At 37.5% G+C, this 246,036-nt stretch overlaps 30 protein-coding genes across 59 annotated transcripts; 14 read left to right on the forward strand and 16 right to left on the reverse strand.

Annotated features, from left to right (window-relative positions):
• The first annotated feature begins 14,068 nt into the window (after positions 1-14,068).
• Positions 14,069-15,086, forward strand: LOC115769426 (endocuticle structural glycoprotein ABD-5-like). Its single transcript, XM_030714233.1, has 2 exons — positions 14,069-14,608; positions 14,676-15,086. The coding sequence occupies exons 1-2, from the start codon at positions 14,597-14,599 to the stop codon at positions 15,084-15,086; spliced, it is 423 nt and encodes a 140-aa protein (XP_030570093.1). The 5' UTR covers positions 14,069-14,596.
• A 623-nt stretch (positions 15,087-15,709) lies between these two features.
• LOC115769777 (ankyrin repeat and BTB/POZ domain-containing protein 2-like) lies at positions 15,710-30,932 on the reverse strand. Its single transcript, XM_030714742.1, has 6 exons — positions 30,814-30,932; positions 18,156-20,040; positions 17,128-18,088; positions 16,685-17,048; positions 16,287-16,614; positions 15,710-16,225 (listed from the first exon to the last, which is right to left on the reverse strand). Exons 1-6 carry the CDS (start codon positions 30,930-30,932, stop codon positions 15,986-15,988), a joined length of 3,897 nt encoding a protein of 1,298 aa, XP_030570602.1. The 3' UTR covers positions 15,710-15,985.
• A 12,404-nt stretch (positions 30,933-43,336) lies between these two features.
• LOC115769553 (copper transport protein ATOX1) lies at positions 43,337-44,603 on the reverse strand. Its single transcript, XM_030714397.1, has 3 exons — positions 44,394-44,603; positions 44,210-44,285; positions 43,337-44,033 (listed from the first exon to the last, which is right to left on the reverse strand). Exons 1-3 carry the CDS (start codon positions 44,397-44,399, stop codon positions 43,900-43,902), a joined length of 216 nt encoding a protein of 71 aa, XP_030570257.1. The 5' UTR covers positions 44,400-44,603; the 3' UTR covers positions 43,337-43,899.
• An 81-nt stretch (positions 44,604-44,684) lies between these two features.
• Positions 44,685-46,006, reverse strand: LOC115769552 (aldose 1-epimerase). The gene has a single exon (XM_030714396.1). It carries the CDS (start codon positions 45,921-45,923, stop codon positions 44,820-44,822), a length of 1,104 nt encoding a protein of 367 aa, XP_030570256.1. The 5' UTR covers positions 45,924-46,006; the 3' UTR covers positions 44,685-44,819.
• A 308-nt stretch (positions 46,007-46,314) lies between these two features.
• On the forward strand, positions 46,315-47,966 carry LOC115769551 (angiopoietin-related protein 7-like). The gene is made up of 4 exons (XM_030714395.1): positions 46,315-46,363; positions 46,472-46,551; positions 46,613-47,745; positions 47,796-47,966. Exons 1-4 carry the CDS (start codon positions 46,330-46,332, stop codon positions 47,911-47,913), a joined length of 1,365 nt encoding a protein of 454 aa, XP_030570255.1. The 5' UTR covers positions 46,315-46,329; the 3' UTR covers positions 47,914-47,966.
• A 366-nt stretch (positions 47,967-48,332) lies between these two features.
• Positions 48,333-50,028, reverse strand: LOC115769838 (probable fumarate hydratase, mitochondrial). Its single transcript, XM_030714812.1, has 3 exons — positions 49,783-50,028; positions 48,706-49,714; positions 48,333-48,642 (listed from the first exon to the last, which is right to left on the reverse strand). Exons 1-3 carry the CDS (start codon positions 49,942-49,944, stop codon positions 48,383-48,385), a joined length of 1,431 nt encoding a protein of 476 aa, XP_030570672.1. The 5' UTR covers positions 49,945-50,028; the 3' UTR covers positions 48,333-48,382.
• A 390-nt stretch (positions 50,029-50,418) lies between these two features.
• On the reverse strand, positions 50,419-52,270 carry LOC115769679 (fumarate hydratase, mitochondrial-like). 3 transcript variants are annotated; one of them, XM_030714596.1, is made up of 3 exons: positions 52,178-52,270; positions 51,801-51,987; positions 50,476-51,744 (listed from the first exon to the last, which is right to left on the reverse strand). In XM_030714596.1, the coding sequence occupies exons 2-3, from the start codon at positions 51,984-51,986 to the stop codon at positions 50,476-50,478; spliced, it is 1,455 nt and encodes a 484-aa protein (XP_030570456.1). In that variant the 5' UTR covers position 51,987; positions 52,178-52,270. The 3 variants fall into 3 exon arrangements, with proteins under 3 accessions (XP_030570457.1, XP_030570456.1, XP_030570455.1); XM_030714595.1 differs by having other exon boundaries at positions 51,801-51,994; XM_030714597.1 differs by lacking the exon at positions 52,178-52,270 and having other exon boundaries at positions 50,419-51,744; positions 51,801-51,986.
• A 121-nt stretch (positions 52,271-52,391) lies between these two features.
• LOC115769680 (aldose 1-epimerase) lies at positions 52,392-53,736 on the reverse strand. The gene is made up of 2 exons (XM_030714598.1): positions 53,674-53,736; positions 52,392-53,602 (listed from the first exon to the last, which is right to left on the reverse strand). The coding sequence occupies exon 2, from the start codon at positions 53,567-53,569 to the stop codon at positions 52,436-52,438; it is 1,134 nt and encodes a 377-aa protein (XP_030570458.1). The 5' UTR covers positions 53,570-53,602; positions 53,674-53,736; the 3' UTR covers positions 52,392-52,435.
• A 334-nt stretch (positions 53,737-54,070) lies between these two features.
• Positions 54,071-54,901, reverse strand: LOC115769387 (ORM1-like protein). The gene is made up of 3 exons (XM_030714182.1): positions 54,671-54,901; positions 54,444-54,595; positions 54,071-54,383 (listed from the first exon to the last, which is right to left on the reverse strand). The coding sequence occupies exons 1-3, from the start codon at positions 54,845-54,847 to the stop codon at positions 54,248-54,250; spliced, it is 465 nt and encodes a 154-aa protein (XP_030570042.1). The 5' UTR covers positions 54,848-54,901; the 3' UTR covers positions 54,071-54,247.
• A 175-nt stretch (positions 54,902-55,076) lies between these two features.
• Positions 55,077-58,571, forward strand: LOC115769385 (mediator of RNA polymerase II transcription subunit 1-like). The gene is made up of 3 exons (XM_030714179.1): positions 55,077-55,230; positions 55,300-56,655; positions 56,725-58,571. The coding sequence occupies exons 1-3, from the start codon at positions 55,206-55,208 to the stop codon at positions 58,554-58,556; spliced, it is 3,213 nt and encodes a 1,070-aa protein (XP_030570039.1). The 5' UTR covers positions 55,077-55,205; the 3' UTR covers positions 58,557-58,571.
• A 1,336-nt stretch (positions 58,572-59,907) lies between these two features.
• LOC115769386 (mediator of RNA polymerase II transcription subunit 1-like) lies at positions 59,908-61,302 on the forward strand. Its single transcript, XM_030714181.1, has one exon. The coding sequence runs from the start codon at positions 59,929-59,931 to the stop codon at positions 61,159-61,161; it is 1,233 nt and encodes a 410-aa protein (XP_030570041.1). The 5' UTR covers positions 59,908-59,928; the 3' UTR covers positions 61,162-61,302.
• Positions 61,303-62,838: 1,536 nt separating this feature from the next.
• Positions 62,839-64,862, forward strand: LOC115769792 (adenylosuccinate lyase). Its single transcript, XM_030714760.1, has one exon. It carries the CDS (start codon positions 62,910-62,912, stop codon positions 64,353-64,355), a length of 1,446 nt encoding a protein of 481 aa, XP_030570620.1. The 5' UTR covers positions 62,839-62,909; the 3' UTR covers positions 64,356-64,862.
• Positions 64,863-64,959: 97 nt separating this feature from the next.
• On the reverse strand, positions 64,960-66,883 carry LOC115769562 (mediator of RNA polymerase II transcription subunit 1-like). The gene has a single exon (XM_030714414.1). The coding sequence runs from the start codon at positions 66,388-66,390 to the stop codon at positions 65,143-65,145; it is 1,248 nt and encodes a 415-aa protein (XP_030570274.1). The 5' UTR covers positions 66,391-66,883; the 3' UTR covers positions 64,960-65,142.
• Positions 66,884-66,937: 54 nt separating this feature from the next.
• Positions 66,938-70,509, reverse strand: LOC115769561 (mediator of RNA polymerase II transcription subunit 1-like). Its single transcript, XM_030714413.1, has 3 exons — positions 70,386-70,509; positions 68,965-70,320; positions 66,938-68,887 (listed from the first exon to the last, which is right to left on the reverse strand). Exons 1-3 carry the CDS (start codon positions 70,417-70,419, stop codon positions 67,068-67,070), a joined length of 3,210 nt encoding a protein of 1,069 aa, XP_030570273.1. The 5' UTR covers positions 70,420-70,509; the 3' UTR covers positions 66,938-67,067.
• A 10,765-nt stretch (positions 70,510-81,274) lies between these two features.
• Positions 81,275-82,185, forward strand: LOC115769795 (charged multivesicular body protein 1b). Its single transcript, XM_030714763.1, has 3 exons — positions 81,275-81,293; positions 81,375-81,415; positions 81,483-82,185. Exons 2-3 carry the CDS (start codon positions 81,394-81,396, stop codon positions 82,070-82,072), a joined length of 612 nt encoding a protein of 203 aa, XP_030570623.1. The 5' UTR covers positions 81,275-81,293; positions 81,375-81,393; the 3' UTR covers positions 82,073-82,185.
• A 19-nt stretch (positions 82,186-82,204) lies between these two features.
• Positions 82,205-82,759, reverse strand: LOC115769796 (TCF3 fusion partner homolog). Its single transcript, XM_030714764.1, has 2 exons — positions 82,595-82,759; positions 82,205-82,535 (listed from the first exon to the last, which is right to left on the reverse strand). Exons 1-2 carry the CDS (start codon positions 82,693-82,695, stop codon positions 82,238-82,240), a joined length of 399 nt encoding a protein of 132 aa, XP_030570624.1. The 5' UTR covers positions 82,696-82,759; the 3' UTR covers positions 82,205-82,237.
• Positions 82,760-83,387: 628 nt separating this feature from the next.
• On the forward strand, positions 83,388-84,346 carry LOC115769514 (SAGA-associated factor 11 homolog). Its single transcript, XM_030714352.1, has one exon. The coding sequence runs from the start codon at positions 83,619-83,621 to the stop codon at positions 84,258-84,260; it is 642 nt and encodes a 213-aa protein (XP_030570212.1). The 5' UTR covers positions 83,388-83,618; the 3' UTR covers positions 84,261-84,346.
• Positions 84,271-86,248, reverse strand: LOC115769512 (gram-negative bacteria-binding protein 2-like). The gene is made up of 4 exons (XM_030714347.1): positions 86,049-86,248; positions 85,288-85,971; positions 84,898-85,229; positions 84,271-84,541 (listed from the first exon to the last, which is right to left on the reverse strand). The coding sequence occupies exons 1-4, from the start codon at positions 86,164-86,166 to the stop codon at positions 84,338-84,340; spliced, it is 1,338 nt and encodes a 445-aa protein (XP_030570207.1). The 5' UTR covers positions 86,167-86,248; the 3' UTR covers positions 84,271-84,337.
• An 849-nt stretch (positions 86,249-87,097) lies between these two features.
• On the forward strand, positions 87,098-89,112 carry LOC115769513 (gram-negative bacteria-binding protein 2-like). Of its 3 annotated transcripts, none has more exons than XM_030714348.1 (4): positions 87,098-87,258; positions 87,346-88,008; positions 88,492-88,829; positions 88,880-89,112. In XM_030714348.1, the coding sequence occupies exons 1-4, from the start codon at positions 87,138-87,140 to the stop codon at positions 89,081-89,083; spliced, it is 1,326 nt and encodes a 441-aa protein (XP_030570208.1). In that variant the 5' UTR covers positions 87,098-87,137; the 3' UTR covers positions 89,084-89,112. The 3 variants fall into 3 exon arrangements, with proteins under 3 accessions (XP_030570208.1, XP_030570210.1, XP_030570209.1); XM_030714350.1 differs by lacking the exon at positions 88,880-89,112 and adding an exon at positions 88,086-88,144 and having other exon boundaries at positions 88,492-88,554; XM_030714349.1 differs by lacking the exons at positions 88,492-88,829; positions 88,880-89,112 and adding an exon at positions 88,086-88,479.
• A 637-nt stretch (positions 89,113-89,749) lies between these two features.
• Positions 89,750-91,945, reverse strand: LOC115769511 (gram-negative bacteria-binding protein 1). Of its 2 annotated transcripts, XM_030714345.1 has the most exons (4): positions 91,794-91,945; positions 90,890-91,735; positions 90,511-90,827; positions 89,750-89,963 (listed from the first exon to the last, which is right to left on the reverse strand). In XM_030714345.1, the coding sequence occupies exons 1-4, from the start codon at positions 91,933-91,935 to the stop codon at positions 89,766-89,768; spliced, it is 1,503 nt and encodes a 500-aa protein (XP_030570205.1). In that variant the 5' UTR covers positions 91,936-91,945; the 3' UTR covers positions 89,750-89,765. The 2 variants fall into 2 exon arrangements, with proteins under 2 accessions (XP_030570205.1, XP_030570206.1); XM_030714346.1 differs by lacking the exon at positions 89,750-89,963 and having other exon boundaries at positions 90,715-90,822.
• A 1,080-nt stretch (positions 91,946-93,025) lies between these two features.
• Positions 93,026-95,519, forward strand: LOC115769830 (gram-negative bacteria-binding protein 2). The gene is made up of 4 exons (XM_030714804.1): positions 93,026-93,227; positions 93,280-94,026; positions 94,087-94,143; positions 94,805-95,519. The coding sequence occupies exons 1-4, from the start codon at positions 93,095-93,097 to the stop codon at positions 95,260-95,262; spliced, it is 1,395 nt and encodes a 464-aa protein (XP_030570664.1). The 5' UTR covers positions 93,026-93,094; the 3' UTR covers positions 95,263-95,519.
• Positions 95,520-95,781: 262 nt separating this feature from the next.
• Positions 95,782-104,710, forward strand: LOC115769498 (myb-like protein P). Of its 3 annotated transcripts, none has more exons than XM_030714317.1 (7): positions 95,782-95,832; positions 96,042-96,151; positions 96,234-96,352; positions 99,048-99,124; positions 101,270-103,645; positions 103,701-103,862; positions 103,920-104,710. In XM_030714317.1, the coding sequence occupies exons 2-7, from the start codon at positions 96,105-96,107 to the stop codon at positions 104,121-104,123; spliced, it is 2,985 nt and encodes a 994-aa protein (XP_030570177.1). In that variant the 5' UTR covers positions 95,782-95,832; positions 96,042-96,104; the 3' UTR covers positions 104,124-104,710. The 3 variants fall into 3 exon arrangements, with proteins under 3 accessions (XP_030570177.1, XP_030570178.1, XP_030570179.1); XM_030714318.1 differs by having other exon boundaries at positions 103,704-103,862; XM_030714319.1 differs by lacking the exons at positions 95,782-95,832; positions 99,048-99,124 and having other exon boundaries at positions 96,059-96,151.
• Positions 96,727-98,993, forward strand: LOC115769500 (nuclear RNA export factor 1). The gene is made up of 2 exons (XM_030714320.1): positions 96,727-97,886; positions 97,950-98,993. Exons 1-2 carry the CDS (start codon positions 97,101-97,103, stop codon positions 98,919-98,921), a joined length of 1,758 nt encoding a protein of 585 aa, XP_030570180.1. The 5' UTR covers positions 96,727-97,100; the 3' UTR covers positions 98,922-98,993.
• Positions 104,711-106,367: 1,657 nt separating the features above from the next.
• On the reverse strand, positions 106,368-108,607 carry LOC115769668 (nucleobindin-2). The gene is made up of 3 exons (XM_030714581.1): positions 108,256-108,607; positions 107,538-108,185; positions 106,368-107,462 (listed from the first exon to the last, which is right to left on the reverse strand). The coding sequence occupies exons 1-3, from the start codon at positions 108,496-108,498 to the stop codon at positions 106,608-106,610; spliced, it is 1,746 nt and encodes a 581-aa protein (XP_030570441.1). The 5' UTR covers positions 108,499-108,607; the 3' UTR covers positions 106,368-106,607.
• Positions 108,608-109,942: 1,335 nt separating this feature from the next.
• On the forward strand, positions 109,943-111,194 carry LOC115769804 (uncharacterized protein C15orf41 homolog). Its single transcript, XM_030714772.1, has 3 exons — positions 109,943-110,209; positions 110,267-110,755; positions 110,815-111,194. The coding sequence occupies exons 1-3, from the start codon at positions 109,947-109,949 to the stop codon at positions 110,993-110,995; spliced, it is 933 nt and encodes a 310-aa protein (XP_030570632.1). The 5' UTR covers positions 109,943-109,946; the 3' UTR covers positions 110,996-111,194.
• Positions 111,195-111,229: 35 nt separating this feature from the next.
• Positions 111,230-112,292, reverse strand: LOC115769805 (zinc finger protein 706-like). Its single transcript, XM_030714773.1, has 3 exons — positions 112,119-112,292; positions 111,552-111,720; positions 111,230-111,480 (listed from the first exon to the last, which is right to left on the reverse strand). Exons 2-3 carry the CDS (start codon positions 111,693-111,695, stop codon positions 111,391-111,393), a joined length of 234 nt encoding a protein of 77 aa, XP_030570633.1. The 5' UTR covers positions 111,696-111,720; positions 112,119-112,292; the 3' UTR covers positions 111,230-111,390.
• A 1,638-nt stretch (positions 112,293-113,930) lies between these two features.
• On the reverse strand, positions 113,931-121,141 carry LOC115769735. Of its 2 annotated transcripts, XM_030714670.1 has the most exons (5): positions 120,998-121,141; positions 117,089-117,500; positions 115,833-115,989; positions 115,344-115,486; positions 113,931-114,771 (listed from the first exon to the last, which is right to left on the reverse strand). In XM_030714670.1, exons 2-5 carry the CDS (start codon positions 117,470-117,472, stop codon positions 113,962-113,964), a joined length of 1,494 nt encoding a protein of 497 aa, XP_030570530.1. In that variant the 5' UTR covers positions 117,473-117,500; positions 120,998-121,141; the 3' UTR covers positions 113,931-113,961. The 2 variants fall into 2 exon arrangements, with proteins under 2 accessions (XP_030570530.1, XP_030570531.1); XM_030714671.1 differs by lacking the exons at positions 115,344-115,486; positions 117,089-117,500; positions 120,998-121,141 and having other exon boundaries at positions 115,833-115,945.
• Positions 121,142-133,395: 12,254 nt separating this feature from the next.
• On the reverse strand, positions 133,396-188,024 carry LOC115769329 (glutamate-gated chloride channel). Of its 22 annotated transcripts, none has more exons than XM_030714069.1 (15): positions 187,240-188,022; positions 169,501-170,352; positions 169,288-169,302; positions 165,363-165,451; positions 164,340-164,414; positions 164,005-164,069; positions 163,725-163,945; positions 160,987-161,069; positions 156,651-156,788; positions 156,038-156,190; positions 147,827-148,041; positions 142,289-142,339; positions 138,603-139,232; positions 133,950-134,060; positions 133,396-133,891 (listed from the first exon to the last, which is right to left on the reverse strand). In XM_030714069.1, the coding sequence occupies exons 2-15, from the start codon at positions 170,340-170,342 to the stop codon at positions 133,745-133,747; spliced, it is 2,835 nt and encodes a 944-aa protein (XP_030569929.1). In that variant the 5' UTR covers positions 170,343-170,352; positions 187,240-188,022; the 3' UTR covers positions 133,396-133,744. The 22 variants fall into 22 exon arrangements, with proteins under 22 accessions (XP_030569929.1, XP_030569928.1, XP_030569927.1 ...); XM_030714068.1 differs by lacking the exon at positions 156,038-156,190 and adding an exon at positions 155,112-155,264 and having other exon boundaries at positions 187,044-188,022; XM_030714067.1 differs by having other exon boundaries at positions 187,044-188,022.
• An 8,914-nt stretch (positions 188,025-196,938) lies between these two features.
• On the forward strand, positions 196,939-208,352 carry LOC115769762 (cationic amino acid transporter 2). Its single transcript, XM_030714717.1, has 4 exons — positions 196,939-197,305; positions 201,555-201,815; positions 206,894-207,679; positions 207,742-208,352. Exons 1-4 carry the CDS (start codon positions 196,939-196,941, stop codon positions 208,143-208,145), a joined length of 1,818 nt encoding a protein of 605 aa, XP_030570577.1. The 3' UTR covers positions 208,146-208,352.
• Positions 208,353-220,781: 12,429 nt separating this feature from the next.
• Positions 220,782-235,931, forward strand: LOC115769849 (serine/threonine-protein kinase BRSK1). The gene is made up of 15 exons (XM_030714826.1): positions 220,782-221,065; positions 221,133-221,227; positions 224,640-224,866; positions 224,930-225,080; positions 227,733-227,948; positions 231,959-232,158; positions 232,213-232,437; positions 232,498-232,973; positions 233,066-233,224; positions 233,286-233,452; positions 234,419-234,523; positions 234,582-234,657; positions 234,714-234,886; positions 234,991-235,121; positions 235,178-235,931. The coding sequence occupies exons 1-15, from the start codon at positions 220,978-220,980 to the stop codon at positions 235,260-235,262; spliced, it is 2,574 nt and encodes an 857-aa protein (XP_030570686.1). The 5' UTR covers positions 220,782-220,977; the 3' UTR covers positions 235,263-235,931.
• The last annotated feature ends 10,105 nt before the right edge of the window (positions 235,932-246,036 follow it).

A 246,036-nucleotide genomic window follows, 5' to 3' on the forward strand; every position in this document is an offset into this window, starting at 1 on the left:
TAACTCGCTTTTGACGGGCACGATTAGAGTTCCATTATTTAACGATGCATCGATATTATGGATATAATCACCATTTTTTCTAATTTCATCAATAAGTAATCTCCGAGTTTTGTCATTTTTCGCAGGCATATGAATTTTTGTACTTGCGGCTCATTTTTATGAACAAGCTGCAAGTGACGAGCGAATTTTGTTTGCAACTATTGCAAAATAAGCAAAAATGTTTCTTACAATTTTTTTTGGGTTTCGCAGTTTGAATAATCAAATCCCTGACATCACTTAGTGGAGTTTCAGTTGTGTAAGTAAAAACTTGTTTATTGGTTGAATTATTTAAAATGCTGGACTGGTTAGTTATATCCGGAGTATAACTGGAATCGAATCCATGAGTGGAATCTGGACAGTTAGTATTAAGCGATTGAAATGTATCATTTATCGTTGAATGATTTTGATTTTTTGCCGATGAATCTAGCCTATCATAGCCAAATTCGTTAAGTAGTTCCAAAGATCTTCTATTAGTCGATGAATTTTTAGTTGTATTGATAAATTCTTCGGATGCATCTATTTGAATATATTTAATAATAAATATATAACGAGGAATCCATATTAATTATTACTGGACATAATTCAATATTTTAAGTAAATATTTCGTATCTAATATAGTAGCACCAGGAGCTGTGCCTATATACATATTTAAGAACATTTATTTACTTAACTTTCAGACCTGTAAGGATGTGATAGTATGACATAGTGTATACCTCCACTTCACTTGCAGTTAATTAATCATTCGGATGTGTCTCTATTACATCTTATATTTTAATGTATACAATTATTTTTATATTACGTTAAGCAGAATGAACGTTATTAAAAAATGTATATCTGTACTGATCATGATAAGCATTTTATTTATATATAGATAAATATTTATATTTTCATTACCTTTACTAGAAACATATTAATATGAGACGAGAACAAGACAGCTGATAGGAACACAAACTAGCTGGAACGAACACGAATCAGTTAACAAACTATAAATTGGGTGATGTCAAGTATATAAAGTTAGCATTAGTAAATAAATATTAAAATTAGCAAAAACGGTTTAGATATGTCGGGAGGCATATAGCTTAAAAGAGAATATACTAATCCAAGTAACGCAATGACGGATTGTTTCTTTGATATAGTAATTTTATGATAAGTTAATCAGATCTTACCAATATGAAAAATTTTTAATTCATAACATATAAGGTATTGAATCTTTTAATGTATATCTTCAGATTCTGGCTTTGAAACTGTGCTAATCAAAATTATACACATTTAACGCTTAAAATTGTGAAGGATTGCATTTATTTGCTGTGTCACTATTTGACTTATCTTTAAAAGTCAAATTTAACATTAGAATTTTAAACGGACATTAATATTGCAAGTACTGGATTTATCTTCATTCGTTGCTGATTCACTTTCATTTAATTTAGTGCCTGCTTCTAGTGTCTATAAATATTTTAGGTATAAGGGAAAGTTTCCTTTCATTTTTGTTTCATAATTTTGTGTTTAATTGCAATGAGTCCATAATATTTTTGCTTACTCTTTTATTAAAGTTGTAAGGTTCGTTGCGACTGAAGGTGTTTTTAAAAAAAACTTCGAAGAACTGAGCAACTTTTCTGATACAAGATATTAAATCCAAATGTTTGGGATAAATGGCGTCTTTAAGTTCCTATATCTCATTGGAATCCGATTTTTTATTTCATGTAATAGTCTGCTTATCAATTTCATTTTTGCTCTGATCATATCGTACTGAAGGTCGCCGTGCTTCATAGAGTCTACGTTTGCAAATAAAATAACGTCACTTGCACTTTTATGCATTGGGCAGGTTTTAGATCGACCTTGTTTAAGCAAGTCACGAGTTCGTTTTTTATGTTCGCTGCCGTTGCAATTATTTATGACTCCGCATTGTGGTTTTGGGGAAAAATCCAGAACATCCCTTGCAACATTTGACAAAATATTAGTCTTTAGAGTTAACTGGCTTTTGACAGGGCATGATTAGAGTTTCGTTATTTAATTATGCATCGATATTATCGATTTTATCGCTATTTTTCCAAATCTCAATAATAAGTTATCTGCTAATTATATCATTTTTCAAGGGTCATAAAAATGTTTTTACTTGCAGCTAATTATTATGTACGAACTGCAAGTGATGAGCTAATTTTGTTTGTAATTTATTACAGAAAAAGCAAAAATAAAAGTTACAATTTTTTGGGTTTTCGCAGTTGGAATAATCAAATCCCTTACATCACTTAGTGGAGTTACAGTTGTGTACGTTGAACCTTTTTTGTGTTGGAACACTTTATATAGTGCTGGACTTACTTATATCCGCAGTATAGTTGGAATCAACTACTTGGGTGGAACGTAGATAATTAGTACCAAGCGATTGATATGTATAGAATGCTTTTGCTTTTTTGATGGTGAGACTGGCCAACAAGAGGCCAGGCAAGGGATAAGTATTTTATTTATACATTTATTTCTTTTACATATTAATACAAGACGGACACAAGACAGCTGAATCAAACACATAATAGCTGGAGCAAACACAAAACAGGTAAGAATCCATAAGGTGAGTATTCTCAAGTATATAAAGTTAGCTTTAGTTAAAATATACAAATATATATAAATAATATAAATAATATATAATAAGGATGTACGTCAGAAGGCATATGGCGTACAAGAGAATATTCTAATTTAAGAAATGTAATGACAAATTGTGTATATTATATAGTATTTTTATGATAATTTCCTCAGATGTTGCCAATATGATTAACTCATAATACAATTTAAGACTGAACACTCAATAATAAATATATCACAATATATAACTCTGCCAGAAATTTTATGCAAATGATTTTTTATTTAGTCCTATTGGGCTTAATTTACTTATTTGCATACATACCGAAAGCTTCAAATTGGCCCGGGTTGCACTTATTTGTTGTGTCACTTTCTAAATTAAAGTCTGCTACTGGCGCGCCTTTAAAAGACAATGTTAATTAATTAATTTTAATATGACGTTAGTGTTTTACTTACTGGATTTATCTTCGTTAGTTGTTGATTCACTTTCACTGAACTTAGTGGCTGCTTCTAGTAATTCTATAAATATTTTATGTATTATTAATTTAAAAGTAACAAAATTGTTATATATGTACACACCATTATTAAGTTTCTGACATTGCTTCTCCAATATTTCTCGATCTTCTAAAGAAATATAAGAACATATACATACAAATACATATAATTATTGAAGGGAGAAATGTCAAGCCCAACTTACCATTCGAATCAATAATTTCCGCTTCAAAACTGCCTTTGCTGAATTTTGCAATGCAAATTTTACACCCTTCGTCTATTTTAATTTTTTTTTTTGGCAATACATAATATTGCTCGCACTTAATTAAGAAATACATCCTCTCGCACGCTTTCCAGAAATTTAATGGCGCCAAGTTTTCGAGCTACGCGACGAGTCAACACACGACAAGTCAAGTCATTTCTGTAAATATACTTTTAAGGCAGCTCTGCACTATCAAATTGAATACTCGAAACGCGTTCATTTTGCTCGTTTAATGGTAATCGATATTTATGCAATTAAAATAAGAGTAAAATAAGATGTGAGAAATATATTTGATTGATGATGGATGGTGATCACGAAAGCGGTCATAAAGAATAACTGCTAGCGGAAATAACTGTTTTAATTGGGAAAAAAATTAAGCCCATTTTTTGTTAATAGATTCTTATTTTCATGCTACTATCGATATCTTACTTACATGTGAAGCAAGGTTTGTATTACGTCATAATACAAATAGAAAATACATTTTACTCTTCATGCATTATTATTAAACATTTCATGTTGCTTAATTAAACTAAGTTAATAATAATGCTTATAAATATTAAATAATTATTTCACTAAATTACCTATAGATGCCCGATTAATTGTAAGCATTTTTAACTAAAGACTCTAACTTAAAAATACGTTTTACATATATGGGCCTTGTACGTGATTTGAGTTAATAAAAAAACCAAGCTTATAAATAAAAAATTTGTTTTATTTTTTTATACTAAAATCACGTACAAATATATTTATAACAAAATTTTATTAGGTAAGAGTCGATAGTTAAATTTTCTTACGATAACTTGACTTTGGTCAAGATATCTTGAAAAAAAAAAATTATTTTTTCTTACAACTTAATTATCGACCAATCGTTCCTCTAGCAATTATACGTTAAAATGGTCCGATGTTGACATGATTTTGCGTATATATGAGGAGTATAGTATAACTAATAAGTGCCGAGTTTGGTCAAGATATTTTAAAATACGAAAAAATTTGTCATACAACAACTTAGTTTTCGACCGATCGTCCCCATGGCTGCTATATGTTAAAATGTTCCTATGTTAACATGATTTTGAGGAGGAGTTAGTCAAACTAATAGGTGCCGAGTTTTGTCAAGATATCTTGAACAACAAAAATGTTTTCCATACAACAACGTAATTTTCGACCGATATTTCCTATGGTGTGTAACAGGCAGAAGGAAGCATCTCCGAGCCTATAAAGTATATATATTCTTGATCAGCATCAATAGCCGAGTCGATCTAGCCATGCCCGTCTGTCTGTTCGTCCGTCCGTATGTATGAACGCAAGGATCTCAGAACCTGTAAGAGCTAGAGATTTGAAATTTTTTGCTGTTGGACCTCCTAGGTCCCGCGCAGATCGAGTTTGTTTCCGATATTCAATAACATGCCGCGTTTCCATGTAATCGATAAAAATCGATATCGAAGTCTGATTTTTTGAGAAAATTGGGCAAATAATAAGAGCTATAGTCCCCAAATTGACTCGTAGCTTGCAGAATAGAATGTATATATCAAGTATCTTTTCGTTTTATATATATCACCCCCTCCCCTTTACTGTGTCGAAAGAAGATGGTTTAGGGTATTCCCTAGTCGGGAGCTTCCGACTAGAGCCTCTTACTTGTTTTAACATATGTTCTGCGTGCATAAGAAAGAGGAACTTTTGCAAAGTTTCATAAAAATAGTTTCAAAACGGAAAGACTAGTTCTCATAGAAACAGACAGACGAACAGGCGGACATGGCAATATCGACTGGGCTGTTGATACTGATCAAGAATATATATACTTTATGGGGTCGGAGATGTCTTCTTCTATGCGTTACATATTTCACGACAAAATTATAATACCCTCTTCAAGGGTATAACAAGGCCTACACATAAAATATTTGTTTTATTTTTCAATAAACTCAGAATACATAAAATGCCCAAATATATTTAAAATATATTTTATTGAGTCTTTAGGTAAATTTTCTTACAATTAATCGAGCATATATCGGTAATTTAGACAAACATGTATTTTATAAATATAAGCATTATTATTAACTTTGTTTAATTAAGCAACATTATAACATATAATTGCTAGAGGAACGATTGGTCGATAATTAAGTTGTAAGAAAAAATAATTTTTTTTTTCAAGATATCTTGACCAAAGTCAAGTTATCGTAAGAAAATTTAACTATCGACTCTTACCTAATAAAATTTTGTTATAAATATATTTGTACGTGATTTTAGTATAAAAAAATAAAACAAATTTTTTATTTATAAGCTTGGTTTTTTTATTAACTCAAATCACGTACAAGGCCCATATATGTAAAACGTATTTTTAAGTTAGAGTCTTTAGTTAAAAATGCTTACAATTAATCGGGCATCTATAGGTAATTTTTATTATTAACTTAGTTTAATTAAGCAACATGAAATGTTTAATAATAATGCATGAAGAGTAAAATGTATTTTCTATTTGTATTATGACGTAATACAAACCTTGCTTCACATGTAAGTAAGATATCGATAGTAGCATGAAAATAAGAATCTATTAACAAAAAAAGGGCTTAATTTTTTTCCCAATTAAAACAGTTATTTCCGCTAGCAGTTATTCTTTATGACCGCTTTCGTGATCACCATCCATCATCAATCAAATATATTTCTCACATCTTATTTTACTCTTATTTTAATTGCATAAATATCGATTACCATTAAACGAGCAAAATGAACGCGTTTCGAGTATTCAATTTGATAGTGCAGAGCTGCCTTAAAAGTATATTTACAGAAATGACTTGACTTGTCGTGTGTTGACTCGTCGCGTAGCTCGAAAACTTGGCGCCATTAAATTTCTGGAAAGCGTGCGAGAGGATGTATTTCTTAATTAAGTGCGAGCAATATTATGTATTGCCAAAAAAAAAAATTAAAATAGACGAAGGGTGTAAAATTTGCATTGCAAAATTCAGCAAAGGCAGTTTTGAAGCGGAAATTATTGATTCGAATGGTAAGTTGGGCTTGACATTTCTCCCTTCAATAATTATATGTATTTGTATGTATATGTTCTTATATTTCTTTAGAAGATCGAGAAATATTGGAGAAGCAATGTCAGAAACTTAATAATGGTGTGTACATATATAACAATTTTGTTACTTTTAAATTAATAATACATAAAATATTTATAGAATTACTAGAAGCAGCCACTAAGTTCAGTGAAAGTGAATCAACAACTAACGAAGATAAATCCAGTAAGTAAAACACTAACGTCATATTAAAATTAATTAATTAACATTGTCTTTTAAAGGCGCGCCAGTAGCAGACTTTAATTTAGAAAGTGACACAACAAATAAGTGCAACCCGGGCCAATTTGAAGCTTTCGGTATGTATGCAAATAAGTAAATTAAGCCCAATAGGACTAAATAAAAAATCATTTGCATAAAATTTCTGGCAGAGTTATATATTGTGATATATTTATTATTGAGTGTTCAGTCTTAAATTGTATTATGAGTTAATCATATTGGCAACATCTGAGGAAATTATCATAAAAATACTATATAATATACACAATTTGTCATTACATTTCTTAAATTAGAATATTCTCTTGTACGCCATATGCCTTCTGACGTACATCCTTATTATATATTATTTATATATATTTGTATATTTTAACTAAAGCTAACTTTATATACTTGAGAATACTCACCTTATGGATTCTTACCTGTTTTGTGTTTGCTCCAGCTATTATGTGTTTGATTCAGCTGTCTTGTGTCCGTCTTATATTAATATGTAAAAGAAATAAATGTATAAATAAAATACTTATCCCTTGCCTGGCCTCTTGTTGGCCAGTCTCACCATCAAAAAAGCAAAAGCATTCTATACATATCAATCGCTTGGTACTAATTATCTACGTTCCACCCAAGTAGTTGATTCCAACTATACTGCGGATATAAGTAAGTCCAGCACTATATAAAGTGTTCCAACACAAAAAAGGTTCAACGTACACAACTGTAACTCCACTAAGTGATGTAAGGGATTTGATTATTCCAACTGCGAAAACCCAAAAAATTGTAACTTTTATTTTTGCTTTTTCTGTAATAAATTACAAACAAAATTAGCTCGTCACTTGCAGTTCGTACATAATAATTAGCTGCAAGTAAAAACATTTTTATGACCCTTGAAAAATGATATAATTAGCAGATAACTTATTATTGAGATTTGGAAAAATAGCGATAAAATCGATAATATCGATGCATAATTAAATAACGAAACTCTAATCATGCCCTGTCAAAAGCCAGTTAACTCTAAAGACTAATATTTTGTCAAATGTTGCAAGGGATGTTCTGGATTTTTCCCCAAAACCACAATGCGGAGTCATAAATAATTGCAACGGCAGCGAACATAAAAAACGAACTCGTGACTTGCTTAAACAAGGTCGATCTAAAACCTGCCCAATGCATAAAAGTGCAAGTGACGTTATTTTATTTGCAAACGTAGACTCTATGAAGCACGGCGACCTTCAGTACGATATGATCAGAGCAAAAATGAAATTGATAAGCAGACTATTACATGAAATAAAAAATCGGATTCCAATGAGATATAGGAACTTAAAGACGCCATTTATCCCAAACATTTGGATTTAATATCTTGTATCAGAAAAGTTGCTCAGTTCTTCGAAGTTTTTTTTAAAAACACCTTCAGTCGCAACGAACCTTACAACTTTAATAAAAGAGTAAGCAAAAATATTATGGACTCATTGCAATTAAACACAAAATTATGAAACAAAAATGAAAGGAAACTTTCCCTTATACCTAAAATATTTATAGACACTAGAAGCAGGCACTAAATTAAATGAAAGTGAATCAGCAACGAATGAAGATAAATCCAGTACTTGCAATATTAATGTCCGTTTAAAATTCTAATGTTAAATTTGACTTTTAAAGATAAGTCAAATAGTGACACAGCAAATAAATGCAATCCTTCACAATTTTAAGCGTTAAATGTGTATAATTTTGATTAGCACAGTTTCAAAGCCAGAATCTGAAGATATACATTAAAAGATTCAATACCTTATATGTTATGAATTAAAAATTTTTCATATTGGTAAGATCTGATTAACTTATCATAAAATTACTATATCAAAGAAACAATCCGTCATTGCGTTACTTGGATTAGTATATTCTCTTTTAAGCTATATGCCTCCCGACATATCTAAACCGTTTTTTGCTAATTTTAATATTTATTTACTAATGCTAACTTTATATACTTGACATCACCCAATTTATAGTTTGTTAACTGATTCGTGTTCGTTCCAGCTAGTTTGTGTTCCTATCAGCTGTCTTGTTCTCGTCTCATATTAATATGTTTCTAGTAAAGGTAATGAAAAATATAAATATTTATCTATATATAAATAAAATGCTTATCATGATCAGTACAGATATACATTTTTTAATAACGTTCATTCTGCTTAACGTAATATAAAAATAATTGTATACATTAAAATATAAGATGTAATAGAGACACATCCGAATGATTAATTAACTGCAAGTGAAGTGGAGGTATACACTATGTCATACTATCACATCCTTACAGGTCTGAAAGTTAAGTAAAATAAATGTTCTTAAATATGTATATAGGCACAGCTCCTGGTGCTACTATATTAGATACGAAATATTTACTTAAAATATTGAATTATGTCCAGTAATAATTAATATGGATTCCTCGTTATATATTTATTATTAAATATATTCAAATAGATGCATCCGAAGAATTTATCAATACAACTAAAAATTCATCGACTAATAGAAGATCTTTGGAACTACTTAACGAATTTGGCTATGATAGGCTAGATTCATCGGCAAAAAATCAAAATCATTCAACGATAAATGATACATTTCAATCGCTTAATACTAACTGTCCAGATTCCACTCATGGATTCGATTCCAGTTATACTCCGGATATAACTAACCAGTCCAGCATTTTAAATAATTCAACCAATAAACAAGTTTTTACTTACACAACTGAAACTCCACTAAGTGATGTCAGGGATTTGATTATTCAAACTGCGAAAACCCAAAAAAATTGTAAGAAACATTTTTGCTTATTTTGCAATAAGTTGCAAACAAAATTCGCTCGTCACTTGCAGCTTGTTCATAAAAATGAGCCGCAAGTACAAAAATTCATATGCCTGCCGAAAAATGACAAAACTCGGAGATTACTTATTGATGAAATTAGAAAAAATGGTGATTATATCCATAATATCGATGCATCGTTAAATAATGGAACTCTAATCGTGCCCCGTCAAAAGCGAGTTAATTCTAAAAATGAAGTTGTTGATTTCATATGTTGCAAGGGATGTTCTGGATTTTTTCCCAAAAGCACAATACGAAGTCATATTAATAATTGCAAAGGCAGCGATCATAAGAAAGGAACTCGTGACTTGCTTAAACAAGGTCGCTCCAAAACCGGCTTTATGCATAAAAGTGCAAACGACGTTGTGCGCACAAAAATAATGCCTGTTTTAAATGATGATCCAATTTCTCGGAATCTGATATATGATGAATTGATTGTTTTATTCGCAAACGCAGAATCTATGAAGCACGGCGAACTTCAGTACGATATGATCAGAGCAAACATGAGATTGCTAAGCAGACTATTATGTGAAATAAAAAAATCTGAACCCAATGAGATACAGGAACTTAAAGACGCCATTAATCCCAAACATTTGGATTTAATGATATCTTGTATCAGAAAAGTGGCTCAGTGGGACTCTTCTTTGTTGTTTTTTAAAACACCTTCAGTCGCAACGAACCTTACAACTTTAATTAAAAAGTGCGCAAAAATATTATGGACTCATTGCATAAAAACACAAAATCATGAAAAAAAAAAAATAATTAAAGATTTTCTTGTTCTATGGGAAACCGAAATCCCTCTTTTTATAAACAAAAAAGCTATAGAAGATCAGTCAAAGAAAAAGAGAGCTCTACCAACTATCTTACCATGTAAAGAAGACATCAAAAAACTTTTTGATTATGTGATAAAAAAGTCTGAAAATTCTCTTAGTGTGCTGAAAATTAAGTTTGATTTTTTGTCATGGACATCGTTAATACAAAGCACACTAATTGGCCTTCAAATTTTTAACCGCCGTAGAGCTGGTGAAATTGAAAGACTAACAATTGAGAACTATCTAACAGGCCACGCCATCGATGAAAATGTGGATAAAGAAAACTTCGACCGTCTCACGAAAGAAACTAGAGAAATTGCTCAAAAATACACAAGGTTGACTATCCGTGGAAAACTAAATCGAACTGTGCCAGTGCTGCTCACACCGTTTGACAAGTATTGTATTGAAACTATTCTTAAATATCGTAAAAGAGCTGGTGTTAAGAAAAATAATGATTACATATTTAGCGTGCCTAACGCCAAGCCTTTAGCAAAGCAGTATGTACGGGCTTGCCCCATTCTAAAAAGATTTGCCCTGGAGTGTGGGGCTCGCTGCCCAGGGGCCTTAAGGGGAACGATGCTTCGAAAGCATTTAGCTACCTATACATCGATGCTTAACGTCGAAGATGTCCAAATTGATAGGCTTGCCAATTTTATGGGTCATCATAAAGATATACACAAAGAAATCTACAGAATCCCTGTAACAGTAGCGGAGATTGCCGAAGTATCCCAGATGCTTATGGCAGCTCTTGGAAATAATGTTGAGGATGAAAACACAGTAGCCCTTGATCAGTTAAAAGAAAGTGAGTAAATATATTCATCAAGGTTGTGAGTGATACTAAGTGTAGTTATTGTGTAGAATATAATATTTTAACTTATCTAATAATTACTTATCCAATAAGCCCTATTGTCAATGTTTTTACATTATACTTAAAATGTATTTTGCAGATGATCCTTTAGAGGATTCGGAATCAGATTATTCTGAACAGCGATCAGAAAGCGAATTTAATATTTCCGATGATGAAATTGTAGAAAAATCCAATGCAAAAGGAAAGCGTCCAAGTAGTGAGTATTGAATTGCAACCTACATATTTTTGTCACGTGCTTACATGCATTGCGATTAGTCTGTCCTATTTATCCTCATTCGCAAAGTGAAAAAATATATCGTGCTTATTTTGCGGGCCCATTGAAGTTAGAAACTTTGGGCTTGAAATATATACACGTATATATCCACGATAGGTAAAGTGCTACAATTATATAATGACGACCACTGGGGGCGTTGTAAATCCTAAAAATCGTTTTAAATTGCACAATCGCAAATCTTACAGAATCTTAGAGCTTGACTAACTTTTTCATGAATACTATTGATGGACTACTCTGAAGATCGATAAAAATTAGTTTGCCTACGATTGACTGGGTGCGTGGCGAATGTTTAAAATTGATATCACCTAATAAATTGTTCTGGTAGGCTGTATTAATCTGTTATTGGTCTATGATTGAGTATTGCGACGGTTGCAACCGACTGCAAAGTTTTTAATATTTTTCTATATTACTAAAACGTTATTCTTTTTCACACTAAATTGTATTAAACTCTATTATTTAACAGGATCATCATTTGGAAAAACGATAAGAAACCGGTGGTCGAATGAAGAGCGTGAAGAAATATACCAGGCTTTTGGCGACCTGTTGTCGCTTAAAGGATTGCCGTCACTTAATCAATGCAACACAGTTATAAATAATTCTACATATCTAAAATGTAGGACACCGGCGCAAGTAAAAACATGGATAGATAATCAGCGCAAGGCTAAATCAAGGAACTCCGCAAATAGATTAAATAATAAATATGTTGACCATATTTAAAATAAGTGGATTATACTTTTTCGTATATTAATATTAATTTATGTTAAAAAATTTTGGAATTAAAAAAAAATTCATTTTAAATGCATGTATTTAATAACGTCATTTATGTTAATTCACATTATTAATTTTACTTTAACCTAAAGTGATCCAAAACTACATTCAAAATAAATTTGACTCTTAATTTCAATTAAGCCAGTCTGCCACTAAATTTAAAATGTATAAATTTAATAAAATATTGCTGAGTCTTACGTGGTTTAGCGTTATATTTATTTAGTTTAGTGAGTTTTATCGAAATTCACTGTTCCCTAGTCCTCATAACCTCTATATATGAGTCTCTATATTTATATAAAATCAGTATGTTTTTGGGGACAGCTATTTGACTGTTATTTACTAAATTGAAGTGTGAACTGGACCAAATCTCATCGTTCCTGTGTCCTTATAATACACGTTGCTTATGCAAAAAGGTCTGCATATGGCAACCCTGCGTTTTTGTTCCTAAAACTGACCTTATATATAAAGTTCATTATACGGAAAATTTTTATGTTATATACTGAGAGTATTTCGGGAACTGAGTCCTCGTAAAACACGTTACATGGTGTGTACCCAAAATAATGGTTGTATATAAAATTTCTCATAAGTCACGAGGCTATGCTTCTAAGACCGTTAAAATTTCCCAGAGGTTAATTTAGAAGTTCCATCATGATTCCCCAAAGAGAAAACCCCCACTTTTTGGGGTCCCTGAAATCGATGCTCCACATATATATATATATATATGTATATAATATATGTATATATTGTTTTTTCATTAAAGCTTTTGATATATAGATACAGAAATATGTGTCTATGAAAATATTATTTATATTCTTTTTATAACATACAATTATGAATTTTGGTCTTAGATCTGCCGTATTGACGTTTCAAATTTAGTTTTCAAGCATGCACAGTAATCGATTTATATATTGAGTTTGAATGTTAAAAACAAATGTAGGGAATACTTGCCTTAGATTTATAACCATATGTTTGAAATATTTCTAAAAATAAACCAATTGTGTATCTGGAACAATACAGTTTCTATAAATATGAATTAATTGTTTTTTGTCTGTGACTAACTCCCAAATTTAATAAATAAACTTAAGTATAACAAATTGAACGTAATTATACTTCAGTTTCAAATAAAAAAGATAAAAAACCTGTAAATTACATATTTCCAAAAAATATAGCCGATCGATACTGCCATAAAGCTAATATATATGCATACATATTAATAAATTAAAACACACTTATATCTAAGTAATATTTCCAGTTACCTTATACATTATATATTGAAGGCTATGCACATTGAAATCGCTGCATATATAGTATGTCTTTATAAATATATGGAAATATAAAAATGTGTATATTTAGTAACATACCACCCCCAATCTGAGGCGCTGATATTTTTGTAGCATTTCGAATGAAATGAAATTAAATGTATAATTTATTGTTGCATAAACAAAAGGCACGAAACCGAATCGAAAATCGAACCAAACGCAGCCGAAGCGCATGTGGCACCTTTAAGTATTTCGATTTGTACTCGGCCCCAGACCCCGCTCTCACCTCGAATATCGCCCTGGTTTGGCCTGGTCTATGTGGAACGCATTGTATTTTGCAGGGGCTGGAAAAATTAGTGCTCCCGCACGAGCTGAGCCAAAAATAACAATCGGGCGGTGAGGGCTCAAATGTTAGAAAATGTGTGGGGGGATGGTTGGTGGAGGAGGTGAAGCGGTGCAAAGAAGCACAGATTTGTTTATAGTTTTCGTATAAACAATTGGCAATTGAGAAATCGCTTGTTCGAGAAAAATCGAAACAGTTTTTGCTGAAAAATGACGAAGATGGTTGCGAAATTCGTGAGCATTCAATAATTCCAATTCTATACAAAAAGTTCAAAAACTAAAAAGAAACCAAATTGAAAAGCTGAAAATAAAAACGTTGGGGAAACAATGCATGCAGAAATATCGGCGAACCGCATCAAACCATAATCATATAATCATGCTAAATAATGAATGCAAGCTGAAGCGCAACTGGGTTGGCGTTAAGAGCAAAGTAAACAAGTGCATAAGGAATGCGAGAACAAACTGAATATGAATAGCCAGGAATACTCATAAATACCCGAGTACTTATGGGCTCTGTGTATGTATGTATCTGGCCGGATGATCTGAAATTGATCGCCAGAAATTGTAAGGCGTATACATGCAGTTAATTGATATGAAATTAATTCTTAGAACGAGTTTCAGCTTACAAAAATTTTGCGACTTAATGTATGTCACAAGCGAAAACCGGTAAGGATGATGACCACAAATAATTATTTGGGTTTTTTTTTTGTGATTTTGGTTGGCTTGCCCTTTAAAAGGCGACTAATCGGCTGCAGAGGCTCAAACCGTAGAGAGCAGCGGCACAAACAGCAACAGCATGTTGAAGATTGTAAGTAGACGCAAATGTTCCATTCTCCTGGTTGCGTCCACTAATGCGTCCACTTCCTTTGGTGCAGTTACTTAGCATTTTTGGCCTGTGTCTGGTTGGCGCTTTGGCCGCGCCCGCCGATGTCGATCATACGAGCACAACGGTGCCGCCAGTGGCTATTGTGGATTCGGGTCAGGAGAAGCATGAGGATGGCTCGTATCATTTCTTTTACCAGGGCGAAGATGGCACGAGGCGCGAGGAGACGGCCGTGGTGCAGAATGCAGGCACTGGGGATGCGTTCCTCGAGGTGAGCGGCACCTATTCATATTTCGATGCCGACGGCAAGGAGGTGGTGGTGAACTACAAGGCCGATAATTACGGTTTTGTGCCCGAGGGAGGCAACATATTGCCACAGATAACGCTGGCCGCCAAGCTGGCCAGTGAGCAGAGGTACCCTCTTCCCGATACGGACTATAAAAAGCCGCCGCAAAACGAATAAAAAGTAATCAAATGTTGCAAAGAAAATATTAGTTTCTATGCCTACAAATCATTAAAAATGGTTAGAAAGATTATATTGGTGTTATGCAAATGGAGGAAGCAGGCTTTTTCCATTCTCTTGACCAGCATCAACAGCCGAGTTGATCTAGCCATATCCGTCTGTCCGTCCGCTTAATTTGCAAGGAAAGATCGAGTTTATTTCTAAAGAACGAAAACTCGCTCTGCTTCTGCTTCAATATAAAACCTATATCAAAATTCAGTTCTCTGAGCATATTTCGAAGAATATAGGAGCGAAATTCTCCAAACTTAATTTGTTAGTTTTCCGCTATTCGAAAACTTATACTTCTTTGATACTTTCACCCCTTTCCCTCAAAATGGAGCTATGTTGTACGTACATTTTTGGAGTCATATTGTTGGGCTTTGGAATTCGCATAAATTTGGATATGTATGCCCTCAAAAATTTCATAAAGATCGGACAGTAAAAGCCGAAGAAGCACTGCCGCGACGTAAGCTGCGCATCAAGCGCATCATGTTGTATGCATCAAAATAAGCAAGAATGTTGGTAACGGCAGCCTGTGGCTGGGCTCAGGGTATATACATATATTGTTTCAGGTTTTATTTTTCATTTAATGCAGAAACAATTTCAACTAACTACAGGTTTGCTACAGGACGCTCTAAGCTGTACCACGTTAACTAGCATTTAAATTAACAGTGCGCTGAACAAGTTGAGAGTACAAAATACAACTACAAGTATTTAGGGATAGGTCTAGGCATAAGGGGCGTTATAATACATACGAGTACGAGAGCTCAGAGAGATTCGTTAAAAACAATGCAATAAATATGACATAAGCAGAACATATGCTGTATGTGTTAGTCTGGGTAAGGAGCGAGATGTAGCCGCTACTTCTTGACAGGCGTGGCCGGCGGAGAGCGATAGACGTTGACCAACCCACCAGCATTCGGCTTGCGGCTCTTGAGTCGCTGCTGCAGCGTCTGGAGCAGGCCGGCCAGGACATCATGATTTGGTATCTTCTTGGCAAACAGCAGACGCTTCACTGAATCATCGTAGGTCAGCAGTGCGACCATATTCTGCAGCAGAAAGCACTGGCAATACTCCAAGAGATTGTTGGCATTGTAAACCTGTGAGAAAGAACCCGAGTTGGTCACCAGCTCCATGTGAATGATAATAATAAGCACCCACCTTAGCATGTATATACATGGCGACCACATTGTCCACATCGACCATCTCGGAGCAGCGCGCCTCTGTGTAGCGCAGCAGCGCCTCCAGCTGAAAGAAGCTGGCGGCAGCCATCAGTTCGAGCACATCACCATGGGATACATCCAGAGCACTGCAGCCGCCGCTATATAGAAACTGCATGACCAGCTGGAAGATGTGATAGCGTATATCATTGATCTGGACAGTGGGCGTGCTGGTGGCATCGCTTAGCTTGGCACTGAGCATGCTCTGGAATCGTGGCGAGGCCGTGACCAGCACTATCTTGTGGCCATAGAATATTTTACCCTCGACGCTGCAAGAAAAATATGTGAAAAGTGGACGTTAAAACTAATCCAGATAACTTGATAGGGCTGCTGCCATACCGAAAGGTGACATCGCTTAGTTCCGGATTGTTGACAAACTTTGGATCGATGCGTGTGCCCTGGACTGGCTGCAGTGGCGGCTGCTCTTTCAGTGGATGCAGCGCCTCCCAGCCAAAGCATGTGGCAAAGATGTCCGCCAGCAGCAGCGTGGTGCCTTCGTTCTTATTGCGAAAGATGTTGAAGAGCAGGGGCAGGCACTCGCTAACAAACTGGGCGCTATAATCATCGGGGCAAACCTGGAGAAAGTCCTGCAACAGCTGATCAATGACCGCGTCCAGTCGCAACTCGTGAGCCGCCGACAGCGCATGCATCCAGCAGTGCAAGGTCCAGGGCACACCCAGCTTGCGCAACTCTATGGTTATATCTGAAATGGAATAAAGAATATATTCTTAGCATTTGTGGAGGCTGTTTTCGTTTGGGTTTTCTTTTGGTTTACTGCTCACCCAAGTGATTGTTCTCGGCGCTGTGGTACATGGCCTCCTGGAGTCGCTTGATCTGCGTCTTGTTCAGCAGCGGCAGCAGATCTTCCCCAGCGACTGTGGCCGCGGCAGCGCCAGAGCCACGCACACCCACCACATCGCCCTCGGCGAGCATCTCCTCCAGCGAGAGCACATCCCGCGTGCCCGGCGACAGCGGATGCGTGAGCAGCTTGCGCAGGCACGAACGATGCCCATGCGCTGCCGCCACGGAGATGGCACAGAAGCAACCCTTCTGCGCGGCACCCGCAAAGCACAGTGTGTCCTTCTGCTGTGTAGACAGGAAAGCATTGGCGCCATGCGCCAGTAGGAGTGCCACCATCTCCAGATTGCCTGTGCCCGCGGCCAGCTGCAACGGCGTCAATGTGCACTTCTCCTCGCTGCTGCGAGCACCGCCCTCCACCTTGCCGCCGCGTTCCAGCAGAATGCGCAGCGCCACATAGTTAGCACGGCTGGCGGCAAAACTGAGTGCCGTCCAGTGTTGTGTGTCCGGCTGTATGGCCGGATAGCCAGTGCTTCCCGCCGCCGGCACCTCCACATTCGGATCACAGCCGGCATCGAGCAGGGCATGCAAGGCGACCTCATCATTTCGTATGCTGGCAATCATCAGGGCTGTCAACCCGGCGCTATTCTGTGTATCATAGCGTGTGGTAGGCGGCAGCAGCTGCGCAGCTTGGGCTAGAAGCTCGGCGCGACCCGTCAGCAGCAGCTTGAAGGCGACACCAATGGTGGCACGCCTGCCCAGTTCCGAAGTGTCCTCGCCAATACTGCTCACGGCCGGGGAACTGGAGCTGGAGCTGCCAGTGCCAGTGGCGCTGCCACCCTGGCTGCTGCCGCTGCTAAAGTGCGTCTTCTTTGTGGGCAGCTCCTCATCATGAGCCACAGGACGTATGGGACAATCCACTCCGGGCAGCAATAGACGCGCAGCCTGCAACAGGATGTAGATTGGGTGTGTTAGGACATAAAACACTAATTGAAGGTGTGCCTCAGCTTACCTGCAAAATATCATCCTTGTCAATCATCAGGCCATTGCGGTGCTCAGCGTGCGCCGATGCCACTCGCAGCCATTCGGCCAGCGGTGGGAGCACCACGTAGGCGCGTTCATAGCACAGCTCCTGGACGTTATGGGTGCCACTGTTGGGTGGCGCCTGGCCGGCCGTTGAGCTCTGGGCAGCCAGCTCAGTGTGCTCCAGCTGGGAGCAGCGCATAAAATAGAACAATGCACTTAGCGCCGCATTGGAGAGGGCGGTGGCATGCTGGAATTCCTGCTGTGTGCGCAGCGCCTTCTCCTTTAGCTCGCGTATGCTACCCACACAGGTGGCCAGCGAAAAGGCGCTTGCCCAGCGCGGCATGGCCAAAGCGCCGGAGGCAATGCGTCCGGCATTCAAATGTGCAAACGGCTGCAACAAGCCCCAGAAATCGCCAGAACTGGCAATGCTCTGATCTAGAGCCTGGGCAGTGGTGCCACCGGCACCGCCGCCGCACTGCAACATAATCTCCTCGAGCAGATTTTCAATGCCAGCGCACAGGTAGACGGCAGCGTACTCGTGTATGAACTTGCCCAGCCGAGCATCGGTCATCCATCTGAAGAAGCTGCCCACCGACAGCTGTAGACCGGCGCGTGAGGATTTGCTTTGCTTTAGGGCGCTCTCGCCGGGCACTGCGAACATGGCGGCGGCACGCAGGCACGCCTTGGTGCAGGAGTCGGCAAGTGTGGAGCAGAGCACCACCTTGAAGGCGCCGGTCACCTCCTGCTTGGAGCACAAACCCAACCCAGCCGAGAAACGTTGTATCTCCCGTGCGATGCGCACCAGAGCACGCTGCAGCAGATAACCTAGCCGGGAGATGACCTCTACGGACGCATGCTCCGCCTGCTGCTTGCAGCGTCCATTCCGCAGCACACGCATAATGCACTGTTGGCTCCACGGTGGATGCTGCAGCTCCACGAGCCGATTGTGCGAGTCCACCCACACAAACTCATCCGCGCTGGTGCTGGTGATCACCGTCTCCAGCGACGAATAGCGTCCCAGTCGCCTGGCCGGCTCTGAGCTCTCCGAGCCGGCGCTCAGGCTGCTGTAGGTGCTGCTGCTTGTCTGGGAGCGCATTGTTAGCTGTTGTATGGCCAGCTTTATGTCCTCCAGGCCGCTGCCGCTCCAGGGTGCTTTGCCGGCTGGCATTATTCCACGATGGCGTCTCGAGCGTGTGCTGCGATTGGTAACACCAGCGGCCAGCCGATCCTCGGGCAGCGGTCCCAATGTCAAGCCGCCCGCTGGCGAGGAACTGTGCCCGCCCGTATCCGACATGCTAGCATGGCCTGAGCTACGATTCTCATCCGAGGAACTGTGGCACTCCTGCACCCGCTGCAACGCCCGAAACTGTTCGTGCTGATGCGTTCGCGGCGCCTGCGTCGTCGTCGTGGATGTCGGTATTCCCAGCGTGGGCCGACTGGGAGAGCTTTGCAGGCTGCCGCTCAGCTGCGGTGGCTGAGACTTTACTGGCGTACTTTGCACCGTCAGCCTAGCGGGTCCGGCAACCGCACGCTGCGGCATTGCCGTCTTGGAGATGGGCGAAGTCAGCTGCTGATGCTGCTGCAGTGGCAAGGGGCTGGTTACCACTGGTAGCGCATTCGCTGTTATCTTATTTACATTCACAGGCGCCTTGTTCGGCTGCTGCGCCAGCTCCTTAAAGACTCGCGGTGCTGGCGTTGCCATAGCCACCGCATGGCCACCACCGCCGGCTCCCACTTGTGGTGCTGCAAGGGCTGGTTGCGCCTGTTGCTGTATCTGCAGCTGCGGCTGCGGCGGCACCGGCACTGGCGGCAATCCCGTCACCTGTGCGGGCGCCTGCTGTCCAAAGTTTGGCGGCAAGTTGCCCGTGGGTCTGTTGAAAGATAAAAGACATTGACTCGTAAAGTATTTAGTCAAACTGGACTTAATGTATGTGAAAGGAGTAAATTAGTACAGTGAAAACAACTCTAACGGACACAATTATGGGCTTTTCGTTTCTGTAAAACCAGCACGAAGCAGGCTTAGCTAATCTCCCTCTGTTAGGTGGACACTTCTTGAGCGGACAACAACTTCCCGACTACTTTTGTCTGCCCAAGTGAATTTTCCTTGTATACACTATCTGGTAACAATCGGTTTGTACTCTCTTGCCCGTATTGCCTTAACCACCCCATTCCTATATGGCAGGGAAGATGATTCGAAAACAAGTCGATCGGATAATTTAAACGAAAATGGTGAATAAACGTAGGCCAATTTTTCCCAAAAATGTGGATATTGCGTACCAAAAATCTAAAACGTCTTCCAATATTTTTCACAAATATCTGATTTTAAAACTGGCGGGAATAAAATAGTGTATTTATTTTTTAAGATATTATAAGCAAAATTATTTGGAGGGAGCATTATGAAAATTTCCGCAAATACGAATGGAATTTTTGGAAAAGCGCATTTTAATTCATTTAGACCGCGTAAGCTCATATAACAATAGCTGAAAATGGGCGTAAAGACTTGCCTTGATTATAGGTTTAGCTACTTGAACATTACGATAGAGACTATGCATGAGATAATACTTTAGGAAATATAGATATTTTGATCGATGATTGAGGGAGTAAACGATGTTACATTACTATTATATTTCCTTAAGATATTTCTAACAAAATTGTTCTTAAAGAGTATGAAACTTAAAAGAAGCTTACGCGAAACAGAACAGAAAAGTTGAACTTTATTCAAATGTATCTTTGCTTGACCCATTTGTGAGCAGCAGCCCATCAGTTATGCAACTAATTAGAATACATCTGAATTTGTAGAATTTGTCAACCCAAAAGTAAACAAAGCAACGCCTAACGGTCAAGGCAGCTGCTGTCATATACTATGTGATATAGGTAGTATATCTGTCATATTACCGCTTATCTTTCACACTGTCTTGACAATCTACTTGGTCATCTTTGTATCTGTGTGAGGTTTGTATTTGTGTGTATTTGAACGCAGAGCGCGATCTTGGGCTTGTGCTGGGGCTTGAGCTTGAGCTTGGGAGGTGGCACCTAATTAAAAGCAGAGTTACGATCTGGAGGCCGTTGCTGAGTTTGCGTCTTTTTCAGCGAAAACTTTGTCAAACGCTTTTTGCACTATAAAGAGCCAAATCGGGGGACTGCGACTCACTGAAGCTGTTTGCTTGAATAAATACTTGTCCGTATTATATGATGTTCTTCTTATTAACCTGCTTCGATCTATTAAATAATTATAAATTGGATGCAAATCTGCATTTTTCATATAAAATGTGTGGATAAAACGAATAATTCAAGCGCACAAATGCGAGACTGACGAGTAACTCAAAGGTTCTCAAGCACGTTAGAGTATGCGCAATTCTGTGTGCTAGCCAAGATACACAGTAAAGTTTCCTTTTGTTTATGAAATTGGGTTGCTATTCGTTCTCACATTTCTGCACTGTCGTTGGCTCAGAAGAACATCAACTAACTGGAAAAAAAAAAATTAAGAGCCAGTTACGACCATTCATTTGCATGGCGCAAAGATCCAAGTTAAATCGTTTGCTTTTATTATGATTTTTGATTTCATGCTGTAACATAAAACTTCGTTTCTATGTTTGATTGACCCAGAATTTAGCAGCGTTTTTTTTTTTTTTTTGAAAACTGCCCATTGTTCTTTTGGATAGCAATGGACAATGTCTTGCGCTAAATACGATTTATGGCTTTTGGCAGTGTCTTACAATGCTTTGACATGAGCTCATTTAGCGAACTGTTTTCTACACAGAGACGATCAGTGACCTCTCGGAATTATTCACGAAATCCGAATATAATATACAAACATGTAATTAGCTGTATATATCTTTGGGTGCTGACAGACAGATTAGTGATGATCTTAAAAAATTCCACCCACAACTGTGGAAAATATGTGGGAAAAGTCTCTAAAAACTCTTTTTTTCTACCCTTCGATTAAATTAAAAATGTATTTTCAAAGTTTTTTGTTAATTTTAATTCAAGAAGTGTTTCACACTTTTCGATAAATTCACCGTACTTGGTGAAATATGAGAATCGTCTGTAGCTCAATAACCTACAGAAATAAATAAAAAAAATCTTGTTCCAGCGACTTTATAAGACCTACCTCAAGGGAAGAAGAATGCATGCATTAAGCATGAAAATGGGTGTCAAAGGTTGCAAGGGCATAAGTTAAATTTCCTAAACTAATTAACATATCATAGACTACTCAAAGGACTTATATTCAATTTCTTTTTTTTTTATACTTAGATTTTCACTCTTACTCTCATATATATATATTTAATCAACTCCCTTTTCATGCAAATGTTTAACAAAAAAGACTAAATCCAAATGTTTTCACTTGCTAGTCGGGGCTGGGCAAACCCTCACAGCCATGGCTTTCACAGCTCAAGAATATGGGAGCCCAGACAACAATTGATGCAAAAAAACAACAACAACAATAAAAAAAATGGGCAAAAAATAATGGCAAATCATTTGAAGTGCTTTTCACTACCGTCTCGCAGCGCGTCGCCACTCCTGAACGTAGCTCCAATCGCATGAATCTGACTGACTAGCGGTCTCCGCATCGTGGCCAGGGCCAGAGACGCTGTCATCATCATCATCATCGTCGTCGTCGTCATTATCATGATCAGCTGCAGTTAGTTCGCTGTTGGCAGCATCGGATTTCATTTGGCCAACAACGGCCAGAGTTGGCTTTGCCACTGTTTCCACCAGCGCACTGGCGCGCCGGTAATTGCCTTCAATTTTGATATTAATTACGCCATTCTGCACGCTCTCAATGTAGGGCGGCAGTTCATCATCAACGTTTGCCTCTGCCTCCGCCTCCGCCGCCACCGCCGCCGCCGACTGGGGCAGTTCCAACTCCTCCACCGCCTCTAACGCTATTCTCGGCTCCGTCTCTGGCCTGACTTTGTCATTGGCCTGCAGTTTGTGGGACATCTCCTGCAGCAGCTGTGAGTGGAGACTGGCTGCATCTGCGGGCAGTTTCGAAGCCAATGCTGCGGGTGGCTGCTGCTGCTGCTGCGGCGGCTGCTGAGCTCGATTCATGGAGTCACCAAAATAGATGACCACTTTGTGATTTGGTTTAACCTCGCGATCACCCAGATTTCCATTCCCATCACGATCCTCTGCCCGCCGGCTCTGTGTGGCCGCCCAGTCGGGCAGCTCCTCGATGGGCGTGGGCGATGGTGTCTGCGCTGGGCGTGGCACATCGCGCGGCTGCGACTGACACATTTCGCTATTGCGCAGCGATTGCGGCTGAAAGTTCTTCAGCGAAATGCCGCGTCGCCGCAGTATGAAATTCTCATTGAGCATGCGACCCAGCAGGGAGCTGGGAGGCGTTCCCTTCCCAGCCAGCTTCGACTTGGACTTGGCGAGCAGCTGTTGCTGCGGAGGCAGCACTGCTGACTTCTTGGTGCTTAGCTTATAGTCGCGTAGCTCGCGGCACAAACGGCAGGCGCAATCTTTGGTGCAGTACATATCGAAGTTGGGTTGGATTTGATTTAAATTAGGTTTAAATTTACAAGTTTTCTGAAAATTTTAAATTTTATTTGCTGCGCGGCATTTGGTTACGACTTTTGCTTTGGTTTCATTTCACTTTGCGCAGAAATTGCGATTCTGGCATACACAATTTAATACACCAAATAATAACAACAATTATGCAAATTATAAATTTTCATTGCTCTAGCGCCGTGCGCAGCGTTGCGTGGCCGACGACGTACGTATCCAAAGCTGTATTCGAATCCGAATCTGTGTCCCGACTCCGAATTTTCCAGCACTCGACTTTTGTGTTCTCGATAAACACGTTACCGTGCGCGTTCACACTTCAAGCTAGACTGAAGCTTACCAACTGCCAGCTGGTGGTTCAAAGCCAGCGCGGCGGCTGTTGTTGCTGCTGCTGCTGCTGTTGCTGCTGCCGCTGTCAACGCCAGCATCGCTGCCGAGTCATTGTCTAAGCGCGGCAACGTCTGTTTTTCCTGATTTTCACAGAGTGTAGCGTAGGCCTTTGGGGCCCATGCCACCTTGCAGGTCTTTGGCTTGGGTAATTTCAGCTGCCGTGAGTTGTTGTTTCTCAGCTGTGTGACCAAAACAATGGCACAACTGTAACATCCAACAGCCAGTGGCAGCAGCAGCAGCAGCAGGCAGCAGGCAGCAGGCAGCAGCAGCAGCGGCAGCGGCAGGCAGAAGTAACAGCAGGCGGAGATTTACTCCAGGGCAGAGCCCATCAGGTCTGCGTAGTCGTATTGAAAGCGATATTGTGGCTTCCGAGTCACTGCGACTGCGATGGTCATTTACATACAACTCAAATATTAATGAAGTACTCGGTGTACTAATAAAGTCACAGCAAGTGCGATTAAAATATATTATTATCTGAATCTTCATTTAGCTGGCTAGAACTTCGGGAATAGGTTTATTTAAAATAAAATTAATTATTTAAAGACAATATATAGAAAAGAAAAACAAATATAAAGATTAAAACAAAATTGTTCTTCATTTTTGTTTTTAATAAACTAAGCCCCGGACCTCGAGCTACTCTCCAATATGATTTTCGAATCACACTGCATAAGAAAATTATAATATTTAATTTAAAAAAAATAAAAAAATAAAATAAATAATAAATCAGGAAAACAAAAAAGGTATCTAATACAATACTATTATTAATATTTAAATCAAAAATCTCAGAGAATTAAGGAGAATATAGACACATTTCATACCCAAAAATATATACACTCATAAACCATTTAATATAAATAATATTTTATATATTCAAATCAAATATCTAAGAGAAAAAGAGAGCGTCAACTATATCTAATAAATAGGATTTTTTTAAATATTAAATATAGTTAATATACATATAAAGTATCTTAAAGAATTTGAGTTAGAAATCAATAAAAGTTAAAGAAAAGAGAGAAATATTTTTAAATTTTCTTCTATATAAAATAAATTTATTTTGTAACGTATAACAAATTGAATCAATAGATTATCTTAATCAACAGAGCACATAACCAATAGATCCTCTTACTTTGTTTTTTTTTAAATAACGCATAAAACAATTAAAGCCAAACACTTCCTGGGTCATTTTTGTGTACATTTCCCATTTAATAATAATTATAAAAGGCTCTTTATAATCTTTGCCAAGTTACCAACAATTGCTCATCTCTATTCGTAGGCTTTTTGAATTTAATTATGTACAACCGTTGAGATGGAGCGGAGGGGGAGGGGGAGGGGGGAGAGGGGGGGTTAGAGAGCTGTGGCCTGGGACGCACTCGAAGGTTATACAATCTTGACACTTATCAGATCGTTTTGCTAGCTTCCTTCCGCGCCGAGGCCCAAGATCACGTTTTGTGTTCTGAGCATGTGCAGACACGCGTTGGTTCTTCAAGATACATCTGCCAGATACATTTCATGTGTAGCGTAGATAAATTCGTTAGGCGTAACCTGCTTCTAATGATTTATACCAGCTCATCTTGTTGATATAACGGTCTTTTGAGGTTTTTATTGGACAGAGCTACCCACACGAACTTCTTTTGTGAGCTGTTCTTGAAGAATTACTGCGATCGCATCCTAGGGCCTGCTGTCAAACCACAAAACGAGCCCCATCGCAATTAGAAAGTCATGACCGATCGGTGGTCATTTGGTCAAATGCCAGTCAGCGCATTCAAACCGAAAGAAAACACGCCCATGTAATGCGGAAAAGCGTTGGGAGACTCCACTGTACTTACACCCGCACTCTTGGATTATACAATAATAACTTTCTTCATTTTTTCTGGCGTGCCTCCGTTTCTAGTCCAACCTGCTGGCGTTGTTAATTATTAAAAACAAAAACAAAAAAATATATATAAGCATTATGTTGCTCGAAGCAATTTGCGCATTAAAAAGTTTAATTTACGGAATTGTAATGACAGACTATAAATAAGTATGCTTACACCCATTAAGCACGCCAGACCCGAAAAAGCAAAAGTATGGCAGAGAGTTTAATGTAATATTTGCGTGTTTATTAAACAAAAAGAAACAAAAATAGCTCAAGTAAGAATGCTCTAGTCGGGAGTAGTCGACTAGAAGCTACCCTGAACGCAGCAGCTGTTGCAAAAAATGCATTCCTGACTAACATTGGTGCTTAGAGTCCGATCCTTGTAAAATTCCCAGGCAAGTAAACGTGTAAAATATATTTTAATCGATGTCTAATATACGAAAATCCACATACCTAGTTTGGTGTGTTTAGCTCGTATATGTTATATAGTTTTTTTTTTATTGATACAATTAAATTGGTAAGGGATGTGGAAAAGAAGGCAAACTTGTATTGCGTATGGTATAGTATCTATATCTTGATAAGAGTGTATATTTGAATTTTCAACTCGATGCATTCACAGAGAAAGACCAACAGGCGGACATGTCTATATAGACTCAGCTCGTCTCCTGATGAGGAAAAAATATACTCTTCTGCTGCTTGTTACATACATTTGGACGAACGAGTATACCCTTTTACCAATTTTCAATGGATTAAGGGTATCAAATGTTGAAAAACTGGCCAAAGGCGGCAACTGCAGCTCAAAGCAAAACCCCAAAAACCTATTAAGTGTGCCCGGCCCTTTGGGCTGCAGTTATATACGAACTATAAGAAACTATTCAAAATATGTGTGTCATTTTATAGTTAAGGCCAACTAATGAGATTGCAGTCCGTTGCGCCAAAGGAACTTTCGTTTTTCAAGCCGTCATTTAAACAGGAAATTGTGTTTCGCTGAGGTTTTAGATTGTAGATCATTAGAACTCGCACTCTGTTGGCCATTAATAACTTGGTTGCGGGATCATTAAGATATAAGACAATTTTAAATGCTAATTATTGTTAAACTTCTGTCAAGGTTAGTTCGGGGATTAAGCTGAACTTCTGTCTAGTTTTTGCCAATAACAAATTTAAAAGAACTTCAATTTTAAATCTAAATTTACAATCTGCGAATACATTGTCGCTTTCAACACTTCGTTGACACACATCGCTTTTCGTCTAGTCATGTATAGGAACAGAAAAACAGAAAACATTTCCAGATACTTTCTGGGACGTATAAGTGTCTAGTAAAATGCCTGCGGACTTACACTTTTTCAAAACAAACGCACTTGGATCTTAAGATAGACAAGATTGTTGTCCAAGTCGTAAAACTTACAGTAACTTGTTTCAAGAGTAGAAAATAAAGGCTATTCGTATGAATTCTGAATTAAGTAGCTTTTCTTAGATAATCGCTACCATTGATTGTCGGATTAGGCGTATTCGCTGCATTGTGGCAAATATTTTGACAGCAAATACTTTAATTAATCATTATCAGTAATGCCGACCATTGGTAATTCCGCACATGATTAGTCGAATGTACATTTTTTGTGTACAATTCCAAACAGGAAATGTAAAAGGGGTCAAAGACCACAGACTTTGCTGTGCGTTGTGGATGTTTTGTTTATGCAGCTAATTGCAGTGGTTATATAAAGACTTTGTTTGGCTCTACCAAAGCAAGCAGGTTGAGTAGTATAAGGCACTTGTTTTCATGCCCTTTTAGAGGGTATTATCATTTTGTCATGAGTTGTGTAACCACATATGCTACTCCATAACGTATTTATATGCTTGTTTATTAACAAAAGCCGAGGTACAGTTGTCTGTTTAAGATTTTCGGCAAGAAATTTGATTAGGTCTATCATATAGATGCCATAAGAACACTCGGTCGAAGATTAAGTTTTTTGTACTTCTCGCATGCGAATTTTTTGTCTTTCAAAATATCTTAAACAACAAACTTGGCATTAACGAACTTTACCTGTTTCTTACATATGAACTAAGTCCGTGAAGCATCGGCGCACTTAATCTTATTGCTCTATGGAAAGAATGGTTCGAAAACAGAAAACCTTAGTTTATTTCCAGCTAACTCAGCACTTACAAGCTCGACTCATAATCTCCTCACCTATCTGCAAATTCTGTCAGGGTATTTAATATTTGGCTTGCAGATGCCAGCCGTTGTTACTTGTTTTATTTTATCATTATCTGCGCCTCTTATGAAACACACCATTTTATACATTTGTAGCTATAACCCGGCCCTATCATTACAGCTGCTGACGCTTGTGGCACCTGATTTGAAGATTTATAGATAAATATGCGCTGATTGTGCGGATAGGGCGTTAACTGGATTTCCGCAATTTGGCCGCCTTACATTAGCCACATTAACCAGCAGCAGATGCGGTCATTGGATGCGACTGGGTACGCTTCCGTGGGGCCCCAACCTTAAGTCCCATTTGGCCTCAACGACTTAATTAGTTGAGCGAGTGACGTTGCGACGTCTGTCATTCAGATATCAACAGCATGTGGCTAACTGGGCAACAGCTGACGGCAACTTGCGTCTCCCACACTTTCGCGTCTAGTACTTATTTCATGTTAAAATACCCTGTACACATCAAATAAAAAAAAAGGCATGAAGAAGAAACTGAACCAAGCAGCTAGCTTAAGCAATCTGCATAAAAGCTGAAAGCTTAACAGATATATGGGTAGCTTACATGTAGGGTATCTTACACTCTGGCAATTGCGATGAAAGCATGCCGACTTCTTTTTTTCTTTCTATCAAACGATTTAGTTTGTTGTAGTAGATACTCGCATTTTGACAAACACTAAAAGTATCTCACAGATACGTATGGGTATGTGCCTTAGCTTTTATATATGTGTATATGTATGTATATATATGTATGTATATATATATATATATATTTATGTATTTGTGTGCGTGAAAGAAAGTGTTGGCACTGGGCACGGGCTTAGGCACAGACAAGGTAACAAAGGTAACAACATTTTCACTTGCCTCATGTCGACGTCGCATTTTTAATGCTGCGCTGAAGATGCCTTAATAAAAAATGTAACAACTATGGGGGTTTAATGCCCTCCGCTCCAGGCCTAGGCCCAGACCCAGGCCCAGACCCCAGACGCCAGACGCCAGACGCCAGATACCGTGAGGCTTGCCCATGCCTGTTCCATTGTCATTGGCGTAGATGTTGATGTTAACTTGGCTGCTATGGATACAGATACAATTTGTTGATGTTGTTGTTGTCGATGTTGTTGTTAGCTGGCGAATTGTGTGGCGAATTTTGTGTAAATTTTTCCTATTTCAGTTCGTTTGCTGTGCATTATTATTGTTGTTTGCAGCTAATTATTCACATTTGGACATTTTCACTTTCATTTGTGTGAATTTCTACTGTCATTTGTTTGTTTGTTACACGTATTTCAAAACTTTTAATTGTTTGTCCATGCAAAAAGTTTCCAAAATGCCAGTCATATTTCGGCTTCCTGTGTAGATACATCTAATACACACGAGCACACACACACACGCACACACACAGGTGCCTTCAAAGAGATTTGAAATCTGCAATTGTTGCGGCTTTGTTTGATTGAGAAATCGCGTATGAAAATTGAAATATCTTCAGCTTCAGTTGCACTGTAATTGAATTAATTTTGTTCGAATGGCTCTCAACTTCAAAGCGAAATATTCATCCTCAGCTTTCATAACTTTGAAGTCAGCTAGTTTTATTTAGTTTCATTTATCAATTTTTGGCACACATCCGGCGACCAAATGATCTGCTGCTCCATTCGTCTGACACTGCCAACTGCCGCATTAATTTTCCCCAAATTAACCTTGACCGGCTTCACAATGCCACTTCAACAAAAAATAAAAGAAGATATCTAGACGCGTTGTGCCCGTTTCTTCTGCTTTTAGTTCAGCAACAACAATCCTAAGATTTCCTAAAAAAAACCGTCTGCCGTTTGCCATTTGCCATTCTTGCAACGTGTGCTGTGGTATGTGGTACTACTTCCGAAAAGAAGTTGACCGCCCTAGAACAAAACAACACAAAAGTTTATTGTCCATTCAACTTCGGAGGCTTCACGCTTTTGTGCACAATTGTGCATGCAAGTGTCCAAGACCGAAAATAGTAGCCATTGTTTGGGTGAGACACTCGGTCGGGTCGGAAACAATAGAAAGAGACAAAACCAGCAAAGAACCAAAACGAAAGAGCTATCTATTCCTGCAATTTCTATCGAAATTTACATACTCTTGCACAGAGTCTAGCAATTGAGCAAAGCAATTTGTAATAAATATATTTTAATCATAAATAACATAGACAATAATTTTATTTTAAATGATGTACTGACCTATTTTATTTCGTTCATTTAAATATTATCTTAAATTAAATAAAAACATTTCCTTTCATTTATATATGAGCAGTATTCAAATCTTTTTCGCTTTTTGTTTCTATGGTGAACAAAAAAAAATTAAAAGCTTTGAAATTAATAATGAAAAATAAGTCTATGAATATAATATGTAAGAACATGAATATATATATAAGAACTAAATACAAATAAAGTTGAAGACGATCTGTGTTCGCATCATTAGCAGTAATTCATCGCATGTATCAAATAAAAAATATTGCATACTTTTAGGCAGTTTTCATATTTTTAAAAATCTAACAAAGCGCCATCTAGCGTTCGTTCTTGTGTGCTTGTCAGATACTCAGAAACTTTCATAAAATGCCAAGAAACGATGTTATTATTTAAAAAAAAATCGCCTGGCACATAAAACATATAAAATTTTAAGCTAGATATAACCATCATACTAAATATGTCTTACCTGCGTGGCTTTGGGCGCAAAATCTCATGATTGGCATCTGTTATGCATAGCGGACTTAGTGCGCCTGCCAAATGTGCCACACCCACGCGCTCCGTATCCCAATTGTGGCGAGTGGGCATTTTCTGGAACAGCTTCTTGTATTAAGTATTTAAAGGAAAGCCAGTTGCTGCATTTTGTTTGCCCTGCAATTAAGTGAAAAAATCAAAGAACATATTAAATATTGATTTCATTTGATCGACAGGCGCGGACATTCAGTGGGAAATCGAGACTGGAGTCCGGTCGGTTCTACAAATTAAGCAGGCACACCGAGTGCAATTAGCCGCTGCCAACGTCGTCTCCACTTCCTCTGCTCATAATAATTAAGCCAGCGTTGTCAGAGAAAGCCACAAAACAAAGTAGTCACCAGACGGTGGCAAAGACCCGAGTCTGTGATTGAGACACAGGAGCTAGCGGGGCAAACTGTAGCAGACAGGAGGCGGACGGAGGGAAGCGGGATTGGTAACATTGCGTGTTTTGCGTCATTGCCTTGAAAGTTGAACGTCTGTTGATCGTCTTGCTGCTCTATAAATGGTTACTTGTCTGGTGATCTGGCTGCAGGTGTCAGCCAAGAACTTTGGAGCCACATTGGCATGCAATCAATGCCGTTCGATTTCATTTCGTTGGAAATTGTTGCCGGGCATAATGCCAGATATTTCTGCTATAAATGTTTTGTATACCCAGCAAATCATACCAAAGCACACGAGGAATATTTCATTTCTGCACAAACAAAAAATACAAAGCAAGCTCTCAACTTTGATTAAGTTGAAAGAATTTCCAAAATGTAAATGAAAAAAAAAGTTTGTTTTTTATATTGATCAGGGCAGCAAAAAATCAACTATTATTCGTGGTTCGGTTCACGGTGCAGACTAGCGCTGCCTTGCGTTCACTTCGGTTCTTGAACCTAGTTTTCCTCGATGCAAGTTTCTGGGTATCATGTTTTCAAAATTGCAAATCGTTAATATTTTCATAACCAAATGGGAATATATTTTTATGCTTAGCTATATGCAATGGTTGGGGCTATTTATTTCTGTTCCTCAAATGTTTATAAATGGGATCGCCTAAAGGTTCGCTCAATGGAAAAAATAAAATAGAATTCAGGATCCCAACCAGATGAGCTTAAAAATCGGCTTGCTCCCTACATATTTACAGTCATTTTTTATTCTTATGCTCTCTATAACCCATATATACTCAAAATTGTTCACTTATAATTGACTTTTATCTACAGGGAATCAGTGAGCCGAGCAGTCTCCATTGTAGCTGCCATACTTGTTGTGTGATGTAGCTAGTTTCTGTTATCGTTCCCGGTAAAAATGCTCAAGTTCAGGAAAAAAGCAGGGCTGCGTCTGCCTTCTGTTCTGTTTTCTATTGAACCGGCTGAGACGATCTTATCGGAAGTGCCCAAAGGGGACGTATGATAGGTTGTATGGTTGTGTAAGAGTGCGATGAGAATGCATTGTCTAGTCTTTATGGCAATCCAAACAGACTCTAAGCAGATGCCAATGTATCAGCCTTTCAGATATTGGTTAGCCATACGTTATTACTATCCACACTGCTCCATGATTAATGACTCGTGTTAGTCGCCTCCAATTGACCTTGTTGCCATACACAAAATTTCATAATTTGTGCCGAACTTCATTTTAGATTGTGCGGGCTTCCGCCGCTCGTGTGTCTGAAGAGCACTACTGGAGTTTACATTAACCTCGCTGTTCTTTCTTCTTATTTGCCCAGCCTTTGACTCTGCGGCCCTTTAACAATATCAAAAATGTTGATTTTTGGGGTCAACTCTTCAGTCTTGGAGAGATTTCTTTTATAGTTTCTTATTGTTTGTTTATGTCTTCTTTTCTCACAGCACATCAATTAACTGTGCTGCTGGACAGTTGATAATCGAATGAACGTCGATCGATAGCCCCATATAAATAGCAGGCTAAACTGCCGCTCCACGGATGGTGTTTGGCAGATTTATGGCGCCCGGCGCGAGAGCTCTGTGAACTCCATTTCTGGAGTCAGTGATATCAGTTTACCAAGTTTATGGTCTGCTAGCCGTTGCTATTGAAAGAATTTCCTTAAGTTTATATTTCGAGCTGCATTTTCAGTTGATAAACGAATGTGGTAAGACTACCAAGTATTTTGATTATTATATATTAAAAGATTATATTTCTTTATGTTATTCAAATTCATGCGAGCATATACTATGGATAGAGTTTTATTCTACACACAAGACAATCTTTCCGAAAATTATATGTAAATATGTATTATTAAAGGAAATATTTTTGTATTTTTGAAAATATATGCTTGTAAAAAAACCTAAAATGATTATTCTATAATCCTAAAATGTTTATTCTATTACCATTGCTTTTACATATCTCCCGCAGCAACTGTCGTGTCAACATTGGAGTTTCAGCAACTTTTCAGCAGACTAAGAAGAATGTTCCTTATGGAGGCGACTTTAAAACAGATGTTGGGATTGCTTTAGAGCTAACGCAAGAGGCATTTGCTTACTGGACGCGGTGCAAAGCTCATCAGCGGAAATACTAGCTACTGGACCAGCCAATCATTTCCCGTATGCCCAAAGTTGCACGCCGAGTTGTATTGACTTCTTTATTTATATCGGGCGTCACCCAGATGGCTTAAGTATAAGGCCTGAGTTTCAATTATCGTCCAATCATATCCCATTAGTAGTTGGTTACGACTGTATTCCAAAGAGCAAAACTTTTAAAGGTCGTCTGCTGCCTCCTGGTTCAGCATTGCTGCATTTCGACGAGATCTAGAGGAACATTCAGACCCATACTTGAAAATACTTACACCTGAAGACATGGAAGATGCATATGTACTATTCCTGAACAAGGTTTACTCGGCAGCCCTAATTTCTGCGCCAACACGCCAACCAGAAAACGCAAGACCACCGGTGAGACTTCCGCCAGCAATCTATGCATTACTGCTGATTAAGAGAAGTATTAGAAGGCAGTACTATCCTACCAGAGATCCACCTGTGTACGGGGTCTACCGCAGGGCTTCGAACCAGATCAAAAAGCTGCTGGAGTTGCATAGACAAAGGGAAACCGACCGTTTCTTGGAAAATATTTCTCCAAATGAGTCTTCAAGTCACACCCTGTGGACACTGACGGGAAGGTATAAACAGAAAGTGACCCTAAATTTCCGATCAGAAAACCTGACGGATCAAGGGCCAGATCTCCAAAGGAGGGTACTGATGCTTTCGCCGAAGACTTGGAGGAACGCTTCAAGCCTTTTAATACAAGCTCGGCAAGCATGAACAGAAGGATTCAACTCACACTGGAGAGCCCAGGTCAGTTAAGCCTTCCAGTTGCTCCTATCACTGACAACGAAGTGTCAGATCACTTAGCAAGACCTAAGACTAGAAAAGCTCGTGGAAAAAGGCGAGGATATACATGATCCATAAGCCTGGAAAGAGCCTCTGTCGATGGATATAATTAAAGAAAAAATACCTCCCTTTCAGATCGGGTTCCGAAAATTTCATGGCACACCAGAACAGCTAAATAGGGTGGTGAATTTCATCCTCGAGGGTTTCGTAGCCAAAGAGTACATAGTGGCAGCATACTTAGACATAAAACAAGCCTTCCACAGAGTTTGGCATGATGGGGGAGGGATACATGTCCGGGAGTATTCTTGCGCGGTCAACTGGTGGCACACCACAACAGCCACAATACTTAGGGGTGCACTTAGACAGGCGCTTGAATTTTAACAAACACATCACAAGTGTTTCAGTAACCCTGAAGAACAGACTGGGAAAACTAAGATGGCTTCTGAACAGTAGAAATGCGCTATCTTTGAAAAATAAAGTTACCAGCTATAAAATCTGGTATTCAGGTATTGCTGCAAAGTCCCGTCAAACGAAAATCAGGGTGTTTCAAGCAAAAACGCTCCGATATCTGTCTGGTGTCCCCTGGTATATGAGAACTTCCGATTTGGAAAACGACCTAGGACTGCCCAAATATAAATACACAAGCGGTAAATTACATAGCGCGACTGCAAAACCATCCTAATCGTCTGGCTAGGCGTCTTCTAAAAAGGCGTAAAATTGGAGGAGTCCGAACGCGGAGGAGATTGCGAAAATCTCACCCAATCGATCTTCCAGATATTCATATAAATTTTTGTTACTCATAATTACAGAAAATTTAATATTAAAAAAAAAAAAAAAATATTCTATAGTTTAAATATAAAATGTATTTTTCATGAATTTAAAGACCTTGATTTACATAAACTGGTCGTGAGGTGATTTAATCTAACTTGCTCCACTTAGTTATTTATCTACGCAAGCGCATCAGTTATTTTAAAATATTTTTTTTTTGCGAAACGTGCGAAATATTTGGCCAAATCTGATTGCAATGGTTACCGCTAAATGGAATCCGAGCTGACCGGCTTGTTTTTTATGTGCTTTATTGGCAGCTTTTTGCGGCTACCGCATTCCGAAGTGAAAGGCCAGAAAGTCAGAGAGTAGGAAGGTAGGGAGAGATACCGTGAAAGATATTTAAGCACACACGCACATGTGAGCAAGAAATTTCATAATTAATATGCCGCACATGGAACTAACTGTTTGCAGCTGGCATGCCACATTAATATGCAACAATGTGGAGAATTGACCAGGCGTTGGTGTTAAGCTTCGTTCTCTCTCTGTTCTAGCCGCATGGACGTGACACTAATGGATGCGGCCTTCTACGCCCTTAACAATAATTTAAATAATGAAACACTGTCCCTTTGATAAGCTCAGCTAAACTCGACGGACAGACGGACAAACGGACAGACCGACAGGCAGAGACAGTCTTTTAGTTGGCTTTATTCATTAATCATACTGAAGATTCATGCTGAAAATTTCAAATAATTTTCAAGCCTCTGGCGTGATTTGTGTGTTGGCTTTCTTGGTTTTCGGTTCGATTTCTAGTTATTACAAAGATTAATTGCGTTGCTTATGCAAATCGATTGTCATTAGCCATTTATGGCCTGATGCGGTGGCAGTCGCGCAGCTACATGGTTTAAGATACAGATAGAGATTGGCGATTTGGTTTCCATTCGAGCGATGAGGCAATGAGCGAATCAGTTCTCTATCGAAACAATTTCATCGACATATTTATAACCATTCTAAACTATATGCCAAAAAGTATCTTATTTCTTAACCATTGTCTTTGCTCTACACACTCTCCGCCCCTCTGTCCAGCTTTGACTGTCTGTCTGTATGTCTGTCTGTTTGTCTGTTTGTCTGCTTGCTTGGCTCATTTGTGGCCGGGGGCGCAAGCGCGTGTTAAAATGGCTCAAAACAAACAAATGTTCAGCGATAACCGATCCGAAATTACTTTTCGAATGGACACGGCGCAGTGAGGCAGCAAAAAATTGAAACGTTTTGTAAGTGATACTCTCAAGGAATTTCATCGGCTGCGCTTTGCTGTCAAGTATAGTGCAAACACTTGAAATGGGAACGAGTTTTCAACTCCAACCATCGCACATATTAGACATTTTTTTGTTTGTTGTAGCTTAACTCTTGTAACTTTGCCTTGATTGTAGCTACTCGGGCAGCCAAGAATCGGACACTGGCCACATGCGAACACACCAATCGATTTGATTATGAGAAAAGAATTTCATATATCATGAATACTGTCTTTGAAGCGAATCAGCTAAATTCCAAATCAGTTTTATTTGTGGCACTAAAAGAATTTGTTTTAAAGCATTTTCATTTAAAACAACAAATCTTTTTATACTCTTTTCTTACGAAATGTGTATCGCATTAAAGACAGACATCTGTGCACATATATTAACAGCCGTGCACATATAACTATGTTCCGTCTGTCTGTCTGTGTGTCCGTGTGTGGATAGGACAGTGCATAGATCCGTCCGTATCGATCCTTTACTTTGTAAGGGTACAACGGAACAATTGATAGAAAAATTGATAAGAATCTGATTTTTTTCAGATAGGAACAACAATATTTAATTTAATAGTTATTTCTTAAGCTCTACAAACGGTAGTCACGTCCTTTTTATGAAATTCTCACTGTGCTATAGGGTATCTATCGCTCGGTACTGCTAAGAGATAACTGTATGTGCAGTCTATAAAGATTATTCAAAATTTTATCAAATCAAAAGACAATTCAAAAAATCCGTTGATTTATACAGCGCTGAAAATTTTAAGCGAAAAAAAAACTGTGCTCCGCCTTATTTATCATTCGTTAAAGAAGCCCAATCTATAACGTGCCTAATTATTATACCCTCTGCTTTCAACCTGAACTTGATTATATTCCAGCGTATAAATTATTTTTGGTATACATATATGGGTGTCTCTTGTGAGAACAAGGCAAACGCTTGATTAATGTCAAAACGAACACTCCAGCTGACTTTGGTTGCTGTTGCATGCTCGTATTTTTCATTTCCGTTAATAAATTCAAAATTAAATTTTCTCTTAATTACAGACAGTCGACGTCGGCCAGAGTCGGAGTCGAAGTCGGGCAGAACCCGATCAAGAGAAAGTGTTTCTGTTTTGGGGCTTAGCTGTGCTCCGTTAGCGGCGGGCTGGCGGCTGCCCGACCTGTTGCAGTGTCTCCATAAAATTGGGTCACTCTGAGCCCAGCTTCCAGCTCCAGCTCCAGCTGTTTGGTTTGCTGGCTGTTGTCTGCTCTTTTGCTCATTGACATTTAAATTATGTTCGAGCATTTTGTGTACATTTCTTTTTTGGGGCAACCGAAAAATGCCACCGGAACAGCATTTTTGCTCGGCTCGACTGTCGCGTGATGTCAGCCCAGGGGGCAAGCAGCTTAAAAAGCAAAACAACAACAAAAATCTGACAGTGAAAAATATGCTTTACTTACAGCTTATGCAATCGGAGCGGCTCCTGCACTTAGTGGGACAATTGGCTTAGAGACAAAATGACCGCTGCCCGCTACCCGCAACCCCAGGTCACCGACAGCTCCAAGTGGGACAGTATCATGTTGTACCCACCGCAGCATAACGGTGTCGATTATGCGCCCATCAAACACCCAAAGCAGCAAATAGTAACAACAAAAACAACAATAAATGGCTCCGCTGGTAATTAAAACCAAGCTCGATCTATGATCTCTGATTGGAACTGACAAAGGTGTCTCTTTTGTGTCCACCTCTCAAACTCCGTATACCACTTTTGTGTCCCTTTCTCTTTGAGTGCGGCCCTATAAAATTATCTCGTAATGTTTGATTCGATCCGTTGAGTCACTCAGCTAACGCTCAGGTGTGTCGGCACGAGCGACTTGTGTCTCGTCTGGTGCTCCAGTTCAGCCCACAGAGGGCACAACCCACAGTCACAAGTCAAAATCTCAATTGGGCAGCTGGGCCAGGTGAGTTTCTGATCTTAATACAAAAGAATTCTTGTACTTCATACGGCATTTTTCGTTGGGTCTTTTTCAATCTTTTTCCGTCTGTCCGTCTGTCTGTCCGTCCGTCCGTATGTATGAACGCAAGGATCTCAGAACCTATAAGAGCTAGAGAGCTTGAAATTTTAGATGTAGATGCTCCTAGTTTCCGCGCAGATCGAGTTTGTTTCCGATAATCGATAACTTACTCCGTTTCCAAGCAATCGATAAAAATCGATATCGATATCCTGTTTTTTGGGCAATTTTGGTAAATAATAAGAGCTAGAGTCACCAAACTTGACATATAGCTTCTAAAATAGAATATATATGTGCATTTGATGTTGGAAGAAGAGGGTTCAGGGTATCCCCTAGTCGGGAGCTCCCGCCTTGAACCTCTTACTTGTTTTTATATATATTCAAAAACCGTTAACACGAATTACATTTATGTATTTTTTAAATGGCATATTTAGGCATCGTTTGGTAAACCCAAATGGTGTCTTTCCTGTTTCTTACATACTTTACATGACTATACCTAAAAATTAGGTTCCCTGCCATTGGTCGAGATCTTAAACAAAAGCGCTAAGGTGTCAAAAGTCCACGCTAAAGTCAATAAAAAATAGTTTACCATCGACTGTATGTATATGTATGTATATGCATACACACTTTTGTTTGTGTGGTTCGAACTATTTGAGTGCTTGTTTGTTTTCCACTTAAAACCAGAACAGCAAAACAGCAAAAGTATCTATTTAATATGCGACATATTTTGTGCTTACTGCCAAGAAGGCGGCTTGACCGTATTGTCAAAGAGAGCTAACATATATTTTTTTATTCTTGGCATAATTTTTGGCAAAAAACTTCGTTCTTTTTATTTGGAATGTGGTTGCGACACAGAAAGGCAGCTAATTCGAATCTTTAAGCTGCTGTAAGCGTGAACATTTGCATAAACCTATTCAATTTTGACCTATACCTTACTTCATATTCATATCTTATCAAATTAGACTAAGAATTAAAAATAGGTTTTAGGTGTGGAAGCCTATTGGCTACTTCACTTAAGTTCTTTAGCCTTTACAAAAGTCGAGTTTATTTTAGCTTACTTCTGTTTTCTTATAATGTCACTGAATACAAATAGGCTACAGATTTGCATACAAGATATATTTTTGATAATAGAAACCAAGGCTGTAGAACCAAGAAAAAAATACGCGTTCCTACTCTTTCCTGGGGCTTTCATGTTTTCGCAAAATTATTCTTTCCTACTTTTTTCTGGGTCTTTAATGTCTGCGCTGAAATTTTGCTTCACACTTTTTGAAATCTTCTATAGACAAATTAAATGTATTATAAATTAAAAATGTTCTACCTATATATTTGTTTAAATAGCGTTTTCCATAATCAGAGATTAAAAATCTCAAAAACTAAACAACTCTATCCATATTATTTTCAGTTATTTCTTGACAAAATAGGGTTTGATACAGCTTTAGGCTCGTTGTTCTTCATCGAGCTAATTAAATTAAAATCTTCCTTGATAGAAATTAAATGTTAGTTAGTTTGGCGACCCTCAGGTCTTTATTGTCTTTGAGAAAGAGCTTTTAAATATAAATAATAAATGTATGCTGAAAACACTTCATATTTAATTTTGCCTATCAGCGCTTTTGCTCACCTCAAACAGTTTAATCCAATTTTAATACAATCCAATTGATTCTATGTGTCGGTTGCTGTTTATCCAAATATAATGTTTAAAGAAAAATATCCAAGCTGTTCCGTAAGTTTATGGCACACAAATAAACGATGCTTCAAAAACGATTCTTGCGTGCAATTAATTTAACAAATTGCTTTACTTTCACCCAAAACTGCGGGTACTCGACTAACAATTATTCATGTAACATTTGCATATTTACGAGTACTTTGATCTGCTAGACATTTAGCATTTAGCACACTCGCACACATTTGTTTTAGGAGGGCACTCGACACCAAAATTTACTTATGTTGCATGCATCTTTTGTTGTTGTTGTTGTTGTTGTTGTTGTGGATGTTGCTGCTGCCGCTGCTGCTGCTGCAGTTTTGGCAGGTTTCGTTAACAGGAAAATTGACTTTATATACAAATATGTATGCATGCATATGGGTAGAAACTACACGATATATAAGTATGGGTAGTAGCGAAAACAACTTTTCGCGAATATTACACACACGCACACACAGACACGTACACGTACACGTACACGTTGATGTACACACATACACCCATAAAACGCCCGCGGCGTTTGGCGTTTTTGCGTCTGGCGTAAATCGCGGTCTAGAGAGCAGAATCGTTCTGCACGACGAAAAGTCAAAAACACAACTGAAACTTCTTTGGGAAAAAGTATTTTTACAGCGCATGGCACGCGCAATAGACCAACAATGGGTCTTGCTTGGGTCTCAACAGGTCTTGAGCTCAACATTTTGAGTGAGTTTTTTTTTTGTTTTTTTTTTTTGCCTGCCTCTGAAACCAGTTGATCTTGTTTCTGAGTCGGTTTTACTGCTGCTGCTGTTACATGACTCGGCGCTCGCTGCTCGCAGCTCCTTTGGCAAGTTCGTGTCCTAAGTCTTTTGTTTTGCCTGCATTGCAATTGCTTTACTCGTAAATGCATGGCATTATTATCTATGAGTTATTTACGCTTAGCATTTTTGCTCTTGTTATGACCAGACGTGGCTGTATTGCTCTGCTGTTGTTGCTGCTGCTGCTGCTGCTGCTGGCGTGTTGTCGTGGGCTTGGCACACGTTCAACCTCAACCCCCGGACAATGTTTGGGGGCCCCAGGAATGTCCATGGCGGCGGCGACAGGTTTGCTCTCAGCGCACTCTAACTCCACTGCAGCTTGGCACATTTGGCGTAAATATATTGGCTACTGTTTCCAGCTGCAATTGCCAAATGTATTTTATTTTTGTGTTTCTTTTGAACTCAAATTTTGCGGCGTAGGAGTCGATGGTTCAATGAACCGAGCCTGCAGAACTGTTACTAAAAAAGAGATAGGAGCTATAGGAGCTATGGAACGACCTTGTCGTGTGTGCCAAGTTTCAAAGATTTGTGCTGCCATCGTCTTAACTTTTTTCGGAATTTATTGCCCGGCCGTTGTTCAGCTTGGTTTAGTTTAGTGTGCCATTGTTCTGACCAGCGCGTCGGTTCTTTTCAAATCTTATGACAATAAAGAGCGGCATTTTTCTCCTGACTTGTTGTTGTTGTTTTTTATATATACTTATATAGATTTTTTTTTGCTTGAAGCTGCCGCAACGTGAAAACCAGTCGCGGTCCGTATGCTCTGTGCTCTGCTCCTGCCAATGCCTCAAACGCCGAACCGAACCCGAACGTCAGGGCAGTCACTTGATCAACTGGCAGCCAACTGGTTAAGAGTTGCTGAAAAGCATGCGCCAAAGAATTTAGCCAGCAATTTTTGGAATGTTCAATGTACCAAGTGTGCAAACACGACAAAAAAAAAACTGAACAAGAAACCGAAAACAAAAGCTCAGTTCTTAAGCTTCTAAATGCAATGGCCGAAGTAAACATGCTCTGCCCAAAGATTGCATATTGTTTCTTATCAAGTCTATGTTGTCTGCTTGAGAAAAGTTACTTATGAGGCCAAAAGTTAAAAGTTTGCTTTTAAATCCGTAATTAATGAATGCAAACTTGATAACAAGCGTAATATGCCTTCCAGTTGTAAGTGTATGCAAAGAAGTGACGGCTGCAAGCGTTTCACTTGGAAGTAACAAAAAGGAAGAGCAGGAAACACCTTGAACGTGGGCTTTGCAAGAAGGGCTTTTGTCAGTAATTAGCAAATAGCTTACTGTTCATAGTGACAATTTCTTTTTGAGAATATATAAGAAACCAGCGGCTACTTTGCAGCCTTGGCTGAATCAGGCTTTTCGCTTTAAAAATGAGCTTTAATTTGAAAAACAAACTGTGGCACGCGCAATCTTTGACCCACATTTTTCAGTAAAACAGGCTGGATTCACTGAAAACGCGCAACACGTCTTGAATAAACTTGCAAAATGATCTAACAAAATGATTTGAATGCTAACCGAAACATCCAGGATAAACCGAATTGTATAAAGATGATTGCCCAAAGAAATCTACATTTTATTAGACGCAGGGTCAAACTAAGTATCAGCCAGCGCATTGTTTTCTGGCATTTTAATGCTACCCATTACGTTTGTGGCAGTGTTAAGGCCAATAAACGCACAAGCTGTTATTTTACTGAGGCAATTTAAACGGCATTAGCGCTAATAATTTGCTTTTACCTACCTGCCACCTGGAGGGCGAGAGACCACAGGGCCGTAATCTGAAAATCTCTTGCATCACTTGAAAATAATAATTATTGGGCAAGGACGTGACGTTTATTGTGACAGCGGAGCGCAGTGACTGCTTTGGGTAATCCTACTCGGTGTCCCTCTCCCTTTGTCTTTGCCTTCGCCTGACATCGCCTGGGTTCCTCCGGTGCTTAGGTCTCGGTTCTGTTCCTGAGTCGCTGCATGAGGCATAAATCAACACGAGCCGCAAAATGCAACCGCAACCAAGCAAAAGGTAAAACTCAGGTAGCAATACCAAAAACGACGACGACGACAACATCAAATTCCGAAGCCTCCAAACAAAACCAACGTTCCGTTTGTCGACCCAAACTTTAAACTCAATTAGTGCAGTGTGTATGTGTGTGTGTGTGTGTTGCATTCTTTGCATGCCAATGTGGCATTTGATTGATAATTTTGTTACGCCTCGAACATGTTTCAAAATACATTTTTGATAACTTCGGGTTGCCGTTCCCAAGATTTATGACATGTTCTGTTTGAATCTCTATTGTTATTGTTATTGTTGGGCGTTAGCATGATATTTGTCGCTGGAAAATGTTTCTAGCATGACTAAGTGCCCGCATTTGATTGGATACTCTTTATTTAAGCCCTATCTCTTGATTTTTTAGGAGAAAATAACGGTTAGCTTGCAGCAGAAGCCAGCAAACCCGTTAGATAGGTACTCATATATTATCCGTTTATGAATAAAAATAAGTTGAAAAATCCTTATTATTATCATTACTCTGTGTTGCGTCACTTTATTCCCGCTGGAAAATATTGCTAAAGTTAAGTTTTTCCACAACAAATAATTTATTGTTTGATTTATAATCTTAAAATTTGCAATATGTTAAAATTTGTATTATAATTATGTACGTAAATATGGTATATCATAAGAATTTAATTGGCATATTTGTCTGTTTTTATTGATTAGCTGAACTACATTGGAAATATTTAAAATATTTCTAAATATTTGATTAGTGCAAATATGTCAATAATTGCATTCTCTACTTAATTTTTATAAATTGAATTTTTTAAATTCTGCATCTATGGGGCGTATAACTCTTTGTTTTTATTTGAATATAAATACTTTCTGCTTGAGCTGCTACAATTTATTGTTCCACTACTTAAAATTTGGAGTTTAAGCAAAATTCATATGCAAACTTTGTAGATAAGTTGCTTATATTAACTCTTGAATAAGTTAAATGTATATATTTCTTCTGACTAAATATTCCATCTCATTGAACGTATGCATCACGCTGTGTTTCGAATGATTCGTTGTGGATGTTTCACAACAAAAGCCAACGGCAATCACTATATCCATGCGGCAATTCATTTCATTAGACTTCAAGTTTCAGTTTGCCGTATTTCTGAAACTTGCTGAGAAACTCGTCTCATTTCTTCACACCAACATATGAAACTGTTTTGCCAGTCTTGCGCAGCTGTTCCAACAGTTCGTCGGACGATAAGTTTGAGGTGACGCTTACTGTTTTTTCATCCAGATTGACGTTTACTTTTTCCACCTTATCTGTAAAATGCCAAAAACAGGAGAAGAACAAAACCGACTTAAGTTGGCAACCGCAAACAAACAAATTCCGTCTGCCTGATAAGGTTCTTCGGCGGTATTACAGTATTAATAGGTACTCAAATATGTATGTATAACAGCAGCATTAATCTCTAAATATTTTATATTAATATACGCACCACCCAATTTGCCCAAGACTCGCTCCACTGCACTGGCACAGCCGCCACACGTCATTTCCACTTTAAACTCATGCACCTAAACGGAATAGATGGAAGATTTTCCAATTAGATTGCGGCTACTTGCAGTAATTGGGATACACACACACACACACACACACACAAGTATGTATGTGCTTGTACGTACTGTCATTCTGCTGCTGCTGCTGCTTGGACGACTCGAGTCAGCCGTAGTGTGCTTATAAATTTGCGGTAAATTAAACAGCTTGAAGGCGGTATGAATTTTTGTTGCTATTTTGTAAGCGTGGCACACACAACTCTTACAAGACTTTGCAAATTAATAAACTACTTTTACTTTTGTGTTTGCGCTGTCTTTAGTCAATCGATGGAATTCGATAGTTGCCATGCCTATCGATGTATCGTTGCTTCATAATATCTGTCGGCCCTGTATGGATAATAATCGAAAAGATTTCGATATGTTGGGTGGTACAAGTCTGAATAGATGGGTGTATATTTATTATGAAACAAATGCCTTATTGATACTACTGATTTTTGCATGAAATAATTTTTAGCCAATATTATAAATTACTGCAAGTGAAATGGATATCGCATCTTACACACGTTTCGGGCATGCGCCAAATCTGTATACTACTTGATGATCATACAATTGACCCGGATTAATGATGGTCGTTGGAAAATCGGAATTATTCACAGCGTCTGGATACTTTTGGGTTTGCATAGAGAATCCGCCATGCTGAACGTAATGTGCACCATTCTTGCCAATATTGGGTATTTCGTCCCGCTCTTCATCCGGCAAATTATTTGCTGTACAGAACTGCAATCCGGGTTGATTGGTATGAACCTCCATAAAACGACCCGAACATGGATGGACTGCACGGGCCACTAACTTTACTTGATTTGGGTCTACATCGACGCAATAGTTGTTATCAAAGCCGCAGATCGGGCATCGATAAACCTGGTTTAGGCGCTTGCCCAAATTGGTTAAGGTGGAAAAATCATAAGGTGTATTACGCACTGGCATAAGCTTGCCGGTGGGTATTTGCTCCTTATCCGAATCCACAATAGAGTTGGCTCTTATCATTACCATGTGCTGGTAAAGAGTGTCCTTGCCAGTACCATGGCCGGCAAGATTGAAGTAATTTTGGTTAGATATATTGATGCAGGTGGTTGCCTTAGCACGCGCCTCGATTCTCATGCCAAAACAACCAGTTTCATTAAGCGAGAAATTAATGTTAACTGTCACCTCGCCCGGATAACCCTCATGGCCATCTGGTGAAACATGTTGCATAGTCACTCCATCCTTATGTATGCCGACCACGTCCCAGATGACGCTGTCGAAGCCCACAAAGCCACCATTCAGATGGTAGCGATCCTTAAAATTTCGGCTCACATTAACATCCTTTCCGCAAAGCTTAAAGTGACCGCGGGATATACGATTAGCAACACGTCCAACAGTTGCACCAAAATAGGATTTCTGATTGCGATAATATCCGGCGACATCATCATAGCCCAGACAAACGTCTTCCAGCTTGCCATTAAAGTCTGCAACCTTTACACTTTGTATAATGGCGCCCAGAGTCAATATTGACACAGACATGCCCTTTTCTGAACATAATGTAAAGCGTCGCACATGCTCAGTTTTCTGCGTCATGGGATTAACGGCAATGCCAAAAACATCTTCTATGACGCGTACCATCTTTGCGGCAAGAAATATTAAAAGTCTGAAAACTTTTTCTGAACTAAAATTTCGAATGTCATGAATCAAACCGAATTTTTAAAATGTAATATGTGCTAACGTAAGCTTTGTGTACCAGATTTTTCTAAGCCAACTGTATATGCAACCAAAAATTACAGATTAATTAAACATCAAAAATGCCTTAAGATTATAATTCTCGGGGTGAGCAAATAATACTGACCGAAAAAACTTTTTGAACTCGCGCCCTTCAGAAAGATGAGCACATATCGATATATAAGCTATGCATCTTTTCAACGAGCGATAACGATCTGCATTAAAAAGCAGCTGATAGTTAAATATCGAAATCTATAGCAGCTATTCAAATCATAAGGCGCAATTATTGACAATTTTAAACTTATCCCGCCTTATGACCCTAAGCCATTCTGTTGCGACTTTAAATTGTATGTTTTAACCTTTCTACCCCCGTAAAATACAATATATGTTAATATTTAAGAATTGAGCAGAGCAACCTTATGTGCATCAGTCAACATTTTATGTGATTTTTACAGGTTTTAGCAGAATGAATACCCAAAATATACTTACCATCCAATTGGAGCAGTCTCAAGAGGACGCATCAGAGCATACTGTGGTGAGTGCACTCCAAAATCAGCCGCTTGACAATTTAATAATGTATGATCCTTGTGGCATAGTCATCAAATGAATGGGAACTATTGAGGGATAACGCCTTTAGTAGCATTTCTGAACTTAAAAAAATAAAACTTTCGGTTTATAAGGAAAAACTAAATTTATATCACGAGAAATGCAAGATCAAAGATGACGTAATCCTGGCCCTTCAAACATGTTTAGAAACATATAAGAACACTAATCAGAACGACAATGATCTGATAGTTTTCTTAAAATCAAAACTGTCGGAAAGACATAAAAATTTGGAAACATTAAAGAAATCGCACCAAAATCAGATCGCTAACTATGAAGCTGCGATTAGCGAGAAAAACGACAAGATCGATATACAGGATGCTATTATAAAGCAGAAAGATAAACAAATAGTGGAGTTAGAAGCAAAACTTAAAGAGGAAAGTGATCTCTCCAATGAATATAGAAAACAGATTGCCTCATTAGAAGCAACAGAAGAAGAAAGTGACGCAAAAATGTTTGCTCAAGAAACTATAATCAGGGAAAAGGATTACCAAATCGGACTGTTCGGAACTGAGGTTGCGCCCAATTCAGAAAGAGTCAGTTCAATTCAAGATCTGGCGCGCAGTTGGACCGACATCAAATTGAGCAACGATAAATGCAGAATGCAAAACGAACGCATTCTCCACTATACGATTAATGAACTGCAAGAGACACTACGTGGTGAGGGTACATCTGAGATCAAAATAATTTCCCTGCCACGTATTGGTCCATTTAAGGTGGCCATTGAAAATGGAGCAAATGGCTCCGGCTGGATGGTCATACAGCGTCGTGTTTATAAAATGATGGACTTTAATCAAGGCTGGTTTTCCTATGTCGATGGTTTTGGTAACTTGGATGAAGATTTTTGGTTAGGCCTGGACAAGATACACGCAATGACAAAAGGTCAACTGTACGAGCTTTACATTCATCTAGTATTTTCGAATAATGAGACACGATACGCCTATTATGATAATTTTGCCATATCTGGTAAAAGTGATGATTATAAGCTGAGATCGCTTGGGAATTATTTTGGAAATGCGGGTGATGGATTACGCACACATGAGCAACATATATTCAAGACAATCAGATACGTTACAACAAACTCCGTGGAATACAATCGCTGGTGGCAGCACGAATACCCGAACTGGTAAGAAGCAATTTACTTATTAACCTTGTCTTAAATATTTTTAATTTTAGTAATCTGAACGGGGCATTCAATGAGAAAAGTGAATTTGGTGTTTGGTGGTGTAGAGGCAACGGCACTTATAAATTTCTTGAGTCCGTACAAATGTTGGTGAGGCGAAAGCAAACGTAAACATATAAAAGTCAATAAAAAATAAAATTTTCACAGTTTTGTTATATCCAAATTTTATTATATATATATATATATATATATGTATCTAAATTTATGCAACATTGTTTCAGTAGATTGAAATAAATTGAAAAATTAATGTTTTGCTTAAAATACCCTATAACCTTAATTGAAACTATACGAGTGGTCCCTGCTGGTCGATCGCCATTTACAATTGTATATGAGCATAATCTGTGCCAAGATGCTTTCCTTTATCTCAAGTAATAGCTGGACACTCTACCTCAGTAGAGAGGTGCATTTTGTGGTGCCCTGTTACCATAGTTCTAGTATAAAAGGCTAACAAGGAGTCAATATGCAACTCGGTTTAGTTAAGTTCCTAGAGTACCAGAGATGAAGTGTAGAGATCATAAATGTAATTGATTTATTTTGTTAAATTGTTCGCATGGGAAAAAGAAAACACTTGAAACACTATTTAGCTGGGTCCAATCATCTTTTCCGGACGTACCCAGTCGTCAAAATCTTTCTCTGCAATGCCAGCCTTAAGGGCCTCCTCCTTCAAGGTGGTGCCATTGTTATGGGCAGTCTTTGCTATCTCAGCAGCCTTATCATAGCCAATGTGTGGATTCAGTGCTGTCACAAGCATCAAAGATTCGTTCATTATCTTGGCTATCTTCTCTGTGTTCGGCTTAATACCAACCACACAGTTCTTAGTAAAAGTATTGCAACCATCAGCTATAATAATACTTTAGAATTTAGTAATTGACATTAAAAGAGCTCTTGGTTTTGGACACTTACATAGCAGCTTTATCGAACGTAGCACATTGGAGACGATTAGCGGCTTGAAAACATTCAGCTCAAAGTGTCCATTGGAGCCACCCACAGAGACTGCAACATGATTGCCCATTACCTGAGCACAGATCATTGTCATAGCCTCGCACTGAGTGGGATTCACTTTGCCCGGCATTATTGAGCTACCCGGCTCGTTAGCCGGCAGGGTAAGCTCGCCCAGGCCACAGCGTGGACCCGAGCCCAAAAATCGAATGTCATTGGCTATCTTCATTAGGCTGACAGCGATGGTGTTTAATGCGCCATGCACCTCGACCATGGCATCCCTAGAGCCCAAGGCCTCAAAAAAGTTCGGAGCACTAACAAATGGTAAAGATGTCAGCTGTGCAATGCGCATGGCGGCCTTCTCTGCAAATCCCTTGCGGGTATTTAGGCCGGTGCCTACGGCAGTGCCACCCAGAGCAAGCTGATAGACATGGGGCAGGACCGCATCAATCCTTTCCAGACCATTTGTTAACTGCTGTGTATACCCGCTAAACTCTTGTCCCAATGTTAGCGGCACAGCGTCTTGTGTATGTGTACGTCCAATTTTGATAATGTCCTTCCACTCAATGGATTTGGCCCTGAGAGCGTCGCGCAACTGGGTGATCGCCGGCTTAAGGCTTCTGGTCAGCTCAGTGGCCACAGAGATATGTATCGCCGTTGGAAACGTGTCATTGGAGCTCTGAGATTTATTCACATGGTCATTGGGATGTACGGGATTCTTTGAACCCAGCTCGCCACCCAAAATCTCAATGGCGCGATTGCTAATCACCTCGTTGACATTCATATTTGTCATTGTGCCTGAGCCAGTTTGCCATATGGGCAACGGAAAATGGCCTTCATCGAATAGTTTTCCAGAGATCACCTCATCGCAAACACCTGAAATCGCTGTGCTCACCTTGCTGTCCAGCCCAAACTCCTGGTTAACCTCGGCGGCGGCCTTCTTTAATATGCCCATGGCCTGTATTATAGGCTTCTGTAAGGGTCAAGTGTTACCAAATTTAATTAAACCAAATTTGAATTAATGCCGCTCTTTATAATTACCGGCATGCGTTCATCCATACCGCCAATGGGAAAATTGTTTACGCAACGCATAGTCTGGGCGCCAAAGTAACGATCAGCGGGCACATCTATATTGCCAATCGTGTCATTCTCGGATCGCATAGGCGGCTTGGCCGAAGGCTGCAGGCTCAATTTTTTCTCCATTTGCACACCTTTCCAATTATAATACCAATTACAAAATGTATATATGTATAAAAATACAGTATATGAAACAGACGACTTCAAATATGCCTATAAAATTATAGAGCAAAGCCTCCCTATGCTCTAACGGTTGCTTTGTTAAGCAGCATACTAAAATAAATTTCAAAATAATTGTTTAGTTGAAACCCCAAAAAAAATGATGGTGATACAATCTACGTTTCGCATCAACTAACAGCCTTTGTCTGATTCGTGTATCAGATTTTACACATCCTTGAACCCAAGCTTTGGATCAAGCATTTGTTACTCATATAATTTCATTAATTAAATGGATCAATTCCATTTTATTCATATAGTGGCCCGTTCTAGTTAAAATATTAAAAGCCGATGATATATTCATAATGAAATTGAGGGCTAGGCTTAAGATCTACCACAGTTGGTTGGGTCTAAATCATTTTTGAATAATGTAAATAATGTAAATAAATTAAGAATGTACTTTATTGGCTCATACGAATATTTACCTACGTGTGGTAATTTTTAATTGGGTCCCAACATATTATTAACCTGCACCCACGAATCAAAGTCGGTACTGGAGATGCCTTTTTTAAAGGCCTCCTGCTTCAGAGTGGTTCCATTGGTGTATGCAGCGTTGGCTATTTCCGATGCCCTGTCGTAGCCAATGTAAGGATTAAGTGCTGTTGCCAGCATGAGGGATTCGTTCAACGCTTTATTTATTTTGCCAGTATTTGCCTTGGTACCTTGTAAGCAGTTGGTGGTGAATGCCCTGAGGCCATCGCTAAGCAATGCAATGGAACGCAGCACATTTGAAGCGATAAGTGGCATGAAGGCATTCAACTCAAAGTGTCCATTGGAGCCACCGATGGTCACAGCCACCTGGTTGCCCATTACCTGGGCACATATCATTGTGATTGCCTCGCATTGTGTGGGATTAATTTTGCCCGGCATTATCGAGCTTCCTGGTTCGTTCTCCGGTAAAATTAGCTCTCCCAAGCCACAGCGTGGTCCGGAGCCCAAAAATCTTATGTCATTAGCAATCTTCATGGTGCTGACAGCTATAGAATTGAGCTCGCCATGCACTTCGACCAAGGCATCCCGTGAGCTGAGTGCCTCAAAAAAATTGGGTGCAGGCACGAATGGCAAGCCAGTGATATCCGCAATACGCTTGGCACATTGAGGCCCAAAGTCATCGTTGCCCATTAGACCTGTACCCACGGTAGCGCCACCAAGAGACAGCTGGTACAGTCGCTTCATTGATGAGTACAGTCTTGTGTTGCAGTTGGCCATCATTTGCTTGTAGCCGCTAAATTCTTGGCCTAGTGTCAATGGCCCTGCATCCATGAGATTTGCGCGGCCGGTCTTGACGATAGCCTTCCATTCATCTTCCTTCTCTTCCAAGGCCTGAATAATCAGCCGTAGTGATGGATATAGCCTCTCCTTTAGCTGCATGGCTACGGCAATATTAATGGCAGAAGAGAAGCAGTCATTGGAGCTCTGAGACATATTGACATGCAGGATCGGATCTACTGGATCCTTGCTGCCCACCTGACCACCCATTATTTCAATGGCGCGATTACTGATCACCTCGTTGACATTCATGTTGGTTGACTTGCCCGAGCCTGCCTGCCAGATGACCAATGGGAAGTGATGCTCATCATATAACTTGCCGGATATAACTTCATCAGTAGCTTTTAAAATGGCCTCACAGATTTTGACTTCCAATCCGAAATCCCTGTTAACCTCAGCGCCGGCTTTCTTCAATATGCCCATGGCTACAATAATGGGACGCTGTTGGGAAGTGCTGGCATCAGCTCTGATTCCATCAATGAGCAGCAGCTACTTACCGGCATGAGCTCTTCCATGCCACCTATTGGAAAATTCATAGCTGCACGCATTGTCTGTGGTCCAAACATGCGGTCCAGGGGCACGTTTACCGCACCCATCGTATCGTATTCGACGCGTGTATCCGGTCCTGTTAGACGGGCTAGCTTGTACATGAGACTGAACATTTCCTTCTGGTCGAACGACATCCTGAAATCTAACAAATATGAGAGTCTAGCACTGCGAGTACGTTGTGAAGAAAGACGGAAGCAATTGTGAACACAGGCTACTAGGATCAGTAATCCTGTGCTTGAAATAAAACGAGGATTTGGGCTCGAATTACTGATCACAAAATTGATATATTACCCAAGCCAAAGGCCAGTCCTGTTTAAAAAATTACCTGTCTTTACGAGGATTGGGATTAGGTATCAAATAAGTGAAATGTTCTTAATCAATAATATAATATGCTAAATAATGAAAATAGAACTAGATATCGAAAAACGATGAAATCTTACTGCTATTGTAGTTTTGTTTTGTAGTTTCCAAAATTTACACTTTCATAAGGAATACATTTACCCTATCAGATCGGATGCTTATGATAAAATAAACAATTATATAATACGAACTACCTATAAAACTGTCAGCTTTTATTGGATGATCATTTGTTATTACAACAGCATTTCCAGGACTCTTCTACATTAAACTTGTAAATGACCTCATGCAAGTATTTCTCGCCTGGCTGGAGGAAGATAGACGAAAACTCTGGATGATGCTGGTTCAGGGCGTCGGGAAATTTTTCGGTTTCTACGCAAAATGATCCATGCTTGCGATAATGAGTACATTCCTTTCCAATCATTGGGGCATCACCGTTCTCCTCGTCCGGCAAATTGTTGGCCGTGTAAAATTGCAGACCCGGCTGATTAGAATAAATTTCCATGGCTCGGCCGCTAGGTGGATGCACTAGCTTGCCTACCAAGTTAATGCCAGTATCGTTGCCCTCGTTAACCACAAAACAGTTGTCGTAGCCCTTGATCAGACGATTGTCGAACTGCTTGAGACGATCGCCCAGTAGCACTGGCAGGCGCATATCAAAGACCGTATCGTCGACATCCAAGAATTTACCGGTCGGAATTTGATCATCATCCGTGTCGATAATCCTTGTCGATGCTATCTCTACAGTGTGCTCGGCCAGTCCTTTGGCCCCAGTGGCGTGACCAGCCAAATTGAAGTATGCATGATTGGACAAGTTGACAGGAGTCATTTTGTCCGTAAAAGCCTCGTAACGAACACCCAGACGGTTCTGATTATCCAGCCAGTACGTGATCGTTGTCGTTAAATTACCTGGATAACCTTCGTGACCATCGGGTGACACATGCCTGAAGGTGATACCCAAATCGGACTTGCGCACCACCTCCCAAATGACGCTATCGAAACCAACGAATCCGCCATGCAGCTGATATGTATTCTTAAAGTTTTTGGTCAGCTCATACTTGGTCTCACCTACGGTGTACTCGCCATTGGCCACACGATTCGCTACGCGGCCCAATGTGCCGCCAATGTATGCCGCTTTGGTATTGACATAACTGGCAATGTCATCAAAGCCAAGGCACACATCCTCGATCTTTTGATAGGCATCAGGCATACGTACACTCTGAATAATGGCGCCCAATTGTATAACCGAAACAGACATCTGATTTGTATTGGTCATTGTAAAACGTCGCACCATTTCGGGTATCTTGGTGAAGGGATTCTTGGCCAGACCAAAGATTTCCTCCTCAATTTTGACAGACATATTGCGGCTGTTGATGTTGGTTACCTAGTTTAGCTGACAAAATTTTATAGGTTCTCACTCAAACAACAATATTATAACAATTAATGCTAGGCAGCCTGACACACCTCTTCTTATTGTACTTGAAAAACGTTAAGGTCGCGCGCTGTTATCGCAAAGTCAAAAAGGGCAATAGATGCAGCTCTCCCGGCGCTCAACAAACTGATGCATTTCTAAAATGCCAGCGGGTTTTATTATTGAACAGCGACGTTTGCTGATAGCACATGTAGATGTATGTGTCTATACGAGTTGTATTAGGTAACTCAGTTGAGAGAGAGATTCATGAGCACACACCTATATATCATAAGACATAACGACATACTTATATGTATGTGTACATTTTACATATCGCATCCATCCTACAATTGTAGGAAGCTTAGGTTCGTATTCCGTTTCTAATTTGACGGTACTACAACTTTTGTTTGAAATTGTCAGTTTATATGGCAAGCATAAAATCGTATTATCTTAAATAGGCACTATAGCGCCATATATAGTAGTATATTTACACAATTCCAATAACAAAAAGTTAAAAGCCACAAACTGCTCAGTCTATTATCTATTAATAGTATGTACACAGGCTCATATAGCGATAAGCCCACCTGTCCGGCCGTAAATATTTACATGCATTTATCTAAGCGAATTTTAGTACTTATTTATATTAAACAAACGAACTCCATGGAACTGCGGTAGCTTTGGCAGCGTGACTACAACCAAGGATATAAAATTTGCAATGAAATGTTCCGTGCTGTTGCGCGTATACAAACAAGTTAACAGAAAGCTGCAAGTAACAATATTCTATGAGAAATTCTCACTAAATAGTATACAAATGCAGACTTACAGTACAATTGGCACTGCGGTTAGAAATTTGCGTGTTGGAGTCAGTTGAACGCCGTCATCTATTTGCTCCCAGTGGGTCCATTGCCGACTAGCGTCATTTTCGATGCTCAGCCAAGGTGCACCTTTTATAATATGCAGAAAATATAAGTGTGCCTAGCAGTGGATAATTAGTATTATTTGTAATAGCAGGTTGTGTATATTTTTCGGGGCACTTATATGTATACTCACTACGTTATGCAGCAAATTGGTTGCCGTCCAGGCGACTGAAATCGTAACAAAGGGCACTGATAAGAGCAGCAAATGCACAAACAGCAGTCCCAAAAAATATGCAAGCCAGAAGCCACGGGCGCTTAGCCAAGAGCTGTTCGGATTCGTTTCGCCATGTCCACCAGCTATGGATGTCATTTTTACATGAAGTAGTATTGTTGGCGCTGTGAAAGTCTTAATTGTTGTAGACAATAGAGATGAGCGGAATATATAAAGTGCGATCAGGTAATAATATCACTGTGACTATCGAAACGCAACATTGCCCATCGATAATACATACAGAACATACACTTATGATCTAGTTCAGTTCAGAAAAACAATTTACCATTAATGGCCAATTTTGCGAAGTCGCGTTTGTTTTTCTCACAGATACAAGAAGCATACGTGCAAAAGCTGTTTTTAAAGTATAATTGTAATTTATTATGCAATGGTTATTGTGATTTGTTGCAGTATGTCATCTTAAGATTCTGAAGGAACTAGCTTACCAAGCATTACAATGAGCGGAAGCCATTTGAAAACAGGTAAGTTTTTTCTTGTCTTCTCGGTGTAACAAATTTACATATGTTAAAATTGAATTGCCATACCAACAGCCGGATATGGCAGCCACACAGCCGTGGTAATGCCCATACCTAGCATTGAAGAGAAAAACAAGCAAATGCAGCAGGAGACGATGATGGAGAAGCTACGAGCCAAATACCGGAACAAGCCGAAAAGCTACGAGGACATCAAAAAGTCGGTGCGCATGTACTTCATAGAGAAGCATTATCCAATGGATCCCCTCTGCAAAGCAGCGCTGCAGTCGGCACTGGACAAACTGCAGCACTATATCAAAGTAACATCCCGGCACGGACTCGTAGAGCGTTTAGAGAGTCTGTCCCGCCAGCTGGGCCTAAAATTCATGGAGGATCAGCAAATGTTATTCATTTCCACGGACATGTTCTACGTAGAGATACTGTTGGATGCCAGTGGTAAACTCAGTGATGTCAAGGTACACCACGAGTGCAAAATTGAGCAGCAATCAAATTCCAGCGCCAGTTCCCGAGAGCTGCTCAACTGCCTCAAGGCGGGCGACTTTGCCGACTTCACGGTGCAGCTTGAGGGCCTATCCTCCATTTACCAGCTAAACGCGGAGCCTAAAGTCAAAAAGAAGGCCTTCGTGGCTTTGCAGGCCATGGAAACGGACATTTTCAATCTCTATCAGCAGCAGCTACAGCAGCAGATCAGTGGCAGCAGCGATAGCTACTACATTATGAATAAATCCTCGGTGGGCTTAGTCCTGCAGCGACGCGGTGGACATCCAATGAAGCTGACCTACTTCTGTCCGCCTCTGCACCTCATTGAGACGAAGACAAAAGGGGAAAAGGTGGCCGCTGTAACTGGAAGTGGAACTGCGAGCAGGGACTTTAGCATTGAGCAGGTGATGAAGAGTCCTAACGGACTAAGCGTGACTCTTAATCTCGAGGCCTCCTCCGCGAACAAGCTGCAAATCCTGCCGATTCTAAGCTTCACTAGCGAGTCGGGGCTGCCACTAGAGCAACCCGGCTATGCGCCGCTTACGCAGAACAACTCAATGCTGATGCCGGCTACCTATGTCCTGCGCCTTAGCAAACCCATGCCCGTTTGCGTTGAGTCTCTGCGTGCTTTGTCTCTGCCGGGCCTGTCGGGCCTTTCAAGCGAGGGAACGATGACTGTCATGAATCTGATCGTGCAAACGGCCTCCAGGCAGGTGATAAAGGGCACCCAGAAAGGCTTGTATGTTAATTTGCCAAAGGAGACACACTGCTACTTCTTCACGGACAACCGCCGACTGAAGGGCACTCTGATATCGTCGCTGCCATTCACGGAGCCTGCGCAGGTGCCTAAGATAATCGCGTTCCTTAAGAAACAGGCGCTCTTCTACACGCTTCTCTCCAGTTGCGTCAGGGAGCAGCAGAAGCAATACAACGGTAAGTATAAAACATATCGAAACTCGAGAGTTAAAAGAAATATACAAAAACAATCTGAATTCGTTTCAGACATGGATAGCACTGTTATTTTGGAGGTCACTGCTGTTTCGCTCAATCAGATCACTGTGGAACTGCAGCATCCGTACGAGGAGTCGCTGGCCACTGTCGACTTTTTGCTTGAGGACGGCCAGGCGACCTGCACTATTTACTGCCTCAGCAACGACTACGAAGCACTCTCTCAGAAGCTGACCCGAACAGTGCGCCAGGTTCTCTCCATACCGATGGTTATATACAAGTTGCTTAAGTGCTGGGATGAGGAGCATCAACAAAAGTTGCATGGCGCTATCGCCCCAGGAGCAGGCAGCGGGACAGCAGGTGGTTTCAGTAGCGCTGGTGGAGGCGGTGTTGGAGGTGGAGCGATGCACGGAGCAAGCAACTTCGGACAGTTTGCCATGGAAACGGGTGCAGGCGAATGCAGCAGTGGAGCTAGCGGCGGCTTCAATAGTGTTAGCAATCTCAAAATAGACTCCAAGGTACGATCCCTAGCAGATGCATTCGCTGCATCAACATCGGCGGCTGCGGCCATTGCTGGACTTATGAATTTGAAGCGGGAAACGGATCCTCAAGCTGCCGAAGGCAGTAATCCCATCCTCACCCCCAGCTCTGTCACAGCATCCAAGGCTAGCGACAATGAGATCGCCGACAAGTACAAGAACATATGGAAGGACAAGACGCCCAACCTGAAGCATTGCGTCAGCATCACGCCCATTGCCGGCGATGGCAAGTCCCCTCTACAGCAGCAGGTGGATGTGCAGCGCACGGGAGGCATTGAGATCATACCACTGAATGCACCGGCCAGCGTGGGAGCCACGCCCAGCACAGAGTCCCCAGCCACCACAATCACCATAACGCCCATCACTGGAGTTAGCAAAGAGGGGAGCAAGGAGGCGAAAAAGCAAGTAATGAGTGGACCCGGAAGTGCCACTAAGCGGCCCCATGAGAGCAGCTCCTCTTTGTCTGCCTCCTCGAACTCGAGCAACAGTAGCAACAGCAGCTCCTCCAGCGACACGCAGAAGGAAAAGAAGCGCAAGAAGAAGCGAGATGACTCGCCCATGGGCCCTCCCGAGAAGGTATACTCACGCCAGAACTCGCCTGCGGGTGGTGGCATGGCGGATGCCACGGCAGGGAGCGGAGTTGTGCGCAAGTTCTCTTCGCCTTCAACTTCATCTTCCGGAACTGGAGCTGTTTTGGCCCTTATGTCCGGCCAGCCATCGGCGCGCCCCAGTCCGAAGCACTCGCCTGTCTACAGCAGTCCCAAGCACAACAGCAACAGTAACACCGCCTCGAACAGCCCGAAGTCGCCTTTCGGAACTCTCTCGCCCAAACATGGATCCTCCGGGAAGCCGAGCATGTCCACTCTGAAAAGTGCGACGGCGGCCACCAGCCTCAGCCTCAGTCCCAAGGCTGAAAAGTCAAATACAGCAGGTGCCGGGGGTGGTTCCCTTTCTCTGGCAAGTGCTGGCTCCGCCTTAAGCTCGAGTGCTAATCCTTCAATGATGCGGCCTGTGCCACCGCTGGCCAGCAGCAGCAGCCAGTTGCCCGCGGCCATAAAAAAGGACAAGCAAATCGCTAGCAGCTCACCATCTGGTCCCCCACCGGGGGTCGCAGCTGCGGTAGCCGCACTCAAGAGCTCCCAGCAGCAGCAGCAACTGAAGTCAACCGTGGCTAGTCTATCTCATCTGGCTGCGGGTGGGAATCTGAGCAGCTATGTGGCTCCAGCCGTGGCCGCCTTGGAGCTGAATGCACTGCGCAAGGGAATGGCGGGAGCGGGAGTGGGACCGGGATTGGGCGCAGCTGCGGGAGCGGTAGGTGCGGTAAGTCCGTTTTCAATTTATGAGTAGCTCTCGTTGTTTACCCACCTCCGCTTCCCACTGCACCTCTAACCCACAGTTGATTCTTTGTTTCTATTTTTGCATACAACTAAAACATGAACTTTAAAACTTATATTTGAATGCGACATATATAATGAATTATTGTAATAACTTATATACATTAATACTAGCGGGTAACTAGCTTTGCGCTGTCGAAGATGTTACTTTAAATTTAGAATCTCTTAAGATCGATTGGATAATAACAAGACGTTGCAATCAATAGTTTTTTTTTCCTTAGGGTGGAAATTCCAAATGCGCTGAAACACGTGTGCATTTTTCTTCTATGGTGGACTTTAATAAAAATGTTAAAAGCTGATCGGACCAAGCCTTCAAGCCATAGAGGGGTTGTTTTTCGAAAACCGCAAAGCACCTCTTCAATCAATTTTCACATTAGTTCTGTAAAATCCGTTGGTAAATATAGATCGGACAAAAAGCATAATATTTGTATTCAACAATTCTCGCTCATTTTCTGAGCTCGCCGAAAAGTGCTTCATCAATTAGTTGTTGTGTAGATGTTTCATAGCAATTCTGCTGCTGATCGATTTTAAAAAATATTAATCCACGCCTATTTTCAGTTGAAGTAGTTTCCAAAGAAAATTCAAGTATTATTCATCGATACATTAATTTTTATGAACAGGTATGAAAAGCTTAAAACCGTAAAATCATTGCCCACACAAGCTTCCACCCTAATTTTCCTCAGGGGAATGCTTTTTTTGAGATTGATCTCTATCATAATTTGAACAATTTTTCACAGTTGCAGGTGGAATTTTGCTTAGCTCCGTCAACAGTAAAACATGTTAGCTTCCTAATTAGTTAGTCAAGACAAAAGTCAAATATATAATTATTATCGCTGATGTAGTATTAGTTGATTTACCGTATGCTCTGTTTGTAAATATGTTTATTTGTATAGTCTATTTTCTAACTGCATCCGTTTTATTTGATCCTGTCATTTTTGTAATGCGTTCTATTTTGTTTGGTATCAAATAAATATAATACGTAGATCCTCTGCACCTTGCACGATTTTGTTACTATTTCAAGCATTCGGATGATTCTTTTTCACGTGGAATGTGCTTTAACTCTTGATTTATTTGACACCTTCTCTTTCTTTGCTTTTCTTATAAAGGGTTTATGGAACCATTAATTAACTTTATACTAACGAGTTTCTCTTCTCTCCCGCTCTCTCTTGAACACTCGCTGCTCCGTTCGCATGACCCGGGATATGATTAACAATCGCCACTGTGCCACTTTTTGACACGTTCTGCCTTTGATTGCTTTAATTTGCTTTCTTGGTTCGTTTTTCATTTGTTTGTCTCCGCATACACTCACACACACGTACACTTACATGCACACCACCACGCGCTTCCTTTGTCAGGCTAGTTTGATGACGTCGACGGCAGCTTCGACGACAATCATCCAAACCACAACAACAACAGCAGCAACAACTCTAGCGGATTCATCGGGCACAGCAGTATCAGCAACATTAGCAGTGGAAACGGGAATGGGAACATCAATTGCAACAATAACACAGCAGCAGCCGCAGGGACCAGCGCCACATAGTAGCGACAACTGCAGCTCCAGCTCCACTAGCAGCAGCTCCATTGCGGGAGCCGCCTCTGACCTCTCCACTGGGTACATGGTGAAGCCGAGCAGCCAAGAGGGCCTCAAACTGACCATCAATAAAACGGGCAGCGGAAAGAGAGAGAGCAAGGGGGTACCAACCGGCTCCTCGTCGTCGTCGTCCTCGACTAGCAGCAAGAAGCAGCACACGGGATTGAAGCCAGGCGTTAACAGCGGACCGGCTTCAAAGAAGGCGCTTTCATCAGCTTCAGGCACAGGGTCAAGCAGTTCCAGCAAACACCTTTTCCAAAAGGCCAATTCTTCCGGCAATCTAAGTAGCAAACTAGGCGGCTCCTCCACTTCAGGCGGTGGCTTGCCGTTGACCAAGAGCAATAGCACCAACTCCTTCCAGGAACAAAGTGTACCCAAGCGCCGACCCAGCATGTGCAGCCCGGGTAACACTAGCGGAGGCGGAGTGCAGCGCAAATCATCGCTAACGGCATCTGGATCGGCGTCGGGCTCTGGCTCAGGACCAGGATTGGGGGCAGGAAGAATGTCACCAGCAGCGTTGACCGGGTCGATGTCACAGCCGCCACCGCGCTTCGATCACCACACGGACATGATGACCATTCTACAATACGCTTCGCCCACTATGGCAGCCAGTATGGAGGGCTTTATCAAGAGACTGCATAACAGGTTTCAGATACCTAAATTGTCTCAGCGACCAAGTGGAAACAGCGTCGCAACTGGACACACTGCAGAGCAGGCGTCAACAACAGCAGCATCCTCCTCCTCAGTCGCATCCACGTCCTCCTCGCAGGAGCAGCAGCAGCTTAACGCAGACTTGAGTGTTCTGGCATCCAGCCTAACAGCTACGCCCAGTAGCAGCAGTGGAGCGCAGAAGCCATCGACAGCTCCTTCCCCTGCTACAAGCGATATGCTACTCAACTTGAGCAGCAGTGGGACAGTTGGTGATGGCATCGACGAGGAGCTGCTCGCCAGCCTGGCAGGCGAATGACATCTTGAGCTGCATCTGCAACTCGCTGCAATCTCAACTTAGTTCAATTAATGTGTTAAAGGCCTTTGGCTGGACTCTGACTGTGAGCTGTTCTTTCTTTTTAACTTGTCAAATAGGATAAGAAAAATATATTAACAATAAATATTTAATACACATACATATATGTGCATGAATATCTGAAAATTTGATTTTTGAAAAATTACATCTGCAAATATGGAAAACTGATCAATATATTGTTTAGCTTCCGAATTAGGCTTATGCGTAGTGAAAATCCATATGGACAAATATTTCACATATTTTGCTAAATGCATCTTGATAAAAAGAAGGCCCAAAGTTGTGTAGATAAATATTAATTTGCATCTCATCGGATCCAGTCATTGAACTTTTGAAAATTAAGGAAGGGTAAATTGGTATTAAAGAAAAAGTGTGTTAAATATATCCAACTCCACCCGTCTGTCTGTTAAGAAAGTTTGGGGCTGAGTAGAAAACAACAACAAAAACAACAGTATCCGAATTCCGCCTCATTTTCTCTCTCTCTCTCTCTCTCTTAACGATGTTGCACTCTCTGAGTAGGATTAATAAATATATGAAACAAAAACAACCCACCATTCTCTCTACTGTACACGCATTTTTATCGCAAAGATCTCACTGCAACGCTCGTATGTTATGCGATTAAAATATATACTACTCGTTTTCTGCTCACATACGAGCTCATTTGTGAGCATTTTGGTCTGCTGGAATGTGAGATTATTTATATTTGTGCGTTTCATATATCATATACATATGTATGTGTACGTTTCTATATACATATATGTGCATTCATGTCGTGTGCCAATTGCAGGCCAAGAACCCTTAATAAAAACGAGAAAGAAGGGCTATCTTCGGTACGCCGAAGATCTAATACCCTTGCATACCCAACCTTTTCATAATGCTCATAGTGCTTTTCCCGTAGGATTTTGCTTATACATATATAAGGAGTATAGTAGAACTAATAAATACCGAGTTTGGTCAAGATATGTTGATAAACCAAATGTTGTTTGATTCAAAAACTTAATTTTCAACCGATCGTTCATATGGCAGCTATATGATATAATGGTCCGATCCAGATTTTTTTGTCATATGTGCTGCGTGGAACAGAAATAGGGACTTCTGCAAAAATTCATTAAGATAGCTTTAAAACTGACAGACTATTTCGCATAGAAACAGACAGACGGACATGGCTATATCGACTCGGCTATTGATGCTTATCAAGAATATATATACTTTATGGGGTCGGAGATGTCTCCTTGTATGCGTTAAACATTTCACGACCAAATTATAATAACATCTGCAAGGGTATAAAAACATTCATTTGCCCTTCTATTTGGACAAGGACGTGCGATCCCTCATGCATTCGTCTTTCATTCCAATCTTTCTCTTTCCAGCTCTTAGCCAAAGCCGCTCTTTGATTACTACTACAATTTAGAGCAGTAACAGAAAATCAGAAATAGAAATACAGTCAAGTCCGCAAATTGATTCACAATATACTGTGGTCGATAAATTTCAGAGGTATTGATATAGAGTTACTAAACTATCGAATCAGATTGATGAACAAAGCGATTATTTAATGTTTAATGTGTGTTCTTAGCTTTGGTAACACTTAAATGCAAGTGCGCAACATGTGGTATTTTTTTCATGTTCAGTTGAAAAACCTTATTTGTGGTTTGTGGTTCAACCGCTGAGTGAGCCGGAGAATATCAAGAAATAAAATGTTAAGCAACTACGAGGGATACAAGTCGCCGTTGAGCACACGCTATGCCAGCAAGGAGATGCAGTTTCTGTTCAGTGATCAGAACAAGTTCTCGACCTGGCGGCAGCTGTGGGTTTGGCTAGCAAGGGCAGAGCATACGCTTGGGTTAGACATTACCGAGGAACAAATAGCACAAATGGAGCTGCACATTAAGGACATTGATTTCGAGGCAGCGGCTGCCGAGGAGCGTCTCACGAGGCACGATGTTATGGCGCACGTGCACGTCTTTGCCAAGCAGTGCCCGGCGGCAGCACCAGTCATTCACCTGGGTGCTACTTCATGCTATGTGGGCGACAACACGGATCTCATTGTGCTGCGCGATGCATTGCAGCTACTATTGCCACGCGTGGCAACAGTTGTGGGGTGCCTTCAGCAGTTTGCCGAGACTTATAGAGCCCTCCCGACACTGGGCTTCACGCATCTGCAGCCGGCGCAACTGACTACAGTTGGTAAACGCGCCTGTCTGTGGATTCAGGACCTACTAATGGACGAACGTGCTTTGGGTCGCTGTCTCGAGGATCTGCGCTTTCGCGGCGTAAAGGGAACCACCGGTACGCAGGCTTCTTTCATGGAGCTCTTTAATGGAGATAGCCAAAAGGTGAAACAGCTGGACTCGCTGGTCACTAAGCTGGCAGGCTTTAGCAAGCCCTATGCCGTCACCGGGCAGACATATACACGCAAAGTGGACGTCGAGGTGATGGGTGCCCTGGCCAGCCTGGGAAGCAGCATACACAAAATGTGCTCTGATTTGCGCATACTCGCCTCGCGCAAGGAGATCGAAGAGCCTTTCGAGAGCACACAGATTGGCTCGTCTGCGATGCCATATAAACGCAACCCGATGCGTTCGGAACGCTGCTGTGCCCTGGCTCGCCATCTGATTACATTGTTCAGCAATGCGGCGAATACGCACGCCACGCAGTGGCTGGAGCGCACTCTGGATGACTCAGCTAACAGGCGGTTAACGTTGTCGGAAGGCTTCTTGTCTGCTGATGCGGCTCTGCTTACGCTTCTTAATATTACCCAAGGACTGGTGGTATATCCGAAGGTCATTGAGAGACACATTGCTCAGGAGCTACCATTCATGTCCACGGAGAATATTATCATGGCAATGGTAAAAGCCGGTGGCGATCGCCAGGTGTGCCACGAAAAGATACGTATTCTCTCCCAAGAGGCCGGTGCTCAGGTCAAGCAGCTTGGCAAAGACAACGATCTGGTGGAGCGCGTACGCAACGACTCATACTTTGCGCCTATTCTGGATCAACTGGACCACATTCTGGATGCACGCACTTTTACTGGCCGTGCCAGCGAGCAGGTGGGTGAGTTCATTGCCGAGGAGGTGACGCCCGTGCTAGCCCGCTACAGCGACGCCCTCAAGAGTGTCCAGAATGTACAGCTAAATATCTAAAAATAATTGTTCGAACATTTTTGTAATCTTATAAGCTCAAAGCTATTAAATACATTTACGCATTTTGTTACGACGTACATATTCCAATACTACTGTACAAAGTTATCTATTTTGTCATGGAATGTGGAACATATAGAAGACATCTCCAAGCCAATAAAGTATGTATATTTATATCCCTGATCCGTATCAACAGTCCAGTCAATAGAACGGAGAGCTTCAGTCTTCTCACATATATGCAAATCCGTACGATGTGTGTATAAAGGGTATTTGTTTTTCTTGTTTATTATTTTCATGTGTTTTTGAATGCAACCGCCCCACACTTCTGAAGCACTTCATTGCGGTTATCGCTGCAATTCTCTGACCCCTGGACCCCCAATGCGATTCTTATTTATTTCGCGTGTCTGACGTACTAATGTAATTGAGAGCTAAAAACCACAAGCCTCCAACAGTTAACATCGCCTAGATTCGTAAGCCGCATCAGATAAGACCTACATTTGTTGTCAACATTTTCCAAGTGCAAAACACAAGAAAATATATTTTTTTGTCTATTAAAATTTCGTATTATTATTGTTTGCTTTTATCATAGTTATATTTGATTTTATAGATGTAATATATTTAAATTAATACAGAATTTCTTTCAGTTAAGGCAGCAGCTTTATAAACCCATTTAATATTTACACCTTACACTATTAACGAACAGCTTCTCGTCATTGTTTAGCCGAAGGCCTTTAACACATCAATTGAACTAAGTTGGGATTGCTGAGAGTGGCGGGTGCAGTTCGAAATGTCATTCGCCTGCCAAGCTGGCGAGCAGCTCCTCGTCGATGCCATCAGCACCTGCACCAACTGCCTCACTGCTGCTTAAGTTGAGTAGCATATCGCTTGTAGCTGGGGAATGAGGTGTCGATGGATTCTGCGCTCCACTGCTGCTACTGGGCGTAGCTGTTAGGCTGGATGCCAGAGCACTCAAGTCTGCATTAAGCTGTTGTTGCTCCTGCGATGAGGTTATAGATATCGATGCGGATGAGGAGGAAGATGCTGTTGCTGACGGCTGCTCTGATGGGCTAGCAGTGTGTCCAGCTACGCCGCTGTTGCCACTAGGTCGCTGAGACAATTTGGGTATCTGAAACTTGTTTTGCATTCCCTTGATGAAGCCCTCCATACTGGCTGCCATAGTGGGCGAAGCGTATTGTAGAATGGTCATCATGTCCGTGTGATGATCGAAGCGCGGTGGCGGCTGTGACATCGACCCGGTCAACGCTGCTGGTGACATTCTTCCTGCCCCCAATCCTGGTCCTGAGCCAGACGCCGATCCAGATGCCGTTAGCGATGACTTGCGCTGCACTCCGCCTCCACTAGTGTTACCCGGGCTGCACATGCTGGGTCGGCGCTTGGGTACACTTTGTTCCTGGAAGGAGTTGGTGCTATTGCTCTTGGTCAACGGCAAGCCACCGCCTGAAGTGGAGGAGCCGCCTAGTTTGCTACTTAGATTGCCGGAAGAATTGGCCTTTTGGAAAAGGTGTTTGCTGGAACTGCTTGACCCTGTGCCTGAAGCTGATGAAAGCGCCTTCTTTGAAGCCGGTCCGCTGTTAACGCCTGGCTTCAATCCCGTGTGCTGCTTCTTGCTGCTAGTCGAGGACGACGACGACGAGGAGCCGGTTGGTACCCCCTTGCTCTCTCTCTTTCCGCTGCCCGTTTTATTGATGGTCAGTTTGAGGCCCTCTTGGCTGCTCGGCTTCACCATGTACCCAGTGGAGAGGTCAGAGGCGGCTCCCGCAATGGAGCTGCTGCTAGTGGAGCTGGAGCTGCAGTTGTCGCTACTATGTGGCGCTGGTCCCTGCGGCTGCTGCTGTGTTATTGTTGCACTTGATGTTCCCATTCCCGTTTCCACTGCTAATGTTGCTGATACTGCTGTGCCCGATGAATCCGCTAGAGTTGTTGCTGCTGTTGTTGTTGTGGTTTGGATGATTGTCGTCGAAGCTGCCGTCGACGTCATCAAACTAGCCTGACAAAGGAAGCGCGTGGTGGTGTGCATGTAAGTGTACGTGTGTGTGAGTGTATGCGGAGACAAACAAATGAAAAACGAACCAAGAAAGCAAATTAAAGCAATCAAAGGCAGAACGTGTCAAAAAGTGGCACAGTGGCGATTGTTAATCATATCCCGGGTCATGCGAACGGAGCAGCGAGTGTTCAAGAGAGAGCGGGAGAGAAGAGAAACTCGTTAGTATAAAGTTTATTAATGGTTCCATAAGCCCTTTATAAGAAATGCAAAGAGAAGGTGTCAAATAAACCAAGAGTTGTTTTAAAGCACATTCCACGTGAAAAAGAATCATCTGAATGCTTGAAATAGTAACAAAATCGTGCAATGTTCAGAGGATCTACTTATTATACTTATTTGATATCAAACTAGGGATCACAAACAAAATAGAACCCATCACAGGAATAACAAGATCAAATAAAACGGATGCAGTTAGAAAATAGACTATACAAGTAAATATATTTACAAACAGAACATACGGTAAATCAAATCAGAAACTACAGCAGTCATAAGTTATAATAATAATTATATAAATTAATTATTACAATTCATTTAACATTTCGCATTCAAATCAACGTTTTAGTAAAAATTTTTGTTATATGCAAAAGTAGAAACAAGGAATCAACTTTGGATTAGAGGTGCAGTTGGAGGCGGAGGTGGGCACACAACGAGAGCTACTCATAAATTGAAAACGGACTTACCGCACCTACCGCTCCCGCAGCTGCGCCCAATCCCGGTCCCACTCCCGCTCCCGCCATTCCCTTGCGCAGTGCATTCAGCTCCAAGGCGGCCACGGCTGGAGCCACATAGCTGCTCAGATTCCCACCCGCAGCCAGATGAGATAGACTAGCCACGGTTGACTTCAGTTGCTGCTGCTGCTGGGAGCTCTTGAGTGCGGCTACCGCAGCTGCGACCCCCGGTGGGGGACCAGATGGTGAGCTGCTAGCGATTTGCTTGTCCTTTTTTATGGCCGCGGGCAACTGGCTGCTGCTGCTGGCCAGCGGTGGCACAGGCCGCATCATTGAAGGATTAGCACTCGAGCTTAAGGCGGAGCCAGCACTTGCCAGAGAAAGGGAACCACCCCCGGCACCTGCTGTATTTGACTTTTCAGCCTTGGGACTGAGGCTGAGGCTGGTGGCCGCCGTCGCACTTTTCAGAGTGGACATGCTCGGCTTCCCGGAGGATCCATGTTTGGGCGAGAGAGTTCCGAAAGGCGACTTCGGGCTGTTCGAGGCGGTGTTACTGTTGCTGTTGTGCTTGGGACTGCTGTAGACAGGCGAGTGCTTCGGACTGGGGCGCGCCGATGGCTGGCCGGACATAAGGGCCAAAACAGCTCCAGTTCCGGAAGATGAAGTTGAAGGCGAAGAGAACTTGCGCACAACTCCGCTCCCTGCCGTGGCATCCGCCATGCCACCACCCGCAGGCGAGTTCTGGCGTGAGTATACCTTCTCGGGAGGGCCCATGGGCGAGTCATCTCGCTTCTTCTTGCGCTTCTTTTCCTTCTGCGTGTCGCTGGAGGAGCTGCTGTTGCTACTGTTGCTCGAGTTCGAGGAGGCAGACAAAGAGGAGCTGCTCTCATGGGGCCGCTTAGTGGCACTTCCGGGTCCACTCATTACTTGCTTTTTCGCCTCCTTGCTCCCCTCTTTGCTAACTCCAGTGATGGGCGTTATGGTGATTGTGGTGGCTGGGGACTCTGTGCTGGGCGTGGCTCCCACGCTGGCCGGTGCATTCAGTGGTATGATCTCAATGCCTCCCGTGCGCTGCACATCCACCTGCTGCTGTAGAGGGGACTTGCCATCGCCGGCAATGGGCGTGATGCTGACGCAATGCTTCAGGTTGGGCGTCTTGTCCTTCCATATGTTCTTGTACTTGTCGGCGATCTCATTGTCGGTAGCCTTGGATGCTGTCACAGAGCTGGGATTACTGCCTTCGGCAGCTTGAGGGTCCGTTTCCCGCTTCAAATTCATAAGTCCAGCAATGGCCGCAGCCGCCGATGTTGATGCAGCGAATGCATCTGCTAGGGATCGTACCTTGGAGTCTATTTTGAGATTGCTAACACTATTGAAGCCGCCGCTAGCTCCACTGCTGCCTTCGCCTGCACCCGTGTCCATGGCAAACTGTCCGAAGTTGCTTGCTCCGTGCATCGCTCCACCTCCAATCCCGCCTCCACCAGCGCTACTGAAACCACCTGCTGTCCCGCTGCCGGCTCCTGGGGCGATAGCGCCATGCAACTTTTGCTGATGCTCCTCATCCCAGCACTTAAGCAACTTGTATATAACCATCGGTATGGAGAGAACCTGACGCACTGTTCGGGTCAGCTTCTGAGAGAGCGCTTCGTAGTCGTTGCTGAGGCAGTAAATAGTGCAGGTCGCCTGGCCGTCCTCAAGCAAAAAGTCGACAGTGGCCAGCGACTCCTCGTACGGATGCTGCAGTTCCACAGTGATCTGATTGAGCGAAACAGCAGTGACCTCCAAAATAACAGTGCTATCCATGTCTAAAACGAATTCAGATTGTTTTTGTATACGCAATTTCTTTTAACTCTCGAGTTTTAATGATATGTTTTATACTTACCGTTGTATTGCTTCTGCTGCTCCCTGACGCAACTGGAGAGAAGCGTGTAGAAGAGCGCCTGTTTCTTAAGGAACGCGATTATCTTAGGCACCTGCGCAGGCTCCGTGAATGGCAGCGACGATATCAGAGTGCCCTTCAGTCGGCGGTTGTCCGTGAAGAAGTAGCAGTGTGTCTCCTTTGGCAAATTAACATACAAGCCTTTCTGGGTGCCCTTTATCACCTGCCTGGAGGCCGTTTGCACGATCAGATTCATGACAGTCATCGTTCCCTCGCTTGAAAGGCCCGACAGGCCCGGCAGAGACAAAGCACGCAGAGACTCAACGCAAACGGGCATGGGTTTGCTAAGGCGCAGAACATAGGTAGCCGGCATCAGCATTGAGTTGTTCTGCGTAAGCGGCGCATAGCCGGGTTGCTCTAGTGGCAGCCCCGACTCGCTAGTGAAGCTTAGAATCGGCAGGATTTGCAGCTTGTTCGCGGAGGAGGCCTCGAGATTAAGAGTCACGCTTAGTCCGTTAGGACTCTTCATCACCTGCTCAATGCTAAAGTCCCTGCTCGCAGTTCCACTTCCAGTTGCAGCGGCCACCTTTTCCCCTTTTGTCTTCGTCTCAATGAGGTGCAGAGGCGGACAGAAGTAGGTCAGCTTCATTGGATGTCCACCGCGTCGCTGCAGGACTAAGCCCACCGAGGATTTATTCATAATGTAGTAGCTATCGCTGCTGCCACTGATCTGCTGCTGTAGCTGCTGCTGATAGAGATTGAAAATGTCCGTTTCCATGGCCTGCAAAGCCACGAAGGCCTTCTTTTTGACTTTAGGCTCCGCGTTTAGCTGGTAAATGGAGGATAGGCCCTCAAGCTGCACCGTGAAGTCGGCAAAGTCGCCCGCCTTGAGGCAGTTGAGCAGCTCTCGGGAACTGGCGCTGGAATTTGATTGCTGCTCAATTTTGCACTCGTGGTGTACCTTGACATCACTGAGTTTACCACTGGCATCCAACAGTATCTCTACGTAGAACATGTCCGTGGAAATGAATAACATTTGCTGATCCTCCATGAATTTTAGGCCCAGCTGGCGGGACAGACTCTCTAAACGCTCTACTAGTCCGTGCCGGGATGTTACTTTGATATAGTGCTGCAGTTTGTCCAGTGCCGACTGCAGCGCTGCTTTGCAGAGGGGATCCATTGGATAATGCTTCTCTATGAAGTACATGCGCACCGACTTTTTGATGTCCTCGTAGCTTTTCGGCTTGTTCCGGTATTTGGCTCGTAGCTTCTCCATCATCGTCTCCTGCTGCACTTGCTTGTTTTTCTCTTCAATGCTAGGTATGGGCATTACCACGGCTGTGTGGCTGCCATATCCGGCTGTTGGTATGAATATAAAAATTCAACGTAAATTATTTTCATAGATAAGCAATCTAATAACATACCTCCGCCAATGGTTTTCGAATGGGCTCCACTCATTTTAATGCTATTTCCTTATTAAGATCAAGATGAAATTTGTTAACGGAGTAGAAAAAAAAACTTTAGGCATCCATTTTTACTTTCAGCGAACGAACAACCGTCATTCAAGCCGGCTTGTTTTACTGAACCGAACCAGTTCGTTTCTGCGTTGTTATCGATTTTAACTTGCGATGTTTTTACGCGCGTCATATTGGAACTTGGTTCCGGAGCCGCAATCACTCAATTAAAAATTCATTTATTTAAGTTTTTAAGCATAAAACCAAATAAATGTTAATGCTGAATACATTTTTAAATTATAAGTTGTCTACATTCATTTGTTTTTGAACTTCAGCTTATAATATGGTTAAGCCAAGGGGTTAAAAAAATATGTTTCACCATTTTTTAAATTCTTCTTCTTTAAATAGCCTCGTTCCCGGGTCTAGGGCATAATTCTCTTTGCTGCACATGGCAAAAGAAAAGTCTGAAGTAGGTTGTGGACAATGACGGTCGCGCGGTGCGCAAACGTACTCTTGTAATTTGCGAGAGTGCTTTATTTTGAGATCGGCCGCCAAAAAATTTAAATTAGACAGAATTAAATTATTTAATGCACCCGTTAAACTACAAATATTAATTCATGTGTACAAATATTCAAAAATAATTACGTGCATATATACATACATGTATGTACATAAATGTGTGCCGGGCCAAAAATGTGCATTACAATGCGCTCAACAAAGAAAAAAAAAACGAAAGAAAGTGCCTGAACTTACGCCGTCGCCACCGCTTAAGGAGATAAGGAGAGTGCCTTATTTTGAGAACGGCCACCAAAAAATTGAGGTTAAACAGAATTGAATTAAATTACTCAATGCACCCGTACAACTACAAGTATTAATTTATGTGTGCAAATATTCAAAAAGAATGACAGATATACATAAGTACATATATACATATGTACATACATAAATTTCTGCCGGGCCAAAAATGTGCATTACAATGCGCTCAATAAAATATAAAAAGGAAATAAAGCGCCTAAACGTACACCGACGCCTCCGCTTCGACCAGGGGAAGGTTCCGGGCCGGAAACACACGTTCGTCGATCCACGGCTTATTTTCCCCGACGCTGACCCAGGAGGACTGACCAAAGAGGAGCAGCGGACGAGACAACGATGGCAATTAAACGAGTGAGTTCGTTCCGTGGGACCCTTCCTTGCGCTAGGATAAAGCTAGAGGCCAGAAAGCCTGAATAAAGGTCCCGATCCGTTGTTTTTTTTTTTCGGTTAAAAATAAATTTCTTTAGTTCTGTGTTATACATACATATGTTTATGGATATTTGTTGATATTCATAGGAAAAACAATTGCCACAAGAAAATTTCAGAAAATAGCCTCGAAATTCCGCCCTACTGCTGATCAACTGATCTGAAGCATAATTATAAAATTGTATATTTCTTTAACTAGTTGTTTAAAATCTTAAATCTATTGCCTGGTAGTAGTTAAATCTATAAAATTAAATTTCCTATAATGTTTATAAAAGGCAACCTCAACAAAAAAAAATATATATATATATATATATATATTTGTATGTATGTATGTATATGTATCGCTTCCTGCTCGCAGAAAACCGGCTATACACAATATATCGTTAGAAATCAAAGCCTCCGGTTTTCTGCGAGCAGGAAGCGAACGGCGCCAAAAGATATTGCTACTGCCCAAACAAACATAAAATCTTAAATATTAAATATCAGCACGAGAAATGTGCACATGCATACATATATACATTAAAATATATCCTTTCCTATCGCCCCATACAAACCCAGAGAGCTCTTTAGGCAGTGTAAGGTAGTTTAAGCGATTTAAAATAGTTGCATGCTACACAATTTCTAAATTTTAGCATTTAGACATATATTTAATTAAATATCTCACGAATTTTTTCCATAAAAGATTACAAAATTCTTTGTTTTGCAATCGGAAAATTGTACATTTAGACGAGAAACTCAACGGACAACTACCAAATTTACAATCTAGATAAAATTAATGTCGACTTAATTATGTATATAGGAAACCTCGGTTTTATGCTTAGCGCGCGTGTTATACAATCTTCCTTTCTGAAATCCTGGGAGTCCTCAACATAGTGGTGCTTGAACATAGACATGTATATGCATATGTTCCTTTGTGGATTTAATAAATAATAGGTCCGCTGCTTTTAGGATTAACAATATGAATGGGTCTTTATTATATTACAGAGTACCATGTATCAATTTACCAAGTCAAGTGCTGAGGCTCTCAGAATGTACTGTATGTGTATGTATGTAATATATATATACGGGTCGGAACATCCTTTGTTCCATATGTAACATATGTCTCAACAAAGGATGGGAGATGTTATGGCTTTTGAAATCAGCGGGGCGGCTTCGTTGGTGGCGTAAGAGGTTTTGGGTATGGCGTGTTAACCCCCTCCCCCCTCCGATGGAATGGCCTGAACGCAAATAGAGCCTGCGTCGCTTGGCGCGTAGATTATTTGTCTTCTTTTGTGCCAGTATACTATTGCTGATAGTAATATCAGCGAATAGATCGATGCCAGGTGCGACTACGAGTCCTCTTCCATTTTCCGTAGTTTTTGTTGGTGGTTGCCATTTTGTAAATTGAGTTTATGTAGATTGATTCGTTCCGTAGTTATGTTAATTCTCACATTCTCTATCATCCATCATGGTTGTAGAGTCGTCATACTAATGATCGTTGATCTTTATTGTGCAATTGGTATATTCAATTATGATTGAACCCTTAAATAACCTTTATAGGTGATTTAATTGAAACTCTTCTTTGCTTAATATTGCTAGCTTAATTAAAAATAAATTAGTCTAAATCTATATACATAAATGCTCTATTGATTCAATTTTCATATTTTGCGTTTCTATAGTTTTGATTATTTCTTGGATTTCTTTATTGTAACATTCCTTTTAATAGTATTTTTTCAAATACTTTGGGAAACGTAGCTAGGACATGGAACATAATTATAATGTAACTTATTGTTTTATCTATTTTTTCACATGTCCAATTGATGAGCTAGAATCTCAAAAAGCTAGAAAAGGCCTTTAGTATGGTTTCTCTAGACAACAGCCTACTGGGAGGCAACTTCAAGGAAGCCATAGATTTTTATATTTATATATTTATATAGAAGTAAAAAGTGGAGTTCGTAATAATATCGAATTCTATTTCATTTGAATTTGTATGATCCACCTTTATATAGAAGTAAATAGTGGAGCTTTTTATAATATCGAATTCTATTTCATTTGAATTTGTATGATATGCGTCAAATTTAATATTTTTGTACGCTTCTTTTCTGGAGTTTTGTTTGGATTACAGTATCTGAATTAATTAATAAACTTAATGTAATTCAATTTATTTTTTTTTTTTTTGATAATGAACGCTATACATATTTGTTTTTTATTTTATTTTCCATTGCTTTTGGGGCATATAAGCATTTTGACTGTCTTCAACGAGATGCGGTCATTCTGAAAAATAGCATCCATTTTGGACACCTTATGATAATTATATTTGCCATTAAAAAAAAAAAAAAACAATATAAAAATAATTGCTTTTAAATTGTTTTGCATTAATCTTATGAATACCCGAAGCATCAGCAAAGTCGGTGCAGTCACTGTCAACGAGCTTCTCTTTGCAGCTTCTTAGTTTCTTGGCACAAATGTTAATTTCGTTTTTGATTTTGGACATATTTTGGTCCTTTTAGGCAATTGATTTTCTTTGCTGCTCAAACTGATTCTCAAAGTCGCGCATTTTCAAGGCATTGGAATTGAGTTTATTTATGTCATCTTTTATTGATGACACTTTTTTAATAGTCTGTTTTTAGAAACCAATTGTAATATTTGAGTTGATAATGTTTTTAACAAAAGCACGTTAGTGCTGGTTGACTTGAGTTTTTAGAAATGTTTTTATTCAAACTAAAATATTGCGCTTAACCTATGGATACATGCATATACTTATGCTGTTATTGGTTAACAGCTACAAAGAAAGGGAGATTGAGTAGCTCGCATATGCGTGTATTAGTGAGCATATATATTGCTCACGGAATGCGCTCAGACGGAGCGTGGGATCTGCAGCGTAAGCATAAACGGCCAGCTAGTGAGGCTAGTGAACCGCGCTGCGTAATCTGAGACCGAGCCAATACATAAGCTGGCTCTGGGCTTGTTTACGTTATTATTGTTATTGTATGCAACAAAGTGCTGCATACTTTATATTTGAATACAGGGTATTCTGTACGGGCATATACGCACTACAATCGATTCGGTTTCGAGTCCGAATACGTCACTAAACTGGGTGCATAAGTTAGTCAATTCGTTTTTGAATTGTGGTGGAAAATTTTTAGCTAATTGAGATAAGACAGTTTTTTCTCTATTTTCCGGATTGTTTTGAACTATGTCGTAGTTCGAAAGTGGTTCATATGACAAATTTTGAATACTACTACTTGATCGGTACTGGTCGTATTCAGTAATCGGACAAATGCATTTTTGGTTGTTGCAACTGTGTTTGCAACATAAATGCCTTCTTTAATTTCCTGGCTTGGAATTAGTACACTATTTTCATCTGATGATAGGTGAATTTTTCTGACTACTTGGGATCTTGCTGGTAGAACAATGGAATTATTACCAGAAATGTATGTTATTGGAACATAAATTGGGAAATTTAGATTATTTGGTCTCATTATGAGCCAATCTTCATTTGGTTTGAAATCTAACTGGCAATTGAATTTCTTAATGAAGTCAATGCCTATTATTCCATCACAAGGTATTGCGAAATGCAAATCTACTAAGTGAAAATCGTGTGGAATTATGTATTTACTTGTCTGTATCTCTATTGAAATCAGTCCTTTGGACTGTATTATGTCTTGGCCTATGCCTTGAATATTGATCTTCTTATTTATTTGGATATCATGAAAGATATCAGAATTTTCCTTTAACAGAGATATGTCTGCACCAGTATCTATTAAAAATACAAGTTTTTTATTTGTCTTCACATTGAAAAAGCTTAAAAATATATTCAAACTAAGATTGATGGTATGAACAGCATAATTTCCTACTGCTGAATATCTGAGGGTTGTTGAGAGTTTCCCTGATTGTTCTGGGTTACTCTAACATTGTTTGTATTATTATTATTTTGGTTGTTTCGGCCTCGGTTGGAATTGTTGTTTCCATTTCCTCGGCCTCTACGGTAATTGTTGTTTTGATTACCGTAGTTATTATTTCCTCTGTTTTGGTGGTTACCATTGCCTCTACCACGATAGTTACCACGATTGTTACTACCGCGGTAGTTGTTATTCCCTCTTTTAGAGTACATCACTGTATTCACACTACCAGCAAGTCTTGTACTAGTACGGATGTATGCACTAACGGCAGCATCCATGGTAGTGAAAATACCAGACTCCATAACGGTTTTAACACTTTCGTGACTAGTTTTACTAATCATTGTGTTAACGGCTTCTGTAGTGCTGAGCGTGTCAGCATTTTCAGAAGGTATGCCTTGGTCAATATAAGCAGCTTCAAGAAGCTGTCGCAGATTTTCTAGTTCAGTTGTGAACTGAGTGGCTGTTTTGCCTTTCAGCGTTAAAGTGTCCATTTTTGCCTTTATGTTGGCGGGTGTTTCACCGACAAGTCTTAATGTCGTTAAGAATTTTTCAAGACGGGTTTTCTTTCCGTCAAATTCTGGGACTGCTTGTGCAATTTCCCTAATATATGCCCTCTCGGCAGCGGCTGTGTCAACCATTATACGGCTATTATCAGCACTTTCTTCACTTTCGGATAAAATATCTTTGGAATAAAAGTGTGATAACAGCAGGGATTGTTAGATTTGTTAAATCTTCTTCTTCTAATTGAATATCCTCAGTCCGAGCTCCAAGGTTTTCACCGAGTTCCAACTTTGCAGGTGTATTCAAAATAGAAGGTAGTATTAAATTTAAATTATGCTTGTCTTTAACTGTTTGTATATTATTTCTCAGTCTTATTAGCAACCTTGACGTTTCTGACCAATGTTCATTGGTTAATACATCTTTATGTTGATATATCAATAATCGAGCTTCGTTAAAGCTGTCGATCAATGTTATGGAGTGCCTATTAACTGTATCTATATGCGTTTGTCTATTTTGTGTTAGACATTTATACGCTTTTACAAATGTCGTTTTAATATTTTGGATCCGCTCAGATAGTTCTGGCCATTCCATAATATTGACAAGCTACTTTGTTTTTCAAGATTATTCTGGGATATTCTTACTATTCATCATATTTATTTTTCATTATTATTTATTTTTTTTTTTTATTTATTTTGTTTAATTGGTATCTTATAGTTATTATGATATTGTCAATTATGATTAATCATTGTTGTTTGTGCTGTGCAAATATAAATTTTGTCCAAGTCATTTGCTCGGCTCATGAATCTTTTCTTTAGGCATTTGTTATGCAGTTTATATATTTTATAAAAACAATTTGCACACATTATAACAACTATGATTACCAGTAATATATTTGTTAATTCTAAATCTGTGTTGTTTGATTCAACTTTATTTATAACGTTAGCAGTGGAATCCACTGACAACGTCTAATAATCCCATTTTGGAGTTCTGTTCAGAATTATGATTTGATTCAATTAGAAAATCTTCGGAAAACTTACTTATTGCATTACTATTCATAAATAGAACATTTTTCCTGCCTATGGCTTTAATTTGATTCAATTTGTTTTTTTTTTTTTTTTTTATTTCTGATTAAACTGACTGAACTGAAAACTTATTATTTTTTTTTTTTTTTTTCATTTTAAAATTTCAAATGGTGTGGTTATAGTTTTGTCATTAACAACTTTAATATTTTTGATATTCACTGAGTGAGTATGTGGTGTAGGGTTTTCTTTTATCTGTTTCAGCTGTTGCTGATAAAAGTCAAGCATGGCCTGTAGCCTTGCTGTTGCCTTCCACGGTGTGTTGGCCTTGGGTGAATATAATTGCCACTTAATGTGAGCAATTTTTTTATTCAATTTTTTAACCCGGCCACCGCGACCCATAACACTCAGCTTTTTTTTGTTAATTTTTGTTCCGCCTTTGCTTGTTGTTGTTGCCTCCTCATCAATAATTATAGTTGTTTAAGTCTCGGCTTTTATGTTGTTGTTGTTGCTCTGACTGCTGTTGCTAGTGTTGTTGTTCAGTTTTTTTTTTTTTTTTTTGCAGCCCGGTGAAATATGGTCCTGTCACGGTCACCATATAATAGTTCCCATTTTAAATAACAGTTCGTTGATTCCTATGACGAGAAGACGTCAGTCTTCTCTGATGGTTATTTATTCAATGCATCCTGGAGTTAGAGCTGTCCACCGTGAAGCAGTGAGCAGCCGTTTTACATACATGGTTTTTAGGCTTATTATATACAGCAAGAGAGTCAGAGAGAGTCATGCGCGCACTTATGTATACAAATTAAATCAATCTGCTGGTCCAATGAGGCGATAGTTGATCCGTCTCTCGTCCAGTGATGCCTAGTCCAGTGATATTTAGGACGATTATGGTGGAGAGTTTGACTTTACTCTCTTTGCTAATTACTGGCCTTGTGGCTCAGCAATGTTTTGTAAAATATAACAAATGATATTTACGGCAGCGTGCCGGAGTAGTGCAAGTTTATTCTTAAACGTCAAATACAAAACTGAAAACTTAATGCACAGAAAGTTTTACTTAAGCTAAGCCAAAACTCGCATCACGCCACAATGTCATGGTCGGCAAGCCGACTCAGCAAAATCTTAGGCAATAGCGGAAACTCTTGCAGCAAAACAAAAGTGTCCGGTTACCACCGCTGACCATTGCAGCTATTGCGCGCTGATACAAAGTATGCAGTGTCGCAATTGCGGGGGCTGTTCCTTAACTTATGATGCACGCGATTCATATGTATGTATATACATATGTACGCATGCTACAGTGGACATTTGTTTGTGTAGGTTTGTTCATAAATGGGTGATCATATTTCACGCCCACTTGAATTGGTTTTGTTTATGTAATGCAACAAAGTGTTGCTGTTATATTTATGCTGAGTTCTTGGTAGAGTGTACCCTAGATATATGCGCATACTACAATAAAGTAAGTTTTAAATGTATTGAGGATGTATTAGGCGGCAGAATATTAAAAATTGTGTTAAAGCTAAACAATTAATTCAAAATGAGAAAGTATTAGGTAAATCGTGTTTCACGAAATTCGTCAAAAAATAAAAAATATATATTAAATATATAATATACATCTCGTCTGAAAAGAGAATTAAGTATACATTAAAATACCCCCTCCTATCGCCCCTTACCTACCCAGAGAGCTCTTTAGGAAGTGTAAGGTAGTTAAGCGATTTAAAATAACTACAAGCTACATTTACAATTATATATGTATATACATATGTGGGTATTTTGTTCCACATTAGTCCAGAAAACTTTCAACATATAATCGTGTTGTTTCTAGCAGCAACAGGCAAAATCCTTTGGCAATGTTTGTGGTTTTTGTTTTATAAATTTAATGAAGATGTTTGCTTTGTAATAAAAACCTAATAATACAAAATATTCATTTGTCATAATTTTAAGAAAGCGAAAATTATACACACCTAATGAAAAAATAATGTACTGGGCTTGGGTAGGTGGTAATATGTAAATAATGAGCTCAACAACAACAAGGCCACCGATTTTGGTTAATAAATTTCGTTATTATTATTATTATTATTTTGTTTAAAATGTTTTGCCACTGACCTTTTTTCAGATACCCACAGGTTCTACCTGACAGGATTCTATAAGCCAAAACCCATTAGTATAATCAACAAAATTAAACATTTTTCCCATTTTACCCTTAACTTTGTACAACTTAGCCTGAATAGCAGTAAGTCTTGCTAAATGTTTTTCCCTCACATATAACTAGCTTAAGCTGCCAATGTTAAGTAGTAATATTATTGTTAATAATAAAATTATTGTTAATAATAAAATATATTAAAAACAAATATATAAACCCAAAAAAAAAAACTTTGTTTACGTTTTAGTGTCAGCTGCAGTGATGTGCAGATGGTGTAGTTTTCGTGACGGCGGTCACGGGTATACTCACCCATAAGGTGAGTACTGATACTCACCCATAAGGTGAGTACTGATACTCACCCATAAGGTGAGTACTGATACTCACCCATAAGGTGAGTACTGATACTCACCCATAAGGTGAGTACTGATACTCACCCATAAGGTGAGTACTGGCTGGCCGATGCTGCCCCTCGAAAGTCAAACTGACAAGTAATAAGAAAAACAAGAAAAATTGTACAGCAGCCCCGATGCAGCCACATACAAATTGATGGTAAAAATTAACCCAAACATCTGATTTCAGTAACAGAAGTTCTCAATGAACAATTTGTAGAGGCGATAATTTACTTTAGAATTTACTATAAGGTAGCTCAACATTAGACCCCGAAATAATAGAATAAAATTTTGTAGAGATATTTAATTAGGTTCACGTTGCAAAAAAATAGACGACATTATTTGAAACTGAGTATTCAAACTTGCAAAATATATGACCTGGAGTATGAGCGCGACATGGTGCGTTGTCGCAAAAAATTGTGAAACTTCAAATGTGCTAATAAGCTTAAAAGAGCGGAACTAAAAACAACATAAACAGAACAACATTATAATTAGAAACAACAACAGTAGGTACAAAATCGTATTCAATGACAGCAATAATAAAATCTCCAACAATATCATAATCAACAGTAAAAAAACCAAAAAAATCAACAAAATATGTATATGTTTTCTTAATATATTTTATTTGTATGACATGACAGGTATGGTATATATATATAAAGAAGCTTTTTAAAATAGGAAAATTTTAAGTAAAAACTAAACATAAAAGGAAAAAAGAAAGAAAAACAAAACGATTTAAGAAGGCAAAGCCATTGCTGCAACTGCAAATTTCTATTCTTAGCTATGAATGCCGGCGCAGCAGGCACATCAAGTCCACTGAATATAACACTTTTATCCACTATATTTTTAAAAAATAATCATGATTTTTAATAAATATAAGAACTATATAACTCAAACAGAAACTTATTTTTGTCCATTCAAACACAGGGTTTTGTAATATTTGACCTACAATCTAGAAGTTATGGTGAAGGTTTCATAAAAAGTATTCAACAAAACTAGACAACACAGCATGGCAAATACACGCTTGTTTATCAAATATTATTTGAGTTGCAATGTTTCAATGTATACATATTAATATATACATACGTAAAAGCGCCGTTAAGCTAGGCTCTGCCAACTTAAGAGAGTGCTTTCTTGTGGAAACTGGAAGATGATACCTTATGACAATAATAGCCTTTCTCCACTGGCCTAAGAAATGTCACATTTTAAAATTTTAATTTTAGGTACTCTTTCCGACATTTCGCCATGTTTAAATTCTAAATATAATTTTCTTATATAAAAATAAATTTCATATTTAAAGTTACCGCTTGCCTTCGTATATACATATATCATATATATCAGATGTTTATAGTTATGATACTTTCACATGTTTCACAACATCGATAGAAATCTCGATTAACCATCGTAAAAAAACAAGAAATATTTTGATGCTGCATTCTAAAGCTTTACTCAACAGCACCGCTAAAAAAATCATTTCTAATAGAAAATTGCTACATTCCCCTTAAAATTATTTTATTTTTCGCTTTTTCTTCCTCAATAAGTGTTAAAGCTGGGAAAACATCGATAGTCCTAATTCAAATTACTCGATGGTTGTTAAAACCCGAAATACGTCATGTTATCGATAATACAATCAATGGTTTTCCAGCCCTAAAGCAGCTGGCTGGTTAAAAACAAGTGATTCATGCGTATAATAAGAAAATTACAAATAGGTAAAACCGAGCAAATCTAACAAGAAAACTGCCAAATTCTATAAATTAAAACATTTTAATCCCTGGCATCAACAACAACAGCTTCAAACTGGGTAACGACATGTCTACATCTTCAATGGAAAGTAAGTAATATCAATGACGCCATTTCCCAATCGCCAAACAAAAATAACACACCCTACTCTTCTATAGAACACCTTTTCAATTTAAAGTTTGCTGTAAAAGAGCTGGAACGCAATTCAAAGAAATGCGAGAAAGAAGAAAAACTAGAAAAGGCAAAGGCTAAAAAAGCTATTCAAAAGGGTAATATGGATGTAGCTCGCATTCATGCCGAGAATGCTATTCGACAAAAGAATCAAGCCGTGAATTACCTTCGCATGAGTGCGCGTGTGGATGCAGTTGCCAGTCGAGTTCAGTCGGCATTGACAACACGCAAAGTCACCGGCTCTATGGCCGGTGTGGTTAAAGCCATGGATGCTGCAATGAAGGGCATGAATCTGGAAAAAATCTCATCGCTAATGGAAAAATTCGAATCGCAGTTTGAAGATTTGGATGTACAAAGCTCAGTGATGGAAGGCACTATGTCTGATACGGTGACCACATCAGTGCCACAAGGAGATGTTGACAATCTCTTGCAACAAGTTGCCGATGAAGCCGGTCTCGAGCTGAACATGGAGCTACCCAGCGGTGTACAAAGTTCTACCATTGGCGCCTCCACGCAAGTCTCACAGGAACAGGATGAGCTAACACAGCGCCTGGCACGTTTGCGACAAGCTGAATAGATTGTTATGGGTGCCATTCCCTAAACATTTCTTTCAATCCAACGATAATCCCCGGAATTTGTTTTTATTTCTATAAGTATTCCAAAATTGATGTAATTAAATACCAACTCAGCCTCCTAAAAAATGCCTACATATATTTAAAAGTTGCATGTATTTTGAATAACTTTATACCGTAGATAATTGTTGATGTTGTACCGTATGGTGAGCTGTGGTTGCATTGGCATCTGATGTTTGTTTTTTCACGCGCTGTTTTCTGGGCTTGCATGTTGCTTCCGATGTTGCATCTGTCATTGTCTGTTTGCTCTTAGGTTTTGGTCCGCGACGTTTTTGCTCGGGTTTTCCCTTTGGCTGTGGCCCTATCATTGGTATTGAACGCCAATCATCACCATGTTTGTCAAGTTTTTTCTTTAGTAACACCAAATCGTGTGTACGCCGACGTAATATCTTCTTAATTCCATTTACTCTGCAATTGATAGCGCCGCCTTTAGATCTGAATGAGAATTTCGCGTTCCTTGTGCTTACCTCATAACGCATCGTTCATTTTCCGCTTGTATTTGCTGGCACCTGCTGAATATTTTCTCCACAAGCGATTTGTATAGTTCTTGTTTTTTATGTAGCGTCATTTTATCCCAAACATGTTAAAATATATCTATTAAATTGTGGTGATTCGGGAATGGCAGAGTTGCAACTTGCGAGACGTCGATTTTACACATCATCGATGTTCTGAAAACGAATACATAATATATCCGATGTTTTTGGGAATGCGATATATATTCGATTGATGATGTTACCGCTAAAAAACACCAAGCACTGCACTGTGCAAAATCTCATTTTATTTACTTTGAAATTATTGCATCATAAAATTTTATAAAATACGAAAATTCTAAAATTAAACTGACTACGTTGTAAGGCAGAAGCTGTAATTGAGAAATGTAATTGTTGAAAATATTGCAATCTTCATTGATACATATTTTACGATTGAACTTTTTTCCTTTATGCTTGTATGTATTGGCAAATAATATACGCGTATGTGAGCTACGGCTTATACTCTATTCTGACTCTCACATTTTTCTACGGCAGAAATCTCTTTTTTAGAATAATTTCAAAATATTCTCAAAATATAAACCTAATCGGTGTTTCGTCCGACACGCTAAAAATATATTTTTGAAAGATATTCTAAACAGAACGTAAATGTAAAATTTATAACAAATTAAATAAAATATCGATTCAAATCAGTTAATAAAAATATCGATAAGCATCAAATATCTAGATTACGTTTAATTTTTTTTAAGCATGGTAACTCTGAACAAGTTGTAAACCGGCTGCAATTTAAGAAAAATTACAAAGCAAGAAAATTATTTTTACTGAACCAACACAAACAACTGACTACACACAGGACTGCCTCGTGCTGTCCTAGCCACAACGTATCTGGTCATCTGCCGCATTACTTTGCGACGACCAACCCCATAGACAGTTCTCGCAACTGTCTTCACCAAATCAAAAAAAAAAAAAAAAAAAAAAAAAAGAAAATTATTTCAAGTGTTATATGGCTAATTCAAATGCAAACCAATTGCATCTAATGAGTTCATCGACCGGAACTGCATCTCAAATGCCCACAATGGCCCAGGGGCACACTACAGCATCAGCCATTTTACACAATTTTCGAGAGTTAATCAAGGAACCAAAAGGATTGGACGATGCTGCAAACTATTTGTTCCAGGGGCTACTCGATGATGTGGTAGCCGGCATTTTTATAGAAATTCATCATTTGCGTAAGACCGGCAATCTGACAGCACTTGATGGTGTCGGCGAAGAAAATGCAGAGTCTGCGTACCGAATTTGTGAGATGCCAAATTTGGACATTTTTGGCATATCAACAGCCAAGAAGCCGATGGACTGCACCTGCCCAAATTGTGACAGACTAGTGGCGGCGACCAGATTTGCACCACACTTGGAGAAATGCATGGGGATGGGGCGCATTTCATCTCGCATTGCCAGTCGACGATTGGCAACCAAGGAGGGCACCAGCGCAAGCTCCACCTCTACTTCAACATATTTACAGTCGGGCAATACAGGCGGTACCGATGACGAAGATGATGTGGACTGGTCATCAGATAAGCGCAAAAAGAAGTCAACACAGAACTCACGCAACAACGGATCCAAAAAGAACAATGGAAAAACATTTTAACGTGATATCGTTGGTTTCTATTAAGCCTTTCTTTATTGCCTAATATATGGAATGCATCGTATAAGTATACTTCCTAGTTATTCTTCATTTACATGAGTTGTGTAAACGTGTACATAGTCAATAACCAGATTGGGCTGTTTCCAGGATTCCCTAACCGCTTGTTCAGTAAAAAGTTCCGTAGCCTTTACTGCTCCATTCATGAATGTTACCTGCTCTGGCATCAAGTAATCATGTGGGAAGTTGAGACCTCCACCTGCAGTCAGACCCAACACTAAAAAACACTAAAGAGAAGTTATGAATAAATGGAAGTTGTTTCTTATTAAAAGAAGAACAATGATACATTAGAAGACGTCAACTGTGGTACACAGATGTCAGTATTAAAATTGTATACATAAATTTTTGGGTACGTAGCACCAGTACAACATATGTTGTATGGTTAGTATGTATGTATGTATGGCATTTCAGATACGAGAAATAAAGAAATTAGTTGAATTTGGTAAAGGCCCAAACACAAACATCCGGTACGATCATTACTTCCAATTATTTTTTTTTTATGCGTGTCTTAAAAATTATATATTCAGAAATACTAGCGAGGGCCTAAGAAAATAATGGCGTGGTTGGACAAGACTATGCTTACCTCGTTTAAGTCGAACGTCCGAAGCACATCGGGATGCGTTATTGTTCCGTACTTTAATCCGTCCACCTTAAAAATAATTCGGTCCTTGTGCCAAATTAAAGTATAAATGTGAAACATATCGCCAAATTGCCTATCGAACAAATTTCGTTTGATGGTCATATGCTCCCTGGCTCCTTCTTGGGACCAAATGACAGCACTTCCAAAAAGCACATTTCCACCGATTGGCAGGGAATTTTGATCTTGTAACTTTTTGTTGCCTCGTGCATAGGCGATGCGCAAATGATTGACGTAATTATCTTCACTGTGAGTGTTCGCAGGCTGCAGGAGTAGATCTAAAATATAAATTATGACTAAACCAAATGAACATTATATCGTTTAGATTTAACTCACAGGGAAATAGCCAGTCGCCGATGGGCATCCTAGCTCTTATTTCCACCCGTCCATATTTAAAGGTAAAAGAGCTATGCAGTTTTGCTGAATGCACAGGAGGTATTGATACACCTCCCTTTAGTTTTAGTGGTCCACATTGACGCATTACTTTATTTATGTCCCCATTATGTTTGCTTGTGCAACCTTCAGCAATTTTAAAATGAGTATCATTAACCCAATTTGCATATAAATGCAGAAGACCATTATTTAGGTTAGTATTCTTCATATAAGCCACAAATTCCTGATCGGGTACTGGGTCTAAGACTCGTGAGCGTATTTCATAGGTCCAACCGGAAAGACTCTGATCATCAAAATCTTCCTTAAATATAAGAACTTGACTGCAGGGTTGCTCTTCGAAATTCACTATCGTCTCAGATTTGACGCAATCGGATCTTTGTGGAAGGTCTTGCTTGACTCCTCTCCCAGACTCATCAATGATTAAATCGTATGTATTCGATATTATTTTATCTTTAGTTTCAAAAATCCCGAATATTCGTAGCGTATCGTCCTTCTGGAGTTCTTTGTTTGTATCTATCTTATAAACAAATGTACCATTCGCGTCATGTTTATGGACAAATGTATAGTCTGGAGTGCACTCCTCGCCAATGTCAGTTGAAAAGAAAAATGTTTTGAGTTCGGGATCATCTGCGAAAGTGCAAAGCGAGAAATAAATATTAAATAACATTTTGAACATCATTTATTTTAGCTTTTATATTTAATACCGTGTACGGTAATCTCGACTTCTTTGCCTTTAACTATCACTTCTATATCGTTTTTTTCACAGGCGCACACAAGTGCAAAAAAGCAACTCATTAGATACAGAAAACACGTAAATTGCATTTTACAAATAAAAAATATTATCAAGAGATGTGTCGAGTTATTGTTATTATTGGCTTTTTTTCTTTTTGCTGTTTAAATTGATCAGTAAACCACTCTTTGTAAGCGACGACTGGCAACTGTGACAGAAAGCATATAATGAAAGCAGAAGTAATATACTATAATATTTATATACCCACTATAATGGTACTCCGGGGTATATTGATACTAAACTCAGCGGAGTACACGTCATTCAGTTAAAAGGTAAAGCTCTTAAGACCGATCAGATTCAATTTTGATTTTCGCCCATACAACCTTCGACTATTATTTTCCGACCAGAAGATTGGATTGTGCACTAAGTGTGAAATAGTCAATAAAATGTTAACAAAGGTAATTGCTAATGTGTTTAAAGCTGATCAGATAGTCAACATAGTCGGGCTGCCGAGCGAAAAGTTGTTGGATCAAAATTAGCGCAGTGGGCTAAGCGTAGGTTGGCTTAGGATTGGAATTGTATCTTAAATTGATATAAGAAAACATGAATTATTTAATTAATGAAAACAGATTCTTTTAAGATTCAACATTTCTCAATTGAGATAAGTCAAATAAACGCAACTTAGCTTGAATCACACAAGAGAACTCGGAATTACTTGCATTTCCAAATTATTCATTTGACCTGGGCGACGCCGGGTAATGACTTATGGTATACTTTTAAATTAGATGGAAGCAATTCAAGTTTGTGCTAGGGCATTTTGTAGTCGCGTTCTCTCGACTAGAGCTTCCCTCTTTATCACCGAATAGTAATGCCAACATGCAAAAACAATAAGTCGACAGCAATAGACCTCATTCCCTCGGGTTATCGTTTTTCCCCCGTAAGAGACGCCGCATGTCCGTAGCATTGCGTTTGTGGATTGAGAGCCGCAGGTCTAGTCGACTACGGACGGTTGGACCGTCAAATAGAGTGATAACCTTATAATTAAAGTATATATGCATTTAAAATGAATATTAAAACATGTATATTTTTTATTGGATACATTGTTGGTTGCCTAGGCGCCAACGAGAACGAAAAATCAGATATAACGGTTAATGTAAATGGGAAATATGTTAACGTAACGCTTGGTATGTGCAAATGTTGTCACGAAAAATGATTGTTATTAATATTCCGTTCATTAAGAATTAATAAATAAATAAATTTAATATTTACAGATGATACCGAGGTTAAATCAATGTTCTTTTCAACAGAAATCAACGATGAATGCACATCAGACTATATATATGTTCATAGCGCCAATAACAGCAACACATTTAGTATAAGCCTTGAGAAGGAACCTAAAAAAAACGATATCATACGAATTTTCAGTGTCATTGAAACCAAAGATCACGTTATATCAAAAACGTATGATTTCAGGATTAATGCTGATGGGCATGGCACCAATGAGCAGAAATGCATACGAGAAGAGTCCGACTCAAACTCGAAAAGGGGCTGTAGCGGCCGTCTAATTTTTGAGGAAAACTTCAAGGACAACAAATTGACGCATTGGACTTATGCAGTATGCTCCCGGGTACATACAAATCATAAAGAATTTGCAGCCTTTCTGAAAAGTGATAATAACTGCTATATAGAAGATGAAAAATTGCATTTTAATGCCACTTTGACGAACTACAAGCTAGGCGATCTGTTTACACTACCCAGTTGTACTTATACGCACACGGATAGTAGAAATTTGCTGTGTGGACCGTATACATTCGCAATAAGTCAACCGCTACCACCCATGCACTCGGCAATACTATACAATAGGAAGTTGCGATTTGATTATGGTCGGATCGAGATACGTGCTAAAATGCCCATTGGCGATTGGCTCTTCCCCTGTAAGTACAAACAAAGTAAATATATAAAGTAATATAACTTTATTTTTGCATTGTGTGACATTTATATCTCCGACAAGCTTTTCCCGTCTGTCTTTCTGGCCGCACGCAAACTAATCGATCCGACTTTATGCTGCTGGTAGTGTATTTATTGTCAAAATGATTATTCAGGTTAGACAGCCTAAGGTAGCTCTACTTATTGGTTGTGTTTTATTCATAATTTTTCTGCGCTTTTGAAACTGATAATACTAATCTTGGAATGAATTAGAAAGTTTAGATATAAAGTTAACATCAACCACGCCCACCGCAGGACTAACAAATTTTGAAATAACTTTTCGCCCCTTTACTGCAATTGAGTTTCTTATAATTATAATGGTAAAATATAGGTCCTTTAATGTTTAAACCTTTTTACAAGCTAATATTACAAAGTGATCAGAGTATTGCAGGCTTCTTGCAGACTTCATTTTTAACTCCCTACTTCAACAGATTTAATACTATACCCCATCAAGAGCGATTTTGAATCGATTAATGTGTTTGAACCTCACATCCGCATGGCATATGTGCGAGGCAATCCACATCTGCACGATTATGCCCACCAAGATATTGGAGGAAATATGCTTTTTGGCAGCGTCTTCGGCCAGATAGGTGACGATTATCATGAGGCTACGGTGAATATGCCACACAAATCCGGATCACATTATGGGGACAATTTTCACGACTATACAATAATTCGACACAAGGATCGAATTATATTTAAAGTGGACGGAGTTACCTTTGGCACTATAAGAGATAAGAAGATAATCGAAAGCTTGAAAGGAACTGAGGTAAAAAGCGTTTACGAAAAGTTTACCATTAATAATTAATTATTTTACAGTACTATATCGTATTGGGTTTGACTGCTGGAGGGATATTAAACTTTAAAGAAGAATATGTAAATCTGGAAAAAAACTTCCTTGTGACACCTCAGGCTCCATCAATATTTTTAGAAAATATATCTATAGATCCATCAACATGGAAGCATCCCAAGCTGGTGATAGATCACGTCCGTGTTTATACAACACATCCCGATGAAAACTAAAATGCTTTTCCAACGTCAATGTTCTTTATTAAAGAGTTTTTTATTATTGAAAATATACTATACATATTTTTAAAGTATACCTAAACATATTATGCCGGCTTTTACGATCAGTTAGTGGGTACGGCTCTAGGCGTGCATTTTTAATATCACCCTTTGTTTTCGATCTATCCCTAATGCAGGCACATATAGTAATAGATTTTTGATTATTATTGTTATACATTTATGCATGCATACATATGTACACGTTCATTTAGAATTTATTTAATAGAATTTTTTGGTTTATACAACTCTCTTTTACCCTTTCTCTTGCGCTCTTCCAATGCGCAAAAACATTCATTTGTACGTACATGTCTAATGGTTTCGGAACCCTGCGAGGATTTTTGCGGCTTTTATAAACAAGCAAAAAAAAAAAAAAAACAAATGAAAACCAAAAACAAAGTTTTCTTCGGCTTGGCGCATTTTTCAACTGACACTTGTCACCCGACAATTGGGTCAGTTGGCCAAAGGTCTCACTCCCAAATACTAAATGACACCGCCAGAGCTACTGGATATGTATGTAGAGTTCGGCGCTGGGCTTAGGGCAGCTTCTGGTAGACCACTCCCGACTTACATTTTTATTTTAAAATAATTAAGAGAGTATATAACGTATAATAATTATAGATATGTCAGTTCTTATATGATCTTAAATTGCATAGACACGAACATAATCGACGAGCAATTTTGGCTGCTTCCAGGTTGGCAACCATTGCTCCTGGCTCCGCCAAAATTGAAGCTTCGCCTGTGGGTGTTTGTTAATCCAAGGCTTCTCAAAGCTCGAAGTGCGCAATTTGTCAACGAAGTCTCCGAAGCCGCCAACTGAGAGGCCCAGCGTGATGTAAAACTAAATTTGAAGATTAATTTGAATTTCGGCTTGGAATGTGTTCTGTGCAATAAGCAAATCAATGGTATTTTACCCTGAGCCCAAGGTAAGGATAAATTAATGTTGTGTAAATGTATGTAACAAGTAAATTTTAACATTTTCGTACCAATGAAGTGAATAATTTTTAGATTACAAAGTAGATCTAAAACCATTAAGCTACGCATGTCTCTTTTTAGCTGAGTGCTCCCAACTAACATATAGAAATTGCAATCCTCAACTTTACAAATTTCATCCCTCTTCCTGTTGTAGGCTGTACATATGTCGGAACCGGGCGAATCGGACCATTATCTGATGGAGACTCAGGATTATTATGAGGAGTTCAAGATAATATTAGAATGTAGGCTTTCATAAGCATTAAAGAAATCAAGATTCTGGTTATTCTTCTGCGTCGTCCGGCATGTTACATACAATTACAGAAACTCGGTATACCATCTTTTTGTCATATTTAAATAGGAACGATAAAATTGCTTCACATGGGCGTTTTTGCTGTTTGTTTTTATATACTTGCCATGCGATCAAAGGGCGCCATGGGTCCTCCCCGACGCCAGCTGGGGTTTAAGTCGGATTCCGCAAAGCCAGTCAACAGTTCACCGTATTCTTGACCATCGATTGAAAACCGCAAGCTTTGACTGCTCCATATCAGGCTATACACATGAAAGTCGTCGCCGAAATGAACGCTTCGCCGTTGTTGCACCATGAAATCCTCACGCTGAGACGCCTCCGTCGACAGCACTGCTCCAGCGAAAAGAGTGCGTCCATCGATTAGCTTACCGTGCGGTAGACGTAGCTGATCATTACCGCGGGCCATGGCCACCCGCAGCTGACCTATCACAAAGTTAACAATAAGGAAATTTATAGTTCAGAACAAGATGAGGCCATGAACGCACCAGATTCATAGCCAGTTTGGCCATATGACTCCATGAGGGGTTCGAGCAGCAATAGCGGTATGAGCCAATCGCCCTTGGGCAGTCTAGCGCGTATGTCGACGCGACCATACTTAAAGCCAAAGGATTCCTTTGTACTCAGCCGCGGCACCACCACTGGAGGCATAATAAGTGGTCCACTTGTTAGGAGCACGCACTCCTTTTGCCTGTTGTGTGTGCCTGTGCAGCGGTCGGACAAATCTAGATGGGCATTGATTATGTGCAAGTCGGGTCGATAGCTAGACCACAGCTTAGGCTCGATGATCAGTTGACCACCCTGCACGCGTGCCTTTCCATCGTAGAGCACAAACTCAGCATCAGTACTGTCAAGTGGTGCCCGAACATCGTGAAGCCAACGGCTCTCGTTCAGATTCTCAAATTCTTCCTCGAATATTAGTTGACCCTTGCAAAGCGGCTGGCTTGGGGGAGGTGACATCATCGTTTCGCTTTCCTCTGCGCAGGACAAGGACTTTGACGTTGACCCGTTATATACTGCATCATTTTTGACTGTTGTAGTCTCTCGATTCTGATGCTGATAAGGGCTCATCGAGCATTCCGCAGGCAAATTTTTGCCCGATAATTGACAAACCGGCTGCGGCAGACTCTTATCGCGATAGATTACATTGCCATGCTGCACATTGGTCCATATATAAAGCGTGTCATGTGCCCTCAATGCTGTTCGCTCAAAATCATGCTGCCAGCGTCCATCCTCTGGCTCGCGTACTTGGGCACTAAACTCACCCTCCTCAAAGTCCGTAAAATTGCGATTACGATTCACATTGAAAGCCACACTTTTTATGCCACGATCATCTTTAAATACAATTCGGCATGTCTGGATGTGAGTTTGTTGGAGCTAACTTTAATTTACCTGGTATGGACACACGAAAACCGTTAGCCAATGGCTCCACTAAGGCTGCGGGCAACTTATAGGAAAAAATGACGACAATCGAACGACAAAGCAAAAATAGCAGCAGCAGCTTTTCTGTGTGTAATCTTTTAGCTGCACGCATTATATTCAGCCCGATCTCTCTGACGCTTCGTTGGTAACTGAGGCAAACGTTCCCAGACCGGTTTCAGATTTAATAATTCGTTGTCGATGATGAGTCGCTGCTCTCTGGAACAATTTGTTTCCATTCAACAGCTTATCAAACCAATTCATTTAAAGGTCTTCAAAATGGTCGCTTCTCTTGTGACTCTTATACAGAATATAATTTGACAAAATATAGTTCCTTTTTATTGTATATTTAAAAACTCTGCAAGTTGCCTGATTGTAAATGTTAAAGCTAAGTTCTTAAATATTATAAGTTTATTTTGAATTTCAGCAAATGTACAATATCATAGCAGTAAGTTTAATATAATATTAACTCAAAATTCTTACATATTGTGTTCTTACTTAGGATTATTTACATCAATTCTTGATGCTTTGGCAGTCAATAAGCAATGATAGTTTCATAAAGCATCCCATCAATTCGCTGAACGACACTTGAGTGTCAAATCAATGAAAATTATAGAAACAAATATGTTAGTTACTTTACAATACAATAAATGATTATGTGATACATACATGTCCGGTTGTGTTAGCATTTTTCTTTGAAAAATAGTCCTTCCATTTGCAGGCTATCCTTTTCGATAGGTCGCCGGAGCCGACCGGATCGGACCACTATATTCTACAGACGTAATGGGAATGATCGGCCGAAATGAAGGTTCTCCAATGGAAAAACAATTTTTGTGTGCCAAAATATCTTTACTAAGCTCGACATCTATTATTTTCAGTATCCTCTTAACATATGAGCAAAATATATTTTAATGGGACGACTTATTATATAGCTGCCATTTTTACATATCCTTACATATATTCAAAACCGCAAGCCGTAAGTCTAGAAAGTTATTAAATCTTTAGTAAGCCAAATGTAGCCCCTCTTGCTTTTTTCAATGCATTCGTTCGCTCCGTTCTCTCGTATAAATAATATTACAAGATTTGTTTTACAGGTTTACTAGCTTACAATCGGCAAGGAAAGCTTTACGTTTAGTAACTAAAAAGCTTTTTCAGCTGTTAAGCTTACACCAAATGCAATTTGACGGGTTTGCAACAGTTGAGGCGCCAAGTTTCCCAGAACGATACGTATATAAAATATCGTGTAATATTTGCATAATAAATAAAAGTGCGTCATGATCTGCCAACTTTTTCTAAGCTTCTCCTTTGCGTGGCTTCTTTTGAAATGCCGAGAAAACTTGGCATATGAAATACCTAACGTGGACATGGAAATGTTGAACAAAAGCGGGTTTGAGGTTTCCATACCTGGTATGTGGTGCGACTAACTTCAAGGTCAACATTGTGATGAGAATGATTTTAGATGAGCCAGGCATGCAACGCGTTTTTTATATGCTGCAAGTGGATGGCAGATGTCCGGCTCTAATGGACTACATAACGCAAGCCACCAATGGGAGCTGGACTAGCAAACAAAGTATTGGCCTGCAAAACAACGATAAACTACAAATCTCTATATTGGTGCAATACAATGATTTAATATATGAGAAGAGCGAGACGCGGGTAATACTTAACACTCGCCTGCTTACCACACAACAAAGCATCTCGCGGAACATCAGCAATCGCACCAGCGCGGAAGAGTGCCAGGTAAATCTCAGCTCAGAAAAACCGCGAAAGCATTGCAAGCCAGCTAGCAGCATTGTGAGTAGTAGTCAAGGCACCTGTCAGGGCGAGCTGCTCTTTGAGGACAACTTTAGTGGCGCACAGCTGAATCGCAGCGTTTGGATGCATGACATACGTCAGCGCATGTACCATGAGGAAGAGGAGCTGGTGGCATTTGATGACTCGCCGCGCTATTCGTATGTGCGGAAGGGACAGCTACATATTGTGCCAATGGTAGCCAGCGAAGTGACAGAGGGCGCCTACCAGCTAGGCGATCGCTGTACAGCTGTTGACAGTCCGGAGCTCGAGTGCAGCATTGCCAAGGGTAGCTTCTACAAAATCAAGCCTCCTGTATATTCGGCTCAACTACATACACGCCAGAGCTTTAGCTTTAAATATGGCAAAATTGTGGTACGTGCCAAGCTGCCAAAAGGCGATTGGTTGTTTCCATGTAAGTGGTTTGGCTTAAACAAGGAAGCACAAGGCTTATTACCTTATTAACAATCCACAGATGTGATGCTCCAACCAGTCTCGACACATGCGGAAACCCATTATGCCAATCAACTTCGTAAGTAACGGAATTCTTCACATAACTAGTTCTTAATACCTTATTATATAGTATTGTAAGTGCTCCAGTTCCACCTTATTTTGCGTATTTATCGATAGCCCGCGAATTCATTTTCAAATACTACCGTTTTCGCAGAAACTGGAGTACTGCTGATAAAATTGATATGAAGAATTTTATATAGGCACAGCTTACATTTATATACTTCCCATTTTGTGATTCCACTAGCCCTGTACTTTATCGTTGACATGTGAGGATAAATTAAACAAAACTCTTGCATTAAATAAAACTCTCTTCGGATTGTTGCACAAATTCATCTACCACAAGTTGAATTTGTCCTCATAGTAGGGGCCTAGTTTAATTGACCATTTTTGAGACTCTTAAAAAATCTACAATGATTATAATTTCCAATTGCATTTCAAAATTAGCGCTTGCATTTTCTATCCGCTTTTTATATTTTTCATAATGTCTACAAGTAAACTATCATTAAAAAGAGAACGTAAGAAATTTTAATCAGGCTCCCACATTATTACTTAACGAACTAATTGAATTACAGCGTGCAGTAATAGGTACTTATGTCAAGTATTAGGGGAATACAGGGCATAAGATAATGGCTTTTTATTTTAAAACAAAAAGTGTAATTGATAAATGAAATCAATTCCAGGCATTGCTTATGCTCGTGGTAATGCTCACTTGCGCAGCACTAAGCAGGAAGACATATCGGGCAATCGCTTATATGGTGGCATGATCGTTTGGCAAAAACAGCGAGCGATACAAATTATTAAGGAACGATTGAATGCAAAGCACTATGGTGATGACTTCCACAATTACACAATGATCTGGCAACGGGACAAGTTAACACTTATGGTGGACGATGAGATTTACGGAGAGATCTACGATGGCTTGCCATTTTTTAATGAGAAGTGTTTTATAATTCTTGGCGTTACAGTGGGCGGATTTCTCAATTTCGATGATAATATTTTAATGAACGATGTAAAGCCATACAAGAATCAACAGCCCCGCGCCGCCCTTTCGTTTTGGCAAAGTCGTCATACCTGGGCTTCTACTTGGGGGAAAAGTAGAGCGATGATTATCGATTATGTGCGTGTTTATGCCGATTAGACGCCGTACATTTATTAACACATCGTTAAATAGTTTAAATGAATGTATTTGTGTACATGTGTGTTATTGTGGATCATATATGTGGCTTATTAATTTATTTTAATTTAAATTGTTAAGAACATAACTGTGGGCTCTTTAATGAAGTTCGGAAATATTCAATCTAAAATTTATAATTAAAAATGATTTTCCAGAGAAAAATTTGTTGCCAGTTTTGCAAGTTATCTGGCAATCTCACAAATTTTTAATATAAATATAATATATAATATAAATATATCATAATAATATAAATATTCATTTAAAGCTGATTCATATTTGTTTTTATGGGTGGATTTTTAAAAATAGCTGAACTTGTACATGGTAATCTTTAAATATAAGATTGAGATCGATCGCACAAAATTTGAAACCAATGTGAACTAGTTCCAGTACCTACTGGTTCCATAAACTAAACCCAAATAAATCGTAGTGTTTATTGCATCCCTGCATTTTATCGCTGATTCCGTCTATGTCGATGTTTTGTTAAAGAATGTCCGTGCTTTGCTCTGTACGGCTGCCCATTAATTTGTTAATACGGTGAATATAATATATAAGTGTGATTTAAAACGATTACACTACATAACTATGAATGTTAGGCACAAGAGAATGCAACAATGTAAACAAAAACCTTTGATTGGTGTATTTGTGTTTGTGTCGTCTGCGTGTACAGCGAAACTAAGGCAGAAGCAAAGGAATTTTTTTATTCGCTTATAACCAACGAGAGTAAATGTTTTTCTTGCTTTCAGCGCATAGATTGAAGATACTTACTTAGCTTAAGCCAAAAGTTGATACTTTCACATCAGCAGGACATGGATATACTGGACATCGACGAAGCATTAAAGGATGATTCATACATGTATGTAGTAACATTTCCAATTGCTTTTGCCTTTGGTTCATATGCTAAAAATACTTAAGGCATGTTTCCTTTGAAATGACAGTTTTCTGGCAGATAAAACGCACGATGATATCTCAAACATTCTTCAGCAGTGGAAAACAAATAATCAACAGCAGTCGCAGATGCAGCCGCAACTGCATTCGCAGCCAAACAATGAACAAGGTAGGTACATGGATCATACATGTATGTATGTATGTCAGTCATAGGTCATATAAACACAGGCACATAAATGCAGACAGACCATGTTTTGCCTTTAGAGCTTTATAAAACACATTCACAAGTGGGTTAAATAGACGGCAACAACGTTGATTTCTTTTCTGGTGAGTGTAGGCGGGCAAGCCGCTTACTGACCCGTACCCTTGGGTACTACTTGTTTGTTTTACCCATATTTGGCCAATGCTATTGTAGACAGGAATTAGTGCACGTTAATATCTACATTAACTAATTAAACAGTTATGCGTGGATTTTTATGGCCATGATTTTAATTGATTATTCGGCCGACAAGAAACAATATAAATATATTGTGCATATTAAACAATTAAACATACAGTTTTGCCAATTCATTCAATAATTTATAATCTGAAAACTGTGTTTCAATGGAAATTGACAAAAATTGGAGTATCCCTAAACAGCCGCCTATTTAAAGGCATGTCGAACTATGTTAACTCTCACAAAAAAGTTTATTTTTAGTATAGGTCATGTACATTCAATTTTTGATTGGCACTTAACATTTTCCGTTTTGTAAATTTTTTGCATTATGCGAAAAGTGTGAATGGCATTTGCTAGTTTAATAGCAATTTTTAAAGGCGCGCAGTTAGCCAACACTGTTTAGATGTCAACGTCGTGTAACTGTAAAATTCTGCATATGGCGAAAGAGTAGCATTTGTAGTTAAATATCGGAGTTCTCAAAATGAGTGTTTTCCAAAAGTTAAAGGAAAACGCCATTAGAAATGGTCGTCGAATCAACATGAAGACTCGAACACCAGTTAATCTATTAAAAGCTAGCAACAGAAACCTCGGAAGCAGCAAATTCAAGGAATACGTTGGCGTATGGATTGGCGATTTAACTCCCGTTCATTTGTGCAATGTGCTAGATAAATACGTGCAAGAGCACGATGCAACATCCAAAATGATAAATGTCACTGGCTGGTTTACAGTGACTATATCCAATTGCATGGAATTGCCAGATAGCTCCATTATGCTGGCTTTGAAATACGCCATGATGCCACTTAAAGTGCAGCTGTATAATTTCAAACGCAGCCACGACGGTGACTGTGGCCAATTCCTTGTAGATAATGTCCTGATGGCCAATCGTTTGAAGCGACTCAGCGGCAAAGTCTCTGTGCTGTACAGTAGCCAAATTATCAATATAATTGTGGAACAGGGTATGCCTTCAGATATGTTAACGACGTCGCAATTTACGCCCGAACTACTAGTCGCCATTAGGACGGCGCTTTTTGCCTGTTATGAAGCTGATAGTGAGACTCTGAATCTGTCTCGTTTTCATGCCGTCGCTGAGCTCGAGGGTCACTTTTGTGCGCTGCATGTCTTGCCAATGCTGCAGCGAGTGCTGCTTATGATATCCCAACAGTTTCCGCTGTTGCGGATTCTTCAATTACGCGACAATTTTTTGTGTACACTGCGCGCCTTTAATGGGTTTTCACGTGCTAATATGCCTGCGCTTCAAATGCTGGATGTAAGCGCTAATCAAATTCAGGGCTTAATGGAGCTTAAAAATTTACAAAACCTGGATTTGCAGACTTTGAAGATTGCAGACAATCCGCTAGCCAAATACCAGCCGTGGCAGCTGAACGCAATGTTGCCACAAGGGGTACACATCTGTGGCTACAGCCAAAAACTTCAATCTCAAGAATTGATAAGAGCGCCATCCCCATCAGCAGAAGGTGCTGGTGAAGGTTTCGCATTTTGCGCTGGGTTCGCCAAGCTCTACTATAACATATTTGATGAGATTAGCCGTCGTCCGGAACTAGACATTTATTATGATGCCAAGGCCCTGTTCTCGTTTTCCGCGGCTAGGGAGCTGACGCAGTCATTGCAGTGCAACAGCTGTTATAGACTGTTCAATCGAAATCACCTGCACTTGCGGTCATCATTTGCGCGCTGTGGCAAATTACGTTTCGGCGTAAAGAATGTGGTCCAAACAATTTGCAAACTTCCCGAGATGCAGACAAGCATCGAGGAAGCGCGGCTGGAGGTACACATTTACAACAATACATTGCGCGCCTTTACATTAACCGGTAGCTGCAGTGAGCTGACAACCAACAACGACTGGCAAAGGCGTATATATTCGCGAAGTTTTGTAATGCGCCCAGATGTGCCGCCAAGATGGGTTATTACCAACGATATGCTGAACATCACATTGGCTGCCAAACAAGAAGTCAGGTGCAAGCAGATCTTGATAGCTCCCCAGCCCATAGCAGCTCCATTAGCCAGCCAACATAGGCGAGGACATGACAAGTCCAGCAACATTGATGACCAATTAGAAGAAATTAGCAATGGCATGCCAAAACTGGCTATCGAGCCCAATAAATCATTTAAACCTAAAGCTGTGCTGCCGAGTTTTGAAGATATGCCGCAGTTGGCGACGCAGGCTTCCGTTGATGCGAACGGTAAGCTAGAGCGGGAAGTCGATGATACGCTCTTGTGCTCCGACGATGAAATGTTGCTGTTCATCAACGAGGATGTGCTTTTGGATATCGGCGACTTTTAAATCTTTGATACAAATGCATAATTTTCAAGAATTACTACACTCACATACACACCCAGCACAACCATTTTTTTTTTATGAATTAATCAGTTAAAACTAATATATATGTTATATATATTATATGTCAAGCATACAAACTTAATTCGAAGACGTTTACGAGACCCAAACGCAGATCACAGGCGGCGGCAAATCTGGAGACACAATTCGTAAGTCGAACTTCATTTTAAATATATATTGTTAGAAAGAAAGAAAGAATTATCTTCGGAGTACCGAAGGGGAGATATTAACTACAGACGAGCCATATCCGATAAGTATATAGAGCATTAATTATTCTAACTTTAACATCTGTCTTTTGTTTTGCTAAACTGATTTTTAATGTATAAGCCATAATATACTAAAGATTGTAATTTATAAATATCTCAAAAGTTAGAGAATATTGAGTTTCGTAGTTGCAAATGTTCGATTGAAAGTCAGCTGCATAATTAAATGTATTCGATTTTATTATTTGTTGCATAATCAGTAATTTATATTAGTTTGATTTGTGAGAATTACCAAAAAGTTTGAAAGCATAGCAAATTCTGTAATGGAACATAGCTGCAGTCGGCAGCTAATATTAAGATAATTCGATTGGAGGTCAGCTGCAGATGGGATGCTTCAGAGATTAAGTAACTGCTGGCTTCTATATTCTATGCTTGCCATAATCTGTTGCTAGGTAGTGGCCTGTGCGTGTTCTAGTCTGCAGAGCAATCTGCTCCTTATCTTGTACTCGAATCATAGGAACTTGAAATAGTTTTTCCCAAATCTATATATTATGAGGGTCCCCTGCATCTTTTTATACCCTAGCAGAGGGTATTATAATTTTGTCGTGAAATGTGTAACGCATAGAAGAAGACATCTCCGACCCCATAAAGTATACATATTCTTGATCAGCATCAACAGCCGAGTCGATAGAGCCGTGTCCGTCTGTCTGTTTCTATGCAAACTAGTCTCTCAGTTTTAAAGCTATCTTAATGACTTTTTGCAGAAGTCACTATTTCTGTTCCACGCAGCACATATGTGAAAACCATCTGGATCGGACCACTATATCATATAGCTGCAATAGGAACGATCGGTCGAAAATTAAGTTTTTGTATGAAACATTTTGTTTTTCATGATATCTTGACCAAACTCGACATTTATTAGCTTTTCTATGCTCCTCATATATATGCAAAATCCTATTAAGATCGGACCAATATATCTTATAGCTGGCATAGGAACGATCGGTCGAAAATTAAGTTGTATGAAAAAAGCATTTTGTTTATCAAGATATCTTGCCCAAACTCGGCATTAACTATTTTTCCTGTGCTTCTTAGATACGGGTATTAGATCTTCGGCGTGCCGAAGATAGCCTTTCTTTCTCGTTTAAACTCAGACTCTTTAGTTGCTCTCGGATTGAAAATTCTTGAAAATCGTTTGGTCTGCTTGGGAGCAAGAATATGAAATGTCCTTCTAAAGCAGTCATAGCTGATGGCAATGCAGTCGACTTTAGTCCACGATACGCTCTCATGGCATCATCTGGCTCATAAATGGGAATTTAATATGAAGAACCAGCGGGGTTGTCCTCAAATAGATTCTAACTTTGAAGATGAAGTAAAATCAGGACGGTTTGATGACATCATCAAATATGGCAATCCACACATCAGATTTTCTTTTTCTTTGTCTGATATAACGGACAACTTCCTTAATGATGTTTTGTGATCTGAAATTACAGATGATTTTCCAACTATGAATTTAAATTAATTTTAATCAATTTATATTTTCCGTTGATATTAATACAAAGAATAATATATTTAAGCAATAGTTCCATTTAAGAATGAAAAAATCTCTTAACAGATTTTCATTATTTTTATTTCAAAGTCTACTCGGTCTTCACTTGATTCAGCTGATAGCAAAACGCGGAAATTAAATTTACATTTCTATAGCTGGTGTCACCAAATTTGTAATGCAAACTTCTGTTACCCTGCTCTTGACTCTTTGAGTCACCATCCTTATAATGAAAACAGTCTTTTTCGCTAATTTATTTGTTAATGCACTACACAGTATTGTTCGTTACGTTAAGCCTGGGTGCAATCTTCTTGCCAGTTATGTAATAATATAAGAATTTTAAAAATGATCATTCAGCATTTTAATATAGTTAAAGTAATACAGTTTAAGAGGCGGAGAAGGCTATATCGACTAAGGTTGTCGGCCTAATTGAGAATACATGTCTGGTTGGAGATTCTGTCTCCAATGTGTTACGAATTTCGTTAGTTCCGTTAAAGTATATAAAGTGGCTTATGAAACGAAACGTTTTCTTTATTTTTTTTTTGCAGACGCATGTATCCCAAACAGAAAATAATACATCGCCCACGACAAATTCAGGATCGCTGATGCTTAGTCTAGAAATTGGAGGACTTGTAACCAACATGCATAAATCCTTTCTGCAGGACACTTCTCCACCATCGTCTATCTGTACATCTATAAGCAACGGATGCATGAATAGTTCACTTATCAGCTCCGCTGACTTTACAAATCTCAACTTTCTGCAATCGATCAACAGTCTGGAACCAACGGAGTCGGATCCAGCAGATCATAATCTGACAACGACGGCAACGCTGATCAATGAGGGGGGCTACACGCTGAGCGACATGATAAGGGACCGCAAAGCTCTCGAATCGCTGAGCATGTCTGGAGATGGCACGTTAATTAAGGATTCGCATATTGGCCAGATCGATGACATATCATTGACGACGCTAAGCAAAACTGCTTCTGGTTGCAGCACAATGGATAACAGTACTGACAGCGTGTCCATGCCAAATGAAATCCAGGTGCCAGCACAAGCACATACACATGCCCAATCGCAGTTGTGCACAACTATGGTGTTGAGTGAGGAGATGATTGGCGATACCACATTCAGTCTGGTAGACAGCTTAACATCACGTACAACTACAGAATCTATGTGTGAGGGGGAGACAACTTCCACGTTTAAACGACCAACGGCCATAAACACTACAGTGTTAAATGAAACACAGCTCCTTGCGGGGCGACAGATTAACAGCACCTTCACGGAAAACTGTCATACGCCCGAGGCAGCCCGCTGTGATACACCTGAGAATCTTGAAAACAAATTGTCTTCTGTCCAGATGCAATCTACACCCCTGACCACAGCAAGTGGCCGTTCTCAATACAATAGCAACAATAATAATAATAATAATAAGCCGCTAAGCTATACGCCTACACTAAAAGGCCGTGACGAAGTAATAAACATATCTCCGATTGTGGGCAGCACTACGCCTCACAAAAGCCGACAACAGCTCAACCATACCTATGAACCACCAACAGCAATATTAAAGGATCTTCAGCTTGAGGTGGCGCCTGACGGTTTTAACAGCCAACAGTTTGTGGCAAATACAATGCAGTTGCTCGAGCAAATCGAACAGCCTACCTTAGATGCAACCTACAACAAGTCGGAAGAGCATAGGCAAATGCAGTGCGTCATGGATCTGGCCGAGGCTGAGGTGGAGCTGCTCGCTCAACAGGGTGATGAAGAGCAATTTGAGCATATGCTGGCTGAGCTTGGAAAAGTAAATGCTCTTAATGCAGAGCAGCTGAAAATGCAAAAATCACTGGACAGTATAAAGCGTCGTTTTCATAAAGATGAGGAGCCTTACATTCAGCCGGAGCAGCAGCAGCAGCAGATAGTGGATCTTCAGCATGTTACACCCCCATCCGCGCAGTCACAATTAACAAGCAGTCATAGTCAATCTTCCAGCAGCAGTGAGCGACTGCTCAGCCGACGTAGTCGCCTCTATGACGATGTCAATTTGAGCGCAATGCATAACAGCGATACCAGCAACGCCAGTTGTAATTCTACTTCGTTCATTGTTCATCGACGCGAAGAGGAGCCAGCCAAGAAAGCCGAGGTTTACACCCCACTACATGAGACTGACAAGCAGGAAGCGGACATGGAAGGGGAAAAACAGGAGGCTTCCAGCTATAAGGTCACAGGGCGACGTAATAGAGATCGAGAACGGTTCAAAACTATCAAAATAACTAAAGAAATGCGCGCACGCGACGAGGAGCTGGGAAACATTGTTGTGCCTTGTATTGATGATGAAGAGCCGCAGAATGAGCCATTGGATACAGTAAAATCTGAGAATCGACAGGAGTCATTTCATGGACGTCTTTCACGACTCGATCAGACATCTCTCAGCAACATAAACGATGTGGGCAACAATACCGTCTCCGGCAGCAATTACTTGACTTACAAGAAGCCAAAGGAGAAATCGTTGCTGATGCATCAACAGCAGCAGCAGCAGCCCCAATCATCATTAGCCGAATCGGGCCAGAATGCACGGCCACAGCCGCGTTCGCTATCTCGACCGCGCTACATCAGCGGCTTGCAAAAGCTCAGTACTGTGAGCAAAGCAACTTCCGCTGGCGCTGGTCTGAACGCAACAACATTAGCAAACTCAAAAGCAACGACGGAATCTGTGCCAAAAGCTAGTGACTTTGAAGGGCTAAAAAGTCCAATGGGCATTAAGTCGAAGTCATTTCACAATTTGTCCTCCAACATTAGCGGGTTTGTGAGTGCTGGCGGTACTGTAGATGCGTTGGCGCCTCGACCTAGTTTGGGTGGCGCCTTGAGACGACCCAGCGTCCAAGTAAGCAAGCTGACAAATCTGTTTCGAGCAACCCAACAGCATGAGGTATGTAAAAAAGAAACAATAAATTTCAAAAAAAATAAACACAGAATTCATTCAGCAGGATGGAACTTCCGTATTCAAAGTGCCCAAGTTAGTCAGCGGATTGCGTGCACCGACGAATGCGGGTGTAAAGCGAACTGTGGGCAATGGACTCGCCCGTCCTTCGTCCGGATATTATAGTCTGAGCGTGAAAGCAGCTGGGGAATCTGAAACACCCGAGGTGATTTGTCAATTAAAATCAACATGTCTCTCAATATTAATATATCATTGGTTACAGAGCCTGTCTTCTGCATCGTCTCGTGGCAGCCTGTATGGCAAGGACACGAAACCAAACGACCCATTTGATACACAGGCGCTTAGCTTGAAGCTCACACAGGTGACAACCGGTGCAACGGGCATCCCGAAGCCATCGGGTCTGCGGCAACCGACACAAATGAAACGCAGTGGATTGCCGCGACCATCAAGCATACTAAGGCGTTGACCCACATGAAAAATACAACGACCACTCGACCAGAAGACTAATATAGAAGATATGACCATAGAAAACAGAAAAGTGCTTCGTTTATTCAATTTTGTTTTCTTTACTCGCTTTGTTATGTGCGTTACTTATTTCAAACTCCCTCTCTAAGAAGAATTTGTTGCCGTACTGTCCATTCGTTTTCAGATTTAGCATTTATTTTATGCATTCATTAGTTGAAAGCATTTCCATTTAGTTGAAAGCAACCTCGACTTATGTAAACGCGCCAATACCGAATAAAAAACACACACTATGCCTTAACGAAAAACGGAGATAACTCCATGTGAATCGTATAGTAATGAAACGAAAACTATTGCTGTATATTTTTGTAAAACACGCAAAAATAATTATATTAACGTTAATTGTTGTAGTTGAGCGCTGCAAATAAGGAAATCGAATAAAAAAATTATCTATATATATAAATAAACTTATCATTAATTGAACCGTATCCCTATCCCTGCTCAGTGGCTAGACCACAAAAACAAACAACAAAAATGTAATATCTACATGATAAGCCTATTAACTATAATAAAACCTGTTACCAGTCTAAATACATTATAAAACTTACATTATGTAAACAGCATATATGAAGGGATCAAATATCCGACCATTTAATTTTATATTGTTTTTGGATCGATCGTATAGGTAACAAACCATCTTTTGATTGCTGGTAGCCGCTAGCAATATCCTCGCAGGCCTGTAAAAGATACTCTTTGATACATATAAGTTTATCGATCGTTACAAGGCTCTAGATACCTTAAAAAAATGGTGATATGAGAATGAAATGATTTGAATCTAACCAAGTCCGGCATATTCAAGCTTTTAAACCAGAAGCTGAACTTAAGGACTGGTTTGAGGAGGAAATATCGATATAGCATGTATGCAAAGATACTTTGAAGATAATATAATTTTTTCCGTTTTCACTTACAGCTTTGCCTTCCTTCATATTTATCATTGTTGGGGGTGCTTAGCACCCTTTTTGAGAGAGCTTGAGTCAAAATTGAGTTTGAGGTGAGTCAGAAATTATGCGTAGGATTGTGCTCCGATGGGAATATTAAAAGGGCGTGATTTTTAGGGTGAATTGCTTATGGCTAACAAATGAGGACAGTTTAATCGTAACCAATATGTCAGTATAGATATAGATGATAACAATATGATTTTAGTGTCCCATTGAGTGTAAACTAAATGTTAATCTGCTCACTTTTAGTGTTTGTTGTTGGTTTTTAAGATCAACATTCACCTTGAAGCATCCAGCTCGAAATTCCTCAATATAATTATGATAATCCCTTCGTTAATTTCGCATTGCCTATTGATATTTTTATAAAATCTTCTTCTTTTTTTTTTTTAAATACATTTATTTGAAGCGCTTTTGTGTTATTTGAAACATTATTTTGTTACTGTGCTATACATATAACCACTTACGCTGACAAAAGTTTCTAAGCAAGAGTAACAGAAGATAAGCTGTAAATAAAAGAATTTTAACAAAAAAAAAATAAATAAAACCTATTCAATATATTTTTGTTTGTGTTTAATTACAATATTCGAAGATTTTTAAACTAATTTAAAAAATAAAATGTGTTCCTAAACAAATTAACTTTACTATTATAATTTTGAAGCGTTGATATTATGAGAAGCAAGTGTATTAGGTACTTGATATACTCTTCATAAAGTCATGTCCACATCCTATTCCCGAGTGTTGACGTAGAAGTTGGCGTAGAAAAGAAACGAAAGAAAGAAAGACAAACTTTCTGTCTAAGGTGGAATTGCATAAGCCGCTAAGTCCGCACCGCATGGTTTTAAGCCTTTTAAGGCCTTGACTGTCAACGGATTAGATAATCCGAGGCATTGAAGATCGCCAAAGTGACTTCTAAATTATTGTAAAATATCTTTGTCAAAATTCAATTCAGACGATTTTCACGATATCAATCGCTATAGGATAGAAAATGCGGGTGAAAGGTTCAATAAACGATGGTTTCTTTTTCGGGTTCGAGATTCTCACCATAAGCAAACGGGCAAAAACCGTATATTCCAACATTTGGATCTGTATTCGATAGACCTTAAACAAATTTCAAATAGGATTGTTAGCACAAGAGATTTCACGGGGAAGCCGGATAATATCCACTAGCATCTTTATTATTACATCTATAGTTCGATTAAATCGACCCTATTTTATGTTCGAGACCTAAACTAAACAATTACCAAACATGATTTATGTATTCGATATATTTATTATTTTTTGTATGATCAGTAATTTATGTTAGTTTGATTTATGTACACAGGGTATTTATGGGAATCAACAGAAAGTATAAAAGCATAAAAAATTCTGTAATGGAAAGACAAAGCTGCAATCGGCAGCTAATTTGTAAGTTGAGATACATAGTAAATATTTGCTTTGCATTTTTAAATACCGAGAATTTAGCAGAAAATGCGACAACAGGAATGTTGTGGTTAATGTTGCAGTTTTTGTTGTTCTGGCTTTTGTTGTTGCTTAGAAGGATCATGCTGAAGCACCTGGTCCTTAGATTGCTGTTGCTGTTGCTGAACTGGTAGCTGTTGGTTTTGCTGAGGCGAAGGCGACTGATTGTTGATTTGCTGATGCGCTTGTTGCTGAGCGGGCTGCTGTTGTTGTGGCGCAGGCACTTGCCCTGGTTGGACAGCCGGTTGCACAGGCTGATGCACAGGCTGATATACAGGCTGCTGTTGCTGTTGCGCAGGCACTTGCCCTGGTTGGACAGCCGGTTGCACTGGCTGATATACAGGCTGCTGTTGTGAAGGTTGCTGTTGGCTAGGTTGCTGATAGATTAGCGGCTGCTGTTGCTGCTGATACGCTGGCTGGTGTTCTGGTATCTGTCCAGCATGCTGATACACTTGATCGGGATTTAATTGAACGGGCTGTGGTTGTCCATACTGCTGCTGTTGGTATTGTTGGCCATGATTCTGTTGCTGTTGGGCATATTGTTGTTGCTGATGTTCATACTGTTGCTGCTGCTGCGCGTGCAACTGATTTGGTTGCTGGTAATGTAATTGAGCACCTTGAGATGGCGCGTGATAGGTTACACCACTTGGTGGTGGCACTGCGTAATAGCCTTGAGGCATATTGGGATGTGGGGGAAGTTGACCTTGAGCAATCATGCGCTGTACTTCCTGCTGACGTCGTCGTTCAAACTCCAAATACTCCTCATGTGAAAACTGCGGTTGTTGATCAATCGTTTCCCACTCGGGATCCTTTTGAAACTCCTCTTTTGCGGTTTGCTGCATGAACTCATCTATACTGATAAGGCCATCATGATTAGTGTCCGTTTCCTAGTTTTTAGATATATATTAACATGCTTTTTAAAACGCTATACATTTTTTAAAATATATAAAATATAAGCCTACCTGAAAGTAATGTTCCCGCATGCGCTCCATTTCTTCGGCCCGCTCGCGCATATCATCCTCGGGCAAATTGCTTTGGTAGACTTTGTCTAGCTCCTTTACAAAAAGTGCCTTTACCTCGGCCTCGTCCCAAAAGCCGTTGCTATCAACGTCATGAATTGAGAAAAATGTTTTTGGATTAAAATCGTCTCTGTCCATGTGATCTTGTTTCTCCCAGACTTCTTCCAGTTGGGCTTTGTTGCCTGGATGATGCACTTTCTCGTGTTGTTTGTGTTTTTGTTCCTTTTCCTTTAATTCTTCTTCGAATTTCTTGCGAGACGCCTCATCCATTTCTTTTTTTTGGGCCTCCCGCTCAAATTCCTTTTGCATTTCATATTCTTTGAACTCGCCGCGTCGCTTTCGATCCGCTTCAGCCAAATCGTCAGACGTTTTTTGTATCAGTTTTCGCAAGTCTTCGATTTCGAAAGTATGCTCATTGCCATGATCCAAATGCTGTGGTACTTTCAAATGTTTGCGGTCAATGTCATTGCTAAGCTCAAACTCTTGGTTGGCCAATTCACGCAAACGCTCCAACTCCCGTCGTTTTATCTCGTCTAGCTTTGTGCGTACATGATGATTCACATAGTCCAGTTCTTGTGCAATTTTTCCACTCTAGATAATATGAAATTATTTCATAGTGAGGGTAATTACACAAACAGCTGTCATTCACAACAAAACTTACACGTATATCGGCCTCAGGTGCTTTGTCCAGCTTCTTTCTAAATTCTGGATCGGCTTCGAGTGCCTCTACCACCTCGCGCAAATAGCGCTCATATTCCAGCGCAGCCTCTACGTCCGCCGGGCCTGGTGTACTGCTTGGATCCTTGCCCTTATCCTCCTTCTTGTTCTGCGTGACAGGCAAAGCTACAACTAAAGATGCAGCTAGAGCAAGCGCCAGCACGACTTCTGCCAGGGTACGTTTCATAATTACACGTGCTGCAAGTCACTACTTCTAAATGTTTTTCAATGAAGAAAAACAATTGTGTAAATAACTTTACAAAATAAGTGTATTCTGACGTGTCTGTCTCGAATGATCCGTGCCTTGGTATTGTTTTGTCACTGGGTGTTGCCAGATGGCTTTACTAGTTTATGTTTCTAATAACACTGCATACAAAAATATCGATAAAACTCAAAAGGTGTCTTCACTATTAAACATCCACTTTTACATCCAAACAGCTGTTGAAAGAAAATTTAAAATGAATTATATGAAAGTTTTGCTATTTAACGAATGAAATTGATATTGATCACTTACAACTAATAATATTCTTATTTATTCTTATTATTTTTTATTTATTATTAATATTATTATTATCATTATTAAACCTTTGTAGATAGTATTATAATTTTATCATGAAATTGTGTTACACATAGAAGGAGACATCTCCGACCCAATAAAGTATATATTTTTGAACAGCAACAACAGCCGTTAATATACCCATGGTCGTTTGTCCATCTGTCTGCTTCGATGCGTTCATATCTAAGGTTTTGGGCTATCGTCATGAAACTTTGAATAGGTCCGTCTTTTGATGCACAACACAACATATAGACATACATATGTTGTATGGTTAGTGTCTATATACAGTCGGTAAGTGATATGTCGAGATAAACGTCTTCATTTTTTTATATATACAAGTAACTTAAATTATTTTTTTGCCGCTTACTGCTGTATAAAATTGTTTAACACTAAATCCGAACAGTGCTTCTTTTCCCATTGGAAGAAGTAGTTTGATGGACCTTCTGAATGAACAACATGAGGTGTGTTTACTTTTAATTATTTCCTCAAAAACTGTCTGATCAACTTGCTTAGAATAAATGCCAAAGGCTTCCTAAAATATGTATCTTCAAATTGGTATAGCGTGTAATTGTGGATATTATCCATTAGAAAATATATTAGGCTTCAAGAGCAGTCCTAATTTTTTACGGTCATTTTGGATGGGGCTAGCAACGAGTTTGCTGCTAAAAGAATATATTTACAAATTAGAGTATATTTAGCGCTATTATTCCTGAGATAAGATAAAGGATAACTTTTTTACGGTAATTTATTATTTCAAGATATCTGAAGAACGTATTTTTCGTTTTGGATCAAACTTTCTAGAATAAGTGTAAATAATGTTTTTGGAACCAATGCCTCCGTATAAGAAAAATAAAAGAATGGAGAATATTTAATTTTTTAGTTCATTGACCGTTAAATTAAATCAACGATAAGTGTCCGATGTTAATTTGACGCACATCATTTGTGCTGCCCTGGTTGGAACAATTGTCCAAATAGAACCAGCTCAATTTAATGAGCAACTGTTTTTTGTTTATTTCTAATGAAGAACAGTCCTGTGCTATCAGCTGATAAAAATAATAGACAAATATTTAAAATTTCAAATGATGGCAAACAGCGCAGCTGCAGCCGGCAGTGCTGCAATAAAAAAAAAGCTGCTGAGCAGCGCAGAATACGCACGCATTTGTCAATTTATCAATGAATTTAGCGGCGGCTTGCCGATGGACTGCGAGTTGGAAATGGTAAATCGAGTTTTCACTGACGTTGAGCCACTAGCCCTGATCTGCATACTGCAAACAGAGTTATTTAACATTGCGCGGGGTCAGCATTGGCGGCATGAAACCCGCTCCAAAAAGCTGTTAAAAACGTGAGTAAAAATAAGTATATTGCTTTGAAGTCTATCTATATAATTCATCACGTTTAGCTATGAAGATCAGTGCCACTTGTACAATGATAATACTCTTGTGCTTCGCATTGCATGTGCTGAGAACATGAGTCCCATTGCGCTATGTCGCCTGCTTCTGCAAGAGAAATACGAACTGAAGCAAAGACCTCTAATTTCCCGGTTGCTAAAGCACCCTCATTTAATTAGTGATTCACGCCTGGCCGCCAACGTACAACAGTGTATATACAGCGACAATCAGGAGGGGCCTATCACGGATCTACGACGACGGATAATTGGCGAAGAGTACGAACTGAAGCTGAAACGACTGGCCAAAGAAGCGGGCATACATTTCTATGATGAGCAAGATTTGCGACGTATGGGATATGACAAGACGCCCGATATCAAGTTGATATTACCATTTATCTACAAGGGGCTTGTAGTAAATTGGATAGAGAGCAAGGCAAATTTCGGTGATCCCAAGAGCCACAAATGGAACATACAGCAGCAACTGCTGAGCTACTGCAACCGGTCAGTCCTTGGTATTGCCCGCTTAATCACATTTAATACATTAATTTATTTCTGTTCAGCTTTGGACCTGGCATCATTATCTATTGGTTTGGCTATCACGAGGAAACCCCGCAGCTGCCGGATAATAATATTGGTATAACAGTGCTGGCAGATTTTCCTGCGCGGGAAGATTTAGTTTTTATGCAGTTGCCAGAGTTAACGTCCGCTGCGAGCAACACAGACATTTCTGTTAGCCTTTAAAATATTCCACTTAGCCCCTTGACATACTGTTATTTAACAGTATTTATTTTTGTATTTATAAATTTGCATTTACATAAATTCTTTTTGATTTTTACAAAGTACAAAAACACATTTTCTTTTTGCATATATGTATAAAACTATGAAGTATAATAATTGCCCTAGAACCCAAGTGCAGTTTTCTAATAATTATTTTGACAAAGTAAAATATTTATTTTAAAGCAAATCAAATGTATATAGTTTTTAAAGATTGGCTGGCGCCCGAGCTTGCATTTTATTTCAAAATATTGATTGTTTGAATTTGTATTGTTGCAATTTTTTCGTACTGGTAGGCAACTCGTCGTTTAGTTGATGACATTTCATAGCTTTTATTCTTATCATTGACCCGCACCCGTACCTTACAAGTCTTTTAGCTCCTCGGGCATGTCGTTTTTGGGATGCTTGTTCTCAAAATGCTGCTTGTAAGTCTTGGGATCCGGCATTTGTGACTGTGTAAAAGATTTGTTGTGTTAATTAACTCAATTTTCAATATATTTAGTATACTTTGTACGCTTCTTACTTTGCACAGCACGCAAACATGAACCAGTGCTTTTTGGGCCGCCTTCTTTTGATCGTTGGCGCTATGACCCTGCTGTTTCTTCATCTTTGCTTGCTTCTCAGCGGCTTTGGCTTGCGATTGTATTTTCTGATGACCGCGTGCCATTTCAAAGCTGTTGCTTTATTTAACCCTACAACGACAACGGTTTTTATAAACTCAAGTGCTGCAATTATTGGTTAAACATCAACAGTAATTCAAGTTTTTTTTGGTTTTTATTTTTGTTAATTAACGATGCTGGTTCGTGTCAACTGTGTGTACTGCACAGCAGGAACAAACGCACACAGTTGGCATTTGGCAATTGCAGCAGCAATAGCGATACAGCCTGTACTTTCTCTTTCGCTTCGATGAGGGAATAGAGAAGTTGTGGCAAAAAGTGTTGTTGCTTTTTGATGATTATTTACGATTCATAAAAATCAACTGCAAGACGTTATCAGAAAGATACTGCCGCGAACACGTCTTGACCACCACCCCCAACCAAATTTATTAACACGTTTCTGCAAAATCAGCGACCACGTTCTACTTGCTCACCTAATTATAAATTTGGTAGTGCGTTCTGCGCCAAATGCAATTGATGGCAAACTTATAAATTTGTGAAATTTACAAACTAGGCTTTTTTGATACCCGAAATTATTGACACTTGTTTAGAGTTTAATTTCCGTAGCGTAGTTTGTTTTTTTTATGGTATTACGAATTGTGACCCCTGCTTTTGTTGTGTTAAGTGTTGTGTAGCGATTTATCGGTTTAACGCAGTGATTAATTGGCCTTCCACCACAAGTTATCGGACTTATGATAACATATCGGTATTCCACAGACGAACGCCAATCTTATTATTAAACAGCACTGAATGTTTCTTTTAAATATGAGAAGCATATTTAATAGCCTGTACATATGCCATCATATGTACATATATATACACACACTTATTTCATACAAACTATACAAATTCAAACAAATGTTATAGTTAATAATTGGGGTATTCCGGCTCCGTGAGTACACGCGCAGAATATCGCATATTTATACCCTGCATTTTGTTGGGATGCGTCGAACCTATTACAGCTAGAGCCTTCAAATTTTGAATGTAGGTCCTCATATGGCCCCGGCAGTTCGAGTTTATTTCGAATGACTTGCCTCGCATACATCAAATCGATAAAAATCCCATATTATTTAAGAGTTAGACAACTCAGAGCTAGATACTGTTAACTTGGTGTGTAGGTGTTGGTAAAATATACAAGTATGGCTGCTCTAACCGGGAGTGACCGACTAGGAGATACACTGAACCTTCTTTTACCATAAACATACGCTGGACCGATTTGAAACCAAGCTGATCTACTTGAGCCACAGAATGACCTGTTAGGCACGTTTGTATTATTTATAACTTAAATGGTGTAATTATAAAAGTAAGATCGGGTACATCAAGTTATGTTTCGTAAAAGTACGTATTTAGTTGATTAAATTTGGCTGTTCATTAATCATGGAATACTAAGCTACACATAAACACTAACCAATAATGGTAACTAAAACAAGTAAGAGGCTCTAGTCGGAAGTTCCTGACTAGGAGAAACCCAAACCCCTTTTCTACCAACACCAAATGCAGCTCATTTTCATTAGCAGAACAAAAACGAATGCTGCCAGTTACATACAATTTCACAAAAACATTATAGGCATTTTATTGGACCACTATATCAGATAGCTGTTATACGAACTATCAGTCGAAAATTTTGTTTTGGCTTATATCGTTTTTGGGTTCATTGAGATATCTTGACCAAACCCGGCATTGAATAATAAAACTAACATGCTTATCAATACCGCAGTACTCCATTATATATATGTATATATATGTCTGACGAATCGGTCCAAGACTCAGTTTTTATATAGAACAATTTTCCTTTCTTTAAGATATTTTCATCAAACTCCGCACTCAAAATGCTCACCATTATCAAATACTTACGTTATGGCTTTATTCCATCTGCCTTACACATATATTTGCAAAATAATTTTACCCTCTTGTCTATCCATTTAGAAGGCTTATTCGGATTGGCTCGAGAATTCAGAGACAGTGCGCCTGATCAGTCACAGAAATAATGTTGCGATCAATCGCGCTTGACTGTGAAAAGCAACGTGACTGGCGGTGCGAAAGACTATGAACTATGTCATCTGGGAGAAGATTATGCAGAGAAAATTAAAAGAAAGACGCATGTCAACTTTTTTTAAACTGAAGTTGGCGGGGATTAAATAATTTCAGGTTTCTCTTGTATTTTTAATATATTTATTTAACTCGGGCAAAGCCGGGTAATGTCATTTAGTCATACTTAAATGTATGTATGCTTCTAAAAAAAGCTATATTGGTAAAAACTTAACAAGGTATAAAAAGTTAGACTAACATGCTTGCATTATTGTCGCAAAACTCGTAAATATTGTCAACGAACTGCATTTCATGTGGAACAACTTGAGCAACTTGAGCTGTCTCCTTATCCTCTCCCAACGTCATTCGCTTAAGGTTGTTTATCAGCGAAATGTCCTGTTTTATCTCGTTTTTTAGCTCGAGAAGCTCGTGTTCCGTTTTAATAATATCCTCCGCATAGGCTTCAATATTTTGCTGCAGCTGACCCACTGAAAGGTCCATTTCCCTACATCTATACCGCTCGTTTTGCAGTTTAAACTGCCTGCACTTGTGGGTTAGCTGGCGCGTAAGATTGTATTCTCTCTCGTATCTCACATTCATCTCTGCGTGCAGCGCAGCCAGTTTGTTGCGCAAGCTATTGCGCAACGGCGCATCCCTGCGGCGCCGTCTAATGCAATGATTGCTGACAAATTTGTCGGAGGTGGTTATTTTATCGCGGTTGTGTTTTCGATGTTTTGTCTTCAACTCGCAGCTGTTTAACTGGGCCTTGACATTGCGGTTGAAGTTCTCGTAATGCTGATCGGGAAGTATGACCAGAAGCACTTCGTCGAGCACTTCATTTTTTCTTTTTGGTGGCAACCAGTTTTCCCTGATTTGGTTGGCCACTTTGGCTGATGGTTTTTTGGCATAGGTTTTGTGCTTATTTTTGCTGCCAAAGTGCAAAAGTCTTTTCAGCCACTTGAGCATTGAAAATCCGTTAGAGGCGGGTGGAGTTAATTCCCCATACTGAGGTGCCAACGATTCCTTGAGCTGTTGACGTTGCTTGAGCGACAGACACAACTATAAAGAGACATGGTAAATGTAAATGTAAATATAAGTCGAAAATATATTTTAAGCGCTCTATAATAATTACAATGCTATTAACCCAAAAAAGCTCCACAAAATTAATAATTACTTTGAATAGAGAGAGGGCACAATCAACTAAATTACCCCCCCAGCCAAAATACAAAAAAAAAAAACATTACCTTTAATATTAAAATCGATAGGTAAGTTTTGTTTTCACTAACGATGCATAATCAAGTGAAATACCATTTAGCTGATATTTATGTACATATATTTATATGCGAACACATACTATGTACTATATAGTATAGTACATGGAGTATAGGCCCATACAGTGAAGTGACCAGTGGTCGGGAGGGGTTCGCTTCTAAGCACCTAATTCGCATTTCCAGTCGCGTGCAGCGCCAGACGGGCGGGCAGACACGAAGCAAAACAAAAAACGCTTATTATGCAATCACTGTCGACTTTTGTTCCTGCATTTGGGCCTAGTTTTTGCACGGCATGTGGCCAGGATATGATGCTTGTGCGCAGGGGGGGCTAGGGTGAAGTGTGGGTTTATCGCATATTACCTCATTGTGCACACGGCTCCAAGCGCGCCAAACAGGTAAAATGGCCATGTTGCCATCGTAGCTGCGCTCGATACCACGCCAACGTTCCGTTATAACGAAATCGTTGTAGTCACGCAATGCTGCTCCTGAGCCATGGTCGCCATCTTGTTTTTTGGGGGACAGCGCAAACGTAACGAAAATAAAAAAGGCACAATAAATATTTGTTAAAACACACACTAATAAGGACTCTGGTCGGAAGTGCCCGACTAGGAGATGCCCTGTACCGAGCTCTTAACTGGCTTACCAACACATACACGTACTTACTTCTATACATACACAAAAACAGCACACAAATGCACAAAACTTGAAATGTGCCTAGAAATAGTCCCGCGGACGGACGGACAGACGGACGGACGGAGAAACAGGGGACCCGATCGTATTGGCTGTTATGCTGCCTTCTGAACGTTACATAATTGGGCTCTAGGTTGGTTAATACAAATATTAACTTACCCGGCTTAATGTTGATGTTGTTGTTATTGTTGTTGCACTGCTCGTCATCTATCAGCGCTTTTATTATATCATTACAAGTGGTCTTGTTGGTTACACCCGATACATAACGTAGTTCATTATGGTTCAGCCAAATGGGTAACTCCTTATCACACTGTTCCTGTTTCCGCAGATAGATAATGCATTGGTTTATTAGTTAAACACCATTTTGAGACAGAAACAAAAAAAATGGTTTCCTATCTTCTGAAAAAGCGTATTCTATCCGAGATTGACCCATGCAGATTATATAAAGGGATCTCAGAATCGGGCTAGCGTTGATGCTCGTTGCATTTACAAATCAATACTAATAGTTAGCTCTCCTGTATCTTTTCAAAAAGGTAGTGAAACCAATTTGAACAGTTTAAGTACAGACGATCCAACAATATATACGCTATCTTCGAAATAGTGTACTATGTTACTTGTAGAAAGGCCTAGAATGAGGCATATCTGACTCGACAGTGTTTACTCAGTATCATAGACGAGTGCATATAGCCGTTAGAATTGATCTCAGGGGTCCCATAGATTATATCAGCTACTATAAAAGCTCTGTGGCTTATGCATAGTTATTAAATTCTCACAAAGATTAGACTGCAAACAAGCGTTGCGTGCGAGCTTAGGTGTGATTCCTGTGCTGATTACAGGATATCTCCTAGTTGAGCACTCTCTAATAGACCACTCTCATTGGTTATCATGCTTAACTTAGTTTAAGACCTGCACTTTTCACTAGACTTCCTAAAACAAATAACTAAAACTCCTTTTGATAGTTACTCAAAGAAATTGCTCTGGTTATTGTATATACATACACATTATATATATACATTGTATTATATACGAAATTCCAGTCTAAGGTTATTAAATGCTTTAAATTGGGTAATCTTACTGGCTTAAATTAATAAGCTGGTAATTATAAGTCAAAAACTCAATTGAGAGTTAAAATTCAACTGTCAGTCTTTTTTTTTTACGGCTCTTCTTGTGATTCAAATGAACAATCTCCAAATACCAGTGTCACTCTGTAAACATTGACACGGCACAAATGTCCACGCGCTTCTTTTCCGTTCACCTCACGGAATAGTATTCATTCGGATGAGTAGAAAAGTAACCAAAACCAAAAATGCTTCGTTCCAAAACAGAACAGAACTGTACTCGATTCAGCTAGCCACCCAAAAAGGAGTTTTGTTTGACTTGACGGCAAGCTCAGGACCTCTTATTTACGTACTTACCACGGTGCTATTAGCGCCGCATAGGGATACGAAACGATGGCGATGACGTCTACTGGTGACCATGTGCTGGCCATTTCCAATTCCATTTCCATTTCCGTTTGCCATGTTGCCGTGTTTATTTTGGCCCCGTTGTGTGGGCGGTGGGGCATCGATGAATGCGTTGGGTGCTGTCACCTTGGCATCTATCAAAAGATTAGCACTTGGCTTCTTGAGGTGGGTGTTGTCTTGATTTTGATGATGACGATGACGATTTTTGGGTGGCAGTATTGGGCTATCAGGAAAATTCAAAAGCGGCGTACAAGACTCAGGATTATTATCGATGAATGTTGAATTTTGTTGTTGCTGTTGCTGCTGTTGTTGTTGCTGTTGTTGTTGTACCGCCATTTTGGTCAAATCGGCCCACTAATTGGTACTGGAATGGAAAAAAGCAGGTAAAAGCTAATTGTAATTATAGGTGTTTATATATGTGTAAATGTGTATTTCTGTTCATATGCATGTATATTGGGCTTGATTTTTTTAAGCACGCAAAACTTGTGTTTGTGGTGGTTGGTTCTATGGAAGCCCACGACTAACAATCCATTAAGATTTGTTGGTAGCGATTAAACAAATTATGCATGAGTTTCACATTGCATGGCATTGCCATTGCCTACCAACTTATGGGCGGTGGTTCAATAAACACCACAACAAAATCCACCTGCCCAGCCAATTGCCCTACGTCAATTCCTGGAAAACTATTCAGCAGCTTTATGGCCATCATTTTCATGCTAGACTTTTCCGTGCTTCTGCTGCGGCGCATAATTTCTTTCTGTCTGTACATAAATTCCATTTTTTAGATTAGGTGTCTGTTTGCATAGAAACATTTTTTTTTCTAGTCATTTTCACAATTTCAATGCAAATCTGTGCCCGGTTTCATTAAGCTGACACTTTTAAATTGTAACAGATAGACGTCAGACGGATATGGATATATTAACTCAGATCGTCGTCCTGATTAATAATTTACGTATGAACTATTTGGGATCAGAGATGATTTCTTTCCTGCATGCTGCATATTATAAGAAATTTACTGTTTACTGTTTTTTACTATCTGGTAGAATGTTAAAATGAAATGATGTAATGTTCATCCACTAATATTATGTTCTACTGAACATTATTATAAACATATATGACCAGTTAACATTTCTCCTTTTCGAGTAAGCCATGTTTGTTCTACACATGCCTTCTGTCAGTATGCTTTTTTCGAGTGAGCTTTGCAAGATAACGAGAAACCCTTTTCTATACACTTTTATTTGATTTATTGTCAAGCATACAGGGACACATCATTATCTATGTACATATATTATTGAATTGTATAAACATTATAGACATATTTGCTTGTTCATTTGTCTCTTTCTATGCAAGATAGGCGTTAGACCTATGCAAGTTCTATGATGTAGCAGGCAGTATCCAAGTCTGAATAGGCTATCAAATAGCTGTAATAGGAATGATCTGTCGAACATGATTTGTCAATACAAACATATACAAATATGCTCCCATATCAACGAAATCTTACTAGCTAGATCGGTTAAAAATTAAGTCATTATATGAAAAACTTTATTGTTTTTCAAGATAATTTATGAAATTGGGTTTCAAGATATCTTTACGAAACTTAGTTATTATGAGCTCTAGAATTTTCCTCGCGTATCTGCAAATTATTAGCCGTATATCTGAAAGGGCATTTAATGTAAGGCGTGCCGAAGATAGTCATACTTTCTTGTTTTTATCAACAAGTAAGAGGTTCGACTGGGAGATATCCTGAACCGCGCAACGATCGATTTTTATCGATCGCTTGGAAACCGAGTAAGTTATCGATTATAGGAAACAAATTCGATCTGCGCAGGTACTAGGAGGACCTACAGCTAAAATTCAAGTCTCTAGCTGTTGTAGGTTCTGATATCCTTGCGTTCATACATACGACGGGCGGACGGACAGACGGATATGGCTAAATCGACTCGGCTATTGATGCTGATCAAGAACATATAAACTTTAAGGGGTCGGAGATGCTTCCTTCTGCCTGTTACATACATTTGCACAAAAACATTATATCCTTTTTACCCCTTTTCAATGGGTTCAGGGTATAAAAATACATATGTTCCACTTGCACTTGACCGACGACATCAAAACAATCTACGCCCGTCGATCGGTCGTGAAGTATTTCCCTAAATGGCTTCCAGGTGGAATGAGGCGCTGCATTTCATATGCAGGGACACGCCCATGCCATCGCACCCCTTGCTCCCCACCAGGCATCCGTTCATGTCAATTCAGTCTTTGAGCTACACATGCAAACATTCATATAAAAAATATGAAGTTTTCAATCATGATAAGTTAAAATGGCAGGTCCTCGGACAACTTTGCAGAACAATTATCTCAACGCGTGGCCCTGACGTTTTAAGTGCAACTAATTCTAGTAAGTATAAACCCTTGTGCGGGATGATTGCCTATGATTAATAAATGCATTGTATAGTGGCTGAAAGAAACTCAGACACTAATACTTTAGTTCAGGGCCCTAATGTTCTATCTATAGCGCACAGAAAAACAGCAAGATTTGATTTTAACTTATAATTAACTAGCTGGTATTCTGCGGTCTTCCCCGGTTAGAGTTTTTTGCTTCGAACTCGTTTAAACAAAAGTATATTTTAAAAGATTTTATATTTTAATTTTATGTAAGTACGATACAAAATTGATGTCGAAAAAACTTGTTTGAAAAAAACTTTAATGGGATAGAGCCGGGAAATATCTCCTGATAAATATTCATAGCGCATAAAACCGTTTTTCGCCAAATCGCTGATCAGTAAATTCTTAGTTTGCAGCTGATCGAACCAAATTTACATTCAAAATTTACCCAAAAATCAATCAGGGTTGGAAATTATTAAATACATTTTGAAGAAGGATGAGTTTTCCGAAAAGTATGAAATATCTTCAAAATAAATTTGAACAAAGTTCATTAAAAATGAGTTTGAGGTTAGGATAGTAATCAAAAAAGTTTCTACACTTGCCAGTGGGATTTTCCAGAACCTCGTCGTGACGTGCACTCTCATTACATAATGCCTCTATAGCACAACTTTCAGCTTTTCAGCGGGTTGATTACAAATCAGTCAATCGGTCAGGACAAAAAACTTATATTTATAGAGATTAGCCGAAAATGTATCTAAAAAGTTATTAAGTGAATATACTCAAATTCGTTAAACTTAAAAATTAAAACCCTGTAAGACTATAATCAAATTGACTGCAATTTTTGTTCGAACATGACACCTATAATAGCGGAAAGCCACTATTGCCATAGCTCTATGGTTACACAATTCATTACTGCATTCATTGTCCTGCTTTCTTGACGTATTACGGTCGTAAGTTGCGTGTTTACTCTAGTTTTTTGGTTATTATGATATCTTCATTAAATTAGTTAGTTATAAGCACGCCTTATATTTAAAGCAGAGTACATGGTATCTTATAAGAGCCATTGGGAACTCAGTGGGTCTGCGAAAGTCGTTGTGTAAACCGGGAAGAAGGACAGACGTTGTAGTTTGGAGCCGGGTAAAGGATATTTCACTTCCGACTTGGGCATTTCTTGTTTTTTGAAGATGAGCACACATCTTGTGGAAATGGTTGTTTAGTTTTTTTTTCGGCCGCACCCATTAAGAATCAAATTGGGCACTCTTAATTGATGTAAAATATTTAACACAATTGTTAAGATTTTCATTAAATATTTTATTTCAGGCTGTTTTGGTCCACACATTACATTTTGGCACCCGCAGAACCACAGAATATTATATAATCGACTGTGAATTCTCCCAGTGCCAAGATGAAATGGCAGAAGCTCTGCTTTCCGTAGAAGAACACAACATTCTCTGGCGAGTTGATCAAGAGTAGACTTACCATTAGGTAGGTTTTGCTTCTATTGTTGCTTTATTCGGGTTTTCTTTGCTTGGGTTAATTTTAATAATTGTTTGAATAATATGAAATAACTTTTTGTTTTAGTTTGTTTTTCGGTTTTATGGATGGGGATTCACACTTGCTAGCTTAGCTGGTGACCAGCTGGTGAGCTAGAGGCACAGGACATGTTAATCCTTTGAGCTTTGACACTTGACTGAAGTTCAAATTTGAATTTGCAGCTACGTAACGTGTTTCTTAACGTCAGCGTCAGCAGCGTCGACGCCAGGCAGCGCTGCCGGAAATTGCTAATATTTCTTCTAGATCTAGACAGGTGCTAGGTGCTAAGCTGCCGTCCTTGTCTGGCTGCAGTCACGGAAGAATAGCCCCAGCATATGTGCAGCTCGTATATATTCAAATAATGCCTAGGACTAGCAGGCGCTTCACACACATTCAAACGCACACATAGGTGTAGAGGGAGTGCAAGAGCTAGTCATTAGTTCTACAGTCCTGTAGCTGGTTGCCGTAGCCGTTGCTGTAGCCGTTGCTGTTGTCGTTGCCAGTGACAACTCGCAGGTCGCGTTCAATGCACAACAAACAAAACTGAACGATGACGTATCCTTGACGACGGCATGTGACTAACTAAAATTTTATTTGCTACCACACAAAACTTTAAAGCAAAACCGGGCAGCTACAAACGCACACGCACACCTGCCACGAACATGCACGCACACACAGATACACACACACACGTACATGGCACGGCAGAGAGAGGGTCTAGGGGTAGTTAGGTTCTGGTTGCTGCCGTCATCAGCGACTGTTGTTGCTGGCAGTAGCAGCTAACAACTGGTCCGTTGTCGTTTTTTGGCCAACCAGCACCAACCACCAAGCAAGCGAAGTCGCGTTTTGTCGTATTACCAATTTCCCACTTGCCCTATAGACAGGCGATCCACATGCGACCACTCCTTCAATCCACATTATAGTTCTTTTTTATAGCGTGCCACGGCGACTACTACAACTACAACCCTCCACTCCCTTCGATGTTGTTAGTATTTCTTTTATTCTTTTTTCACCATTACCAATGCTCGGGCGTTATTTGGTAAAACCAGATTGTTGATAAAATGCCACAGTAAGAACAACAATAACTAGCCGTACATAAAATGTGTGTACCTTGCTGGCAGGACCTAATTCTACGACTGGGGTTTTATGTGTATTCTATATTTTATTGTTAGTGGGTAGCATTTGGCTTTAAGCTCGATTTTCTTTTACACTGTAACATTTATCTTCATATTGCCGAAAACTTAATACCCTTGCGTAAATTAGACTATGTATTAAACTAATAATAATGTCATGTTGATGCGCTTTCGCTAAAGTATAAATAGCATTTTATTACCTTTTTCTTTCAAAACAAAATGTGCGATTTGGTTGATAACGGCTTTTTGGCTAAGTTAAAAATATCCTGACAGAAAAGCCTACTCTCGAAATGTGTTTTCGTTGAACATCATGGACATCATTGCTAAGCAGCAGTAAAAAAGCAGACCTGAATGTAAATTATGGTAAATTTCTATCAATATGGATCCAAGTCTAAGTACGCAAAAAAATATATCTTAAGACGAATTCTAAATAATGGCAATTTTATGCTTAGTTTCGATTGCGGTTTCAAACAAAGCTTTTCTCATACTGTTCGTTTTAAAAATATGACAAAATAGTACACTGTTGATTAAAATTTAATTATTATTAGGGAGTATACTGTCCGCACTAATCGGGAGTGGCCGACTAGGAGATATTTTGCTACCCAAAAAACAAGAGCACGCGCGTTTGATCTGCGCATGCGATAGAAGGACCTATCGGATCCTTTTTGCCAATTTTCAATGGGTGCACGGTATAAGAAAAGAGCATCGATTACATCAACTGATGTTTAGCAGTAATGAAAAATTAGTTGATTTCATTGGAAAGTGCATACGTATTGCTTATTGTTTATTATAACATGCATACTTAGACACCTCTGCATACATGAATTCATATAAACACAACACAGAAACAAAAACAGAAACGCTCGCTTAGACGTTTAGCCAACAAAATACCCTTTATTTTGTACATATGTAATGTAAATATTAAATGCAATATGTGTATATTTTCAAAAGGTTTGGGGCATACAACTTATTGTTTTAAAATAGGTTATCAGATATTGAATAGATATTATTTTATAATAGATATGTCAATTGTGTATATTAAAGTCCACCCACTCCGAAATATGTATAGACCGTTACATCAAAGAATAATATGCAAATTTATATTTAACAAAAACTTTGTTATGCTCACGGCGATGAGAGTCTTTCTGTTTAGCCAGTTTTTGGACTGACACATTCAGCTGTGTTTTAAACCAGTTACTCATTTAAATTGGTAAAAAAGAGATAATATAAGTAACAGCAAAAATATGATATATCCGATCCCGTAAGGTATTTAAGGCAAACTTACTTGATAAACCCTTCTGCCTTGTGCTATGATTGTGTCACGATAAGTTAACAATATATGACATTAACGTGTTTTGCTATAAAAAATCATATAAGAATCAAATAATCACATCATAATCACTAATGACAGCAACTTTCTATAGTCTTATGTATATGCTGATTATGTATGTATATAGAGACAAATTTCATCAAAATCGGTTGTAAAAACCGAAGCTCCTCACGAAATCCTATCCTATATTCTGGGTTGAAGAAAAGAAACAAAGCAAATTTTAAATTAAATGCTATCTTAGTTGTTTGGGGAAACTTCTAATTAGTGGCTGGAACTTAAGCCAGCTCGGGGTTGAGTTTTTGGGGGTAAAAAATTGTAAATTGCTCTCTCTTTCTTCTATTTTCTATGTTATCGTGTAGTATTTCTCAGGGAATAATAATAATAATAAAATAATTTGGGTAGCTGTCGACATGTAAAGATGCACTAAACAGCTGCTTACATTTTTCTGAATATGCAGATTAGCGCTATATGGACAGTTATAAAAACAATTATTCTTTTATTTATTATTATTTATTAAACAAAATTAAATAGAAAGGAAACACCGAAGTCCATTCTTACTGTTGAAAATTATAGTATCGTATCGTATTCAACTTTCTTGCAACTGGATTACCCTCCGATTGGCATTAAACACATTTTCAATGTACTTTAAATGGCATCCTCACGTATTTCTAGTAATGTTAGTCTAAATTTAAGCATTGTATAAAAAAATCAAAAATAAAATCGATGTCTTGAAGTATCGAAATATTCGACTACAATTGATCCTATTCATTTGTAAAGTATTAAACTAAATTTCTAAGCTATTTAATGCATATATATTTAAAGTTTTGCACATCCGAATATAATGTGCACAACAATATTAACTCCGATCGTGCACACTGCAAATATATCTTCTGTTAATTTTACTGATAGGGTCCCATGGTTTGACGATCTCCTCTAAGAATCTGGATAAAGTATTACGGCCTCATCCACCTCTGGCGTTACGACAGCAAATCGAAAGTTAAAGAAGTAGCAGTTTTAGAGTTACAGTTTTAGTGTGTCAGTCTTGAAGTCAAGAACAGCTGACTTGGATACCCTTCCATTATTATTATTATTAACATTGTCTACCAATGGCAGTTACTAATTGCAAGGAGGGGTGAAAATGTATTACGAATGTGGGTACGAATTTCCAATGCCTGCATTGAGCCTCGTGTCAACTGCGATGCGGCTGCCGTTGCTGTTGCCGCCACGTTGCAGCTGCAGGTGTAGAACTCAACGAGCGTAACGAGGCGAGGCTCAAACCCTCAGGTCGAGTAACAGAGTCCGGTGGATAGGCAGTTGGGCCAGGCACGAGAGGCTGTTGCGCTGGTCAAAACACTTGTCTGCTTGACGAAAAAAATGTAGGAACCTGTTTTCGGGCGCGCGGATATTGCAAGCTGCTTGCTTCAGTGGCAACCACTTGACATATGGTTCCTTTGTTAGGGGTTGTTCCGTTAAGATGCCGCCGGCTGCTTCCGTGTGCATTGACCTGAAAATTCGCGCTATCTTTTCGAATACCAGAGCTGAAAGGCAACCGAGACCTTTAATTTGTTTATTTTTTGTTTTTGGAAAAATCGTTATTAATGCAAAGCTGTTATTGGATTTGGTATGCTCTTGGTGTTGTTTATTTTTATTTGTTATTTCTTCTTATTTAAAACTGTTTGTTAAAGTATTCACCTTATGTGTAATGTTCACAAGTTTGCTTAAATTGAGAGTTTAGTGGCTTCAAAATGTTCATTAACCTTAAGGAAGGAATGTACCTAAATTGGGATTCGAATGCAAATTAAATTCTCCAATATAGTATCTTGTAGAGCAAAGCAAGGACACATTCGACACACTCGACCCGATAAAGTGTATATATTCTAAATCAGCATCAACAGCCTAGTTGATATAGTCAGGCTTAAGGCTATCGTTCATAGGAACGTCTTCATTTGCAGGCAGTACATAATTAGGTTAAAGGCGGTTAAAGGAACGATTAGTAAAAAATGAAGTCCTTGTATAAGAAACTCTTTTGTTTCTAAAGATATATTAAATATATTCAGTACAAATTCAGTAGAATATATGTAGAATCCTATCAACATCAGACCCTGAATCTTGTGTGAACAACTATTCAGCTTTATTATGCTACTTATCAATATCGTTTTACGATATTATATAAATTTAAAGGAAGAATCTATTGAAAAATAAGTTGTAAGGCAAAAAATTCCGTTTTCCAAGATATCTTCACCAAACTTAACTGCTATGAGCTTGTTTATTCCTACATATCAGCTAAACCACACGGAAAATGTCATCAAGGGTATTTAATCTTTGACGTGTCGAACATGTTCATTCTTTTTTGTTTTAATATTATTATTAAAAAATTTAAACTTTAATCAATTACAAAAGTATAAAATCCCGCTGTCCTTTATACCCTGGATTTATTGAAATTTCTTAAAAGAAGTATAATGGTTATGTCCAAATATATGTAACAGATAGATAGGCACATCTTCGATCGTATAATGTATATAGAGTGTGTATGTATGTAGAGTGTCAATGACTATAAAAACTAGAGACTTGAAATTTTAAATATGTATACTCCTATACCATATGCAGGAGGAGTTTATAGATTTTTAGAAATAATATGGACTTAAATACACCAAGCTTAGAGTGCACTATCTCGTCTTTAAGAATTGGGCATTCAGGAGCTTCACAATATAAAGTCTAAGATGAGTAACGCCATAAAACAAAATGCTACTATGCAGCTTGATTTTTTGAGAATTGAGAACGAAAGCAAAAGCTAAAGATATAATGTACTCTCAGCTTCGGCTCTATGAGGGCCGTGCAAGAAATTATATTTGTGTAGGTGTTAATATACACACATAACAGCATATTAGAATGTGTCGTTATTCAGTGCACTGGCTTTTGCCAAAGAAATAAATTTGGTTATATCCCAAATTTGTATTCACATATGAATGCATGTTGTTTACTGAGGTTGGCTCGGTAGAAAATCTGTATTTTTAAGTCGATGCGATGCACTCATTAATTTATATTAAATTATCAATTAAATTATTATTATATTTAAGAAATAAAAAAATATAATAAATAAAATAATAAATATATAAGGAATTATTTAAATATCTCAATAAGCAATATGTTGTCTTTGGTCTGAGACTGGCTTGGATAAAAACACTCAGACAGATGGGAATCGCAATTCCAACGCGGCTTGTCGTCCTGCCCATGAATATATATGTATGTATTTTATAGGTTCAGAGATAGAAGGAAATTTCAAACCAATTTGATAACGTATTGCCACCAAACGAAAATGTAGCTTGAAATCACATTTATTATTTGTACGAAATTTCTTCTTAGAAGCTCAGATTCTAGTTGCATACTTTTTCAAAACAAAAGACCGCGCATATTTATTTATTTTCTGTATTTTTTAATTGTTTAGTTTTCTAGAACGCTACTATGTTTACCAAAACAGGTTTGATTTTGAACAATGTGATAAATATAAATGTAACGAGCACTATAATTATTTTAACATCTTCGAATTTGCTGTATTGATTTTTGAAATTTTTGATATTTGAGTTGTTGAGATCTAAAATTTCGAATTCTAAGCCAAAAAATAAAGGTGCAAATGGATATAACATGAGATATGATCAAATATGACTTTAAAACTTACTTTAAAAACCCTCAACATTCAGCGTTTTTTTTTATTTATATAAATTTATTTTTGGTTGATTTTGCGTTTTAGTTTGTTAAATTATATCAAAAGAGCCCATTTTTTTTAATGTTTTGACAGTGTAATCTTTTCGTTTTTGAGCGATTTATAATTAACAAAGAATTTAGCTGTTTCTTGCTTTTTTGTCTAATGACTTAACAAATAATGTTAAAGTTGAAATTATTATACAGTTGATAACATTTTCATTAATAATATTGTGATAAAACAACTTATATAGCTTTTCGTTCTTGTTGTATTATGTGTAAAACTTTCTTACTGCTTTGCTTAAACAGCACAAGCTTTTAATTTTTTCTGTGAAATGCCTAATAAATTTCCGCTTTACTTATCAAATGCGGCATATTACAGAATAACAAATTTATTTTTAATTTTACAGGCAGGAGAAAGCATCTCCTTGTGCGCCTGTCTACCCGTTTATAGAAAAAATAATAAAATTGTTTAAGACATACGCGTGTGCTTTGGTGTTACATAGATTCTCCGAAAGATCGGACTAAAAGCATGGCAGTAATTCAATAATGTATTGATCTGGGTGCGGGTGATGTGTGTATGAAAGAAAGAAATTTGAGTAGCTCTACAATTGGTACAGGGTATCTCCGAAACACTCTTGCAGAGGGTATTATAATTTTGTATCTAAATATGGGAAGGCAAATACATCCTTGATCCTAGAAAATTAATATATTCACGACCTGAATTAGCAGGTCGTTCGTCTATGCTGTCTAGTCTCCCAGTCCTTCAGTTTTATAACTATCATCGAGAAACTCAGCATAAGTACATACATGTTTCGGAAATAGATTACCAGATTATATAGCTCTAATAAGAATGTCGGGTTGAACATAGAAGAAGATAGAATTTGCCAGGCTTACTATGCTCCTTGCAAAAAATAAACATTATTTTGTATAAAAAACATTTCTATTTTGTTCGAGATGTCTTAAGCAGAATCAGCAATTAGGAGCACAGAGCATAGATATCAGTGAAATATTATCGATTCGGATTTCTATATCATAAAGTCCTCATAATTAATCATTCGGAAAAGAAAGCACTTCTGACAATCAGAGGTCTTTTCATTTCGAAATTATGTCTTACCACTAATAATAATGAAACCTAACCTAACATTTAAATACTCCTGTGAACATTGTTAAGGTCGATCAATGCAATGTAGATGTTGCCAGACTGCGAAGCTAGCTCTGCATTGCTCATCACAATTAGTTTCAAATATACCTAAGCATATGCAGTACAATTTACATTCAAATTATTCCCCTACGTCCTTGAAATCGATAAACTATAAAAATAATTGGCAGCTTTTTTATTTGCTATACCCTGTACCTATTGAGAACGGGTTAAAAAGGGTATAATGGTTTTGTGCAAATATATGTAACAGGCAGGTTATATTTTCAATATGCCTTCACAGAGGCAAGTCACACTCCGCCCGCCAGTCCGTCTGTCGGTTTTCGGTATTTAAAATATAAAATATATGTTTTCATGTAACATGTGCAGAACAGTTTTATTTTATTGTTTTTTATCGATAACTGCATTTTCTTAAGATCAATTAATGATTTATAAGTATAAATCGAAAAAATTTAATAAAGCATTTTTATATAATTAATAAATAACAAATATCATAACTATCTAGAATTACCACTGGTGTGTGAATAAGTTTAAGAAGCACAACCGCTGCGTAAAGAGCGTAAAGTATAATCGATGCTGGGTATAGGGTATCTAAGCGGTGGATCCTCGATTACAGCACTCTTGAAAGTTGTATTATGATCTCAATAACCTTGTAGAGTGTATTCATTTTTTGCCATGCAGTTTTTAATGCATAATAAGAGACCGGTCCGACCCATATTGCATATATATTCCTGATACGAAACGTTGAGACTGACTACTATATCATATAGCTGTCAGGAATGTTGGTCGAAAACTAAACTGTGTCAAACTTGGCATATATTATATTCCCCCTATATATTGTCAAAATATTAACAACATCGGATTACTATATTATATAGCTGCTATAGGATAAATCGGTCGAAAAGTATGTTTTTGAATGAAGAACTTTTTTTTTGTTTTTCGAGATGTGTTGACCAAATCCGCTATTTGTTATATAAGCCAGCATAAATAAGCCTGCATATTGTGTAGCTCTATAGGAAGAATCGGCCGAATAATTAAATTTTGTATCGCTAGATGTTATATTTTCAATATGCTATTGAAGCTCCCAATTATTCTCACATATCTGTGAACCTTTATTTATACAGTTTTTATATGCATAGAATCAAGCATCTCCGAACCCCATAGATTTTATATATTTTAGCTCAGCCTCAGCAGCCGAGTTGCCATAGGGGGCAGTTCATACGTGGGAACTAGTCGGATTGGACCACTACGCTATATAATAGTTGACTTAGGAACAATCGGTCGAAAAGCAGGTACTTATAAAAAAATCTTCTAAATATCCTGACCATTCATTAGTTTTACTATGCTTCCTACATATATGCAATCTTATTAATATCGCACTTCTATGTTATATAGCAAACTTAGTTGTTATACGGCAAATTTTCTGTTAATTTTTTTCATCGAACTCATTTGCAAGCTTAGCTATTCTTACATATCTTCAAAGCCATAAAAGAAATTTCTACAAATGTATTTAATCCCCGGCGCACCGAAAATATCCTTATTTTCAGGTTTAATATGCCCTCGATAAGTATGTTTCTGCCAGGGTATAAAAACATGCTCATGCCTACTTTGAAGGAAATATTTGATTTGGCTGGCCACATCCATTGAAGGAAAATAAAAACAATTTATAAATGTTAGTATATTTTAAAAATATTTAAAAAAATTTCTCCCGGCGTTTCTGTATATAGATCTGATTGTCTTAACTGATTGATTGGCTGACTGATGATCAGCCCAGACCGCTAGATAAATAATGAAATGTTATCTTTTCTAAGGAGTTCTTCCCTCAATCGTAAAAAACTTGTAGACAGCGGTTGTAAAAACTTTATTGCTTTTCATACGTCCACTTACAAACTCTTTTTTAAAAGACATTCCAGAAAGTTTTTGGATACATGTGTACACTGGCTGTATGAGCTATGCAATAGGTTAAGCAAAAGATTATAAGGACATCGGAGGTGGGCTTGGCGGTTTTTGGCTGTTGACTCTATTTTAAAGCTGTGGGGTACACAGTTTTTGGCGGGTTGCTTGCAAAAACACACACATATATATGTATATATGAAAAAACCCAAATATTGCGTTTATTTTGAAATATGAAATTGCAACAAGACTGACGTAAAAAATCTATAGGCCACTTTTTCAATGCAAACTGAGTATAAGAACCGATATTTAAAAACAAGTTAGAGTGCTCTACCTCGCTATTTTCCGCCTTGGGGATACGCATTCTTATTTTTTTATACGCTGCGCACTTTACGCAGTACATGTAGTACAGTGCATATAGTCTGATACTTCTTCGGGCCTAAATATAATCAAAACAAAAAGATTTTTTTTTAAATTTAGTGGAAATTGAAAAAGTGAAATATTCGGCATCTGTGTATATAAGAATCTACATAACTTATATAATCTTCAGTTATTATATTATATTTCCAATTTAAATCTCCAGCTTTTGTTGTCACATACGTTTGCAGACAGCCAAAATACCCGTTTTAATGGATAAAGGCCATAAAATGTGTTCGACAGAATTTTAATGTGTATTTTACATAAAAAGTGGGCCTTTCTGGTACCACAGCTTGGATTCTTATTTATATTTGCATTACTCGTAAAAAATGTGTAATATCTTATATATTATTGTGTGGAAATGCTATAAAAGTGAAATTCAGAACATTGATAGCCTTAAGTTTTGCAAAATTAAATATATATAATTCAAAAATCTACGATTCTAAGAATATACAAATTCTAAAAAGCGGTGTTTGCGCATTCGTGTATATAATTAATATGCATTTTAAAATAATTGGTAACGGTGGCCCTCATAACCTGCTCAATTAATTAATTAACTTGAATAAATATTTATGCAAAGGTTTTATTTTTAAATTTTTGTTAAGTTTATCACAAGGCTTTAAGGATTGAATTAGTTTAGCTAAAATGTTTTAATTTAAGTATATTGTTTTTATTTTTAAATACTTTTCGTTTGTTGTGTAGTTTTGGTCTTCTATATGCAAATGTTGTGAGGCATTATTTGCTTTTAAGGTAAATTGTATCTAAAATACCTGGGCGAGTTGTTTATAATTGAGTTAACATAGCTTCTACATTTTTTATTTGTTTAAACTTATTTTTGTTAAACTTATTTTGTTATATTTAATATATTTTATTTTATGCTTTCATGCTGTTTTATTTGCTTTGATATGTTTTTAATTATATTGTTGAATCCAATTCCTTTCTTGTGTGGTTTAGTTGAGTGCAATTATTAGACATATACGACATTATTCAAGTACTAATTCATAAATTATTGAAGATGATTAACATATTATGAAACGCCTGCTTAATTGCTGGCTTCCTTCATTAAGGTAATAGAAAAGACATAAGAAAATATTAGTGCTCTAGTCGAGCGTGGTCGACTAGTAGATACCCTGTACCCACCTCTTACATTTGTACTTACTTACATGTATTACATTTCCCACAAAAACACATATTGCGTGTTTACGCTTAATCTTCACTGAACTCCGTGGCTTAGAGAAAAGATCCTCAAATCCTGATAACAGAGGACATTCATTTTGAATATTGGGAGGCATTAAAAAATGTTAATATGTGCGATAAGCTTCAAATCTTATAGTCACATCTATTCAAGAAAGTAGAGTTCTAAATTGATATTAATTGATTTGTAGGTAAAAAAAAGATTCATTATTTTTGACCCTTAGCTCTTTTCGAGAAAAACGAGTTTATACAGACTGACAGGTGGACATGGCTATAACGACTAATCTCAACTTTTTGATCTAACATATATGTTTATATGAGGAGATTTCTTTATCCCTTTTTGACCCACTCTTGATGGGTACAGAGTATAAAAACTAGCGTTGGCAGCAATTAATGCACTGAAAAGAACAAAACATTTATTTTAAGAAAAAAATAAAATAGAAACAGAGCGTACAAATATAACTATATTTCTATACATACACAAATATATAATTTCGAGAAACTCAAAATGTGTAGATTAATATCTTGACATATTTGAAGGCTTTAAATTAAATAAAGTAACTGAACAAAATTTATTTTCAGGCAAAATATTTGACTAGAAATGTTGTAAATAACATATGCATATTTGTATAAGATCTTCATATGTATAAATACGTCTTTTTTGCAAGGTTTATTCTTCATTCATTGTTTTTTTTTGATAGCCTGGATCACCTTTTTTATTGTTTTTCTTTTCAACTACGGTTAGATACTTATAACTTTAAAGCTGATTTTTGTTTGCTTTTTATGCTAAGGTCTTTTATTTTAGACGGCGTTTCTTTTTGGTACATACTTTCAGCATAAGTTCTTAAAATATCGGTTTAAATATTATTTATGAAAATAATTATATATTCCATCTTGCCAAACATTTGATTTTAAGCAAGTTTCTTGTCCACAGTTTTTAAACAAGCAGTCGAATATCAATACGTAATAATTTTACTCTGTTCACAAATTGAAAATGAGTATATTGGCTTTGTGCATTGTCTTGCTTCCCGTTCGTTTGTCAGAATGAATGCAACCTTTGTTACCCTATCATAGACATCAAACATGAAATATATATATTCGTATCCCGTGTAGATCCGTGCCAGATTATGTGCTAAGACTTCTGGCCACGCAAACTAGGTGGCGGGCAAACTGCGAAATCTGAACCTCATACAATTTGAAAGCTTGAGTCAGAAATATTGCAGGCAGATACTCTCTAAATCCCAAAGGCTTAAAGATTGAGTAGGCAATATTCCTGCTCCGCCCACTCCCCGACTAACAAATGCAATGATCGACATTTCGCAGTCACAGTTTGAAAGTCACTGTTTTAGAATTACATTCTTAGAGCCAACAACTTAACCAAGGGTTTTGTTTGTCTAATTTAGCTATAATTACACTGTGAACAGAGTATTGAGCAGTCGGTTGCACCCGACTGCTACTGATTTGTTTGTTTATTTTTAATGTCGTATAAATAATATTATATTATATTAATAATAAACATTTCGTTTGTATATTTATTTTAATAAAAAATTTTATGTTTTTAACTAGGGTTGTTCTTGTTGTTTATATTGACGATTAGCGTTGTTTATCACTTGTTCTTTGTTTTGCTTTGGTTTTTTTACTAGATGCTTTTTATATGCTTTAACTTATTTGTTAATTTTTAAAGAAATTAGTTTGTGTTGTTTTTTTTTTTAATAAATATAAGTTAAATGGCTTTGCAAGACCTTTATAACTTTGAAATTTTGACTTTTATGATGTATTTCCACATTTTTAGATTATCAAATAATTTTATGCTGTTTTTATGCTGTTTCCTTAAGCGCAAGTTAATAGATGTTACTTTTAGCTTAATTTTATGAAAATCCCTTATAGTGTACAAAGAAAAATATGAGAAATATGGCATAAGCTGTTGGAAATGTTATTCTCGCAATGACATCAATCGTCTTCGCCACACGTATCGGATGCGGTGGTTCTTTCTTGCGCATCTGAACAAAGCAGGTCTGGAAATGCGTAATTAAAATATATAGTCAGTGGCTCTTTATATTGCTCATATCTCACCTCCGTGGCACATCCATTATTAGCGGAGTGGGTGCATGGGCTATTGCTGCTTCCGCATGTGGTGCATGCCACAATCTCATTTGCTGCTCCGGCGTCACGTCGCTTTTCGCCCTAAAGCATTTAAAAAATTAAAGCGATTAATTATTGATCACTCGCAAAGGAATATAACACTTCAAAGCACTTCAAATGAATTTTCATCACAAACAAATAGAACTATAGCCTTTTTAACGGTTCAAGTTTTATGTTTTTGATTATATGCGATGCGAATACATTGCGTAGGGATCGGTATATAGGGTAAACAAACTGGGTAAAATATTACATGTACGATTAAGAGTACAATTTCTAAAAGGCTACCAAATAAAGTAGTTATTGTAGTTAGTAGTTATTGAAATTGTTGCCCTTGTCATTTATACCTTGCATACAAGATATGGCCAGCTTTATTGGGTGTAATATGTATTATGAGTTCCAAAAGGTTATAGTCACTTAAAGTGTGTATATTTATCATCATCTCATATTTTTGGAATTTTTGAATAAAGTATTTGAATAAGAGATAGTTTTTGTGCAAACGACGAGCTGATTCGATCCAGCCAAGCCCGTCTGTTCTATTGCCTGTCTGTCTGTCAGACAGATGCTGCGTGAACGCACTGATCTCGAAAACTAAGGAATTAAAATTTGAAGTGTATACTGTCGTATTGATTTTGAGACAAAGTTACACCAATCTTGGTATAAATTCCTTAAAATAACTCCGCTTTTTACACAAAATTGAAAAATATAACTCTCTCTTGTGTACCATATTTAAGCCCTGAATTGATGGATACACAGACCATCATGGCTAGATTCTCTCGGATTTTGGTAGTATTTAGCCATGAATGTTCAATATTGCTAGGCTGAGGAAGGAAGAATTATGCCCATTACCCTAAATGTGCTGCTCTAAAATAATTTTAACTGCAATTTGAAAAGGAATACAGCAAATTTTTTCTGCATACTTACGGGCTGTCGCAGTTGTACGAATTTTTTTGAACGCAGCATTTAAAAATTAGGAAAATTGAGCATTAAATGTTTTATTTGCCTAACATTTTTATTTGTACCATTATGTGTTATAGCTGTTACCCTTGCAGATGGTATTATAATTATCGTGTCGGGTATTTGGTTAAGATACATTAAGTAGCAATATGGGCTTTGATTATTGGACTCTGTGAATTGGTCCTATCAAATCAAAATGTATTTAAATCAGACTGCCTACAATGTATATTCTGATTGGAACATAAGTGCATTTCTTATTTAAGCAGCGTTGTGTGGCTAGTGATAGACTCCAATACTGCAAGGGTATTTAACCTTCGGCACACCGAAGAATATATTTTTTTTAAATAATATTTTTTGTTGTTGATGAGAATTTGGTTTAGGATTTATGCAGTAAATGAGTGAAAAGGCGTATGGTATGAATAATTATTTTTAGAAATGATCAAAGCTTAACATCATTGAATATCGTTATTGTAAGTAGGAGGTGCGAAGTTTTAAGTAATTTAAGCAACGGAAATTAATATTTTAAACGTGCTCAAAAATTACATATATAAAGCGCGTGCGCAAAGAAAGGGTTGAGTAAAAAGCTTCTACTTTTTATACCCTGTATCCACGTGAAATCGGTAAAAGAGGGAATTCTGGCCCTGTGCAAAATGCATTTGCAAAACGAGAGATAACCAGCCCGCAATCTGTATATTTATTTTTATCGCAACGGTTGTCTACCCGGCTATCTTACGGGTGATCCCCAAACAGACTGAAATAGCTAGAAGTCTGCATTTTCCTTTTAACTTTTTAATCAGCATTAACATTTTATAGCAAGAAGGAACATTTTCATCTCTTTTGATCTAATACTAAATAATGAACAGAGTTTTGAGCATTCGGTTTTATCAGACTGTTGAATAATTTTTTATCTAACTACTTAAAAACCTTTTTAATTCGGTTTGAACTAGCGTTTATTTGCAATTAAATGAAACAGCCGTAGAAACTTAATGTCACTAAAACGGCTTTTAATAAATTGTAAGGCACATCTTAACTTGTTTGCAGAACATACGCTCACTACCAAATCTCTTCTTCTATACAATTTCAATTGAATGTACCCGTGATACCGATTGCTAACTAACCTCGCTGTATAATTGTGAGGTATAATATCCAGCATTACTATTTTTAAGTCTTCACATCAAACAAAATTTCGGGAGTAAATGAATAATGCTTTTAGACTCAACAAATCCATTTCTTCAGATACTCAAAGTACAGCTCGGAGGATAGGCCTGATACTTTAGTACTCCTGGTACTGCGCAGTATCTTTGATGAACATTTATATTCATTGAGTTTTATATGTTTTTTTAAATTATTTTTACTTTAAAAATTGAATGACCTATTCTTTTTGCTAACAACATACCAGCTGCTTTACATTTATTTTATATTACCTTCAAGCTTAGACTACAAATCTTTTTTTCTTTAATGACTATGCCTGTGTAAATACACATTATGTATGTGATTTAATAAAATAAACAAGAATACTTGTTCTTTAAGAAACTGTGTCTTTTACTTATTTTAATAGGTTTTAGAGCATACGATCAACGACGACGATTTTTTTTACATGGAACCATTTCTGGAATCAATCTACCGTGTAAAAACAGAACTAGGTGTATTCTTGTGTACGACTGTTGACTAGACTTTGCAATCGGTGGATTTATTTGTTGTGGACTACTTAACGTTCCCAACAAGACTGTCAGACTTTGCCTTTGTCTCGTGTGGCTAGGCTACTGACTCGTCTTTTGCCTTGTTCAAGTAACCGAATGCTTTTCTTTCATTCATTTGGTTCATATTCTGTGTTTGCAGCATCTTTATACTTTAATGAGAATTTATTATATATTCTCGTATACCGTTCACAGAACGAGTTAATTAATCCTCTCTATTTTGAGACATGGGTTTTAAAGCATTTAAATAATGTGTAAGTACTAGTAAATTATGTACAGATTATGAATATTGAATTTTACATCCCATTATTACCCTAATAAAAAAAAAAATAAGTACGAGGTTCTAGTCGGCAAAATAGTTTCCCCGGTAGGGTTCGCACTTGCGACAAACCACAACACATGCCACCGCCTCTACTCAACAGCCACAACAATCATTAAGTCATAATGAGAAAAAACAAACCAATCGCAATTGCAATGCTGTTGATAGAATTCGAAGCAGACGCGCATGAATGTATGTGTGTACAAGTATACAGAAATTCTAGGAATTTGCGCTAGCTGCCGCAAGCACGTGTTTCTTAACCGATCTTAATGAAATTTTCTACATAATATCTTATTGGAAACGGAGTAAGTTATCGATCATCGGAAACAAACTCGATCTGCGCAGGCACTAGAAGGACCTACATCTAAAATTTCAAGTCTCTAGCTCTTATAGGTTCTGACATCCTTGCATTCATACATACGGACAGACAGACAGACGCACATGGCTAAATTGACTCGGCTATTGATGCTGATCAAGAATATATATACTTTATGGGGTCGGAGATGCTTCCTTCTGCACGTTACATGCCCATTTTCAATGGGTTCAGGGTATAAAAAGAGCACTGCTCTTTGTACATACATTTTTAAAAAGTTAAGCACTGGCGTTATATGTATTTATTAAATGTACAACGCTAAGTAGGAAACGATCAATCAATATATCAGAAGCACGTTATTATTACTTTATAATATGGTATGCCGGGCAGGCTAAAAAGTTCCCCCATTTCTTATCTTATCTTTATGTATAAAATTGTTTGTCCTGACTGACGAATTGGTGGTCAACGCACAGCCCAAACCGTAAGAGCTAGGAAGCCGAGGAAACGATGAGTTCCTTATTAAATTTTAAAGGCACAATAATTAACTTAAGCGGCAGGAATTTCGAAATGTGTGAAATACGTATCACATGAATTGAGCAAAGTTCTTTGAAAATTAGTTTGAAGCCGATAAGCATAAAACAGATTTCCGTCAAATTTTCACAGTTGCGGGTGGGACTTAAAAATAAGTTTGGAGCCGATCGATTAGGCGTTAATGTCTGTCAACTATCTTATGAAGAAGAGCAAACATTAAATTTTCCATTTTGTATATTTTCCATAGTGTAGTCGGGTACTCTAAACTGGAGGACCACGTTTTGATTGCTCCCTGCATTGACTTAGAAACCACAAAAATCCACAATGAAACCAGCAATGTGGATTTTTGTTTTTAATTTTTTAGTTTTAACAACCTTTAACATTTTAAGTTGGTAAAAGTGTATTTCTTAGATAAACTTTTAGCAACTAGTTGTGGAAGATTAGGGTTCAGGGTCTCTTCTATTCGAAGACACACGACGGATGTATTCTACGGCAATTCAGAGTAGCGTACTAGGCATCCCTTTCGAATATGTATAGAGCGGAGAACGACGTAGCACAGGCGCTGCGTAAGGGTCACAGCTTACGGCGTGTGCGTGAGATTTTCTTCATGAATATGTGAATGTTACATATATAAATTGGCAAGAATTTATGTAATTCGTTTTGGGTTCACGTTGTTATGGCTTGGGTTAAGAGTAATCGGTTAACAATAACTGAATAAAGTTGTGTTAGTCACTTCGGTTTTTTCGGCTTTTCGACGGGCAATTACTCACATTTTTAACATCTGCCGCGGATGTCCTTGTCCCGATTATTATTCTTGCTTCCATATCCGCCGCGTAGGCGCTGCTTGGTGAATTTGAACGCGAAGATTTTCTGCGTGGCGGTTTTAAAGGTAGTTCTAATTGATGCTGGCGCTCAGCCATTTCGATAAATGACAATGGTTGCAGCTCCAACTGTTCCTTCACACCTCCTTCTTGTTCTTCCTTTTCTTGTTCGATGCGCACCACCAGCGCTGGCGTGCTAGTGCCAACAGAGCGGCGCAGCGTGGGAGAGCTTTCCTTTTGCTGTACATCTTCAAATCTAACACTTGTCGAAGCCACATTTCTACCCGGCTCAGGCTCTTCATAAATATGCTCGGTAGCCAATGAGGTGGACTTTAGACCTGGCGATGTGGACTTTGATGACGCGCTTCTTGTGGCGTCGTGGCCGCTTTTACGTTTAATGGAACGTGCTCGCAAATTTTGGACTGCTGCACCAATGATGCCACCATGTGCCTCTTGCCACCGCATGCCGCCAACAAATTCGTTCTCCGCAGGCTTTTGTGTGCCCGGTGAGGATTCGGGCGCGGCTAAGTTCTTTGGGAGCGGCGTACCGGCCATGTCCGGTGTGGTGATGGTGCTCGCCTTTTCGTTGGGAGACGACAAAGCAGCGTGAAATTCTTGTTCGATTATTTCCTATCTTGTATTGGTGGATGGGACAGTTGGGTGCAATAGTTTTGTACTTATTTGGTTTTGGTTTTGCATGTTGCACGAGCACATTGAAAGAGGAAACATTGATGTTGCGATTGGAGAGAGAGTTGGAGATTGTTTTTAGTTAGGACTTGATTGCTGCATAGTTGTTTCTTGAGTTAGTTGGATTAGTTGAACATGCAGGGTCCTCCTGCTGTTCCATAATTGCTGAGCTTTCAGATCGCAAATCACTTTTTGGGAATTGTAAGGTAAAAGCGCATTTAACAATGGCAGTTAGTAGTCGAAAGAATAGGTAATCTAGGTAATCGCTACTTCTGGCAACTCAATTTGCAATTTATTTGTCTTGTCACTACTTTATACTATTTATATACCTTTGCATATCTATAAAAGTCCTTAAACGCTTATCAGGAAGGAAACGGAAACGTGAGGGACTTATAATTATTACAGTGGGTTTCCGAGAATATTTTTTTTCAAAGCACATTTTGTTACAAAATTAAAAACGCTCGTCAAGGGCAAAATATAATTTAATGTTTGTTCGAAGTTCCTTGAAGAGCTGAGAAGACTAAGAACAAGGCGGTAAATGAAGAGACGGCGTAAGATGTGCATAATTGCTGATTTGATGACATCTAAAATCTAAAGGAATCTTTTAAAAGTAACCACAATAGTCAGAGCTAAACAAGCGAACCGGATCAATAATTTCCATAAAAATCGCACAAAACGGCAGCAGCCAATTCACGATATGATGACCTGCTTTAAAACTAAGCATCCATTTTGGGCAATCAGCTGCTCTGGACATTTTCAATCTGGGTCTTATATAAAAAATCTTACAAATCGAACAGAGCAACACTAAGATCGCTAATGGAACGAAAAACCAAATAGGGCTTAGATGCGAAATATGTTAACAGGGATGTATTGGTGACCATCACAAGTATTGCGTGGAATGAGGAACACCAGGCTGACTTGACAGTTATTGTGGGTTGCGCTTTGTTTTAAAGAAAACTGTACAATTCGCTAAATTGATTCCTTTTGCAGGAAAGGATATTGTAATATACAATGAGTAGGTTAGACATGCGCTGGGGGTTTTCTAGTTCCAGAACATAACATTGCTTAAGAGGTTAATTTTAACTTGTTCTCTAATACCTATGGAGGATTTGCGGAGAATATATACTTGCTAAGCAGCCCAACAGTACGATTCATTTAAATATACCAATAGGGTTATTGTAAGAAATTTACTAAAATTCACATTGCCTTTTTGTTTAAATAAAATAACATTGTAATGAATGCTTATATATTTTTGTTTAAGCTATAACTAATACTACTTTCAAAAACTAGAAGACTAATAAAAACACGGAAACCTTAAATCAAATGGAAATCTTTTATAATAAATTCATAAGATTGCGAGGAGAATTTCAATAAACATATCAAAGGTTAAGGTTCACTTTTCACATGTAAAATATAGTTTTATAGTCATAGTCTAATGACTATTTTGCGATACCTACTTAATACCCTCATTTCAATTTTCTGTTTCACCAGTTATTTTACAATACAAGTAATACTCGAACCGTTAGCTTATACATAAGGTTTACTCGCAAGCAAAATTATAATAGGACGTGTTTATTAAGTATGTGAACTAAGCATTGACAGGAAAACAAATACTGTTATGGATATTTCTAAGGTGTTGGGTTATTTTGCAATTAAATACTATGACAAGTATAGTGAAACACATAATAAATTTAACATTAATTCAAAGAAGACTGGAAAAGGTAACTTAACATTCACCAAATACAATTACCATTAAGAGTATAATATATATTTATTTGTACTTGTATTGTGTTGGGTTATTGCACTCATATGCTACGAGGAATATAATAAGTTAGTCTTAAATAAAGGTATGACCAGATAAATTACCTAAAAAAGCTCTTAAACATACAGCAACAGAAAATCGAAAATGAAAAACCGGCATTATTCGGTTGCTTCTACATACCTTCAAAACACAATTTACAAATTCGGAATATGGTTAATTTTTCAAATATTTTTGAATTTTTAAAAACGATAAAGCATCTTTTAGTTATTGTATATGGAGTGTTTGTTGTCAGTAACTCAAAAAGACACAAAAAACAGGACAAATATCATAACATAAATACTCTTAATAAATAATTAAATAAAATTATATAATAATTTATTGCTCATTTCTGTTTCATTTAAATTAGTACCATATAAAAACGAACATATTTTCATATGCTCACATTTTTCGAGATTTGCTTTTAACATTTTTCCCAATTGTATGTGATCTTAAAGTGTGTTTTATTTTTTGTATATTATTTTTATTTACGCAATTAATGTTGTTGTTGAAGTTGAAGAATATGGTTCCTTATTATTGTTATATTGTCATATGGTCAGAGTTGTTCATATGGTTTTATTAATTATTATTTATTCACAGTTTTGTTATAATTGTTTGGGCTGCCGAGTGTTTTATTACGAGTATATTGAGAGTTTTATCATGGTAAAAACAAGAATAGAATTCAAGAAAACATCGGGACTCTGATTAATATGAAACTAAAAACAAAAAGTAAGTAAAAAGTAAGTAAAAAGTAAGTAAAATGAACTAAACTTTTAAAGCATGCTTCTATATTATGTTATATGAAATATATAATACATCCCTATATTTCTTTTAAAATCTATTCAATGAATAAAAACCCAAACATATTCAACACCAAAAAATTTAGTTAACCAAAAAACAATATTTAAATAAGTAAATGAAAATAAAACAATTCTTTAATGCTGTTAAGTTTAAAAGCAAAATTCACATGCCATTTGTTAGATTTTGTGTGACTCACTTAATGATGTCGGTTTTGTGTGAGCGGTGAGAAGCGCGATTTTGGATGAGTTTGTGTTCCATTATAATGTTAATGCTATGTTGTTATTGTTGGTGTTTGTCTCATTTCTTGACAAGAAAAGGGAAGGTGCATGATTTGTGGTTAATAGCTTACCAAAGGACTTGCAAGAATTACTCCGATCCTGCTTAGTACCGCTGGAAGACGCTGTAAAAATGTACACAAAATAATGTTCATACTCAAAACACACTTTAAGTTTGATTGAAGTTGTCGATTTTAGTTAGGATTGCTTTGATTCTGCGTCATTTTTGCATAGCTTAGTTGCTGTTATGTGAGATATTCGTTTTGCTTATGCTCAAGTTCTTGTCTCAAATAAATATAATCTTAAACATCACAAAAATTGGGAACAATGTTTGATTTTTATTTGGGCTAAACATATCTTAAACATACTTTTTTATATATATTTAAACTATACGTAATCTACAAATCAAAATTCTTATACCTTAAAAAACATTTAAGTGACATATAGCTTTTATTTATACGTATTGGGAAACTTCATGAAAAGCGGTCGAAAAGTATGAAAACGTATAGTTTTTTCTTATGATTGGGCAATAAGTACAGAATGCGAGCGAAGGAAGTGCAGTTATGCTAATCCTAGCTGGTGATCCATTTTGATCTCAAGCTGTAAAAGCCAAGGAGCCCAAATCTTTACCTTATGCGATGCACGTTCGCTCTAAGGCGGGGCCTGCAAAAATTCCACCAGCAATTTTGAAAATTGGCCTCCTCGTTGTGAATGTATATATGTATGAATAAAAGTTCGGGACAAGTCTGATCGGCAGATTATAAATGATATGAATATATATACATCATATTTGCCATTCCCTGGTATTTACAAAATCAAATGCATTATTGTTTTATATGCAAAGTCTTAACAGAAATTATTTTTGTAAAGTTTCAACGCTGGAAACATAGCATATTTATGTTTTGTCAATACAGTAACACCTCCCATAGGCGAACACCCACAGCCGCACTGTTTTTGTTTAGTTATGAGCTCTGTGCGTAATCGGAGATTTTACAGTACATATGTTTTTGTTAGAAATATTTCTTGCTATTACAGTTATACATGTACTGAATTCATTAGGGCTGTAAGTTTTCTTAGTTGGAACATTTCGTCCAGCTAATTAGTTTGTGTCGTTGATAAGCCTTTGATCATCTAAGTATTATGCCAAAATTAAACTATGAAACAGATTCTGGTGTAAGGTCCAAGTTTTTGGTAGATTGGAGCCCTCTTAAAGCGAAAATAATTATTTTAATATATATGAAAATGTAATTGAACGGCTTACAAATAAAAAATATATAATTTGTATTTTTGAACTATGGTCGAAGATTTATTTAATTTGTTATTACAAGAAAAGTTATCGTTTTAAATAAATTTATGCTGAAATTTTTACTTTAAAAATACTGATTAAAATTCCCATTGCCAAGATATTAAATCTTAGATCGAAAAAATAAGCTATATTTTTTAAGGCTTACATTTCAAAAATCAATTTTTCATTAAAGAACTCAATTTTTGAAGAATCGTTCTTATGGAAGCAATACATATATATATAACTTATATATTATTAGTACGGCTATTTTGATTTTTTATTTGATTTTACTGTAAATTACAAAAATGGAGTTAAAGAATATCTCTGTGATATCAGATCAATAAATCTTCAACCATAGCTAAGATACACTTACAAAATATATGATTTATTATTAGATCGTTAAATTGGTTTTTCATAAATGTTGAGATGGTTAAAGTCGGTTCAGATTTTCGCTCGCATTAAAAAATTGCTAAAAAGCAAAGTCTAAACCTTAAAAATTGTTAAATTCTTATCATAGAAAAAACCAATTCTACTAAAAAATTAAAATAAAAAAATTGTTGTGTAAGTTAGCAAGCCACCTTTATGGCGTACCTCAGAAGAGTATATATTACTTAAAAAATTGCATATACTGATATTTTTACAAAAAATTTGTATTTCTAACATTTTTTTTGCAGACACAAAAATCATTTAGACGATTTTAATAAGGCTGCCTGCAAGCAAGTATATAAATTAATAATATTCATACACATTTTTAGCTATAGATATAGTTTTGTAACTACTAATTCTGAATCAATTAAATGATGATTTTTGTGCGGTTTTTTTAAACGGATTTTATTTTTTAACAATTGGAGAAAATTAGAAAAAAATTGTATATTTTGTTTCACTTCTGCATATTCATAATATATCACCATTTTAGCAAGCCAAACTGATGTCAAATTTTAAATTCTCTCGAAGTCGATTGATAAAGATGTCGAATTGACAAAATTTAGATACATTTTCGTCGATATAAATGATTTTCTATGCGAAGCTCTCTACGAGTTAATAAAATTTCAAAAATAATTAAAGTTACAGAATGTCGCTCGAATTAATTTTTGTGGCTGTTTGCTTTTAAAACCATATACAAAGATTTTAAGCTGGACTCTTTGAGCTTAACATTGGTCAAACGACAAACACCCACAAGTTTTCTGTATAGTTACTTCAAGAAACTCCCGGTTTGATCATCAGCAGACCTTGTAAGAAGTTAGAGTCAGAAGGTTCAGCGGTCTTCGGTATACGTATATCAAAATTAGCAGAAGTAGATCGAAGTCTTCTTGTTTAGGGTATAAGAATCAGATTCTCGTGTGAGACCTCACTCGTAATTGCCCGTCATTTTCTGATTTCACAAACCCTGAAAGCTTTCTTCCTTAGAATTAAATTATTGATAAAATACAGTTCTTTGCTGAGCAAATGTCAGTGACACGATTGCTCCAATTATTTAAATAAAATTTTTTGTAAGACTCCAAAATATTCCGCACTCAAGAGCTGTGCAGTTACAGATGTAAAAATTAAGTAAAATTGTTCATTTGCCTGTTTAATTTTTGCATTGAGGGAAGTGTGAAGACTGTTTTTTCAAAACACTTGTTCTTCACCTTTCGTATCTAGAGCTTTACAAAGTTCTTAATAGTCCAAGTTCGTTGCGTGCACTTTGAACAGGGTTTAAGGGTGTCTAATTCTTTTTTCATTATAGAGTAAGACGGCTTACATCCTGGCTTCAAATAATCCTTCTGGTGTCAACAAAAAACTTCCAAGCCCCGTGCGGTTTTCCAAGCGCTCAAAAAAGTAATAATAACATCATCGGAAATAAAAATACCATCCTTCATCGAGTTGAAAGGGTGACCAAAAAGTCCGCCCAATTAAAACCATTACTTCTGTATGGAGTGAAAAAATTATACAACTTTTTTTTTCGAGCTTTCTCCAAATTTTAAAGCTAACAAAATCGAAAAACATTCCGCACAACAAATGATTTAAATTTTAAATGTGTATGAAGATCATTAAAACTGGCTACTGAGTAAAAAACATGAAGAAAATACCAGATTGAAAAGTGATTTTTTGATATATGGAACCCCATATGCATATTGAAAAGTAAACTTGATAACTTATACAAATTGAATGTTAGGTAGTGTAATTGTCTATGTTTGGGGCCCCAATCTACCACAATAGTGAGGTTTAGCCTTATCGATTTTTGATTGGCTCCGACATTGGGTTCCTATAGCCAATATAAGCACAGTGTTCTATATTGTCTTTAGTTTTACCATTCATGTTCAATTTGTTTTCATTTCCCTACACAGCCTCAACGAAATGCTTAACATGCACACTTCAATTATATATTATTTAAATTAATTCACATACCTAATAATGTAAATAAATAAGTAGACCTACTGCCATAATTAAAATCTTATTACTATTTGTTTAATAAATTTGAAATATTTGTAGACGCATAAGAAACATTGTTACTATACAACATTTACAAAAAGGAATGAGAATATTAAATTGCTTGGGACAAATCAAATTAACAGCACGTCTCTTTTTTTGGAGCAGTAAGAAGGGACTCACTCTTTATACCTTTATATATAAATAATAGCTGAATAAATAGCTAAATAAATAGCTGAGCATCGCCACAAACATACAAACAGTGGTCGAAAATAACTCACTCAACTTTGAAGTGTTCTAAATGAATGTTAGAAGTTGAGAGGTAAGCAAAATAAAACTTCGTTTTTGTGACACTGCTGTGGGAAATAGTTTTCCGTGTTAATTATGTTTCCCTCTTGTGGCGATTTATTTTTGAGAGAATAAGTAAGATTCTTTCAGTGATAGAACAAGTTTTATTAAATGCTTTGTGTGCTTGTGCTCTGCTAAAATAATTATTTGATATATATTATTTATTGATATTTTATAATTAAATGGCAAGCAACAAACATACACAACAATAACATAACATACACAACATAATCAACTGAAACTTTTTTTCTGTTATACTAAAACAATCATACAAAGACACTTTGAATAGTATATGTAAACGTTCAAAGTGTGTTCGGTGAAGGGTAATTTTTTCGCTCAACGTAAAACATTCAGGAGAATATCGGCATACTCCGAAAAAATAATTAAAATCGGGTTTGCTTAAGTACAGTGAGAAACACATTCAAAATAAGTAGAGTGAGTTGTTTTCGACCATCACGTACAAATATATATAAATACATATAAATATTTATACATATGTATTTATTATTTTATAATACTTATAAACAATTATTGAGTACAAATAAAGAATAAACTTTTGGTAACTTAAGGATAATTTGTTTTGTTTTTGTTTAGGACACAGAAGTTCAATTCAAAATGCTAATTGGGAATGGTTAACTGTGGGGTATGCGGAGCATTAACACAAGGTGTGCGAGCATTTATATAAGGAATGTTTATAGTTAGCACATTGAAATAAATTTAAAATAAGACTTGTGAAGAGTAGAGATAAAAGGGATAGAGAACTTGAAGATTTGGGGAGAAACATACATATATAGTTAGGCTTGAGAGATAGACAGAAACAATACAGTGACTAAACTTTTTTGTTTCTGTATGATTATTGTTTACTAGTGCTTTAAATTTGTTATACCCTTGCAGAGGGTATTATAAATTTGCCACGAAATATGTCAAGCCTCGAGTGAGACATATTCGGCCATACATTTGTTCCCTTGATCAGAAGAGTCGGTTAAATCTTGTGAGCCTGTCTGCTTTGAGAAAGCAGCTTCTCAGCTTTAAATGAATTTTAATGAATCTTTCCAACTTCGAGCGTTCCTATGATCCTTGCGAATTGTCTTTTAAATCGGACCACTATATCACCGCGAACAATCGCTCAGCACTTAATTAGTTCTAATAAGAATTTGATTTTATCAATGTTCAAACTGAATTCAGGACCTTTGAGCCTTAATTTGCCGTACTTGCTACAATAGCAGCAATCGCTAGAGACGATTTAAGTTGTCGAGCTTAGTACAGAATAATTTTGCAAGTCTGATTTCTGTCCGCAAGGGTATTTAATCTTCGGCAATCCGAAAATAACATTTTTGGGTTTGTGTTTTAACCAAATACATTTAAAATAAAAGTATAAATAAAACAGGTAAGTAAATTTAGCTGTGTGTTGTAGTGTTTTGTGTGTATGTGCGTGTGTGTGCGTTTTGAATGGTTCAATAGACGCGTATGTAAAATATATATTTATTTGCTTGAGATGCATAATAAATCAGCCACAGGCCCCTTTATGACCTATGAGCATTTCTTTGTTTTATATTGTATTCTAATTTACCTGTGTTACGGGATTTTCACCCGGACGATAGACGACATTGTGAAGCGGACGCTTACGTCCCACATAATTGACACAAACAAACTCCAGTAAAGAGGCGTAAATGAAGCACATGCAGACGCCGTCCCACACATTCATTGCCGTCAGATTGGAGACAACGGGCAGGGTGCTGCGGAAACCATTCGAGGTAGTGAAGAAATTCAACATTGTTGTCACGCCTAGTTATTGTTGTTGTTGCGAGTTGAGCGTAGAAAAGTTGGATTTAAGTAAGACAGAAAAGCTTGCATTAGCTATTTGTAACTTGTTTACCATCATGTTGCATACTTATATGGAACACGACGGCGGGCTCATTTTCGGGGTCTTAGGTTGCAGTTCAAGGATGGTGTATTTTGTTTGGTTATTGCAATTTAGTTAATAATTAGTTTTGATGTAAAGATGTATTAGCAAAAGTTCGAGCTAAATTGCAGGGTCACATTGCAGTTGTATGATGCGTGTTAAAATGTAAATAGCCACTATATACTAAAATATCGTTTTGGGAGACGTTTCGAGGTACTTTTAACAAAATGCATTAAAAATGTAACTAGACTGCTTAAGGGTAGTTTGCGTTTTACTGTCTGTCTCACAGCATGCCTTTCTCTGCTCTAAAAAAGCAACACTTTCCATTTTGAATGAAAAAAAATGTATAATGTCTACATGTCCAGTAAAAAATTCTAGGGATCAAAAATATAACAGGCGCAATTTATATTTTGTGTGTTTCAAATAATAACTGCTTTAAGATTCACTTATAAAGTTTGTAATGATGTGTAAGCAAGCTTTTTCATAAAGGTTGCAAGCTAATGTCGAACTGCACGGGTTCTTTATAAGAAACTGAACCATATTTTTAAATGTATATTTCCTGACTCTGGAGATATAATTAATAGGAACTAAAAAGCATTAAATAACTAAAAGATATTATATTTGTAAATAAACAAATAAGAACGGTTTAGTCGAGTGTTATCGACTACTAAATTTCCTCTACCCCTCAGTCAATATAATATTTGGTTTTTGAGGCACGCATTGCTTTCCATAAATCAAAAAATATCGCTCAATATAAAATGTAAATTAAATGTGAAGTAACATTTAAGTTTATTGTCCCATCTTCATAATATCATTAACATAGCATTCAAATATGTGTGTATATCAAATCTCGTTTCTAGCTTTAAAAGTGCGCTTTTTATATTTAGGAGGGAATGAGGAATATTTCCTCCAAGTGAAATATTAATGCACTTCGTCTACTTATACTGTATTCGAATATTTTGGTTAATTCTGTAAATATATATATATATATACACTGCGAGTCATTAGGTTAACACACCCCCTATCCGAAACTAACATTTTAAAACTTTTGTCGTTGAAACTATATTCATTTCTCATTTAAATAAAACAAAAATGGGTGTTCTACTATATTTTAATATTTCAAATAAAAATTGTATTGAAGAAGGTTAGCACACCCCACTTTTTTCAATTTTTTAAAGGTTTCCATCCGAAAACCTATTTCTAACTCTTAATTATTAAATTAAAATTAATAATTAAAAGATTTTGCAACAATTTAAGTAATGGGTCGATCCCATCTTGCTGAGTAAAACCTTATAGATTCAATTGGAAAGCGAACTATACAATTAAAGGAAATGAATGTTGTACATTAAGCATAAGTCTTATATCGGTATTTGGTAAATATCCTCTCCTTTATTATGAATGTTTCACTGTCTGTGTACCCTACTATATACACCGCACAGAAGTTTATGCATCTATGAGTACATGAATATTCTAAAAATTATATTTATTAAATTTTATGATTCAAGTAATTCAAAGAGTAGTGCTTAAAACCATAATATTATATTAACTGAATTTAAAAGTCGAGTACACTCGATTATAGAGCATTAACGATTATAGAGCATCGACCAGCCTTGCTAAAGGCAGCCTGAGTGCGTTCTTCGTGTCAGCTTCAACGAGCCACATCGGATTGTTTTTAGGGCGAAAAGCCTCGTAAAAAAGAACACTACAAATTCTACCTTGCATTCAAATGGGCGTCACTCATCTTCGTGTAGACTGTTTTTGGTCTATCCTTAGGATACACATAGTGTTCGTTTTTCGAGATTTCACGAATTTAAGTAACAGTATGCAAGGTGCAAGTGGGAAGGCATCAGTGTCAACGACAACAATCCTGTAGCTGAATGATAAGTAGTTTGGATGATATCTCGGAAATATATATCTAAATGGAGGCCGCATGGTAAATGAAACAGGGTGGATCAGGGGCCATCTAGTACGGACATGAACCCCGGGCAGGTTAATGACAACTTTCTGTTCACAGGAACGCCTGATCCACAGGGCAGATATAATTCTATACGCCTTAAGCAAGGCCGACGCTTATCGTCGTGTGAGGAAGAGAGAAGCAATTCGAGAAAGGCACGACAACAACTTGCAGCACCATGAATGGCTTAACAAGACTGACGTTCAAGCACCCATTCAGAGAAAGCATTCTGAAAATGGTTAGGGCCGATGGCTAAATAACAGGCCGCCACAGTATCTAGAGAATAGCCCAGGCTGAATCCAACGATAAGTTGTGCCGGACAGAATTACCTCAAGGTGGAAACAACCCGGAAGGGTGGATTTATGTTAAAATTGGCCAATTACTCAAGAAGCGATACCAATTAATGTTGGAAATGAACTGCCTCCACAGGGAGGACTAGTCTGCAAGATACTTTGAGCCAACAGCAAAGCTGCTGTTACAAAATTCTAGTTTACTCCATATATACATATACATATACGCTTGCTCTACAGTTATCTTAGCAGTTCTGCTTCTTTTTAAATCTCCGTGTTCACATATACCAATACGCAGACGGACTCAGTTAGATCGCCTCAGTCCTAATGAAAGATGTAAATACTGAAGTTTGAGAAGTTCTCTCTGCCAAATGTATGTCGTTTGCATAAAATGTATATACCCCTTCAACCCTTTAAACACAAGCAGTTCTAGCTGTAAGAAGTTTTGCAAGAACGTGCGACTTCGTATCCCGGAATCCCCAGAACACAAAGTGCTTTAATCTGATAGATAGATAAAGCTTGTGGTGCATACAGGGATGCTCATGCTAGAGAGGAAATGCAGGTTTCACAACAAAGTGAAGGTTAATAGAATCTTTCAGGATCTTAAATTAGATAGATGTAGGATTCGGAACATGGATAACTGGCATCCAGAGTGGACACGGGAAGAAATTAGAAAGAATTTTGTCTATTAGTCAATTCGAATCCTGCTTCGAGGTGGCTTTCGCTCCGATGTCGACTGACTCCTGACAATTACTAGGTGGAATGGCAACATGCTTCGCTGCAGTGGAAGTGCGCACAAGAGGCACTCCCATGGAGGAAAGAATGGTTGTCATATGCAGATTTGCTGGTTGTTAAGGTAAAGGCAATACTTTTCCTTTCATTTATTAAGCTCTTGAAATCTGCTATTGTACATAGCCTTAGGTTAATGATTACCAATCACTAAATAATAGATTTACATACCTTATTCCAGAGCCAAGTAGCTGGAAATAATATTATATTAGAAACTCTCTTGGAAGAGAAATGCTAGCCATAATCAAAAACCCAATAGTAGCATTTTACTTTTAATTGATTTGATAGGCGATAGGAAATGTAAGTTAATTAAGAAAGGCCTATCATAATAGATACCTTGTCGTGGAAGCAGAACGTTACTATTGTGTGACAGTAGAAAGGCTGAAATCCCCTTTAGGAGGAACGAGTTGTCTACCTTTACTGATGGTTAATTATGCTCCAAATTCCCATTCTTATCTGCATCAGCAGTGTAACGCATATCTGTTAATACTTGAAGCTAAAATGACCGCAGGTCTGCGGCTGTATAACGAAAGGGATGCAGATTTCCTACCCTGACTTCTCTTATAGCTACGGGGATAAAAATAAAACAGACAGCGTTCAACAAAAAAACAACTTTTTAGAGAGAAAGTAACCAATTTTGAAATTAATACTGAGCTTTTCTAAAGGTTGAACCAACTGATTGACTAATTGATTGATGAAAACGTAAGATAAATTGGGCACCTTTACGGTTACTGAATAAGATTCAAATTCGTTTTTAAGAATCTTTGGGAAATTAAACTGAAAATTCGTTTTCAGTTCTTGGAAAATCAAAAAATTAATGGTCAAAAGTTGTATAGAATTTTATGTTTATCTTCACTTTGATTTTTTATACCCTTGCAGAGGGTATTATAATTTTGTCGTGAAATGTGTAACCCATAGAAGGAGACATCTCCCTCAGTCCCTCAGTTTTAAAGCTATCTTAATGAAACTTTGCAGAACTCCCTCTTTCTGTTGCACGCAGCACATACGTCAAAACCAACTGGATCGGACCACTACATCATATAGCTGCCATAGGAACGATCGGTCGAAAATTAAGTTTTTGTATGAAAAAACATTTTGTTTATCAACATATCTTGACCAAACTCGGCATTTATTAGTTTTACTATGCTCCTCATATATATAAAAAATCCTATTCAGATCGGACCACTATATCATATAGCTGCCATAGGAACGATCGGTCGAAAATTAAGTTTTTGTATGAAAAAACATTTTGTTTTTCAAGATATCTTGACCAAACTCGGCATTTATTAGTTTTACTTTACTCCTCATAGATAGGCAAAATTATATTAAGATCGAACCACTATATCATATAGCTGCCATAGGAACGACCGGTCGAAAATTAAGTTATTGTATGGAAACATTTTTTGTTTTTAACGATGTATTGACCAAACTCGGCATTTATTAGTTTAACCATGCTCCTTATATAAATACAAAGTCCTATCAACACCGTACCACTATATCATATAACTGCCATAAGAGCGATCGGTCGAAAACCAGGTTTTTGATTAAAAACCTTTTTTGGTTATCAAGATATCTTGACCAAACTCGGCACTTACTATTTTCTCGGCACTTCTTAGATACGAGCAAAATCTACTTGTCTAAAGAGTATATTAATGTAAACATTATGTTTGCATTTAATAGGAAAATTGTCTAAATTTAAGATACGATAACAAGATTGCATTGAAAATATTTGAGGGGATACCCAGAACTTTTCCTATCAACAGCAAATGCTTTAGCATTACAAAAACAATTTTTTTTCTTAAGTTGGTTCCTTATACTGGACTCCAACTCGCAAATCAAATACACTAAGTTACATGTGCAGTTTAGATATTAAAACCTAAGAGATTTGCTCAACAAATAGGATTTCGTTATTGATTCTAATCGTTTGCTTGGAATCGGGGCAAGTTATCGATTAACGGAAACAAACTCTTACTGCTCCAGCACTAGGAGGAACTCTACGTTCAAAATGTCAAGTCTCTAGCTGTTAAAGGTTCTGACATCGAAGGGTTCATATATACGAACAGACGGACAGACAGACGTAAATGGCTAGATTGAATTCACCGCATCACTAATGCTGACCAACACTTTTCCTGTTAAGTTTATGGTATGAAAATTCACTTATAATTAACTTCTGTGTCAATTTACCGCTCTTCTTATATCCTGTTCACAAAGTGAAAAGTATATTGGTTTTCTGCGATTTTCGTCTTGCTGCTTTACCTGTTATATCATTTTCACAAAACCATTATACAATTTTTACCCTTTTTCAATTGGTTCAGTAAAGTTATAAAATGTATATTGTATAAAAGTCTGTAATTTAAGATCCGAAGTTGTCATCAACTATCTAGATTATACTCCTATAGGAAAGAAATAGCCCATAAACTAAATATAACAAGTAAGAGGTTCTAGTTGGGAGCTCCCGACTAGGGGATACCCTGAACCCTCTTCTTCCAACATCAAATGCATATACAATTTCTATTTTAGACGCTAAATGTCAAGTTTGGTGGTTATAGCTCTTATTATTTACTAAAATTGCCCAACAAAACAGGATATCGATATCTATTTTTATCGATTGCTTGAAAATGGAGTAAGTTATCGATTATCGGAAACAAACTCGATCTGCGCGGGAAGGAGCACCTACATCTAAAATTTCAAGTCTCTAGCTTTTATAGGTTCTGAGATCCTTGCGTTCATACATACGGACGGACGGACAGACAGACGGACATGGCTAGATCGACTCGGCTATTGATGCTGATCAAGAGTATATATACTTTATGGGGTCTGAGATGCTTCCTTCTGCCTGTTACATACATTTGGCTTTCGCACAAATACAATATACCCTTATACCCATTTTTAATGGGTTCAGGGTATAAAAATTAAATATATAAATGAAATGTGCTAGCATATGCAAAAAATAACACAGTGGCACGATGAGTTTGGTGAAGATGCAATATTGGGAAACAGAATATTTTTCCATACAGAAACTAAGTTTTCGACCGATTATTTATATACAGCCTTACAAGATAGTGGTGCCATCTTGATAAGACTTTGCATTCAAGTAAGAAGCTTAGTTATTCTAGAACTAAGTTTGGTCCAAAGCAGCCCCAAAAAAGTAAATATACGGCACTCTGATTTCTTCAAAAGTATACTAAAGTAAACATTATGTTGACATTTGCTAGGACATTTGCATGAGCCAAATATAAGGGGTACAGGGGATTTTGTACTCGACTCCAGCGTTCTTACTTGACGCTCAAGATCACTCAACTTGCGGATAACATGTACATTTCCACGACTACAGAACTATGGGAACACGGTCATGTGTCTTCGCATTAGAAAATGATATCCTCAAAATTAACAAAGGTTTTTGGTTTTGGGTGTATTTAATGAAGAACTCTGTTGGACTTTCTTGGCTGATATTCAGGGAAACTTATAGATTATAATAATATATTAAAAGAGATATTAGCATGCAGTGCAAAGCTTAAAGTCAAGTTTTTATTTATGGTAGTGCAAAAGATTGTGGATAGTATTGATGAATAAAAAGACTCAACAGTGCAGGGATTGGATATATAGTATGGTAGAAGAGAAAACAAAATCGTTACATAATCAAAATCTAAGCGCCAAGCGCCAAAATATGATACTATAAGTCAATACTCTGAATAAATTGCAAGCTGTTTTTATATACTGTTGGGTACGGAACAAGTTCAACGTTGATTATTATCTGCTAGTATTTCACTAGCAAAACAGCGTCTAAAATGTCGTCACATTAGTAATTGAAAGTTCACGATTTTTAATTGATTGCATATGAAACTCTCATAGACTTTGGTTTAACTTCCAATGGATTTATGGTTTTTTGCAGTAAAAATTTGGTTTTTGGTTTACGTACCGATCATAACCCGGGCTGGTACTGCATTCCATTCTAGCCAAAATGTGATAAACGACGAGGTGACCAATATAATGCCAGGTATAAAAACGGTTGTAAAATAATACGCACGATCACGGGTAAATGTCATTTCGACTTGTAGGCAACTGTAATTACCTTAAAGTACAATGCCAAAATCGTTGAATTTGGGCCACAAATTAAAAATTATATAAAACACAACTGTAAACCGCTGTTAACGCAGTACATTTCTTAGACAATACAGAGACAGAGTCACAGACAGTAATAGTACACATAGATTCACACAGAAGAATATATCTTACCTATCCTTTCTTAAATTAGAAAAGTTTACTTTTTCTGAGCGGTACTTCCACAAAAATAATAATAATAAAAAAATGATTAAATAAAAATAAGAATGGAAAGTATTGAGTTTCTGTTCTTCGGTATTGGTTTTGACTTGGGACTGGTTGTTAGGAAGGTTAAGCGTAAAATATTAAAAACGGAACCCATGCACCAAACCTTTCATAAAACAATACATTCTTAAGGGGTAGTGTCGCATACTTTTCTTTTGGGAAGTGGTAACGCATTAAAACGAAAGGCTGCAAATTAGGTTGGTTTTTGTTTGATTATTTTTTATATAGGGATGTGTCTTCAAATGCAAACTACGCAGAATGTGTAAATGCAATTTTCAACTAAATCAAAATGAAATAAGGATTATAAATTGCGTATGTAGAGGGCAGTACAAATTGTTGTAAGTCAATCGCTAAAAAGGCGAAAAAAGTCAAATCTTAATGGCGTATACAAAAATGGTTTAAATTTGTACTCTTCAGTGAAATTAGCAAGGGTAAATTTTAATAATTAAAGATATATTGTTGGTTGCTTAGTTTGGTTTGGTATTATTTTTTACTGGTGTTTTATTTGGTTTTCGTTACCTATCATTGATCTAGCGGGCACGGCATTCCATTCTAGCCAGAATGTTATAAAAGACGACGTCACCAAAATAATGCCAGGTATAAAAACGGTGGTAAAATAGAACGCCCGATCTCTGGTAAAGATTAAATCGACCCTAAGGCAGCTGTAGTTCCCTATTGATTTGAGTTTAGCAATAAGATTGATGTTGTTTTTGTTTTTGTAGAGAGTAGGAGTTGACCAAGTATTTGTTGTAACATTTATATATTTTTGTTTTTGGTTAGGGGTAGACAAAGATTAGACCATTAGATATGCAAAACAATTAATGTACTTGTTGGTAATATGTATATATATAATCTCTTAAATAAAGAAGGCAATAAATAAGCTTCAGACTACAAGTCGAAATAATCGTAATCGCACAAAAAATGGCACTCAAAATTGATAAGGATCTAAGAAACTTAAACTGTTGCTGCAAATTTTGGTCTAGCCACTTTAACTTAGAAGTAAAATATAGACAAATACGAGAACATTGGATATTAATAAAAGATGCGCCTAAAGACAAACACATAAAATCATATAGATACAAACACACAAGATCAAGGCTTTAAATAATTGGATGCTACTAGCTGAACTTACCTCTCCAACTATTTTGATCACAGGCCGTTGTTTGATTTTTAATCAAATATGCATTCAGTGTGGTCAACGAAGGGCTTTTGCGTAATGTGTCTTCATCATTCTTCCAGACATATTTGATTTGTGCTTCCTCGTAGGAAACTGTAGGTCAGAATGAACAGAAAACATAAGGATAGAATAAGAGAAATTATGGATACATACAAGTTTTTGATTACATTTTTCATTTCTTATCTTAATCCTCACTTGCGCGAATTTTAATTTAAACACACCGTACTATTGTTACATATTATTATACCCAAAAAATAAATATTGTGATCTATGTATACTATACGATAAGCTTCTTTCCAAAATAGACTTTTTTTCATCATTGACATCGGGAACCATTACTAACTAGTAACTGAAAGTAAATATTGAGAATGGCTTTGTGAAAAGAATGCTAGACACTAGTGACCCAACGAACCACCATGAAAACTAAAAACGAATAAAAATTAATGATATCCATCAATGAAAATATACAAAAACAAGTTAAAAGCTCTACTCGGGAGTGCTCGAAGAGGAGATACCCGGAAACTTCTTCTATCAACAGCAAATGCTTTAGCATTAGAAAAATATAAAAAAATTCTGGTGCTCTCCAATGACCTTGCCACGATACTGTCTCACTCTCGATTACTAAGTTGTGCTTTGCATAAAAATATTTGGCCTGATGTAAACTTTTACAATCCGAAAATGTTGCCTTTCAGTCTTGGTGTCATGTCAAATGATTTTTTACACTCTTGACAGATTACTGTGCAGCGTGCTAATAGTGCTAGTAATGAAGTCAATGATTAAGGTGTCATTCTAGATCATACATTTATATTCGATTCTCAAGTTACGACCGTGGTCAATAAGGGCAAAATTGTTTTGGGTTTCATCAAGCGATGATCAAAGGAGTTTGATTATCCGTACACGACAAATACCATTTGTATATCTATGGTACGACCTATTCTTTATGTGTATGGACACCACAATTTTGTATTCACCAGGACAGTATTGTATCTGTATAGAAAAATTCCTGTTGTTGGCCTCTTGTGGCTTAACTGGAATCCTCGTGGGTGGTTTTCGTCATAGTCCAGTAGACTTTTGATGGTTAAAAATACTTTTTTAAATAATAGTTGGACTATGTTGTGTAATATTTTGTGGCGATCTGACAGCACAGAAATTGTTTCATTTAAAGTTTTTTGTCTTTGATAAGTTTGGTTACACTTTTTTGTTATTTCACCATATTACGAAAAGTATGTACACTTTTCTTCTAGCTCGTGCTCTCTAACCTTCAACATCTACGCATCTAAATATTCACTTTTTGGTGTATAATAAATAAAGCTACTACTGCTAAAATCGAAATATTATTATTACTTGTGTTAATGGATGTAGAATTTGACATTTAAGTTCCATCTATATAATCAAAATTTACTCAAGGATTACGGGTGAAGTTGACTCTTTTGGGTTGACTAGCCAAATAAACTTATCAGTTCCTTCTTGACTAACACCTTATTATATTTTTAACGTTCAGTTTTTGGTTCATCAAACTATGCGTTGCTTGAACAGTTCCGGTCCTCTGTGATGATTGGAACAAGTATTAAAGAGTATTCTACTCAGAGTCTTCTCTTCTTCGTAAAAAGTCTTATATTCCTATTAGGCAGGTAGATAGATTTAGTCTATAGTCTCAGTTAGTACGTAGGTACGTTAATTTTGTATTCGGGTCGTACGTTAACGGACGCGCCGCTTGGTCAGTTGTGCGGGAATTAGGAGAATCTACATCTAAAATGTCAAGTCTCTAGCTCTTATAGGTTCTAAGATCATTGCGTTCATACATACAGACTTAGATGTAGGTGCTCCAAGTTCCCGTGCAAATCGAGTTTGTTTCCGATAATCGATAACTTACTCCGTTTCCAAGCAATCGATACAAATCGATGTCGATATCCTGTTTTTTGGGCAATTTTGGTAAATAATAAGAGCTAGAGTCACCAAACTTGACATATAGCTTCTAAAATAGAATATATGCATTTGATGTTGGAAGAAGAGGGTTCAGGGTATCCCCTAGTCGGGAGCTTCCGACTAGAACCTCCTACTTGTTAAATTTGTTATTATGTACATGGAAAATAGATAATTATAAAACAATAAATTTGTTAATAACGAGAGAGTCAACTACGATGTTGTCATATGTGTAGTGTAATGGTTGGGTGGAACTAGTACAATGCACCGTTGAATGTGTTACGATGTGGAGATCTCAGTGAAATTTGAAGTTTTAATGTGTATCTTCTACCTGGCGTCAGTATACTGCCCACCGGCCTTCAGAATAACAGATGTGCACATAACCAGCTTGGTCCAAAATTGCTGGCTTGGGGCAACGGCGTTGCGTAAACAACTGAGTGTGCAGCAGAGCTAAATAATCACATGAAAAGCAACATGATAAAAATCTTGCTGGACCTGAGCTTGAATCACGTTACGTTATAGATTGAATAGGAGCAGATTCCTAAATGGATCTACCTCAACGTCTACCGAACCTGCCTTGAGAAATATGTCGACTACCTCTCAGGAGAAATCACAGAAGCAGCCAGAGATACAGTAATTCCGTCACGCAAAAGGCATCATGTCTGTCAAGGCGGACATGGTCAGCACGTCCAACCAGCTAGGACTACCTCCCAGGAGAAATCACAGTAGCAGCCAGAGATATAGCTCCGGTAACTCCGTCAGGCAAAAGGCATCATGTCTGTCAAGGCGGACACGGTCAGCACGTCCAACCGGCTGGAACGTTTGCTGGCCAGGACCCGAAGGGAAAATCCTGACAGCATTCTGGAAAGAGCTGGGCAGACGGCAGCAGTAAATTCTCGACATGGAAATTCCCTAGAAACATTAAATGGCAAAACATTCGAGCTCTCCGATTACGAGCAATAGGGGCCTTAACTTTTGATCGGAAGAGAATACGGCGAATTCGTTTTTCCAATTCGCTTACCACGTGGAAGCGGGTTTCACGCCATTTCACTTCGCAGATTTTGCACAGCGCTTTGAAGTGGCTAATCTACTCGCTGCGCCACTGCAGATGCCAATCAGGAACATATCCCCTGATATATATGTTTGTATTATGTATACATAGATTATGTGGTAAGAATATATGCCTATGCCGACTGCAAGCATGGCAAGTCGGGAAAATTTAACCTTCTACAGTTTTAAATTATAGTGTCCAAATTTGAAATTTTTGAATAAAACTTCCGATAAGTATATTTGAAATCGATTTTACTACATTTTACTGCGGGGGCGGGGTAATCTCCTCTCTTAATGTGGTAGCTAGATATATATTTCATATTCAAGCGGCAGAGTAGGGTTTGAACTCGCAACAGTTGAAGAGAAAAATAACGGATTAAAATTACAGCACAAAAAACAAAACAATTGCAATTACAATGCTGTTGATAGAATTCAATGAAGACGCTCATGAATGTGGCTGCAATTTGCGCTAGCTACCCCAGACTCGTGACCAGCCAAAACACGTGTTTTTTAATAACTTACGTGTTTCTTAACTGATCTTGATGAAATTTTCAACAGTGGATTTTACTGTGCCAAATAGTCAAAAGCGTTTAAAATTGTGGCTTAAATTGGTGGGCAGTATAAATTGGTTTATTTACATGATTTGTAGCTATGATTTAGTAGCGGGGAGGTGATCATAGGTATAAAATAAAAGATTCTTGATATATTTAAACTATTCTAGAAGGCACATGTTGTTCTGGTGACTCTAGCTTTTATTATTTACCCAATTTGCTCAAAAACAGGATCGACATTGATTTTTATCGATTACTTGGAAACGGGACAAGTTATCGAATATTGGATACAAACTCGATCTGCGCCGGCACTAGGACGAACTACATACCACTTTTAAAGTCTCTAGCTCTTATAGGTTCTGAGATCATTGCATTTATGCATACGAACGAACAAACAAACGGACGAACAGACAGACAGGACATGGCTAGATCGACTCGGCTATTGATGCTGATCAAGGATATATATATCTATACCTATACAAAAGATGACGCACCTAGTGATCTATCCTCGACCTTTTTCTTCCCTTTATAAAATCTTTGGATAACTATGGGAATTCACAAACGATTCACCAGTTATGAGAATAGCTTGCAACATTCTCTACACAAGTTGATGAACATTTTTTCTTAAAGCTTTTTTTTTTAGGTTTCAATACGTATTTCTCCTGATGGTATATTTGTTTATATTCATGTAAGTATATTTTGTGAATTGTTGTTGTAGAAATTTGTCATTAGCGAATAAAAAGCTATCAATCAATACTCGTACTTACTGCTTTCCATTGAGAAGGAGCATTTTGGATCATCGAATGGGAATATATGTAGACTTCCCTGACAGGACAATATCAAATGCCGTCTGTAATATTTACAAGCAAAAAAAATGTTAGAATTTTTATAGTAGACTTAAGTCAAATATACTTGAGGACAGAATTGAATAGACTATTAAAAGATTACATGTGTATTTCGGACTTTTCTCTAAAATATATCATAGCCTGTCTTTCGTCATACCTACTATACTCAGAAAATGTATCTGTGCGCTATGTGTATAGTTTTTTTTTATATTTTCTTGACAATCGGTCGCCCTGACGACCCGAACCGAGGAGAATAATTTTGAATATTGATGAAGGTGACCATTTTGTAGACAAATAAAGCGACGCAGGCGAAAAATTAAAAAATATTTTTAAAAAATCTCTGCGGCACATTGTTTTTTAAAGTCACCTAATATCGACATTATGCATTATGCAAGTATTGCAGGAGGAATTCAAAGACTATATAAAATAAGTCATAAAGTGGATAAGACCCGTCTGGGGGTAAAGTCTTCTCGAGGGACAGCAACCTCTAACATTGTCATTAGGTTTCTTCCTTTAGTACTCCCGGAAAAACTAGCCTTTTATTACAAGTATAAAAGACTGATATTTGCAAAAGCAAACAAAATTCGAAAATAATATGTGATAATCTATAAATTAGCCTGTGCTTAAATCTTAACCTAGAATTTCAATAATAAACCTGACGATAGCCCATTTTCGCGAATTTTTCGGATATATAGCCATCTAAAAAGTTGCATGTGAACTGGCTTAAATGACGCAGCCAAGATAACTTAGGCACAACATCTTGCTTGTTCAAACCTTACTCAAAATAAAACTAGCTTTATTAAAAACAAGAAGTTAAAAACAAAATTTATCCACTCGCTGGGATTGAACTCGTGCTCCCACTAACCGATCGAATTAATTGCCACGACGACATACCTTAACACCACATTTACATTTCCATACAGTACAATCCCAATTGCAATTATATTTATTATGAAAATGAAAACACACTTATGTGCTCATGTACTTAGAAAATATTTTCGCTTTACGCTAGCCGATCTTGATGAAATTAAATGCAGGACATCTATTGGGCTATAGAATATTATTATACTCGCAAATAAAAAATAGCCTTCAAATTGTTCTTTCAAATTTTATTTATTTGATTTTACACGATGTCCTCATCAAGTATCCAAAAAGTATCCAAAAATATATATAGTTGATTTTTGGTTACGATGGTTACAGAGAGATCATAAGAGATCTGCTGACAAATAGGGTATCAATATAGATTTTGTATCAATTTCTTGGAAACGGGTCAAATTTTCTAAGACATTAAATGATTGATAGTTGCACAAGAGATAAACATTTATAGCTACGTGTAAGTTATCAACCCAAAGGACTCGATTTCGCCGGTGATTCATTTGTGAAGAAATAATACTTCAAGCATAATTATAAGAATATGCAAAACGATAACTTACTCCGTTTCCAAGCAATCGATAAATTCGATATTGACATCCTGTTATTTGAGCAAATTGGGTAAATATTTAGAGCTAGAGTCACCAAACTTGATATGTTACTTCTAGAATATTATATATATATATCAAGTATCTTTCATTTTATACCTATCGCCACCTCCCCGCTACCACCGCAGAGCTATAATTTGCCCACCAATTTAAGCCACAAATTTAATGCAATTGACTTTTTGAGAATACACAAATATTCTATGGTAGAATAAGATATACTGCGGAGAATTACATTAAGATCGGTTAAAAAAAAACAAAAGTTATGTTTTACTGCGCAATTGGAGTGCAAAATCCAAGAATTTCTTTATACATGTACACACATTCATGCGCGTATGCTTCGAATTCTATCAAACAATTGCAATTGCGATTGTTTTCTGTACTTCTATATAAATTCGTTTTTTTCTCAATAATAGTTAGTTATTGCTGTGGCTGCTGATTAGAGGCATAGTAAGTGGTGCGGTCTGTCGCGAGTTTGAGCCCTACCGGGGAAACTATATTTTTATAACCTGAACCCATTTAAAATGGGTATAAGGGTATATTGTATTTGTGCAAAATCCAAATGTATGTAACAGGAAGCATCTCCGACCCCATAAAGTATATATATTGTTGATCAGCACCAATATCCGAGTCGATCTAGCCATGACTGTCTGTCCGTCCATCCGTCCGTCCGTATGTAAGAACGCAAGGATCTCAGAACCTATAAGAGCTAGAGAATTGAAATTTTTTGTTTCCGATAATCGATAGCTTACTCCGTTTCCAAGCAATCGATAAAAATCGATATCGATATCCTGTTATTTGGGCAATTTTGGTAAATAATAAGAGCTAGAGTCACCAAACTTGACATAAAGCTTCTAAAATAGAATATATATATGCGTTTGATGTTGGAAGAAGAGGTTTTAGGGTATCCCCTAGTCGGAAGCCCCCGACTAGAACCTCTTACTTGTTTAGTATTACAGATCGACGCGTAAATACAAACGGAGCGACTAAATCGACTTGGCTTTTTATTTTGACAAGGAATATGATCACTTCTTTCTGCCTGTTACATTCATTTCGAATAAACCACTATACCTTTTTTAAACATATTCAATGGGATTAGGGTATGAATGGGCCGGGAAACGCCGGGTTAAAGTCTATAGTACAGTGCAAATAATTCTCATTTATATTCAAATTAGTGTAACACACCTCATTGCGTACGTAATGGTCCCGTTTCGAAATATTCTTAAAGCGAAATGCATTGGTATGATGGGATCCTTGAAATCGCCATGCATAATGAAATATGTGTCGGGCGTCCAGATACTATCATGATGATGCAAAGCATTTAAGAAATCGTAGTGGGACTTATTGCCATATTGCAAGCGTGGATCGTTCCACTGCTGATTCAACAGAAATTCCACTTCATATTTCTGCAATAAAATACGACTTAAGTATTTAGAAAATATATATACGTAACACTATTTCTTACCAAACTGCTCTCGTCGGGCGATGCTAAGCTTAAAAGCAATACATTAACATTAACCGTCAGGGTGCCTATAAAAGTAGTCAAAGTTAGTTAGAAATTTTATTAATGCTTAGCAAAAAACTTTTGAATACAAATTATATGTATTAATAAAAGTGCTAGCACCAGAGGCAACATATATACATAACTCATAGATCAATATATTTGTAATAAATACTACAAATTAAAATTAAGAAGAAATAAGAAAACCAATACGGTGCTAAATTAACCAAAACAATCTATAAGACGCTTCTCTAAAATATTTGCTAGTTCTCGTGAATTGTTTAGGACATTTCACCAACCGCGATTATGTGGTCTCCGCGCATTTTGATTTGTGGCCATGTCGGGCGATTGTAAGCCACAACAAAAGTCTTCATCTGTAAGATTTAATAGAAATTTTTTTTACAAGCAGGCCAAGACATAATTACTCATTTACTGTGCAAAAAAGATTTTCTGAATAGCTTAACATATTCAAGCTTCAAATTGTTCTATTCTATTTATTTTGGAGTTATTTACTCCAAATTAGGCATGCTTAAATTAGTTAAAAACGAATTTCTTAATTAATAAGTTCTTAACTCTAAAACTGGAGCCAGGAATCAGTGACCTTGAAATTGTGACGCTATAAAGTGTCAATTGCACATAATTTTTTCTTTTGGGGATTCCTAGCAATTTTGCATATATTTATCGAAGTCACAGTTCAAGGGACACTGCCTCGGATTTACAGCCATAAAGTCACCAACCCAAAAATCAAAATCATTTTGTCCACTCGTTCTTAGGTCTAATAAAATAATGACAGAGAAGTAAAAAAAAACATCAATATCCAAAAATTGTCAATCTTGTTTTCTGAATGTTAATCTTTTGAACATAATGGTAAAAAAAACTAAGCCTAGACAGATTTTACTTAAAGATTTTGCTATCTTTTTTGAGTGCGAATTCTGCGTCTGCTTTAGCAATTTTATATGAAAGAGATTCCTTCTTTCATTTCAATATCGTTGCCTTAAAGGTATATTTATATGGTATATGCAAGCATTTTTTTAAATGCATATAAATCAAGTCTTGTCTACTATATTATCTTCTTCTGTCTGCGTTCTCAATAAACCGGCAATTAAATTAAATTATTTATATAGTGGCCGAGCCATATCTTTGTCAACGTGTCTATTAGAAAACATTACCGCTTTTTAATAGCCCGAAAATGTTACCAACAACTTAATAAGTTGGTACAGAAATAATGTTTACTCAATGCCTTAAGTCTTCATTATTGTAGCTTCAGTTAAGGGAAGAGTTTAGGTTGTGGTTATTTATTGTCAATTTTGAAAGTTGCTTACCATTTACCGGCGGCAGTAATCGTTTATCGTAGCGTTTCTTCTCAAGTAATAAATCTAAAATTTCCTTATCCGAACTGGACTCGTCGAATCTGTGTGTAAAGATAACATTATATATATAACTACAAGTTTGTTTAAATTTATTTAATACTGTTATAAGCATATCGCAACACATAAAAAAACGATTTCAAAAGGTCATATTTTTATATCTATAACAATTTTGTTAATAATAACTAGGAAGTCAGGAATAAGGGTTTGTTAGTATCGAAATAAAACTTAGATTTAACAACAAAATTTGAACTGGAAATAACACTAACTTTAAGATGTATATTTGCATAGTTGGTGTTAAGATGAGTTCATGCATCTTGCATTTTAACCGATGTACCCATTTAAAAATTGTAGCATAGAGTAGGGCAAATGTATGTTTAAAAAGATAGCACAAGCCATATCCGACTGCATAAAGATTTTTTTATTGTGGTCAACGCAGATAATCCGAGTTAGTCTTCCTCTTACTCTTAGTAGAGTCTATATGACTCTCTGTTCCTAAGCACGCACAACACTATCAAGTGATTTTTCAATCTCGACTTCAATGATTCACCCAAAAATATTCAAGGTACGTGAAATACCGCCTCCGAAAATAAAAATGCTTCAACACATATTGACAATTAATAATCTTTCATACAATACATAGCGTTTTGGTCAATCGTTCTCCTGGTAAAATGTATAAAAAAATATCTAATTGCAACAACAAATTGTTCGCTTGCTTAACCGTATGAATACAAAAATCGCGGCAGTTGTTAGGTGTTAGATATTAGACAGAAGTTTTACAACACTAATAATGATATAATTTTAATTTAATTTGTATAATGAATGGCACCATTTACTGGTCACCTCGGCGATATTGCATTATTCAAATTAAGTCCTCTTGTGTTTGGTTCAACATTTGGTATTTCCGCAAATATAAAGTGTGTGTACATAATAAATTATATTTATATCAATATTTGCACATAGTTGAGTAACTCATATAAAATCGAGCTGAATGTTGGATTCTTATAACATTAACCAACAAGGTATGAAAAACCATGAATGAGAAAGTTGTCTGTATAGCTCTTTTCAGAACCTGTTCTATCATCAGCAGATTTTGCTATAGACTCTAGCATTGCAAACGCCTAGTCCCCCTTTTTAAGCTTTCTTTAATTTGTGAAGAATTAAATTGTCGACGCACAATTTACGTTCTGCATAGCCGAAGTCAAACTAAATCATCGACGAATTTCTATTTTACGAATCACGGGATAACATTATGACATGTGAGTTCAATATTCCATTGAGTGTCATAGTGAACAAAACATTCAGCAAATTAGTGCCTCCATTTCACAACAACACTCTATCCTAAAGCAAGTAAACGCGGAAATATCGGTATCACAACATAAAAGACTGTTCAGACTCAGCAATGTATAGGCTGAAGCCGATAAATTTGATTTAATTGCAGACGACTTGAAAGACAATGTTATCAGTCAGGAGACGATCTGCAAATGTTTCCAAACAAAATATTGGAGGGAACAAATACTAATGTGATATGTCCCCACAGCAGCAGCTGCCAAAGTCATCAGAAATGAATAAACAAAATGTTGTCTTGTCTGCCTTGAACTCAAACAAAATGCTCACTCAGTCCAACGCAACCTCAAACTCTTCTCAAATTAAAACAAAAAATTGGCGGACAATGGAGTTGAGCAACACCAGCTAAGCTGGTTGCAATAGTTCCAATTGTTTCGCACAGCAATACTCTTCAACTGCGACAGCTGTATGACAACAGCAAGTTGCACGACAAAGAAAGTAGTCCAGTTGAGCCTCGTCTACACATATTCGAACGCAATTCAAAAACAAGTCAATTGACAAATCGCATTTATGATTTAGGTATTTAATCATGGCTGATGTAGAATCATGAATAATTGGAGCTGATCTGCCCTCCAACAATAACTTGTTATTCGATCTTAAGGAGAAATAATTAATCGAAACGAGGACGTCAATCCACTCCAATGACACAATAATGGATATCTTTGTACCAACTCCAAAGGACGACAATCATACTTCATTGATTATGACTCCAATCAAACTGCAAACTGTACTCTTCTTAGTTCAATCGGCCGATTATTCTAACATTACGAAAAATATCTATATGCTGGGGACTTTTTTTTATGAAAAAACAATAGCCATAAAAAAATCCTTCTATAGTACGAAACAGTTAGTTCTAAATGACTGACTAACTGAAGCTGAAATTCTGACTGTAGTTACCTTACGTGATGAAATTGCAAGCTAAGGCGTGGCTTAGCGAAATTTCACCCGCAAGTGCGGAAAAAAGGCGAAACCAATTTTCAAAAATTTGTGCAACTTCATTTGACAGGTGTCTGACACTTCTTAGAGAATCCATTAATTCCTGGTAGAAATGGTGGTCAAATTGTGTTTTGCATTAAAATTAATCTCCAAATATAAAAGTTTTAAGAATCGTCCCGTCGGCGTTGAACTTACTTTTACTTTCTTTACTCGAAATTTCTTTCGATTTCGGTTGCATGAAGGTTTTCTGTTTAGGATCCATTCGGCTTCAAAATCATTTTCAGAGATCTATGTAATAATTAATTTAATATGCTTTTTTTGAAATCGAACACTCTTGGATGCGTGGAATATTCGGGTGGAAGCTTAAATGAACAAAAGTTTTTTTTCGGCTTCAATATTTTCAACAAGACTAAAACTTTTAGTTAATTATTCGATGGACTTTTAAGATTTTACGGAACAAATGCAATGAGCGGGAACTCGGTGAAAATGTTATATCTAAAATGTTAGGCACAGAACTTGGCATTGGCAAGGCCGGGGAATACCCGTTGCATCAAATGAATTCTTATTAGATGACATCGTTCGTTTAAAGCTGCTCTAATGTGTACAACACCGCCACCTTAGATTGACTGCTGGCTCTGCAAAAATGATATAAGGAAATCTGGTTGCTTTAACGGCTGAAATGGTTTACGGGACGCATATCCGTTGATCAAACGAGTTTTACGAGTTTTATCAAAATGTATAGAGACGGCACATCACTTGAGCACCAGCAAGAACATATTCATCCTCAGGCAAATGAATGACTGCTCGCTTTTATGTCATGTCACGGACTAATTCAAAAATACAGCCTTTGGAGCCACCATAGAGAGGACAGTATGAAGTTTTCCCTAAAATTAACGACAGTATGCGGCCGTTTCCACAGAGCACCTTTAGGCGGTTTTTATACTAAAGTACAGTCACCATCAACCTAATCAATACTCAATACAATACTACGACAACATTGACAGCTCATCGACACATTTCGCAATTAATTATCAATTCAGAATTACTAAGATAAAAATAACTTTTGTTACAAGGTTAGAGCTGTGATTGTTGCTAGAACTTAGACTACTCTCTATATGTTATTCAGATATTGAAAGAATTTAATGAAAGTCGTAGACACATATTGTATTTGCTTATTTATGAGTTGTAATCGAAATAAATAAATATTTATAAAATATGCAGCATATGTAGGCGATTGTTTATTGTCTATATCGGGGGATAGAGTACGTGCTATTTAACTGTCTACATGTATTTCGATTTGAATCTGACTGTTTCTGAGATCAACGCGCTTTTACATAAAGACAGCCAAGCAAACTCACCCGTGGAACCTTCCTGATAATAAATATACTTTATTTGGTGAGAGATGTCTCCTACCTTTTTCATACATTTGCAGAACTCCAAAATACATTTTTATTACAAATTGTCAATGGGTACAGGGTATAAAAATTAAAGAGTTAATCAAATATTAAAATACAAAGTAAGAATATGAAATATTGTTTTCATATATTGCGTTTTTCGTATTTTGTTAAGTATGTTTTGGTGTGGGTGCAAAACTTACTTTGACCAATCGATGCTGTGAATGAAAGAATATTAAAAGAGTGTAAATAGAAAATTTTCGAGTAAAGTGGTTACATGATGTTACATATAATATTTACTATATACATAATTCAATTTAGATTTCGGACTTGTAAAAATAAAAATTACAGTGTAAATTGTGAATGGGAGAAAAATGTATAGAAAGTTCTCCTGAGCTCATAGGAAAAGAACTTACATAGGATGCTTGTCCATGGCAACCGTCTCTGACTGTGTTGCAGCGGCCATGGATGTGGTCGTCAGATAGCAGAGCATCAATACAACACTGGATGCCGCATGGAAACTGAACGATTGGCTATATTGCTTATAATGCTGCGCCAGATACTGATATCCGGCTGCTAAGGTGGTGCTCAGAGTAGATAGAATTGCGGCTGACATGGTGATGGGTACGACAGCGCTGGCGACATTGCCTAGACGCCACGTAAGATAAGCTAATGGCTGTTCTACATCTCTACGCCCATCCCTCTCATGCTGTTCCTGCCGATCCTTGCCTTTCTCGTCCAGGAGGTTCGCTAGGTCAGTTTGCGCTTGGCTGGAAATGCCAGCCAAAGTCGCTCCTGCACCAATGTCGTTACTCCTGCCAGTGCAGCTGCCACATCCTCTGGCCGCATGATGCTGGCACCAATGAATACGTCGGTAGCGTCGCTGCTCATTTTTTGTAATCTTTGTGCTGCGGCTGTAGCAGTTGGAGCAATTTATTTGCAAAGTGCTTGGCTGCCTCGATGCCTGAATATTGATTGTTAGAATTGTTTCGCGTGTCGCCAACGCGACCTTGTTATCATGCGCCACTTGACAAAACTGTTGTTGTTGTTGCTCCGCTAAAAGCACTTGAGCTGGTGCTTTTAGATGTTTGGCGGTTGCTGTTGCTGCTGCTGTTTGAGTTTTATGACTTTGTTTATAGTTATCCTTGATTTCTATGTTCCTTACTAATGTTGATGTTATGCGAGAGCATTGATTTTGTGTTTGTTTTCTTGTACTCTGCTTGGGCTGCTCTCTCGCTGATTCAAAGACGCAGCCCATGTTATGATAACTGCAAGAAAAGGTATATACGAGTCAAAAAAAATTATTACGTTTTTTTTATTTCATATTTAAGTGCAGTCGTTATACCTAAGCCGCTGAACTTGACCCAATAGTTTTCTTTTTATGTTTGAACGTTAATATGAAATTTTGGAATATTGTTTTCACAAGGCTGCAAGTCAGAGACACACCCTGTAAAAAGCGTCAAATTGCCGTTACATACATTGGAACCTCTTAACACACAAAAAACACATTCGCGAATAACTGAGATGGTTATTGTTAAATATTTTTGAGGTTTAAATAAAGCTGCCGAATGTCTTTAAATACAAAATCCAACAGTTGTTCTTCCAAAAATAATATTAATAAGAGCTAAAATGCTTAATGTTGTGATTCGGTTGGGACATACTGGCAGTTCGAGCAGAATATACTCCGAATAAACCATTCGAATCTTCTCTGATGCATGTTTACTCAAAAACACATTTACATCTGTCTAGACACAAAAAAATATTGAAAAATATTATTTTTATATCGTTTTTTATCGATTCCTTGCGCGAAGGTATGTAGGGGCAAAAAGACCCCATAAAGTACAACAGCCGAGTCGATATAGCCATGTCCGTCTGTCCGTCTGTCTGTTTTTATTCGAACTAGTCCCTCAGTTTTGAAGCTATCTTAATGAAACTTTGCAGAAGTCCCTCTTTCTGTTGCACGCCGCACATATGTCAAAACCAGCTGGATCGGACCACTATATCATATAGCTGCCATAGGAACGATCGATCGAAAATTAAGTTTGTGTATGAAAAAATATTTTGTTTATCAAGATATCTTGACCAAACTCGGCATTAACTCTTTTCCCTGTGCTTCTTAGATACGGGCAAAACACTATAAGCATTATGAAAAGGCTGGGTCTGCAAGGGTATTAGATCTTCGGCGTGTCGAAGATAGCCTTTCTTTCTCTTTTTTTTTAGTATATGAAAATTCGATGGCACAATAAGACATATTGCGGAAATCGATCAATATCGGTTAAGTACCTCCGAAATTGTTTAAAGAAAGGTTTGGTCATACATGTGCGCTCCTTTTCGAATTCTATAAATATGAATATAATTTCTAATGTATTCTGGCTGTGCTGAGTGTTTTTGCTTTTATTTTAGTTATGAGTTAAAAGCTAGAAGTAACATGAATAATTTCTTCGAATACTGGGGGCATGATTTTAAGCCCTGCAAGGAGAAAACATTTTTCTTAAATTTATGCTTTGATCATGATTGTTGTAGTTCTCTACCAATGAAATAGGTAGTTTAAGGTATGTGTGTTTATAAGCATCGGTAGATTGAGGGTATTTCCTAGTTGGGTACTCCCGGATATAAAATTCTTACTTTTTAATGGACTTTATTTTTTCACAAAGTAAAAAGTGTATATTTGGCTTATGCATTGTCCTACATTTTTTCGAGCACTATTGACGTTGGGAATTTACTCTTGGAATATATGTACTCCCGCTTCAGAGAAACTATTAAGGGAATGTGACTCTAGTGGGGCAATGACAAAATTGATTTATATGTTCACAGTTTTAGAGCTGGAATGGCCAAATTTTATTTTAAGTCGGCTGATGAACTTCCATAAAAGTCGATTGAGCGTTTGAAAAATGGAAAAACTCATCAATGAATTTGGCTGGTTTTCTCTCTTAAGCAATTATAACGAGAGCGTATATTACGCAGTTTGTTACACCCTACTTGATCATTTTATATAGAGTATAAGAGTAAAGAGTATAAGAGATTTGTACATTTGTATATAACAGGCTGAAGCAGACAACACCTAATTAATCTACCCTTGCCTCTAGGAGTATTTTAAATATATGTTTCATAATAATTTGCGCAGCATGCGGCGTGTGTACAGGTGTTTTTGTGTGTTTACTTGCCACTCAAGGTGGCTGAACGGCAGCTTGGCACTGGACACAGGGTATCTCTTGGTTGGGCACACCAGACAAAGTATTATTACTTATATCTTTTACAGAGGCCTTGGCTCTTCAGAGAAATAAACTCGTTTATATGGTATCTCCCAGTTTGGCACTCACGACTTACACATTCACAAACATATGTACATGCACAGACAAGCTACACCCATAGAGACACACACCCTCCATGCAACTGACGTTCCTCGCAAACAAGTTGAAGCCCCTTTTTCGCTTGCAGGGCACACGAAATGAGGACAAAGGCGCGACGCCAACCATTTAAACTAATCTTCAGCAAGTTTATTTATATATCTCGAGGGTCACTCATATTAACAATGCTATCCTCGAATAGTTACACAATACATACATACATAATTATTTAGCCTATAGCTAAGAGCAGGTAAGCTGCTAACTTAGGCTATTCAAAGAATTTTCTGACGTAAAGGGAATTTGCTAAAGCGATGTATAAAAAGCATGTAAAATAACTATGTAATATGTGCATAAGCATTCATATTCACATACTTGAGAAAATGGGCTGAAACCTTTTTTCAACTATGTGTTGAAGGCTGCAGAAAATACTCCAGTAATGCATTAATGGTTAATTTCAAGTTAACTTTCTATGCACCAAACCCATTGAATGTGGGTAAACCAGGTATAATGATTTTGATAGCATGCAGAAGGCGACATCTCTGACCTTTTAAAGTATATATTTTTCATCAGCATCAACATTTGTGTGAACTGTCTTGTTATCTTTCCGTCATATACTGTTCCTTGAACATATAGTGAAGCTTTGGCATGAAGTCGGGAAATAAACATAGATGTTTTTAAAGAAAGCACTTCGCTGTGTGGCGCTAAGGGACGACGAAGTATATTTGTAAAAAGACCCAGTAGAACTTGGGTAGAGGTACTTCTCGCAGCAATATTTTTCAAACAGAAGTAGTTGCAACAAGAAAAAAGTTATTTTCGGTACGCCGAAGATTAAATGCAGATACTGTTTTCCAGTAATTTGAATAAGGTTTTATTAATGATGTGAAAATATCTTGGGAAATAGAAGTTTTGCCACACAGCCCCTTATTTTTATCTCTATAGCTAGAGCTAGGAAGCTGAAATTTTCACTGTAGATACCTTATGTGATGAAGGTGCACGCTAAGACGGGGTTTCGGGAAGTTCCACCCGCATGTGTGGAAAAATCGCGAAAAACTTTTGTATGAAACTTTTTGTTTACCATCCGATCGGCCTCAAACTCATATGAAAGTTTTTTGTTTACCGATCAAATAATCGGCTACAAAAACATTTTAAAAATTATTTGTCAAAATTCATCTGATGGGTGTTTCGCACTTTTTGTAGAATCCTTTCCTCCTTGGTGGGAATGGGGGTCAACGATTTGGTGGGCGACGTTTCGCGCTTAATTAAAGTAAAATATCATTTGAGACGTGTTTCACATTTCTTGCAAAATCAAAGCTTTCTGGGTGGAAAGTGCAAATTAAAGATATTTTTAATGAAATTTTTAGTCTTGTCCGATTTGCTTTAACCTTATTTTCAATGTTCTACATAAAAACGTAATGAATACGTGTTTCAGCGATTTGGGAAATTCCATCCGCAACAGTGGTAAATTGGCGGAAAACGTTTGTATGAAAGTTGTTTGTTTACCGTCCGATCAGTTTCAAAATCATTTCCACAGCTTTTTGAGAACATTTATTTTATAGATGCTACGGGCAAAACCGGGTTATACACGCTAGTATGTTATATAATAGTGAGATCTTGATAAGATTTGGCTCATATAAGTTAACCCAGAGTTTGTTGGCTCAAACAATGACTTCCGTTGCAACATTGCCAATATTACTAACCAAGCGTCTGCAATAATTTCGGGACTGAAGCCAAAATAAAATTTCCATAGAATTTTGCGATTAGGCCACCCGCTGACGCTGACGTTACAATGCAGCAGTTGCCAATTGCTGGTCTTTTATAGGGTTCGATATGATTTATGTTTTAGTTCGAGCATTACTTTTAAATAAAAAGGACATGTGTTCCAGCAAGAGTTTTGTTTTATTAATATTGTGGAAATAAACTTATATACATGCCGCGTATGAAATTTAAGAAATAAATAAATATCTTGATAAAAAAAAGTTGTTCACATAACAGCCTATTTCTTGACCTTTCACTCCTATGACAGCTATGTGATGTAGTGATTTTGATAAGATTTTCCTTTTATTTAAAAAGTTCCGAAATATATACAGCCTGCTAGATATTTATATAATTTTTATATAATTTACGAAGACGTAGATGCTCTTTCTAGTTGATATTGACGAACATGTATGGGTAACAACATAAACACAGACACTAAACGCGTATTTAATAAATATGAGGAACATCATATAAACATGATGTAATCGACGCCCTTTTTTAATTATATCCTGGAAATGGCACGCGTAGATGCCTTAGGGGAAGTTTCAAGATATTACTTGTCGGACTTGTCCGAAATCCATAATGAACATATATATAACAAATCGCCAAAGAAAGACTCGTTGCCTCGATGTAGTGGAATATTCTATACCGATACATTAATTTGTTTTAAAAATTCTTAAAACTAACCTTTAACCTTGAACCATTTAAGCTTATAAGCATGGGGAAAGCAAAAATAGTACAATAATATTTTTAAACATTAATGTACCCATCGAAAATCGGTAAAAAAAAAAGTTGTTTGCAGATGTATTTAACAGGCAGTAAGAGGAATGTTTTTTGTCGATGTTTCGAAATCGATTTTGAGTTCTCGCACAGAAAATTTCCCTTAAAGTTTCATGAAGATCAAACAAAAAACAAAGAAGTTATCCAAAATTAAATTTGGAATAGGCGGAAGAAGTAGCGAAGTTAGCCGCACGAGTTTGTGGATGGTGCATAACATAAATGTATTTAAAATTACCTGAATTTGCATTGTGATATTTATATTAGAATATTAGTATATTGTTTCACTTGTAATTTATTTATTTATTTATAAAAGATAGACAAAGCCAGTATCACCATATGTATTGAATACATATAAATTGAAAAAAAAAAATTGGAAGCGTAATAAAATAATAAAATTTTAGAAACTCATTTCACCAATCAAGTTCAAACCGAAAAGAAACTTTCGTTCAATAAAACTTTCAGCAGAGCTGTCCACCTTAATTATACCCTGAACCCATTAAAAATGGGTATAAGGGTATATTGTATTTGTGCAAAGTGCAAATGTATGTAACAGGCAGAAGGAAGCATCTCCGACCCCATAAAGTATGTATATTCTTGATCATCACCAATAGCGGAGTCGTCTGTCTGTCTGTCCGGCTGTCCCTCCGTCAGTCTGTGCATATGTATGAACGCAAGGATCTCATAACCTATAAGAGCTAGAGACTTGAAATTTTAGATGTAGATGCTCCTAGTTCCCGCGCAGGACGAGTTTGCTTCCGATAATCGATAACTTACTCCGTTTCCAAGCAATCGATAAAAATCTATATCGATATCTTGTTTTTTGGGCAATTTTGACATATAACTTCTAAAATAGAATATATCTATGCATTTGATGTTGGAAGAAGAGGGTTCAGGGTATCCCCTAGTCGGGAGCTCCCGACTAGAACCTCTTACTTGATTCTCTTTGCTTTGCTAATATTTAGCTAATAAAAGGCAGGCAAATATTCTATATTTAGCAGAGGCGGTTTCATATTGAAGTTATTATTATAATTGAAATGCGTTCTTTACGGAACATAGGTCTATGGAGGAAAAGATAAGGTTTTTGACGGCAGATCAGTGCTGCGATGGTAAGGCTCTCCCGACTTAAGACTCTTACTTCTTGTTGTTAATTCTTTAATAATGCTGGCTATATTCCTTTACCCATTATATAGTAAAATTCTTAAAAAGCGTGTTATGTACGCGAGAGCGTAGCAAGAGGTGTTTAAGGCAGGTGTTTATCTTTAGTTATGTGCGAGTGTATCTTTAATTAACGAACATATACATTTTTAAACCAAATCAATTAAGCTCGAATTTATGCAAACACCAGTTGATATAAAACAAGCTCGATCTGCAAATGCCATTGGAGGTTCGATCGTCATGCATGAACTTGAATATTACGTGCCATTACGTGCCGCCTGTTAGATGTGTAGATATTGGATGTGTATTCTAGTCATCTAAGTGCATTGTCGCCCTGCGTTGTATCGACAAACTTCGGTTAAGAATCTTAGTGGAGGCACTTTGTAAAGTTGCAGTGTATTTGATCAGTTTAACCGAAGGAAGCTACTGCCTTTTTATCTTTCAAGACACTGGCTTTACTGCTTGCTTTTGCTTAGTATCCAACCCAGTAAAACGTGTCGATTTGTGCTGCTCAGTTTGTGCGGGCATGCACGACGAAGTACCTTTAGTCACCATAAGCTTGATTTAAGAAGAATGCGTGCTCTACGAATTGTCAGAGTCTAGTGACCTAGATCGTTGCGGATCCTTGCGTACGATGTGAAATCATGCACTATATTGATGGCACTGGATTAATGCACAGAAGTGCAACTTTATGATTCCGCGGCTGCAGTTGCCTTCGACTTTTGCTTGTTTCCAAATCACCAAGCAAGAAGCTCCTCTGTTGATATTGGTGTGTACTTTACTGTTGTTTTTGTGCTAACAGCTTCGTTGGCCATAATCTCTGTTATGCAAGAATTCTTGTTACGGGGCTGAGTGAGTGTTAATTTTGTTATTGCTGCTAGTGCACTTGCACGACGTCGCAAGGAGCAAAAGTATTTTATCAGCAGTGCCGAAAAGCTAAAAAAATCACTTTCTTTACTTAATTAATTAACCTTGCTAGAGTTCGCAGAGCACACAAAATAAATTATGCACAACAAAAGCATGCAAATAAAAGGTTGCATGTGCTATTGGAAAGGCCGAACTAAGCAATTTTTGCGCTGTATTGCCCTGACTTGAGCCCTTAATCGATCCAAAGCAAGTGTGTTATTTCCCAGGATCACGCTCTGTTACGAGTATCGAAACATACAGCCGTCGAGCTATTTATCAGCGAACAATGCAGAGAACAATGCAATTATCAACGAAGCATCATAACAGTTGTAACCCTATTCGGCAGCACAATTCTTGTTAAATTGTTGAAAAAATGATTTATTATACCCTGAACCCATTAAAAATGGGAATAAGGGTATATTTTATTGCAAAATCCAAATGTATGTAACAGGCAGAAGGAAGCATCTCCGACCCCATAAAGTATATATATTCTTGATCAGCACCAATAGCCGAGTCGATCTAGCCATGTCCGTCTGCCTGTCTGTCCGTCTGTCCGTATGTATGAACGCAAGGATCTCAGAACCTATAAGAGCTAGAGACTTGAAATTTTAGATGTAGGTGCTCCTAGTTCCCGCGCAGATCGAGTTTGTGTCAGATAATCGATAACTTACTCCGTTTCCAAGCAATCGATAAAAACCGATGTCGATAACCTTTTTTTGGGCAATTTTGGTAAATAATAAGAGCTAGAGTCACCAAACTTGACATATAGCTTCTAAAATAGAATATATATATGTATTTGATGTTGGAAGAAGAGGGTTCAGGGTATCCCCTAGGCGGGAGCTCCTCTTACTTGTTTTTATATGCATGTATCCTGCAGTAAGAAGCTTCTTCGACCCCATTCATTACATATATAAATTATTGGTCAGCATTAAAATCCGAATCGACCTAGCCATGTCTGTCTCTCTGCTAAATGATAACATTTTAGATACTAGCGCTTGTTATTCTTATTCCATTAGCCCCACACAAACAAACTACTTACTTCGGTCTTTTATACTTCGATCATGTTTTCAGGGCTTAGATATAACAAAAGTTTTATGTATTCAGTTAAAAGTGAAATATTTTTATCTATATATACTTTACGAGAAAAGTTTGGTGTATATAATTGACAAAATGTCGAAAATAAAAAAAATTGTAAGATTATGTTGCATATGATTTGGGAGAACATATTCTTAAATTTTAAAGTCTGTAGTAAGCTTCCGAAATCGACGAATTAACACAAGCGGACACGTCTAGCTCTTCGTCTATTTATGTGGCCGGCGATGCTTCCTTATGCTTTTTCATAATTTTGCATCAAAATATACCCTTTCTATGTATACTCAAGGTAGTAAAAATGTTGAATTTTTCCACACTGCACACAAAGGGGCAGGCTCATTGCAGATTTATATCTTTCACAATTTGATCCCCTTTCAGCGCATTCGAAAATGGTTTTTAATAGCATCAGTACACGTACATATACTCTTGGTAGATTTCGAATATAGCCGTTATATATATGAACTCACCTTGAAAAAACAGCTTTAGTTAAACCGATAAACCTTAAAAATTGTTTTAAACACGTTAACCGTGGAAAAAATAAATTTAATTTTTTCATTTAAGGGCCCCAATCTTTCTAAAAAACGATGTTACAGCCTTACCGTTTTAGGCTGGTATTTGGTGTTATTAAACGAATTTGAACCACTTATCGTCAGTCTAGAGCTCCAGTATAAGTAGCCATTGTTCGGTACAAACAGTCAACCTACGTTTAAGATCTACGATACGAAACGGGCATAAAGAAGGCGTAACCGTGTAACTAAGCCCATGCACTGGGCCAAGCCTTTGCATGCGAGTTGGCTATGTAGAAATTGTACAGGAAGACAATTCGAACCTGTTGGGGACAGATAAGACCCAATGGCACTATGCGTAAGGAATACAACGATTCGAAGACAATTCCTTCTGCCTGTAACAGACATAACGATCCTTACCAAAATCTATAATTCCATCCCGAAATCCAGGGGACTAATATCGCCTCTTACCGATTTCAAGAAAATAATAAAAGCTATCGATTTTTAAATCAAACTATCTACTATCTATATATATCTAATACGTTCAAAAGTCTCTAACTCCTATAGATCCCGATATACATACCATTGTGTGGTGAATAATTTATTAGAAATAATCGTTAGGCAGGTCCAATTGCTTTATTTATTTGATTAATAGCTATGGGGTGGAGACGGGGGATATCAAAACTGTATAAACTATTACTAGAAGATACAAATTTGATGACTCTAGACATGGCCAGATCGACTCGGCTTTTGATTAAGACCCAGAATATATACACATTATGGGGTCAGTCTTTCTATTTTCTCAAAACCATAATACCCTTATTTACCATTTTCAATGTGTTTAGGGTATAACAAATTTTTATGCTTTTAAATTATGTAAAATGAAAGAAAGAATCTTATTTTATTATTTGTATACCCTTTGAGGTATTTTTTTTTTTTTTAATTTTTTCATAAATTGTGTAACATATTGAAATGAGGCATTGTCGACCCATCTCTATATATAAAACTGTTTGTCTGACTTACTGATTTCACTTATCAACGCACAGACCAACAGGCAGTCCCTTCTGACAAGGGGGAATTGGTTCAAACTGACAAAGCCATTGGCCTGGACTTAGCACCGATGTGTGCTTGTTTCACCTTGTCTAGAATATAATTCTGTTGCTGTCGGCTAACAGTACCAGGCCAAGGGACGAAACTTTAATTATGTGTCCAAAAGCAGGCACTGACGGTCATTTTGTGTATAACAATGTAATATTTATTAGCAATGAGTTGGTGGTGAAAATATGGTGTCCCGAGTGACCTACACCTTTGTAAATAGGCGCGCTGCACGCCTTACCTTGCCACATATTACATGTCGACCCACTAAATTTACCTATGCGAATCGATAAAAACCATGACACGCGCAAGTTAGCTATGAAACGAGAAGGAGCAGAAGGATTTCTTGGGGGTGCAGAAGAAATAATTTGCAGTGTAACTAACAACTAAGTTGGTCGGTAAGATTCATTGTGGCTATTGGGTTAGTCGTAATGCATGCCCTAGGGAACGACACAAAAAAAATTCGGGGTTGTGACTACGGAATGGGAAATACTATCGAAAAAGTGAAATACTGCGAAAATTCGCCTAACTTTTAATCCATTAGGCAAACATTTTCTCTCAAACCATTAAAAATCAGTCTTCAACCATTTCCTTCTATTAGGCGAGACTCCACTTGAGGAAAAATAACCAAAAGTCGCCCAAAGCCACTGTACCTATAATCTGGTACAGGAAAATTTATCTAGTACCATTCTGAATTCAGTTTCCATGGGCAAACAATTGATCTACTCCCTTCCACCACCTAAATTCATCCGGATTAAAGGTAAATCTCGGTGATGATGATGATGATTCAAAGCTCAACAGTCGCATGAGCCTTGTCGACTACTACAAGAAGCAAAATATACAATAATTCCTCAACTGTGATTTGTTATTCTCCATCGTATTTTAATGGAGCTCTACTCACTACCCCAAATTATTAACTATTAATATTCCTTGTAAAAATACATAAAAGATACCTTTGAAATATGCAATATTCTCCGTCTGAGAGAAGCTCTGTACTCAGGGGTGTGAAAGGACAAAAAGTTCCTCACTCGTTTAATGATTCCTAATTCCTAATCCATAGGAAAGGACTGTGTCTAAACATACGGCTTGGGCTTTTTCTAAGAAAATGTTTTTACATGGTTTTAGAAAGGTGCACCTTAAACTCTAGAATCAGTAGGAACCTTGCGCTTATGAGACGGTGGAATTTGCAATGCCTTAGATCCAAACAGTCAAAGATGTTGAATGGATTATAATGTTCCGATTAGCCCCCAGTAGCTAACAATCGGTGATTGAATTATGCTTTTCAGTATTTTTGCTAATTCATCTAATACCGTTTGAAATTAACTTACAGATAAATAGAAGAAAAAAATTTTTTAGCGACTAAGCTGAAATAATGGAACTAAAAAACAGTAGTAGTATTGCAGTCGGGTTCAATAGACCGCAAAATATTCTGTTCACACTGTAATTATGTATTCATTTTGTCGAACAGACGCTTATTGTTTACAATATGAAACACTTTATTTCAGCGTTTTTTGAAACCCATACATTTTATAGATTGAGGTCCACAACAATAAAATGGATTTTTTATTTTGTAATTTTTGTGATTGAGTGAATTTCGATATTAGAAAGCTCTACATTCACTTTGTAAACCGAGTGTACAAAGGAAATCAATAGTCACCGATACGCGATCGTTTACAAAAAAAAAAGAATTAAACAAAAGAGATTTGTACATTAGATACACGTGCCACACATCTAATACCTAAGTTTTGTAGCACCAAAGCAAAGTTGTCGCATTTATACATGCATCTAATACATGAATTCTAGCCAATAATTGATGTAGTCAGATGTAGCGGTACAGCCAAGGCACTTCATGCATCCGCCAAAACAAACGAACCAATTGCTGTCGACCCCACTAGATGGATGTGCCGTGCGTGGGGTGTGTATGTTTAGCGTTTCTCCTTAAATACATTTCCTATTTGAAGCTGAATACCAATATCTCTGGCTCGGATAAGTAAGGAGCGCACCATTCCAAATTTGAAGCTCTTAGCTCTTGCCTAATATGTTTACTTTATTGGGGCATTGACCGCTAAAATTGTATTTTAACGAACACCTTTTTAATCTATCCATAACCATAAACAAAGTTCAACCAATATCAAGTTAAAACAATATTTTTAAACTTATATTTGAAAAATCTAATCAATACATCATAAAATCGATTAAACAAAATGCGAGTTTTGAAGTAACAACCCGTTGTGGAGCCAAAATTATAAATATATTGCATTTTTGCTGTGTCAACTAGGGTATTTTTATCATCAGCACTGCGCAGATTACTGAATTATTCTCGAGAGATGTCAAGACGGGCAGGGTGAGCATCATAAATGCTACGAAGAGTAAAGAATTGCATTGAAAAATGTATTTACTATGGTGTTTTGTATATAGCTTGGTGCCAAGTTTTGGCAACCGTGTAAATATATATTTATTCATCAATCTAATTAGTTTCACAAATGCAAGAGTACCTTGTCGGGATTACTCGACTAGGACACACTCTGTAACCAGCTCTAAGCTGTCAAAATAAAAATTCTTGTTCTACTTCTATAAGCGCCTGCGTTTCTTTGTCCATTATCGCAAGAACATGGGAAATGCATGCTGTTTGCAAAATAAGTAAATATTTACAAATTGTATATACTTATTATTGGAGATTCTAAATCCTATATACTTTAAACGCATTTAAGCCTGTATAATCCTTTTTATGCAGTTGTAGAAATCTATCGAATTCAAAAATAATATTGAACTGTTTATTATTCTCTATGATTGGCTGATTAGTGATCAGCGCGCAATCCAAGCTTGAGGAGCTAAGATGCTGAAATTTTCTATCTAGTTGTCTAATGTGGAGGAGCATGCTAATCCGTTTAGGGAAATTCCGCCCGTAAGTGTGGAAAAATCGCGAAAAACTTAAAGGTGGGTGAAGATTTGCGTTCAAATTCATTGCCAAACATCTTTATGAAAAAGCATTTGAGACGTGTTCCATACTTTTCGCAAGTTTAGTTGCCCGATTTGCTTCAAATTTATTTTTAACCTTAAATTTCTAACTGCAACCGTGGAATTAGCGGGAAAGGTTTTTTGCAAATTTTTTGCTTTGAACTTATTTTCAAAAATATTGGTAAACTTTTTTTTATTTACTCAAAACTGTTATATCCCCTTTACCCACTTTTAATATGCTCAGGGTATAAATAGCTTATAAACATTGCAACAAGTCATTTCACTGCTATTTGAATGTGCACTAATGTTAAAAATAAACCAAAGCACAAAAATTCACAAAATACATTGAATCCAAACAAGCACGATAAATTAAAAAGAAGAGAAAGAGAGAGATATAGAGAGAGAGAGAGAGAGTACCCGACATGAGACACCAGCGCAAACCCGGCATTACAAATGCATAGTAAACCTTCTTTCTATACATACTCATACACGCACACTTTAAGCTGAGCAGGTCTTCTTCCCCAGCTACACATTACAGGAAACGTGTTCTTAAATATCTTTGGTGTTTTTTGCCTGATATATATGAAAGTTTCAGGACGCAAAATGACTATCCGAATATCTGTATATACCAAAACCCAAGGCTTTACCTCAAAAAATGAAAGTTGTAATTGTAATTGTAAAAAAGCATCTAATTGTGTTTATATTACAAAGTGAAAAACCATACTTCTAAATGGGATCCGACCATTTTTTCATATGGCTTCCATAGGAACGATCGGTCAAAAAGAAGGGTTATTGTTTGTCACAATATTCTATCAAACTCTATTGTCAAAAAATATTACCAATATTAAAATTTGCCATAACATTTTTTCATTTAATTTTTTGCTGATTCTTTCTTTAAAGCTTAATGATGTGGGAGTTCGATCTTGATTAGATTTTTAAATTTTTTATACAAGATTTAAATTGTTGACCGACAATTCTAATTGAAGATATAAATTATACTGTCCCGATTTGGATAAGATTTTGCTTTTATATATATGTAATAAATGCTGAGTTTGGTCAAGATATACAAATATTATAATATATATATTTCCAAAGAAACAGACAGGCGAACGTGGGTACTGTACTGCGCGTTCATATACATATACCGAAAGACAGCCGGACATATGTAGCTAGATCGATTCGGCAATTGGTACTGACCAAGGGGTTCGGAAATGCTGCCTTCTGCCTGTTTTATGCATTTGCCCAACCCCATTATAAACATTTTACCCATTTTTAATAGTTCAGGGTATAAATATAGTAAAATTGATAGGCATGCAGACTTTTAAATACACTTCCAGCATTTTTCAGATTTACGATATACTTTGATACTGTTACTTCGTAACTGTTAACTAAAGCTAATAAGTTTTCAAAAACGAACAAAATTAAGAAAAAATTGAATATTAATTATTCCTGATGATGTTTTTAAATAGTGAGACTTCATTATTTTCATAGAAACTGTTAGACAAATGGTCTCGGCATTTGATAAAGAATGAGTATACTATATGCGCTCAGGAAGATTTTGGACACTGTTGGGAGTGTTTGGAATTCCGAAACTTGAGCTGGAGAACAGTTTTGCCTTCCATTGAGACTACCCATTTGTTAGAATGTAAGTATTTGAATGCACTTGATTCGTATATAATATCCAACGACAAGCACGAAAATATGCAACATATCTTGCGCGCATGTACGCTGAACACTCCATACCAATGCTCATATTTATTGCTGAGTAGGCTCAGCTTAACACGCAATCTGAGCGAAATTAGGCTGACTCATAAGGCAGCCCATCAGACAAAAGCTGTGTGAATGATTTGACTGGTTGACTGACTGGCGACTGGCCAGGTCTCAGAAATCAACGTGTGCGGCTTTTAGTTCATTGCTTTTGCGTGTAGCTCGCTATTTAAGTAAATGTGGGTCGCTTGTAAGTTAAGCCTTGCACACCTAGCCGCTGCTCTAGCTAGACCTTGTAATGAGTTTGCTTTGGAATCACCTACATATTTATATATTTGTCTAAACTATCTGACTGTTTAGTAATCAACCCCCAGACCACTACGATAGAGTTTGGAAACATTTTTACCTTAGTAACCTTTCACAACTCTTTTATTTTTCACCCGACCCTGCTACAATTTTGTTAACATTAACTTTGTGATACATGATTCACTTCTTTTTAGAAATTCCTCTCACCAAGTGTAAGCAGCAATTGAAACTTTTCTAAGCATTTTTTTGTTTGCAAAAGACAACAGTTAAGAGTGCTCCAATCGGGAGTGCCCGACTGGAAGATACCCTGAAACATCTTCTCCCACTGCAATGGAAACATTATGCACAATATCGGCCGGAAATCGAGGTACACGCCCGGTGAAGCTTGCCATTAAATAGCCCTTGGTTTCATTTATCAACAAATTAAACCTTCTTAAATGAAATTCTGAAGCACCTTCCGCGCAATTTTCACATACTTAACGTGCAATGGTAACAACATTTTTAAAAAACATGTTTTATCGTCGGGGTTGAACTTGCATTCACAGGAGCATCGCCTCAAAGCTTAATGCCACACTGACATTTAAGCTTTTACGGTCAAAAATGTTCAGAATATATACACAATACAGCAAACAATCACTAATCATGGACCATACGGGGACCTACATAGTACCCACCTCCGAGCCATAGAGCACACAAACAGTCACGTAGTAAGTTGCGCCCTCTACTCATGGCCTTTGATTTTTTTCTACATGGAAAATGCATTCCTGAATAGTGGAGTTATTTGTTTCCAAAATGGCAAATGTGGAAATCTGAGTTTTCGGGCGGACCTTTGTATCAAATATTGAGTTCATTAAACTTAACATTTTTGATGTTTAAAATATTCTATTTTAACATTGGTATTACAAGCTTTATCCGTTAACATTGGTCATATATATTGAATAGCTCCTATTAAAGCAAACTAATCAAAATTAGTTCACATACATATCTTATCCCACTTATCAACATCCCACTACGTTTTCAGCGGATATTGATCTGCATTTTGTTTACAGTGTTTGTTATCATTATCCAAATACAGTTCTGCTCTCTTGCTTTTTTTCGATGACGAAAATTTTAGTTTCTTGCAATTAAACATAAATTAAATTTACGAAATTCGTTGAGGTGGGAATAAAGATGTTAAAATTACATATAATATTGCTCACAGTTCTCGAAAACCAGCAAATGTTTATTGTTGTGTTCGACTATACTCTCGAACAAACGTAGGCACTAACATTCAAAGTGAGTTACGCTATAGGTTAATCACACTTAAGTCTTACTGTTACCTGCTGCGGTTTCTATTACTGTTGCTTACTCGACTTACTTTAAAGCCGAACACGTGCTACCGCCTATGCCCCACTCTTTTTACCTTCCCTATTATCGCATTAGCCATATCCGTCTATTAGCCAGATCGGAACACATAAATTCTGCTTATTTTTCATTCGCTGTCGTTTAGTCACTCGTTTCAGTTGTTATTGTTCTGTTGCCGTTCTTCATGCTACTGTTATTAGTTGGTTTTTATTGACACCTTTAAGTTCGTTTCGATTTCGGTATTCCGCATCGGTCTCGTTGTGCCTGTCACATTTGCCCAACAACTTTTGTGTCGGTTTCGCGGTGGCCGCGCGGAATCTTAGCTATTCGTGTTTGTAATGTTGTAATTGTAGTTGTTGTCGTTACAGTTGATGTGGTCTTCGCCAGGTCTCTGTTTTTCAGACTGCACCTTGACACTCATATTAAAAAAAGTGCAGCTAAAAATAAAAATAGTGCGATGGCAATGAAAATGATTCAAGAGAGGGTTGTTTGGTGTCTGCGGCGGACTCCATTTAACGGCAACTGGCGTTTTTATAGGGATTTGTTATACAACAGATAGTTGAACGCTGCCTATATGTTGTTGACAAATCAACAATCCAGGTCACATTTAATGATTTATTTATGCAATTATAATTGACTTAAGTGCGGCACGAATAAAATAAAACGGGTTTTTTTTAATAATTCGGAGAATGTTAAAATTATTTCGTTTATTTATGTTCAATTATATATTTTGTTTTTTATTCAAATATCCTTCATTTGCTTTTATGGATTTTATCCGAATTTTTATTTATTTTCATATTTGTACCATCACATTAAACTTATGATATTCAAGTTTCCATTTAAAATACTTGATTTTCTTAAAAATTCTCTTTGATTATTTTAATCATATAGTTTTTAAAACCCCGCTTGTGATGCTTATATCTGTTTGCATATCATTATCGTCATAGCTTTCATTCGCGTTTCTCTCTCAATGCACCTCCCCGAACACGCTTTACATAACTCACTTACTGCATCCGTACGTAACAACAAAATCAACTTAAAAGGGAGCACTTTATAAATCCGAAACACAGGTAATCTTGAATTTCACACGTTGATTCGTTCTCTTCTAATTTCTTTACACTTTTAAAGGCTTCGATAAAGCATTTAAGCTTATATATACATGGATATTTGTATGTGTGTTACATATGAATTATTCGATGGCTACCGTGTTGTATTTTGTTGATTTCCTTTGAATTAACTCTCTTTTAGTATATTCCATATAGAGAGAGCTATTGTCTATACTCCGCTTATTGTTTTGACTCTTGCGCTGGTATTTGAATGTCAATATTTCGCTCAAATTTGTATCCGTTTTCACTGTGCTGTTGTTTTGCAAACCCGACCCTAACTGAGCGATAAAATGACCAAGTTTTCTTTTTCATGCAGCTAGCACGCATTTTTTTCGGAATCAAAGCACAGCAGAGAGCCCGACACGGCGAACTCTGTTGCGCCTCTTGTTTTTCGGAATTGTATTGACAAGCTTTTTGGTTCTAAAGCTGTGAGCAGGTCCTCTCGCTAAGCTCTGCATGGAAAGCTTACGATTTGATACCCGCAAAGTGCATACGCTCTCTTTTTTAAGGTAGTTTCTCTCTTTTTCCCCCACTTCTTGGGTTAAAAACAGCTGATTTGTGTAAATAGCTGCCTCCCCCTACATTTAATTGGTACTCTACAATAAAATACGGCAACAAATGACGTAATTTTCTAATGGTGCTTAATTACCATATTACAGGGGGGAAAATAGAAAATAACAGAAAGTAATATATTAAATAACCCCCAACTCGGTAATACTCAAACGCTAAAATCAAAAAAAAAAGTTTAAAGAAGACGACGTCATCGGTGGCAGAATAAATTGCAACTTAATGGAAACGAGTTTTCGAGGTATCGAACATATAACGCCCTTTCAGACACATGAACATTATACATTATACTAAAAGTACAATTTACATCATTATGCAAATAAGTAAAACAAGTTTAAGCAACAAAAAATAAAAACATTAACTACTGATTAATTCCTATTTTACTTTTATTTCATTAGTAAGTTAGGTGTCCCCGTTTAAACTGAATATCTTGGGGTCGGTTGCACGTATTTTTCTCTACGCTCGAGTCTCTAACGTCAACATACAAAACCAATATACCAATATGAAATTAAAAATGTTCTCTAGTCTCGAAGTATGGACTAACGGATGCTCTGTACTTGCAGACTCCAAGAAATATTCACACTTCCCTTTAGACATACATGTTTAAAACAAGTAAGAGGTTCTAGTCGGCAGTTCCCGACTAGGGGATACCCTGAACCCTCTTATTCCAACACCAAATAAATTAATAAAAAAAAGTTCCCTTGGCAGGGCTCGAGTTTGCAACTTACTGTCGACTCTACTCAACAGCCACACCAGCAAAAAAAAATAATAATAATACTTTCCCCGGTAGGGCTCGAACTCGCGACAGACCGCACCACTTGCTATGCCTCTAATCAGCAGCCACACCAATAATTAAGCACTTATGATAAAAAAGGAACTAAAATAACATTACAAAAAAAAGATGCAATTACCATGCTATTAGAATGCGAAGCAGACGCGCATGAATGTGTGTGTGTACATGTACACAGAAATTCTTAAAGCTGCTGCCCCATTCAATTGTGCAGTTACATATAACTTTGGTTTTTCTTAACCGATCTTTATGAAATTTTCTACAGTATATCTTATTGTACCATAAAATATTTGTGTATTCTGAAAAAATCAATTGCATTTAAATTGTGGTTTAAATTGGTTGGCAATAAAAGTTGGGTTATTAACTTGATTTATAGCTCTGGGGTGGTAGCGGGGAGGTGGTGATAGGTATGAAATGAAAGATACTTGAAATATCTATAATATTCTAGAAGCAACATATCATGTTTGGTGGCTCTAGCTCTTATTATTTACCCAATTTGCTAAAAAACAGGATGTCGATATCGATTTTTATCGATAGCTTGGAAACGGGGTAAGTTATCGATTACCGGAAGCAAACTCGATCTGCGCGGGAACTAGGAGCATCTACATCTAAAATTTCAGTCTCTAGCTCTTATAGGTTCTGAGATCCTTTGGCACATACATACGGACAGACAGACGGACATGGCTAGATCTACTCGGCTATTGATGCTGATCAAGAATATATGTATATACTTTATGGGGTTGGAGATGCTTCCTTCTGCCTGTTACATACATTTGGATTTTGCACAAATACAATATACCCTTATACCCATTTTTAATGGGTTCAGGATATAATAAAAATACACATACACATATATAAACAAACGTTTATAAACAAACTATTAATTATTGAATGGGTGTTTGCTTATAGCTTTAAATATATGCATATGCACACATACATCGTGCCCTCTTTCTCTCTAGCTCTAGCTTTCATTAATATCGTCTCACGACAACAATAAGAAAAGACACTTTTCGTTTTGCTCTTCGATCAGCCGAATGAGTTCTGTTAAGATGTTACTGTTAGACAGAACAGTGTGTATTGCTCAAGCAGAAGCACGAACAGAGTACACAGGCGCAACGAAAATAAGTGTTCTATGGAGAGCGAAACCGAATCTGCTTCGTTTTTTTCGATTTTTTTGTGTGCAGATCGCATTGAAAATAAGTGTTGCCTGTTATTTGCGACCTCTGATAACAACACATTCAAATTTGCTGTTATGTATGTATATTCACACGCATATAAACATAATTGCTTGCACGGCCCTCATAGAGCCGAAGTTGAGAGTACATTATATTTTTTAGCTTGATACAGATTTCGTTTTCGTTCTCAATTTTCAAAAATTCAAGCTGCATAGTAGCATTTTGTTGTATGGCGTTACTCATCTTAGTCTTTGTATTGTCTTTGGTTAAGGGTACTCCCTAGTCGGATGCTCCCGCTAGAACCACTTGTTTTTAACTAGCACAACAGTAGGCGCATACGGTGAACTGCTAGGCCGGATTACTTTACTTGCCAGCAGCTCGATTACCGTGTCGGTAACAATCCCTCTTTAGTAATATGATACTCTGCGATGGGGGCTATGAAATGGTATCGTGTATATCAGTCGAATGTTAATTGTGCACTTTGGTGGCCCGCAACTATCCGAGAACTTATCTGTATAATGGTTATGCACAATTCTTCGACAAGCCCGCGCCGGGTCAAGACCAAATTCCCTACTTATATCCACGAAGTCCTCATCCGAAAGTACTGCAGTGTGTATATGCATTAAATAACACCCTGTCTTTAAATACATATGTAAGTATGCGACACAAGAGAAAGAGCAGGCGTTTGGATCAAAAGCTCTTTTTAGAAATACTTCCTGAGCGAAAACGAGGTTGCAAACAAAAATTGCAAACACAACACCCGGCTGTCTGCAGCTACTTCTGCCGATGCCCACAATTCAATGACAATTTCAAAACATTTTGCATAAGAACCAACAACAACCATAATCAAAACAAACGACTCGACAATGAAAAAAGCATACCACGAATTCTGTCCTTGCTATCCCTTTTTGTTTGAGGCTACAGTCTATGATCTTAACTTCTGCACCCTTCTAACTCATTGTTTTGGTTTCTAAGCACTGCTATGCCTATAATTCGCAAAGTCATGTCTTCTTCTTCGCCACTTGCTTTCAACTTGCAAGCAGATCGGCAGATTTGTATAATTTTTCATTTTTCGACCAGCAAGGCACCTGTTCTCAAAATAGGGTATTTTAACTATTCACAAGTGATGTAACCAAATAGCACCACCTTATATATACATTGAAATTGAATGCCTATGAAAAATATAATTTTGTATATAATGTGCAACTATTAGTACAGTCAATAATAATTGCTTTCTTTATAAATTATATACCATTCTTATAAAAACGAGTATCAATGCCGCGACCCGCCAAATATTTGTTTTTGTGTGTCTCATCACCGCATATTGGTGCAAATCTGCATATATGTATGTGTCTGCCAAGCCAAGGGAAGTCTATGAATATAAGAAGATTGCAACGTTCTGTTGCGCATGTGACGTCACAGTTCAAGGCTTTTTATGTGCGATCATTTCGTATATAAAATTATTACATATGTCTACAAATTATTTTCTATAAAAGACCCCACTCATAAGTTATTTAAATGTACGTAATAAAGGTAGAAATATATAAAACATCACAAGAAATAAAATTCTATTAAATGTGACGTCATACCATATGATGTTGGGCGCCGTGCGCGTAACCCTTTGATCTGAATGCCATGGCCTGCTGGCATTTGAATTTTCTCCCTAATTGCGCCGAGACTCGGCTCTGCAACAACAACATTGGTACCCAAATTGTGCTGTTGTTGTTTCTACGCGCTGCCTTATAGGAACGACAAGAAGTCCGCAAAGCACACAGTGGCATTCTTTGTCAATTTTTTTAGCACTGAGTGTCCTATGTCCTCATTATGGCTCACAAACCTCTTGTCGATCAACAAATTGGGTTTCGTGGACGCTGTTGTTGTTTTGCAAGTGATTTGTTGTTGCTTCCTATGGTAAATGAGCTTTGTTTTTGGGTTTGATTTTGCGTTTGCGGACCAACTCGATCTATGTCTCGTGGTTTTAAAAACGGTAAAAAAAGCTCAGAGTGTCAGTTCAGCTCTTTCTCTTTATTACTCAATGGCTGGCCGTTTAACTGATGGAGCATATCCCACGCTTGACTTATATACCAAGAGTACCATATACATATTAGGGATGAGCCATATTTACTCAACCTGTTAAAAGTATTTAAAAGTAACTAGTTACTGGCGTTACACCTTTCAAAAGTAACAGCGACAAAAATCATCCAATGGCATGCACGGATAGTAAAGCATGGGTCTACTTTTGGTCGTTGTTTACTCAAAAGATTGACACCGAAAATTTCACTAAGAGATTATTGCGACGATATAACAAATGACTGGTTCATTGTTGATGGCGAAATATGTATACACTTTACACGAAGATATACTTTTTAATAAATATCAAAGACTTGCAGTTTTTTAATTTTTATGGTTACTGTCTTATCAAAAACTTGCACCGTTTTTGTATTTTTATGGTTGCTGTCTTGTCCGATTTGTACTCAGGTTGTTCCTTTCGTACTAGACGGGAAGCTGAGTACTGTGTCACAAGCCTGTACTCAGGTTGTTATATTCGTACTCTTCGAGAAGCTGAGTACTCTGTCACAGGCCTGTACTCAGGTTGTTACATTCGTACTGGCTACAAAGCTAAGAACTATAAAACTGATGTGTACTTGGCTGTTATTTTGAACTTGCAACTATACGGCCTCACTTACAAAAACCGTTTTAATTTGTGTGTACGTTGTTACCTTATCTTAAAATGGATAAAAAAACGAGTGAAATTTGGTCCCTATTCAAGGCTGTCGACGACAAATTTGCAAAATGCAATATTTGCAAGGAAAAGTACTCGTATAAGACGTCAACGAGTAATTTGCACAAACACAAGTGTTGTGTTGTCCAACAAGTGTTGTGCCAAAAAAGGTACGTACTTGCGCACATGTTTATTTTGTTAACTTATTATAAAAACATTTTCAAAAATATATTTATTAGAAGGTAGCTGCAACAGAATATCCTGCGTTTGAAATGATTCAAATCAATTCAAATGAAGAAAATGAAGATCCGGAAAACAAGGAGGAAGAAGATTGTGCAGAGCAAGAGCAAATGTGTCGTCAACCAACAATTAAAGCTCTATTTGGTGCTCAAGAGCTTACGCCAAAACAAAGGCAATACATAGATTCCATTTTATGCCAAATGTTTTATAAAGACTTGCAGTCATTCAACATGTTGGACGACCAAGGATTTCGCAATCTTATTGGTGTGCTTAACCCAAAATATGAGCTGCCAAGTCGCCATAAAATGTCGCGCACCATGATTCCGGCTCTTTATGAAGAGTGTAAGCTGAGACTCCAAAAATTACTTTCCAATGAGGAGTACTTTTGCCTGACTACAGACTGCTGGACGTCCCGAAGCAATTAAAGTTTTATTGGAATCACTGTCCACTTTGTAAATAAGAGTTTTGAGCTAAAATCAGTGTTGTTTGAATGTAGCCCGTTAACTGAAGCACATACTGCAATCAATCTGGCTGAAGCTTTGGAAAATATTACCAAGACCTGGAATATTTTTGATAAAATTGTATTTGCTGTATCAGACAATGCTTCAAATATAAAAAGTGCCATAATTGACCATGTAAAATGGAAACATTTTGGTTGTTTGGCGCACTCGATCAACTTGGTGGTAAAGGACGCACTAAAAAATGAGACTGTGCAAGATATTATTGAAAACGTCAAACGCATTGTAAGCCATTTTAAAAAAAGCTCTACAGCAAACAACAAATTCTTGGCATACCAGCGTAACGACGGAATCGAGCCTTTGCGCTTAATACAAAGCATTGAAACCAGGTGGAATTCCACATTTTATATGCTGGAACGTTTTTTAAAGGTACATTATGTTGTTTGTTTTGTATTTAGTTTTAGATATTAATATCTTATCCTTATTATATTAATATCTTACATTTTCTTCCTAAAGACTGAGGATGCTGTGAAAAGCACTATGGCACCAAAGACAATATAAACACTAAGATGAGTAACGCGCATACATTTGAATGCGACGCAAAATTTCTAGCCTGGCCTTTCATCTGGCCTTTGAGGCTTCGTACGGCATGCCTGCCGACTGGTTGTTCGTTCTCCAAAGACCAGACGAACGAATGCCGAAGTCGCGGCTTGCTGATGCTGACACGAGCTACGAAGTTAGTCGCCAGCCTGCCTTCAGCAAAGCTGGTCGATGCTGATTTGCGTCGCTTCGTTTTCGAAGTACATTGAGCGAAAAAGTTTAGAAGTTACGATCGACGTAAAGTGCTTGTGCTTTATCCATGAAATGCAAGCTTTATTTAAATGATATATTACCCTAAATATTAACAAATAATTTTACAGGAAAATTGAAGAACTTTTATAATTTTTACACAAGGCGCTTCTTGCGCAATAATCGTTAATATCTAGGGTAATATATATACATATATTCACACGCATACAAACATAATTGTTGCACGGCCCTCATAGAGGTTAGGTTTTTCGCTCTCTCGGCTGTGAGAGCGCAATGATACAGATTTCGTTTTCGTTCTCAATTTTCAAAAAAGCAAGCTGCTTAGTAGCATTTTGTTGTATTGCGTAACTCATTTTAGTCTTTATATTGTCTTTAGTATAATGTATTTATGCAAATGTATTTAACAGGCAGAAGGAAGCATCTCCGACCCTATAAATTATATATATTATTGAACAGCATCAACAGCCGAGTCGATCTAGCCATGTCCGTCTGTCCGTCCGTCCGTATGTATGAACGCAAGGATCTTAGAACCTATAAAAGACTTGAAATGCTGTAGGTCATCTTAGTCCATGCGCAGATCGAGTTTGTTTCTGATAGTCAATAACTTACTCCAAGCAATCAATAAATATCGATATCTACATCCTGTTCTTTAAGCAAATATTGCAAATATTAAGAGCTAGAGTCACCAAACTTGATATGTTGCTTCTAGAATATTATATATATGAAGTATCTTTCATTTTATACCTATCGCCACGTCCCCGCTAACACCGCAGAGCTATAAATCAACCAAATAACCCAACTTATATTGCCAACCAATCTAAGCCACAATTTTCATGCAATTGACTTTTTGAGAATACACAAATATTCTATGGTACTGAAGAAAATTTCATAAGGATCGGTTGTATTTTTGTTTTTCGGTATTTTGACTGCGCACGTGCTTGCGACGCAAATTCCAAGAATTTCTGTATACATGTACACACACATTCACGCGCGTCTGCTTCGAATTCTATCGACAAAATTGAAATGGCGATTGTATTGTTTTCTATGCTGCTATTTAAATTCGTTTTTTTCTCACTGAGACACAATTATTGGTGTGGCTGTTGAGTAGAGGCGTTGGCATGTGGTGTGGTCTGTCGCGAGTTCGAGCCTTGCCGGGGCAGCTATTTATTATTATTTTTTTGGCTGCTGTGGCTTTTGAGTGAAGACGGCGGCAATTAGTGCGGTGAGTTGCGAGTTCGAACCCTGCCAAGGGGACATTTTTTTTAATTTATCTAAACTAGCATGGGAGAAAAAGTTGATGAAAATGTCTGGTGGTTTAATCGATGCATCAAAAACTTGTTTTAAGTATAATTATACCTAAGACGTTCAGGTAGATTTAAATTTTTTTCGGGCGAGAAATTGGTGACAAAGTTATATCTAAAATTTGAACCACACAACTTGTAACAGGCAAGGTTGGGAACTGGCCTAGCAATTTATTTATGTGATAAAGCTTTTAGTATCAAACGTTTATTAAAAGCAGTAGTATTTCAGTATGGCGGGAAGTCCATCTGCAAAACCTAAAACAATGCAAGATTTTCATCATTCTAAACGAAATAGTTTATTAGCACAACTCTTCTAATTCTGTATTTTGTGTACTGCATAAATTCAATATTTAAAGCGTTCGCATACACTCCAAGACATCATTTGTAATACTAACGCAAGACTATCAGGATCTCTAAAAACTAAAACGAAACAATTAATTTTAATATTGATAGCCAAATTTGGTTTGGCACAATAACACGTGAGCTTTCTTTTTGTTGTGACTTTCAAATAATATATTAAAATTCAATAATTTGTGCATGTGCTTTACTTTTTATATTTAAATAAGGTTATATATGTGAATAATTTTATTACACTAGTTTCTAAAACTGAATACTACTGGAAATGAATACACATCTGCACAATTTAAAAAAAAAAGAAGAAATTTGCGAAAAAATAAGTAAAAACTAATGAAAAAGGTAATACGGTAAACAAATTTCTTACGCGTTCAATTCAAATTACAGAATTGCAGAAGAAAGAACAATAACATAAATACAAAAATTAAAAATATTAACTACTTTTAAATGAAGAAAGTACGTAAACTAAGTTTGCCCAATCACTTTATAATTAGCTAACCTTATTGGAATGTTCTACAAAAAATGTATAAAAGTATTTGAAATGGCATTCCACTCATTTAGTATGTATTCCCAATAGATTTTTAAGTTGGTTTGATTATTGAGCTGTCATTTTTTTCATAAAGTTGCTCTGCAAGTGTTTTATTTGATTTAATTCATTCATAACCTAATTTAAACCAATGAAGAGCTTCTTCATGTTTTACTGTAGCTGTGAAACCTTGAGATTCTAACATATTTATACATATCTAAAATAAAAAAAAATAAAATAAATTAGAGTAACTTCTCACTTTAATCTTATTTGTACACTTGTTTTATTTGTAAAATGGATATTCCATTCGGATTACAATGTTTCGAATCGACTTTTGATGCCGAAAAATGAATGTTTTATTGAAAAAAAAAGTTTAGTTTATTCAATAAATTCACATTTTAGTACATTGACTTATTGATGCAATATATGTAAGATCTGCAGTAAAAGCAGTAAAATCATTTTATTAATACATTAATCGATTTGTTCATGATTTGAGGACTTTATTTTGGCGATTTGGGTTTGAAACTAAACTTTCCAAAGATCACAAGACAACGATAAAAGCCTTCTCGTGACAACAGCGTAAATACAAATAAATACATAAAATCTATGAAATCACATTTTTTATGATCGTGCATTATCACCTGCCCACTAATTATCTTATAGGTTGTTGTCGTAAAACTCATGCCAGTTTCGAAGACATACAGACAAACCACCGCGAACCTCGCTTGGCAATTTACTGTGTCAAATCGATACACATTGTGCATACAAATAATTAATTGCCCAAAACATTTTTTTCGTTCAATTTAGAAAAATCTATCTATAGTCAGGTTGTGTCTGTTTTCATATATTTCAGTATGCCGAACGGGTACGTAACAAAATTATTTCGCGTTCTCACACGTCGCAAGCCGCTTGAGGACTCTAGTAAATCAAAGTTAGCCAAAGTGCTATCCGCTTTCGATTTGACGGTACTTGGGATTGGCAGTACGCTAGGTGTAGGCGTCTATGTGTTGGCTGGGGAGGTGTCTAAAAGTTATGCGGGTCCAGCTGTGGTCATTAGTTTTCTGATAGCTGCAATAGCCTCAATGTTTGCTGGTCTGTGCTATGCGGAATTCGGTGCACGTGTTCCCAAGGCAGGCTCAGCATACATTTACAGTTATGTGACCATTGGAGAATTTATTGCGTTTCTCATCGGGTGGAATCTTATATTGGAGTACGCAATCGGTAAGTATGATATTGGCTACATCTTTTTATCTTCGACCCATTTAAAATGTATCAAACGAGTATAAGGCTTCGGCGGAAAGAATTAAATAAAGTATTTATATTCACTATATTCATGTCTGTCTGTCTGCGACATATCAAATTTAGGGACTTTAGCCTTGAAAACCTAAGAGATTTGCTTATGTTATTTATTTACTTATTTATTTATTAATGGTCGACAGAACGAGTGTCTTCCTAATTATTCAATACAATTTGCATATAAGTATAATAAACATTTAATGCTAAAAGCCTAGTTAGAGTACACAATTTTCTAAAAGCATCACCAACCGATGGAAGTGTTTTATTTGCCAGTCCGGCCAGCTGTGCCCATTTCACAGCTAATTTTGTCAGTGACGCTATTAGAGCCTACAGCAAGCAAGAGTTATACTAGAGAAAATAGTGTTCTTTAGTAAAATTTGGAAATAATCGTAATTTAATATATTAATAAAGAAAATAAAATACATAGACAAAAAGAAAAGAAAGAAAGAAAGTTATTAATAAAGTAAAGGAATTTGAGCAAGATATAAAGAATGTTAGGTAGATAAGACAGAGAGATAATAATGGAAAATCACCGACCGACCGGTGGGGGAAAACTTATAGCCAGTCCGGTAAGCTATGCCCCTGCTCATAGCTGGGAATGGTCAGTGACTTTCCGAAGGTATCCTGAAAGCAAAGATTTTATTAGGGGTATAGAGAGTTTGGTAGAGAAAACGTGATGTAAACTATTGTAATATTTACATAGCACGCGAAAAGGATTGTGCATAGCGTAGTCTCTTGTGTGTAGATAAAAATAAGGGGCGATAATTTTTGGTTGGTCTGGACGGAACAGAGAATTGAAGACGCCCTAACAAAAGAGGAGAATCTATATAGCCAACAATCAACTTATGTAGGAAGACAACACCGAGAATTGTCCTACGGTTGGTTAACGACGGATGATTAAGAAGAAGCAGTCTGCTGGAGTAGGATGGCCACCGAAGATTAGAGTCCCAATTTAAACCTCGTAAGGCAAAAAGCAGAAATTGCTTCTGAACAGATTCAATACGATCCTGGCTATTGTTATACTGCGGAGACCAGATGAAAGAACAGTATTCAAGGATAGGGCGAACAAGAGAGATGTACGGAAGTTTCGTTATAAAAGGATCGTTAGACTCTTTAGAACATCGTTTAATGAATCCAAATACACCTTTTACCTCATTAACGATGGTATCTATGTGAAGATTGAAGCTGAGTTTAGAAACAAAAGTGAACGGATAGATCCTTAATTGTTAGTAGACGTTGCAATGGAAAATTGTCCATTGTATAGCTGACAAGATAAGGTGTAGTGCGATTGAAGGTCATAAACATACACTTTGAACAATTTAGATGCCATTGATTTGCCAAACACCAAAGTTGCATAGCATTCAAATCATCTTGTAGACGAGAATGATGTAGGGGATTTGTGTATGATAGAATAAGTTTCACATCATTCACATACATAAGTACACGGGCATGTGATATAACAGAGGGGAGATCATTTATAAAAAGAGTAAAGAGTAAAGGTCCAAGATGACTACCTTGAGGAACACCAGAAGTAACGTGAACTTGATTAGAGGTAGTCAGCCTTAGCATTACTCTTTGGGTCCTACCTTTAAATAAGAACTAATCCAAAGCTAAAGATGTGGAGGGAAACCTAATCGGTCAAGCTTAAAAAGTAAAAGGTCATGGTGCACGATCGAGTCAAACGCCTTACTGAAGTCAGTGTAAATGACATCAGCTTGCATTTTCGAAAGGAAAGCATCCTTTACCAAGGAAGAAAACTCTAGCAGATTGCTCGTAGTTGACCGATTCTTTACGAATCCATGTTGAACAGGGGAGACAACTGATTTGCAGAAATGCTGCAAATTCGAAGTGATTATTTTTATACCCTTGCAGAGTGTATTATAATTTTGTGCGTCTGCCTGTTTCTATGCGAACTAGTCTCTAAGTTTTAAAAATATCTTCATGAAACTTTGCAGAAGACCCTTTTTCTGTTGCACGCAGCACAATGTCAAAACCCGCTGGATCGGACCACTATATCATATAGCTGCCATAGGAACGATCGGTCGAAAATTAAGTTTTTGTTTGAAAAAACATTTTGTTTTTCAAGATATCTTGACCAAACTCGGCATTTATTAGTATAAAAAAACATTTTGTTTATCAAGATATCTTGCTCAAACTCGGCATTAACTATTTTCCCTGAGCTTCTTAGATACCGGCAAAGCACTATAAGCATTATGAAAAGGTTGGGTCTGCAAGGGTATTAGATCTTCGGCGTGCCTTTTTTTCTCGTTTCAAATAATTTAGGGATAGCGGATAGTTCCGCAATGCCTGTAATTTTGTCCATCTGTATGTATGAACGCAAGGGTCTCAGAACCTATAAGAGCTAGAGATTTTAGATGTAGATGCTCCTAGTTCCCGCGCAGATCGAGTTTGTTTCAGATAATCGATAACTTGCTCCATTTCCAAGCAATCGATACAAATCGATATCGATATCCTATTTTTTGGGCAATTTTGGTAAATAATAAGAGCTAGAGTCACCAAACTTAACATATAGCTTCTAAAATAGAATATTTATATGCATTTGATGTTGGAAGAAGAGAGTTCAGGGTATCCCCTAGTCGGGAGCTCCCGACTAGAACTACTTACTTGTTTGGCTTGAACTCGTGAACAATCATGTGTGGAGGCTGAAATTTGGGATCACAAATGATTGGGAACATATCATGTGAAACATTTATTTTGAATAATTTAATTTCACGGGGGTGGAGAAATTAAATTTGGTTATTGACACGCTAGCAGAAGATTTGCTAGCAATATAGGCTGCCAATGACTCAGAAGTGGTGTCGAACGAAAGTCGAGACACAAAAACTTGCCTACGAGGGGCAACAACAGTAAAGGTAGGAGCTGATGGGGCTACAGGTAAAACAGGATTTGATGGGGTAAAAGAGGCACCATGATTGTGTTTAATAATCTGGGCTAGATTGCGCGCAGGTCTAGTTCTGCGTCCAGGAGCTCACGGGGCTGACGCGGTTTGGCTAGCTAGGACAGGTTCAGGTAGGGGTCTAATGGGACTACTGCAGGGGATGAAACAGGGGTAATAATTGGGCAGTCGCTCGGAGAAGGCGATAAAGATAACGTAGGTGTCTGGACAGACGGAGAGGGCAAATGCAAAAATTGATGCACCAACCGGCGATTGGTTGGAGACTCGAACTTGTATTTGCTAAGCAACTCAATACTCGAGTCAAAATTACTCGACAGCTGCTTAGCCACGTTACTCAGTTTTAAAGATTGATTTCTCACAGATTTATACATTCAGGAGAAATCAATTTGCTTGTCGATGCATTCTGGTCACGACCAACGCAGCCTTTCTTGGCAATTGCAATTGCACATTTAGCATGCATCATATTCTCACACAGCCAGCAATTAACAAATTGCGGTTGTGCAGAATCATCAGCCTGCTTGAATGTGCAAGGCTTCTTACAGCATAATTACTACAAGCGTTAATAGATAAGTATGCAAGTTGCGAGAGCGCAGAGCAACACGAAAACGGTGCACAAAAATAGAGCAAGTAAACGCTCAAAATATAACTATTCGTACACAAACAAATTGTTTGCAATAATTAAAAGACATGCTGCACAACAGATAGCACTTTTCACAAGTTATAAAAGCTTTTTAAATAAAGCACACGAAATGAAAAATTTAGAAATAAAAAGCAGGATTATAGCGCAAAAAATTATAAAAATCTTGCAGCACAAGTAAAACACGTCAATCACTCTCAACTGAGAACTCTCTTAAGAAAAAAGGTTATTGATTTTTTGAAACAAACTCGTACTGCACGGGCACTGATACTCCTTCGCTTATACGGACGTCAGATCGAGAGACAGACGGACATGGCTAGATCGACTCGGCTATTGATGCTGATCAAGAAGATATATACTTTATGGAGTCGGAGATACTTCCTTTTAACTGTTACTTACATTTACACAAATACAAATACATTACAAATGCAATTCCCATATTATGGGGCTAAAGAAAGAAGAATAACAGCCACCGCTTAAACTGAAACAAAAGGAAGCTAGAATGATTGTAACGGCAGTTCGGCGTGGTGTTCAGGGTATTTCAGTTGGGCACTCTCGACTAGAGAAATTTTATTGAGATTTATGAGCATATCGAATTCCATTGACTTCTTAATCTATAGGTTCCGCCAGTGTTGTCAAAGGGCTAAGCACTTACTTGGACTCATTATGCGGCTATGCCATGCGCGATTTTCTGGTTGCACATCTGCCCATCCATGTGCCTGGCTTCAGCAGCTATCCGGATATATTTGCGTTTATAGTGACTATTCTGTTCTCTTGGGCAATTGCATCGGGAGCAAAGGAGTCTACCAGAATGAATAATGTATTTACCATGATAAATCTCGGCGTGGTGCTATTTGTCATTATTGCAGGACTCTTTAAGGGTGAGTAAGCAAAACTCGACATTATTTTTATACCCATGACGAAAGTTTTAAAATTGTGCAACAAAGTTGCCGACCCCACAAATAAAGTTTTTCGGTCGGAATTTCCTAAATCTCTGAAGCACGCATATCTAAAGGTATTTTGTTGGGCTTTGATAACAAGTTAGAAGCCGATCGGACAAAACACACAACTTTGATCCTAAAAAGTTTAAACAAGAGATTCTAGTCGGGAATTCCCGACTAGGGGATATATATAACCTAAGCCCTCTTCTACCAAAACAAAATGGTGCTATGAGCTCGTTTGCTTCAGTAGTATTAAATACAAATAAGACTGGACCCGTAACCGGCTCCATTAGTGGCTTCGGTAGCAAGAACGATGCTAACAATTCATTCTCAATGAAAAACGAAAAATGACGGTTATCTTCGACACGCCGAAGAGTTAATACCTTTGCAAACTGAAGCAATTTATAATGCTCATAAACCTTGTTCGTATCTAAGAAGCACAGGAAAAATAATTAATGTCGAGTTTGTCCAAGATATCTCGAAAAACACAAACGTTTTCCATACAAAAACTTAATTTTCGACCGATTCTTCCTATGGCAGCTATATGATATAGTTGTCCGAAGTTGATATGATATACTTATATATGTGGAGCATAGTGAAACTCAAACATTCTTAGTTTGGTAAAAATATCTTGATAAACAAAGTTTTTCGTACAAGAACCTCATTTTAAGCCGATCGTTCCTATGGCATCTATATGATATAGTAGTCCGATGTAAATACGATTTTGCAAAACTAAAGGAAGCATAGTGAAATATCTAAATGCCGTGTTTAATCGTAATATCTTATATGGCAAAAAAGTTTTCTATGCAACAACTTAATTTTCGACCGATCGTTCTTATGGCAGCTATATGATATAGTGGTCCAATCTAGCTGGCTCCGACATATGTACTGCGTGCAACAGATAGAGAGACTTCTGCAATGTTTCATACTAATAGCTATTAAACAGAGACTAGTTTGCATAGAAACAGATAGACGGAAATGGCTATTTCGACTCGGCTTTTGATACTGATTAAGAATATATATACTTTATTTGTCGGAGATGTCTCATTCGATGCGTTACACATTTCACGACAAAATTATAAACCCCTCTGCAAAGGTATAAAAATAGATAAAATTACAATCGTATTTGCAATGCTGTTTATAGAATTCAAAAAAGACGGTAATGAATGCAATTTGCTCTAGCCGGCGCACACATGTCAACATAAGCGCATGTTTTGTTTAATAACTATTATGTTTCTTTACCGGTTTTATGTAATTTTCACCATTAGATCTTATTGAGCTATAGAATATTCGTTTATTCTCAAAACCTCAATTGCATTAAGATGATGGCTTAAATTGGGGGATAGTTCCAATTGGCTTATATGTTCAATTTATAGCTAAAAGGTGGTGCGAGAGGTTTTGGTAGCTATAAAATGCAAGATACGGGACCCTTATATACTGTTATAGAAGCTGCATGTCCAGTTTAGAAACTTGAGCTCTTAAAACCTAAGAAGTTTAAATAGAGTTTCGGTATCGAAATTTATCGATTGGAGCTTGGAAACGGGGCAAGTTATCGAGAGTCGCAAATAAAATCGTACTACACGGACACTACGAGGACCATCGTTCAAAATTTTTCTAGTACTTATAGGTTCGGAAATGCTAGTGTTCATATATACAGGCTGACGGACTGATGGACAGACAGACGACATGGCTAGATGAACTCGGGTATTGAGGCTGATTAAGTATAAGCGAAATAAAATTAAAAACATAATGTAAAACAAGTAAGAGCCTCCAGTTGAAAGATCCCGACTAGGGGATACCCTCTTTTTCCAGCCCAGCCAAACAAACATTTTCTTTAATAGCGTTTGTGTTTCTTAACCGATGTTGATGATATTTTCTACAGTACATCTTATTGTATTATAGAATATTCGTGTACTATAAAAATAACGTTTGCATTAAAATTGTGGCTTATATTGGTGGGCAGTATAAATTTGTTTATTTATTTGTCTTCTATCTATAAGGTAGTAGAGGGTAGGTGGTGATAGCTATTTAATGGAAAACACTTTCTATATATATGCTATTTTAGAAGCGACATGTGAAGTTTGACGACTCTAGCTTTTATTATTTACCAAAATTGCTTAAAATACAGGATTTCGATATCGATTTTTATCTATTACATGGAAACGGGGCAAGTTATCGAATATCGGAAACGAATTCAACGGACGGACATGACTATTGATGCTGATCAAGAATATATTTAATTTATAGGGTCGGAGATGGTTTCTTCTGCCTGTTACATATTTTTCCAAATCGCTAAAACACATATTCATTTAAGTTACATAATAAGTTTGAGCTTGAGGCCGATCGGATAGTAAACAAAAAAGGTTTATACAAGCGTTTTTCACGATCCATACTTTTGGGTATAATTTCCAAAACCCCTTCTTAGCGGCCACCTTCACCATATAAAGTAACCACAGTAAAAATTTCAGCTTTGTTGCAATTTTGGATTGGGCTGTGCGTTGATCAATCAGTCAGGACAAACAGTTTTTATATAAAAACTGGCGGGTAAAACCCGGCCTTGCCCGTGGCACTTACAAAATAAATTTTCTAAAAAAGCTTTAAAAATGTGTTTCACACTAATCTGAGGTAAGCGAACAACTTTCATACGAACGTTTTCCGCCAATTTACCACTGTTGCGGGTGGAATTTCTCAAATCGCTGAAACAGGTATTCCTTATGTCCCTATGTACAGCTTTGAAAATAAGTTTGAAGCCACGAAATCTTTGACCTCTATTTCCAGCAAGGAGGAATGGATTTTCCAAAAACCCATTAGATGAATTTAGACAAAGATCTTCGAAAAGAATTCAATATTCTGTCATATGCCAGACTGGAACTTTTGTCTGAAAACTATTTTCCTCAGTCTTGTTCGATGAATATTGGTAATCTGATTTAAAATTATTTCGAGATATGTGCTACCTATGTTGGGACACTGCATGTGACTCCAAACTCATTACTCAGACACCAAACTAAAGCGATAAAAATGAGGCTTTGCAATACGAAATATTTAAAAATGTTCATGTTTGGGTATATAACCTCTGCAATTAATAAGTTCTGTGTTATGTCCGAATTTGAGGCACGCTGGAGGCGACGCGGCGACAGTTTGGCTAATGGGTGCTCCAAAATGGGGGCCAAAATTGGAATACACACACTATTGCCGGAAAAACTGGCCAAGAAGTCGGCGGAAAAATATGAGGAAGATATAGAACGCCAGACAGCTTATAGAACACAGGGCAGATACCATAAGTGTAGTACCTACTGGTTTATTTATTTATTTATTAACCAATGCTGGTAGCTTTCACGTTATCTTAAATTAAAACAAGTAAAAGGTTCTAGTCGGGACTAGGGGATACCCTAAACCCTCTTATTCCAACACCAAGTAAGAAAAATAAATTAGCAAAAAAAAAAAAGTTCCCTTGGCAGGGTTCGAACTCGCAACTAACCGCACTACTTGCTGCCGTCTCTACTCAACAGCCACACCAGCCAAAAAAAAAATAGTTTCCTCGGTAGGGCTCGAGGTCGCCACACACCTCGCCACTTCCCACCGCCTCTACTCAACAGCCACACCTATAATTAAGTCTTATTGAGAAAAAACGAATTAAAATAGCAGCACAGAAAACAATACAATCACAATTGTAATACTGTTGATGAATACGAAGCAGACGCGCACGAATGTGCACGAATATATTCTTCGAATTTGCGCTAGTACCGCAAAGAATATTTGTATATTCTCAGAAAGTAAATTGTATTTAAATTGTAGCTTAAATTGGTGGGCAATACAAGTTGGGTTATTAACTTGATTTATAGCTATGAGGTAGTAGCGGGGAGGTGGCGATAGGTATAAAATGAAAGATACCTGACATATATATAATATTCTAGAAGTAAAATATCAAGTTTGTTTACTCTAGCTCTTAATATTTACCAAAATTGCTAAAAAAAAACACAGGATGTCGATATCGATTTTTATCGATTGCTTGGAAACGGAGTAAGTTATCGATTATCGGAAACAAACTCGATCTGCGCAGGCACTAGGAGGATCTACATCTAAAATTTCAGGTCTCTAGTCTTATAGGTTCTGAGATCCTTGCGTTCATACATACGGACGGACGGACGGACGGACGGATAGACAGACGGACATGACATCACGAATATATATACTTTATGGGGTCGGAGATGCTTCCTTCTGCCTGTTACATACATTTTGATTTTGCACAAATACAATATACCCTTTTTACCCATTTTCAATGGGTTCAGGGTATAATGAAACCGCGACGTTCCGGCAGCGCCATGGGCAGACAGCTGACTGCGCCTCGTGCCGTTCTTCAGCAGCCACACAGCGCGTGTATGCGCGGGATCATATTTCTATTGGCTGGCTGTTGACCATCCGGCACTGCACCGTCTTCTTCTGCAAGTGTCGCAACATTGTTGCGACGGCATCCGGTTGCCCAGCTGGACTAGCTGGTGATAACTTAAATATTATTCTAGAAGCTGCATGTTAGGTTTGGTAACTCTTGCTCTTAAAACCTAGAGGTTTCCTCAAAAAACACGAACTCAATATCGATTTTTTGGAAACGGGACAAGTTTTCGATTATCGGAAACAAACTCGTACTGCGCGGGCTCTGCGAGGACCAAATCTCAAGTCTCTAACTTTTATAGGTTCTGATATCCTTGCTTTTATCGACTCGGCTGCTGATTTTATACACTTTTTATCAATTTCAATGGGATCAGGGTATAAAAATCAAAGCCGAAATAATTACTTTTATAACATATAAACTTTAAAATATAGTAACAGTGAGCAGTATGAGTCTTATGTTAATTCTGCCCCTATAGATTTATAGCTCACACACTTTGTAAGAAACTGTTAAAGAATATAAATATTGGGCGTTACACAAACTTTGTGAGAAATTGTTATTGAAAATGTTTATCTGAGCATCTCTACATATCTGTTCACGCTTATATAAAAGATAAATAATCTTCATTTAGTTTCCAGCACTAACTGGAATATACCTAAATCTGCAGTACCCGAGGATTATGGCGATGGCGGTTTTATGCCGTATGGAATTTCTGGTGTTATCAAAGGAGCAGCTGTTTGTTTTTATGGCTTCATAGGCTTTGATTGCATTGCTACAGCTGGTGAAGAAGCTAAAAACCCAAAAAAATCAATACCATTTGCAGTGATTGTATCGCTAGCGACGATCTTTCTGGCCTACTTTGGTGTGTCCATCGTCCTTACTATGATGTTACCATACTATGCACAGGATGAAAGTGCTCCACTGCCACACGTCTTTCGTATCCATGGATGGCACGTGGCTGAATATGTAGTATCCATAGGTGCAATGTTTGGATTGTGCGCTAGTCTAATGGGTGCTATGTTTCCCCTACCGCGCATTGTATTTGCCATGTCCAATGATGGGTTGCTGTTTAAATGTTTGGGCGATATAAGTAGTAAGTATAAAACACCATTCAAAGGCACCATGCTGACGGGCCTGTTGTGTGGAATACTGGCGGCCGTATTTAATCTGAGTCAGTTGGTCAACATGATGTCCATTGGCACACTGCTGGCGTACTCAATGGTGGCAAGCTGTGTGCTTATGTTGCGCTACGAGGTAGACGATCGGCGCGACAGTCGCACCCTTGGTAGTGGACGCATCATAAGTAACAGCGTGGAGCAGTCATGCGCTTGGTGGAGGCGTCTTCTAAATACCAACAATCAGTTTGTTTCCACCAAACAGTCGGCGCGCATTGTAACAGTCATTGTTACTTTGTTCTGTAAGTTAAGATGTGAAATATTAATTTCGTATTCAGATTGACTTTTAGACTATCCTTCGCAGCGATCTGGTGCCTGGTTTTCTCGAAAATTCTTACTATATTCGAGGAAGATCTCGAACATGTGACCAAATATAATGTGCTGTTTTTAATACTTGCTAGCATACCATTGATAATTATGTTGATCATCATATCGCGTCAGCCCACCTCCGGAGCTAAGTTGTCATTCAAGGTTCCTCTGGTGCCTTGGCTGCCAGGCATTTCTATACTTATAAACATATATTTGATGATAAAACTGGATGTATTAACTTGGATGCGCGTTAGTATATGGATTGGCATTGGACTGTTCATCTTTCTTTCTTATGGTATCCGCCACAGTCGTCTAAAACTGAGGGACCAACGCAACAATTCCATTGCCCTACTTAGAGATTCTAGCGAAGCGCCATTTATAAGTCAAGAGCATCATTAGCATACAAGACTCCTCGAAAGCTATATAAAATATTTTATAAGATCTCAAATTGCTGATTAAATATATATAATAACACAACGCAGGAACGTTCCAAAAAGGCAAATGATGTCACACTGGTATTGATGCACATCTTGTCTTTAATACATATGTATGTACGTGCGTCAGATAAGCATTCGTCACTGAGTGTCAATTTTTGGAGATCCAGAAACAGAATTACATGATTAACGCAGTTATTTTATTTAATTATTTTAAAGCTCACAGCTCAATAAATTTTTATTTACAAATCCGAAAATCAATTTTTGTAGAATACACACTCATTTATATATATATATACATGTACATATACTAGATATATTCACCCACATTTAATATCGACGAAGAGAGCATTTAAAATGTGATAAGCAATAAACTTTCATGGAATCGTTTACTGCTAATTTACCACAGTCTTGAATGGAATTTCTAAAATCGCTGAAAGTCATTAAGCTCTTTTGTAGGTCTTTGAATATAAGTTTTAGGGTCTTGGTAATATAACATTTTTAAGGTGGAACTAATAAGTAAGTAGTGAAGTAATAAGTAAAATTACGCATCTGTGCGTCTACATCGTTCGATTGTTCGTAAGCGACAGATTATGCTATACTTAGGACTAACAATTAGCACACAGCAAAACAAAATACTTTAGTGTGACCAGGATTCAAATATTAGTTGTTGCAGAAAAGTTACGCATATTTCTATACAGGGCAATCAGACGAAACTTAATGCTGCCCCCAAAAAGTTAAGAAGGAAGAAGAAGGTGTTAGTAGGGAAAATACTGTTATTAAGAAAAAACGAGAAAGAAGAGCTATCTTCGGCACGCCGAAGATCTAATACCCTCAGAGTGCTTTGCCCGTATCTAAGAAGCAGAAGGAAAATAGTTAATGCCGAGTTTGGTCAAGATATCTTGATAAGCAAACAAATTTTCCATACAACAACTTAATTTTCGACCGATCGTTCCTATGGCAGCTATATGATAAAGTAGTCCGATCTTAATGAGAGATTGTATATGTCGGAGTGCGAGTATTATTCTCCTTTCAATAAAGCTTCAACATTGATGAACATGTTGACATTAGCCAGATTTGCATAGTGCTATGCGCAGCATTTTCACAAATGTCTTTTAGATCTATCAAATTATTAATTATTTTTCCATAAAACTTTTTTGGCACAACTCTTCTTAACTCCAGTCAAAACAAAATGGAACAAGCTCACCAATTGAGCCTCTTGGCTCGGATATCCAACGCCGCTCGTTGAAACTCCTTTTATACATGATGACGCAACTGATTCTTTAGGTAGCGAACCAGATCCCACTTCAGATGTCGGATTGCGAGTATTATTCTCCATTCAATAAAGCCTCAGAGCGCAGCGAGTTTTAATGTGTAAATTAAATCGATCTGCTGGTCCAGCGATGCGATAGTTGATCCGTCTCTCGTCCAGCGATGCCTAGTCCAGTGATATTTAGGACGATTATGGTGGAGAGTTTGACTTCACTCTCTTTGCTAATTACTGGCCTTGTGGCTCAGCAATGTTTTTGTAATATATAACAAGTGATATTTACGGCAGCGTGCCGGAGTAGTGCAAGTTTATTCTTAAACGTCAAATACAAAACTAAATTGTGGTATAAAATTGAATTGGAATTATACCTAAAACTTGGATCTATATACTACAAAGCTACAGTCGGCAAGCCGACTCAGCATAAGCGACAACGCGGATACTTGCAGCATAGTCAAGTGTCAGGTTACCGCTGCTGACCGTTGCGGTCAGGCCGCTGAACTCATGTGTCAGCGGAATGTGCTTGGTTGTAAATGGGTTAATATAAGTATTGTGCAAGTTTCGTATACAGCGTTATTTTGGTGCAATTCTTAAGTGTTAACTTGTACGCGTCTCCGGAAGCAACAGAATACAACGACCTTCCTTTTCACTTTGTATCCCATCGAACCACACTCGGCGACATTGTCGCCTCGCCTTGATAGTTCTAAGCAAAGCGACAATAATGCTTCTAAAACAGTCGCAACATACAACTTCATATGCCATTCCCAAACATTGTGAACTGCCAAATATTTTGACATTCCCAATCATTAAGCATAGTAAAACTAAAACATGCCGAGTTTGGTCAAGATATCTTGAAAAACAAAATGTTTTTTCATACAAAAACTTAATTTTCGACCGATCATTCCTATGGCAGCTATATGATATAGTCGTCCGATCCAGCTGGTTTTCACATATGTGCTGCGTGCAACAGAAAGAGGGACTTCTGCAATATTTCATTAAGATAGATAGACGGACAGACGATCAGACGGACAGACGGACATGGCTATATCGACTCGGCTGTTGATGCTGATCAAGAATATATATACCTTATGTAGAATATATATATGTCAAGTTTGGTAACTTTAGCTTTTATTATTTACCAAAATTGAGCAAAAAACAGGATTTCGATTTCGATTTTTATCGATTGCTTGAAGACGGAGTAAGTTATCGATTATCGGAAACAAACTCGATCTGCGCGGGAACTAGGAGCACCTACATCTAAAATTTCAAGTCTCTAGCTCTTATAGGTTCTGAAATCCTTGCGTTCATACATACGGACGGACGGACAGACAGACGGACATGGCTAGATCGACTCGGCTATTGGTGCTAATCAAGAATATATATACTTTATGGGGTCGGAGATGCTTCCTTCTGCCTGTTACATACATTTGGCTTTCGCACAAATACAATATATCCCTTTACCCATTTTTAATGGTATAAAAAGCACACCACAAATTCTGTCCTTGCTATCCCATTTTGTTTGAGGCTACAGTCTATGATCTTAGCTTCTGCACCCTTCTAATTCATTGTTGTGGTTTCTAAGCACTGCTATGCCTATAATTCCCAGTCATGTTTTCTTCTTCTCCACTCGCTTTCAACTTGCAAGCAGATCGGCAGATTTTTATAATTTTTTATTTTTCGACCCGCAAGGCACCTGTTCTCAAAATAGGGTATTTTAACTATTCATAAGCAATGTAACCAAATTACACAAACCATCTTATACATACATTTTTATTTAATGTCTATAAAAAATATAATTTTGTGTTTAGTGTGCAACTATTAGTACAGTCAATAATAATTGTTTTCCATATAAATTATATATCATTCATATAAAAAATAGTATCAATGCCCCAAATATTTGTTTATGTGTGTCTCATCTTACACATATTGGTGCAAATCTGCATATATGTATGTGTCTGCCAAGCCAAGGGAACTCTGTGAATTTAAGAAGATTGCAACATGTTGCATATGTCAACAAATTATATGTTATATAAAAGACCCCATTCATAAATTATTTAAATGTACGTAATAAAAGTAGAAATGTATACTAAACATCACAAGAAATAAAATTCTGTGAAACTTGACATTATAATATATGATGTTGGTGCGCCGTGCACGTAACCCTTTGATTTGAGTGCCATGACCTGTTGGTATTCAAATTTTCTAGCTACTTGCGCCGAGACTCGGCTCTGCAATAACATTAGTACCCAAATTGTGCTGTTGAAAAAATGGGGTTTCCTGCGCACTGTTGTTGTTTTGCAAGTGATTTGTTGTTTCTTCCTATGGTAAAAAAAACTTTTTTTGGGTTTGATTTTGCGTTAGCGGACCAACCCAATCTATGTCTCATGAATTTTAAAACGGTAAAAAAAGTTCAGAGTGTCAGTTCATCTTTTTCTCTTTGTTAGTCAATGATGCCATACATAACCTCTCAAAAATATTATATGATTATTTAAATAATTATTCTACGCATGTTTCTTTATTCAGAGCACAATTATTGTAAAAAACGAAGCAGCCACCACGCAGCGGCAAATTGGAGAAAAAATCGTTGAATCGCACTTTTTACCAAGGATGCTTTGATTCTGCAAAAAATGTGAAACACTTAAATAATTTTTCATATAGGTACATACTTAAAAATGAATTTGAGCGCGAAATGTCATTCACCAAGTCTTTGACCCCCATTTCCACCAAGGAGGAATACATTTTTGGAAAAGTGTGAAACACCCCTCAAATTAATTTGAACAAATAACTTTGAAATTGAATTTGAGGCCGATCGGATGGTAAACAAAAAAGTTTCATACAAACGTTTTTCGTGATTTTTCCATACTTGCGGGTGGAATTTCCCGAAACTTTCTTAACGTACACTTTTATCACATAAGGTAACTACAGAATTTCAGCTTCCTAGCTCTTACGGTTTAGGCTGTGCGTTGATCACCAATCAGTCAGTTAGCCAGTCAGTCAGGATAAAGATATCATGGAAGAACCAAGCATATATAAGTTCTATTTGAATGAGAAAGTTTGTGTTTTGTCAAAGAATTGTTTACTCATGTAAATATAATAAATTCTTCGAGGGATATTGCCAAGGATTCTGTAAGTATTTATTAAAATTCACACAAATTAATTTACGGTGCTCGGGTATCTCCTAGTCGGAGACTGAAACTAGGGGCATTCTTACATGCTATGTATGTTTTTTTTTCAATATTGTGACAGTGTTATTAAACGACCGCTTTGCATGCTAATGGGACGCCGGGTTCATCCTCCCTTTCATAAATTTTAGCATTATCAACGATCTGGCAGAGTAAGAAATTGCTAGAGTAAGAAATTGCTGCTTACATTTCAAATTGTTAATGTGAAAAAGAAAACAGTTTAGCCAGTCAGTAAATATGATGTATGCGCAGTGAGTTCAGAATACACAAATTATTTTTATTTTAGCTGGTCTTTGAACGTTTAATTCTGCCGAAAGTAATCGATATGAGTACTAATAAGGAAAATGGTTTAGTCTTTACACTTTGGGGCGAGCTTTTTTATTTCCTGAATTAACGCATGCGCAGCAGAAATCTGTCACCGGTTGATTCAATTCAACTCATATATGTACATACATATCCAAGTACTGCAACACCCTGTGAACAACCCCCGAAATACTTAATGATAAGACAACCCAGACAGCCAGCCAGCCACACTAGAGTTACAACCACTATTACAAATATACACATATGCGAAGAGAAAACGATTGGCTTTATGCGCTCTCTTGCATACTCGTGATGTTCTCCCATGCAAGACTTCAAGGCTTTACAGTTACGAAAATTCAAAGGGCTCCATCAGCTCAGACAGTCAGTTATTCGACAAAGTTTACTACTGTCGTGTGCGCTTTACTTAAGAAGCGGAAGAGATACGGGGATATGTAAAACGGCAACGTAGGCAAATATAATAATCACAAGTTTTGCCCCTCTCCCAATGTGTGCTACTTATGTGTGTGTACAAAAAATCAGTAAAATTTTAGTGCAAATGTCTCGAGAATTGTGAGCCCAATGCTTAAATGTTTTCAAATGTAATTATATAATAAATAAAAGAGCTGCAAAATAATCATCCCTGTCGAGTGGCCGAGCACCTCAAGTTGGTAAAAGTAGCCAACACAGAGAAATAATTCATAGAGGCTTCTACGTGTGTTAGTGTTAGGAGTAGTAATTTTGAGTGACGTATTTAATTTTTTTCGAATAACTGCATTGTGTAGACTCGACGACAACCTTCATCCGGAAGTGATTTGTACGTAGCCAAGTCGCTGAAATTTTACACCCAGCCCGACACCAAAATGACCCAACCATTAACAAGACCACCAGTAAGCATGGAGGTAAGCGGAAAATGTTGCCATTCGGTAAATAACATGTACAACAGCTTTTCCTAATCCACGATTTTGCCGTCTCTATTATAGACATTTGCGCAAATCGATTTTAAAACAATCAAAACTACGCGCAGCAATGAAAACAAAGCAAAACAAGCTGTCGAGTGGCCGACTACCAAAGACACTCGCCGCCAGCTGCGTACTTTTGCATAGCGGCAGTGTTTTGTATGTCCAGCTTGTACTTAAAAATTTAGTAGCTAATAACTTTTCTGGTTAAAATTAGTGTTTTTTCTATTAAGACAAATGAAAGGTTAGGGGGTGGTATTTATATTGGTAGAACCTCTTTACCAAATTAGCTAGCTCTGACCTCCAATTTATCTAAAATATGGCCGAAAACTTGCGTTGGAAATCGATATTTATGGATTTTACACAAGCAGGGGAATAATCGAATACGTATAATAGACAAAATTCTCCATCTGCCTGTTATATACACTTGCACATCCCTTGACCTTTTTATACTCAGTTTTACTAAGTCGAAAAGAGTACATTGGTTTTATTCTGTCGGTTTCTCTGCCCGTACGATGGTTAATTTTACGCGATAGAAGCTAGACACTTAATTCTTAAAATATATGATATTTGTGCGTATATCCGCGTCAGAGAAATTGTTAAAATATTCGGACCACGCCCACCAGAATGTGGGCAAGCCGCGGAACCCTATAACTCTCACAAGATCTTAATAATGACCTTCTGTAACAACCAGATAAACATATTTAGTTTTAAAGAAGAAGGAAGAAGAGGGTTCAGGGTATCCCCTAGTCGGGAGCTCCCGACTAGAACCTCTTACTTGTTTATAAAGCTTTTGTTTAAAGACCTTAATCTGTACCGTGGAAAAGTGCACACTTCACAGTAGTTGGATGGTATTCTCCTCTGCATGCAGATTTGTCCGCCCCATCTGTATTATCGCTGCTGAATGGACATTTCAATTATAAAAATGATTAAGATTAAAGCTTAGTTAAGAATTGTGAAAATAAATATGGTAAGAATAATATTTTGTTTTTGCATTTCCTTTGGATCCTAAATTACTGATATGTCCGTCACATGTGTCATTTCCTTACAGGCAAAAATCAAATCAATGCAATAATATTTGTCAAAAATGGTAGTATAATTGGGGTGAGGCTTTATCAGATGCCATAGAAGTGAATGAATGGAAAAAGCAAACAGCTGGCAATGACCAAGAAAAGTTAAAGCTGCCAATTAAAGCTTAAAGCAAGTCAAAGTGTTTTATTAGATTAGCATTTTCTTTATATTAATAAGGGCCACAGGTAAATTATCCTATATAATAGTACCTGTTCGGCTGTAAATATTACTAGAGACTATACTCCAGATACAAAGTCATTCTTCTATGACAGGTCAATTACATAGAAATTTATCGTAAAGCCTAAAAAACGTTTTTCTTTTTGAAGGACTAATACTTGGCTTTAGATGCTTTACACAGTCAATACCAAAAAGGGAAGAGAATAGGACAGTGTCTAAAAACCCCTATCATTCTTGGATCACTTCAGCAAAGTTATGCCATGCAAGCCACCCCTATCAAAGCGATAAAAAGCGAGACAGAAAGGATATCTTCTTATACCCTTGTAGCTATTTTCCTTTTGCAGATATCGGAGAATTTTGCCCTACTAATGAGTTCGATTTTGTTGGAAAGGGGAAGGTTATTATCGATGTTAGTTTTTTTCTTTTTTCTAAGTTTTACTCATTGATGGTAAAAATGGTAATGGTTGTTATGGGGTCAGAAGAAACATCCCAACAACATCACAAAACTACAAAACCTAGAGCTTTCAAATTGAAATACATATTCTCGTATACCATGCGCAAAAAATTGATCCAGTGAATGTTTTTATACCCTTGCAGAGAGTACTATAATTTTTTCTCGAATTGTGTAACGCATAGAAGGAGTCATCTCCGATCTCATCTGCAAGAGTAGTATATCTTCGGCATTTCGACGATATCCTTACTTGCTCGTTTCAAGCATAATATGTTATTATGAAATTTAAAAAATCGACTTTTTAAGCTAGTGCCCTAAACTCTTATAAAGGTATAACTGTAAACACCGAATCTAGTCTTTTTAGCACTTTTCCTATTGTGTGAATGAAATAAGGGTATATAAATGTTCAGGGTATTTCCTTGTGGGCGACTCCCGGCTAGACCACACCAACTCTTTTTAATGTAATTGAGTAGTTAGATGTATAAATACAAAGGTACATTACATCTAAGAAAGTTAATAAAATCATAAATTAGGCCTTGTACAAATTAAGTACAATATTAAATTATTTGTTTTACTGTTTTTTGAAAGAAAATATATAGCATTTTTAATATATCTAATGGTGTTACTATTATAATAGTAATTATAATTGTTATTGATATCCAAACACATCGGCAAGAGTTTATCAGCGTCGAGCTAAGTATTCTCCACTACAAGCTCTATTGTTACAGTCAATCGAAATGCAAGCATTTCTAATTTAAACAAATTAACGAATATTCTAAAATATGGAAAGGTCGCCAAAACCATCAATATACAAATTAAAGAACAAAATACATACATATGTATACGTGTCATTTCGTGATGTCCGTTTGCAGAGAAAACAATTCCTCCTCCATAAAGTGTATATATCCTTGATCAGTATCAATAGTCCGGGTCGAGTAAATCATGTCAGTCTCTCTTTTTTCGTGCGCTGTCGGAGATACGGTATTTTACGCAGGCAGTATAAATATCAAAAGTAAATGTTTCTTTTAGTTTTTTTGTTTTTTTTTTTCCCATTTTTTTTTACCTTTTTGTAATAGATATGTATAATATAATATAGAAATATAGAGATATTTGAATGTAGTAGCTTACTAATTATTTAGACCATGAGTGTATCTAAATGAGGAAGTATATGCATAATATAAGTAAAATCTTATTTACGTTGGACTACTATATATACCTCTATATACAGTCTTTGGAATGTCGAAGATAACTGTTCTCTCTCATTCAACCTGCAAAACAGGATAGCAAACTGAATAAAACATGTGGTAATCTACGAACGAAGAGGACGGCTTTATAGTTGTCATCGTTCTCACACTGCAACCAACTAAAACATAGACGACTAATGACCTAGAGGATAACCGGTAGACGGTGTCATGCAGCTATACTAATACGTTCTTTAATGAAAAGGGTATTCGTTAGAGCCAGAGCTTTAGAGTATTCTGGTAAAAGGCGATGGGCTTGCCGGCAGGTTGGGCAGTCGGACAAATGACATTAAAAATGTTAAAAGTAACCCCACGACGTACTGTCAAACAACAACCACCCAAACGGCTCGTGCGCCAAAGAACTGCAAAATCTCTTTTACTCTCTTTAACTTTCTCTTACACCTACTCTTTGTTGTGTCTTTACGCATGCTTAGACTCTGCATTCTCTTGTGTTTGAACCCGTTTGGCTGTCAACAGTTTAGTTTCCGATTCCATTTTGTACTTTTCCTTTTGACTCTCTTTAACCATAGTTCTTATAGCACTCCGCTTATTATACCCTTGCAGAGGGTATTATAATTTTTAAGGAAATGTGAAATGTGTGTAACATGCGAAACCATGTTAAGTTATGCTTAGAACTTAGAACTTAGATATATATCATACAGCTTCATTGTGGACATGCCAGGCTATTGAATCTTGCGGTAATCCAAAAATAACTGCTTACGTTATTTAACCTTGAATATGGATTTTAAAAAAATAAGTAAGAGTGTTCTAGTCAGAATTTCAGGCTATAATATATAAATACTAGAGTGAAGGGATAGTTTAGGACATTTTCCTTACGGCTTAGCTGATATGTGATAATAGTAAGGTTGGTAAATTATGAATTCGATGAAAATATCAACAAATAGAATATTTTCAATAGATTTTTTCCATTAAAATATACAAGTGTGATATTGATAAGATTTAGCTCAAATATACGCAGCGTAGTTAAATAATAAAAGCCAGATACCTGGATAACCAAACAAGTTTCCCATAAAAGAACCTACTTTTCGGCCGATCGTTCATGAAATAGTGGCTAGGCAGCTCCGACATACATACATATGTACTGCGTGCAATACACAGGGCGGGTTTATGCAAAGTTTAAAGATAGTCGGGAATTTCGAATAGAGCGCTATTTCATGTTTATGCCTACAAAGGTATTTTGAGATGAACTATCACCACTTTTATATAAAAGCACTTTTAAAATAACACCGTATTTTTAACTTTAGTTTAACGACCGCAAAAGGTACGTTATATCAATATAGTTATTTTTAAATTGTATTCAATTGTACATATTTAAGAAAAACAACGCTGTTGCATCACTTGTCTACACGTGGGCAACAAAAGAAATTTTGTTCTTGCCCTTAATTCGTTCAGAATTTTGTTTTTGTCAATGTTTCGACTGGCACAGCAGAGCACCATTCGTGGTAAGCGACAGGGACTATTGACCAGCGCTTTCACGCCGGAATACTACTTGACCCCGCCAGAAGTACTGGGTGTTGTTTGAATTGGACGCAAAACCTTATTTACTGCGCGCCGTTAAAATGAAACTACACGAAGAATAAACCAACATCTAGAAGCAAGAGCGCAGTAGTCAAATGTGTTTGATTACAAAATCCACTCTACACTTCAGTCAATATAATATTTTGGCTTACAGCCCACGCTTTCAATTCTTCCTTGTTGAGGTACACACTTTTGCAAACTTAATGTTGAATAACTTCTTTGTGTCCGAACTTTATGAAATCTTAATAGATAGGGCATAGATGTGGCATTCAAATGTGTCTATACCAAATCCCATGGCGCCAGATTTAAAGCTGAGTTTGTTTTTATATTTTCGGGTGAATGGGCGATGTATCCGAAATGTAAATTCTGTGTGTACTATACGAGAGCCTACATCCAATTTTGCCAAAGCTGAAAATTGATTTCCTTACGATATTTTGGAAATGGGAACATGTTACAATAAATGATAAACTCTTTCTACGCATACAGGAGAATATACATATCAGGCTGCACAAAAGTTGGCACGACCACAACGCTCATTAACGATGACCGATTGACCACTAAGCCGTTTATACCCAAAAACGTACTATTAAACTTGCTAGATCAAGGCCAATATTGTTTTTACACCCTTGTAGAGGGATAAAAATGTTTTCATGAAATGTCGAACTCATAGCAGGAGACATCTTCGATACCATAAGTAGGAGTAGGCTATTTTATGTACAACTTTTTTGTTTATCAAGATATCTTGATAAAACTCGGCATGTATAAGTTCCACTATGATCCTCATATATATGCAAAGTCTTATCAACATCGGCTCATAAAGCTGACATAGGAAAGATCGATCGAAAAGTAGGTTTTTATATCGCAAAATATTCTGTTTTCGAAGATATTTTCATCGAACATTTACCATTACTACAAGGTCTCAAAAATTCTCACCAATTAATGCATGTGTGCAATTTAGACTTTTTTTGTCTGCAGAAGATCATATTGTGTTGAAGAATATTTATATATTCTCAAAAAACAATAGGATTGAAATCGTGGCCTAATTAAATGGGTGGTTTCAATAGATTTAATAATTTTTTTATTTGACGTTATGGGGTGACCCGCATGTCCAATTTGGCAACTCTATCTCTTAAAATCTAAGAGATTTGGTCAGAAACGGCATTTCGATAACAATTGTTATCGATTGATGGAAACTGGGACGAGCATTTGTAGACCCTTCATCCCAAATTTTAAATCTTTAGCCTATAGATTTTGAGATCGAAGCGAACCAAGAATAGTCCAAGATTTTTCTTTCTTCGTGATATATACTTTTGCACAAAACTTATGACTCCTTTTCAATGGGTTCAGGGTATCTCTGTAGCTTGTCCAAAGTTCAAATATAGTTGATTGCATTTAAAAGCGCATACGTATCTGTGATATTTGAGACATTCCAATTTATTCACACATAAATATAATACACTAGCTGTCACAGTACAATAAGAAATTAATGTTATTCGTCCATTTTAGTCCCGTGGGTTGATACCTTCATTAAACCCTGATTTTTTTCAGGAGGGGAAGATTTTCTGAAAAGTGTAAATCACATATCAATTTTCACAAACTGATTGGAAATTAATTTAAGCCCAAGATTTCGCCCACCAATTATAAAAAAACATTTGTGCATCTATGGTCTTAGGCTTTGATACGTACATTTGTATGCCATATTTATGATCTTAAAATTAAACAAGTACGAGCTTCTAGTCGGGAGCTCCCGACTAGGGGATACCCTGAACCCTCTTCTTCCAACATCAAATGAATATATATATTCTATTTTAGAAGCTATATGTCAAGTTTGGTGACTCTAGCTCTTATTATTTACCAAAACTGCCCAAAAAACAGGATATCAATATATCGATTTTCATCGATTGCTTGGAAACGGAGTAAGTTATCGATTATCGGAAACAAACTCGATCTGCGCGGGAACTAGGAGCACCTACATCTAAAATTTCAATTTCTCTAGCTCTTCTAGGTTCTGAGATACTTGCGTTCATACATACGGACGGACGGACGGTCAGACAGACGGACATGGCTAGATCGACTCGGTGATGCTGATCAAGAATATATATACTTTATGGTGTCGGAGATGCTTCCTTCTGCCTGTTACATACATTTGCATTTTGCACAAATACAATATACCCTTATACCCATTTTTAATGGGTTCAGGGTATAAAAATGAATTTCAGATCAGCAGACGCATACATATTAATTGCAAACGGACATTTTCTCTACCGTTGCAGGTTTCACTACCATTATTGTTTGAATAATGTCATATGAGAAATAACAACAATAGTTAAAAACGTATATGACAAATTAATATTAATGATATCGCTAGCAATCTCAACTAGTTTGAGCGCAAAGACTGGCATCAATAAATAAAGCAATTAAACTTTGTACATAAGTTATTTAAGGCTTTCAAGCCAGCAATTTTTTGAGGCTATGCGGCAACTTAGCAGCAACTGCTGAAGGCAGGAGCAAGGACAGCACCAGTAGTGTGAGCGAATGGCCAAACACCAGCTTACACTGCCTGTAAGAAATAGATAACAGTCTACAGCCTTAAACTAGCAAAGCGGCAAAATGCAAAAGGAGAACAATGTAATGGCGGAAAACTGTCAATTCGTAGGTCCATATCGCTTGGAGAAGACACTTGGCAAGGGTCAAACTGGTAAGTTGCTAACAATAATTTTAATTTTTTTAGCAATTTTAAAAATAAATGTATACTTTTTGGTCAGGTCTCGTCAAGCTAGGTGTACATTGTGTGATTGGAAAAAAAGTAGCCATTAAAATAATCAATCGTGAGAAACTTAGCGAATCAGTGCTCATGAAGGTAAGTATTGCAGTCCATTGCTTGAATATTTGTTTTATTTATACCATTATAGATTTTTTGACATAAGATGTCTTACGTATAGAATCAGACATCTCCGACTCAATAAAGTATATATATTTATCTGACTGTTTCTGTAATTTGTGAGCTAGATCAACTGAATCAGTTCTCTTTGTCGTCACGCGCAAAGCAGCTACTAATACCATATGTAGTTATATTGCTTTTTAGTTTATTGCAATGGGTTGACCCGTGACATATTCAAGGTTCATTAACCTTGTCGATTGCATTCGTGCTTTATTTAGATATACTTGATTCATTGACTTTACAATCTATATAAGACTCAGCGACCGCGTCAACTATTCAGCCTTTTCTAAAATTTAATATTTTCGTTGTACTAATTTAATTGTTTTCTTGACAAATGTGCTTGCCTATGGGCTGTGGTAATTATTTTAGTTTCAATCTTGAATCGTATAACGATGAAGTCCTTAAATGTGTCTCTGTACAGAGCAAAATATTTTTAAAACGAGAAAGAAAGGCTATCTTCGGCACGCCGAAGATCTAATACCCTTGCAGACCCAACCTTTTCATGATGCTTATAGTGCTTTGCCCGTATCTAAGAAGCACTGGGAAAAGAGTTAACGCCGAGTTTGGTCAAGATATCTTGATAAACAAAAAAGGTTTTTAATCAAAAACCTAGTTTTCGACTGATCGTTCCTATGGCAGATATATGATATAGTAGTCCGATCCTAAAAGGAGTTTGCATATATATGAGGAGCTTAGTAAAACTAATATATGCCGAGTTTGGTCGAGATATCTTGAAAAACAAAATGTTTTTTCAGACAACTTAATTTTCGACCGATCGTTCCGATGGCACCTATATGATATAGTGGTCCAATCTTAATAGGAGTTTGCATATAAATGAGGAGCATAGTAAAACTAATAAATGCCGAGTTTGGTCGAGATATTTTGCAAAACAAAATGTTTTTTCATACAAAAACTTAATTTTCGACCGATCGTTCCAATGGCAGCTATATGATATAGTGGTCCGATCTTAATAGGATTTTACATATATATGAGGAGTATAGTAAAACTAATATATGCCGAGTTTGGTCAAGATATCTTGAAAAACAAAATGTTTTTTCATACAAAAACTTAGTTTTCGACCGATCATTCCTATGGCAGCTATATGATATAGTGGTCCGATCCAGCTGGTTTTGACATACTTATGTGCTGCGTGCAACAGAAAGAGGGACTTCTGCAAAGTTTCATTAAGGTAGCTTTAAAACTGAGAGACTAGTTCGCATAGAAACAGACAGACGGACAGACGAACATGGCTCTATCGACTCGGCTGTTGATGCTGATCAAGAATATATATATTTTATGGGGTCGGAGATGTCTCCTTCTATGCGTTACACATTTCACGACAAAATTATAATACCCTCTGCAAGGGTATAATAATAATAACCTGTGTAAGGGATTCCGCTGATCAGCATTTGTGTACACCATACGGTAGATAGTTCAGAATTTTCCCCGAGTAGGTAGCTAGTAAAACATGTGTATTAAATTGCAAACAAATGAACACAAATTTTTGTTAAGCATTTCCACATTCCATTATCACTTCAACAAATACAATTGCCTTCGGAGATCACACATTATGCAGGAAATGCATCATTGACTTACATACTTACCCTAAGTAATTCTATACACTATGTGCGGTTCCGCATTTAATTGAACGGCTTCAAACCGCGTGTTACCAATGCATCTCAGCGCACGCTTATGTTAGATAAGGCTAACATGGTCTCTCAGTTTTAAAGCTTTCTTAATAAAACTTTGCAGAAGTCCCTCTTTCAGTTGCAAGTGTCGGAACCAGCTGGATCGGCCCACTATATAATATAGCTGCCATAGGAACGATCGGTCGAAAATTAAGTTGTATGGAAAACTTTTTCGTTTTTCAAGATATTTTAATCAAACACGGCATTTAGAAATTTCACTATGCTCCCTTCATTATTGCAAAATCCTATTTATATATAAAGTAGGTTCTTGCATAAAAAACTTTTTCGTTTATCAAGATATCTTGGCCAAACTCGGCATTAACTATTTTCCTTGTGCTTCTTAGATACTTGCAAGGCACTATTAGCATTATGAAAGGGTTAGGTCTACAAGGGTATTAAATCTTCGGGGTACCGAAGATAGCCTGTTTTTCCCGTTTTTTTTATACCCTGAACCCATTAAAAATGGGTATAAGGGTATATTTTATTTGTGCAAAATCCAAATGTATGTAACAGGCAGAAGGAAGCATCTCCGACCCCATTAAGTATATTTATTCTTAATCAGCCGAGTCGATCTAGCCATGTCCGTCTGTCTGTCCGTCCGTCCGTCCGTATGTATGAACGCAAGGATCTCAGAACCTATAAGAACTAGAGAAATTTTAGATGTAGGTGCTCCTAGTGCCTGCGCAGATCGAGTTTGTTTCCGATAATCGATAACTTACTCCGTTTCCAAACAATCGATAAAAATCGATATCGATATCCTGTTTTTTGGGCAATTTTGGTAAATAATAAGAGCAAGAGTCACCAAACTTGACATATAGCTTCTAAAATAGAATATATATATGCATTTGATGTTGGAAGAATAGGGTTCAGGGTATCCCCTAGTCGTGACCTTCAGACTAGAACCTCTTACATGTTTTATTTTAACTAGGCCGACGCGTTGTAGCTGTTAAAAGTTATAAATCACTGTTATTTTTGTCACCCTTATTGTTGGCGAGAGAATTGAAACTGGGTTCCATTGGAAGAACTAAGACCGAAGATGACAAACGGGAAGGATTCGCTCAAACTACAAAGCTTTGAATCCGGAATGCCCTCAATAATAAATTCTATAATGTTTTCCAACTCCAGATTAAAGGGCTTTTATTAGCTAAAGAAATTTTCATTCAGAGGGTACTTAGCTCCATCTACCTCTGCCATAAATAAACGTTTGTAAATCGCACCCTATTACTGATACAAAACTTACAAAACATTCTCAATGTCTCTTAACGGGTATAGATATATTATAATTATGTAATTACTTATGCACTCTGACTCTTAGCTTTCTGATTGAAACATTTGTTCTTTAAGTTTTGTCTCTGTATATATAGAACGCTCTGGATTTGATTACTGATTCCACATCAGTTTATGCTGTGTTATTCGGTTGAGCCCAAAAAAAAATTGTAGTGATCAATTTTTTAAAACCATAAATTACAAGTCTGCTGCAGGGTTAACATAAAAAAGTAGGCGTGGCTTTGCTAGCATTTTGCTTCTTTTGCTATATTTTTCAATCGGTTATTAGCTTCGGACTGAGGACAAGGCCCTTCATTAACCTAAACTAATTTACGCAATAGCATTACAATTCGCATTCTCCATTGCGTTTATTCAAGGTTGAGCGAGAAATAGCCATTATGAAACTAATCGATCATCCGCACGTGCTTGGTTTGAGCGATGTATATGAGAACAAGAAATATTTGTATCTGATATTGGAGCATGTTTCTGGCGGTGAGCTTTTTGATTATCTCGTCAAAAAAGGTCGGCTTACGCCAAAGGAGGCACGCAAGTTTTTTAGGCAAATCATATCCGCGCTTGATTTCTGTCATTCACACTCCATATGGTAAGTACTATATTACAGAAAAAAAAAACACCTAATTTTTTTTATTGTCAACTGAACTTGTAGCCATCGGGACTTGAAACCAGAGAATTTGCTGCTTGACGAAAAAAATAACATTAAAATAGCGGACTTTGGTATGGCCTCACTTCAACCAGCTGGTAGCATGTTGGAAACCTCGTGCGGATCACCACATTATGCCTGTCCAGAAGTCATACGGGTGAGTCTCGAATAAGTAAAAAATCCTTAATGACTGCCATTGAACAAAGCAAACTAATGTTGTACCAAAGACAATATAAACACTTTATATTGTCTTTGGTTGTACTTAGTTAACAGTACTGCCAATATTATTATTAGAAGCCACAAAATCATCTTGATACTAAGGTGACAAGGAAACTTTTTCAATCATCAATTCCAATAAAATAAGAATTTTATAGCCACATAATTACTAAATTTAAATGATGATTGTGCGGTAGAAAGTAAGGATATCTTTGTCGAAGATTAAATACCCTTTTAACACATTCTTGATTCAGATATGTGAGAATAGTGAAACTCAAAAATGCTGGGCTTGAAAAAATAATATTTTGCCATAAAGGAGTCTACTTTTTGACTGATCGTTCCTATGACCACTATATATAGTGTTTCGCTCTTGATAAGATTTGCCATACATGTGGGCGGCATGGTAAAACTTATAAGTGCCGAGCTTAGGTTAGATATTTTAATAAACAAAACAAGTAAGAGGCTCTAGTCCGGAGTTACCGACTAGGGTATACCCTGAACTCTCTTCTAGCAGTTTTACAAATAATATTGATTTATAGCTATGTGGTGACAGGTGGTGAGGTGGCGATAGCTTGAATATGAAAGATACTTGATGTATATATATGATAATCTAGAAGCAGCATATGAAGTTTGTTGACTCTACCTCTTATTATTTACCCAATTCGATCGATAACGTGAAAACGGGATAAGTTATCGATTATCGGAAACAAACTCGTACTGCGTATGGACTAGCAGGACAAACATTTCAAGTATCTAGCTCTTAAAGGTTCTGAGATCCTTGCGATTGTACATACGGACAGTCGAACAAACAGAATGACTAAATCGACTCGGCTGTTGATGCTGATCAAGAATATATATACTTTATGGGGTCGGACCCTTTTTTCCCCTTTTTAATGGGTTCAGGGTATAAAAATTAGAGCTTAAGTAGATTTTGTTAGAGGGTAGCCCTACCAAGCTATCTATTGGATATGCCTGGATTACTCAGTGTCAACTCATATCAATAAAAGTATTTGGAAATATAACTAGAATAAATCCATAAATCCTTAAAATCGACAGACTTAGTGCTCCTGCGGGATCCTCGGGCAACGCTCACTTGTATTATTTAGGCGCAATGACCTTCACGTGGCACATGTGCTAGATGCCCTCTGGACGTACGCGGTTACATCAGAATATTGTGTCCTACATGATTTCGTTCGGTGCAGAGAGGCGACGAAGCAACAACTTGTTGCCACGCCCACGCCCCTTCTTCTGTGTAATTAATTACTAATGTTACGGTTGATACGTTGAACTCTATTGTATATATTATAAGAATTTTTATGTCCTTATAGAGGGTACTATATTTATACCCTTGCAGAGGGTATTATAATTTTGTCGTGAAATGTGTAACGCATAGAAGGAGACATCTCCGACCCCATAAAGTATATATATTCTTGATCAGCATCAACAGCCGAGTCGAAAGAGCAAAATAGACAAATATTCGGTCTGTTTTCCAAGATATTTTCATCCAAGTAAGCATTGACGAGGTTTAAAATGAATAATATTATGACATACCTACAATTCCGCAAGATAAATAACAATGAGGGCGTTGAGTCTTCGGCGTTCCGAAAATATGATTTTAATACCCTGAACCCATTTAAAATGGGTATAAGGGTATATTGTATTTGTGCAAAATCCAAATGTATGTAACAGGCATAAAGTATATATATTCTCGATCTGCATCAATAGGCGAGTCGATCTAGCCATGTCCGTCTGCCTAGAGCCGTGCAGATCAGCCATTTAAACTGGTAATGCCTTCCTTTTTCGGCTTCTCCTCGAAGGTTTTTTTTTTTGTTTTTGTTCAGCCAACAGAAAAGCTGTCAAAAATAGAAGATTGGCGCTTTGTCATTCTGCAAAGTGTGCTGCTCTACTTCGAGCGTAGTGAGCTTAATATCGGCATCGGTGTATTGAAGAAATTCCATACTCTTTTTAACAGACATTCTGAAAGTCTATAATACGATTTGGAACAATAGTGCGTCTCACAGCTTAACGAGACCTCAGCACTGGCATTATTGGTTGAGCCATTGGTGTTCCACAGTCTAATATATTTTCCCATTTTCATAATAACCCCAGCTCGAAAATGAAAGTAGCATGATACAAAAAACTTGGTGTGCAGGTTGTCATACAGTTCAAACATATAACGAATATTTAACTTTTAAGATAATTTCACCATTTTCCGCAGGATTGGAATAATTACCTATTTGCCATATTTTTTGTATGTCATATTTAAGGCCTTGATATTTATAAAAATCGAACTTTCCATACATTGCGTGCTTGATTATGTGTGTGTGGGAGTATGATTTTGTGTGTTTATAAATTAAAGAAAGCTCGAACTGTTGTAAGGGTAGCCTTAAACAGGCTGTTTACTATTCGTCAGTTATTTTTAAATTGCGGATACAATGGTTTTTACGACATTGCAACGGCTGAAAAGCCTTTAGGAAAACCACATTTCCACATTTTATATGTATATCTCAAAGCTCAATATATTCCCATTGTTCCGTGTTGACAAATCATAATAGCTTATTTACTTTACTTTCTTTTCCGTTGCTGCCATAAGGGTGAAAAATATGATGGACGCAAGGCAGATGTATGGTCTTGTGGTGTCATACTGTATGCCTTACTGGTTGGTGCGCTGCCCTTCGATGATGATAACTTGCGCCAGCTGCTAGAAAAAGTGAAACGAGGAGTGTTTCATATTCCGCATTTCGTTCCGCCCGACTGCCAAAGCTTACTACGCGGTATGATTGAAGTTAATCCAGATAGACGTCTAACGGTGAGTTACATTTGAAATATTAACCAGTAAGATACTCAGTCACCAGCCCAAAGAGTTTGTTACCAACTAGAATATGTTTTTTTTTCAATATTTAAGATTTATCAGAGAAAATAAGTCTGTTAAAAAAGGACATAGAGAGAGAACGACTATCGTTTTGAGGGCTTTTATACAAAATCTGAGAAGTTTTTATATACATGCTCATGTTTGATTCAATCTTTATATAAAGCTATATTAGTCCGAATTGATAATATTTTGCTCATATTAAAAAATTGGTAATGATGTCTTGAAACCCAAAAAAAATCCATCTTAAGTCAGTTATTTGTATTCTTTATAAATAAAGCTGTTTGCCTGCCTGACTGACTGATTGATGGTCAACGCAACCATAAAAACTAGGAAGTTAAAATTTGAACTTTAGTTACCTTAAGGGGTTTGTGCTAAATTCCGATCACAAGTAAGAAAAAACGTTTGGATACAACTTTTTTGTTTGCCATCCGATCGGATCAAATTCATTCTAAATTCATGCATTTATACGAAAATTCATTTGAGATATGTATCATACTTTTTGCAGAACTCCAAATATTTCGGAAGAAGTTTTTAGATCCGTCCGATTTGCTTCCAACATGTTTTCCAATCTCTACATAAACATAAAATGAATTCGTGTTTAAGCGATTTTGTAAATTATTCCCATAACTGCAATTTTGGCGGAAAAATTGTGAAAGATGATTTGATACGATTTCGCCAAACTCTGCTTTTGGATGGAAAATGCAGGTCAAAGCTTTAATGAACAAAGGTTTACTTTTCGGCTTCAGGTTTTTTATCACAAGACTAACATGGGTGGCAACCCTTGATTCCAACATTTGGATCATCATAGAATGGACTTTAATTATGTTTGAAACGTGGAGCTCAAGAAACGGGCAGATGGCAATTCTCCACGAAATCGATCTTTGCTGTCACCTTACATACTAACAAACAGCCACTAAAGGTTTTCATACTTTCATGCTTGAAAATCTTTTTATGGGTTAAACTTCTGTCCTATCTGTACATCTATCTACTTTCCGAAATTTGTTTTAATTCCACCATATTTGATTGTCAATCGAACAACTTGCACCTATATCCCTTATTCTTTTGATATTTATGTTTATATTCAACACCTATTTTGATAAGGATAATGACTTGTGTTGTACGATTTTAGTTCAAATTTACCAAACATCTCTCAACCTTAAAATACTTTGTCCCTCGAAAACAGCGAAACTAGAATACATGGTACACCCTTTATTGTTTCAATTTTGATCCATTTTGATAGAGCAGTAATTTTTGTCTTGTTAACTATTACTGTCATTTGATTTTATTTGTCAGGATGGTTTTTCATACATTCCATGAATTTGATTATTTATTCTTATACCTTATATACTTGATATATAAAATTATATACTTTAATATAATTTCTATCCTGACTGACTGAATGATTGACTGACTGACCGATTGGTGATCAAAGCACAGCCCAATAGGGATGATCGATAGTGTTATTTCTGTCTCACAGTGATAACTGTGACAGTTACAAAAAAATATCAGCGACAAATAACAGCGACTGTTACCTGAATTTTGGAGATGTAAATGAGGTTAATAATCCAACTTGTATTGCACACCAATTTAAGCCATAATTTTAATGTTTTACTGCGCAATTGGATCGGGCGCAAATTCCAAGTACTTCTCTATACATGTACACACACACATTCAGGCGCGCCTGCTTCGAATTCTATCAACAGCGTTGCAATAGCGATTATTTTCTGTGCTGCTATTTTTTTTTCTCAACAATACTTAGTTATTGGTGTGGCTGTAGAGTAGAGGCAGTGGCAAGTGGTACGGTCTGTCGCAAGTTCGAGCCCTAACGGGGAAACTATTTTTTTTTGGATGGTGTGGCTGTTGAGTAGAGACGGTAGCAAGTAATTCGGTCAGTTGCGAGCTCGTAGCCTGCCAAGGGAACTTATTTTTAAATTTATCTTTATAACTTCAAACAAGCGCGTAGCGCGAGCCGCATTTGGTGTTGAAATAAGAGTGTTCAGGGTATTCCCCAGTCGGCATCTCCCGACTAGAACTTTTTACTTGTTTTTGTTATATAATTTTTTTTTAATGTTATTTTTAGTTTTTTTAGTTAGTTATAGTTGCAAGGTCAAAATAACAGCCAAGCCATCAGTTACACAAATCTTAGCTCTGCAGCCAGAACGAAAGGAACAGCCTGAATACTGGCTGTTACACAGTACTCAGCTCTTCAAAGAGTACTAAAGGAACAGCCTGAGTACAGAGCGGTTATATAGTACTCTGCTCTTCGTCGAGTACGAAAGAAACAACCTGAGTACAGGCCTATGACACAGTAATCAGCTCTTCGAAGAGTACGAGGGGAACAGCCTGAGTACAGGCCTGTGACACAGTACTCAGCTCTTCGACGAGTACGAAAGGAACAACGAGTACAGATCTGACTAGACAGCAACCACAAAATTTAAAAGTATATCTTCGTGTAAAGTGTATACAAATTTAGCTATCAACATTGATCCAGTCATTTGTTATATCGTCGTAGTAATCTCTTTTTTGAAATTTGCGGTGTCAATCTTTTGAGTAAACAATGACCAAAATGCAGACCCTAGCTTTACTATCCGTGCATGTTATAGGATGATTTTTGTCGGTGTTACTTTTGAAAGGTGTAACAGCACTAACTAGTTACTTTTCAATACTTGTTACTTGTTACAGGTTGAGTAAATATCGCTCATCCCTACAGCCCATACCGTAAGAGATAGGAAGCTGAAATTTTCACTGTAGTTACCTTATGTGATGTAGGTGCACGTTAATAGTGGGTTTTGGAAAATTCCTTCCGCAAGTGTGGAAAAGTCGCGAAAAACGTTTGTATGAAACTTTTTTGCTTACCATCCGATCGGCCTCAAACTTTTCACAGATTTTTGTGGCAATGGGGGTCATATATTTGAAAAATCATTTGAGACGTGTTTCGCACTTTACGCAACATCCAAAATTATTCGGCAGAAATGCGAATCAAAAATTTTTTGGGCAAAGTTTGGATTTATGTACGATTTGCTTGAAACTATTTTCAAAGCTCTGCATAAAACATAATGAAAACGTCTTTAAGCGACAACAGTGGTTTGGCGGAAAACGGTTGTGTACAAGTTTTTTGTTTACTATCCGATCGGACTAAAACTCATTTTCAAAAATCTTTGTCAAAATTTTGGAAAATTCATTCCTGCTTGGTGGAAATAGGGTTCAAAGATTTGGTGGATGGCGTTTCACCCTCTAATTCATCCGATCGATCGGTGTAAAAATTATTGTTGAAGCTTTTTGAAAAAATTTATTGTATACGTACCCCGGATTATACCCGCTAGTTAGTATTATAAGTGAACTATGTGTCCTGAAATGGTATTTTGTCAGTAGTTATCGGATGTTGTAGCACAGAAGCAAAACCGCCTTAAAGGTGTAAATTATAAATTGAATTATCATAGCCATGTATGTGTCATATCACGGTCCTTCTGGGAAGTGCATAAAGCCAGTGGTGCTTCATTTCTTTGTCGATAATTATACCTCAATGCGCAATGCGGGGATGCTAGGACCCTCACAGCAAAATCTCAAACTCGATATTGAACTGATGCTGTTGGTTCCAGTTGTCTACATAGCTTATCAATACAGCTAAGAAGCCTGTCTTGACCAGTTTAACCAACCGAAAGCGACAGCAGAGATCCATGGGTGCCATATGCAGAATTTATCATTCTGGCTGCAAGATCTGTCCATTGGCTCAAGTTAAACCCTAAAGGGGGTGGATGCCAGCCTGCTAATGGGCTACACTTGCACTTCGTTATCGCGTCACATATTTTAAACACGGCACGCCAATCATAAGTAATAAAACCTGATGTACAAGTTATATATTTTTAATATCATGTTTCTAGCTATAATAGTCTGCGAGACCAAGGTTAATAACGACCTCTTGCCTAATATATGTGTATACATTGCAGTTGGCTGAAATAAATCGTCATGCCTGGGTCACGGCTGGTGGCAAAGGTGAGTTGGAATTGGAACTGCCCATGATGGAGGTGGTGCAGACACATGTCATACCAACAGCGACCGCTGTAGATCCGGATGTTTTAAATGCCATATGCTCACTGGGCTGCTTTAAGGAGAAAGATAAACTGTTACAGGAACTGCTGAGCGCCAGGTATTGCCTAAATGTCCTCAAATTACAATTACGTTCATAAATTATGCTTTACAGCCACAATACCGAAAAGGTTATTTACTTTCTACTTCTGGAGCGCAAGCGGCGCCGTCCCGCACTTGAGGATGATGAAGAAATTGCACTAAAATCACGCAGCGAACTAGATGCAGTGGATCCACCACGCAAGCGGTTGGACAAGTGTCGTATTAATGGCACTAATGCGCCCAGCTACGGACAGATTTCTGAGGGTTCACCATTGACGCCGCGACGGCAGGCCTTCAAGTTAGTTGGTCGAAGTCCTCTTAATACTCTTCAAATATATATGTTATAATCTGTCTACAGCTTTCGATCATACAGCAGCACACGTAACCATCAACGACGCTCACCAACGACGGTGTCAACGTCGGTACGCAGCTCTTCATATCATAGTCCAACTCGTTGCAACTCACCAATGAGCTTAACGCAGCAGCAGGCAAATGCGATATCGCGGCCAACCTCACCTGCAGCAGGATCACGCCATTCAACCTACGGCGATCGAGAGCGTTCCGGATCGGTTCATCATCCTTCGGTTAGTCGAACACCATCTCACAGCTCACAGAAAAGCATTGAGGGCGATGTGATAGTCGTCAGGGAGCCGCGCCTTGAGCGCCGTGATTCGGCTCGCCAAGCGCAAGAACGCAGTAGTGGTAGCTCTCCGAGAGAGCGTGGAGATTGTGTCCCATTGTCTAAAAGTCCGGTGGGCGATTCGTGTGGCAATTCCGCGGCTGCTTTACCCTCAGTGCATCATCGCGCCACCTCAGGTCCAACAATTGCAATCGGTATGTATGCATGACCCATAGATCCTTTTCGGTAGCTATTTCTTTAAACGCAGCAACTTACTCTATGTATATATATTTTTTTTTGTATATAGTTGTAAATCCTAATGGATCGCCGTTGCTTAACAATAGTAGTCCTGGTATGCCTGGCTCGCCCTGTAATACGCCTGGAGGGCAGCTCTGGAAAACCCGACTCACTAACATTAAGAACAGCTTTCTTGGCAGTCCGCGTTTTCATCGGAGAAAAATGCAGGGTAAGTTTGGAATATGTTCTGATTTATAGTATTTGGACTTATTAACTTGCTTATATTTCAGTCTCCGCTGATGAGGTGCATTTAACGCCAGAATCATCGCCAGAGCTTACTAAACGCTCCTGGTTTGGTAACTTGATAACAACGGAAAAGGATGAAACATTCACCATATTGGTGAAGGGCAAACCAATTGCAACCGTCAAAGCGCATTTGATACATGCATTTTTATCCGTAAGCCTTCTATTAAACTTTAATTTAAAGTCTACCTTAAGTTTAGCAATTCTCATATTCGGAAATTATACAAATATGCCATACTTAAACAAGTAAGAGGTTCTAGTCGGGAGCTCCCGACTAGGGGATACCCTGAACCCTCTTCTTCCAACATCAAATGCATATATATATTCTATTTTAGAAGCTATATGTCAAGTTTGGTGACTCTAGCTCTTATTATTTACCAAAAATTCCCAAAAAACAGTATATCGATATCGATTTTTATCGATTGCTTGGAAACGGAGTTAGTTATCGATTATCGGAAACAAACTCGATCTGCGCAGGCACTAGGAGCACCTACATCTGAAATTTCAAGTCTCTAGCTCTTATAAATTCTAGGATCCTTGCGTTCATACATACGGACAGACGGACGGATTAAAAATGGGCATAAGGGTACATTGTATTTGTGCAAAATTCAAATGTATGTAACGGGCAGAAGGAAGCATCTCCGACCCCATAAAGTATATATATTCTTGATCAGCATCAATAGCCGAGTCGATCTAGCCATGTCCGTCTGTCTGTCCGTCCGTCCGTCCGTCTGTCCGTCTGTCCGTCTATCCGTATATATGAACGCAAGGATCTTAGAACCCATAAGAGTGTGCTCCTAGTGCCTGCGCAGATCGAGTTTGTTTCCCATAATCGATAACTTACTCCGTTTCCAAGCAATCGATAAAAATATCGATATCGATATCCTGTTTTTTGGGCAATTTTGGTAAATAATAAGAGCTAGAGTCACCAAACTTGACACATAGCTTCTAAAATAGAATATATATATATATATATATATATATATATATATATATATATATTAGATATTGGAAGAAGAGGGTTCAGGGTATCCCCTAGTCGGGAGCTCCCGACTAGAACCTCTTACTTGTTTTTCTATATTCTATTAACTAAGTATATTGAAATTGATCAAATTTACAGATGGCTGAATTATCTCATAGTGTAGTTTCACCCACATCGTTCCGCGTGGAGTATAAGCGCAACGGAAACGGATCAGTTATGTTTCAACGTCATGTCAAATTTCAGGTATGTAAGCATATCTCATAGCCCCTTGCTAAATAATTTTAAATTTTCTTTGAAATAGGTTGACATTAGTCCCATATGTAAGCAAGGTGATATTGCAGATATGCTATTTGCTTTAACGTTTACACTGCTATCAGGTTAGTAAATCTTTAAACTAGTTATAATAATTTTTCACAGAAATGTTTGTATACAGGCAACATTAGGCGCTTTCGTCGAATTTGCGAGCACATACAATCCCAGGTCTGTTCTAAACGTTTTCCGGGTCCAAGCAGTCCACCAACAGTAGCCTCAGTCACTCAAGCCGTCTCAGAAAGCTCCTCCTGTGGCTCTGTGTCGAGCGAACGATTGTCTTATAAGCGACAGGTGGTGAGTTTTACTGTGTATATATTTTTAAAAAGTGCAAGGCACTTGAATAGAGTCAATCACAATCATAAAAGCAGTCTTATCAAGCTGATGACTGTCCTTTGCAGATTGAAAATGATTTGGAAAATGATTCAATATTTTCGTACAAATCGGGAAGTGGACGTCGGGCTTCCACGACGAATAACAACAATGCTAATGCTGTGGATGTATCTGGCAGTCCAATTGCAGTGCGTTCAAAGTAAGTGATGCCCAATCTAAATTGAACGACTTTTTATTAATATAAGTTACCCAAAGTTCTGAAACAGCTGAGCACGACCGCAACCGTAAGCTGCAGAGTGATCGACAGGCGACAACGATGTCCGGGAGTGCAATTGCATGAGAATTATTTCTCTGATTTAGTTACGTTTTTTCCAAAAATATTTATTTTAAGCTACCACACAACAAAACCCTTTATTATAATTAAGTCATCAAATGGAACAAATGATAAATTGAAGCTCTATTTCTTTGAAAATACTTACATCAGAAGTTACATGAAAGCCATAATGTTGGAACTTGAAAATTGTTTAAAAATTTTGCATGCTCTTATAAAATCCAACAAAAAAAAAAATTTAATTTTTGAAAACTACTATTACGAAAGCGAAAGGCTTTGAGCTAGAATGATTTGTTTGCTATTTGAATATAAATTTTTTTAAATTATTGTTTTATGCCTTTTAATAACGTTTTCTTTTGTATGGATATTGTTGCCGCCGCACTTATCAAGCTTACGAAAAAACTAAAAAAATCATGTAAAAAATAACAATTAAAAAACATATATAAGAAAATTTAAAATGTTACCAAAAGCTATTGTATAAGACTCAGCTTAAATCACAATGTTAAACTTTAGAATACTCATAATCTAGTCTAGGAATGCTATTAACTATAATATTAGCTATGCAAATTCAATAATACTCATTTAAACTAAATGCCTAACATTTTTATAATGTCTAAAAACAAATTACTCAAAAATGCGGTGAAGATGGACTAAAACAACCAAAAAATGTATTTGCATAGGCTTCTTATTGCTGTTCTTATAAGAAAATAACGCTTGCCACGAATAAAGAAAAACAAGCAAATAAAATAGCCTACACCGCAAACTTTTTCTCAAGCTGCAAACAAATCAAGAAAGAACAGCTTTTTCAGAGTGTTAACGATAACCCTTGCAGATATGCCATATATTTCTATACGTAGCCAAACGATGGTGGTTTTAAGAAATTACACAAATTAAGGCTTATGCTCCTGTAGGTGCCATAATATAAAGTTGTCAAGTTGATTGTGTTTTTGGTAACCTTCAATGACTCATAAAAAAGATGTTAATTTCGACCAACAGTTGACGCGGAACTTAAATCTCTTTTGTACAAGGCTATGATAATATGCATAAAATAAGTGGAGTCTGTGCTTCTGTTTCCCTTAGCAAAAGACTATATCTTAGTTTTTGCCATTTCAAGGGGACGGATAGGTATCTAAAAGAAAAATATTCAGGATCTGGCACTATAGAATATGTTATATTGTTTTTATCCAATGGGATTTAAAAATGTTTTTTCAGTTTAGACCACCCATCTTAAAAGCAAAAATTTAGGATTACCTATGAAATCACATAAGAATTAAAGTATGTTGTCTTTCTGAGAATATACGAATACTCTATGGCAAACTTCAGACAATTTTCATCAGGGTCGGTTAAGAAATACAGAAGTTTTTAATGAAAACGTAAGCAAGATTTGGCAGGAATACGGACTCATACATTCATGTGTGTGTATTCCTTTTGGAAATCTATAAGCATACTTGCGAGTGCGATTAATTGGGGGAGGCAAGCTCGACATCGGTAAAGGGAGCTAAATTTTTTAATTTACATTTTATTTTTCTTGTGTGCCAGACCATTGTACGAAAACCAAATGTTCCTTGCACTACGCGTTCGTTTCTGACCTTTTGACCTTACACTCTATTTAAATGGGATTTACTAGCATTTAAAAATAAATATGTATAAAAAAGATATGGCTGTACCGCGGTGTCGAACTCGCCACCTTCCTCGTCAGACCGAACTTCCTTCCATGGTCTCATACTTCACCGCCATACAAAAAGTTCAGTTGTAAACAAAAATAAACTGAATTAAAATAGCAGTACATACACAAAGCACTGCTTATAATACATTTGAAATTTAAATTATATTTATATAAATACAAATGTATGTAGAACTTATTGCGCTTTGCGCTTGCTGCCACGTAGATTGCCTGTATTTCCACACATTTTCGTTAATAACCTCTGCGTTTCTTAACCAATCTTTTCAGTAGTATATATTATTGTGCTCTAGAATATTTGTATGAAAATAAAATTAATTTCCGATTGGTTGGAAAAGGGGTCAGATCCTGAGATCGACGCGTTCATATATACGGATAGACGGAAATAGATAGCTCGTCTCGGTTATTAAAGTCGACAAAAAATATATGTTTTTTGGGGTCGGAGACGCTTTTTTGTTTCATAAATTTTATATAATAATAATCTTTTTTAACAATTTGCAATGGGTTAAGGATATGAAAAGAGATGTGGGATGCAGCACACACTACCTTCGACCCGAAAAGTGTTATAGACGCATCAACTAAATTTTGTATAAAAATATTTTAAAATGAGTTAGAATCAGATCAGATGGTAAACAAAAATGTTTTATTACAAGGTTTTCCCACACTTGCGGGTGGAATATTCCAATACCTTGTCTTAAAGCAGACCTTGATCGCATAAAGTATCTAAGGTTCCAATTTCATTATTCTAATCCTTACGGTTCGGACCAACTTTTATACCTTATTCAAATAGATTCTCGTATGTACATATAACGAGGATATAAATTTTTTCTAAAGGCTGTCCCATTTAATAGTATTTGTAAGAGCCGATTTGGAGACCTGGCTTGCTAAGCATAAATACAACTGAAAAGAGCTAGATACACGAAACTTGAAATGTTTTTCCTCGTATAGTATATACAGATAAAGAATATTTCACTTTTTTAATACCTCCCCCTATCCTTCAGAGTTTGGCGCAAACCTATTTTTTAAACTATAGCCGTGGGCTTTAGTATATATACTTATTTGTAACCCATATTTATGTCCTTAGACTGTCATAAAAACCTATAAACACCGAAATTAATGGTGAATGCATTTCGCATAAGCATATAGTGTCGATAAAAGGCAAAAGGTAGAAGAAGCATAGCCGCTGATCGTTCTGGTTTATATGTGAGTTTTTGTGTATGTATGTCTAAAGAAATGTTGTATTCTAGTTGGACTCCCGCGTCCAGAATATTCTTACTTGTTGTAGAATATTTTTGTATGTCTACATGTTCCATTCCCACAAATTGGAAAACTTTTTTTCCTAAGATGAGCCGAACGACGAGCTGAATAATCTAGATAAGCCGGACGGCGAGCGAAGATTTTTTTGCTTTTACTCACTCGCATACCATTTTAATGCCCTGAATTACCAATTACCAATAATGAAAAACCCGTATCCCAAATTGCAGAGTAACGACGCACAGCTGCTGCATAACGTGCGCAGTTCGCCAAGTTCTATGGCTATGTGTATATGTGTGTCTCCTAATAGTAACATTATTGTGTGGTATAGTAATAAGGTTGGGGTTAAGAAAGGAAGATATACAGTTGTAGGTGTACGTTCCCGATTTGGACTTAATCTCGTAACCTATCAAATTCTTTTCTCTATACGCCGCCGATTACATACGCCAAGTAGGGAAGAAAACTATTATTCGAACGATTCTCCTTGCAGATGCAAGCTTCTCTTACCACAACTGAGGGAATAATTTGCATAGACAAAGGCAAACGGCCAGTAGATAATAGCTGTATCGACTGCAGTTGATAATGATAAAGAAAACACCACTCATTTAATTGACTCCTGTCCCAACTCACAACGCAAGGTATTGAAAAAAAAAACGCGTTTATACTTAGCTATCAATTGAGTATCTGCTTGTAGAAACATATTTTAAATTATCATGAGATATATACAAGATATCAATATGGACTTATTAGCCAACATAAAACATGATATAACGAATAGTTAAGAAAACATTCTCGTTCGATAGTCTGTAAGAAACGTCCTTTATTATGTATAATTCGTGGGAAAATTTCTATACCCTCTGTAAGGATACACACTTAAAACACGCAAATATGGTTGCCCAGTTTTAATTTTAACATTTTCTTAAGCAACTTCGCTTTTTCTTAACGATTTCAATCGACTTTTTTATTTGTTAAATATAGTTAAAATGGCACTAACCCATCGATTACATGGGTAATGATGACAAAAATGGGTTACCTAGCTCTTTTAATCTATAATATAAATTTACAAAAACGTGTGTTTATGAATATTTTCATCGGCTTATAAAGTCAGTAGCTCTTTTAGTTCACCTGGGCGGATGGCAAAGAGCATATAAGTATATACCTTAATTAACGTTCTGCATACTTTATATACATATTTGCACGACATCCTTTTTCACTCAAAATGCTTGAGCTTGAGCTGCAACATACATTTACTTAAAAAAAAAAATACAGAAAAACTCAAACATACCTCAGCCCCAATAGATAGTGGAAGATTTTCCGAGAAGTGTGAAACAACTCCCAAATTAATTTTCATTGAAATCTTTTTAATGCGTTGCATCCCGAATTTACGAAATGTATCATAAATATTTTAAAATGAGTTTAAACCTAGCGGATAGTAAAAAAAAATGTTACAACTGGTATGCATACATATATGTATGTTATTTTCTAAAATACCTTTAAGCATTAGCATCACAAAAGACAGTTTATGTACAATTTTCGGGTTTCTAGCTGTTTGTGGTGTGCGTTGATCGCCAATCAGTGAGTCAGTAAGGAAACATAGTTTGATTTATGTACATGTGTATACATATAGCATTTACATACACACCTATACGGGTAACTAGCTCTTACAATCCCTGAGATATGATTAAGACCACTACGTTATTAACATGTTCTGCGCATAATTAACAAGAAAATACGGACAGACGACGGACATAACTCGCTCGACTTAGCTCGTCGTCCTGTTTTACAATATGTACATATATACTGGATCGGTTCGGAGATGTCGCCTTCTGTCTTCACATATACACTTGCACAAAACTACAGTCTATTTCAACCAATTTCAAAGGGTACATGGTATCATTCCTGGATATCTTACAACTTATGACTTAATAATGATTAAACATTAAAATAAAGCAAATCCAAACAGCAACCGTCCATTTTTCCAGCTTAATTTAAACAACTTGAAAGTTGGCAACTAACAACAAAACTTACTTACATCTAATATGTATGTTAGCAATAAAAAAGTTATAATGACGCAGTAGGAGTCTCCCGAATACACTGTAACACGGACATAAACGTTTTTTATTGTGTGTGGAGTATGCTGTTCCCTTTCAAAAGGATGAAACTCTTAAAAACTCTAATTTTTAGACTATGATTAAAAAACTGTAGGTTATAAAGGTTTTGCAATATTAGAGCGCAGATGGGCATGGCACCTATATTTCTTTTTGAGGAGAACAGAAATAAAATAAAAAAAACACATCGAAAAATTCAAAAGGAAGGAAAAGCGATTATTTGAAATATTATATGCGAATATTTAACAAGTAAGCGACACTGAAAACAACAAAATCAACAATTAAGAAAATAAGCATATTTTTTATGAACGTGAAAATGATCACACATCAGTTTATATGTATGCTAAAGTATATATGTATATACATAAATAAATACCTTAGGAATACCCCATTGAGTAATAAAAAGGAGAATAAATTCTGCTCATGTATTTAAACACCCAAAGAAATCGCGCAATAATATCGGAATGGAATTACTTAACGTATATATATATGAATATATATATATTTATATATATTGTTATCAATCATACTCAATCAATACGACTTACATTTAAGATAAAACTCACCGAATTAAACTAAAACCATTGTATATATTTTCCAAGCGCTCTTTACACGATGCAAATCATATACACCTCTTTTGCAATACCTGTGTGCATACGTGCCACATTTCCTGACAGTGTAACAGTATCTAGCCATATTTACAAGTAGATCCTTAATTATTCATTCTATTCGGAGCCTGAAGTCGCACAATATTTTGCACGATTGTGGAGTAAAAATATTCAACGTATAGCTCTCCAAGTCATATTTTAATTAAATTTGGCAAATTTTAAATGTCGATAACCGAAATTGAGAGTTGTAAAACGCAACTTTTGATAGGGTACACAATATATCGCTCGCATCGTTGTATCAAAAATGTATATTTCACTTAATTTTTGATTAGTTTCTTTCTAGCACAAGAATCGTCCAATATTAAAACATCAAATATACATGTGTACATTCGAATGTATTTTACAGACACATGACGGAACTTCAAATTAGAACACGCATTTCGCAAACTTAGGTGGACGGCTTGAATCATTTTAGACTGGTATTTTTACAAACTTTTAACCGACCGTTTTCATGACAATATGTAGTAAATACATTGTTGTGTTTTGTTCAAAGAAGAGAATGCAGAGTTATGTTTGTGGTGCCGAAGATTTTTACCCTTGCAAAGATATAGCGATGTATTTATATAGTAAACCATACAGAAGCACGACATAGTAGTCCGATGTAGTTAGATTTTGGTCATGAGTATGTTTTAGCAAAGTAAAGCTAGCTGAATGAAATTCTGAGTATGGCATAGTGACGCAATAAAAAAGAGTGGCCATCTCCGTTTTGTGTACTGTTTGCATTCACGGCCTAAGCCCAAGATGCATCACAAGAACAAACGGCAGTAAACATGACAATAACAATCTCGGACAATCGGACAAAACAAAAGACCATACTTTATCGGGCAAAGGATGTCTCCTTTAATTCCTTACAAATTCTCTGAACACGAAATATGAGTATGATAAAAAAGCATGTCTAAATTTAAATGTTTGCAAGGGTGTGCAAATCATATTAATTATATATTTATGTATATTTATGCAATATGATTATGCATTTCTTTGTTATACCAGTATGCTCGAGTTTCTGTCATGCACAGATACATACCTAACAGGTCTATGTACACACATACGAGTACATATATAAATATGTTCTTATGCTACACATATACAAAAATACGTACACATATACATAAACACATAAAAACAATAAGATAATCTATTTTTGACATGTACGTATCTATAGATCGATAAAATAATTTACCAACTAATAAAATATGTATGCATTCTAAACATTGATCACATTCAATAATGTTAATGCTTTATAAATAGAAATGCAATCTAATACTCAATGATAATTATTACCACGCCTAACTTCACCTTATGAAGCCTAAGCGAAGTAATATTTTTGTTCAAACTCTAAATAATTCAAAGTAGAACAAATATTTTCGAGGTGCCGATGACATTATAGCTTGCCACATATGTTTTATTTCAAATTTCTTTATTGTTTGGATTGATAATTTACAATTATAATGTAACGATAAATACCCTACAAAAAAAATATTTTTCAACAAATTATAAGTCACTAACCTACATAATTCATTTCTTACGCACACGCATGCAAATACGAATATTAACATAACACACTATATATTTATAACAACATAAACTGACTATGCTTTTAAGCTCTGTTCAAGTAAAAACATTTGTTGATTTTTGGAATCAAACTCTATGAGGCGGACAAACCGCAAGAATCTGTACCTACAACAATTTTAGAGATGCATTTCCTCTGGCAGATTACTGATGACATCCTTTGATTATAAAAGTAAACAGTCTATTTTCGACTTTTATTGCACGTTGAACAGAGTATTACGCAGTCGCTTGTAACCGACTGTAGCGTTCTTAGGAGCTTTTTGTTGTTTTCTAATTTTACTTTAAGATGGCGATGATGTGTCCGAAGTATTTGATAAGACAGAATAAACTCCTAAAAACAACAATCATCTAAGAAAAATTAAAAAAAAAAGACATGCATCTGTTTTTAGGTTAAAAGAAATATTTATATTGTTTGCAAAAGAAATGTGAAAAATAAATATAATAAAATTATAAAATCTAGCATAAAAAATATACAAAAAGTAAATATGAAGCTAACAAAAATTGTAATAGCAATTTTAAAATAAAATTATAAACATTTCAAGTAATGAATTTCAGCTGCATGGGATTGGACACTTGCGCTTTCTATTTAGCTTGCATATATGTATTTGGAAAAAAGAAAAGATTCAATTGATAGCAATATAACAAATGATCTCGTTAAAATGCAAATGTGGGTAAAAAGGGTGGAATGATTTTGTGCAAGTAGAAGGATCGGCATTAAAAGTTGAGTGGATTTAACAATGGTCGGCAACCTTTCCGACAGTTCGCCTGTATGAACGAATCGATCTCAGAATATATAATAGCTAGTCAGGGTGGACTGATCAACCACCCGATTCCTAGAGAAACAAGTAAGAGGTTCTAGTCGGGAGCTCCCGACAAGGGGATACCCTAAACCCTCTTCTTCCAACATCAAATGCATATATATATTCTATTTTAGAAGCTATTTGTCAAGTTTGGTGACTCTAGCTCATATTATTTACCAAAATTGCCCAAAAATCAGGATATCGATATCGATTTTTATCGACTGCTTGGAAACGGAGTAAGTTATCGATTATCGGAAACAAACTCGATCTGCGCAGGCACTAGGAGCACCTACATCTGAAATTTCAAGTCTCTAGCTCTTATAAATTCTAGGATCCTTGCGTTCATACATACGGACAGACGGACGGATTAAAAATGGGTATAAGGGTACATTGTATTTGTGCAAAATTCAAATGTATGTAACGGGCAGAAGGAAGCATCTCCGACCCCATAAAGTATATATATTCTTGATCAGCACCAATAGCCGTGTCCATCTAGCCATGTCCGTCTGTCCGTCCGTCCGTCTGTCCGTCTGTCCGTATGTATGAACGCAAGGATCTCAGAACCTACAAGAGCTAGAGACTGAAATTTTAGCTGTAGGTCCTCTTAGTCCTTGTTTCCGATAATCGATAACTTACTCCGTTTCCAATAAAAATCAATATCGAAATCCTGATTTTTGAGCAAATTGTATAATGAGAGCTAGAGTCACCAAACTTGATATGTTGCTTTTAGAATAGTACTTATATATATACCAAGTCTCTTTCATTTTATACCTATCGCCACCTCCCCGCGTCCCCCTAAAAGCTAATAACCAACTTGTATATTCCACCAATTTAAGCCAAAATTTAAATGCAATTAAGTTTTTGAGAATATACAAATATTCTATACCACCATAATATGTACTGTAGAAAAGAACATTCAAATCGGTTAAGAACACAAAAGTTATTAAAGAAAACGTTTTGGCTGGATTTGTGCTTGCAGCAGCTAGAGAAAATGGGAAGAATTTCTGTATACAAAATGGGTTTTTTTCTCATTAAGACTCAATTGTTAGTGCGGTCTCTTGTGAGTTCGAATCCTACCGAGGAAAATATATTTTTTTTATTTATTTTTATTATTAATAAAGCAAAAGAGCGCGTAGCGCGAGCTTCATTTGGTGTTGGAAGAAGACGGTTCAGGGTTTCTCCTAGTCGGGAGCTCCCGACTAAATCCTCTTACTTGTTTCTTTTTTCTATTCTGGACTAAAAATCACCACCGAATAGGAAAAAGCTTTTTCTCTGAAAGCGTGGCAATTATTATGACATGGATCTACGGGACTATACAAGAAGAAGAAAACTAATTTGACTTATTATTTAAGGCGGGGGATGACGTTGATATTGATATGACATTTCAATGGCAATGCTCACAAGCTCGATTCATGCAGCAATAATATAATAGTCAACGTTGAGAAAGAAACGACGACAAGGCTTAGATTTTTGCAAAGCACTTGCACTCAGTCTTTTACCCAAATACAGAGTACGATGCTGAAATAATAGGTGAGGTAAGCAAATTTTTGGATTCTCCCTGTCAATTGAATTTGTCATTAAACCAGAACACAATTTCAGAAACATAAATAAATAAAATAATATTCGTAAAGCCTAACAAAATGGCAGGGTATCATAAATTCGTTGTTCTTCCAAACGCATCATATATTCAACGCCATGCTTAGATTGGCTTACATCCCAAATCAATGGATATGCCTTGATAATGTTGCTCAAACCAAATAAGATTGGTTTAAAAATTGAAGAAGATTGTGTATCATCGTACCATCCCATAAATTTGCTGGGACGTTCTTTAAAGTATGTTTAAAAATACTATGCACTTTGAATGTTACCTGTGCTGGAAAATCTTTCCATTATACCCTAACACCAGCTTGGGTGCGCAAGAGGACACGGAACAATTGAGCAATGCTATCGAATCTTAAAAATCATTACAAATGTGTTTGCTGAGGTCTTCTTAGATGTCACACAGGCGCTTAATAGATAGTGGACCTTATATTTATTACTCAAAATTACAAAATAGCTACCTGCACCATATTACCTCATAATAAATCCATATCTTACTATCAGAATATTTTATGTCCAACCCCATGATAGTTCATTCAAACTATACGCTATGAACGCCTGAGTGCCCCAACGAAATGTGCTACAACCAGTCCCACGACACATTTTTCACAGCTAACATATCCATCAGTCGTAATGTCGAGCCAGCTAAATACGCTAATGATACTGCCATCATTGTAAGGTTGTTGAATCGTAGTTCTTGCAAGAAGCCAGGAACATTCAATGGCATCACTATACTGACTCCCCGAAATAGTTAGAAATGTACTTGGACCGAAGACAAACATAGAAGCTCAATATAAAACAAATGGAACTCAAAGCCAAAAATGTAGTCCAGTATGAGAAGCGTATTACAGCTACGGGGTGAGGTAAGATGTACTTTATACAATAATGAGATGATTATGTCTCGAAAACATACTTTCCATCCCCTCTACTCAAGAGCCATAACAGCAATCCATCATCGAACAAAATGTGAAATTCGAGAATCTAACCTTATTTTTACTCAAAACTGGATTTCGATATCGATTTGAGCGATTATTGGAACACGTATTGCGCGGGCACTATCACTCTAGCACTTATAAGTTCTTAGTTTGAAGCGATCCTAAATAC

This window comes from Drosophila novamexicana, unplaced genomic scaffold (assembly GCF_003285875.2).
Source record: "Drosophila novamexicana strain 15010-1031.04,08,12 unplaced genomic scaffold, DnovRS2.1 tig00004554-arrow-pilon, whole genome shotgun sequence".
Classification (NCBI taxonomy): domain Eukaryota; kingdom Metazoa; phylum Arthropoda; class Insecta; order Diptera; family Drosophilidae; genus Drosophila; species Drosophila novamexicana.

What these genes read in the sequence shown, in the direction of transcription:
- LOC115769777 (XM_030714742.1), bottom strand. Translation starts at nt 30,932, where the DNA reads ATGCCCACTCGCCACAATTGGGATACGGAGCGCGTGGGTGTGGCACAT. An exon ending in ACAAGGATGATATTTTGCAG is followed by an intron (nt 18,089 to 18,155) that starts GTAAGCTGAGGC and finishes ATCCTGTTGCAG; the next exon opens with GCTGCGCGTCTATTGCTGCC. An exon ending in CCATGTATATACATGCTAAG is followed by an intron (nt 16,226 to 16,286) that starts GTGGGTGCTTAT and finishes TCTTTCTCACAG; the next exon opens with GTTTACAATGCCAACAATCT.
- LOC115769553 (XM_030714397.1), bottom strand. An exon ending in AGTCTTGGGCAAATTGGGTG is followed by an intron (nt 44,034 to 44,209) that starts GTGCGTATATTA and finishes GGCATTTTACAG; the next exon opens with ATAAGGTGGAAAAAGTAAAC.
- LOC115769552 (XM_030714396.1), bottom strand. Translation starts at nt 45,923, where the DNA reads ATGGTACGCGTCATAGAAGATGTTTTTGGCATTGCCGTTAATCCCATG.
- LOC115769551 (XM_030714395.1), top strand. Translation starts at nt 46,330, where the DNA reads ATGACCCTAAGCCATTCTGTTGCGACTTTAAATT. An exon ending in TTCTGTTGCGACTTTAAATT is followed by an intron (nt 46,364 to 46,471) that starts GTATGTTTTAAC and finishes TGATTTTTACAG; the next exon opens with GTTTTAGCAGAATGAATACC. An exon ending in CAGCACGAATACCCGAACTG is followed by an intron (nt 47,746 to 47,795) that starts GTAAGAAGCAAT and finishes TTTTAATTTTAG; the next exon opens with TAATCTGAACGGGGCATTCA.
- LOC115769838 (XM_030714812.1), bottom strand. Translation starts at nt 49,944, where the DNA reads ATGGAGAAAAAATTGAGCCTGCAGCCTTCGGCCAAGCCGCCTATGCGA. An exon ending in GTATGGATGAACGCATGCCG is followed by an intron (nt 49,715 to 49,782) that starts GTAATTATAAAG and finishes TGACCCTTACAG; the next exon opens with AAGCCTATAATACAGGCCAT. An exon ending in ACGTTCGATAAAGCTGCTAT is followed by an intron (nt 48,643 to 48,705) that starts GTAAGTGTCCAA and finishes GTATTATTATAG; the next exon opens with CTGATGGTTGCAATACTTTT.
- LOC115769679 (XM_030714597.1), bottom strand. Translation starts at nt 51,986, where the DNA reads ATGTCGTTCGACCAGAAGGAAATGTTCAGTCTCATGTACAAGCTAGCC. An exon ending in GCATGGAAGAGCTCATGCCG is followed by an intron (nt 51,745 to 51,800) that starts GTAAGTAGCTGC and finishes ACTTCCCAACAG; the next exon opens with CGTCCCATTATTGTAGCCAT.
- LOC115769680 (XM_030714598.1), bottom strand. Translation starts at nt 53,569, where the DNA reads ATGTCTGTCAAAATTGAGGAGGAAATCTTTGGTCTGGCCAAGAATCCC.
- LOC115769387 (XM_030714182.1), bottom strand. Translation starts at nt 54,847, where the DNA reads ATGACATCCATAGCTGGTGGACATGGCGAAACGAATCCGAACAGCTCT. An exon ending in CCAATTTGCTGCATAACGTA is followed by an intron (nt 54,596 to 54,670) that starts GTGAGTATACAT and finishes ATCCACTGCTAG; the next exon opens with GCACACTTATATTTTCTGCA. An exon ending in ACCGCAGTGCCAATTGTACT is followed by an intron (nt 54,384 to 54,443) that starts GTAAGTCTGCAT and finishes TGTTACTTGCAG; the next exon opens with CTTTCTGTTAACTTGTTTGT.
- LOC115769385 (XM_030714179.1), top strand. Translation starts at nt 55,206, where the DNA reads ATGAGCGGAAGCCATTTGAAAACAG. An exon ending in CGGAAGCCATTTGAAAACAG is followed by an intron (nt 55,231 to 55,299) that starts GTAAGTTTTTTC and finishes CCATACCAACAG; the next exon opens with CCGGATATGGCAGCCACACA. An exon ending in GCAGCAGAAGCAATACAACG is followed by an intron (nt 56,656 to 56,724) that starts GTAAGTATAAAA and finishes AATTCGTTTCAG; the next exon opens with ACATGGATAGCACTGTTATT.
- LOC115769386 (XM_030714181.1), top strand. Translation starts at nt 59,929, where the DNA reads ATGCACACCACCACGCGCTTCCTTTGTCAGGCTAGTTTGATGACGTCG.
- LOC115769792 (XM_030714760.1), top strand. Translation starts at nt 62,910, where the DNA reads ATGTTAAGCAACTACGAGGGATACAAGTCGCCGTTGAGCACACGCTAT.
- LOC115769562 (XM_030714414.1), bottom strand. Translation starts at nt 66,390, where the DNA reads ATGCACACCACCACGCGCTTCCTTTGTCAGGCTAGTTTGATGACGTCG.
- LOC115769561 (XM_030714413.1), bottom strand. Translation starts at nt 70,419, where the DNA reads ATGAGTGGAGCCCATTCGAAAACCATTGGCGGAG. An exon ending in TTCGAAAACCATTGGCGGAG is followed by an intron (nt 70,321 to 70,385) that starts GTATGTTATTAG and finishes TCATACCAACAG; the next exon opens with CCGGATATGGCAGCCACACA. An exon ending in GCAGCAGAAGCAATACAACG is followed by an intron (nt 68,888 to 68,964) that starts GTAAGTATAAAA and finishes AATTCGTTTTAG; the next exon opens with ACATGGATAGCACTGTTATT.
- LOC115769795 (XM_030714763.1), top strand. Translation starts at nt 81,394, where the DNA reads ATGTCTACATCTTCAATGGAAA. An exon ending in GTCTACATCTTCAATGGAAA is followed by an intron (nt 81,416 to 81,482) that starts GTAAGTAATATC and finishes ACTCTTCTATAG; the next exon opens with AACACCTTTTCAATTTAAAG.
- LOC115769796 (XM_030714764.1), bottom strand. Translation starts at nt 82,695, where the DNA reads ATGACGCTACATAAAAAACAAGAACTATACAAATCGCTTGTGGAGAAA. An exon ending in AATGAACGATGCGTTATGAG is followed by an intron (nt 82,536 to 82,594) that starts GTAAGCACAAGG and finishes TATCAATTGCAG; the next exon opens with AGTAAATGGAATTAAGAAGA.
- LOC115769514 (XM_030714352.1), top strand. Translation starts at nt 83,619, where the DNA reads ATGGCTAATTCAAATGCAAACCAATTGCATCTAATGAGTTCATCGACC.
- LOC115769512 (XM_030714347.1), bottom strand. Translation starts at nt 86,166, where the DNA reads ATGCAATTTACGTGTTTTCTGTATCTAATGAGTTGCTTTTTTGCACTT. An exon ending in AGTCGAGATTACCGTACACG is followed by an intron (nt 85,972 to 86,048) that starts GTATTAAATATA and finishes GCACTTTCGCAG; the next exon opens with ATGATCCCGAACTCAAAACA. An exon ending in GGACGTTCGACTTAAACGAG is followed by an intron (nt 84,542 to 84,897) that starts GTAAGCATAGTC and finishes ACTTCTCTTTAG; the next exon opens with TGTTTTTTAGTGTTGGGTCT.
- LOC115769513 (XM_030714348.1), top strand. Translation starts at nt 87,138, where the DNA reads ATGAATATTAAAACATGTATATTTTTTATTGGATACATTGTTGGTTGC. An exon ending in ATATGTTAACGTAACGCTTG is followed by an intron (nt 87,259 to 87,345) that starts GTATGTGCAAAT and finishes TAATATTTACAG; the next exon opens with ATGATACCGAGGTTAAATCA. An exon ending in TGGCGATTGGCTCTTCCCCT is followed by an intron (nt 88,009 to 88,491) that starts GTAAGTACAAAC and finishes CTACTTCAACAG; the next exon opens with ATTTAATACTATACCCCATC.
- LOC115769511 (XM_030714345.1), bottom strand. Translation starts at nt 91,935, where the DNA reads ATGCGTGCAGCTAAAAGATTACACACAGAAAAGCTGCTGCTGCTATTT. An exon ending in CCAAACTGGCTATGAATCTG is followed by an intron (nt 90,828 to 90,889) that starts GTGCGTTCATGG and finishes ACTTTGTGATAG; the next exon opens with GTCAGCTGCGGGTGGCCATG. An exon ending in TGGCGCCCTTTGATCGCATG is followed by an intron (nt 89,964 to 90,510) that starts GCAAGTATATAA and finishes CTTCAAATTTAG; the next exon opens with TTTTACATCACGCTGGGCCT.
- LOC115769830 (XM_030714804.1), top strand. Translation starts at nt 93,095, where the DNA reads ATGATCTGCCAACTTTTTCTAAGCTTCTCCTTTGCGTGGCTTCTTTTG. An exon ending in GTTTGAGGTTTCCATACCTG is followed by an intron (nt 93,228 to 93,279) that starts GTATGTGGTGCG and finishes GAATGATTTTAG; the next exon opens with ATGAGCCAGGCATGCAACGC. An exon ending in AGGCGATTGGTTGTTTCCAT is followed by an intron (nt 94,027 to 94,086) that starts GTAAGTGGTTTG and finishes AACAATCCACAG; the next exon opens with ATGTGATGCTCCAACCAGTC.
- LOC115769498 (XM_030714317.1), top strand. Translation starts at nt 96,105, where the DNA reads ATGGATATACTGGACATCGACGAAGCATTAAAGGATGATTCATACAT. An exon ending in GCAGCCAAACAATGAACAAG is followed by an intron (nt 96,353 to 99,047) that starts GTAGGTACATGG and finishes TTATATGTCAAG; the next exon opens with CATACAAACTTAATTCGAAG. An exon ending in GGGAATCTGAAACACCCGAG is followed by an intron (nt 103,863 to 103,919) that starts GTGATTTGTCAA and finishes CATTGGTTACAG; the next exon opens with AGCCTGTCTTCTGCATCGTC.
- LOC115769500 (XM_030714320.1), top strand. Translation starts at nt 97,101, where the DNA reads ATGAGTGTTTTCCAAAAGTTAAAGGAAAACGCCATTAGAAATGGTCGT. An exon ending in CTGCGCTTCAAATGCTGGAT is followed by an intron (nt 97,887 to 97,949) that starts GTAAGCGCTAAT and finishes CTGGATTTGCAG; the next exon opens with ACTTTGAAGATTGCAGACAA.
- LOC115769668 (XM_030714581.1), bottom strand. Translation starts at nt 108,498, where the DNA reads ATGAAACGTACCCTGGCAGAAGTCGTGCTGGCGCTTGCTCTAGCTGCA. An exon ending in CACCTGAGGCCGATATACGT is followed by an intron (nt 108,186 to 108,255) that starts GTAAGTTTTGTT and finishes CATATTATCTAG; the next exon opens with AGTGGAAAAATTGCACAAGA. An exon ending in TGCGGGAACATTACTTTCAG is followed by an intron (nt 107,463 to 107,537) that starts GTAGGCTTATAT and finishes TCTAAAAACTAG; the next exon opens with GAAACGGACACTAATCATGA.
- LOC115769804 (XM_030714772.1), top strand. Translation starts at nt 109,947, where the DNA reads ATGATGGCAAACAGCGCAGCTGCAGCCGGCAGTGCTGCAATAAAAAAA. An exon ending in TCCAAAAAGCTGTTAAAAAC is followed by an intron (nt 110,210 to 110,266) that starts GTGAGTAAAAAT and finishes CATCACGTTTAG; the next exon opens with CTATGAAGATCAGTGCCACT. An exon ending in CTGCTGAGCTACTGCAACCG is followed by an intron (nt 110,756 to 110,814) that starts GTCAGTCCTTGG and finishes ATTTCTGTTCAG; the next exon opens with CTTTGGACCTGGCATCATTA.
- LOC115769805 (XM_030714773.1), bottom strand. Translation starts at nt 111,695, where the DNA reads ATGGCACGCGGTCATCAGAAAATACAATCGCAAGCCAAAGCCGCTGAG. An exon ending in ATGTTTGCGTGCTGTGCAAA is followed by an intron (nt 111,481 to 111,551) that starts GTAAGAAGCGTA and finishes TCTTTTACACAG; the next exon opens with TCACAAATGCCGGATCCCAA.
- LOC115769735 (XM_030714670.1), bottom strand. Translation starts at nt 117,472, where the DNA reads ATGGCGGTACAACAACAACAGCAACAACAACAGCAGCAACAGCAACAA. An exon ending in CAACATCAACATTAAGCCGG is followed by an intron (nt 115,487 to 115,832) that starts GTAAGTTAATAT and finishes CCAAAAAACAAG; the next exon opens with ATGGCGACCATGGCTCAGGA. An exon ending in GGAGCCGTGTGCACAATGAG is followed by an intron (nt 114,772 to 115,343) that starts GTAATATGCGAT and finishes GTCTCTTTATAG; the next exon opens with TTGTGTCTGTCGCTCAAGCA.
- LOC115769329 (XM_030714068.1), bottom strand. An exon ending in ATTACTGCCGCCGGTAAATG is followed by an intron (nt 164,415 to 165,362) that starts GTAAGCAACTTT and finishes TAAATCTTACAG; the next exon opens with ATGAAGACTTTTGTTGTGGC. An exon ending in CGCCCGACGAGAGCAGTTTG is followed by an intron (nt 163,946 to 164,004) that starts GTAAGAAATAGT and finishes ATTTTATTGCAG; the next exon opens with AAATATGAAGTGGAATTTCT.
- LOC115769762 (XM_030714717.1), top strand. Translation starts at nt 196,939, where the DNA reads ATGCCGAACGGGTACGTAACAAAATTATTTCGCGTTCTCACACGTCGC. An exon ending in TATATTGGAGTACGCAATCG is followed by an intron (nt 197,306 to 201,554) that starts GTAAGTATGATA and finishes CTTAATCTATAG; the next exon opens with GTTCCGCCAGTGTTGTCAAA. An exon ending in AGTCATTGTTACTTTGTTCT is followed by an intron (nt 207,680 to 207,741) that starts GTAAGTTAAGAT and finishes TATCCTTCGCAG; the next exon opens with CGATCTGGTGCCTGGTTTTC.
- LOC115769849 (XM_030714826.1), top strand. Translation starts at nt 220,978, where the DNA reads ATGCAAAAGGAGAACAATGTAATGGCGGAAAACTGTCAATTCGTAGGT. An exon ending in CCTGTCCAGAAGTCATACGG is followed by an intron (nt 225,081 to 227,732) that starts GTGAGTCTCGAA and finishes TGCTGCCATAAG; the next exon opens with GGTGAAAAATATGATGGACG. An exon ending in TGTCTTATAAGCGACAGGTG is followed by an intron (nt 234,887 to 234,990) that starts GTGAGTTTTACT and finishes TGTCCTTTGCAG; the next exon opens with ATTGAAAATGATTTGGAAAA.